General features: G+C 43.7%; 5 protein-coding genes across 49 annotated transcripts; 1 reads left to right on the top strand and 4 right to left on the bottom strand.

The window, feature by feature from the left end:
• Positions 1-54,721: 54,721 nt before the first annotated feature.
• LOC310677493 (disks large homolog 5-like) lies at positions 54,722-72,562 on the bottom strand. Of its 3 annotated transcripts, XM_083440638.1 has the most exons (7): positions 72,372-72,562; positions 70,997-71,193; positions 69,929-70,072; positions 68,123-68,250; positions 65,316-65,426; positions 57,718-57,839; positions 54,722-55,758 (listed from the first exon to the last, which is right to left on the bottom strand). In XM_083440638.1, the coding sequence occupies exons 1-5, from the start codon at positions 72,524-72,526 to the stop codon at positions 65,400-65,402; spliced, it is 651 nt and encodes a 216-aa protein (XP_083296764.1). In that variant the 5' UTR covers positions 72,527-72,562; the 3' UTR covers positions 54,722-55,758; positions 57,718-57,839; positions 65,316-65,399. The 3 variants fall into 3 exon arrangements, with proteins under 3 accessions (XP_083296764.1, XP_083296765.1, XP_083296763.1); XM_083440639.1 differs by lacking the exon at positions 57,718-57,839; XM_083440637.1 differs by lacking the exons at positions 54,722-55,758; positions 57,718-57,839 and adding an exon at positions 61,647-62,093.
• A 1,874-nt stretch (positions 72,563-74,436) lies between these two features.
• Positions 74,437-111,896, bottom strand: LOC310677442 (disks large homolog 5-like). Of its 13 annotated transcripts, none has more exons than XM_083440495.1 (9): positions 111,256-111,896; positions 87,514-87,792; positions 83,011-83,170; positions 81,969-82,106; positions 80,911-81,094; positions 77,827-78,035; positions 76,800-77,112; positions 76,291-76,356; positions 74,437-75,407 (listed from the first exon to the last, which is right to left on the bottom strand). In XM_083440495.1, the coding sequence occupies exons 2-9, from the start codon at positions 87,719-87,721 to the stop codon at positions 75,405-75,407; spliced, it is 1,281 nt and encodes a 426-aa protein (XP_083296621.1). In that variant the 5' UTR covers positions 87,722-87,792; positions 111,256-111,896; the 3' UTR covers positions 74,437-75,404. The 13 variants fall into 13 exon arrangements, with proteins under 13 accessions (XP_083296621.1, XP_083296628.1, XP_083296624.1 ...); XM_083440502.1 differs by lacking the exon at positions 87,514-87,792 and adding an exon at positions 106,911-107,189 and having other exon boundaries at positions 74,437-75,404; positions 81,969-82,145; positions 111,256-111,834; XM_083440498.1 differs by lacking the exon at positions 111,256-111,896 and adding an exon at positions 108,044-108,096 and having other exon boundaries at positions 74,437-75,404; positions 81,969-82,145.
• DLG5 (discs large MAGUK scaffold protein 5) lies at positions 102,868-215,384 on the bottom strand. Of its 27 annotated transcripts, none has more exons than XM_083440232.1 (34): positions 213,536-215,384; positions 169,927-169,995; positions 167,499-167,667; positions 166,887-167,030; positions 165,872-166,055; positions 153,656-153,915; positions 152,518-152,830; positions 151,373-151,603; positions 149,806-149,990; positions 148,300-148,470; positions 147,709-147,841; positions 147,359-147,486; positions 145,025-145,200; positions 144,749-144,852; positions 143,996-144,088; positions 142,758-143,783; positions 140,039-140,177; positions 139,742-139,886; positions 138,951-139,072; positions 137,814-137,906; positions 136,643-136,811; positions 134,335-134,412; positions 133,478-133,640; positions 132,164-132,297; positions 131,249-131,413; positions 130,441-130,624; positions 129,569-129,717; positions 127,915-128,085; positions 126,502-126,698; positions 125,216-125,359; positions 123,782-123,909; positions 122,576-122,685; positions 120,613-120,722; positions 118,253-120,010 (listed from the first exon to the last, which is right to left on the bottom strand). In XM_083440232.1, exons 1-34 carry the CDS (start codon positions 213,888-213,890, stop codon positions 119,907-119,909), a joined length of 6,246 nt encoding a protein of 2,081 aa, XP_083296358.1. In that variant the 5' UTR covers positions 213,891-215,384; the 3' UTR covers positions 118,253-119,906. The 27 variants fall into 27 exon arrangements, with proteins under 27 accessions (XP_083296345.1, XP_083296358.1, XP_083296360.1 ...); XM_083440234.1 differs by having other exon boundaries at positions 148,345-148,470; XM_083440236.1 differs by having other exon boundaries at positions 137,814-137,903; positions 148,345-148,470.
• A 9,982-nt stretch (positions 215,385-225,366) lies between these two features.
• On the bottom strand, positions 225,367-276,782 carry POLR3A (RNA polymerase III subunit A). 4 transcript variants are annotated; one of them, XM_083440292.1, is made up of 32 exons: positions 276,531-276,760; positions 274,199-274,334; positions 273,264-273,401; positions 272,526-272,697; positions 271,367-271,521; positions 268,905-269,144; positions 267,923-268,085; positions 266,666-266,802; positions 265,771-265,874; positions 264,714-264,855; positions 263,103-263,243; positions 262,571-262,640; positions 261,448-261,575; positions 260,422-260,560; positions 257,683-257,847; positions 256,643-256,815; positions 255,856-255,967; positions 254,615-254,733; positions 252,531-252,668; positions 251,307-251,477; positions 250,053-250,166; positions 249,586-249,621; positions 243,311-243,397; positions 241,284-241,366; positions 237,134-237,304; positions 236,138-236,231; positions 235,933-236,025; positions 232,143-232,307; positions 230,164-230,328; positions 228,884-229,015; positions 227,906-228,038; positions 225,367-227,581 (listed from the first exon to the last, which is right to left on the bottom strand). In XM_083440292.1, exons 1-32 carry the CDS (start codon positions 276,572-276,574, stop codon positions 227,433-227,435), a joined length of 4,209 nt encoding a protein of 1,402 aa, XP_083296418.1. In that variant the 5' UTR covers positions 276,575-276,760; the 3' UTR covers positions 225,367-227,432. The 4 variants fall into 4 exon arrangements, with proteins under 4 accessions (XP_083296418.1, XP_083296419.1, XP_083296420.1 ...); XM_083440293.1 differs by lacking the exon at positions 249,586-249,621 and having other exon boundaries at positions 276,531-276,782; XM_083440294.1 differs by lacking the exons at positions 225,367-227,581; positions 227,906-228,038 and adding an exon at positions 228,092-228,216 and having other exon boundaries at positions 228,862-229,015; positions 276,531-276,710.
• A 6-nt stretch (positions 276,783-276,788) lies between these two features.
• RPS24 (ribosomal protein S24) lies at positions 276,789-285,221 on the top strand. 2 transcript variants are annotated; one of them, XM_083440661.1, is made up of 8 exons: positions 276,793-276,827; positions 277,608-277,800; positions 278,435-278,500; positions 280,050-280,259; positions 281,942-282,052; positions 282,730-282,747; positions 284,617-284,640; positions 285,138-285,221. In XM_083440661.1, exons 2-6 carry the CDS (start codon positions 277,798-277,800, stop codon positions 282,733-282,735), a joined length of 396 nt encoding a protein of 131 aa, XP_083296787.1. In that variant the 5' UTR covers positions 276,793-276,827; positions 277,608-277,797; the 3' UTR covers positions 282,736-282,747; positions 284,617-284,640; positions 285,138-285,221. The 2 variants fall into 2 exon arrangements, with proteins under 2 accessions (XP_083296788.1, XP_083296787.1); XM_083440662.1 differs by lacking the exon at positions 282,730-282,747 and having other exon boundaries at positions 276,789-276,827.
• Positions 285,222-288,358: the final 3,137 nt, after the last annotated feature.

Genomic DNA, 288,358 nt, shown 5'->3' with positions numbered 1-288,358 from the left:
TCCCCTGGCTATGACCATAAAGGCAAACTTGACTTTCAAAACAAATTCTGATTATCCTTATCTGACCACTTAAGGGTTCAGTATTTGATTTGTCTGACCAGTGAAATATTGCAATTATAAAACATTGGGTTCTGAAATGCCAATGAATTCAAGGTTCTGCCAGGCCCAGGCACACCACTTTCTGCAAGTCTCCACCCACAAGCCACCAGGTTCTATTCAGGCTCCGCCCCAACTTCCTGTGTGCCGCACTTGGCTCCACCTCCAATCTGCCAGATTCTCTAGGTGCCACGTTTGGTCACAGCAGGTTCATCAGGCTCTGCCTGCTCAGGTTTCAAGCATCACCACTTGTCCTGCACTCCGGCAACTGTGATTTCCGAAGTTACAGGAACTATACAGAATGAAATTCTTCAGACTTTTTTTTTTTAATGTTTATGTCCTACTACGTGGGTTCATATTGGGATATACAATCTTGTCTGCAAGTCACACCAAGTCACTAAGGCAAAAGTTTAGAGGACTTTCTGGAGAAGTTTAACAGGTCTCGCCGTCACTTGAATGACAGATGTACTCAAGGTCTTGGTGACATTGGCAGTGGTACAGAGGCAATGTTTTTCCTTCTCTCTCTCTCTCTCTCTCTCTCTATATATATATATATATATGTAAAAGGACAAAGTGTTCTGAACCATTTTACTAACCTGTCAGGAATACAGATTATTTCCTTTAATACCTCTCATCTAACCAACCCACTCCTTTTCACTACGGAACTAGTAATTTTCAAATCCTTATTTATAATGGGGGAATAAGGAATGCTATAAGGTGACTTCCAAAGGGCACAGAGACCACAGACAGCACAACCTGGGATCCGTTCTGTCTTTGGCCAACCCTCTGGGGACCACATGCTACACGGTGCATGTGGTAACACCACTCTTCCCCCCCCCCACACTCTTGCATGTGTGCATGCACACACACACACACACACACACACACAGGTGGGCATTCAAACAGGTACATAGACCCCTTCGCCAGCTGATCCATGACATGATGGAGGATCCTAGAATAGATGCGTCTTTGGCCTGATCCAGCAGGGCTTTTCTTATTTCAATGCTGGGAAAAGGGGCTCTGCAGGGGAGAAGAAAACTAGTGGGGCAGCTATAAAAATGCTAGCACACATTTGCAAAGCTAAGCAGGGTCTGGTGTGGTTTTGAATTGGATGGGGAACCGCGTGTTGAGATTCCTGCATTGCAGGAGGTTGGACCAGATGGCTGTAAGGGGGAGTCATTTCCAGTGCTTTGATTCTATGAAAACCCTCTACCAATGCAGAAAAATATGAAGGGTCAAAATCCCTCCCCAAGCTGTAGCGGTATTGTGGTGCAGTATTCACACTTTCCCAAGCCCTCATGAGAGCCCAGGGCAGTAGAGGCAGGTCTGTAGGTACTGAGACTATTATCTGAGCCTTGGCATCAAGGAGAACATCATGGCACCAGGGAATTGGAGGGAGGACAACTCACTCTCAACAGAAGAGTTCCCTGCCTTCTTTTTCATTAACTTCCCCAGGAACTGCTTTTGGACACCCCTTTCCTGCCTGCTCTCTTGCTTTGTGGTCAGGAATGGAAAGTTGGATTTGAAGTTCCAGTGTGGTACAGAAGCAGGAGAACAGGTTGACCAACCTATTGTTTGGTTGGTGGAAGAAAGGTTGAGGGCAAATAAGTATGTTGTGTTTTCATGCTTCTCCCTACCCCTTCCTGGTTGGGGACTCCTCAGGAATCCCTCTCTGTTTCTGTTTCCTCTTTGATATTTATTTATTAGGCAGTGTCTTATCGTAGGCCCTGCCAGTGTTGTGCTTGTTCATGACTGTTGGCCATGCTGCCCGAGGCTGATGGAAGTTGTAGCTCAACAATACAGTGGTACCTCGGGTTAAGAACTTAATTCGTTCCGGAGGTCCGTTCTTAACCTGAAACTGTTCTTAACCTGAAGCACCACTTTAGCTAATGGGGCCTCCTGCTATCGCTGCACCACCACTGCACGATTTCTGTTCTCATCCTGAAGCAAAGTTCTTAACCTGAGGTGCTATTTCTGGGTTAATGGAGTCTGTAACCTGAAGCGTCTTTAACCTGAAGCATATGTAACCCAAGGTACCACTGTATCTGGAGGGGACCAGGTTGGGGAAGACCAGTGGCGTAGCGTGGGGGGTGCAGGGGGGGCCGGCCGCACCGGGCGCAACATCTGGGGGGGGCGCACTTGCACTCGCAGCTCTCTGCCCCTACCTGGCTCACTCTCTCTCTCTCACTGCAGTGCTGGCTGTGCAAATCCAATCCGAGCCGCCGGGTCGCCGCCCACTGTGTGGGGGGGGTGCCAGGCATGCGGTGCGGTGCGGAGAGAGAGCGAGGGACTATCTGGGGGAGAGACAGTGCAGCGGGGGGCGCAAATTACTTGCCTTGCCCCGGGTTAGGGGGCACAAATTACTTGCCTTGCCCCGGGTGCTGACAACCCACGCAACGCCACTGGGAAAGACTGATACCTGGTAGCTGGTACCTGTTATACTTATTGGTCTCTTGCTTCTTTTGGGGTCTCTCTCTGAGCTACAATTCCTAGAGTAGTTTAACTATCAATAATTCTCCACAGGGAACCCTGGGAACTGTAGCACTGTGAGGGAAATAGGGCTCTCCTAACAACGCACAGCAACACACAGCAAATTCCTAGGAATTTCTGGGAAAAGCAAAGACTGCTTAAAGTGGAATGATCTTGCTTTAAATGTATAACACAGAAGGGGCCTGGGAATGCCTGTCCATCTTTACTCTTAAGCCGCAAGCCTGCGGTCAATGAGTGTCCTCTTTTAATCTCTTTGAGCTGCCGAGATAGCATCTGCCTAGATGCCTAGATAGAACTGCAGTTTCTGAAGTGATGATTAACTTTCCCCAAAGGTTCAGGCTTCCTATTTTATGGTACACAATGAAATACAGCTTGTCAGCTCCCAGGCTGAGAAATATGCAGCAAATAATACACAACCCTGCAAGTGAGAGAGGGCTTCAATTCTTCAAACCATTTGAAAGTGTAGGCAGCTAACTATCCCCCCCTGAATTCACAGGAACAGACTTAAAAGAGGTTTAGGGTGATTTTCCTTCCACTACCGCGGATCAGAAGTCATTCAGAGACCATTAAAGCCAGCCTTACCAGAAACAGCCAATCTCTGGATCTCATAAAAATGCAGCCTCTGAAATGTGATTTAGTGTGCTTTGGGAATGAACTTTCCTTCATCCAAATTTCCTAGCAGGGACATGGTACCAGCTGTTTTTCATCTTCTCTATTGAAGAACAGACAAAGCTCTGGTACTTGGGTACCAATCATCTTGGAGCAGGCTTAGTCAATATGTGCACTCCAAATAAGCTTTGTGTGGGGCCCTAGGACACATTCCAAAAACACATAGTGGGGCAACCATGCAGAAACCAAGCAGGTCTGGATCTGTGCAGTGCTTCAGATGGGCACTGAAGACCTTTCCCAGTCTGTGTCTGCCCTGGTTTTTTCATTGTTTTATCACTTGTTGGCCTCCCCTGAGTTCCTTTGGGAAGAAGGATAGGACATAGATTTAGTAAACAAATAAATAATCTTCCTACACCTGAATAATGTACAGAATATACTTTGAGCCCCTTTCTTGCAGGAGGAATGTGCAGATATCTTGTTTTCATTGTGGTGTCTGCTAGAATCATTAGATATGTACCAAAGCCTCAAACCTCTGGCTTTCCCAACCAAAAGATCAATTGTCTACTTCCAGTTTGGGCATCCACAGTTTTGTTAAAAATATATATACTATATAAATGTGCAGTGTGTTTAAATCTCCCCCTTCTTCCTCCTACAGTATTAGAAATAATAAATGGTTTGCCCCAAATTTGAACAGGGTATTTACTACAGAACCAGAAACATAATGTAGGTAATGTTGAAAGCCAGTGCTTATCCCTGTATAGATTTAAATATATTTGGATAGTTTCCCGTGTCTTGTTTGGCGCTATCATAATCTATAGGGTTTTTAAGGCAGCAGGAAATAGTAAGAAAACAAGCTTTCCAGCACATATGCTAGTAAATCTGTCTAAAGAAAAAAGACCCAAGTGTTCATCTCATGTTTGAACTAGTACTACATCACACTTAGAATCAGACTGAAAATGGGAAAGGAAAAGTGTGAGCTAGATTTCTCCCACCACCTGCCCCATCGCCAGCTTCAAAAGGTATTGCTGGAAGCATAGCATGCCAGTTCACTTGTCTATGATTTGACTTCAGTCATCCAACATTTGCTAAACGTCAGTCATCTATCTTCTTCTTCTTTTTTAACTCGGCTTCATTCATCTATCCCTTGTTAGCTATGAAGTCACCTGTCAGGGAGAGCTTTCCAGATAAGGACTCTTGTCCCCTCTTTAAAAATCTGGTTCACCCTAATACTTCTGATGGTTAATAGTGAGCCAGCTGAACTGTAAAGGTAAAGGGACCCCTGACCATTAGGTCCAGTTGTGACCGACTCTGGGGTCGCGGAGCTCATCTCGCTTTACTGGCCGAGGGAGCCGGCGTACAGCTTCCGGGTCATGTGGCCAGCATGACTAAGCCGCTTCTGGCGAAACAGAACAGTGCACGGAAACACTGTTTACCTTCCCGCCGGAGTGGTACCTATTTATCTATTTGCACTTTGATGTGCTTTCGATCTGCTAGGTGGGCAGGAGCAGGGACTGAGCAACGGCAGCTCACCCCGTCGCGGGGATTCAAACTGCCAACCTTCTGATCGGCAAGTCCTAGGCTCTGTGGTTTAACCCACAGTGCCACCCGCGTCCCTACAGCGCCACCCGCGTCCCTAGCTGAACTGTAGAGTGCATTAAGGCCAAAAAGAAGACTAGGAACAGGGATTAAGCTTGAGGATGTGCATGAAAATATGGATGTTGACATTCAAAGAACTTAAAAACCCCATGTGGTCCAGCATCCTATTCTCACAAGGGTCAACTGGGTGCCCATGAGAAGCCTGTAATCAGGACCTGAGTTCCACAAGACTCTCCCCACTTGTGCCAGCAGCTGTTAAATTCAGTGGCATGTTTTCTTAGTTCTAATAATCATAGCTTATTTGGATTGAAAATGAAACCAGTTTTTTATCCCTTGTTGATTTACTGATTTACTTGCTCTGAGACCCAAGGCCGAAGGCCACCTAATAAAGGTTTCACAGTCCATCCATCAATTAAGTTGGCCTATGAGATTGCATTACCCAATGTGCCCACTCCACCGCTTCGATCAGCGGAATGGGCACTTTTACAGGTGCCATATAATACCTGCACCCCATCTGTAAGAACTTGATTGTTTAGTGTGACAGCACTGACACTCTGGAACTCCCTGCCTCTTGATATCAGGCAAGCACCTTCATTGAATTCTTTTCGGCACCTGCTGAAGACATTCTTATTTAGACAAGCCTACTTAGATGTTTAGAAATTTCATATGAGTCTCAGTTTCTTTTAGTCTATTCTATTGTGGTTTTAACTTTCTACATGTTTTAAATAATGATTGTAACTTTTTTTTAGTGATAATGTTATTGTTTTATCTTTGCTGTACCGTAAACCGCTTTGAGGTTTTTTCCCTACAATCCAGCAGTATGTACATTTTATGAAATAAAGAAAGAAAGATGCAGATATATATTTAAATCTATGATTATACAAACTGAAACTATTTTCGGCTGAGTCAGGCTATTATATGGTCCTTCACTGCAGAACCTACTTTACAAGATAATATAGGCTATGGATCAGACCACCATTTATCTTGTTCAGTAGTCCGTTTTCAGCAGTGGTCCAGCCAGAGAATGGTGCAGTAGTTTGTCCCTGTTGTTTGTCCTCAGCACCTGACATTCAAAGGTATACTGCTTCAGTACATGGAGTATCCATTAAGTTCTGTGCATCATGAGTCTAAAGGGTTTACATGTGATCATACCCTATATGGGTGAGGAAAAGACTGCCTGAACAAATTTTAGACAAATCGCATACAGCTGCCAGCATGACAACAGGTGTGAATTAATGCAGGTGGGTCACATTCCTACAAAGGGTGGAATCAGACAAGCCAAAAGGTGACCTAGCCAAGATATCAGCATTTCTAGAATCCAGCCAGCTCATACTCTTATTGGCATTGCCATGCTATAGGCAACGAGGTGCATAAAAGGATTATCTGCTTAGGTGACAAGAATTGACTTTGCCAAAATATGAGGAGACGCCCTGTACTGTGGATTCATTTTGTTATGTCATGTTTATTTTGCTTTCTCTTCCTCCAGGATCTAATTAAGCCCATTATAAAATCAACAGTGAGCAAAAAGGACAACTTCGTCCATGTACCCAAATGAATAAGTGGGCCAGTGTGGGGAAATTCCACAGAGTTGCGCAGCAGCTGCTCTTTGAGCTCAGACAGCAAGGAGGCCTATGGTACCATGCAGCTTACAATGGCATAAACTAGACTAGAGCCAACTTTGTCAGATGCATGAAGAATCCTACAATTGTAGAGTTGGAAAGGGTCCTGAGGATCATCTAGTCCAACCCCCTGCAGTGCAGGAATATGCATCTGTACAATAAGGGGATAAAATCTGCAACCTTGGCATTATCAGCACCACACTCTAACCAAGTGAGCTTTCCAGGCTCCAGCAGAGTTCTGGTTCATGGCTTTGAAGCTGGGCTCACCCCTGTTTTGTAGGGACTGGCATGTTTGTATTGGAGTGGGCTACAGAGAAAGAAAGAGACGCTGATGGCGCTGTGGGTTAAACCACAGAGCCTAGGGCTTGCTGATCAGAAGGTCGGCGGTTCGAATCCCTGTGACGGGATGAGATCCCATTGCTCGGTCCCTGCTCCTGCCAACCAAACAGTTCAAAAGCACATCAAAGTGCAAGTAGATAAATAGGTACCGCTCCGACGGGAAGGTAAACGGTGTTTCCGTGTACCACTCTGGTTCACCAGAAGTGGCTTAGTCATGCTGGCCACGTGACCTGGAAGCTGTACGCTGGCTCTCTTGGCCAATAAAGTGAGATGATTGCCGCAACCCCAGAGTCGGCCATGACTGGACCTAACGGTCAGGGGTCCCTTTACCTTCACCTTTACAGAGAAAGAAAGCAAAATGTGGACAGGGAAGGAGGCAGGGTTTTGCAAGCTGGCAGGAGGAAGCAGCCTTATTTTATTAAATATTATATCTATTTCACCCTTCTTTGTGTAAGTTCCCAAGACTGTTCGTGATGACAGGAAAACAATAAGGAAAACAATCCAGTCTGCTAAAACCGCACCAGCAGCAACTGTTTAAAAAGCCTGGGTAAATATGAAGACAACAAAGGGTTGGCCCTGTGCTCTTGGCAAAACTAACGCTGCTTTGCTACCGTTGCCTGCCTTGCTTCCCATGCTCAGTCTGTTCATCTGCAGATAAACAGTTCTCTCTCTCTCTCTCTCTCTCTCTCTCTGTTTCTCTCTCTCTCTGTTTCTGTTTCTCTCTCTCTCTCTCTCTCTCACACACACACACACACACACCTCTGCAAGTGTCTGGGTACCCTCTTTTCACAAGTGTAGTGGCTGTACTTCAGGAATGGGGAACCTGTAGCCCTCCAGATATGGCTGGACTTCAGCTCTCATCAACCCCAGCCAGCAGCTCAAATAATCAGGGATGAATGGAGCTTCAGTCTAGCAACATCTGGCTGGCCACAGGTTTTCCATACCCTGGTTTACCACTTGGGAAACGGGGAGCTTGTCACCGGCACACAAAACACATATTTAATGGCAGTGTTGCCTTGTGCAATAACTGCTTCATTTAATACCCTATTGTCACTCAGTAGCTGGTCAGTTCCAGGCATACCCATTCCCCTAGCTGCCGCGCAACAGACTGGCATATTGTTTCAGGCAAGCACTGGTCCAAGCCAGCTTTCACTGTCAAGACATCTTTGGCTTTCTCCGAGTGCGAAATTCCTGGTGTGCCTTGTGCAGGACACGTAAGCTGCTAATTGCCTCAAGAGCAAGACTTTTTCCCTTGAAGGAGAATTCAGGCTAAGGGAGGTTTTGCCTCCATATCCCTTTCCATGCCACCCGAGAAACAGCTGTTAACTACCAGATGCCTAAAGTGGATGGCAAAACTATGGGACGAGCAAGGGCTTTGCTATGCGCAACTGTTCCCTCGCTGAAATGCCAGAGAACTCTTGCATTGCTTCCCAGTGACAGAGGGAAAGTGTGTGTTCCTGTGGATGATGTCCAAGTTCTTTAATTGGACCACAATTTAGAAGAGGTCAAGGATACCCAGTTGCACGGCCTGATGCCCTGGAGTCTAAGACATCGGCGGACATAATATTAAAAGGAGGCTCAGAAGGGCATTTGTCAGATGCACTGCCAATCTGTCTTCACGGCTGAACTGACAGACAAGCATCCCATCAAACGAAGCAGTGGCTCAACTTGTCAGTCCTGTTCTTTTTTTCACCTTCATTGCTGCTACTTCCTTCTGCAATAGGAGAACATTAACAAAGCAGCCTGCAGTCAAGTGTGTAGGAAACTTCCAGTCTCAAGCAACTACCTGCAGGAAGCCATGTCAATTTTCACCAACCAGAGCAGAGGGGAGGCAGCAAAGGTTGCGGCAGCAAAGGGGATTGGGGGCACACAGGCCAATCTAATTTAGGCATGAAGGCTCATTTGCAGTGCAGTCACAGTGAAGCGAGCTGTTTTATTGTGTCATATCTGTCTTCTCTGACTCTTATCGGCCCCAGCAAGCATGGAATGATGTGAGTTGTAGTTAAACAAGATCTGGAGGGGCCACAGGTTTCCTGCTCCTGGTTCTCTTGAAATAATAATAATAATAATTTATTATTTATACCCCGCCCATCTGGCTGGGCTTCCCCAGCCACTCTGGGCAGCTTCCAAAAATAATAATATTAAAATACTGTAATACATCAAACATTAAAAGCTTCCCTATACAGGGAAATAGCTCTCTTGAAATGGACAAGTAGTCATTGCAGTTGATACATCATTTTAGTAACATGCTCAGTATAAGAACCTGTCTTATACCAAATCAGGTGACTGGCCTATATATCTATTAACTACATTGACCGGCAACTGCTCTGCAGGGTTTCAGACAGGGGGTGCAGGCTTCAATCAGCTATGACTTGGGCTTCAGGTACTGGCCAAACAATAAGCCTTATTAATCTGGTGCCAGATTGGCCAAAGAGCTTGGCACCATGACTTTCACAATAGGTTTCCATTCTGGCCTCCCTTGCAGTTTTTGAAAGTCTTGGCTTCTTTGAGTCACTTACAATACAGTACTGCTAGTTGGCTGCAAGCAAAACAGATTGCATATTCTGCTCCAATGGCTAAAGAAACACCCCAAGGTTCTCCAGATTTTGCCGGATTACATCTCCCAGCATCCCTGACCATTGGCTGTGCTGGGGCTGATGGCAGTTGTAGTCCATCAATGTCTAGAGTGCCATAGGTTCCCTAGTCTAAATTGTCCTGTATTCTGGAAAGCACAGATTGTGAGCATCTCTCTCCCAGTTTAAATTCTGAAGTTCTACAGTCCAGAAACAGCTACACCAAGCAATATGCTGTGTCTAACCCATCTCCTGCTTTCAAGCAAACTATGCTCAGGATTGCAACAAGAGATTAAGAGTCTCATGCTCTACCAACTGAGCTATCTGGGAACACATACTTGTTTTTCAGGAGCCGCTAACCTGGTGCCCACAGAAGCACATGTGCCCACAGAGGCCTTCCCTGGTGCCTGCAGGCTCCCCCACCCCCTGCTTAAATTAAGCTTGAATAAAGCATTCTGTTGTAAGCAATAGATTACTGTGTCCTTGGTCACAATTTGTGTGCCCACAACAGTTTCTTGATTTTGCAAATGTGCCCACAAGCTCAAAGACATTGGTGACCCCTTTGCTAGAATGTCACTAGTATAGGAAAGTACCAAAATATGTAAAGTACCAAATATTTAAAGGAAATCTGCTTTTCCAGTCAAGCATCTCCATGGACTCGGCTATACAGCTGCAAATATTTGTGGTATTTGAAGAAGTGTGCATGTACACTAAAGCTTATACCCAGAATAAACTTAGTTGGTCTCTAAGTGCTACTATGGGACGTGGGTGGCGCTGTGAGTTAAACCACAGAGCCTACGGCTTGCTGATCAGAAGGTTGGCGGTTCGAATCCCCATGACGGGGTGAGCTCCCATTGCTCAGTACCTGCTCCTGCCAACCTAGCAGTTCGAAAGCACATCAAAGTGGAAGTAGATAAATAGGTACTGCTCCAGCGGGAAGGTAAACGCTGTTTCCGTGCGCTGCTCTGGTTTGCTGGAAGCGGCTTAGTCATGCTGGCCACATGACCTGGAAGCTGTACGCCGGCTCCCTCGGCCAGTAAAGTGAGATGAGCGCCACAACCCCAGAGTCGTCTGCGACTGGACCTAATGGTCAGGGGTCCCTTTACCTTTAAGGTGCTACTGGACAATTTTTTAAGTTTTTAATTTATTTCAGCTGCAAATAAAACGTTTTAAGTGCAACATACAATGTGACACTAGATGGAGATAGTGAGCCTTATGGAAAATTCAATGTATTTTTAAAAAGGCTTTTTAAAAAAGCATTTTCGAAATGGTTTTTATATGTGTGTGGATTCCACCCATATGTTGCTTTTATGTTATTGAAGATAGAGAGAGAGACGGGGATAAAGTCAACAGTTCCACATTACAGGTACTGTACAGTATATTACTTACAGCCAGGCTCTTAGAGAAGCCTCAGAGGAAAATTCCATTCATCAAAAATGGTGTTTTGTTTCCCCCTTTCTTCTATTAGCACATATTGCATCTTTTGTTGAGTCTGTATTTTATTCACTTTACTGACTTAGAACAACTTTTTCTGCAAATCCACCCCAACAGACAATTTATCTAACCTGCACTTTCTCTCCCACCGCCACAGCTTTGAGGTCAGGAAAAACGAATGCAAAAATATGGCGTAATGCCTAGCTTCTCATCAAATTCCAAGGAAACTCTTTTTGCATTGCATACTTCAAGGGAAGCTGCTGTTCTTCTCAGTGACTTTTAATAAAATGTAAGAAGTAGTAAGGGGGAAGGTGTCTTTGTCTGAAACTTTCAGCAGCATCGCTTGTCGTTAACTCGAGGCACACATTACCCTGTAGTTGCTATAGTTTATGGTGCAAGTTGGAGACCGAGGCTGAAAGTGGTACATAAATTTCCCAACACTGTCATATCTTGAAGGGGATAAAGTCAATATCTGGGTCAAAGCCACAGGGCAGATGGCGCAGGACTTTCATTGCAGAGAAATAGGAATATTCCTTTTGGTTGGAAAAAGGGGTGGAAAAGGAAAATAGAGAAAATGCTGATGAAGACTGAACACCCCAAACCAGCAAGGAAAACCCAATGCATGACATGAAGCAAGTGAATGGTGCTCCACATGTCTTGTAGCCAAAATATTTTGAGGTTATGAATGAAATTGCTTCCCGTCTTACGCAGGCTACTTATATATGAGAGCTGTGAAAATCTGCAGAACTGCCGGTGTGCCACCTGCAATCATACAAATATGCCAAACTGAGAATGATCTGGAGAATCTCAGCTTTCATTTTAAAAGTTCCTGGCCATTATGGGTGCAGGGAGAACCATAAAAGCACATTGCTAAGCAAAAGACATAGTCGAGGAAGGGGCCTCTCACTGAAGCAGCAATTAACCACTTGCTATGGCTCCCTTTATTTGCCTTCCTGGAAATAAAAACGAATTATCCCTCTCCTTCCACTTTTCCATAAACAAACAACAGCTTCTAGGAATCTTTGGGTGGAGTCCTTAGATTCATATAATTGTAGAGTTGGAAGGAAGCCCAAGGGTCATCTAGTCTGACCCCCTGCAATGCAGGAATCTTAGCTAAAGAATCCATGACAGATGGACACCCAGCCCCGGTGTTATGTACTGAGTTGAATAGGATCCAAAGAATTGGTCCTAGAGCAATAGGATTCAGAATGCAGCAGTATGATTGGTCCTAGAACAATGCAGCAGTATGATTGGTCCGGAGCTCCAGGTGGAAGTGAATCCACAACCTGATTGGCCTACAGGAGAATCCCGGAATTAGCCAATCACGTGCAGCCCATTGTGTAAATAATGTATATAAAGCAGATATTTTGGGGAAACATTCATTCCTCCTCACTGCTATGAGCCGAATAAAGAGCATGAAATCCACTCTCGACTCCAAGTATATTTCACCCTGCTTAAAAACCTCCAAGGAATGAGGTCCACAACCTCCAAGGGAGAGCATTCCAATCTTGAACGGCTCTTACTGTCAGAAAGCTGTTCCTGATGTTTAGTTGGAATCTTTTTTCTTGTATCTTGAAGCCGTTGGTTCACGTCCTACCCTCCAGAGCAGGAGAAAACAAGCTCGCTCCATCCTCCACATGACAAACGTATGCCAGAGGGAGAGGCCAAGTGGTCAGAGACCATTTTGACCAGAGAAGTGGTGGAGCAGCAAAAGGGCCAGGAACATAGGAAACTGACTTATTAGTTCATCTGACTCCTTAGGGTTTCTTTCGGCCCTTTCTGGAAATGTTGGGGGCTGAATCAGCAACAGGCATGCCAATCAGATGCTCAACCACTGAGCTACGAACCCTTCCCCACGTGGTCCCTTTCTCTTCCTTCTTTTCTGACCCCCTTCCAAAGGTACTTTCCCATGGAGAACACAGCCACAAAGCATGTGCTGCACATGTCAGCCTGGATAGCTCAGTTGGTTAGAGGGTGGTGGTGATAATGCCAAGGCTGCAGGTTTGATCCCAGCTGCATATTCCTGCATTGCAGGGGGTTGGACTACATGATCCTCAGGGTCCCTTCCCACTCTGTATTTGCAAGTGACGCGTCATTAGGGCCTTATTTTTGGCCCAAAGCAAATGTTTGGCTAAAGCTGGAATGCATCACTTTAGCGAACAGGGAGCGTTTCATGCACCATGCTGACAAAATGAATGCTAATAATGGAGTCTCAAACTCGCATAAGATAAATTTAGCTACGACAGAAAAATGGAAACCCCATATTCAGAGGCAGCATACTGGGTGCTGGAGCAGGCCACAAAGAAAGTTGTTGTTTTATGCTCTGCTTTTAGGGTTCCTTGATGGATCATCTAATATAACATGGCTCTTATTATGTCCTTATTGAAATGCTGTGAACATGTAGATTTTAGCCAGGATTTGTTCATCATTAGTAGCTTAATCTGTGAGAAACAAAGCAGAAAAGAATGTAGTATCAGCTTCCCACTCGTGTTAAGCCATCAGTGCAAGACCAATGAAACTCAGTCAAGAACTGAAAATCAATACAAGCATATTACCAACTTACCGGCTGAAAGGGAATAGATTTTCTCAGGTAAAAGCTGCACACATTTGGTAAGATCAGACAGTGTCTGGCCTTAAAGAGCAATAATGCTCCTTACAGCCTTTCCAGGTGATTCATGCTCTACTGATGGACAATCTTGCTGCCCGCCCAAGTCGCATTTAGCAGGAGCACCATCACAGGAATGTCAGAGGACAGAGCAGGGAGGCAGGGAGGAATTAAAGTACCAAGGTAGGAGAGGGAATGCATTGCTTTCCCCTCTGTATGCATCTTAGATCCGTATGGTTTCATACTGATGCAGATATATACTTTAGAATCATGGAACTATAGAGTTGGAATGTACCCTCAAGGGCCATCTAGTCCAACCCCCTGCAATGCAGGAATTTTTTGCTCAATGTGGGGCTCGAACCCACAACCCTGAAATTAAGGAGTCCCATGCTCTACCAACTGAACTGTCTCAGCAGAACCTCCAGAGATCCCCGTTATGCTTGTGCAAAGAGGTAGAGGAAGAAGGAGCTGTTTCAATTTGGTTGTGTATTAGCATCACCTCCAGTCCCACCTGCACATGGGACACAACGCTTGATCAACTCAAAAGGTTCATGTGCCAATCAGCAAAATTTCAAACATTAACCTTTTTTGAAAGGCTTTGCAGTGACCATGTATTATAATATATGCCAGGCTGCCAGGAGGGAATTTGACCAAATACATTTGTTCCTCCTTTTAAAAAGTACTCGCAGCAATCTGATACTCAAACATCATCAACAACAACAACAGCAGCAACAACAACTGTACTATTGTACAATACTGTACTATTTCAGTATTGAGTATATTTAAGAACCTTGCTGCAGGTCTTGGCCCTCTATCCAAGCCTGCTCCTAAAAAAACTTCAACAAGTGAAAAATGCAGATGCACACTTTACAGCAGGAACTTGCAGCACGAGAATGTCCTTATACGAATCTTTAGTGCTGCTGCTTTTTGGAACACTGTGTACCGTTCCGATCAACCCATCTCAAAAAGGATACCATAGAAAAATGCAAGCAAAGGATCAAAGGTGTGGCATGGCTCCCCTACAAGGAAAGGCATTCGGGTTTTTAGTCAGTTTTGGGGAGGGGAGGGACAGGGAAAGATAGAAGTTGTATGCAAGCTGTCTTTCAAGAAAGCATCTCTTTCTTTACTGATCTTATCACTGAGGAAGCCCAGGGCTCTCCAGAGCATGCTAAACAGTTGCCCTTATTCTCCAGGTAAATGCAAATAAGCTATTGTGTGCCAATGCTACAATGTTAATAACATTCAGATAACCAATATATCTGGACCAGTTGTAAACCAATGACACAGGAAGAAGGCAGGTTGCATATCCATATCCCATTACCAAATCCCCTAAGCTACCTAGGCTGGGCTTATGTTAGAAGCAATGCCATCTGTTGCAGAAGCTTCTTGACTTTCCAAAAGTATTACAAAGAGAGGCAGCTCCTAACCTAACACTAAATATCAGTCTCTTATCAAATTGACGCTCCTGCCATTCAAGATCCTAGGAAAGGCTGTGGCAGAAAAACGAAAGGCTTTATCCTGGCAGTAATATGCTGAAGCCCAGGGGTGGGGAACATTTCTCTCGCGGATGATATTTAGCGGGGTAGGCACACCCTAGCTGTGGGCAGGGCCAGTGAAAGCTGTGGGAGTGGTTCGATCTAGCAGTGGGTGGTGCTAGAACCCAACATGGGCATTATTCTTTTTCTCTGTCTTTTCCTGCTGCCTGCCATTCATCTCTTCCTGACATTTTCTTAATTCCTTCTCCCCTTCCATGCAATTTGCATGAAATTCGTATTTTGCACTCAGACTTGCCCAACCTAGCTGTAACCAATCTATGCACTTTTTAAAAGGGGTTTGGCTTAGGAGAATTCAGGTCGTGTGGCTCAAGGGAAAAAAATTCAGGCCACCTTAATGGGAGTGTTTGGCACCCTCAGTCCTGGGCTAGCTATGGCCAGGCTATCCAGAAGAGGCTTCAGTTGGTTCACTAGCCCTAGTTGGTGGTAAGGTAAAAGGTAAAGGGTAAAGAACCCCTGGATGGTTAGGTCTTGTCAAGGGCGACGATGGGGTTGTGGTGCTCATCTTGCTTTGAGGCCGAGGGAGCTGGCGTTTGTCCACAGACAGCTTTCTAGGCCATGTGGCCAGAATGATTAAACATCTTCTGATGCAACAGAACACCATGATGGAAACCAGAGCAGATGGAAACGCCGTGAGCCACCAAAGATTGGGCTGGATCTAATAACACCCCCAGACTATGAACATGGACTTGCAGGGGGAGGACATGCCCATCCAATGCAAGCCACACATCATTTTCCTGGCATACCTAGACCATCTACCAGCAGACTCTCCTTCTCATTAGAATGGACCTCCAGTAGTCAATTATCTATAGTAAATTTACTAATTTAGCACTGCTGATGTTTTGCCTGAATTCTGTAAAAATGCAGTAAAAAGGAGAAAAGGAGTAGGGTATCATTAATGTAACGATGAGCCCACACTCCAACACTCTAGAGGACCTCACACAAATGTTTCATGAAGATGCTAAACAGCATGGGGGATGAGATAGAGCCTTGAGGCTCACCATAGCATGGGCAGGACAATAATAGTCCCCCAGCACCACCTTGTGGAAACAGCCCCCTAGATAGGCATGGAACCACCACTGAAGCACAGTGCCCCCAATTTGACCACACATTTTATCAAGAACGAGTATCAAGGTTGATTGCTTCGGAAACTGCTGAGAGGACCAGGAGAATGATCATGGTTGGGCTCCCCTCTCCTTCTTTCAATGCTGGTCATCATCTGCACAATCAAAGTTGTTTCAAGACCCAGAATCTGGTCTGGAAACCAGATTGAAATGAATCCACATAACTAGTGTCATCAGATAGCATCTGGAGTTCTGCAGCAGCCACTCATTTAAGCATCTTGCCTGTGCATCTTTAAAACAAGTGTTTCCACGCAGAGCAGAAAGTTGTCATCCCCTTCAAATTGAATACCAGCCATCCTAGGGACTTCTAATTCAAGTTTAACATTTAAAATAACTGCATCCTACATAACACAACTAAGGTAGCTCTTTGGATCGGAGCCATTTAGTCGGTTCAGCATCCTTTCCACTATGCTTGATGAAGTGTTCTGTAAAAGTTGCATACGCAGCCTAAGGAGCTCCAGCTTTTCCTTACTTTTGTGTCTCCTGTCCTTTAGGCACTAACATCTTTCATACTGAGAGCCTTCAAAGGAGTCTTTGCCATCCTTAGAATTCTTTGCAGCTGAAGAAGCCTAAGTAATTTGGATTCTCGAGGTGCTGCTCACAAAGCCTTAAAAGGTGAAATCTCAGCCTTGCAATACCTGCCAGAAAAGGACTACATCAAATAAACAAAAAAACAACAAGGAAAGCCTTCAGCTTTCAGGGAAGGCTTTAAGGCTTTAAGTCCCCAAGCATTTCACCATAATATATCCTTGTTTCTGTCATCTCCCACAATAAAGGACAAAGTTAAGAGTAATGCTATCATCAATATTACCTCAAGAAAAGTCTTTTTAGTATCATCTACCCTATTAAAACACAAAAAGGTGGAATTGTAATGGAGAGGGGAAGCATTTGTTTCTGAATATATAGCAACTGAAAATCTGTAGTAATTTTTTAGACCCCTTAAAAAGTGTTTTTCCTATATTGCAACGGAGTAGTACCTCATTTTTCAATAGCAGAGCTGTGCTTTATATGTACAGTGGTACCTCTGGTTGTGAACGGGATCCATTCTGGAGGCCCGTTCGCAACATGAAAAGAGCGCAACCTGCAGTGGTGCGCCTGCACACGTGCGGGTTGCGATTCATTGCTTCTGCACATGTGTGTGATGTCATTTTGTGCTTCTGCGCATGTGCGAGCGGCCAAACCCGGAAGTAACCCTTTCCAGTATTTCTGGGTCACCGCTGGACGTAACGTGAAAGAATGTAACATGAAACGGACATAACATGAGGCATGACTGTAGTAGGTCCCAGGTTTAGATCTCTTAACATTTCTTGTTAAAACAAGGAATCATTAAGAGGTGACAAGAAAGACACTAAACCTTTAAAGTGCAATCAATGCACATTTTCCCCCTATAAGAATTCTGGGCACTGTAGCTTACCCCTCACAGAGTTATGATTCCCAGCAACCCTTAACACACTACGCTGGACAAAACTCTTTGAGGGTGGAAATGTGTTTTGAATGTGCTCAGTGGCAGATTTGTGGTCTGTGGGACCCTGTGCACAGCCATTTGGAGTGGGGGGCTCTATTCGTTCACCTACCATATTTGCTCTGTATGCTATTTGCTCTGTAAACATGGCTATGTCAAAATTAGTGGGGTATGAGGAGATTATAATAACATATCTGCCCTTGCATTCCTCAAACAGCCTGGGAACAAACAATCCCAGCTGTGGGCATGGCAGGAAGAAGAGGTGATGGTAATAATTATGCCTCTGAATTGGATCCCCCATGTCAAAACAAACAAACAAACAAAACGTTGAGAAAAAATAAGAAAAACCATGCTAATCATCAATGTCATGCACCTGCACTTCCGCACCTGCAAATAACTTGGAAACAATCTGGGAAATGGCAATCATAATGAAGATGCCTCTGCACTGGGCACCCCACCTTCAAAAATAAAACCCAACAACTTGGGAACAATCAGGAAAAAGAAGATGGTGAAGGTGAGGATGCTTTTACACCTGGCTCCTCTCCAGCTTTGTAACAATCTCTGTGGTATGGCATGCAGCTGAAACAGGAAAGAGCTGTGATATCTTCCCCACAACCTCATATTCCATTGAGGCTCCTCTCAACTAGCTGCTTGCTCTATGTGCCGGCAGGCAGTAAAACAAACGCAGCAGCAGAGGAAGAGGAAGATTCCAACGTTTCTTCCTATACTCCCCAACACCATTTTCACATGACTGGCAGGCAGCAAAATGAGAAACAGGTGATTCACATGCTTTCCCCATCCCATCCCAACACACACAATAACAGCAGCAGCAGCAACAACAACAACTACCTGCCTGCCTACTGCTCCATGTGGCTGACAGGCAGCAAAACGAAACAACTAGAGCAGCAAACGGGTGGATTCTTTCGGGCAGCAGGCCTTTTCTAAGTTGGCTCCCCACTTGTGGAATTGTCCCCCTAGGGAAGCCCACCTGGTGCCTTTCTTACATATCTTTAGGCACCAGGCAAAAATCTTCTCTTCACAGGCCTTTGGCTGCTTAAACAATTTAAGGCCTTTTAAACTGTGGGGGGTTATCGTTTATGTTTGTTATAAGGTATGTATTTTGTTGGCTGAAGGGCAGTATAGAAATGCAATAAATAACAACAATAATGTTAACAATGAATACTAATAACATGGGGGGGGGGGGACGCCTTAGCTGCAGGGGACCCTCATTATGCACTTCCTGTACACACCCATAAATCCACTACTGAATATACTTTAAAGTTATGTTGTGTATGCAGCCTTTCTCTGCCTGAAACCCTTGAGAGATGCTGTCAGTTAAGAGCAGACCAGGGATGGGGAATCTTTTTGAGCCTCAAGGCTGTTTTCCCTTCTGAGCAACCTTCCCCAGGCCCCATGCAAAGTGGTGGGTGTGGCCAAGGGGAAAGTAGGCGGAGCAAATAATGCACACTTTATATTTATACACTAGGCTAGTTTCTACACACAGGGGCACTCTAGGAAAGCATTACTGGTTATCTAGGACACATTCCAGCCAGGCAAAAACACTCAAGGAGGGCCAATAGAGTGTGTCCTTGAGAGAGATGGTATGGCCTGGGAAGAGTCCTGAGATCCTGCTAGAGAAGGTGGGGAGGCTGCATTCAGCTCCCAGGCCTGAGGCTGAACTCACTTTCGATCCCTTATTTGCATATGTGGACCTGAACTATCTACAGTATCTCCCTGCTGGCCCAGGCTGAGAACTTCAGTACACAACACCCACCCCTTAAGTAGACAACATGGGGTTAGATGGAGAAACAGTCTGACCTGCCAAATGGGCCTCTAATCTAATTTAGGCAATTGAGTATGAGAAATGAAAGGGGAAATAAAGTAATAAATTGGAAGGAAGAGAAGACCAAAAACAATCAGGCGTGGGCTGGCTGAAATAAATGACTCCACAGTTGCTTTCAGAAAGAGGAAGGGGATCAATTGAACAAATATCAGAAGGTAAAAGAATAAATACCAAGAGAAAAAACATGATGATGCAAAACTGAAAAGCACACTTTGACAAAGAACCAAGAACCAGAAGAATACAAAGGGCAAGGAGGAAAACGCAGGCAAGCCAAGAGGAGAGTTGGAGGCAGGATCTAAGCTTTGGTCGGTATTGGCAGGTCTCCAGGGTCTCAGGCAGAGGCCCTTCCTCAAACGGAATAGATTTTCAAGAGCACTTTGTGATATGGCACAGCAAAAACAAGGCACCAACAACAGCAGGAGGGAGGCACAGCACTGCAACTCACACAGGAAATGAACATAAACCACCAACCAATGCCAGACATCTGAAGGAATGTGAGGTGCAGGGACAGCATTGGGTCATGGTCTGCAGGCATGGTGTCTTAAGTCTTTTGAAAGGGGAAGAACCACTTGAGTTTGGCCATCTTACATACAGGCCTGCTTGAGAAATTGCTGTGATGCATGTTAGGACCTATCCAGATTTCTGCTTGCCCCACTGCTTGCTCCTGGAAAAACCCTGAATCAAAGCAAACATCAGTTGGGTTTTCTCCAGGTTGACGTTTGCTCTGATTTAGTGCTAAAGAGCGGGTTTTCCGGGAGAAAGCAGTGGGGCAAAGGCAAAATCACTGAGCCCCCTGCCTAGAAAGTGAGGGACAAGTGGGAAACCACTCAGACCTGTGGTGGTGGAGACTTTAATTTAGGTTGTGGGTGTGGAATCTGGTGTCTTCTAGATCATGTTGGACTTCTGCTACCGTCAGCCTCCCCACCAGCATGGTCAATGTTCAGGGATTACAGAACATCTAGAGGGCTACAAGTTACCCATCTCTTCTTTAGGCAGACCAATCCAACACCCACCTCACCACAACATTCTCCTTGGCTCTTGCTACTGGCAGCAAGGAAGTGGGGAGGTGCATATTGGGGTTCGCTGAAACCCCAATCTCATTGGACACCTCCCCCTGCTGCCTAGCTGATTGGCCCTCAGAATAGCCAAGGAGAATCCTTCTCAACTTTTCCCAGTGTAGTAGCCAGGTTTGAGCCCCCTGTCACTGCCGCCGCTTATGTTTCTAAGGCACAAAGTGGGTACATACACAGGCGGAGCAGTTATAGTAGAAATGTATCTAGTGGCCCTGCCTCTGAATATATCCATCCTTTGTGAAAGTATCTTTCTTGCATGGCCTGATGTTCCATATAAGGTGAGAAGTAAGAATCCAGGAAAGTGACTGGCTCTGCCTGGTGGTCAGTGGCGGAGCTTCCTGCTCTGGCACCGAGGGCGGAGAGCAGGTGGGGAGGTGGCTGGTGCATGTCCCGGGGGCGTGGCACGTCGCATGCAGGGGCGCGGTGCACGTCCTGGGGGTGTGGCGTGCGTCCTGGGGGCGTGATGCGCCGCCTGCGTCCAGCGCAGGGGAGGCAGCCGTAATGGCACCCCACTGGGATCGTGGTGCCAGGGGCGGTGTGCTCCCCCTGCCCTCCTCTTCCTCTGCCAGTGCTGGTGGTACCATGTGCTGTATAAGGAAAATATCAAAATACAGGAGAGAGATTGGTGGTGTTTGTTACAAGATGTTTGTTATAAAAAGGCCCCAGAAACAGTGCTTGGGGGGGGGTCTCAGTTCTTTAGGGAGTGATCCCCCTGAGTCTATTCGCTGTACAGCTGAAATAAAGAATCTTGGACTCTCTCCTCCTGTCTCTTGAGTCTGATTGGTTGGACCCAGGAAGAGCAGGGGTTCTCCTGCTACACCAGCACAAATCAGCTGGACAGAGGGGAGATGATCTGAGGGTCACAGGCTGCACATATGTGCTTTCAAGCCCAACCCATCCATGAGGCAAGGTTAGGTGATTTCACAAAGGCAGCAGACCCCAATGTAGATCTTTATTCCATCCTTGTTGCTGATATAGACCTTCACATACCCCTTCTTCTCTGGCGAGGAAGGGGAGGTGTCATTTTGTGGTTCACCTCAGGTGCCAACATGTCTTGGGTTAGCCCTGTGTGCTCTGAAGTACTTTCAGGGCCTGCCAGCTTTCTATATAATCCTGGGGAAGGGTACCCCTCTCTCATACATTGGGTTTTTCATCCCCCACTAAAAAAGTCAGCGTTTGAGAGCAATGCCCATGCCATGAAATCCCAATTCCTCTTCAAAAGAATTTAAAAGTGATTAGAGAGAGGGAAACCATTTGCCAAGATGTCTACTTCAGCAGAACTAAAAGCTAGCAGCCAATAATGGTTGTTTGTCATTGTTTGATTTGCTTAATGAATGAGCATTTGTTTTAGCTCTGAAAAGAGGGGAAAGGCTTATTTAGGCATATTAACTTCAGGAAGAAATTGTCACTGCTGCTGAGATCCTAACCACATGCAGGGAGTAGATGTGCAATAATTAATATTGGAACGCTCTGCAAATCACCTTCCAGATTCTGCCGAACTCTCCTGCTGGGTCAAATGCTGTGAAGCCCACAGAGGTGAAATTGCACCATGGTTTACTGCTGCCACTCTTCCAGCTGTGCCACCTCCAGTATACCACAGGGGGGTTTTAAAGGAACGAATCAGGAAAACAAATCCCTCTTTTTCTTTCAGTGGGATTTGCATGCTGACATTTCTTCAGGATTTCTGAAAAGCTCACCCACACGAGGGGCTGTGCTTTACATCTCACGGTGTGCAGTGGGAACACAGAAAGTGGGCAGGAGGGTGTAAAAAGATGTTTGTTTCCACCCACCCCCCAAGCCCAGCCTAGTTACCAAAGAGTACATCTGTTGCGTTGCTCTGGTCTCCCTTATATAGCAAGAGTTGTTATTTCTGAAATCTTCTGTAATTCTAGTTAAATAGCTAGGGCATGTGATTGTACTGGTTTATTGCCCTTAGCCAGGACTGTGCTTATGCTGTGATGTAGAGGGAGCATGGAAAAACGATTGTGATATTAGGATGTGGAATTCAGCTTCCTGTAAATTTCAACTTTCTTTCTTTTTTAAAAAAAGGAAGTTTAGAGACATTGTGGTGGCAGATAAGTGCTTAGAAACATCTAGCCCATGCTTGTTGAATAAGGTCAATAATTGGAGGTAGAATACTGATACCAGGCAGGTGCCTTCTCTGTGTTCTTTTCAGCACTTGCTAAAAACATACTTATTTAGACAAACCTACCTAGATGTTTGGGACGCGGGTGGCGCTGTGGGTTAAAGCCTCAGCGCCTAGGGCTTGCCGATCAAGAGGTCGGTGGTTCGAATCCCCGCGGCGGGGTGCGCTCCCGTTGTTCGGTCCCAGCGCCTGCCAACCTAGCAGTTTGAAAGCACTCTCGGGTGCAAGTAGATAAATAGGGACCGCTTACTAGCGGGAAGGTAAACGGCGTTTCCGTGTGCGGCTCTGGCTTGCCAGAGCAGCGATGTCACGCTGGCCACGTGACCCGGAAGTGTCTTCGGACAGCGCTGGCCCTCAGCCTCTTTGAGTGAGATGGGCGCACAACCCTAGAGTCTGTCAAGACTGGCCTGTACGGGCAGGGGTACCTTTACCTTTACCTTTACCTAGATGTTTAGGAAGTTCGTATGAGTTTTAATTTGTTTATTCTATTGTGGTTTTAGCTTTCTGTATGTTTTAAATTATGGCTGTAATTTTTAAGTGATAACTTTATTGTTTTATCCTTTTTGTAAACCACTTTGCGGGGTTTTTTTCCCTGCAATCAAGTGGTATATAAATTTTTATTAACTAATAAATAAATAGGTTTAAACATCCTGCAGAACTCATTTTTACTCCCCTTGTTTGGCCGGTTCACAGCAATGCAGAACTATGCAAAGGAAGGTAAAATGTCTACTTTGCATGAATGATAGAATTGCACAATTTAACTCTCCTTGGCGCAGCTTTTGAGTTTCAAAGCTGTACCTGTGGGCATGTTGCAGAATTCCCAGTCACATATCATCCATCAAAATGCCTGGGTGAATATGGAACATCTTTTCTTGTCTCTTGTCTCTAAAAGATAGTATATGGTAATTTATTATCTCTGGAGCAGGAATTCCCATCATGGGGTACACCACGGTCAAAAAGACCCCAAACCCTTCCAGCCCCAGAAGGCAGGGGTCCCCAGAGCAGAAGAGTCTTCCTGAGAATTGTTAGGTTTTCATTTAAAAACAGCAGCAGCAGCAGCAGCAGCAATGGGATTACTGAGTTCATTCTCCTCATGCAACAGTACTATAGCCAGAAAGGAGTTACTTGGCAGTATGTGACATTTAGTTAAACTTTCTGATCACTCTTAAGATGGAAAACCCCACCAATGTTCCCAGAAAAATTCCAGAACTATAAATCACTCCCCTATATAGGCAGCACTTTAACACAATTAAATCTTGCAGTATATTTCTTGACTTTAACCCAGTAAGCCTGCCAGAGAACAATACTGGCACTCCTTGCTCCTATGCCAAGGTCATTGATCTTTGAGATGAGTGGAATGAGCAGACACAAGTCATACTTCTAATCATATGGAGGCACTGGAAAGAGAAAATAGCCAGGTACAAATGGATCCTTACCTGCCCAAGCCCGCAAAATGGGAAGTGAGGAAGCCAGCAGGTTCAGACCTGCCTTGCAGCACATGGTATTATTGATTTGGGACCAAGGAGCATAGTCCCCATACTAGGCTACTCCAGCCAATAGACTTCCATTACCTTAAGACTATGGCACAATAGAGAATGGACACTGAACACCTTGAAACATGATCATCACTATTTCCAAGGTGGAGATCGCAGGCTAAGTCCCTGCCAGGTGCTATCAGATTACACACATTGGCTATATAGAGCCCCTAGCTGTATTTGCTTGGTCAGTCAGAATAAACCAAGCGTATGGTGTTTATGTGGGGGAGCAGGATTGCAATAGCAAGCTCAAACCCAAACTATGCACATTCAGTTGGTTGCATGAATAGTACATAGATATGTGTGTCGACTCCGTAAACATGACCAGGGACCTGGCAGAGCCCCATTGTGCAGATCAATCTATCCCTCTAAGTTTGTACTTGTGTAAGGTCTGCTCATGTCATGTGTGGCCAACTAAACAAGGAGAAGTGAGAGGTGGAATCTGCCCCCACAAACCTGCTTCCACATTCATTGTTCCCCAAGTACAGGGCTTCTGAGAACACTTCTAGTTGGCTTGCCAGCTCTCGGGATTTAATTTCTAGTGTTCTTCTTAGAGTGTTTGGAAAAATGGGCCTCAGAGTGAGAAGCTAGAACCAAGGAGATGGGTTCTTTCTTTTCTGCTTTCCTTTAGTGTTCTTGATATTTTCTACATCTCACCATGTCTTTCAGGCTCCATCCCTCAGACAGGCTCTTCTAACTGGCCAGCTATGTTACTCGCTGCTTCCACTAAGCACCCCAGGACTCTGTCAAATCTCACCGCCAGACTCCATCACTGATCTGCCAGGATGGAAACATGTCTTGTTGGCTATGTCCACGTAGCAGGGTCTGAGTTTTGGGAGACCTGGAATACTTAGGGTGGCTAAAGGGTGATGAGAAGTTAGAAATGTTATTCTAGATTAATTAACAGGATGCCTTTGTTATGTGTTACCTTCTGAACTGGGCTACCACTGACATTTTTCTTCCATCGTTCTGCATTGGAAAGAGGCACACATTCAGCACAACCCTTGCAGATTCCCATTTTTAGCAGGTTTGCCAGCTTTTTCCTCAAAGCAACCTGTTTCCATGCCCTCAGGCTGAGCCTGCAGGGGGAGATAAAGAAATCCTTCCTTGACTTGTAAACAGGGGAGACTTTATATATGGATAAAGCCATTACTCCCTTCCTTAGCGGTTGCTAATTTTAGGACAGTGCCATGCAAAGTCATTATAGGTTAGTTGTATGCTAATTTTCTCTCTCTTCCTTATCTCTTTCAGTGTTCTGAGATCTTAGGGGTTTATCCAGCAGGGATGATATGTTTTTATGGTCAGGCATACCAAAACCTGTAAGAGTGCCAGGAAATCCTAATGCTTCTGCCTGCCTCCCCAGGGATAAGCTTGCCCTGAGGATTAATTCCCCTGCCTGGAGTTTCAAGATTAAGAATCTGTGTTATTCTAATTCACATCCTCAGCAACTTTGCCAAGAAATGATGACTTTTGCCCTGCACAAGAGCAAGAATTCAGACCTCCTGAACCATAGATTCCCAGAAGGCAGCAGTAAATCAGAAATTCTGCCTTCCTCGAAGCCTAACATAATGGCTTTTTGCTAGCTATCTTGGCTCACGGTTATTATTTGTAAAGCTTAACATGGGAGGCTAGTGCACATGGTGAGTTATTACAGAATGGCTGCTGGTGGGTGTAGCTGAACAAGACCTTTTAACACTTTCCATGAACAAGGAAACCATTTCCAGAAGTCCCTTGGAACCTGATCTTTGACAGTGAAAGTCTCTGACATCCTGTTTCCCATATCATTGGAATAAATTGCACGAGCAGGATCTATTAAAGTCCAAAATGACACATTGCATGTAGTTTTGAGATTCCATTAAATGGGGGTGCGCACACCTCCTGGGGGAAACGTAGCAGCCACAACAGGCTTTGGATTTAGCAGAGGACTGGTGGGTGGTACCGCATTATCATTTCTTTGCAAGCAAGTTGATTTTTTCCCTGAGGACCGTATTTTTTTCTCTTGCAGGTAGGGAAGCAGGGGTGGGAGACATCTGAAATCTCAATAATGGCCAGTCTGAAGGTTAGGGCTGGCTTTAAGGAGAGAGCATGTGCTCTCAGCCTCCAGGAAACCCGCCCTGCCAGGGTGTGATAGGAATTTTATGGTATATAGATATATGGTAATGTTCATAACTGCACATACATAGATCAACACAGGAAGACCAACCTGGAACCATTTTGATTCCTAAACTGACCAAATGCTTTCTCTGCAAGGTTAAACTCGAAAAGCCTCCCCATTGTCTCTTTCCTCACAAATCCTGTCCCAAGGATATGTCTGTTTGAATAAGGTGTGAGCCTGTGACCTGGCCCAGGAAATAAGTATTTTACTTATTCTACAAAAGAATGGCCAGGCTCCCCAAGAAATCCAATCAAGTAACTTGCCAGACAGGAGATAAACTGTGACAGGAGAAAAACAACATTTAAATTTCTGTGATGTAGGTGGGATGTATCTGAGGGGTGGTCTTAGGTTACACCCCTTCTGTGATGTATGCATAATGTTTCTGGGGATGGTCTTGATCTAGAGGAGGGGAACTTCAAAAGTCTTTATAAGCCCTTGCACAGCAATTTTGGGGGTACTCTTCCTCTCTTGTGGGTGAGGGGAGCACCCTGTTGCAACAGATCAATAAAGATCAAGCTTACTAGCTGCTTTGCTTCTCAATATTCTCTGGTTGGCCTCTGTTATTTTCTCCTACCAATAGGGAACCTATGTAAGGACTCTATATGGGCTCTTGGATACCCCATAAGGGAAAAGGGCATATGTTTATTTACAACAAGGGCAAACTGGAGATTCAGGCCTTAATGGGGGGGGGAGGGGGGCTTCCAACTCTGCAGTCCTATGAGTCTATGATTCTCTTAGCACAGCTATGAACATGGTCCAGGAGAGTAAAGTGGGTGCTGGAATAGGTGACAGTGTTATCTGAGTGTGTGCAGAGGGCAGCTCAGCGAAAGACGAGCATTTTGGGGGCTACACTCTTACTTGAGTCACCCGACTTGCATGGGAGCACAGCCCCAAAAGACGTGCATCCCGATTTTCCTCTGTGGCATGTTGGAGGGTATGTCATTTGCATCATCAAACATAATAACACAAGAGTGCTGCTGGTTTTGGTCCAAGGCCCCTCAAGTCCAGCATTCTGTTCTTACATAGTCAACCAGATGTCCATGGGAAGCCCAGAAACAGGAAACAAGAGCACTCTTCCCAGTTGTGATTACCACCAGCTGATATTCAGAGGCACAAAACTGCCACCCCACAGAGCCAGAGGCTCCTCATGAAGTGGTGCCTAGTACAGAGAGGACATTTCCAGATCCTGTGAGGCCAGCATGCATGGAGTCTTCTGGCTTTGCGAAAACAAATTTACCTTCAACGATCTGTAGCATTATACATCATAAAAGCAATCAATTGCATATTCTCCTTCAGAATGCTAATATTCTTTGGCTGCTTCTGCAAGCAAAGCTAAAGGCTTCAACTTCCCGTACAGTAACCTGATAATACACAATGTTGATTTCTACAATAATATTTGTAATTGCAATTATAAAGCAACAGCAACTTTAATGTCACTATGGCTGCAATATATACCAAATTATTTGGAAATAAGCCCCAGCGAACTCAATGGGATTTGCTTCTGATGTACAGGACTGCACTCTATATACTGTAAATATTTGCTTAAAATATGCAACAAATATGTTAGTTTTCCAGAATTCTATGATAGTATTTGCAAAAATGGGACGCGGGTGGCGCTGTGGGTAAAACCTCAGCTGCTAGGACTTGCCGATCGCATGGTCGGCGGTTCGAAGCCCCGCGGCGGGGTGCGCTCCCGTCGTTCGGTCCCAGCACCTGCCAACATAGCAGTTCGAAAGCACCCCCGGGTGCAAGTAGATAAATACCAGCGGGAAGGTAAACGGCATTCCGTGTGCTGCGCTGGCTCGCCAGATGCAGCTTGTTACGCTGGCCACGTGACCCGGAAGTGTCTGTGGACAGCGCTGGCTCCCGGCCTATAGAGTGAGATGAGCGCACAACCCTAGAGTCTGGCAAGACTGGCCCGTACGGGCAGGGGTACCTTTACCTTTACCTTTATTTGCAAAAATAGAATTGGCATATGATAATATATTTTTAAAAAGGGCTTCGGGTTCATATTTTTCATTAGTTGCCACTGGAAAAAATGTTCAAATGTCATACTATTAATTACCAATTTGTAGTTTAATATAGTCCGTTCCAATGTATCAGGCTGCAGCTCTTACCTTCTTGTAGGAAATGCCATTTAAAAAGGATGACCTTTCTGTTTGAGGATAGGTCCAGAAATACGAAACAAGAGGATATTCAAAGATGCCCTGGAGGGTTAATTTAATTTTAGGAAATTGACTAAGAAATATTATTTTTCTAGGGTACAACAATAGTACTACTTTAACTACTATTAATGAATATAAAACATACACATAACAATTGAATTATTAGTCTCCTTAGCATTATATACAATGCATCCAAAAATATACAAAACCTGTACAGTATATCTATATTATCAAACAGTGAGACAGATGCAGAAGATTCATTGAGTTCAATGAGACTTACTCCCATGTAAGCAGGTAGAGCATTGCAGCCTGAATAGGCTTTGTTAAATTTAAAAAGCTATTCCCCTTAAAACAAGGGGGTATATTTTGGTTATATTTCTTGGCATTTTCTTCATAGGAGAATCATCACATAGAACCAATAAATTTAATGAACAAAGCAAACAGTAGTTTGAAAAATAAATGTTTTCCAAAAATTTTAGTTTAAATTTATCTCCACTCTTTTAAAAACAAAATAAAAAAAATCCTTCCAGTAGCACCTTAGAGACCAACTACCGTTAGTTTGTTATTGGTATGAGCTTTCATGTGCAGGCACACTTCTTCAGATATCTCGTGCATGCACACGAAAGCTCATACCAATAACAAACTTAGTTGCTCTCTAAGGTGCTACTGGAAGGATTTTTTTAATTTTGTTTCGACTACGGCAGACCAACACAGCTACCTACCTGTAACTATGCACTTTTTAAGTAATCTTTTATTAAGCTTTTATTTATATCAACACAACTTACATAGCCTTAAACCCCCCCCCCCCCACAAAAAAGCAAACTTATGTTGAGGGTGGAGAGACAGGGTGTGGGTCAGCACTTCTTCCCAAGTTTTTTTTTAATTTATGGGAGTGTCATAATCAAAATAACTTGGCATTCACCTAGGCATAGAAATCAGCATATGCTTGTCATAGAGATAGCTAAGCAGCACCTGATTTCACTAATGCCAAGTGCTGATAGGTCTTCTGTCCCTTTGCCGATGGCTAGACTGAATTTACAGCATTGTAAAACAATATTTTGGGCAATCAACAGGGTGTGACTAATCCATTTCCCCCAGGCGAGGATAAGATTCCATACAGATGGGAAGCATTGTCCATACTATTTTGTCTGCAAGTTTTAGGTCTGTCTCCGGAAACAATCTGATACAGACAATAAATTCTGTCCAGCATTGACACACAACACAAGAGTACAACATAGTTGGCATGTCCACATGCAGTGATAAGCCAAGAACCTTACAGTGCACAGGCCATGTGCTCGGTTTGCTTCAATTTTAGACCTCCCCTAGCGCAAGGAAGTAAACAAACTAGCTTAGTGTTACTTCTGACCCCAGGATCATGAGTTGGCTTGGGCAGCATTGGTCAACAAAATAGATCCTCTACTATGGAGGACTTTTTGGAAGCACTGACAGCAAAAGGACTACATTTAGAACCAGTTTATGTTTCAATTGCAGGAGGTGTCACTAGGAAGTGTCAAGAGGGCCATATGATTCTCAAAAGTAACAAAAGGGGGCAAAAACTACCGTACTTGCTTGTGTATTCATTGCTCAAACATAAGGATTTGATTAACTGTCCATGTGTTTCATAAAAACATGTATGCAACAATGTTGAGTTTATTTTTATTTTCTTACATTTATATCCACCTTTTCCCCTTCCCTCATGGAACCCAAGGTTCCCAAAATGTCACCCACCCAGGCATTGATCAGACCCAAATCTGGTTAGTTTCAGCAACCTGGTGGCCTCATATGCCCTTTGACTTTATGTCAAATTATTTCATTTTTTTAATATGCATACAGGTTAAAGTTGTGTTAATGGTGTGGGATATTCTATGTCTCTCGGGGAGGGGTAGAGATGGTAGAAAGTTAGCAAAATTATAAATAAGTTTGAAACTAAGGGTTGTCCACCCTGTCAAAGGAGAAAGGTGTTCTCGTATTGCCCAGGCTGGTGTTTCATATGAGAATGCTGGCTGAGGATGTAGTCTGGAGACAAGAGAACCTTGGATAGCAAGAAATTTGGGAAATTAAAGCCTCCTTCTTCGACAGGAAATTGGAATCAATGTAACAGATATATGGGATGTTGTGTGCTCCATCTAAAGGCAATAAAAAGCTTATTGATACGTGCAAAATAGGAATATTTGCAATCAATACATAAATTAAGTGTGGCATCACATTCATTTTGATTATTTAAATCTTATTCTAGATGCTATTGGATAATGTAACCCACTGATCCAAGTCAAGTTTATAGCACAATATGATTCTTGTTGTCTTTGACCATGGAGGCTATATTACATGCTATTTTGATTCCTGGGTTTGTTAGCCCCTGGGGATCTGATACTGGAGCACCAAAACCATGGGGGGAATTTCCTGTGCCATGCAGTCCTGTGCTCCCTGTAGGGGCATCTCAGAAGCCATGGGAAGCATTGGATCTCCCTCTCTGAGGGCAGAAAGGGGATTCTGACTTTGGGAGAGGGAGATCCAGGATAACCCACTTCCTGCTGTATCTGCAACTTTTGCTCTGCCAACACCAAAACTCTGTTGTCAGTAGGACTGCAAGGGGGCCATGCAGATAATTTACTGAGATCAGTGGCGTAGCGTGGGGGGTGCAGGGGGGGCCGGCCGCACCGGGCGCAACATCTGGGGGTTAGGGTTAGGGGGCGCAAATCCAAGGGTTAGGGGGCGCAAATCCACGGGTTAGGGGGCGCAAATTACTTGCCTTGCCCCGGGTGCTGACAACCCACGCTACGCCACTGACTGAGATTGTGTCAGATGCAGGCCAGTGAAAAACATTTGGATCTGAAGGATCCAGTGCCTTCCCATTCCTCTCACACACTCCTAAACCAGTGCAAAAACCAATTCCAATCCTGGAACTGGCATTGTTTATTTCCCATTTAGCAGCAGCTAAATCCTTTAAGAAAATAAAAACTCAGAAAAGGTCAGAGGGGAACTACAGTGCTGATTGGCTCTTGTGTCCGCCTTGAGGGCAAGAACCCAGCAGAGTGTTGGATGAGGCGATCAGCCATTTTAAGTTTTTGCTCCCCTGCCTTGGGAGTGCCGCTTAAAGACTTTCGTTCCCATTTGGATCAATCTGTGATCTATGCCCAATAGATGGCAAATTTGTGAATCAAATCACATGAAGCTGGTAAAGTTTCAAGGTCATTGAGAAATAGAAAAACAATTAACCCACTTTCCCCTCTTCAACTCTTTCCACACATGACAGTTTCTTTGCAACTGTACTTCTCAGTTATTGCAAGATTCACATATCTGACTGTCAATGCATGGTGCTAAGGACTTTTCTCATAATAAAAGCGTCATTTAACAAATCTGGGTGATTCAGTAGAAAGTTTTAAAATAGAAAGGCCTTCCCCATTTAATATATGCCTTTCATTCTTAAAAGATATTGATTCCACTGCCTCAAAAGTAAAATCCATAGGCTTGTAGATGAAAATGCTTCACTGGCCAGGTGCTTGTCCTGTGGTAGGAACATGACTTTTATATTCTCCTGTTTGTATATTAAGTTTTCTTGCTATCCCATCCGAGTCCTGTTTAAAGAAGGGAGTGCAGCTAAAGATGCCCATTGACAGCACCAGGACAGAGGACTAAGCAAGCATGTGATCACCTGGTCAGGCTTCCCCACTAGGGTGTGATGTATGGTATTTCTATTTAAATTATCATCATTGTTTACTAAAGTTATTAAAAGATTTGTTGCAAAACTATCTAATTTCTTTTTCCAATAGCCAAAAGTAGTTTAACTGAAATATTAGATTGGGGGAGGGGGGAGGGATTGAATAAAATGCAATAGGGAATTATTTTCATCAGAATACTTTTAAATATTTTAAGACATGACAGCTCAACAACATACACTTCCCTTACATTATTCAGATTTTAAGGGAGGGAAATGAAGGCTCTGTTAATATATTAATTTTAACATGCCTCCAGAGCTAGGCACATAACTATATGGTCTGTCAAAGTTAATTATCACTTCGATTTTAGATTTGACTAGCATCCATTCCAGCTGCCCAGTTTGACTTGTTTTGTGTCAATTCCTTGCGATGCTGATTAATTTTATGAAACAATGCATTTCCGAAAGTGGAAACATTTAAGGTTGGAAAAATATACCCACAACAAGGTTGCACCAAAGACTCATGCCAATGACTGAAAAGGCCCCACTCCTGGGTTTCTGTATCCTGCCCCGGTCCTTGGAGAACTGAACTATAAATTCTCTAAGCTACTCAAGGTCTAAGAATTTCACATCAAATATTATGGAGTGCTGTATGCAAGGGTCCCCTATTTCTGGGAATAAGATATAAATACTATGCTAATTCTGAAGACTTTATTCTTGGAAGGAATGTGAACAGCATGACGGGACTCCTCAAAAATAAGCATATTCTTGAAACACTGAAGAACAATCTGTTGCCAGAAGCACCGTATTAAATATCACTTTCTGAAATGCAGATTGCTATCTGCGAATAAAAATGTCATTGCCACCTGGGATTAGTATTCCATTGTAGTCACACGAGCCCATGTGAGGCACAACCGTCAGGTAATTCTCATATTAAAAGTCCTTTTATTCTTCCTGTTCCACCTAAACTCTAGTTGTGAAGATGCATTTAGTTCCGCCTGCTATATAACCTTGGCTGGTGCAATTAGTTGATTCAGGTGAGGAATAGTGTACTGGAAAGGTATGGTCCGGGGACACCTGATGCTGCCACCTTGCTCAAGCTTAGCAGGTCCGGGACTGGTCAGTGCCTGGATTAGGAGACCAGCCGGGGATTCTATGCACACTGCCTCGCCTTCCATGTTAAATAAATATTTGGGGAAAAGACAAAGGAGTAAAATCGGTGGCAAGATTTTGAATTTGGAAAATGAAAAGTGTTCCGTTAGTTTAGAAGCGTCCTCCACTTTGACCTGGGAGAGTGGGGATCCCAAGCAACATTCATAGTTTCACAAAATTGTAGAATTGGAAGGGACCACAAGGGTCATTAAGTCCAACCTCCTGTAATGCAGGAATCTTTTGCCCAACATGGGGCTCAAACCCATGACTCTGAGATTGAGTCTGATGCTCCACTGACTGAGCTAGAGTGGGCTCATGTTGGCATCCATCTGTCTCGAGAGACAATGGAGTCTACCTCCAAGGGTGAAGTCAAACCGCTGGAGAATCACAGCACCTGGTGTGGCTTCAAAGACTGGTAACTTGTAACTGCTGCCTCCTGAATTGTTTCTGCAGCAACAGCAAAGTGACCTCTCCAGGGCACAAGCCTGGGCAGTGTGCATGGAGGTCCTGGGTTGCCCAGGTGACAAGACCTCTTGGCCTTGCTGCTGTGCCCCAGAGAAAAGCAGAGCAACCAGCTTGGCTGCAGGTGTTGTTGGAAGGAGACTGTCCCCAGTGCTTTTTTTTCAAAAAAAAAATGTTTAAGGGTGCTCTCATTTTCCTACTCATATTGAAATACTGCCCCTCAATGAGGCCTAACTTAGATTCACAAAATATTTAGGGGTATGCGTACCCCTACGTCCCCCTAGAAAAAAGCACTGACTATCCCAGAGCCTAGGACTTGCCGATCAGAAGGTCAGTGGTTCGAATCCCCGCGACGGGGTGAGCTCCTGTTGCTCGGTCCCTGTTCCTGCCAACCTAGCAGTTCGAAAGCACCTCAAAGTGCAAGTAGATAAATAGGTACCACTCCGGCAGGAAGGTAAACAGCGTTTCTGTGCGCTGCTCTGGTTCGCCAGAAGCAGCTTAGTCATGCTGGCCACATGACCCAGAAGCTGTCTGCTGACAAATGCCGGCTCCCTCGGCCAGTAAAGCGAGATGAGTGCCGCAACCCCAGAGTTGGCCACGACTGGACCTAATGGTCAGGGGTCCCTTTACCTTTACCTATCTCTACCCATGGCCAAGGTATTGGTGAGTTCCGACAGAATGAGTGCATTTTATATACAGTACAGCCAATTTGCAAAATACACAACACTGCTGCTTTCAGCCTTCGCTCAGGTGTTATGTAAGTAAGACGGGTCAGAGTAAAAGAAGGCTATTATGGAGCTTTCGGGTACCTGAGAAGGGGCAGTAATTTCCTCTAATCAACTAAACTGGCAAGGTATAGAGAAGTGTGAAGGAATTCAATATTCTGGGAAAACCAGGTTACTCTTTCTGTAATTCTTAAAAGTGAGCATTGACCAGTTGCCTTGGCAACAAGAGCTATGTGGAGCTGTAATTTAGAACCGAGGCAGGGAGGTTTTTGTTTTTAAATCTTCACATTTAAATAGGAAGAAAGGGAAAAGGCTACTAGGTGGGCATGCCTAGATGATGATGGTGGTGGTGGTTGTGAGGTTGATGCCTTCTGTGGAAAAAAAGGCCCAGGATAAAGAAGAAAGCTTGAATTCTTCAAAGAAACTGATTGCAATGTACAGTGGTACCTCGGGTTAAGAACTTAATTCGTTTTGAAGGTCTGTTCTTAACCTGAAACTGTTCTTAACCTGAAGCACCACTTTAGCTAATGGGGCCTCCTGCTGCCGCCGCACCGCCACTGCACAATTTCTGTTCTCATACTGAAGCAAAGTTCTTAACCCAAGGTAATATTTCTGGGTTAGCAGAGTCTGTAACCTGAAGCGTATGTAACCCGAGGTATAAGCTACTAGTGGCTGCAGAAAATCAACATAACTTTAGACTTCCAATCCATTTCCCTGGGGCTCTGTAATTAATGAGGAACAAAATATTGTATTTTGATGGAAATGATTGCAGTCGAGAAAACTGACATGCATCATCACAGGACTGATTACAGGGCAAAAACATGTCAATTTCACATTGATCTCCTTGTTAGTTTGGGGAACAGGCAAGCTCCAAGGCATTTCTCGTGTGTCGGTCCCAAAGGGCCTCTTTCTTCTTAAAAATTTCCTAGCCCTCATGGCTGGGGAGATACATTTCAAAATGGCATGGCAGCAGTTAGCAAACCATTTTCTTTGTTAGACAAGTTGTGATTTAATATCCTGGGATGAGTGCTGATGTTCCTTTAATGGGAGTGCATAGGAAACAGATGAGATTATCTCCATGTGTTGGAATAAGATAACCTGAGGGGCAGACGATGGACCTTTAAATTTCTGTGGCTCCCTATGCAAGGTCACAATTTAGCAAAAACCTACCTCTCACCTTCCATTCTGCTCAATTCACTACGTCATATTTGGGTGCCCTCTAGGCTCAGAGGCCAGTGGCAGAACTAGTTGCACTGGCCTAAATCTGGCTCTGATCACCTATCAGAGAGTCCCCCCCAACACACACACACACACACACACACACACACACACACACACTTTCCTTTACACACACAAACTCAGATGAGGAGGCAGCAGAAGTGTGTACCTGTTTGAATAAGCAGCCTGCTGTTGGGGAGAAGCAGAATGTGAAAAAAAAAGTTATGAAATGGCTGTAAGCTGAATGTATTTTGGGGTTGCAGGGCCTCTCTGCCACTACTTATATTTTCTACTTATATATTTGCCATGCTCATCAGAAGTCTTCAGTGCTCTTCCTTACTCAAAGCATCCCTAAACCCAGAGAGTTCTGACCCTGAAACTTCTCGTGGCTTAAGCAACCGGGAAGCATGAAAGTATATGACAGCAATAATTGCTAAAGGGCTGGAAACCAGGAAACGTATTTTAAAAGCCAGCATTCAGGGTGATCATCTCTCATTATTTAATGCTAATGCATTCCGAATTAAAAAAATATTGTTGTATGTGAAGGCAAAGCATTTATAGTTTGACACATGTCATGTTAATGGATATATGCAAATCTACTTAATTAATTACAGGTACAGTTGGTAGACATTTCACATTCCTTCTACAATATTTATATTCTGACCTGTCACACTATGCATATAAGTTGTTTCACAATAATATTTCTCATGTGGCTCTTGATCCTGAACCAGTTTCGTGCCTCCGACAGTGTATCAGCATATCTATTACCTCTGCTGCATTTTGCATGGTGTGCTTGTCTCTCTGAAGAACATCCTAAACTATTTTGTAAATTTATGAGATTGCATTCATTCAAGAAAATCAGGGTGGCTTGATCCTTGCTCCATTTTATCCTCAAAATCACCCTGCAATGGAGGCTAGGTTGAGATACAGTGACTTGCCCAAGTCTGCTTAGGATATTTCATAGGCATTTCTGCATCAAGTTGCATTTGTTAAAAAGAATCCTCACAAAAATTCTTCAGAATGTTAGTGCGGCTCTTGCCTAAAAACCACATTCTTGTCTGCAGTTTTGACTAAGGCACATATTTTTGCAAGCAGTTCTCAGGTTTTAATATATTGCTGCAAGAGCCGTTTTGTTCTATTAATTGTGCAGATACTTATTTCAAGAGGTCTCGTAAGCATGCATAATGATCACTAATGAAACACAAAATCACCTCTGGGAGGTATTTGCATTCTATTGTTGTTGCCTAAATAAAAAATTTCCTTTTGCTTGCATAATCTGTCAAATGATAGACAAGACCTGCTCTTATTTCACATGTCTTAACTTATTTGCTAATGTTGATAGTGTGATGCACTCACTGGTGGAGGAAGGCTGGTACGAGGGTGCGCTCTGCACTGGGTGTCAGCCGTGAGGGCGGATGACATTGCCGCCCACCCCACTCGCTGTGTGGGCGATGGGCCACTAGGGATGCTGCTGCCGCGGGCAGCTAGCAGTGCCCCCCCCCCCCCCGCTCATTGTGGAGGCAGTGGGCGGCTAGCCCCGCCCCTGCACCGCTTTGGGTGCTGGGATAGGTAGCTCCACCCCTGGATGTACTGAAGAGGTTCTACCAAAGAGTGGACAAAAACACTGGTTAAAAGGGCAGGTAAGATTGCCAACTGATCAGGGGAGAAAAATTGACCAGGACATTTCTTTTGATTATTATTATTTGCCCCTGAGCCCAATCATCAGCATAAAATTTGGGGCTGGATGTTAGAATTTTTTTTGAGCAGAAATAGACATCACCATTCTCAGTTTGTGAGCATGTTTGAACCCATGTGCCAGGCTGTGGAGCTCACCAAGAACTCAGGCCAACGTAAGTTTCAATAGCGGGAGTGGTCCCTACTCACAAATCAATAGTCAATAGTAACAAAAACGATTGAAACTTCTGTTGGCCTGACTTCTTGGTGTGCTTTTTTCTTGGTATATTTAATAACAAGAACTCCAACTTATTTAAGGCTGTGGAGCTCAGCTGCAGTATACAGAATGGTGTGAGGAACTTCCAGGAGCACCCATTTGCTTCCTCCTTAGCTAATTCCACAGGTTCTATTAACCAAGAGCTTAGGTTTATTCTCTAGCACAAGGCTGAGCAACATGTGGCTCTCCAGATGTTGCTGGACTGCAGTTTCCATCAGCCCCAGTCAGCATGGCCAGTGGTCAGGGATGATGGGAGTTGTAGCTTGATGACATCTGGAGGGCTACATGTTCTCCATCTCTGATTTAGCCTAGGCAAAAACAACATTACAGCCAGGCTGTCTGTCTGTCTCTTTATCAAACCCTATTAAAGTCTGCTCTGTCGGTTGCCTTTTACCATCAAAGAGGAAGCAGAAGGCTTTATAAAAAAACTCTCTGACCTTAGTGCTATGGGAGCAAAGCGCTAAGGTTACATATAAGCCTGTGTCTGCTCCCAGCTTGATATTTGAATCACCTGACATCTTATGACATTAGGTGATTGACAGGTGGTTGGCTCCACCCATGCATCAAAAATGGTTCCCCATCACTGCCCTTCAATTATATAATAGGCAGGTGCTTTAGATTACTTGGTTGCTGGGGAACCAGCAGTTCCATCCATGATAGCTATGAGCTAACTCAGGGCACAGAGGAAGTACAGGCTTGTCCTAGCCAAGCAATTCCCATCTGGGATGATTTGGTGTCTAGGGGTTATCTGAGACCAGCAGGAGCAAATCGATGTGTTGCCCAATGCAGGGACAGGAGTTATTTAATACAATTTATTTCTAACTCTGTGTGACACAGGATATAAATGGAGGGGAAGACCTGTGGTGACAGGTTCAGAACCTGGACTGCTGAGCCTCAAAGAAACACAATGGGCTGTCAAAATGGCCAGCTGCCAAGGATGGGAGGCGGTGCTAGCAGGACATTGAAAAAGACATTTCTATCTCGCTTCTAAAGGCTTGCCATTTACCGCAGTTTAATGAGACAATAAGCCACTACAGCTAAAGTTCTCACTCCATACTTTCTGCTAAGCACCATTCCCTTTTCAAAAGAAAGGGGTGACTAAACTGACACAACAGACATCACCCCACCCTGTCTCTCAAACACCCAGTGAGTTGATTCACTTGTTTTGAATTCAGAGTAAGATGTGGATTACAAAGTGATAGTTCTTGAGTCTGTGGTACCCCCATCATTGTTATTGTCTTGCCGCATTTCTCAATCTCTGTTTACCTGATCACTACCAGCTTCTGAAAGTCAGCTGAGCGATGGCAAGTTGAGCCACAATCTTTGTCAGATTAAACAAATAGCTTAATAACTGCATGGCTGTGGCTTCATCAGACACTAAACAACTCACCCATGCTCCTATATGAAAAGCATCTGTAAACAGCCCATAATCCTTGTGGTACCACCATAATCAACACGCATAACACTTTTCATTCAGCATGTCAGCTTGGGATAGAGACAATACTGTTTTTAAAGCTGTTGAACATGGTTTGATAGAGCCTTCGCTTCCAAAGGAACATTGGAAGCACACAAAGATAATACTGAGCTTTATCGATCAATGGTCTGGCTCAGAATTACAGTATTGATTGATATAGTTCAGTATTGTCTCTATGCTGACTGACTGTGGCTCTTCCAGCCTTACCTGGAGATGCTGGTAACTGAAGTCAATAACATCTGCCAAACCCATTTCCTGCAGGTGAAAGTGGTGTATGAGCATATTCACAACAAGCCATGATACCTATTATCATCTACCTAGCTTTTCAGCTCCTTCCTCCTTTCATGGTGACCACTTCTATTTTCTTGTCACTCCAATGGTGCAGATATCTCTTTCATATGTATAAGTCTCTAATGTTTATGAACCAATGTGCCCAGCGCCAGATTTAGGGTGGCGCGGGTAGTTCCCCCGCACAGGGCACCCAGCCGATGGGGCACAAAATTTAGAAGACCCACAATTGAGAAGATCCATTTGGGGGTGCCAAAATTTGGCCTCACATAGGGCAGCAAAGTCCATTCTTGAATGTGCCAACCTCCTGGAAGTGCAGTCTTGAGGCACAGAAATCAGCTGGGGGGTGGGGGCGGGAATAATCTACTTCTTCCAAGACTGTATTGCTGACATCACTGCTGACATCACAAATGCTGGGCTTTGTGGTCACAAAATGAAAAGCTGGTACAAGTAACTGCCAGAGCTGTCAGATAAAAATATCTAACTAACTTACATGCAGTTTAATTCCAATACATCTTATTTAATCAGGCTTATTTGGTAAACACTGTGGCCTGATTGAACAAAGCACGCGTGCAAATAGCCAGAACAGAGCACACGAAACAGGTGAATCAAGAAAGCTGGAATCACCTGTTTGGTAGAATGGACAAAGAGAGGTACTGAATCTCTGCTTCCCTTCCCTTCCTACACAGCTGATCAGTGGCAATCTAACTTTTTGGCTTTGGATACATATATATTGCTGGATCAATAGTATCCCCAATTCATCTAGAGTTATTTATTTATGTTTTATTTAAGGAGTTCCCTTGTGATCTTCTAGTCTGTCATATAGCTTCCCAAAGCAACATACAATAAAAATGTTTTAAAACAAACACCACCATTCTCATTTAAAATATTTGAACAGTAATACCATTTCATTTCAAGCCAGCCAGAAATATATAAAAACCCTAACTCCCAGCCATTGAAGAAGGGTAATGAAGTCACACATCTAGTCAAAGGAAGATAGAAATAAAAACTATTTCAGAGCTCACTTATAAGAAAATGCTGGGGTATGTGTGTGTGTGGAATCATACTATTTAAGCAGGGAGATCCTTAGCTATGGGGCCACCACTGAAAAAACCTTATTTCCTGTGCTCACGATTTAAGATCTGGCTTTTTGACCAAGCAGGTCCACAAAGATGTTTTCTAAAAAAAAAAAAAGGGATAAACACTCAGAAAGCCTGTTCCACATGATAAAAGCTGGACTGATGTGTGAGTTATAATTTATTATTGCTAGCATACCAACACTCCTGACCTGAACACTGATGGGTTATTTAGTTATTACCAGCGGTAGTAACTAGCGTAACGCTATTGCAGTTAATTTCTTTTGGCCTGAAGACACGCATATTTGGAGAGGGTGGACAGAAGAATCATCTTTTGAATGCAAGCCCAGTCTTGAGCTGCAATTAAATCTATTCAATTTAGAAATGGCGTGTTGGAAAAACAAAGATCTCCAAGACTCTCCAAGACCTATAATGCAAATGAGCTGATATTAAGAAATGACTGTGAAACTGAAGGCTCATTCTTCTGATTTATTTATCACCCTTCACTCCTGTGACTCACTGCCAAATGGATGAACCAATTCTACTGAAAAGCACAGTACTGGAGGGTTTGTTCCCATGTGATGGAGTAATGGGTGGTAATCCAGAGAGACATCACGCCAGCCCAAACTAAATGTGATGGGGGCAGACACACCTGTGGTTCACATGTCTGCCCAGTTCCCATAAGAGGGTGTGACTGTCTTACTTTTACTTCAAAAGAGGAGCACAACTGAGAGGAAACTACCCAGAACAATTATCCCCACCCTCCTGCTTTATATGCGTACAGACAGGGCAGCTGGTCGAGTAAAGCAGGGGTGGGGACCCTGTGGCCCTGAAGGTATTGCTGGGGCTCTAAATCCCGTCAGCATGTCTAATGGTCAGCGATAGTGGGAGTTGTAGCCCAGCAAGACCTGGAGAGCTGCCAAGTCCCCCACTGCAACCCTAAGCACAGGGCGGCCATTCAGGGCACCAATTCACCATGAAGAAAGGAAGGCCCTGTGCTGATTAAAAAGCTCTGCAGAGTCTTTTCCAAAGAGGCTGCCATGCAAATATTAATCTGTCCTAGTGGTACTTAATTTATTGAATCTGAAGTGATTGCAGTGCAAGGTGGGCTGCATTCGTCTCTTATTCCTGATTAACCATTTTTCCTGGAGAGAAAATGCTATTTATTTGATTAGGAGGAGGTAAAATGTATCAGCAATTTTTATGCCATCAATATAAATTTCTTTTTACAAGCCGAGAGAGAGAGATGGTTAAGTAATTGTTTTGAGTGCTAGAAAATTCCCACTAAACACATTAGGTCTATTTCATTAGTCAATTTTCTGCAGTTCAGTCATCTAAAACTTTCATCCTCTTGTTTGGGAAATGTTATTTGGAGTCCTGTTCTACAGAGCATCTGGGGCTGTTATTTTTAACTTTTTAAAATGCTGGCACCAAGTACTGTACTTTAAATTCCTAATATGTCAGTTACTAACATTAAGTAACATTAAGCAGGTGCAAATAAACTCTATTACCAATCATACATGAGCAGCGCAAATGCACTTGGCCACCATCCTATAACTAAGATCCCTAAGATTCACAGATGAAGGATATAAAATTAAAAAATTCCTTCCAGTAGCACCTTAGAAACCAACTAAATTTGTTATTGGTATGCGCTTTCGTGTGCATGCACACTTCTTCAGATACCTTCAGATGAAGGATATGTAAAAGAGGGCTGGAATTGCACAGCAGTTCTACAAAAAGGCTTACTAAAGGTTATCGATTTAAATCTGTTATCCTGCAACCAATAGCTAGAGGCTGTGTTACTGGCATGGCATTGAAATCTGGGATTACCAGATTTACCCCAAATTTGAAGGTATGGGGCTTGTGGAACAATGACAGCTCTGGTTCTTCTGGGTTATCAGAGAGGAATAGAGAGAAATAGATAAATGAGGGGACGATGCTGTGAAGGGTCAAAGTCTAGATCTGGATAACGGGCTGTATCCATTATCTAGTTCCTGTGTGTTACATGTAATGGACATTGCAAATATTTGTTTGCAGTCTTTGTTCCATGTGAAAACAAGCTGGAACGCACAACAACTGATATTCCTCTTCCTATCCCTCAACCCACCCCATGCAACTTATTCATCCCAATGGAAGCTTCTGCGGAAATGCTGATTGCTTCAGAAAGGAGATTGTTTTCATGGAGACCTGGGCCAGGAGAGAGTTGCATATTCCCTCTCCCAGAGCCATAAAGATGCTCAGGCTTCCCTGCGGCTGTTATTTACATAACGGGAAATGTGCCATGTTAACTGCGTGAACGCCATCAACAGCACATCTATTTTGGCCCTCAGCTGTGCATGAGACTCTCCACATCCAAAGCGCCAACTGATGACTAGTGATGGCCCTGCTAGGCTTTGGGGAGAACGTGTACTTTGTGTATCCAACGTCCTAGCAACCGTTCTGGCACCTCCAGTTAAGAGGAACTTAATAAAGCAAGCAACATCTCCCTTGCCTGAGAATGGAGCACGATTGCTGAGGCAGCCCTCCGAATTATCCGTATGCTTGGAACCACACTCAAAAATAGACATTTCCACCTCCTTCCCCACAAGTCTTAATAACTGCAGTGATAATTATGTGCAACATAAGAAGCTGCAAGGTGAACTGATGAATGTAACCACTGCTAAAAATACCATAATGGCAGAATTTTGAAAAGACAACCTTGGCTGACTCTGCTCTGACATTTGTAATAGATCCAGGATATCTCCCTCTCCCCCTGCCCCCTGAAAAGGAGGAAAGACTACATATATAAATTAAGTTGCGTGTTCTCAAGTTTAAAAATAGCAAGATGTTGCCATCAGGGTCTCTTCATGGGGTGAATCTTGTTTATCTAACATTTCTCATATGTCAGCTCCTCCTATTTCATTCCAGTCTAAATGAACTAAATACATGAAGAAGTTAGGACTTTGGGATTTACAAGAGGGTTTAATGACCCCGCATGCAACATTTCAGATCTACAAAGGAGTCTGATATAAAGGCATCTGCGTGTGAACACCCCACTGATAGCTTCTAGCAGGAGGACAGGAGTAAGGATACACTGTCAGAAGGGAATCAGGAACACACCATCTTCTATGATGGGGAAGCTGTGGCCCTCCTAGGCAGGATTACTCCCATAATCCTGATTATTGGCCATGCTGGCTAGGGCTGATGAGAGTTGGAGTCCAACAATGTTTAAAAACCATGGTTTTCCCATCCCTGATTTTAGGCTACTGAACTCACAGCATAAAATCCCCTCTTATGGAAGAGAGCTAGTCAGGCAGGCAGTTAGCAACATTCAGGTTACACACACACACACACACACACACACACACACACACACATGAATGATCTCTATTTGCACAATTTCCAGTTACAGACTCAGCCTGGGTCAAGAAATATGGAATGCACATTATTATACAATGTAGACAGCAGGCTTCTTTCACCTCTTGTCTTTCACATGTTTTGGACTACAACTCCCATCAACACCAGCCAGCATGGCCCCACTTGTGCTTGAAGGGAGGTAACTTTAAATTTAACTCAAGCATCCTTTAGCTGGTTCTTTCTTGCAAAGTTCAGGAAACATCTTAGTCAGGCAAGAAGCTTATTTTGCAAGAGCTGGCAATTCTCAAGTCCAAAGAGAGCGGAAGGAATCCTCCCACAAAGGCCGGTTGACAAATATTGTGCTTTTACTTTGAACAGGTCCAACTGATGCATTTAGGAAGTAAATCTTTCTTTCTTATGAGCATGCTGTTTCTATAACTTTAGCTCAGATACTGGGCTATCATGCTTCGAATATAAGCAATGTGGATATATGTTAAAATGCAGTAAATCCAGATTTCCACTCCTGCAACAAGCTAACCCTCCAGCATCCTGGAACGTTTTGTTGTTGCTCGTGGTGGTTATGGACTACAAACTTCCAAAGAGGACCAGCGAGCAAACTTTAGCTGTGGTTAGGACAGCTCTGCCTGACTTAGGAGAAACTGCATTTCTCATACAACTGTTGGTACTCAGAAACTGACAACCTGGAGTGCAATTAGCAGCAAACAAATCTCAGAAACTTGCTAGTCCTCCTAATAAAGTGTGTTTATGGAGAGCATGTGTTGCGGTGGTGGCTAGCAAGACACCCCGCCGTTGGTGGGCGGGAAAGAGTTTGGCCACCATTAACAGAGGGCTGGCTGTTGCTGGGGAGATTTATATGTTGCCATTTTGGGATTGACAGCCCTAGTCTTTAAATGCCCTGCATGCAGCATTGAGCTTCCTCTTTTTGCTGCATGCATCGGATCACCTGCCCTCCCTCCTTATTTTAGGCTGTTTGCTTGACCTTGCTATGCCTGTCATGGGGTCGTCTGCTTTTGGGGCAGGAGCCCGGTAACAATTTTGTCCATTTGGCTGATTGGCTGGTGCCATTTGGTTTTTGCCTACTGCGTAGCAAATTGTCACAACTTGTAAGGTTGCAGTTAGGCATTGGTTTGGGAATTGGTTGGTGGAGGGATATGGATTTGGCTGTGCTTGCCCCTCCAAAAGTGCTGCTGCTGCAAGGGTTTTCTGTTAAAGGAACCCAGGGGCTCGCCATGCTTTTGTCCGAACCCTGTCAAGGGGCTAGGGCCACGCAAGAGCCCCCGGGAGCATTTGGGGAGAGTTGAGGCATGGTTCCCAGTCCCATCTCTCTCTCCGGGTGCCTTATCCTTTTCTGACTTTTCAGGCATGCGAATGTCAGACTGTCCCCGTGCGGGGTCAAATAGCCGCAACCAATGCCTAAGCAACCACTCACATTTCTTGTAATTTAATAAAGTTGTGGCCAAAATTATGCCAAAAACCGTAAACAAAAATAATGTGTCACTTGTGTTTTATTGGGCAGTGTCTTGGGGACCTCGACACGCAAAGATCCTGCAGAGAAGACTAGATAATTTACAGCACAATCCTAACTATGGCTGCTCAGAAATAAATTGCCCAAGATGGATGGCTCAGTCAGTAGAGCATGAGACTCGTAATCTCAGAGTCATGGGTTCGAGTCCTACATTGGGCAAAAGATTCCTGCATGGGGTTGGACTAGATGACCCTCATTGTCCCTTCTAACTCTACAATTCTATGATTCTATTCTAGGAATTCATTGGAGCTTACTCCCAGATAACCAGGGCTCAAATTGCTGCCTAAACATCCACGTGGGATGAAGCAGTGTTCCTTGAATCTCCAGACTTAAAAAACACACTAAAAAACTGAGTCTGAGGTTAAAAGTTTAAGGTCGAACAAATTTCAAACAAGTTGTTAATGTGCACACAAAACCCAGTACACTGTTTATGTGAATGTCCATTAGTTCAAGTGCCGCAGGTCAACACAAAGCCAGATATGGACTGTTTTGAAGCTGGGGATCCTAAACAAAAGAGTGAGAGAGAGCAAAGACGTGCTAATCCTTATAAGGCAAAAGCCAACAGCAGAAGCCAGAAAAGTCAATGTATGCCATTTTTAAAGTATGCAGAAAGCCCATAAGATCACAACACCAACTGGCAGGGTGTCAACGAAAGGTATGACTGTGAAAGGAAAGAATTTTGTGACCAAGTCTACTCTCATGTGACTGAAGGGGGATTTGTTTTCCATCACAAATGCACCAGGCAGGAGATGTGTCACAGAGACCTATTAACATTACAAGACCTAGCTTGCTGTTGTCTACAGCACTGATTCACAACAGCACATTTTGCCCAAGTATTTAGTCTTCCCAGTTACTAATTTGTTGGAGATTAGTAGCTACTGCAGCAGCAAGTCCTAAACTTTTGGCTTAGTGAGTTAAAACTGTTATTTTTTACTATACCTTTGCCCAGTGCTATACAGTGGTACCTCGGGTTAAGTACTTAATTCGTTCCGGAGGTCCGTACTTAACCTGAAACTGTTCTTAACCAGAAGCACTACTTTAGCTAATGAGGCTTCCTGCTGCTGCCATGCCGCCGAAGCACGATTTCTGTTCTCATCCAGAAGCAAAGTTCTTAACCTGAAGCACTATTTCTGGGTTAGCAGAGTCTGTAACCTGAAGTGTATGTAACCTGAAGCGTACGTAACCAGAGGTAGCACTGTATTTCTAGAAAAAGAGATGCAGGAACTCTCCATGTTCTCTTATAATAGCAATGGCACCCACCTGAGAGGCACCGGAAATGAGTTCCAGCAAGTTTCAGCTGAAAAAACAACCCAGACTTGGTCAATGTAAGTGTGGGTTCCAATCCTATACTCCTCCTAGCCAAGAGAAAGAAGGGGTTCTGTAGCTAAGAAATTGGGGGTGAGTGGAGATAGATGAGTTAAAACCCTCCTGTTTGGGGCCAAACATATATCTAAATCCAACCACAGCCAACCAGATACATTCCTGCCTTCCTAGTGACCGTTCCAGAAGTAACAACCCATTTCTCCATTGGCCATCCTTAATAGATGATATTCAGATGTATACTACTACTGATCACGGGGTTCCATTTAGCTATGATGGCTAAGGGATATTGGTAGACCGATCTTCGTGAGATTGTCAGTTCCTTTTAGAAACTATCTATCTAAACTAGTTAAGAGGAAGCCAATCTGAGATAGCCCAAGCTACTGCTGGCTGAAGTAGACATTATGGGAATATAAAGAACAGGTTATAATTCTGCATTAAAAGGTTCATATATTCCACATCACAGAATTTGAATAAATGTCGCCTTGTTGACCCCCAAGGTGGGGGAAAACGAAAGTCCAAATTAGAGCAATACCTTTATTAGGCACACTGAAATGTCACAAAATTGGCAAAAAGCTTTCTCTCTATTTTATATTTATATATAGATCTTAAAAGCTTGCACACTAGTCTGTGGCATGTTAGTTGGCTAAATAAAAGCTATTATTGTGTTACACTCACAGATTTGAGCTTTAAAGCACATTTCCATCAAAGAATCTTGGGAACTGTAGCTTACCCCTCACAGAGCTCAACAAACTATAATTCTTAGGATTCTTTGGAGAAAATGTGCTCCGAATGTGCTTTAAAGCTATGGAGGGTAAATTTCCTTTTGCTCCTTCCACATTTCAAAACTAATGTTAGATATAGCACAAGCTTAATTATGGGCAGTGCTGTTTTTTTCTGGAAAAAGAGGTGCTGAAACTCACCATGAACAGCTCCCTTGTTCTCTTAGAATGGCAATGGCACCCACCTGAGAGGTGACGGAACTGATTCACAACAAGTTCCAGCTGGAAAAAAAGCCCCGGTTATGGGAAATGTTTTATTTTCTTTCTAAAAAAAGCCCACCTCTTTTCCTCACAAGCACGAAGCACAATGAATCACTGGCCAATTAAAGTTTCCTATCTGCTAATGGGCATTATTGCAGCAACAGCAGCCATTTGGCAAGGAGAAGCCACATAAGCACAGGCTTATGTTTTTGGCCCAAAATAGGAGGTTAACTCAGTAGCAGAGCTTTATGCTTCGGCACCAGGGGTGGAGAGCAGGCGGGGGCGTGGCTGGCGTGCATCCTGGGGGAGTGACGCACCACCTGCGGGGGCGTGGCACTCAGCGTGTGGGGGGGGACACCCATGATGGCACTCCACCGGGATCGTGGTGCCAGGAGTGGTGCGCTCCCCCCGGGCCCTCTTCCTCTACCAATGGGTTAATTCCTCTTTCTATCGCTCCCATTTGGCTAAACTTCTGCAGCATGTTGGCATACTTCCTGATCTACAGCTACTCAAAAGCAGCCCAATCCCTTCAGACCATTGTTGACCCCTTGCCTTGCAGGACTCTGTGTGACTGACCACCCAGGAGCAATGGCATTTCAAAGGGAACCTTTGTAATACAGGGAAACCCACTGTATTACATCAAGAGAGGCAATGCTATCACTTGTGGCACAATGGTTTTTTCTTGCACTAGACGTGTTCATTGCTTTAATGATGCCAGGATGTCTGTACTACTGTCCTTTTCTGCAGTTCATTTCTGGCACAGATACATAGTGGACTGTAGTCCACAAATGCTACATCACAATGGGACGGTGGCACTGTGGTCTAAACCACTGAGCCTCTTGGGCTTGCTGATCAGAAGGCTGGTGGTTTGAAACCCCGCAACGGGCTGAGCTCCCGTTGCTCTGTCCCTGCTCCTGCCAACTTAGCAGTTTGAAAGCACGGCAGTGCAAATAGATAAGGGAAGGTAAATGGTGTTTCCATGCGCTCTGGTTTCCATCTGGGGTTCTGTTGCACCAGAAGCAATTTAGTCATGCTGGCCATATGACCTGGAAAGCTGTCTGTGGACAAATGTCTGGCTCCCTTGGTCTGAAGCGAGATGAGCGCCACAACCCCGTAGTCGCCTTTGACTGGACATAACCGTTCAGGGGTCCTTTACCTTTTACCATTTTTTTTATTACATCCCAATAAATTTGTTAGTCTTTAAGGTGCCACAGGACACTTTGTCATTTCAATACAAAATGCCGGTGTGTCAGCAATCACAACAATAAGCTGGGGAAGAAAAAAGGACTGCCAAATCCTTGTCTTGAATGGAGCTGGGTGCAACTTTAATAGTGTTGGGACTCGCAGGATACTGAGTAAGTCTGCAGGCTTCAACAGGATGATGCAATACTCTGTAAAGTGCTGGGTCAGAGTGACTCAGCAGGAATGGGGTTAATGTGATTGGCTATCACCTGTTTTAAAAGGAAAGCTTGTTTAACTGTGGGTGTGGTGGTTGTGCTGTGGTATGGTGGTGCTGTGGTGGAGAGTATTCGTTTGCCTTAAGGAGCAGGTACTCTGTATGGACTGTTTTTGTATATACCTGTATATAGCTCACATTAAAAAGACTGCACTGGAAAAACCTGGGACTCAGAGCGTTTCTGCTAAAAACGCCGCGAGGATTCGCGACAGGGTTATGGGCCCAGCACGCTTCCGCTGCGCAAGAGTACAGGTGGCAGTTATCTAGCCGTGGGTGCTGGAGGTGAGCTGCAGGGATGGAGCAGTCCAGAACTGGCGTGTTGCTGGAGAAGCTGACGGCCACGAACTACAGCACTTGGTCGGTCCGCATGCAACACTTCCTCAAGCGTGAGGGTCTGTGGAAGGTGGTGGAAACTCCACCGCAGCCCCCTGAGGAGGATGAGGACGACGATGAAAAGCTGGCACTAGCAGAGGCCCAGCTAGAAAAGGATGAGAAAGCTTTGGCTACGATCATCCTTGGAGTGGACGACAGCCAGCTAGTCTACGTAGCTGATAAGGTGACGGCAAGTGAGGCGTGGAATGCGCTCAAGGCTGTCCATGTGCGAGAGACTGCTGGCTCACTGATAACACTGACCAGGAGACTGTACCGGTGTCGGAAGAAACCGGGGGACTCCCTGGTAAACCACCTAAAATTCCTAACAGGCTGTTTCCAGGAGCTAGCCTTAAGAGGGAGGCCTGTGGGGGAAGAGGACAAAGTCTTTATAGTCCTGAGTTCCCTTGATGACAGCTATGATATGCTGGTCAACTCCCTCGAGTCGGTAGAGACTGATAAGCTGACTCTGGAATACGTTACCGGACGGTTGTATGCAGAGGAGGACAGGCGTGCAGAGCGAAAGATGACCTCAGCCCAGCTGTTGGAGCATCCCAGAGGGAACAACAGCCGGGAAGAGCAGAGGTGTCGAGAGTCTAAGGAGAAACAGCCAGGAGGAGCTGCTGCAGACCAGCCGGTGGTCAACAAAGTAAAAAGGTGTTTTTGCTGCAAGTCCAGTGGACATCTGCTGCGGGACTGCCCGAGAAAACAACAAAAACAGCAGAAGCACAGGAGGCAGCAGAGAGAGTCTACCGCTTGGGTGTCTGCAGATGGTCAAGAAAATGAAGAGCTGTGGGTTCTGGACAGTGGAGCTTCTCAAACCTTTTGTAAAAGAAAAGGATTGCTAACTGATGCTAGGGCTTCAAACAAAAAACATGTAAGTCTTGCTACGGGCCAGAAAGCTAATGTGGTTTGTGAGGGGGAGGTTGCGTTCCCACAACTGGGACACACATTCAGGAATGTGTTGTGTGTGCCTAGTTTGCAAAACAATCTCCTGAGCATTCCTGACTTGGCAAAAGCAGGCTTTGAAGTTAACTTTGTGGGAGATCAGTGCCAGATAAAGCAAAATGGGGCAGTGTTGGCAAATGCTAACCTTAGAACTAATATGTATGTACTGCAGTGTGAGTCTAAGGTTGCGAATGTGCAAAATGTCCCAACCCATGATATGTGTATTCATCTCCTGCACAGGCGTCTGGCTCATGCTAGCTATAAGGTGCTAAACAAAACATTGGAGTTGTGTGGGGGGATGAAAAACATTAAAAGTTGTGATAATTACTTAGACTGTAATATCTGCAAGGAGGTTAAAAGCAGGGCTTGCCCAGTAGCAAGAGCAAGCCAGAGAGAAACCAAAAAACCACTGGAGTTGATTCATGCTGATGTAACTGGTCCTTTTCCACCAAGTGTCTCCTATAACAAGTACTGTTTGATCCTAGTGGATGACTATTCTAGATTTGGCTGGGTCTATCCATTAAAGCAAAAGTCTGACGTTGCCCAAACTTTGAAGTTCTGGGTAAGAAGGGTAGAAAGGCAACTTGGCGAAAAGGTGTGTTCTATTCAGTCAGACAGGGGAGGAGAGTTTATGGCAAGCTCCCTAAGAAACTGGCTGCGTTCCCAAGGGATTAAACATAGACTTACCAATGTGGCAACGCCTCAGGAGAATGGAGTTGCAGAGCGTAGGGGAGGTGTCTTGCAGACACAAATGAAAGCATTGTTAGCAGATGCAAATCTTCCAATTAAGTACTGGGCTGAGAGTATTAAGACCGCGAATTATATTGGGAATCGCTTGTGGTCAAGGGTACTAGATGACATACCCTATAAAATTCTCTATAACAAAAGTCCCAGTTTGCAACATTTGAGAATCTTTGGGACAAAGGCGTGGGTTGACATACCTGTAAAGAACCGAAGAAAAGGTGGGAAAAGGGCACAGCAGTTGCTATTTCTTGGGTATGAAAGTGGTACGAAAGCCTACAGGTTTGAAGATGATAAAAATCTTTTGAGTTATAGTCGATCAGCCAGCTTTAATGAGCAAAGAAATTGGCCCAAGATACATGCAAACCTGCTGCCAGAAAAAGTTTTACTGCCGAGCGTACCTGATAAGGCAGTTGAAACAAAGCTAAGAGTTGGCAGCTCTCCCAGAGAAACTGAAAGGGAGGAGGTAAAGGTTGAGCATTTTTCTCCAGCTGCTAGTATGGAGCAGGGGAGAGAAGAAAGTGCAACAGGGACAGGAGGAGGTAGATCTCCAGAATCAATCCACCCCAAAAGCAGTCCTGAAGGTAGCCCAGGGGGTGAGATTAATGAACCAAGGAGGTCTGCAAGAAGTAATAAAGGTCAACCTCCAGACCGTTATGGGTTCCCAGCCACCATAAACCAGGTTTGTGTAACTGAGCCAGAAAACTTTGAAGAAGTGCAAGAGTTACTTACTCTAGAGAAAGAGGCGTGGTTAAAGGCAATGCAGGCAGAGTATAACTCTCTGCTAAACAACAATGTGTTTGTACCTACAGAATTGCCTGAAGGTAAAAAGCCCATAAGCTGTAAGTGGGTTTTTCAAGTGAAAAAGCTGGCTGATGGTAGTTATCAGAGGAAAGCCAGGTTGGTGGCAAGGGGATTTACACAAAGAAAAATGATACATTATGATGAAGTGTTTGCCCCAACAGCAAAGGCTGAAACAGTAAAATCAGTTTTAGCAATGGCAAGTCTGAGAGGGTTAAAAGTTAATCATTTTGATGTTGCCTCAGCATATTTAAATGCTCCTATTGATGCCGAGGTATATTTACAGCAAATACCAGGTTATGAGCTGGAAAAAGACAGCATGGTGTTAAAGCTCCAAAGGGCACTATACGGTTTACACCAAAGTGCACGTCTATGGCATGAATGCATAGACACAACTTTGAAAAAGATGGGATTCAAACAAAGCCTGGCTGATTCCTGTTTATATTCAGCAATGGTGCAAGGAAGTGTTTGTTATTTACTTTTGTATGTTGACGATATCTGTCTAATAACAACTGCACAAAAGCAAGTGTCTTGGTTTATAAACAGCCTAGGTAACAAATACAAACTGAAGTATTTGGGAGAGATTCAGAATTACTTAGGAGTAGAGGTTCAGAGAAATGAAGAGGGAGTCTACTATCTGAGTCAGAAGGAAAAAATTGAAAAGTTACTGAAGACATACGGAATGGAGAGGGCAAATGAGGTTGACACTCCCATAACTACCCAGTACAAAAATGAACCAGAAGGGCAAAAATGTGAGAATGCAACAGCGTTTCATTCTCTGTTGGGTTCTCTGTTATATTTAAGTTGTTGGACAAGACCCGACATAACATTGGCAGTGCACATGTTAAGCCAAAGAAGTGCAGACCCGGCTCAGAGAGATTGGGTAGCACTTAAAAGAATCCTAAGGTATCTGAAAGGCACAAAAGATTACAAACTGGTGCTGGATACAGGATATGATCAGCAAGTGTATGCATACGCTGATGCCAGCTGGGGGGACAGAGAAAATGGAAAGTCTACCACTGGCTATGCCATATATATTGGAAATGCCCTGGTTCAGTGGAAATCCCAGAAACAAACATTTGTTGCCACAAGTACTTGTGAAGCAGAGTACTCAGCCATAAGCGAATGTGTGTCACAAATAGAGTGGTTTGCTTGTCTAACAAAAGAGCTTGGAATACCTTCTAAAATGCCAATCACTGTGCTAAGTGACAACATGGCTGCACAACAGCTTGCTAACCAACAGAACTTTAAGAGCAAGAGTAAACATATAGCGATAAGATACGGAAATGTGAAAAATGCTTTGGAAAGAAATGTGTTAAAGGTACAGCACTGTAGCACAAAATGTAATGTGGCGGATTTGTATACAAAATGTTTGGATGCTCCTAAATTTCGAGACTTAAGAGAATTATTAGGTCTCAAGCCTTTGACTTAAGGAGGAGTGTTGGGACTCGCAGGATACTGAGTAAGTCTGCAGGCTTCAACAGGATGATGCAATACTCTGTAAAGTGCTGGGTCAGAGTGACTCAGCAGGAATGGGGTTAATGTGATTGGCTATCACCTGTTTTAAAAGGAAAGCTTGTTTAACTGTGGGTGTGGTGGTTGTGCTGTGGTATGGTGGTGCTGTGGTGGAGAGTATTCGTTTGCCTTAAGGAGCAGGTACTCTGTATGGACTGTTTTTGTATATACCTGTATATAGCTCACATTAAAAAGACTGCACTGGAAAAACCTGGGACTCAGAGCGTTTCTGCTAAAAACGCCGCGAGGATTCGCGACAAATAGTTGCTTGTTATGGAGGCGATTGAACATGAGATGTTCTGCATGTACAGCATGTGCTCTACCACTGAGCTATGGTTCTTCCCCACTCCGGAAAATGCTCAGACTGCAAAGCCTTCCTAGACTTGAGAAAACAGTCTCAATAGCTAACTAGGCTAGTCAAGTGAAAACAGGCAATTAAATAATCATGAGAAACACCAAGTTACTGCTGGCTGAAGTAGTTAAACGCTTTGTCCAGCATTGTATGTGCTTCCTAGAACACTCCTGCTGTGGCTCTTTTAACTAGCCATGGTGTCCTCCAAATAATTCTGGGAGCTGCAGTTTGTTTTTGTTTTTATTATTATTATTATTAAAGATTTATTGGTTTACAAATGTATGCACAATGTCTCTTTTTTCAGGGTACATTTTCCATAGGTCAGTTTCATTTGTTGAGACATTTGGAAGAAAAGCGGGGAAGAGGTGGAGGGGGCCAGAGCTGCAGTTTGTTAAGGGTGCTGTGAGCTGTTAGGAGACCCCTATTCTCCTCACAGAGCTACAATTTTCAGACCGGTTCAACAATCTCTAATCCTAATCTCCAGTCCTAGGAAACTCTGAGAACTGTAGCTTTGTGATGGCACTGCAGGTCTCAGAATTCTTTCAAGGGCAAGTAACTGACTGTTTAAAATGATTTGATACCGCTTTACATATATACTGCAGATGGGGCCTAAGAATCAAACCTAGGAAAGGAGCAGCGGTGCCTGTTGATCTCCAGGGCACAGTTTGCTCCCTTAAATTTCATATTGGGGCCCACCAGCATGGGACTTTTAAAACTGTAAAATGATGCTGCAGCCACCAGACAGAGTGTGTGGTAAGTCCAACTGCTAGGCAAGTGAGGAGATGAGTTCTCAGCAGCCACAGGACACCCTCTCCTTAAACAACAGACAACCAACTTAATAGCAACATTCAGTAGATGCCTCTCTGACACTTAGTGGCAATCGTCACCCCCTCAAACTTCTTCCTCCAATTGTTACCTTTTTTTAAAAAAAACACCAAAAACCTTCTCAATATTGTTATTTAAAGTCATTACCGGCTTCAATGCAAGGATAATCCCCAACACTATAGCAGAATATCTGAAGGTTCTGAAATGGTAAGTGGCTGCAATTTGGAGCCTGGCTGCCTGCAAGCATGGCCCATTCAGTTTCTTCTCGACGACCCTCCGCTTATTACAAGTTCAGGCTTGGAAGGTGCTGCTGCATTTCTCATACGGCTGCCTGCCTCTAATTAAAGGGGATGTGAGCACAACCAGAACCCAGCTGAAAGCTGCTCCAATGCTTTATCTTTTAATTCAGCTCCCTAATGCCTTCCCCCTTGCACATGAAGAGCAGCTCATTAATTTCCCACCCAAATGTGATGTGTGCTCTTCCTGAATGCATTTAGCCAAGCTTCACAGCCTCTGGACCTAATTGCTATCATTAGAGAAGTTTTCTGCACCACAACATACGGCAACCACTGCCGCTTCCGTTCATTTGCACATTGCTTGGTAAACCTCGGGGTTCCCACCTTCCCACATCTCTTCACATGAGCATCTCAGTTTATCATAACTTCTTGTGTATCTAATAATGGTTTAATCACTCAGTGTATCACGGCTCAGTAGCAGAATGAGATGTGCCCAAGAAACTATTCTGTCCGTGAAGTATCTCTATTTCAATTTCATTAGTATTCTTACCAGGAGCTTCTGTTCCTTTTCAAAGTATCTGCTGCACACACTGTGTTTGCTAGGATTGTCGTCAGCAACTTGGTTCTCCGGCGGCTAGATGCATGTGCTGCACCGTAACACATTATCAGTTTCAACACGATGCTTTGGGTGATGTTTTTGTTTTGTCAGCGAAGGATTTGCCTCATTGCCTCCCACAACTGCCTTGTGTTCTGCATTACAATGTTCAATCTTCAGTATCTTTATGTGACGTCCTGGCCACAACTCTGATTGCCTTGTCCTGGTAAAACCAGCATGGATAATTTTGGCTTCACAAGGCTGGAGAGGTGGAGTGGAAAATGTTCAGAGATGGAGGCCAGCTGTCCCACAATGTCCTGAAAGAAAGCAGTGGAGGAAAGTCAGTTCCCCTGTGGACATCTGGAGGACCACTCTAACCCCAAACTCAAGGCTCAGGGTTGAATTGGCCCAATTCCTGTATGGTCCTCCTCTCGCCCCCAACCCCAGGCTCTCCTTCCACCCGACATCTTCTAAATCTCATTCCCGGCTCTCCCACACACCCCACTGCCAGATATCTTGTGAAGCATCTCACTCACCGCAATTGTCCATGTGGCTTGAATTTTTTGAAAAGGCTGCAATTTGCTGGTGTCTCCGGTAAGTCTCTGAGCTAGCAGCAAGCATGCAGACCAGAAATTTGTTATCCCTGTTGAGTGGCCCAAGTTGCAAAAAGCAGGCTTTTCCTCCAGGGAAGGGGAGCTTCTTTGCACCCAAGACTGCAGAACTGGGGCAAACACCACAGGTGGACAGAGCATCTGAAGGACTTAGTACCTATTCCTCTGTTTTTTATCTTAAAGTCAAACCTTAGGTGCTGGCAAGGCCTGGCTCTGTGGTGAAACGGCAATGGCGGGGGGCAATATTTATTATACAGTGACAGGCAACACCTGTCACAGACCCTGCATCTCTCCTTGCTTGAGTGTTTTTGCCTGGCTAGATGGTGTCCTTGGACTGGGATTGTGCTCCCTGCCTGCCTTGTTGCTTGTGTGTTATGTGTTTGTAAATTTAGTGATTCCCCCCCCCCCCATGGCTGGAATGTAAGCTAGTGTAGAAATGCAAAAGCTCTATCTTCTGCTCTACCCCAGTGATTCCATTCCCAGCCCATTTTTTTGCCATGCCCCACCTTAGCATCTCTAAAATCCCGATGCACCCCCCCCCGCCCGTGACATGTAATTCTTATTATTCAAAAAGTGAACTTCTATTCTCGCGGAGGAAGCCTAAAAGGCCATTAACTTCGTTTACCTCATTCTCGATTTGCTCCCCTTAAAAATCAAGTTGCCCTTCTGTGGGACGTGGGAACCACAGCTCTACCCATTTCTACCTCTGGCCCCAGCTGCCACAGGCATGTGGCCCTCAGAATGTGGCTCACGAGAGGAAATGTGCCCCCCGAACATCTGGGACTATCGGCTGTGTCTGAGGCCTACTCAGAAATGCCTTCTTGTCTCAGTCAAAATCATCTTCATCAGACCCCACTAATTTCTGGAGAATGAGGGTACTTGTGAGGGCTAAAAGGCAGCTGCAGCACAACACTGCCCCCCCCCCCCGTTGTGTCATGACTACCATTTCCATGTTTTGTTGGGGCTTTGTTCCCATTCACAAGTATTGCTTGGTTTATTAGGTGTCTTAAAAGGGCCTGTAGGCCTCAAAAGGTGGCTTCAGCCCTTGATTCTGGCTCCACTTACCCTCATTGGAGCAACTGACATTAAAGGCCTCAGCTGGGCCTATCAGATGGCAAAGTTGTAAATAAGGCCGAATTAGGGAAGCCAAGAGCCTCCATAATATGAAATATAAACAGAATATTCAACATATTTTACAGGCAGTTAACCATTTTGTCCATGTGGTGTGTTTCTGTCTCTCTCAGTCTCCATGGAAAACAGTAACAAAGAGTCTGTGAGGCTTCAGCCACTGTTTCCATTCTGGTATAAACTTTTCTAGGCCGAAGCCTACTCCTCTATCTATGTAATATTTTATTCTACTGAGCTTTAAACAACAGCTTTTTACAACAAACACTCATAAATGACCTATGCTATAAATTAGTCGTTTTGTGTTGCCAAGTCACCCTTCTGAATGAAAGGGGAACAAAAGACTCCTGTAGCTGAAGGGCCAGGAAGATGAAAACAGTATTTTCTGTGTTACTTTTCTTAATGCATAATTTGTTTCCATTTACTCATCTTGCACAGAGATCACCTGGTAGCAGTTTGCCCTATTTATGAAAGTTTAAATGTACATAAAATGCTGCATTTGAATGCTCTGTATTTTAAATACTGTAAAGGGAAGTTTACCTTAGGCAAGAGGTTCCACTACAGCAAAAGCGTCAAGAGAAGGCTGGTGTTTTTCCATTTCGATGAGCTGCCATTTTCCATTTTGATGACCTGATGAGTCATCACCAGAAAGGAAACACAAGCTGCAGAGCAATCACAGCAGGAAGCTGAAGTTTGAGAAACCTGTGTGTGCTACTTGGTGATGGCTAGCAGTCTGCATATCCCACTTCTGAGTTTATGGCCCCTGTGAGAAAAGCCTGGTTTGTGAGCATGGATGGAGGGGAATGACATCTCATCCATTAAATATGATTGATGCGTGTGCACTACAGATCTGAAAGGGCTATCAAACTAAGGAATTTCAAGCACTACCATGTCTCAAAAGGCTTGGGATTTGTAGGAAAGTATTCTAATCTTTCTCAGAACTTTTCACTTCCTAGATTACTCTGTGGAAGTGAAACTTTCAGACCGGCTTAGGTTTTCAATCTGGCTGCTCCCTTAATTTTTAAAAATATATCTTTGTTAATAATTGCAGCTATCTGACATGACCTCGTGGTCCTATTTATTTGGGAGGTGGCAAAGCTGTCTCTAGGCTAATGTCGCTTCAAAATGTATAAAATGAGCTCAGAAGGCCTCTCTACAAATTAAAAATAATAATAATCTGCACGTAGAAAACTAGCATTTCAACAAGAAGGGTTCTAGCCCTGCCTTCTTTCAGACATGCTGCCTTTCTGTGTGTAGGGATCGTTTTGAAGTGGGGCAGGGTGAAGAGGGTGTCACCTTATTATGAGAGATTACATCTGTATTCTGACGTATGCAGCCCATACATTTACCACTTTGGTGAGAATGACCATTTTGTGGTGTCGGCCACACTTGCACTCTCAAGAACACACTCATATAATAAGAAGCATAACACCAGACCATAACATCAGAACATTTGCTTATCATGAAGATGCAATTTACCCCAACCAATTCAGGGTGTGCTTAAACTGCAGAAAGTTTACAAAGAGTCAACAATAAAGAGTAGAGATACAGCAACCTTGCACAGAAAAGCAAGGAGGGGTCTTTCATCTGTCAAATTGACTCCCCCCCCCCCCAGGAGGTTGCATCACATACTGATTTTGAAAGTCAGTAGTTGAACTAATGTTCAGGTTTGACAGCTTGCAGACATGACTGTGTCTTTGGGATTCAGCTTCGAACACTGGTATTTGGTATTGTTAAGAAACACAGGCTGATATGCAGTTTTTGTAACTTATTCTGGCAGTACTTGGGAGGCATAGTTTCAACATGACATGAGCAAAAGGCAGTTCAAAACGCTTCTGAATGGGGGGTGGGGAAGAGGTTGAAATGGCTTGCGTAGGAATTTTCAGGCAATATGTCTTATACTCAAATGCATTCAAAGTTCCATACAGACAGATCATCCTTAAATCTGGGAGATGTTTGATCTGCATGTGTGTGCGTGCACCCCCCCCCCGCACCCCCCAGTTTGCCAAATCACTTGAATTCTGTAACCTGTGTGACCAGAGAATTTTTTTCTTGGGCATTAAAAGGAAAACAATAACAAGGTATTTTTTTCTTGGGCATTAAAAGGAAAACAATAACAAGGTATGCTGTAGCAAGCATACGAATATGCTTGCATAGGATTTTGTGAAGCCTGCCTCCCCGTGGCTGAAAGTAGAGATGTCCCCACAACTGGGTTTTGGTGGTCCTGGCCAGGAAGTAAGAATGGAAGCCTCACAGTATAAAGCAGGATTCTTTGTACCTTCACAGGCAGGACCTTCTACGAAGCGATGAAGACTTGCAGTGCCAATTCCTTTGGTCTGTATTGTAGATGTGCAATAGCCTTTCTTGCATTGAAATGAAGGGGTGGAGCTAACCCCTTTCCCTCCCAGTTCCATCATGCACTAGCAGAATAGTGCACCAGCTAGGGATGCCTGGCCAGTATATGTAATGCATAAATCAACTACCTGAATAGCAAAAGTTACAGATAATCAACTATTTTCATCTTTATGTGCCCCAAGCATCCCCAAGCACTGCCCATATTAACTGAGACTGACAGGAATTCTTTTTTTTTTTAATAAGATTTTTTATTAGACATTTTATAGTTATAAAGAGAAAAACAATAAAAAAGAAGAAAAAAAAAGACAATACATGAATTCAACAAACAATACATCGACCATAAAAGGAAAAAACAAACAAACAATACAATACAGCAATACAACATAAGAGGGGGGAAAAGAAAAAACACATCCAAATTTTTATATCCAAATCTTTCATTAGCTTATTTCCTCGACTTCCTCGCACCTCCCTTTTTTGTATTCTAGTTCAAATTATCTAGTTCAACAAATCCTTTCCCTCTTCAATTTTTGTTCTATAATTTATTTTGACACAATTTAACTTTCAATTTTCAATTTGACACATTTAACACTTATTATTCATATAATTCTTAATAACCTTTCTGCTAAAACCATATAACTTCATTCCAATATACTTCTAACATTCATTAATTTTGCAATATTTCTGTAAATATACTTTAAATTTTTTCCAATCTTCTTCCATCGACTCTTCTCCCTGGTCTCGGATTCTGCCAGTCATTTCCGCCATTTCCATATAGACCATCAGTTTCATCTGCCATTCTTCCCGGGTGGGTAGTTCTTGTGTCTTCCAGTACTTTAAGACTGACAGGACTGACAGGAATTCTAGGGCAAAAATACCTGGAAGGCACCACATTGGCTAAACTTACTGGAATTACTTAATTATCTTCTTCAGTCTGAATTTAAGAAGAGCTGCAAAGAAATCAAGCAATAATACTAACACTAGGACTGTTGACTACAAAGAAATGAAATTACAGAGGACGTTTACTCAATAGTATTTTGAATACCCCTGTAAAGAACAATATAATATAGAGAAGATTAAAACCTGGGTGTGTGAATCCCTTATTCTGATCCTAAAGCTGTGGAGGAGAAATAAATTAATCCATCTAATGTATCAAACAGCCTCTAGCTACGTTAGTTTTAGCTAAACAATTATGCAACTCATTGCAGTATCCACCCTAGTTCTGTCATTTTGTCAAGTCAAAGTGCATTACTTTTAGAATTACAAAAACCACCTCATTCCTTGAGATAACCACATGCCCCATATAATAGCAGAAAATATTTCACTTAGCCATTATGTGGAATTTATGGCCATCTTTCAGTAGGATCACCAAAACAAAATCATAAAGATCATTAACCAGAGAGAGGTTGGGGACAGCTATTCAAATATATCAGTAGCTGAAGGAATGCTAGCTTACTTCATAAGACGTACATTCATAAGACATTCTTTCTCTCCCAAGACATCTGAAATCAGGTCCAATGAAGCCCTTGCATGGTTCAAAATTTGTATCCCCCACCCCACCCCGTGGGCTTTGTCATTTTAAGCCTTCTCTTAACTTGGGGGAATTGTTTTATTTTTCAGCCTTACACACATTAGCTTGAGAAAAGCTTATAAAGCACTCCCATTTCCAAACTGGGCGTTGGAAGGTCATGGGTTAGGACTCCAAATCTGCAGGGGTGAGGTAGTAGAATTTTTACCTTTTGCCTAATGCCTCTTACACTGGAAAGAAAAAGGAGCATCCACCAAGCCCAATTTCCGTCAGGCAGATGTTTACCACTGATACTCAAAATGTAGTATTTTGTTAAATGGGAAGGGCACAAAGAGTAGTATGTCAAGTTGGATCTTTTAAATTCAGTGGTATCAAAACTGAAGCAAGCTTTGCTCTGAATTTTCTTTTGGAGTCATTATGCTTCACGAGTAATTGCAACTCTAGCAACAAAATGCAATTTGGAATCTCACTGTAAAATAACCATTACAAATGTCTGTGAATTTGTTTTAATTCTGTAACCTGGCTGAGAGTAGTAAACTGAACAACGGAGTCAGAGAGGGATTTATGCAACACTTTCATACAAGTCAAGTTATAGAAATTGACCTTTATTTTAACACAATACTCATTTTCTTTAACTTTTTTTGTTTTCATACAGTGACTTTTTTTAGTTCAGAAAATATATTGTAACAAAAATTACAAAACAAAACAGACACATTTTTTGACAGTGGCAAAACTAACAAGTTACAGGACCACACTAGAGGTTGTCATATCCCTTTAATAGAGGCTGCAATTCTAATTAAATAAAAATCTCTATGGCTACTACACACCAAAAGAACAAAGCTTGAGCAACGTAAGCTTCCAATTACATAGACTACCTAAATGTGATAAAATAAAGACTGGGGTAGGGGAACCTGAACAGGTTGCTTGCCGCATCAGTCTTGTGAAAAAGGAATCCACAGGACCTTGTTTTGTTCTTGATCAACTGTTGTCATGATCTGAGTGCAAATGATCGAAAGAGGGCTTCCCTGGACAATCCCTGTGAAAAGAAGGAGCACACACACCAATCAATCAGCATGATTGTTTACAGGGGCCGGGGGGGGGGGTGCTGAATTTGCACTAGCGCCAAGAAATCGAAACATACTGAAGCAACAAAAAGGAAGGAGGATTAATAACCCCCTTCTTGGTGATGATGATTTCCCACCCTTTCTCCCAAGAGCTCAAGGTGGTCATATGTAGGACACCCTCCATTATCCTCATGATAATTTGCAGAGAACCAAAACGTGGCCTGCCTCTTTGTCAACAGGAACTGATGCTGTGAAAGGAGGGAGTGTAATAGCGCCTGCACTGCCTGCTTCCCTATAAGCATTTCCACCAGCGGGTATATGAACTCGGCCTCACTCTTGATGTGGCCCAGGAATCAGGAAAATGAAGGGAGGTGCATACAGACTGTGCTTCTCTATGCGTTCTCACTGTATGGATTTTGAGTGTTGATGGTGGAATTTGTAGGACCCAACTCTTAGCATCTTTAATGGCATTCAGGAGTGCTCAGCTATGGTTCTCATAGGCCATGGTATCAGTTTGTCACTGAAGCACTTATGCAGATACAGCCACAAGAGATCACAAACAAGACATCAGGGAGGTGGGTGGGGAAGAGGGAGACTTCAGCAATGGCGTCTGGCTTCTTAGAAGAGAGACAAACAGCAAGGGAGAGACACACAGAGAGACAGTTAAGATGTAAATTTTTCAGGACACTGAAACTGCGTGTTGTTCCTTTCAGGGGACTAGTTTGAGAGTGACACAGGGAGAGGCCTAAGATAAGGGGGCATCTCTCTTTGTAACCCCCATTGAGCTTTGGAACAGGAGAAAGGAACTGGGCTTTGTGGCTTTCACTTTTCTTTACCGTTTGTGGAAGCAGAGTTCTTTTTGTGGTTAGCAAAAGAAATCAGTGTTGAAGAAGCCAAGCAGAGAACCTTCATTCCTGCTAAGAAAGCCTTTGCTGTTGCAATACAGCTAACAAAAACATGGCAAGAGGAGAAAGCAGCGAGGCCCCACGAGTATGATCCTCTAAGACAACTGTTTTGTTATTGAGCCCTCCAAAAGCTATTTTCAGTGGCATCAGGTGACAAAGTTTACATATTAAATCTAAATATGGTTAGAGGGACTCCTGTTATAGCATAATAAACCTTCATGGCTGAACAGAAGGCTAAGTTTAGTAGCAAGGCAGAAATATACAAAGAGATGATGGCCGTAGCAACAAGCCACTATTTACAAATATAAGAAGATGGCCGTTTATGGGTTTCGTTAATAAAACAGGCATGACTGGTTAATAATAATAATAATAATAATAATAATAATGATAATAATAATAATAATAATAATAAAGAACTGGCAGGCTTATTCAAGGGATCAAGTTAACAGAAAATACAACACACTGGTGCTCAGTTAGAGCCCATTAAATGCTTTTAGGGACATTCAAGTTGGATTTGCAAGGCAAAGCACAAGGGGAAATTGCCAGGAATTTCCTACCACCCCATTCTGGGGGATTCAGAGTTAAACAGTTAAAACTGCATTTATGATCAAAGCCAGTCATAGTTGCTTTGTTGTTCTACCACAGCACTATCAGTGGAGCAAAATACCAACACAGCAAGAGTCTATCATAAGGATACGTTGGCCTATTGCAAAGCCTGCTTCTCAAACAAAGTGTTGCAGGGTTACTCCATACAATAATCTTGCTGGACTCCCAAAAACCTATTTAGCATGTCTCCACTGCACAAATCCCACTAATTCCCAAGGCTGAGAGGGAACATGCCATTGAGACACCTTTGTAGGATCCCACAGTAGATCTGCATGCATAAATTAAGTTCCCTAGTGCTTGGGGCTATGCTTGGGGCTGAGAGAGTAGCCACCACCCCTAAAGCTTGGAGGAGGAGGGGAATTCCCCTCAAACCTCCAGAAGCATGTCAACAGACAGCTGTAAAGTGGGGGCGGGGGGAATCATAGGAATGATGGGCAAACAGAAAATGGAACCACCTCCAGAGAAAAAAGTCATACTTATTTTGTCATCTGCAAAATTGTTTTGAGCTCTGGGAGGTGAAGTATTACTTTTGTGAGACCAACTGGAGTCCAGTGTCTCTGGGTGTTCTTATGTCTCCTGAGAATTCTCATAAAATGGGACACCCAAGACCCTGAACTTGCTTATTTCCTCCTCCCAACCTCCCTCTCGAACCCTTTTCCTTTTGTGACCTGTCCTTTAAGGTTGTAAGCTTGAGGGCAGGGACTACATTCTTTTAAAAAATAGTGATTTGTACTGTGCATATGAACCAATCACACAGTCCCAAGCAGTCAGAGAAACCAGGATATAGGGATATAGACCAACAGACAGAATGGCTTCGTTCTTCAAACCAAGAAAAATGCTACTTAGCCATTCTCCACAGTGTCTTCCGCAGTCTGCTTGCAGTCCTCACTTGCTAATATTGCAAAAGGGCCTTGCATTAAAATGTTGCACAGGTTGTCCCTTGGACATAGTCAAGTGCCTAAGTGACTGAGCAGGGGCTGGCAGGACCAGTTTGCAGCAGCAACCTATGTAGTTGGAAATAGCTATGGCACCATTCTCCCAACTATAGCATCACTGCCACCTACCTGGATCGGACTGGGCAACTGCAAGCTCTGCCTCCCACTCCTCCCAGAAGCTTCTGCCAGCTTTTAGCGCCCAACATTGCTGGGTTTCCTATCCCTTGAGCTGACCATTCAGGAAATCCTAGCACGTAATACAGACTTATTGGTTGTTCCCTTTCTTCCAAGTAGAACATGTTTAGTGCTAAAGGGATGATTTATAATTCTTCTGGTTGTTATGGGGAACCAGGTGCTATGCTGTGACCTACACACATGTGACTGCTAAGGGGGGGGGGAGGAAATGCTGTTGCAAAAAAAATACACACACACATACAGTGGTACCTTGGGTTACATACGCTTCAGGTTACATACGCTTCAGGTTACAGACTCCGCTAACCCAGAAATAGTACCTCGGGTTAAGAACTTTGCTTTAGGATGAGAACAGAAATTGTGCTGCAGCGGTGCGGCAGCAGCGGGAGGCCCCATTAGCTAAAGTGGTGCTTCAGGTTAAGAACAGTTTCAGGTTAAGAACGGACCTCCAGAACGAATTAAGTACTTAACCCGAGATACCACTGTAAACACAACCCAGCTAGAGGAATCAGAAGCTAGCCTTCCACTTTGCTACTGTTTCCTTTGGCATGCAAACCTTTGAAGTACTTGTTATATTCCTGTTCTATCTTCGGAGCAGTCTCAAACTGTTCTTTGGAATGTTTCTGCGTAACTTTGTCCCTCAGGAAGACGGTGGTCTTTTTGCTCTCTAACACAGAAATGTAGAAAAAGCTCGTTAAATGCTTAATTTTTCAGGGGACACAAGGCAAACCATTAGGGAGCTAAACAGATTTGGAGCCCGTTTTAATCAGCATAGATATACAATGGTGTGTGCAGAGCGCCACCTGGTGTCCAGTATAGGAAGGCTGCTTGATACACTGCAGCAGCTAACCTTTGATCTGCTTCAACTGGCAAGGCAATCTGCCTTAATCAACAGGCACCTGCACAGAGGCAGTGCTGTCAACTGTGACCGGAAAGCACCCTTAGGGTGCTGGATGGCTGTCTAAAACCTTTATATATAGGAAACATTGTTTATAAATGTTGCTTAAAATCCTAAATTTCAGTTATCTTTTATGAACCATGGTTGTAAGGAAGCAAGCATTGAAAATTGTTGTGCAAGGTGGATATATGGAGTGTGAGTGCAGCTGCCTCACAAACCCCAGTGGTTGCCACTTGGCTCCCAAAGCTGGCTTGCCTCTGTCACTCCACCTGGGCCTGGATTCCTGTTTTTTTTATCAGAGCCACTTTTCAAAGTTACCTCTTCTGCATAGAGATCTCTTCCCTCTCTTCTCCCTCTCCTCCACTGGCAGTTTCATCTTGCCAAAACCTTGGGGTACTTGTTCAATTTTCACGTCTTCATTCTCTCTCCAATGCCTCCTGACTTTTGCACCTCTCCCTCCTTGCAAGGGTTTAAATATCATGCTGACAGGGAACATCTGACGGGCACTTTGCTGGCTACCCCTGCTTAAAACAGCTTCTATGGCGCTGACCCAGCTTCTCCCTGTTCCCTTCCTAACTGCCTTACTTTTCTTTGCAGATCCCGGGGGCCTGTTCTTAATGCAATTATTGTACAGTACACCTTGGCCTTGAGGCATTTTAAAAGCATTAAAAATAGTAGCCATAAATGATTATCTATGAATATAATCCTACGCAAATCTGTAGCCCTCATATGAAAAAAAACCCCACCCTTTACCAAGCATATATTATTTATATAGCATATCTCTGTTTCTGGCACTGCTCTGAGACACCATTCTGGTTGCATTCCTATTCTCTCTTTGTATTTCTGTACTTTTTGCTGCCCCCATGCGACTTCTCACTCTCTCGCTTGGCTAGCCTTCAATTTCCACCCCTCCACCACCATCACTGTGTCTTCTCTCTCTCTCTCTCAGTTCCTGTAATATTTAAATATACCAACAGAAGGAGCCAGGAAGTGCAAACACCTGACTTAAAACTCATCACCGGCCTAATATTCTCAAACCTGCCTCTCCCCAAGCCAAGCCGTCTTTCCTATCTGCCCAGTTAACAACGGAAGGGGAGCCTGCTGGACCAAAGGCCCAGCGCCTCACAGTGACCAGCCAGATGCCTTTGGGATGTCCAAATGCAGAACCTGAACACCACAGCAAATTTACTTAGGTCCAAGCTAGTTGTGATGGAGGCAAGCGGCATGTTCTCATTTAAACATACGTCTCCATTAGTGGGGCGGGTAGGGCATGCTTTTTTACCATGGAAGTTGTACTCAGGTGAGCAGACCTGAAACTTCCAAATGGCCTAAAAGCACTTTTCTCATCAGCTTCGTTTACTTCTAGTAGCAGAGCTGGCCTGAGATAAAAGTTCTTGTATGGGACATGGAGAGAGGAGGTGGGGTGCTCTTCATGATAGAAGATGGATGGGTGCTCTTCATGATAGAAGAAGCAGAAACCTCCCACTCCTGACCTGAGATTAATATTCTACTACCTTTTAATTGTATCTGTGGGAAGGGGGGTATTGCTTTTGAAATATACTCAGAGTCGCAAAGTGATTTCATGCTCTTTATTCAGCTCATAGTGGTGAGGAGGAATGAAAGTCCCCTCAAAGTATCTGCTTTATATACATTATTTACACAATGGGCTGCACGTGATTGGCTAATTCCGGACTTCTCCTGTAGGCCAATCAGGTTGTGGATTCACTTCTATCTGGAGCTGGATTGGGTGGCTCCTGCCGACCAATCATACTGCTGCATTGTTCTAGGACCAATCAGACTGCTGCATTCTGGACCCTATTGTTCTAGGACCAATCAGACTGCTGCATTTTGGATCCTATTCAACTCAGTACATAACAGTTTTACTGTTTTGATTTATTTATTTACTTGTTTTTATCCTGTATTTTATTCTGTGAACCACACTGAGATCTTACGATGAAGGGCAGCAAGTAAATTGCATGCGGACAACAAATGGCTTTGAGGTTTATTACAATCCCACACTAAGTAAGTGTTGTTAAATAATGATAATATTGGCTGCCATGTTGCATCAAATTTGGCCCGTGAAGTGTAAGCTGAAGAACAGGGATAGTACGTTCTTCATTCTGTCCAGTGTGCCATGGAAAGTTACTGCCATGTGCTCTGGAAGTCAACAACACCCGAGGTTAGACTCGAACACAAGACTTGCTGGCTCACCTACTTAGCCACTTTAATCTAGGGATTACAGAACCAAAACAGCACATCAATCCAGTTTTTAAATATAAGAATGCAAACGTAATTGAGAAAGGGTCATATTTCTAAAGAGTTCAGGTAAGTTTTTGTGTGGTTCCAGACTGTCTCCCACTCAAGAAGCTGGCAGGCCCAAACTAGTTTAGCTACAGCAGAACTGTGGGTGGGTGCCTTTTTTAAGAGAAAAAAATTAAGCTACCAGAGAGAGAGAGAGAGAGTACCTTCTCTGTTATCTCCTTTACTGAGGCAACAGTTGTCACATCGAAATGTCCACTCCTACATTTATAATCTATGAATAAACAGTCTTTCACACCCCGCTCGATGGCTTGTTGAGAAGCTTTCATCACTTCTGTTTTGGAAGAACAAAAACAAAGAATGGTTTATTCATTTTTACTTTCACAGGAAGGCGGCATTCAGATGCTTCAGACCCAAGTTTTCCTTTGCACACGTACAGTATATATATAAAGCACACTAATATTTAAACCAGTTAAAAGCAATCATTTGGCCTTATGTCTACTGAAGGGTTTAACTGGATCATCAAGGAATATGCACCCACAGCTGCACATTCCCCACAATGCAATATTCGCACAAGCTAATACCATTATGTTTTCCCCCCTTCTAGAATGGGGCAGGGTAGAGGGATGTTACATTGCGGCCGGGAGAAAGGAGAGAGAATGGCTGGGGGGGGGGGGCAGCACTGTTGGCATCTCTCCTGTCTCATGCAATGTAGGACCACACACAGAGTCTTGGGTGAAAGCAAGGAGGCTGTTGCAACAGTTGCCCAGTTGGCTCTGTAGCATGACAACTGCTTCATAAACCCATGCTTTAATAAATCCAGGCCGGGACAACTGTTTAATAAGTCTGTGCTGTCAAATGAGGATTTCCAGGCTGCATGCATAGCTGTCAGGAAGCGTTCTCCCCAAAGGAGCAAGCAGATAAAGAGTTTAATAAATTGCACAGGAGGGAAGGGAGGTAAAGGTAAAGGGACCCCTGACCATTAGGTCCAGTCGTGGCCAACTCTGGGGTTGCGGTGCTCATCTTGCTTTACTGGCCAAGGGAGCCGGCGTACAGCTTCCGGGTCATGTGGCCAGCATGACTAAGCCGCTTCTGGCGAACCAGAGCAGCGCACGGAAACGCCGTTTACCGGAGCGGTTCCTATTTATCTACTTGCACTTTGACGTGCTTTCGAACTGCTAGGTTGGCAGCAGCAGGGACCAAGCAACGGGAGCTCACCCCGTCGTGGGGATTCAAACTGCCGACCTTCTGATCGGCAAGTCCTAGGCTCTGTGGTTTAACCCACAGCGCCATCCGCGTCCCAGGGAAGGGAGACCGTGATGCTAAATGCTGCACCATCACTTGGTACTTCTGCTTAACCAGGAGTGTGAAGCAGCACTTGTACCTTGGCTGATGATTGCCATCATGGCTTGTATTTACTTTCCTTTTGAATTGAAAACAAGAAGGTAATGGCATTGTTCAAAACTCATATTTAGCAATTTCCCACAATTGAGTCTTTCTGGCCTGCCTCTTCCCTATACACACTGGAAAGAAACAAAATACGACTCTTGGATCAACTGCTCCGTCCCAAACCAGGGATCATTTGTTTTCCTCCCAACAATACATAGCCCATACTTGTTCTTAGATTACTGATCCAAGTTTGTTGGGAGTGAAAAACAACAACAATCTCTGGTTCGGAGATAACACTAAACTGGGTATTGTGGTTTGTTTCCTCTGTGTGCTGTAGGGGAGAAGATGAATAGTACAGTAAGGAGAAGAAACTTAGAGGAAAGAGAGCAGAGGGAGAATTATAAGCTTAAGAGGGAGAGGAGGAAAGAATACCTGAGAATGCAGAGAAGCACAATGGCCAAATGGGCAAAGGAAAAGAGGTATTTTAGAAGGGAATTCTTGCCGATAGAGGATGTGTGTCACCTAAATTATCCATAACACCCAAGCAACCATTGTTTTTCTACTGCTCCCTCTGGAGACCAACTTTTTGTTACTAGAGGACCTTCAAGTGCTGGCATATTTACCTAGAGGACACCGGCCAAATTTTCCTGGAGATTCCTTGACTAGCATGTCCTTCACAGCATCAAGTAGTGGCCCTAGAATAAGCACAGGCCTGGGAGACGTGCAGTCCACTTTCTGGACTCTTTGATAAGCAAGGTTTACAGAATCTGGAGAGAAACAGAGAGTTGCTTGCATGATCAGGAAAACAAATAAATAAAAGAATGCAACAGCTCAAGGGCCCATGATAGTGAAGGTAATTGAGGTGTGGAACAGTTGCTGTCTGAAAATTGTGAATCTGAATTTAAAAAAAAAAAAAAGCCTGAACAGGTAATACAGAAAAAGATAATTGGGAACAACTGGAGAAACTCCACATTGTATAGCTGATAATCCAAATCCATACTTCTTAGCTACTGTTAATAGCAGATTTATAGGGACATGTGGAAATATACTTTAAGAAGGGTTATGGGACATGCACGGGACGCAGGAGGCGCTGTGGGTTAAAGCCTCAGTACCTAGGACTTGCCGATCGAAAGGTCGGCGGTTCGAATCCCCGCGGCGGGATGCGCTCCCGTCGTTCGGTCCCAGCGCCTGCCAACCTAGCAGTTCGAAAGCACCCTCGGGTGCAAGTAGATAAATAGGGACCGCTTACCAGCGGGAAGGTAAACGGCGTTCCGTGTGCTGCGCTGGCTCGCCAGATGCAGCTTGTCAGGCTGGCCACGTGACCCGGAAGTGTCTTCGGACAGCGCTAGCTCCCGGCCTTTAGAGTGAGATGAGCGCACAACCCTAGAGTCTGGCAAGACTGGCCCGTACGGGCAGGGGTACCTTTACCTTTGGGACATGCTAATCAGTCTTGTATGTAAAAGATTAAATATGTGAGAGAGTGGGACATGGGATACATGGCATTTGGCTGGCCCTGAACAACTTTGAACACGCAGTGGATATGGCAGGCTGACTCTCCCCCGCTCACCCTTGCCTCAACTCCTCTGTTTTGTTTTGTTCTGAAACCCAAAGTCATACACCCTGTTTACCAATGTGCAAATAAACCTAGATACTTTTGTTGTGGGCTAAGCAAATTCAGTTAAGACACTTGCCATCCAAAAAAGGGATGGAGTCTGTGCTGATGGTGTCAAGGGCTAGCAGTTCCTTTCCATCTTTGGACCCGCTACGTTTGTGCTTGTGCTTCCTCCTAAAGAACGACCTCCGAGCTGCTGCCAATGATGTCTTTGCAGAGCTGTTTTCATCTTTAGCTTCGGACATGCTGTGCCTCCTGTAGAACTCCTGCTCCATCCTGCAAAGAGATTGTGGGCTTAATCGGGCAAAATCTGAAATGCTCTCGAATATAATACAGGTAGCAGTAAAACCAATAATGGATCTTGAGACAAGCCTCACTATGGGGTCATTTGTAGTTGACTTGAGGACGTAAGTTCGGTTCTGAGCTAACCCAAGCCATGACTTACCACGATCGAGCAAACACAAGGATTCCTGGGGTGAAGACTGTGGCCTCTGCACCCAACCTAGGCTTGTGGCATGTCTCACTACAGACAAACCATGAGCTGTAATTAAGACTCCCTGCTCATGGTTTGTCTGGAGGAAGCCAAACCATGAGCCCAACCTCAGATGCCCAACCTAAGTCAAATAATGAGCTTCTGTTCAGTGTGTGGTGGTCATCTAAGTGGGTAGGTATAGAAACTTTAAGCACAAAGTGAAGAATTAAAAAATAGTAAGAATAATGGAGTCCCATACAAAAGAGGAGAGCAGGTATGGCCACGCTAGAACCCCATGATTCTACAGTTCCAAGGTAAGATGGAGAGAAATGAAGTGAGAAGGTTGGTGAAATGCTATTGCAGAGAGGGAGAAAGAGAATGATATGATCAAGTAAAAGACCTGAGAGTGAGTGAGAACCAAAGAAAGTATAAGCTGGCGGCCAGAATGAGGGACATCCCCCTCCACCAATTGGCTGCATATACACCATGACATCAGGATCTTAGCTGAGGCAGCAGTGCCCATATCCGTCCCTTGATCTTGATCTCCTTGATCTTTATTAAAAAGCAAGCATTAATTTGGTGGATTAAAGGGGAAAATGTGGCATTCTCTTATGTTCCAACCCATGGACCAAAATTAAATATGGATGCCATCCATCCCTGTCTAAAAGTGCTGCGGCATGACTACGGGAAGCCACTTAGGCTGTCCCGGAATAAAAGCACAAAAACAAAGTCCTTTCCATTTTTAGGAAGTAGGCAACCATTGGCAGCACTAAAAATGACTTGACGGAATAGTTTCTTTAATTGAGAGTTATTAAAACATGCCACCTCTCTCAAGTAACTTTACTGGGAAACTCAATACCCCCTCCAACATTGACAGCAAGGCTTTGAAGAACAAAACGCTTGGCTTTTGTTCATACTTCATCATAACTGCCCGCTTTTAGCAATGAGGCAAACGCCATTTATATCTCAGAGATTTAATTACATGTATTTGCTGGGAATCTGTCCTCTTTGCAGCTTTTGGGCGTTTTCATCCAGCTGCCACGCCATCCAGCAGCCGAAGTTCCCCTGCGGCAGAGTGTCATCGACATACAAAATGTCATCCTTCTTGAAGCTCAAGTCCTGCTCCACTTCTGCCATCCTGTCATAAAGTGCCCTGCAAAAAGAGAGAAATAAAGAGACCCTTTTTATTTTATTTAGTTTTTTAAATTTTATTTTTCTTTATTTTTTTGACAAAATAATAATCATAAATAAATAAGAATAAAAATGTGCACCCCACCACCAAGACCATTCCATTGTAACTATCCAACCTCCCAAAATTTCAACACCTCTTGCAATGGTTTGACCCCTTTCCATTTTAACAGTACAAATTTTGCAAATACCCTCCATATCTCCTCAAATCATTTCTCCTGCATATTTCCTGTCTTACCTTAATGGCACGTGTTAATTTATCATTAATAGCAATATCCCTCATCTCTTTATACCATTCTTCCATTTTATATTCTGCTTGCCCCTTATCGGTTTCCGAACAACTTGGAACCCGAACGCTGCAAACCCAGAAGTAGGTGTTCCTGTTTTCAAACTTTGCCCTGGAACCCAAATGGGGTCCATGAGCTTCTGTTTTTACTGTTGCGTAGCAAATTTCAGTCACTTGCATAGTAATTAAGCCTTTACTCTTCCCGCTTCTACCCTTGCACTGTGCATTTGAGTCCCCCCGATCGTAATTAAGCCTTTTCCCCTCCCTCTTCTGCCCTTGTGCCACTCATCTGAATCTCCCCCCCCCCCCGATTGTAATTAAGCCTATTTTCTTCCTGCTTCTGCCCTTGCGCTGTTCATTTGGGTCCCCCCGATCATAATTAAGCCTTTTTTCCTCCCTCTTCTGCCCTTGTACCACTCATCTGAATCCACCCCATCATCATTAAAGCCTTCCATTTCTGATTGCAGTGTTGTGAGGTGATTTTTGGTGCTTTTGTTTTTGCTATTTTTTGCATTTTTATGGCTTTTAAATTTTTGTGATTGTTGCTTGTTTTTCGTTTTATGATTGATTGATTGATTGTGTGACTGCGGAAATGGAAAAAAGCCCCCCATCCAAACAATGACTATCATCACTGCAGGTAAGGAAATTTTTTTAATTATTTTTTATCATCTACAATACTGTCTTATTTTATAGTACAGAACATTGATTATTGCTTTCATTTTATGGATTAATGGTCTTGTTCAGGCTTCCTCAACCTCGGCCCTCCAAATGTTTCGAGACTACAATTCCCATCATCCCTGACCCCTGGTCCTGCGAGCTAGGGATCATGGGAGTTGTAGGCCAAAAACATCTGGAGGGCTGAGGCTGAGGAAGCCTGGTCTTATTAGATAGTAAAATTCATGTTAAATTGCTGTTTTAGGGGTTGTTTTTTAAAGTCTGGAACGGATTAATCCATTTTGCATTACTTTCTATGGGAAAGTCCGCCTTGGTTATGGAACTGACTTACGGAACGGATTAAGTTTGAGAACCAAGGTACCACTGTATATCAAAGACTCCAAGGTGTGAACCAGGAACCTCCTGATTTGAGGCTGGGACTTTGCTGAGTTGAGCTCCTTGGGGGCATGCATGGGTGTTTACCTGGTGCTTCGAGGAGGAGGCTATTCTCATCCCATTATTGTGTTTTTCTTCTGCAAAAGGGCTATGTTGTGGCGCCCATGATAGTTTCTTAGATTTCCAAATGTGACCCCCCCCCCCCACAAAGCAGGGATGGTGCCCTGCTTTAAACATTGACAAAAATCTACTAGCTAGAATGCCGAACTCTCCATTCATGCAGTAATTTCCAAGAAAGAAATAATATAAATATATATTACCCCTACTGGAGCCAATGATGGTCCTCTGGTACTTTGGCGTCCATGGTATTTTTATTCCTTCTGTCCTATACTGCAAGTTGCTGGAAGAACCTACCTTTTTTAAAAAAAGGAAGTCAAAACTTGCTTTTATTTTAGTCAAATCACAACATTTTTTCCCTTTAAACTGTCAGTGTACCCACAACTTACAGATCCTTAAAAAAAAAAAAGACTTGCTTGGGAATATTAGAATTTTCCTCCTTCAAACAGATGAAATAATCCCCCACTTTTATTCCAACTAGAAATTAAGTATTCCATTCCAACAAATAGTAAGAATACATGAAGTTACAGCTAGCCAGCCAGTTGACAGCCATGGAGTCTTCAACAGTTTATTAGAAATAATGTAGACATTAAAAAAAATCCCCACTGCTCTGAACACAAACTGGTCAAAAAACAACAAACACACCCAAAAGAAGATCGTATAGTGTAGTAACATTTTGCCACTCGCTTTCATACTAACAGTGCAAATACAATTTGGTCTAAATGTACAGATTGACAAGCAACAACCTCTAATCCCTCCCTAGTGAGATGTAAGAGCTTTGAGGATCAAACATACAAATGTATGGGCTTTACTCATTTTAAGTTTCAAAAGGAATTGCTAGTTTTAACTAGGATATCTTGAACACTAACTAGTGATTAAAAACAACAAAATGAAGAGCATTAAAAATTAGCGGAACATACCCTGAAGACACCCTTTTCTCCTTTTCATAAACAACATAAGACAGATCTGTCAGTTCTTTTATGCTTGGATTCATTTGGATCAGTTGAATTACAAAGATCAATTTCATTTAAATGCTTGAAGTTACTGTTTCCTCCAAGACAACTGAACAAAAGTTTGGATTCCTCAAAATTTACATTAACATCTTTACTGTCTTCAACACAAAATTCAATAAAGCCGTAGTCCCTTCAGTCGTACCACTTCGCAGAAGCAGGCTGCATGGCAGATGGCATTGGTGGCGGCGGCACAGGTCCTCTTCCTCCTCTCCAAAGGGCTCGGCCAGAAAACAACAGCGGCAGGGCGGGAAGACCATCAGGTAAAGGTGAGGAGAAGGAGGAAGCAGCTGGGACTCCTCCTCGGGGCTCAAAGGCTCAGGTCTATTAACCACAGAACACTGTACACATGCACTGGAAGAACCTACTTTAAAGTAAAAAAGGAAAAACAGTCAGGCTTAATAAGAAAGAGGGGGAAAACTCCTTTAGGCCCAGAATTTCACAAGAGATGTGCAAGATTTCTGCTGTAAGCAATATAAAGTGCTCCTCCGGAACAAGTTTACTTATTACAGAGAAAAATCCAACTGCATTCCCTGGTAGTTATATGGAGATATATGAATCTCATGGGGGACATCTTTTTTTAAAGAATAAAAAACCAAAAGAAATGTATGGGTAAGGAGTGGGGCACCATTGTCCCCTCCCTGCTATCCTTCTCCCGATTGCTTTCCTCCTCAGCCCGAGCTCACATATTGGAACTGTGCTCAGTTGGGTACGAGAAAACATTTGAAGAAAGGGTTCTGCACTCCTTATTCCATACAGCCTTTTTATTCTTATTTAGCTACAAACACACACCACTCTTAAAAATGGAGCACACACAAATCACCAGTAGCTAATGTGGCCCTTATTTTCATATTGCAGTTGAACTATTTACCACCCTAAAGACAAAGTCAACATTACTGCCTATTGTTTTCTTCCCCTAGTTCAGGACTGCCATCCTGAGAACAGTTTCAACTGAATGCAACAGGGCTGCAGCCCCTAGCAAATACAGTGGTACCTCGGGTTAAGAACTTAATTCGTTCTGGAGGTCCGTTCTTAACCTGAAACTGTTCTTAACCTGAGGTACTGCTTTAGCTGTGGGGCCTCCTGCTGCCGCTGCAGTGTAATTTCTGTTCTCATCCTGAAGCAAAGTTCTTAACCCAAGGTACTATTTCTGGGTTAGCAGAGTCTGTAACCTGAAGCATCTGTAACCTGAGGTACCACTGTAACTGGGCATCTTAACTGTACACTATCATTCCATGAGCCCACCCTACCTGGATAACGGCTTCTGTTTTTTTCTTCCTAGCCACACCTCTCTCTTCCTTCACCGAGTTCAGCTCCTGAAATAAAATAAAAATCCATCATTGGAGGTACATTAAGTGTACAAGAAAGTCTTTCTCTTAATGAAAACACACTGAATTTTTGAAAGCCTGTGCCATGCATAAGAAGGAATAATACAGCATACTGCATGAATTAGATGCAACTAGCAAATATCTTTAAAGCTGCAACACATATTTGCTTGCATAAAAAATTGAAACACTCTGCAGCCCCAAAGTAATAATAGAGAAATCAGAGAAGTTAATTCTGACCAAGGGATGATTGGCACAGAGGGCAATAATACTTAAGACTTTTGTTTTGCCAGCTGTAGTTCTAAATATCTGGAGGGCGAGGAAGGGAGGGATGAGGAAGACTGGTCTAGAAACTCGCAGAGTTACACAGTCAACACCACTAGGTTTGAACAACTCTTTCTGGCCAGAGCAAGTGCCATCATACAATACCACACCTGTCTTAAGGCTTCCATTTCCCCACTAGCCACTCTTTTCTCTGAGGACATGTTTTTCAATTTGGATTCGGCAAGTTCCAACTCTGTATCCAGCCTATCCATTTCATTGAGGACTTCGTCCCTCTCGCTCATGATGAGACAATACTCGGTGAAAACGGAGTCCCTCTCTTCCTTGTACTTCTGTGCATCCTTCACTGCTTTCAGCTGCATTGTCTTAAACCTTGTCACTTCTGCCTGCATCCGCTCCATCTCTCTCTGTAGCTCCTTGTTTTGGGCAGTGGCCTTGCTCAGTTCTTGCTGCCCGGTCTCAAACCTAAAGAGAGGTGGGAGGACAGTCACAGCAAGTCTTTTCACCACTTGTAAGCGAAACGCAGCCCTATGAAAGCTTCCTTCCTCTTTTACACACCAAACTAAACTGTGTAAAGGACCAAATAAGAAGTGGGAGAGTCAGCCATGTTTTCTTTGTCACATTACTGCCCTGCTCACATTTCAATGTGGGAGCGGCAGGGGGGAGAGAAGCAGTGGTTCTCATCTCATTATAAAAGAAATGTTGGTGAAAGGAGATGAGCTCCTTTCACTTCACAAACCATGGTACAGGGGAGGGGAATAGTTCACCCACGTTTGATGTTTTTACTTAGACATGGGACACATAAAATTATATTGAACGCCGTGCAAGCAGAAATCCACTTCTGCAGCACTTTCCTCTCTACCTCCACATCTCTCCCCCAAATGTGCTCCAGAGGAGAGAAAGAGGAGGTGTCACTGTGTGCACAAAAGTTTTTTGCATCATGGGATGCAGCCCTCACACAGGCACACATACACAGCACTTTATATGTGGCTGGAGCAAACACATGAACACAATGTGGCTACTCAGTCAGGTCAACTTTGTTCGATTTTTGGTCACTAGGGAGCAAGCAGAAAAACCATGACTAAAGCCAAGAAAGTTCAGAGAGATAACTTGAGTGTCAAGTTTGTTCTAGTAAAAAACAAAAACATGAAATGGCTTTCTAGCAAAAGCATCTTCTACCTTCTGTTCAGCTTGTCAATCTGCTTCTGGAGTCGCCTGTTTTCGCCTTCCTTCTGCTCTAATCGGCTCAGATCAGTATTGTAGCTCGCCATCTTCTCATTGTACCGCTTCCTCAGTGCGTCGTAATCCTTCTTCACGCCCTCCAGCTTGCCCATTGCTTTATTGTAGGGTTTATTGAGTGTCTGCGACGACCCATTCTGCTTCATTACCTGGAATAACGGAAGATATTCTGAATAATAATTCCTGGCAGATAAACTTCAGTCATATTGTAAACAGGAGGGGGAAAACACAGGGAGGTTTTCTTTTCTGCTCACTAGGGCCCTCAAAAGAGCTGACGAGGTAACATATTTAAAAAATCACAACATGCTTAGAGCCAAAGAACTGTGAGCAGAAGGAAAATAGCTGCAAGTGCTGCGTTCCAAAGAGACTGTACAGAATCCTCAGGGCTTTGAAAAGCTGGTTTCATGGCACAACACATGGTTCTGCTCATGTAAAAAGCTGAATAAGTTCTTGGAGAAACGGAGTAACCTTTTTAGATTTAATTTCAGTTTTCTCCTTAAAAAAAAAACTCCAGTATAGAATGGAAGGGGAGGAATTCCAGGAATGAAAAGGGCCCATAACATCCAGGAAGGAACATAAACAGCAGTTAACAGTACCCAGACTTTGTACTGCATATTCCCTCCCCTTCTGAAAAGAAATCTCTCCATATGTATACAAGTGGCTGCTCTTAAGAGATTTAGCTTTCCATGATCACTGGGATTTATACTCAATTTATTAGCATATGATCATTGATTAAATACCCTTTGGACACCAGAAGGCCCAGGACACCTCTCATGTATGCAATGTACATGTTAAGATGTAAAACTATACAGGGCATCAAAGCAGACAGCAAGATGAAGGGTCTGCCCTGCCTGACACAGTTACTGATTTTTCCTTGAAAATAATATACTCGCCCCTTCCCTTCTATTGATTTCTGACACTTTTAATCCAATGTCTCTTCATGGGGCTTTCTCCCAATATATCACCCCGCCCAAAGGTGTCTCCTGAACATGGATCTTCTCCCACTGTGTCCTTCTAAGTCTGAATGGCAAAATCATCCCCCGGCCCCAAGCTCCTCCTTTCTTTGATCTACTGTCCACTATTATGAGACAAAATGCAACTGCAGTTCTGTTTAAGTCTACCACAAGGTGGCACACCAGTTACAATGTCCATTGCAGCCCTATTATAGATGCGTAATGCTCAAAATTAAGCTTAAAACCATTAAAATATATTCTCAACAAAGGGAGAATGGATTGCTTTCGAAACACTTGTTTTTATGGCCCTGTCAATGTTAATACACGTTTATTGGGGTCAATTGGTAGGCATGCATCTATTTCTAGAGAGTGTTCATAAACTACTCAGAGCAAAAGAACCCTTTGCCGGGTTTTTTTATTATTATTTAATCATTTTTTCAATACAAACAACCACAAAAAACACATACAACAAAAACCGCAATAACACTAATAACACAATTTAACATTTCAGATTTGAGTACTAATATACCTATGACTACACCTTTTTAACAATATTCCCCCACCTCTCATCCCCCTACTTCCCACCACCGTCCGCCTTATCGCTTAAATATTTCTTCCAGATTTCTTCATATTTATCCATTCTTAATTTGCGTCGACATGCAATTCATTCATATGTGGCTAGTCTGTCCATATTGTCAATCCATGTGCTCAATGGAATCTTTTTGTGGCTCTTCCAATTCTTCAAAACAAGTTTTTTTGCTTCTAATATGGCACGGTACATCCAATTTTTTTTGACCCCTTGTAATCTCCCACGTTTCCGGTATATAATTTAGAATTCAATTCAATTCCCCTAAATAACAATTTCTTTTTATTACTCTTGCTATATATATCTTCACCTCGCACCAAAATGATCTTATCATTGGGCAGTTAATCATCATATGTACTAAGCTCGCATTTTTACTTCCACATCTCCAGCAGTTGTCTGCATTTGTTATTTTCTTCTGGTAAAGTTTTGCTGGAGTTCAGTGGACTCTGAATATTATTTTCTGCTGAATAAGTCTTAGTCTTAGATCCATAGAGGCTATTTCTGTTGATTTTATACTTGTCTCCCATATATCATCTGTACCCCTAACTCTTCATTCCATTTTTGTATTCAAAATCATATTTCTTCCTGTTGAGTAGGGTTTTATATAGTGCAAGTGTAGAGTTTTTTGTTTTCGTTGCAGAAATTAAATCTTGTAGCAGCAGGGGTGTTTCTGATGCTACTATAGCGTCAGGGCCAAACTGCCTTTCCAACATATATTTCAATTGGATGTGTTGCCATTGTGTTTCACTAGTTAATCCATACTTTACTTGCAAAGTCTTATATTCCACAAATTTGTAATTTTCATCAATTAATTGATTCAATGTCAAAATACCTTTTTCCACCCAATTTTGCCAAATTATTACTTGGTTTTTTACTTGAATTCTTTATATATTCTGTCAAAAGCCTTTTCTGCATCTAGTGCTGAGTAAAAAGCCTTTGAAACTACATGGGTTGACAAAGACACAGCTCCACGTGTTGACAAATGGATGCTACACAAGGACGGCAGGGTTAAAGAAGAAATGAATAAGCCGAGGTTCTCTTAAAGATACCTGTAGGCTACATTCAAAATACGTTTTCAAGGCTGTGAAAGGAGAGGGATTTCAAGGAATAAAGCTGCCCACACTTGACTTAGAAAACACCCCTATGTAGTAGGGGCAGTCAATGTGGCACCTTCTAGATATTGTTGGATTACAGTTCCCATCATCCTTCACATCTCTGATATGAAACCAGCAATATTCCCTTTTGGTCTTCTACATGCAGTTGACATCACAATGATGGGGTTTTTTTTTGGGGGGGGGTTGGGTTTTTTTGGTCATCTATGGAAATTAAAGAAAAGAAATAAGCACTGCGTATTAAAGAAATGGAATGGAAGAGACACTCTTCTGAAGTGCCCCCCGAAACACTTGAGGAATCAGTGGGAGCGGGAAGAGAATAGAAAATAAATGAGAAGCTGAACTCAGCTGGCAAAAACAGAGCAAAGGCTACCTGCTGCAGCTGACTGCGCAGGTCTGTTATCTCCTTCAGATCCTCATCATGAAGTCTCTTCATTTCCTCACATGACTGCTGGAGGTGATCGCGCTCTCGTACCAACTGGTTGTTCTTCCGCTTCAAAGTGTCCATGTCCTCCTCCACCTGCGACTGGTCACTCAGCAGACGACTGTGCAGTGTACTGTTCAGATATTAGAAACGTACATATAAAAATGCTCCAACGGCAATTAAAAAGCCATTTTAGAAAACGTGGAAAAGCAACGTTGCTTTATCGAGTAAGCATCCCTGTTAAGCCATAAAAGAACCACCACAAATACAGCAAATCCTCCGGACTCAGAGGGGTTTATTAATTCTATCCAGCTGTGTATCTCCAGATATTGTTGGGCTCCCCATCAGCCCAGCCAGCATGCATCAGTTGTGTTCCAAGACTCTCTGGAGGATCATAGTTTAGTCACCACCATTATACACTATCAAACACAGAAATTAGTATGTGTAGTGTCATCTCCTCCAATTTGATAAAGAAGTTAAAAAATTAAGAAATATCCACCATTAGAAACCACCAGATTCTGCACTGTTGCTTGGTGTGGTGAATTTTGTTGATACCTAATTGCCCTTAAGAGAATCCTCCTTGGCAGTATTATTTACTGCACTGGACTCCAACTTGGAGCTGGTGAAAGCAGGGTTCTGAAAGGGGGAAGCAGGGGACAAGTATCATCAAATCGCTGAAGACTGAGGAAGTCACCCAACAGTTGCTAAACTCGATTCATTCCACACCAAGCTAAGCTTATACTCCCCACCATAATTTTCAGAAACTGGCTCTCCGTCTTCAAAGATTTTTAAAAACTAATCCTAAATCTGCAACCAGAAGCTCTGAACATTATCTCTCTACTGATGTTAAAATGATGCCATTTTAAAAGTTGACTAAAGCTGGGGATAAGAAAAAAGCTATGAAGGACCTTTGAACATGAAGATCTAAGGCAGCTTAACAGACATGTAGTAATGGTAAAAGGAAACCAAAATGCATCCGTGTGCATATGCTGTGTGCCTTTACTTACTGATAGAAAACAGCCTCCTTAGCAGATTCTTCACATCTTTTTAGCGCTTTGGTGTGTTGGTTCTGTAGAGACTGCAGATTGGGCATTGCCTTCATGCACTGAATCTTCAGCCTTTCATAGTCATGGTTTGGCTTGTGGCTAGGCGGCCCACCAGGATAGATATCAGATGAGCATGACCTTAGCATAAAATTCACATGTATACACATCAAACATTTTAAGTACAGTGCAACCTCAGTTGCCAAACATAATCCATTCCAGAAGCCCATTCGGCTTCCGAAATGTTCAACAACCAAGGCTCAATGGGGCGGTTGGCAAGCCCCATTGAGAAAAGAGAGAAATGCGCCTTGGAAGCCGTTCAGCTTCAGAGGCTTGTTCGAAAATGGAAGCAGTTGCTCCCGAGATGTTTGACAATAGGGGTTCCACTGTACAGTGGTACCTCAGGTTACATACGCTTCAGGTTACAGACTCCGCTAACCCAGAAATAGTGCATCAGGTTAAGAACGTTGCTTCAGGATGAGAACAGAAATCGTGCTACAGCGGTGCAGTGGCAGCAGGAGGCCCCATTAGCTAAAGTGGTGCTTCAGGTTAAGAACAGTTTCAGGTTAAGTACGGACCTCCGGAACGAATTAAGTACTTAACCTGAGGTACCACTGTATTAAAGTGAAAGAAAACATGCACCCTCCTATAAAGGTTACTTTATATGAAACAAAAAGAATACATTAAGCATCCTCTGTACCCACATGGAGTTGGCCACTGGTGGTGTAAGTACCGTAATCTGCAAAGATAACTTCACTAGCTAACAAAGACTGGGTCATCTAGTTCAACCCCTTGCAATGCAGGAATCTTTTGCCAAACACAGGGCTGTAACCACAACCCTGAGATTAAGCGTCTCATGCTCTCTGACTGAGCCATACAAGGCATCCTTAGCTGCCCCCCACCCAACTCAAACAGCTGTGCCTTGGAAAAGAGCCAAAGACCCATGCCCAAGTGCACACGCATTAGACCTGGGAATATACCCTCATGTGACCGTTCAGTCTTTTACCTGCAGTCATCAAAGGTTGACCCAGGAGACAACAGTGCAAGACGCTTCCTCAAGTCATCCCGCTCCTGGCATGGCTGAAACAAAATGGTCTCCGGTTTCTCATTCATCTGCCTCACATCGGTTACTGCAGCAGGTGGTGATGATGGTTTATCTGTTGTACCTGTTGCCAAACACAAACAAGCACAGAGTTAGGGGGTTAGACAAGAGCATTTTCAAAAAACCAAGCTATCTGTTTGCCAGAAAAAGTGGGAATGTGAACAAGCTACCAAAGGAAATGAATGGTAAATTTGCCAGGATCATGCATGTCTGCAATGAAGACAGACTTGTGGTCAAGTGCACACCTTTGGGGTGCTATCCACAATGCTTCCACAAATAATTGGGTTTGTTGATTTGTTATCCCCTAAAATCAGTTATCTAAACACAACATATTGAGAACTGCTGTCAAGTTTCTAGGCTAGTTTCCACTCTAGCCACCAAAGTAGGCTCATTCATCTAACTGGGATGTGTCCCATCAACACAGTGAAAAAAGTAGGTAGTCTACCTACTGAAGCCTGAGGTCACCAATGCTGATTTGTGGAGTGCTGGTGACATCCTGATCAGTTGACATTGGCACACAAATTCTTCCCAAGGAATAAACTTTGGGAACCATGACCCTTAACATATGTTTCCAGTTTCCTTAGAGGAAACTCCTTAAAATTACAAGCAACAACTATTTTGCGCAAGTTCTAACCATGCATGACTGTGCATGCATGAACTGCAGGAACCCTGGAAGCAGCAAGAAAAGGGCTCCTCCATCACGTGTGATGACCTGAAATGCAACCCCCGAACAAATCAGGGGTTGCCTGTACTACACAGACAGTACTGCACTCCTTTGCACATCTCAAAAATGCTTTCTTCCATATCACCTAATTTTGGGGGGAGGATTGCAATAAACTATATACATATCATTTAAGTTGGGAATGTCAGTTGGTGCAAGATTTTTGGAATTTAATTTTGATAAGAGTATTACTGAAGAAACTACTGTTTGTTGTCCAAATTTAACGTTGCTGAATATTTTGATGACAACAATGTAAATATATTGTCAAAAAAACTGCTTGATAAATGAGCTTGGCAGCGTGGAAAGCAAGCAACTCATTGGGAAACAGCCTGAAATCTTACACTGAACGCTTGGTACTACTCACTCTGAAATATAGCTATAATGGAGCAAGTTATGTGTAACCTGAGATTTCGACAAGGACTAGATCCTCCAGCCACTTTTATATGATTTGGCATTCCCTCATGACATATGCAGGGGAACCATCATTTCCAAGACAACCCTCATCACAAACCTGGAAAATCTGGAACTACAGTTGCAGTTGAAATTATTCAATTCCCTTTGCAAAGCAGGGTTATTATCAACTTTTACATACTTTCAGCTGTTTGCAATGAGCAAATCAAACCAAAGCAATTGAAATAGCTCAACACAATGGATGCTTCAAGTGGTTTCTCTAAATTCAGCTGAAAAAGCAGCTTCTCCAGTCTCACTGTTATTCAACCCCTTGAATGGAATTCCTCGCAACAGCACAAATACAACTGGTCTTGTCTCAAGCGTACCCGATGCAACTCATCAAGGGCTTTCAGTTGCACCAGGTGTGCTTGAGGTGGAACACATGATGTAAGGACCACCATTTTTCGGAAGACCAATTTGCGGATAACGGATTGTATGTAAGGCCCGCTTCCACTGGAAAAAATGCAGCTGACTTCTAACCTGAGCTTCTGTGACTGTAATCTGTGCCACTGTGATTATAGTTCATGTGCATTTGTGGTGTCTACCTCAGCCTTGTATTCCTATTGAGAGGTGCCTGCAGTTGCAACACATGGCTAGCAAGGGAAGTGCAAGGCCATATGAGCTGGCGGGCATCAGAGAACCTTGGAAAGAGTTGCAGGGGTTCTTGCTTCTAAAGAAAGGTATCTTCCCGTGTGACCTTTGCTCCTAAATGCAAAACAAGAGTCCTTCTTCCTGCCATTTCTATCAGAATGTCAGAACGATGTGATTAAAAAACTACTTATGCAAGGGTCAGGGGTGAGGCGCACAACAGTGGGGGAAGATATATGCATAAAAGTAAAAGAATCGCTCTTCGCATCTCATTGGCATCTCAAAAAGGGCATGATTCAAGAGAGTAAAATTTAGAAAAAGGCAGAGTACAGCAGGCCAAGGCTCCTTGTGAACCACTAAGTAGCAGGGCATAGCTCAACTGCTACCAAGTTTGTCCAAAGCCTCTTGCTATTGGTGCTTGGGATATCAGGTCCAGGAAACTCCCATTTTCCACACATTCAAAGCATGCACAACCGTGCACGCAGGTGCCACTTTTGGACCTGGAAGAGAGATGAAGAGGGGAGGAATGGGACTCGGCGTAATGGGGTGGGCTTATGTGCATTCTGACGATGCATGCAATGACCTGGAACTTACCTCCCGTGCAAACTGGGGCCTTAAGAATTAAAGTTCCGTCTTGTTTGAATACAAAAAGGATAAATAAAAATATATAAAAAACCACAAGTACAATTTTACTCTCAAATGTAACGGAAACCTTTGCCTCTGGTCTGGCACAGAATTAGAGAAGGTGAACTACTTGGATTTAGTCACAGTGGTTGGTAAAATAACATTTCCCTTTTTCAGGATAGGTACAGGGCAAAACTGACAGGGCAGCTGAATTTAAGTTTCCTAATTCACAAGGGAAGAACGCAGCATTTTGTTTAGGCTGATACCGAGGGAAATGCTGCACAAAGTACTTCTTACCAAACCGTATGAATCAAATGTCCGCATTCTTGTTATTAGTTCTGTATGATGAAGGGTATATGCACATGTGCATCTCTTAGCAAGCCTTCCTAAATTAGGAAACTAAGAATTCAACTAAGGCTATAATCGTGTGCAGTGCTACCTGGGTCACCTGTCATGTACCTGTGTATGATGATGTCATCATACTTCTTACCATACCATACAAGGGTACACCTCTTCTTTGCTGAAGCTCTGAGAAAAACCATAGTTCTATAGCAGGACTGGGGAATCTCTGGCCCATAGGCACAGCACAAGTCTCAATTTGGCCCACAAAGTCTGCCGATGCACACAATGACCAGGAACTCAACCCTCGTGCAAATAGGGGTCTTAAGAATTGAAGTTCACTCTTGTTCGACATCAGGTGTGGGGCAGGTATAATAAATGTGGCTACAAAGGAACAACCAGGAGCTTAAATCCAGATTGGTGCTGTTGGAAAGCTCTGTTTGCAAGGGAGCAATCAGCTGGTTGGAACCGACAGGAAGACCCATGGGGATTGAGTGCACCAGGGCTGTGTTTTGAAGTAGTTTACATTGAAATTTTATGCTAAAAGAGCACACACCCACACCCCATTTTAGCAAGCTACTTTGAGCTAACGGAGCAACCCTCTCCTTTGAAAGTGGGTGCTCTCTCTCACTCTCTCTGCCAATGAGCTGATTGATGCTGGAAGAATACCTTCAAAGAGGGTGGCTATAATGAGTCATGAGCTGGCCAACTGTTGCAACAAGACACACACCCCTTTGAACTCTGATAGGTGTCAATCACCTGACATCTTTACAACATTGTGTGATTGACAGGGGGTGGCCCTGCCTTCTAGTCAAAGCTGGCCCATGGCAGGCTGGGGACCAAGGGATCCAATTTGTTGAGGTGATCCAAGTCCCCCACCCCTGTTCTATAAAATATACAGTGGTAAAGGTACCCCTGCCCGTACGGGCCAGTTGTGTCCGACTCTAGGGTTGTGCGCCCATCTCACTTAAGAGGCCGGGGGCCAGCGCTGTCCGGAGACACTTCCGGGTCATGTGGCCAGCGTGACAAAGCTGCTCTGGCGAGCCAGCACCAGCGCAGCACACGGAAACGCCGTTTACCTTCCCGCTATAAAGCGGTACCTATTTATCTACTTGCACTTAAGGGTGCTTTTGAACTGCTAGGTGGGCAGGAGCTGGGACTGAAAGACGGGAGCTCACCCCGCCGCGGGGATTCGAACCGCCGACCATGCGATCGGCAAGTCCTAGGCATTGAGGTTTTACCCACAGCGCCACCCGCGTCCTTATACAGTGGTATCTTGGGTTAAGTATTTAATTTGTTCCGGAGGTCCGTTTTTAACCTGAAACTGTTCTTAACCTGAAGCACCACTTTAGCTAATGGGGCCTCCTGCTACCGCCGCGCCGCCGGAGCACGATTTCTGTTCTCATCCTGAAGCAAAGTTCTTAACCTGAGGTACTATTTCTGGGTTAGCGGAGTCTGTAACCTGAAGCGTATGTAACCTGACGCGTATGTAACCTGAGGTACCACTGTAATGAAAACAAGCTTTTGGAAGGAAAAAAATGACTGTGACATCACTGAGGCATAGGAAGCCCCTAATGTCAGTTTTTAAAAGGTTTTAGTTGTTGTTGTTTCTTAAAAAAAAGAGGCATGACAAATGGGCATGTAAAACAAGCAGCACTTAAAATATGAAAAGGAGGGCAGCTCACCTGAAGGTCTGGTTGCTGAACCAGCTTTTCTACTTAACTGAGTGGAGGTCTGTTCTGCAGGTTGTGCAGGTGGATGGAGACCATGCACACACCGTGGATCAAGTTCCTGCTGTGACTCGGCATCAAAGAAATGTACCGATTTACCTCTCCTTGAACACGTTGCTGTAGCTTTGGTGCCACCGCGCCCCAAACTGGGACAAAGACCCATTTTCAGCAGAAAACTTCACCCTGTGTTCTGTACCAGTATGGGTGAATACATTCACAGCTGATCCTTCATTCCTGGAATCCAGCAAATTAACAAAAAAAAGCTTAGACTGCAGCCCTAGACACAAGGACCTGGAATATTCTCTCACTCTAGTTAATTCAGATTGTTCTTTGCAATACAGTGACTGAACAACATAAACCCATTTATTATTTCTAGAGTGACCTTGACCTAGCTCACCTGGTTACTCAAAACAACAGCAGGCTAGACTGGGGTGGGGGTGTCAAGGAACATATATTCCTATTGTCAATCAAAGAACCATCTCCTTTATCCCCAATTACAAAGAGCCACTGGGAATGGTGATTAGGAGTTTTGGGGCAAGGTGCCATCTGTATGCTGATGACACACAGCTCTATTTCTTCATAACATGTGAATCAGGAGAGGCTGGTGCAAAACCTGGGCCAAAGCCTAGAGGCAGTGGTGGGATGGATGACGGAAAATAAACTGAACTTGAATTCTGGCAAGACAGGGGTAATGTAGGTGGCAGTTTCCTGCACCTGAAAAGCTTGTCAATTGCCTGCCCTATATAGAATTACACTCCACTTGAGAAGCAGCTACACAGTTTGGGGGGTGCACCTTGATCTACCTGTCACTGGAGGCCCAGATAGCTTCAGTGGCATTGGTGATTTCAAGGTTGGATTACTGCAATGCCTGTGTAATCTGGCAGTGCCTACCACCTTCTGAAAGCCACATATCATGGGGACACAGCACTATTAAAACTGGGTCACACAAGACATGGTTCTTTTACTCAATGGGCATCCCAGCCCTACTCAGATGAGAGTCTTGAGTCTCAAACTTGGGTCTCAAACTGTTATTGGACTACAACTCCCATCATCCCTAGCTGGCAGGACCAGGGGCGCCCCAAGTTTGAGAAATGCGGATCTAGTCATTTGAAACTGTCACCTCCAGGCAACCAGCCCACCCACAGTATTGTTAATTCTGTAACAGCACCTACAGTTACTTAGCACTGGTCTTAACACTATATTAGAGGTACACAGACCCCACCAACATGCGGTTGCCTCCAAAAAGGATTTGTCTTTTGGATCGGTTCTGGGCTAGTTGGTTTTGCAGCTCTTGGTTTTTGTTTTTTAAAAAAAGATTTTATGTTTATGTGCTTTTTATTTATCTTACCTCTTTCATTCCCTAACCTTTCAATTTCCTTAGATGGCAAGCCTCTTTGGGTCAGAAGAATTACACATTGGGGGTGGGGTGGGGTGGGGAGAACTGCTGCAAGTTGTCTTGAGTCCATAGGACAGAGCAGTAAATTAAATTAATATGTGACAGGTCATTTGCACACCATGCCAGCTGCTCCTAAATGACATAATACCAAAAAAAAGGGGAGAAAGGAATGAGTCAGGAACAGGAAAGCAGGTACCAACCTCTTTCAACTGTTATGGGATGAACAAGTGAAATAGTCGTTGAAGAATGCTCTGGAAAGGGGAGGAGCCAAATGGCTGTTGGTTCCAACAGTCACTGAAGGTTCCGTTAGCAAGGGGCCAGGGGTTGCTGTTGTCTTTTAAAAACATTTGAGTTTTAACAGCTAGCTTTCAATTCTACTCACAGCAAAATCTGTCACTGGCTGCGAGGCTGGGAAACTCTGAAGCAAGAATGCATTCAAGGGAAAACTTTGGCAAACTATTGGGGGGAAAACACATAGGCACACACCTCATCTTTCTTCCCTCTTTTGGGAAACATTTATTATTTTTCCTTTGTGGAATGTGAGCCATTTAATTTAGAAATCAAGGGATGTGATTAACGACTGAGCAGCAAAATCCCACCGTTGGGATGCAGCCAATGAGGAGCTAATTGTAATTGTATGTGAACTGTGCCTCTTTTACTTCCCCGGATTGGGAAGGATGGTGGCAAACAAATTTCCTCACCACACAGGCAGCCAACTACTCCAGGTGTCTAATTTCTATGGGAATCACTTTTTGATAACTGGCAGCTTATTCAGAGTGGCAGGATTAAAATATATTTATGCTTTCTAACATTAGAGGTGAGAAAACAGCAACCTGTAGTTTCATTAAAAAATAATAATGCTACACTTGGATTTGCTGAATTTGTGTTGTCACTAGTCGGATTTATTTTATTTTTTTGCTGTTGATGTTGTGGAACTGGCTGTATTGAAGAAGAAAGCTATGCTGTCCTTGTTCTTTTTTAACCTTGAATGTGGAAACAGACAAGAAGGGGTAGAAAAAACCCAATAATTGCACTGAAAAAAGCAAAGTACTTTTAAACCTTGGGTAAAGTCTCCAAGTAGCTTTGTTTACAATAACTGCCCCTTTAAAACACACGCACATTTACTCCAATGCAATATACGGTAACCTAATTGGGATCACTCAATTGCCTGTGCCTTTCAAGTTAATTGCCTGATGCTTTTTTTATTATGATTGAAGGACAGTCATCAGGGAGCATAATTTTTAAAACTTAACATTGCATCACTATTACATTTCATATTATCCTGCACTTCAAGTGCCTCTCCATTAGATTGCTGCACTGCAGCAATTAGCACTTTTATTGAAATTATCTTCAAGCAAAATGGAAATTAAAAGGAGATGGAGTATTTAAGGCATAATAAGGCTTCATTTATAGAAGCTCACCCATGCAATTTCCCATTCAACTGTGCAATTAAGATCTGGCTCAGCCATAGCATCATCACGTAAAAAGTGCATACAGTGGCATACATAAACTTCCACTGCCGCAGTTGCTGGTAACACTGTCGAACAAGGCACGGTCAGACTACTACTATTAATACTAAGGTTGGGCTTCCTAACCCAAGGTACCACTCTAATAGGCAGTTTAATAATAAAATAATAATATTTACTTTCCCCTTACCTTTAACAGACCCTATGTTATTTAGTGGCCAAAGGCCTGGATAAAGACAAATGTTTTCCCCTGATGCCTAAAGATATGTAATGATGGCGTGTGGTGAGCCTCCCTGGGAAGAGCATTCCACGGTCAGGGAGCCACCACAGAAAAGGCCCGTTCTCATGTTGCCACATCACACCCACGCACACTCCTTAGGGCAGGGGGCAAGGGTGCAGTGAGAATGGCACAGAGCAAATTGACAAACATAAGTACTGGACTGACATGGCCAATGCATTTGCACTGCACCGACCTTGCCACTGCCTTAAAGCCATCCACCGCAGGTAAACAGCACCTATACAGCTGCAAGAGGAGTCATGTATGCATCTCCACCACCACCCATGGTGTCCACTACTAATGCAATGCCTCTATTGCACCCAGGGCTCTTTTGTGAAAATACAAACCAGTACAGAGGACTGACACCTCTTTTTCTGCTGATTGCACAGCCTCAGACTACATGACTCATAGAACTGTAGGTTGGAAGGGACCACTAGAGTCATCTAGCCCAACTCCCTGCAACGCAGGAAACTTTCACCCAATGTGGGGCTTGAACCCACAACCCTGAGATTAAGATCCTCATGCTAGGTATTTTGTGGACCATTATTCAACCAAGGGACACATTTTAATGATATGAATTGTAAATTTAAAACAACAAACCAGAAGGACACATAGGCCTTTCAATGTCAGTAATTTTAGCTAGAGAAAGGCAGTAAGAAATAATAATAAAATAATAATTTTATAATAATAATAATTTATTATTTGTACCCCCAGCCACTCTGGGCAGCTTCCAACAAAGATTAAAAATACGTTAAAATGTCACACATTAAAAACTTCCCTAAACAGGGCTGCCTTCAGATGTTTTCTAAATGTCAGGTAGTTGTTTATCTCTTTGACATCTGATGGGAGGGCGTTCCACAGGGTGGGTGCCACCACAGAGAAGGCCCTCTGCCTGGTTCCCTGTAGCTTTGCTTCTCGCAGTGAGGGAACCGCCAGAAGGCCCTTGGCGCTGGACCTCAGTGTCTGGGTAGAATGATGGGGGTGGAGACACTCTTTCAGGTATACTGGGCCGAGGCCGTTTAGGGCTTTAAAGGTCAACACCAACATTTTGAATTGTGCTCAGAAATGTACTGGGAGCCAATGTAGGTCTTTCAGGACCGGTGTTACATGGTCTCGGCAGCCATTCCCAGTCATCAGTCTAGCTGCCGCATTCTGGATTAGTTGTACCATAGTTTCCGGATCACCTTCAAAGGTAGCCCCACGTAGAGTGCATTGCAGTAGTCCAAGCGGGAGATAACTAGAGCGTGCACCACTCTGATGAGACAGTGCAGGCAGGTAGGATGTCAGCCTGCATACCAGATGGAGCTGGTAGACAGCTGCCCTGGACACAGAATTAACCTACGCCTCAATGGACAGCTGTGAGTCCAGAATGACTCCCTGACTGTGCACCTGGTCCTTCGGGGCACAGTTACCCTATTCAGGACCAGGGAGTCCTCCACACCTGCCCGCCCCCTGCCCCCCAAGAACAGTACTTCTGTCTTGTCAGGATTAAACCTCAATCCATTAGCCACCATCCATCCTCCAACCACCTCCAGGCACTCATACTGGACCTTCACTGCCTTCACTGATTCCGATTTAAAAGAGAGGTAGAGTTGGGTATCATCCACATATTGATGGACACCCAGCCCAAACCCCCTGATGATCTCTTCCAGCGGCATCATGTAGATGTTAAAAAGCATGGGGGAGAGGATGGAACCCTGAGGCACCCCACAAGTGAAAGCCCAGGGGTCTGAACACTCATCCCCCCCCCACTTTCTGGACACGGCCCAGGAGCAAGGAGCGCAACTACTGTATAATAGTGTCCCCAGCTCCCAGCTTGTCTAGACAGTCCAGAAAACCTATGCAATATACAACCTGGCCAGGAAACATCAACAATATATGGCATGTTCAAAAATAATGTTCAACTGTGAAATATGTGCTTTCAGTTTTGAATGAGAAGGCTTCTTTTCAAAGACAGTTTATGAAGTGTCAGATATTAGCTTGCTCAGGGGCTTAGGGAGGCCAGCATGCCAGGAGTGCCATCTCTGCAGTTTCTCTTGGACTTTAAGCACAGTACAGCACTATTCAGCCACCCTGTACTACTGATGGTGAATGAGCAAAAGTGGAGATGTGTGACTCTCCAGATATATCAATGAATCTTTGAGAGACACTGCAGGGTTTACTGCCTTGGCAAGTGGGGCATATAACTAAGAGCCCACTCTGCCTGTAGAAATTGCTAATACTGCTGGACATTCAAGGGATGGAAACTTGTTCCTACAACCGAGTCCACACGGATGACTTGGAAGCCACAGAAGAACTATAGGTACTTTGTTCAGTTCTATAACTTTGGGAACAGGTGAAATATAAAAATGAAATATAGGTAGTCCTGCTAATCATCTTGAAACATTTTTTGCATCTTTGCTGCCTTCTGGACTTCCTTAAATATGTTTCTTGCAACAAACAAAGGAAAGCACTTGAATATATTTATTAATATATATATATATAAACACACAGAGACAAAAAGAGAGGAAACTCCTTCAGACGTATTAACTATTTGGCTTTTCTTTCTGAGGAGCCAGTTCTCTTCAAAAATATACATTTGTCATCATGTAAATAGAGATGAGTGTTACAGCTCCAACAAATCTTTCTTTCCGAAAGCTCACATTTACCATTTTCCCTCCACAAAAAGAGCATCTCTTCAGTGGGAAAAGGCTATTGCTGTTATTTACTTAGCAAGTCAAACTGCATTTTAAAGCTTCAGATTAAGGTAAAGGTAAAGGAACCCCTGACCATTAGGTCCAGTCGTGACCGACTCTGGGGTTGCGGCACTCATCTTGCTTTACTGGCCAAGGGAGCTGGCGTTTGTCAGCAGACAGCTTCTGGGTCATGTGGCCAGCATGACTAAGCTGCTTCTGGCGAACCAGAGCAGCGCACAGAAATGCCGTTTACCTTTCCGCTAGAGTGGTACCTATTTATCTACTTGCACTTTGACGTGCTTTTGAACTGCTAGGTTGGCAGGAGCAGGGACCGAGCAACGGGAGCTCACCCTGTTGCGGGGATTCGAACTGCCAGCCTTCTGATCGGCAAATCCTATGCTCTGTGGTTTAACCAACAGCCATAGCTTATGATAGCATCCTTTGCAGAGAAAAACTTGTTTGAAATGATGGCAATTCATCTGCTAGATCACAGGCTCTTTTAGGAAACTGACTGAACACCCTCCCCTTCAAAAACAACAACTCAGAAATTAGAAAGTAATTGCACAAGATGCAATTCATAAAAGATACTTGAGCTCCCACCTACTTTGATGGGGTTTAGATGTACCTAACTTGCTCAAAGTTGCTTTCATAATTCTCAGCACAGCAGTGTTATTTCTGTCATCACACAGAGATACACTCACATCTCTACTTCATTAACACTTTCAAATTAAAATTAATAATGGATTCCACGATTGCAGAGCCATGTTATGCCATATCTTGGGGGAAGCAGGGAGAGCTGATAACTGAATGTGAAGGGATCTCATTTTACTCTGTTACCTAGCCTTCAAAACACAATGGCATCCTAAGCATATTCTACCTTCTGGGTAGCTATACATAAAACTGGAAGGGGAAATCCTAAGAAGGCAGCTCTAAGCTACAGTACACATCGTTTGGAGTAATCCCACTGAGCAGGAAATGGCTTGAAATATACTCAGAGTCGCAAAGTGATTTCATGCTCTTTATTCAGTTCATTGTGGTGAGGAGGAATGAATGAAAGTCCCCTCAAAGTATCTGCTTTATATACATGATTTACACAATGGGCTGCACGTGATTGGCTAATTCCGGAATTCTACTGTAAGCCAATCAGGTTGTGTATTCACTTTTATCTGGAGCATGATTGGGTGGTTCCTGCCAACCAATCATACTGCTGCATTGTTCTAGGACCAATCAGACTGCTGCATTCTGAATCTTATTGTTCTAGGACCAATCAGACTGCTGCATTTTGGATCCTATTCAACTCAGTACATAACATGGCTGTTGGCTTCACTGTTTGCTTTGACAAGAATCTCAAATCCACAGTGGGTAAATAAATTTATTAGGATCTACCCAAGCCTCACAAAATAACAATCAAGGTCTTGAGTTCTCCAGAACTCTTCGTCAGGCTATGTATTAAACAAAGGGGGAGGGGGAGGGGGGTGAGAAAGAAAAAGTTGGTATGATGTTAAAGTCCTTAGCAAGAGTTAAGTCATCCCTTTACAGGAGGTTGGCTGTGAAGAGGCAACACTTTCTGTTCTGAAGACTCCCTGTCCACTTCAGACAAAAGAAGTCTCAACCTTTGAACCTCAGCTCACCCATGACCGCTACTGAACTGCTGGTCCAACACAGTTTTATCCAAAATCTGAGGTTATTGCCTTTTGAGGATGTTTTTAACTTTTCATGCCGCAGGAACAACAACAAAGGGCCCTCTGCTCTCCTAGTACCAAAGCAGCAGGAGGCAACCTGGGGCAGCAAACACACAACAAAAAACTCTTGCTGAACTGATGATGGTTAGAAGGCAGGAGGATTAAATTACTGCAATCTGTGCTAAAATGGCAATAAACCTTTGACGTTACTGTGACTTCTATCAACGTTAAAACTCACTTTGTGGAAAACAATATCAGTAGAGGAAGAAAGGAAAAATGGAAGGGGGAAATGAAGAGAAATAGTAAACAAAGGGGCATTGGGAAAACCTGGAGAAAGGTAACAGTCAATTAGAAAGGACCAAAAGAAGTGAAGAGAAGATGAATCTCCCCATCCCTTGCAGTTTACTTGGGACTAAGGCTGCAGTTCCCAAGGACTGAGCTGCATGTGACACTCAAAAGCACTTGCTCTCCGAAGCAGATGCCCTCAAGAATGAAGCCTTTGAACTCACTGGGACCCATTTCCCTGTCAACACGGAAAGGCTCCAGATACACGGCTGCAATCTGAACACACAGTTTATTTGTAAGTTTCCCTGAAATGAGTGTCCAACCATGAACGGGATATTCTGCAGCTGTCCAACCCTCGCCTTCCCCCCAATCCACGGCCATTCGCAGCTCCCAGAGGAAGGCACCTGCTAGACACGCGAGTGGGCGCGCTGCGCCAAACCTCTGCTTCCTGACCCGCCCCAGGCAACGTGTGAAGCGGTCCACAAGCGGGAGAACCCGGGAAAGAAGAGAAACTGTTACCTTCTCCTTGCCCCCACAGTGACAGCAGACGGTACACAGGTACTTGAGGGTCCTCCAGAGCAGAAGAAAAAAGGGACCATGGACGAGGCCAGGAAGGCCCGCCACATGCGCTGCCCGCGGGCGCAGGGGACCTCCATGGTCCTGGGAATGATGGCCGCGTTAATTGCCGAGGAGGAGTCCGAGGAGTATCTCCTGGAGCCGCCTCCGCCACTGGCCATGGCTAAGAGCTCCCGCTGCTGCTCCTGCCAGCGCCCTCGGCCAAGCCCAGGCCCAGCCATAGCGCTGCTCTTGGGCGGGGAGGTGCGCAAGCCGAGCCTCAACGCACGTCCAGGCAGGCTGCCCCTTCCCCCTCACGACGCCCGCCACCAAGGGGAGAAGGCGGGCGGGATTCCTCCCTTGGTCGCCTCACGATTTGCGCGCCAAGGCGGAGAGCGACCCCTCGTCAGTCTCTCCGGCAAGTCCAGCCCCTTCCTCTCTCCTCGGCTTCGGCTCCCCTCCCGGCTGGCTCCTGCCTGGTCTCGGGGCTCTCCAGGCTCCCCCTCGCCTCCTCCCAAACGGCCCTGCGCGCTTCTCCGAAGCTGCCTCGAACAGATGGAAGCGAGCGAGCGAGAGAGCCACGCGCTTGACAGGGAGCGGCGGCAGGAGCCGAAGGGCGGGCAGGCGGCCCACGTGACCTGCCGCCTCAACAAGTAACAAGTCCTTCTGGCGTCACAGAGAGAGAGAGAGAGAGAGAGAGAGAGAGAGAGCAGCGCCTTAGGCTTGGAGGCGGCGGCGCGATCCTGGCACTTGCTGAATGGAGTGACGCGCTGGCTGTCCCTCTCTTCTCCCGCTCGCTTATACGGTTGGAGTCCCAATCCAGCGATGTTTTCCCAGCCGCTCTTTTTTTCTCAGCAGGTCTCAGTGACTTGCACGCCTAATGGTCGGGCCGGGGAGGAAGGACTCCAAATAGCAAGAAGGAAAGGCGGCAGAGCAGAGATCGGCCTCCCTTCACCCCAGCCCGGCTCGCCTCTTTTGTTTGCCATTCTTTCTCTCTCTCTCTGTGTATTTTCTTCGTGCTCCATCGGAGGAGTAAGGAGACACGGCGAGCACCCCCGAGAGGGACACGATTAAAGGCTGCTCTTGAAATCCAGCGATCGGCCGGGATGGTTGGCGTTGTTGTTCTTTATTACGGCTCAGATCTGAAAGCAATCTTTGGCTGAGGGCAGGGAAGGAGGCCGTGGGGTCTGGGGAAATGAACGAAAGCATTGCAGTAAAAAGGATAGGAATATGCATGCCCAGGATTTTGTGAAGCCTGCCTCCCCCCCGTGGCTGTAAGTGGGGATGTCCCCGCAAGCGGGTTTTGGTGGTCCTGCCCAGGAAGAACGGAAGGCTCACAGTGTAAGGCAAGACTCTTTGTACCTTCGCAGGCAGCGCCTACTAGGAAGCGATGAATTCCTTTGGACTTGTAGATGTGCAATAGCCTTTCTTGCATTGAATGGAGGGGTGGAGCTAATGGAGCTAACCCCTTTCCCTCCCAATTCCATCATGCACGAGCAGAACTTGGGACGCCCTAGCCAGGATATGTAATGGCATAAATCAGGGTTCAGCAACCTTTTCCAGCCGTGGGCCGGTTCAACGTCCCTCAGACCATGTAGTGGGCCAGACTATATTGGGGGGGGGGGGAGGGATGAATGAATTCCTATGCCCCACAAATAACCCAGAAATGCATTTTAAATAAAAGCATACATTCTACTCATGTAAAAACACCAGGCAGGCCCCACAAATAACCCAGAGATGCATTTTTTTTTAAAAAAGGACACATTCTACTCATGTAAAAACACACTGATTCCCAGACAGTCCGTGGGCTGGACTGAGAAGGCGATTGGGCCACATCCAGCCCACGGGCCTTAGGATGCCTAACCCTGGATAGCAAAAGTTACAGATAATCTGAATAGCAAAAGTTTCAGATAATCAACTATTTTGATCTTTATGTTCCCCAAGCTGTAGAGGAGAAATGAATTAATCCATCTAATGTATCAGAGAGCCTCCAGCTACATCACTTTTAGCCAAACAATTATGCAACTCGCTCCAGTGTCCACCAGGGTTGTCATTTTGTCAATTCAAAATGTAGAATTACAAAAACCACCTCATTCCTTGAAGTAACCGCATGCTCCATATAATAGCAGAAAATATTTCACTTAGCCGTTATGTAGAGTTTATGGCCATTCTTCAGTGAGCTCACCAAACCAAAATCATGCAGATTATTAATGAGGAAGAGGATGGAGACAGCTATCCAAATATATCAGTAGCTGAAGGAATGCTAGCTTACTTCATAAGACGTACATTCATAAGATATTCTTTCTCTCCCAAGACATCTGAGATCAGGTCCAATGAAGCCCTTGCATGGTTCAAAATTTGTATGCCCCACCCCACCCCGTGGCTTTGCCATTTTAAGATTTCTCTTAACTTGGGGGAATTCTTTTATTTTTCAGCCTTACACACATTAGCTTGAGAAAAGCTTATAAAGCACTCCCATTTCCAAACTGGGCGTTGGAAGGTCATGGTTTAGGACTCCAAATCTGCAGGGGTGAGGTAGTAGAATTTTTACCTTTTGCCTAATGCCTCTTACACTGGAAAGAAAAAGGAGCATCCACCAAGCCCAATTTCCTTCAGGCAGATGTTTACCACTGATACTCAAAATGTATTATTTTGTTAAATGGGAAGGGCACAAAGAGTAGTATGTCAAACTAGCATCTTTTAAACTCAATGGTATGAAAACGGAAGCAAGCTTTGCTCTGAATTTTCTTTTGGAGTCATTATGCTTCACGGGTAATTGCAACTCTAGCAACAAAATGCAATTTGGAATCTCACTGTAATATAACCATTACAAATGTCTGTGAATTTGTTTTAATTCTGTAACCTGGCTGAGAGTCAGAGAGGGATTTATGCAACACTTCCATACAAGTCAAGTTACAGAAATTGACCTTTATTTTAATACAATACTCAGTTTCTTTAACTTTTTTTGTTTTCATACAATGACATTTTTTAGTTCAGAATATATATTGTAACAAAAATTTTAAAAACAAAACAGACACACATCATACAATTATACATACTAAAGCTAATTTTGGTCATCTGTCCCTTTAAAAATCCCTTGCCCTTCCCTGTGGAACCAACTGCCATAACAGTCATCAACAGTTATAAGGTTGAAGCCACCTCTGCTTCAGAGCATCTGATGAAGTGTGTATTACACACAAAAGCTCATACCTTGAAAGCTTATATTTAGTTGATCTTTAAGGTGCCACTGGAATTATTAAAAAAGATTTTTTCATCTTTCATCTTATTTATTATGACTACATTTATCGACAGTGGGAAAACTAACAAGTTACAGGACCACACTAGAGGTTGTCAGATCCCTATAACAGAGACTTCAATTCTAATTAAATAAAAATCCCTATGGCTGTTACACACCAAAAGAACAAAGCTTGAGCAATGTAAGCTTCCAATTACATAGACTACCTAAATGTGATAAAATAAAGCAGTCTCTAGGCACAGCTATTAACCCTTATGATTTACTGCTTAATGTAGGCCCAGTAACCCAAAATTATTATTCTGGATACACAATGAGCACAGTTTGATCAGATACACCATGACATTTAAATATTAACCCATGCATAAAAGAAGCCAATAACTTTTTTTGAACAGACAAAGGAGTTTATGAGATACAAACAGTGGCCTCACCCATATATCGGAAGAGTGCTTCTTCCCCCTGGATTCACTCCCCAAATGGGTACCTATAAGAAAACCCATTCACAATCCATGCAACTGATTGTTCTTGAAGGTAGAACAGCTGTTATGGAAGGACAGAACCACACTTCATGAAAAAGTCATGCTCACTCAGCTGAGTAGGAACTCGACACTTTTGTTTGGTTTTCTTCGTATCAGAAGCAGAGGAGAAATAAGCAGGGGGTAACTGGGGAAGGGGAAGCTGAACAGGTTGCTTGTTTTAAAAAACCAGATTTAACATGGACACCGGCACAAGAGCCTGCAATAAATCTAGATGCCAACTTTGCTGTCACATACACCCAGACAAGATCATTATTGGCCCCAATAACATCAAACATACCATCTCACACCTATTTAATTATTCATCTTCCAACATTATATATGCTATCAAATGCCAACAGTGCCCTTCAGCTCTCTATATTGGACAAACAGGACAAACTTTACGCCAAAGGATAAATGGGCATAAATTTGACATCAGGAATCATAAAACAGAGAAACCAATAGGAGAACACTTCAATCTCCCAGGACATTCTTTATAAGATCGTAAAGTAGCTGTCTTATTGCAAAAGAATTTTAGAAATACCCTTGAAAGAGAATTTGCTGAATTGCAACTCATTTCCTAACTAAAAACTATGGAGAGACCTGGTCTGAATAGAGATATTGGATTCATTTCCCATTATACATACTAAAGCTAATTTTGGTCATCTATCCCTTTAAAAATCCCTTGCCCTTCCCTGTGGAACCAACTGCCATAACAGTCATCAACAGTTATAAGGTTGAAGCCACCTCTGCATCAGAGCATCTGATGAAGTGTGTATTACATACAAAAGCTCACACCTTGAAAGCTTATATTTAGTTGATCTTTAAGGTACCACTGGAAATATTAAAGAAGATTTTTTCATTTAACACCTTATTATTTATTATGACTATGACAGATCAACACGGCTATCCACTTGAAAATGTTTGTGAATTTGTTTAAATTCTGTAACCTGGTTGATAGTAGTAAACTGAACAATGGAGTCAGAAAGGTAATCATGCAACACTCCCATGCAAGTCAAGTTATAGAAATTGACCTTTATTTAACAACTTTTTTTCTTTTCATACAAAGTGACTTTTTTAGTTTAAGAAAATCCATGTTGCAACAGTACCAGTCTGTTTCCATCACACTGCTGAAGTCCAACTCTGGCCTCCCTCTTTAAAAAAAAAAAACAACGTTGTCCCTCATCTTATTTTAACTAAGAATTTATCAATAGCCTTTCTACATTTCTTCGTCTCTCTCTCTCTTTCTCTCTTGTATTTTGATCTATAAAATAGTATCTGTAAAACAGAGGTTTAAATTTCCAACCAAATTTTGGCTTTGAACAACTGTGCAAGTAGAATCCCTTTTTTTAATTAATGCAAATAGAAAGCAAATACAAAAAAAAAAGGAAGGGGGAAAAACAGAAGAAAGAAAACCTATGTACATAATGAAATGTTAGGAACAGTCATCACAAATATTATTATTAATAATAAATCTTTATTGCGGTCCAAAGACCTGTAACATAGATTCAGAATAAAATACAGATTCATACAGACAACCCTCTGGGAGAGGAAGACCGAGACGATATTTATTTAGTCTTGAGTATGATGATCTTTGATATGTATGACTACCGAAAATTTTTTTGCCACGGCCACTGTGTTATCATTACACTTGTCATCCAGAAGATACTTAGTATAGTAGGCTTCAGATTTACCAGGCCAATTTGCCAGTAAGGGTTTAATCAATAGATCCCTAGCTTGCTCATATTGTCCGCAATGCAGTAGGATATGCCTCATACAATCGACGTCCTGAGAGCATACACAAAGCCTATTCTGATAAGGGATGCCTCTCAGTCTGCCATTTAGCACTTCTGATGGAAATACATTTAATCTGGCTTTGGTAAAAAGACGCTGATAAATTGGTACAGACAGATTTCTAAGATATGCAAATATCTGAAAATCGTAACCATAATGAATTCCTACTGCTATCGGGCCACAGATAACAAGAGATTGAGATCGGAGAGCACTGTGAGATGTCCCAGAGCCTTTGCCTCAGAGATTCAAGGGCAGATTATACCCTAGATGGTACAAGAGAGAAGGTGGTATAGTGGTACCTCTGGATGCGAACGGGATCCGTTCCGGAGCCCCGTTTGCATCCTGAGTAGAACGCCACCCGCATCTGCGTGTACACAGGTCGCCACTTCTGCGCATGACGTCATTTTGAGCGTCTGCACATGCACGAGCGACGAAACCCGGAAGTAACGCGTTCTGTTACTTCCAGGTCGCTGCAGAGCGTAACCTGAAAACACTCAACCTGAAGCATATTTAACCGAGGTATGACTGTATTCCAATCAAGTGGTTTTCTGACCATAGTTTTCATCTATGAGCTGATAAACTCTCATTGTTTAGGTGTGGAAGTAACCCCTTCCCTAAGCCAAAGACTGAGATCCTAAGCCAGTACAGGCATACCTCAGTTTAAATATGCTTCAGGTTGAGCGTTTTCAGGTTATGCTCCGCAGCGACCCAGAAGTAACGGAATGCGTTACTTCCGGGTTTTGCCGCTTGCGCATGCGCAGATGCTCAAAATGACGGCATGCGCAGAGAATTGCGACCTGCGCATGCGCAGATGTGGGTTGCGTTCGCTTTAGGTTGCGAAAGGGGTTCCGGAATGGATCCCATTCACATCCAGAAGTACCACTGTATCTCCGGGAAGAAGAATCCCCCCTTTTTTTAATTAATGCAAAGAGAAAGCAAATACTAAAAAAAAATGGAAGGGGAATAAACAGAAGAAAGAAAACCTATGTACATAATGAAATGTTAGGAACAGTCATCACAAATATAGTCCTACTTAAATGATACTTGAACAATAAAGTTACAGTACCTACAAAACATGACATGCAATTTTTTTACGAAGGAAAAAGATAAACACATGGTTGGGAAATGTAGTCAGAAGTGCAAAAAGAAACACAGAATGGAATTTGGTACAGGCAGAAGATACATATTGGAACAAAAATTAAAAAACAAAACAGACACACTACATTTATCGACAGTGGCAAAACTAACAAGTTACAGAACCACACTAAAGGTTGTCAGATCCCTATAACAGCAACTGCAATTCTAATTAAATAAAAATCTCTATGGCTATTACACACCAAAAGAACAAAGCTTGAGCAATGTAAGCTTCCAATTACAGACTACCTAAATGTGATAAAATAAAGACTGGGGTAGGGGAATCAGAACAGGTTGCTTGCAGCATCAGTCTTATGAAAAAGGAATCCACAGGACCTTGTTTTGTACTTGATCAACTGTTGTCATGATCTGAGTGCAAATGATCAAAAGAGGGCCTCCCTGGACAATCCCTGTGAAAAGAAGGATCACATACACCAATCAATCAGCATGATTGTTTACTGGGGGCGGGGTGGGGGCCTGAATTTGCACTAGCGCCAAGAAATCAAAACACACTGAAGCAACAAAAAGGAAGGGGGATTAATACCCCCCTTTTTGGTGGTGATGATGTTCCACCCTTTCTCCTAAGAGCTCAAGGTGGTTATATGTAGGACACCCTTCCTTATCCTCACAAAAACCTGCAGAGAACCAGGCATGTCAGTTGGGCTTTGTTTGGTTTCTCACCTGTTGTCAGTTCAAAAAGTGGCTTGCTTCTTTGGCAACAGGAACTGATGCTGCGAAAGGAGGGAGTGTAATAGTGCTCCCACCTTAGACCCTCTTCCTAACTCTCTCTATTAAAAAATAAATAAATCAGTGTCTGGTTTGTTTTTAATTTAGGGGTCGCCTTTCTTTGTGCCTGTGTTGTATTTATTAAGGGGGTATGCATGGGTGTTTTACCTGGTGCTTTGGGGAGGAGGCTTTTCTCATCCCATTACTGTGGGTTGTTTTTCTGCAAAGGGCTATGTTGTGGTGCCCATGACAGTTTCTTACGATTTCCAAATGTGACCCCGGGGGCCCACCAAAGATGGGAGGGTGCCCTCTTCCAAACATTGACAAAAATCTACTACCTAGAACGTAGAACTCTCCATTCATGCAGTAATTCCCAAGAAAGAAATAATATAAATATATATATTACCCCTATTGGAGCCAGTCTTCGGGTACTTTGGTGTCCACAGTATTTTTACTCCTTCTTTTTGATATTTCACGGTGATGGAAGAACCTGCTTTAAAATACAAAAGGAAAAACAGTCAGGCTTCATAAGAAAGGGGGGGGGGACTCCTTTAGGCTCTGAATTTCACAAGAAATCTTCAAGATTTCTGCTGTAAGCAATATAGAGTGGTCCTCTGGAACACGCATTAGGGGAACTGGGGTGTGTGGGTGAGGGTGGGCTGGTGGGTGAGGGAGGGGGATCTTACCTTCACGCAGGGAAGGCTGGGGGCAAAGGGGAGGCCTGTCTGCCGAGCTGAGCTGCTGCTCCCAGAACCACGTGCGGGCAAAATGAGGCGCTGCCACTCTCCTGCACGCTCCGCTGTCGGGGGGCAGCAGACGCTTTTGGGAGGGGGGTCAAGGCCCGAAGGGGGTGCGCGGGACAGGAAGTGGCCTTGACAGGCCTCTCCAGTGGCCCGGAAAGTCAGACTATGTGAAGAAAATGAGAGTAGGCCAAATAGATTTGGCCTTGCCTTGCCTTTGCCCCACCCCCAACCCAGCTGGCCAATCGGGTTTCTTAGATTTCCAAATGTGACCCTGGGGCCCACCAAAGGTGGGAGGGTTCCCTGTTCTAAACACTGACAAAAATCTACTACCTAGAATGCAGAACTCTCCATTCATGCAGTAATTCCCAAGAAAGAAATAATATAAATAAATATATTACCCCTATTGGAGCCAGTCTTCGGGTACTTTGGCGTCCACGGTATTTTTACACCTTCTTTTTGATATTTTATGGTGATGGAAGAAAAACAGTCAGGCTTATTAAGAAAGGGGGGGGGGGACTCCTCTAGGCCCTGAATTTCACAAGAGATCTGCAAGATTTCTGCTGTAAGCAATATATAGTGGTCCTCTGGAACACGCGTTATTATTACAGAGAATAATCAAACTGCATCCCCTGGTAGTTATATCAATCACAAGGACACCTTTTTTTAAAAAAACCAAAAGTGGTATATGGGTAAGGCGTGCGGCACCATTGTCCCCTCCCTGCTATCCTTCTCCTGAATGCTTTCCTCCTCAAGCAAAATATTTACTCCCACAAGCACAATATTAAGAGACATTGCTCTGTTCTATCTTTGGCAGTTCTAAACAAAGATGTAAACTCACTGAGACAAGGAATCATGTGCACTGGGCGTGTAATACAACATAGGCAGTGCATGGGGCCCAACACAGTCCTTACAAGGGCTGCACAAACCCAATGATTCACTCCTGCGTCTCATAGGAGGCTGGTACATGAACTTGGGAGAATTCTAGAAATCTGCATGTCAGCACTGCAGCAGCATTCCTGGTAGCTGAAATGAGGATTATTCCTGGGCCTTTGAAAGGCTGTCTGAGTGGCCAAAGACAGAGAACAGAGTCTGAATCAAAGGCTTGCAGCAACAGCTGGAGAGAAGGCAGAATATTTTCTTCCTAAATTGCACAGACGACAGAAGGAAAGAAATGGCCTGCACTGTCCAATCCAAAATGCCACTTACCAAGTCTCATCATTGAAGGCCGTGGTGGTGGATTCTGAGGTGGACCTTGCTGTTTGTGTTAATAGAATCACTCCTCTTGGGAGGGATGGAAATGGCTTCCGTTTTGGAGGGCTGAGATGAATATATCAATGCTCCTAAGCCCATCTTAAAGAGTCAGAGGCCTCTTGAAAGCGGACTTCTGTTGTTAAGGCAAGAAGAAAAAATAAAGGGGATTGTGGTCAGAGAGAAATCTTCTAAAGTAAGCACTTATGCCAAATATCTAATATTAACCACCGATAACCCTAGAGAAAGCACTGAAAGAATAGAGTGCATTCTTGTACCTGTGGGCAAAGTTCAGAATCACACACACTTTCAACTCAAAGTGAAGAGAAAGATGCTCTTCACTTGCTGGAGTGTCTTCCCTTCATGCAGGGAAGACTGGGGCTGAGGGGGGGGGGCTGAGACTGGGGCTGAGGGGTGTGGCTGAGGGGGGGATCCTAGCTTCATGTAGGGGCACTGGGGTGTGTGGGTGAGGGGGGACTGGCAGTAGAGGGTGCTTGAGGGAGGGGGATCCTACCTTCACGCAGGGAAGGCTGGGGGCAAAGGGGAGGCCTGTCTGCCGAGCGCCCAGGGCGGCGCTGAGCTGCTCCTCCCAGAGCCACGCGCGGGCAAAATGAGGTGATGCCACTGTCCTGCGCGCTACGCTGTCGGGGGGCAGCGGACGCTTTCTGGAGGGGGGTCAAGGCCCGAAGGGGGTGCGCGGGACAGGAAGTGGCCTTGACAGGCCTCTCCAGCGGCTCGGAAAGTCAGCCTATGTAAAGAAAATGAGAGTAGGCCAAATAGATTCAGCCTTGCCTTGCCTTTGCCCCACCCCCAACCCAGCTGGCCAATCGGGTTTCTTAGATTCTCCAAATGTGACTCCGGGGCCCACCAAAGGTGGGAGGGTTCCCTGTTCTAAACATTGACAAAAATCTACTACCTAGAATGCAGAACTCTACATTCATGCAGTAATTCCCAAGAAAGAAAGAAATAATATAAATATATATATTACCCCTTCATGCAGGAAAGACTGGGGTGTGTGGCTGGGGGGGGGGAGCCTAGCTTCATGTAGGGGAACTGGGGTGTGTGGCTGAGGGGGGACTGGCGGGGGAGGGTGGTTGAGGGAGGGGGATGCTACCTTCACGCAGGGAAGGCTGGGGGCAAAGGCGAGGCCTGTCTGCCGAGCGCCCAGGGCGGCGCTGAGCTGCTCCTCCCGGAGCCTCTCCTTTGAAAGTGGGTGCTCTCTCTCACTGTCTCTGCCAGTGAGCTGATTGATGCTGGAAGCACACCTTCAAAAAGGGTTGCTATAATTGCCCATGAGCTGGCCCATGACACCCCCCCCACGTTTGAACTCTGACAGGTGTCAGTCGCCTGACATCTTTAGGACATTGTGTGATTGACAGGGGTGGCCCTGCCTTCTTGTCAAAGCAGGCCAATGGCAGGTTGGGGATGAAGGAATCCAATTTGTTGGGCAGATCCAAGTCCCCCACCCCTATTCTATAGAATATAATGAAAACAAGCTAATCTCAGTTTTTAAAAGGTTTTAGTTGTTTTTTTAAAAAAGAGGCATGACAAATGGGCATGTAAAACAAGTAGCACTTAAAATATAAAAAGGAGGGCAGCTCACCTGAAGGTCTGGTTTCTGAACCAGCCTTCCTACTTAACTGAGTGGAGGTCTGTTCTGCAGATTGTGCAGGTGGATGGAGACCATGCACACACCGTGGATCAGATTCCTGCTGTGACTCCTCATCAAGGAAATGCTCCAATTTCTCTCTCTCTGAACGCTTTGCTGTGGCTTTGGTGACACTGCGCCTCAAACTGGGACAAAGACCCATTTTCAGTAGAAAACTTCACCCTGTGTTCTGTTCCAGTATGGGTGAATACATTCATAGCTGATCCTTCATTCCTGGAATCCAGCAAATGAACAAAACAAAGCTTAGACTGCGGTCCTAGACACAAGGACCTGGGATATTCTCTCACTCTAGTTAATTCAGATTGTTCTCTGCAATACAGTGACTGAACAACAGAAACCCATTTATTATTTCTAGACTGACCTTGACCTAGCTGAAATCCACATATCATGTGAACTCAGCACCATTAAAACTGGTTCACAAGGGACATGGTTCTTTTACTCGATGGACATCCCAGCCCTACTCAGACACGAGTCTTGGGTCTCCTAACACTATCCCAGTGTTTCCTCAAACTTGGGTCTTCAACTGTTGTTGGACTGCAACTCCCATCATCCCTAGCTGGCAGGACCAGTGGCGCCCCAAGTTTGAGAAATGCGGATCTAGTCATTTGAAACTGTCACCTCCAGGCAACCAGCCCACCCACAGTATTATTAATTCTATAACAGCACGTACAGCTATTAGCACTGGTCTTAACACTGTATCAGAGGTACACGGAGCCCACCAACAGGTGGTTGCCTACAAAAAGGGCTTGTCCTTTGGATTGGTTCTGGACTAATTGGTTTTGCAGTTCTTGGTTTTTTTATGTTTATGTGATTTTTATTTATCTGACCTCTTTCATTCCCCAACCATTAAATTTCCTTAGATCGCAAGCCTGTTTGGGACAGAACTACTATAAATTTATGGGGTGGGGTGGGGGAAACTGCTGCAAGTTGTCTTGAGTCCATAGGACAGAATAAATTAAATTAATATATGACAGGTCATTTGCACACCATGCCAGCTTCTCCTAAGTGACATAATACCAAAAAAGGGGAGAAAGAAATGAGTCAGGAACAGGAAAGCAGGTACCAACCTCTTTCATCTGTTATGGGATGAAGAAGTGAAAGAGTCTTTGAAGAATGCTCTGGAAAGGGGAGGAGCCAAATGGCTGTTGGTTCCAACAGTGACCATGCAGAACTGTCATGGAAGGCTCCGTTAGCAAGGGGCCAGTGCTTGCTGCTCTCTTTTAAAAACATTTGAGCTTTAACAACTAGCTTTCCATTTTACTCAAGCGCAATCTGTCACTGGCTGCGAGGTTGGGAAACTGATGCAAGAATGCCTTCAAGGGAAACCTTTGGCAAACTATCGGGGGGGGGGGGGACACAAAAATCCCACCGTTGGGATGCAGCCAATGAGGAGCTGCTTGTAATTGTTTGTGAATTGTGCCTCTTTCCCAGATTGGGAAAGATGGTAGCAAACAAATGTCCTCATCACACAGGCAGCCAACTACTCCAGGTGTCTACAGGGATCACTTTTTGATAACTGGCAGCTTATTCAGTGTGGCAGGATTACAGCAACCTGTATTTTCATTAAAAAATAATAATGCTACACTTTGATTTGCTGAATTTGTGTTAAGTCTCTAGTCGGATTTATTTTATTTTTTTGCTGTTGATGTTGTGGAACTGGCTGTATTGAAGAAGAAAGCTATGCTGTCCTTGTTCTTTTTTAACCTTGAATGTGGAAACAGACAAGAAGGGGTAGAAAAACCCCCAGTAACGGCACTGAAAAAAGCAGGGTACTTTTAAACCTTGGGTAATGTCTCCAAGTAGCTTTGCTTACAATAAGTGCACCTTTAAAGCACACACACATTTACTCCAATGCAATATAACCTAATTGGGATTGCTCAATTGCCTGTGCCTTTCAAGTTAACTGCCTGGTGCTTTTTATGATTGAAGGGCAGCCATCGGGTAGATCATTTTAAAAACTTAACATTGCATCACTATAACATTTCATATTATCATGCACTTCAAGTGCCTTTCCATTAGAATGTTGCACTGCAGCAATTAGAGTTTAGAGTTTGGACTTAATAGCCCACCTTTCACTCCCCTTAAGGAGTCTCAAAGCGGCCAACAATCTCCTTTGCCTTCCTCCCCCACAACAAACACTCTGTGAGCTGAGTGAGGCTGAGAGACTTCAAAGAAGTGTGACTAGCCCATGGTGTCTATACATCGTGGGACTCAGGCTACAATCCTGAACACAATGAAGCTGCTTAAATCCTATCAGAGTGAATGGGATAGGAGCAACTCAACTATGCACAGGATAGCCACCGACTGACCCAGTCCAGAGAAATTTACGTATATAGCAATCCTAGGCAAGTCTACTGAAAGCTAATTCTCAGTGTGTTCCATGCGCTTACTCCCTAATGTGTGGTTTGGGACTGCAGTCCTAGCTATGCTTCCGTCCCACTGAAATCTACAGCACAAGTTAGTTGTGAGCTGCCATTTCAGTGGGTCTCAGGAGTGAGAAGCTTGCTCTGGATCAGGGACAATATTTCCAAGACCAGTCCTAGGTTGGCTGTAGCCCAAGTATGGGGGTAACTGGAGAGACCTCAAAATATTCGGTCCACTAAAATCAGTGAGCACAATCCTGTAGGAAGTATTCCTGCCTAAGCACCAGCAGGGGAAAAAAAACCAGCGGTGTGCTCCTCTGTAGCTCCCTGCTTCTTTCAATGGAGCTTGCATGGGAATAACTTCTCATAGGATTCTGCCCAAAATATGTTTCCGGACAGCCGAAATCCCAAATGTCTTGAGTTAACTGAATGCAATGGGTAAGGATCCCATAGATTTCAAAGAGCGTGAGATACTCAAAATCCTGGCTCCATCGACATTTGTGTGTGGATTCAGACCGGTTCCCCCCCCCCCCCCCCCGTTGCTCAGTTCTTTTACTTGACAGTTTTCAGCAGTCACCTTAAGGGGGGCAATGTGGCCAGGTCTCTTCCACAACAATACTTCTGGCAAGTTCAATGTTTCTGCCTCTACAGTGCTTATGGGATTCTCCCTCCATGGCAGATGACAATTCCACATGGATTCTGCTTACAAAGAAGGCGGGAAAGAGCCATACAGAGTGGCTCAATTTGAATTCTGACCTTACGAGGAGCAAGATTTTGATTAAGTGGGAAGAAACAGGGGTGAATGAGAAGGGGTGGGCAATGTGTGATTGTTTCAAGACTATTTGCCCATTTAAATGTCTTCTTTGTGCAAATCCCTTATTCCCCCTTTCCTCACCAAAACGCATTCACTGTCATTAGATCTAACATGAATGGGCAGTAAAACTCTTGAATTGGATTATACATATTCTTCGTTACCATTTGTACTTTTGAGGCCACCTCATCTCTTTAGTTAGCTGGTTTTTCCATTGCTTTGTTACCACCTACGGCTGAACCAAACAAAATGTGATTTGGACATAGCAAAATCGACAGTACTTGATGCTAGAAAGGCAAACCCATCCGAGTGCAAGAGAGACCTGGCAGCAATAATAGAGCAACTTGGCTAGCAAGTTTATTCTTGCCAAGGTGCATCTCCTTCTCAGCCTGTTTGTGTGAGGTGGGGAGGAGTAGCTGAAGCCATCATTCAACAAGGAAAAGAGGAACTACCACCACTGTTCTGAAGACTCCCTGTCCACTTCAGACAAAAGAAGTCACAACCTTTGAACCTCAGCTCACCCATGACCGCTACTGAACTGCTGGTCCAACACAGTTTTATCCAAAATCTGAGGTTATTGCCTTTTGAGGATTTCTTTAACTTTTCATGCCACAGCAACAACAACCAAGGGCCCTCTGCTCTCCTAGTACCAAAGCAGCTGGAGAAAGGTAGCAGTAAATTAGAAAGGACCAAAAGAAGCAGTTTACTTGGGACTAAGGCTGCAGTTCCCAAGGACTGAGCTGCATGTGACATTCAAAAGCACTTGCTCTCCTAAGCAGATGCCCTCAAAAATGAAGCCTTTGAACTCACTGGGACCCATTTCCCTGTCAACACGCAAAGGCTCCAGATACACGGCTGCAATCTGAACATACAGTTTATATGTAAGTTTCCCTGAAATGAGTTGCCAACCATGAACGGGACATTCTGCAGGTGTCCAACCCTCGCCTTCCCCCCACTCCTCGGCCATTCGCAGCTCCCAGAGGAAGGCACCAGCTAGACACGCGAGTGGGCGCGCTGCGCCAGACCTCAGCTTCCTGACCCGCCCTAGGCAACGTGTGAAGCGGCCCACAAGCGGGAGAACCCGGGCAAGAAGAGAAACTCTTACCTTCTCCTTGCCCCCACAGTGACAGCAGACGGTACACAGGTACTTGAGGGTCCTCCAGAGCAGGAGAAGAAAAGGGGCACCATGGACGAGGCCAGAAAGGCCCACCACATGCGCTGCCCGCGGGCGCAGGGGACCTCCATGGTCCTGGGGATGATGGCCGCGTTGAGTGCCGAGGAGGATCTCCTGGAGCCGCCTCCGCCATTGGCCATGGCTAAGAGCTCCCGCTGCTGCTCCTGCCAGCGCCCTCGGCCAAGCCCAGGCCCAGCCATAGCGCTGCTCTTGGGCGGGGAGGTGCGCAAGCCGAGCCTCAGCGCACGTCCAGGCAGGCGGCCGCCGCTCCAGTCAGAGGCTGCCCCTTCCCCCTCACGACGCCCGCCACCAAGGCGAGAAGGCGGGCGGGACTCCTCCCTTGGTCGCCTCACGATTTGCGCGCCAAGGCGGAGAGCGACCCCTCGCCAGTCTCTCCGGCAAGTCCAGCCCCTTCCTCTCTCCTCGGCTTCGGCTCCCCTCCCGGCTGGCTCCTGCCTGGTCTCGGGGCTCTCCAGGCTCCCCCTCGCCTCCTCCCAAACGGCCCTGCGCGCTTCTCCGAGCCTGCCTCGAGCAAATGGAGGCGAGCGAGGGAGCGAGAGAGCCACGCGCTTGACAGGGAGCGGCGGCAGGAGCCGAAGGGCGGGCAGGCGGCCCACGTGACCTGCCGCCTCAACAAGTCCTTCTGGCGTAACAGAGAGCGAGCGAGCGAGCGAGCTGCGCCTTAGGCTTGGAGGCGGCGGCGCGGTCCTGGCACTTGCTGAATGGCGTGACGCGCTGGCTGTCCCTCTCTTCTCCCGCTCCCAATCCAGCGATGTTTTCCCAGCCGCTCTCTTTTTCTCTGCAGGTCTCAGTGACTTGCACGCCTCATGGTCGGGCCGGGGAGGAAGGACCCCAAATAGCAAGAAGGAAAGGCGGCAGAGCAGAGATCGGCCTCCCTTCACCCCCGCCCGGCTCGCCTCTTTTGCATGTCATTCTCCCTCTCTCGGTTTTCCTTCCTGCTCCATCGGAGGAGCAACGAGGCATAGGGAGCAGCCCCAGAGGGACACGATCCCCGCCGATTAAAGGCTGCTCTTGAAACCCAGCGTTCGGCCTGGATGGTTGGCGTTGTTGTTGTTCTGAAAGCAATCTTTGGCTGAGGGCAGGGAAGGAGGCCGTGGGGTCTGGGGAAATGAACGAGAGCAGCGAGCCGGATCTTGGGCCAGGGTGGAGTTGCACAAACAGGTGCTTCGCGATGCCAGAAGGGAGGCGTGTTTTGTTTTGTGCGGGCTTTTGTAGAATGGTGGCTTTATGCAGGCGCTATCAACATAGGACGAAGAGGAGGGCATGTCTGTCAGTGCACAGCCGGACTCGGAGGGGTTTATTGCTGGAGAGGGAAACAGTAACATGCTTTGCAGGAACAAGCATAGGAATAGACGCTTGCACAGGATTTTGTGAAGCCTGCCTCCCCGTGGCTGAAAGTGGGGATGTCCCCGCAAGTGGGTTTTGGTGGTCCTGGCCAGGAAGTAAGAATGGAAGGCTCACAGTGTAAGGCAGGACTCTTTGTACCTTCTAGGAAGCGATGAAGACTAGCAATGCCAATTCCTTTGGTCTTGTAGATGTGCAATAGCCTTTCTTGCATTGAATGGAGGGGTGGAGCTAACCCCTTTCCCTCCCAGTTGTTACAGATAATCATCCATTTTCATCTTTATGTGCCCCAAACTGTGGAGAAATGAATTGTGTTTGCAGGGCAGCGGCTGAAGAAGGAGCCAAAAGGGGTTTCTTGTGTGTGTGATTCTTGTGGCTGATTAGCTGATTTCCCTGGTCAAAGGTCAGAGGGGGCAGGGTTTCTGTTGAGGCAGGTGATTAGCTGTGGGAGGAGCTTATCAGTGTTTGCAGTGTTTGCAGGGCAGTTTGAACCATCTTTTAGATTTCGCGGAGCTAGTCTCAAGCCCAACGACACATTCTCAAGATGGAGGGGGAGGGAACAGCTGCAGTCGCCTGCGGTTCCTGCGCAATGTTTGCCATCTTGCCAAAGGTTGCAGGCAGCTTTACGTGCAGCAATTGCATGTTGATTGCCCTCCTAAAAGACAAAGTCCAGCAACTGGAGGAACGTGTAGCTACGCTCCAAAGAATTAGAGAGCTGGAGCTCTTCTTGGAAGCAACAGAGCACACCGTCTCCACCAAGGAGGAAACAGGGGACTCCCCTGAGAAGGAGGCTAGTTCACCAACACAGGAGCCCGATATGTGGAGAAACGTGACTCAAAGAAGTAGGAGGCCCAGGGTTCGCTCTGATTGTCTAGAAATACACAATCGCTTTGAGGTCCTCTCCCCTAGCATGGAAGACGAAGAGCAGACTCCATTTGAGGATCTCTCCCTCATTACAGTCGATCACGTATATGAAGAGGAGCAGCAAAGTCAGTCCTCAGGGAATGTGCAGGCGACCTTGGAACGGACCGCTCACGGAAGAACCCTGACCAAACCTAAGAGAAGGCGTGTAGTGGTGATAGGGGATTCCCTACTGAGGGGAACAGAAGCAGTGATCTGTGGGCCTGACAAGATGTCTCGGGAAGTGTGCTGTCTCCCCGGGGCTAAGATCCAAGATGTAACTGAACGGCTGCAAGGAATCATAAAACCCACTGACAAATACCCCTTCCTCTTGGTTCATGTGGGAACCAATGACACTGCAAGCAATAGCCTCCAGAAGATCAAAAGAGACTACGAGGCTCTGGGCAGGAAATTGAAGCAATTAAATGCACAAATCGTCATCTCATCTGTCCTCCCAGTTGAACGACGTGGCCCAGGGAGAGAGAGGAAAATAGTGGAAGTAAACAGCTGGCTTCGCAAATGGTGTAAACAGGAACGGTTTGGATTCTTAGATCACGGACTGCAGTTTCTTGAGGATGGACTTCTGGCAAGCGATGGGCTGCACCTCACAACGGTTGGGAGGAATGTTTTTGCCAAAAAACTAAGAAACCTCATCAGGAGGGCTTTAAACTGACTAATGTGGGGGAGGGAGACAGTGCTCCTGAAGGTAGGAGTCTATTAATTGATGAAGATGATCATCCAAATGTCATAGACCAAATGGAGCAAACAGCAAGCAGACCTAGTGGTGGGAGGAAAAAATCCTTAAATAAGAGACACGGGGGAATGACTAATGGACTTCAATGTCTGTACACTAATGCACAAAGCATGGGAAATAAACAAGATGAGCTTGAGCTCTTGGTACAGCAAACTAAATATGACATAATAGGCATCACTGAAACCTGGTGGGATAAGTCCCACGATTGGAATGTAAAAATGGAGGGATACAATCTATTTCAGAGAAACAGACCAGACAAGAAAGGAGGAGGAGTGGCGTTATATGTCAGGGATGTGTATACCTGTGAAGAGATCCAAGATTTAGAACCTCAAAGCCAAAGTGAGAGCATTTGGGTCAAAATTAAGGGAGAGAAGAATAATAGTGACCTCATTGTGGGAGTTTACTATAGATCCCCAAGCCAAACGGAGGACATAGATGATGCCTTCCTGGAACAGATGGCCAAGCATCCAAAAGGAAGGGAGATAGTAGTAATGGGGGACTTCAATTACCCAGATATTTGTTGGAGGTCAAACTCAGCCAAGAGCATAAGGTCAAACAGATTCCTCACTGGCCTTGCAGACAACTTCATTGTCCAGAAAGTGGGAGAAGCAACAAGAGGAACAGCCATTTTAGATCTGGTCCTAACCAATGTCGATGACCTGGTTAATGGGGTAGAAGTGGAAGGATCATTAGGCGCAAGTGATCATGCTCTTCTGAAGTTTACTATACAACGGAAAGGAGCAGCCAAGCATACTAGACTCAATTTCTTGACTTTAAGAAAGCCGACTTCATAAAACTTAGGGAAGTGCTGGGTGAGATCCCATGGACAGTAATACTAAAAGGAAAGGGAGTTCATGATGGCTGGGAGTTTGTTAAGAGGGAGATAGTAAAAGCACAACTTCAGGCAATACCAATGAGACGGAAACATGGAAGGTGCCTAAGGAAGCCAGGGTGGCTATCTAAAGAACTTTTAACTGAGTTAAGATTAAAAAAGGATGTGTACAAAAAATGGAAAAGGGGGGAAACCACCAAAGAGGAATTCAAACAAATAGCCAGCACGTGTAGAAACAAAGTCAGAAAAGCTAAAGCACAGAATGAACTCAGGCTTGCTAGAGAGGTTAAAAGCAACAAAAAAGGCTTCTATGGGTATGTTCGTAGCAAAAGGAAGAACAAAGAAACAGTGGGGTCACTCAGAGGAGAAGATGGTGAAATGCAAACAGGGGACACAGAAAGGGCTGAACTCCTCAATGCCTTCTTTGCCTCAGTCTTCTCCGATAAAGAAAACAATGCCCGACCTGAAGAATTTGGAGGAAATGATTCAGCAGAGGAAACACAGCCCAGAATAACTAAGGAGATAGTACAAGAATACTTGGCTAGTTTAGATGTATTCAAGTCTCCAGGGCCAGATGAACTGCATCCAAGAGTATTAAAAGAACTGGCAGATGTGATCTCAGAACCACTGGCAGTCATCTTTGAGAATTCCTGGAGAACAGGCGAAGTCCCGGCAGACTGGAGGAGGGCAAATGTTGTCCCTATTTTCAAAAAGGGGAAAATAGAGGACCCAAATAATTACCGCCCAGTCAGTCTGACATCAATACCAGGGAAGATTCTGGAGCAGATCATTAAGCAAACAATCTGTGAGCACCTAGAAAGGAATGCTGTGATCACCAATAGTCAGCATGGATTTCTGAAAAATAAGTCATGTCAGACTAACCTGATCTCATTTTTTGACAGAATTACAAGCCTGGTAGATGAAGGGAACGCAGTGGATGTAGTCTACCTTGATTTCAGCAAGGCATTTGACAAGGTGCCCCATGATATTCTTGTAAAGAAGCTGGTAAAATGCGGTCTTGACTATGCTACCACTCAGTGGATTTGTAACTGGCTGACTGACCGGACCCAAAGGGTGCTCATCAATGGTTCCTCTTCATCCTGGAGAAGAGTGACTAGTGGGGTGCCACAGGGTTCTGTCTTGGGCCCGGTCTTATTCAACATCTTTATCAACGACTTGGATGATGGACTCAAGGGCATCCTGATCAAATTTGCAGATGACACCAAACTGGGAGGGGTGGCTAACACCCCAGAAGACAGGATCACACTTCAAAACGACCTTGACAGATTAGAGAACTGGGCCAAAACAAACAAGATGAATTTTAACAGGGAGAAATGTAAAGTATTGCACTTGGGCAAAAAAAATGAGAGGCACAAATACAAGATGGGTGACACCTGGCTTGAGAGCAGTACATGTGAAAAGGATCTAGGAGTCTTGGTTGACCACAAACTTAACATGAGCCAACAGTGTGACGCGGCAGCTAAAAAAGCCAATGCAATTCTGGGCTGCATCAATAGGAGTATAGCATCTAGATCAAGGGAAGTTATAGTGCCACTGTATTCTGCTCTGGTCAGACCTCACCTGGAGTACTGTGTCCAGTTCTGGGCACCACAGTTCAAGAAAGACACTGACAAACTAGAACGTGTACAGAGGAGGGCAACCAAAATGGTCAAAGGCCTGGAAACAATGCCTTATGAGGATCGGCTAAGGGAGCTGGGCATGTTTAGCCTGGAGAAGAGGAGGTTAAGGGGTGATATGATAGCCATGTTCAAATATATAAAAGGATGTCACATAGAGGAGGGAGAAAGGTTGTTTTCTGCTGCTCCAGAGAAGCGGACACGGAGCAATGGATACAAACTACAAGAAAGAAGATTCCACCTAAACATTAGGAAGAACTTCCTGACAGTAAGAGCTGTTCGACAGTGGAATTTGCTGCCAAGGAGTGTGGTGGAGTCTCCTTCTTTGGAGGTCTTTAAGCAGAGGCTTGACAACCATATGTCAGGAGTGCTCTGATGGTGTTTCCTGCTTGGCAGGGGGTTGGACTCGATGACCCTTGCGGTCTCTTCCAACTCTATGATTCTATGATTCTATGATTCTTCTATAATCCATCTAATGTATCAGAGAGCCTCCAGCTACATCAGTTTTAGCTAAACAATTATGCAACTCGCTCCAGTATCCACCATGGTTCTGTCACTTTGTCAAGTCAAAATGTAGAATTACAAAAACCACCTCACTCCTTGAGATAACCACATGCCCCATATAATAGCAGAAAATATTTCACTTAGCCGTTATGTAGAGTTTATGGCCATTCTTCAGTGAGCTCACCAAACCAAAATCATGCAGATTATTTATGAGGGAGAGGATGGAGACAGCTATTCAAATATATCAGTAGCTGAGGGAATGCTAGGTTGCTTCATAAAGTGTGCATTCATAAGACATTCTTTCTCTCCCATGATATCTGAAATCAGGTCCAATGAAGCCTTTGCATGGTCCAAAATTTGTATCCCCCACCCCACCCTGTGGCTTTGCCATTTTAAGACTTCTCTTAACTTGGGGGAATTGTTTTATTTTTCAGCCTTACACACATTAGCTTGAGAAAAGCTTATAAAGCACTCCCATTTCCAAACTGGGCTTTGGAAGGTCATGGGTTAGGACTCCAAATCAGCAGGGATGAGGTCATAGAATTTTTACCTTTTGCCTAATGCCTCTTATACTGGAAAGAAAAAGCATCCACCAAGCCCAATTTCCGTCAGGCAGATGTTTACCACTGATACTCAAAATGTATTATTTTGTTAAATGGGAAGGGCACAAAGAGTAGTATGTCAAGCTAGCATCTTTTAAATCCAATGGTATCAAAATTTAAGCAAGCTTTGCTCTGAATTTTCTTTGGGAGTCATTATGCTTCATGGGTAATTGCAACAAAATGCAATTTGGAATCTCAATGTAAAATGACCATTACAAATGTCTGTGAATTTGTTTTAATTCTGTAACCTTTTGCTTGGTGTTCATAGTATGGTTGATAGTAGTAAATTGAACAACAGAGTCAGACAGGGAATTATGCAACACTCCCATACAAGTCAAGTTATAGAAATTGACCTTTATTTAACACAACTTTTTTGTTTTCATACAAAGTGACTTTTTTTTTAGTTCAGAAAATCCATGTTGCAACAGTACCGGTCTGTTTCAATCGTACCGTTGAAGTCCAACTCTGGCCTCCCTCTTTAAAAAAAATATATGTTGTCCCTCAACTTATTAACAGTATTTTAACTAAGAATTTATCAATAGCCTTTCTACATTTTCCCCTCCCTCTCTCTCTCTCCCTCCTGTATTTTGAATTATAAAATAGTATCTGCAAAACAGAGGTTTAAATTTCCAACCAAATTTTGTCTTTGAACAACTGTGCAAGAAGAATCCCTTTTTTTTTAATTAATGCAAAAAGAAAGCAAAAACTAAAAAAAAACGGAAGGGGAAAAATCAGAAGAAAGAAAACCTATGTACATAATGAAATGTTAGGAGCAGTCATCACAAATATAGTCCTACTTAAATGATACTTGAACAATAAAGTTACATTACCTACAAAACATGACATGCAATTCTTTACGAAGGAAAAAAAAGATAAACACACGGTTGGGAAATGAAGTCAGAAGTGCAAAAAGAAACATAGAATGGAATTTGGTACAGTGAGAAGATACATATTGTAACAAAAAACAAATAAACAAAACAGACACACACTACATTTATCGACAGTGGGAAAACTAACAAGTTACAGGACCACACTAGAGGTTGTCAGATCCCTATAACAGAGACTGCAATTCTAATTAAATAAAAATCCCTATGGCTATTACACACCAAAAGAACAAAGCTTGAGCAATGTAAGCTTCCAATTACATAGACTACCTAAATGTGATAAAATAAAGCAGTCTCTAGGCACAGCTATTAACCCTTATGATTTACTGCTTAATGTAGGCCAGCAACCCAAAATTATTATTCTGAATACACAATGAGCACAGTTTGATCAGATACACCATGACATTTAAATATTAACCCATGCATAAAAGAAGCCAATAACTTTTTTTGAACAGACAAAGGAGTTTATGAGATACAAACAGTGGCCTCACCCATATATAGGAAGAGTGCTTCTTCCCCCTGGATTCACTCCCCAAATGGGTACCTAGAAGAAAACCCATTCACAATCCACGCAACTGATTGTTCTTAAAGGTAGAACAGCTCTTATGGAAGGACAGAACCACACTTCATGAAAAAGTCATGCTCACTCAGCTGAGTAGGAACTCGACACTGTTTTGTTTGGTTTTCTTCGTATCAGAAGCAGAGGAGAAATAAGCAGGGGGGTAACTGGGGAAGGGGAAGCTGAACAGGTTGCTTGTTTTAAAAAAATTCAAGTAAACATGAACCACCAAATACTTGGGATGGGGGGGGGGGGAGAGGTTTTTGTAAACGTATCCTAAAGGGTTTCTCTCTCTCTCTTTGCAGCATCACAGTCTTACGTAAAAGAAATTCTGCATTCATTCATTTGTATAGGAACAAATGTAGAAGAATTCTGCCAGCGAAAGGCCTACCGCCTTCCACGGGTGCCTCACAGATGTTGTCCGCGACGACTCCAAATTGTACCAACCATCCAGGCAGCTTAGGGTGGACCAAACAACACCCACCGTAAGCAACTGTTTTATGTACGAATCTGTGGCAGAGTTTCAGTCACTTCACTGCATATGTCTATAGAGGGCCGGCTGGAATCCACAGGACCTTGTTTTGTTCTTGATCAACTGTTGTCATGATCTGAGTGCAAACGATCGAAAGAGGGCCTCCCTGGACAATCCCTGTGAAAAGAAGGATCACACACACACCAGTCAATCAGCATGTTTGTTTACCGGGGGGAGCTGAATTTGCACTAGCGCCAAGAAATCGAAAAACACTGAAGCAATTAAAATGAAGGGGGATGAATACCCCCCTTCTTAGTGGTGATGATGGTTTTCCCCCACCCTTTCTCTTAAGAGCTCAAGGTGGTCATATGTAGGACACCTTTATCCTCACAACAACCTGCAGAGAACCAGGCATGTCAGTTGGGCTTTGTTTGGTTTCTCACCTGTTGTCACTTATCAGTTCAAAAAGTGGCCTGCCTCTTTGGCAACAGGAACAACAACCCTGCCTGTTTCCTTATAAGCATCTCCTCCACCACCAGGTGTATGAACTAGACCTCTATGTGGCCCAGGAATCAGGATAATGAAGGGAGGTGCGTATACAGAGTGTGCTTCTCTATGCGTTCTCACTGTGCTATACTGTGACCTACACACGTGACTGCTAAGGGGGGGGGGAGGAAATGCTGTTGCAAAAAAAATACACAAACACACATAAACACAACCAGCTAGAGGAATCAGAAGCCAGCCTTCCACTTTGCTATTGTTTCCTTTGGCATACAAACCTGTGAAGTACTTGTTATATTCCTGTTCTATCTTCTGAGCAGTCTCAAACTGTTCTTTGGAATGTTTCTGCGTAACTTTGTCCCTCAGGAAGACGGGGTCTTTTTGCTCTCTAATACAGAAATGCAGAAAAAGCTCATTAAATGCTTAATTTTTCAGGGGACACAAGGCAAACCATTAGGGAGCTAAACAGATTTGCAGCCCATTTTAATCAGCATAGATGGTGTGTGGAGATCGCCACCTGGTGCCCAGTATAGGAAGGCCGCTTGACACACAAACTGCAGCAACAGGAGCAGCTACCGGGGTCAGCAAGCTTTTTCAGCAGGGAGCTAGTCCACTGTCCCTCATACATTGTGGGGGGCCAGACTATATATTTTTTTTGGGGGGGGGATGAATGAATTCCTATGCCCCACAAATAACCCAGAGATGCATTTGAAATAAAAGCACACATTCTATTCATGTAAAAACATGCTGATTCCCGGACCGTCCGTGGGCTGGATTTAGAAGGCGATTGGGCCGGATCCAACCCCCAGGTATTAGTTTGCCTTCCCATGAGCTAACCTTTGATCTGCTGCAACTGGCAAGGCAATCTGCCCTAATCAACAGGCACCTAACACAAGGGCAGTGCTGTCAACTGTGACCAGAAAGCACCCTTAGGGCGCTGGATGGCTGTCCAAAACCTTTATATATAGGAAACATTGTTTATAAATGTTGCTTAAAATCCTAAATTTCAGTTATCTTTTATGAACCATGATTGTAAGGAAGCAAGCATTGAAAATTGTTGTGCAAGGTGGATATATGGAGTGTGAGTGCAGCTGCCCCACAAAGCCCAGTGGTTGCCACTTGGCTCCCAAAGCTGGCTTGCCTCTGTCACTCCACTTGGGCCTGGATTCCTGTTTTCTTATCAGAGCCACTTTTCAAAGTGACTTCTTCTGTATAGAGATCTCTTCCCTCTCTTCTCCCTCTCCTCCACTGGCAGTTTCATCTTGCCAAAACCTTGGGGTACTTGTTCAATTTTCATGTCTTCATTCTCTCTCCAATACCTCCTGACTTTTGCACCTCTCCCTCCTTGCAAGGGTTTAAATATCATGCTGGCAGGGAACATCTGATGGGCTACCCCTGGTTTAAACAGCTTCTATGGCGCTGACCTGGCTTCTCCCTGTTCCCTTCCTAACTGCCTTACTTTTCTTTGCAAATCCCGAGGGCCTGTTCTTAATGCAATTATTGTACAGTACACCTTGGCCTCAAGGCATTTTAAAAGCATTAAAAAATAGTAGCCACAAGGGACTATATATGAATATAATCCAATGCAAATCTGTAGGCCTCATATGGAAAAAAAACACCCTTTACCCAGCATATATTATTTATACAGTGGTACCTTGGTTTACAAACATTCCTGTTTACAAACTATTCGGTTTACAAACTCTGCAAAATCGGAAGTAGTGTTCCGGTTTGCGAACGTTACCTCGGTTTACGAATAGAGGCCGAACGGTGGAAAGGCACTGCCGGCGGGAGGCCTCATTAGGGAAAGCGTGCCTTGGTTTAAGAGCAGATTCGGTTTAAGAATGAACTGCCAGAATGGATGAAGTTCATAAACCGAGGTACCTCTGTATAGCATAACCAATGTACAAAAATCAGTTCAGCAGAGAAGCACGAGAGAAACTAAAAGCACGACAACATTGTATGATCTGATTAAATAAAATCAAGCCTTTGATAATGCAGTGCAGCCCCATACTCAAAATTCATAGAATTTTGAAGTGCAACCCACAAACATCTACTCGGAAGTTACCCCTGAATGGGGCTTACTCTAAGGTAAGCAGATATAAGACTGAAGCCTAAATGGCATATCTAAGTGAAAGCAGATTTCCTGTTGCACACGAGAAAGCACTGGAAGCACGCCATCCTCCAAGCACCACCCGAATCCCTACAGCCACCCCCCCCGCCCGGCCCACATCTCACACTTACTTGATCTGCTTGGCATTTTTGTAACGGACAAAAATGACGATTGGGTAGATGTGAATGCTGTGGAGCCGCTCGATGGCATGAGGAGCAATGTCCAAGAGGCAGTGACAGTCCTGATAAAGAATAATTGATTAATGATATGTTCAAAGCATTTCACGTGCATTCACTTAGCAACCCTTACAAACAGCTATGCAAGGCAGCTCAGTATCATTAGCCCCCTTTTGCAGAGGAGGGGGCTGTGATGGAGTTGTGATGGAGGCAAGCGGCATGCTCTTATTTAAACATACGTCTCCATTAGTGGGGTGGGCAGGGCATGCTTTTTTACCATGGAAGTTGTGCTCAGGTGAGCAGACCTGAAACTTCCAAATGGCCTAAAAACACTTTTCTCATCAGCTTGGTTTACTGCCAGTAGCAGAGCTGGCCTGAGATAGAAGTTCCTGTAGCAATGGGACATGGAGAGAGGAGGTGGGGAGCTTGGATGGGTGCTCTTCCTGATAGAAGAAGCAGAAACCTCCCACTCCTCACCTGAGATTAATATTCTACTGCCTTTTAATTGTATCTGTGGGAAGGGGGGTATTGGTTTGCTGTTTTGATTTATTTACTTGTTTTTATCCTGTATTTTATTCTGTGAACCACACTGAGATCTTACGATGAAGGGCAGCATGTAAATTGCATGCAAACAACAAATGGATTTGAGGTTTATTACAATCCCACACTATGTAAGTGTTGTTAAATAATGATAATATTGGCTGCCATGTTGCATCAAATTTGGCCCATGAAGTATAAGCTGAAGAACAGGGATAGAAAGTTCTTCATTCTGTCCAGTGTGCCATGGAAAGTTACTGCCATGTGCTCCGGAAGTCAACAACACCCGAGGTTAGACTCAAACACAAGACTTGCTGGCTCACCTACTTAGCCACTTTCATCTAGGGATTACAGAATCAAAACAGCACATCAATCCAGTTTTTAAATATAAGAATGCAAACGTAATTGAGAAAGGGTCATATTTCTATCTCCTTGTGCGTTGCCTCTTCTCCAAAGAGTTCAGGTAAGTTTTTGTGTGGTTCCAGACTGTCTCCCACTCGAGAAGCTGGCAGGCCCAAACTAGTTTAGGTGCAGCAGAACTGTGGGTGGGTGCCTTTTTTAAGAGGAAAAAATATAACCGATGGTAAAGCTACCATAAAAAGAGAAAGAGAAAGAGAGAAGCACCTTCTCTGTTATCTCCTTTATTGAGGCAACAGTTGTCACATCGAAATGTCCACTCCTACGTTTATAATCTATGAATAAACAGTCTTTCACACCCCGCTCGATGGCTTGTTGAGAAGCTTTCATCACCTCTGTTTTGGAAGAACAAAAACAAAGAATGGTTTATTCATTTTTACTTTCACAGGAAGGCGGCATTCGGATGCTTCAGACCCAAGTTTTCCTTTGCAAACATACAGTATATATATGAAGCACGTTAACATTTAAACCAGTTAAAAGCAATCATTTGGCCTTATGTCTACTGAAGGGTTTAACTGGATCATCAAGGAATATGCACCCACAGCTGCACATTCCCCACAATGCAATATTCGCACAAGCTAATACCATGATGTTTTCCTCCCCTTCTAGAATGGGGCAGGGTAGAGGGATGTTACATTGCGGCTGGGAGAAAGGAGAGAGAATGGCGGGGGGGGGGCAGCACTGTTGGCATCTCTCCTGCCTCATGCAATGTAGGACCACACACAGAGTCTTGGGTGAAAGCAAGGAGGCTGTTGCAGCAGTTGCCCAGTTGGCTCTGTAGCATGACAACTGCTTCATAAACCCATGCTTTAATAAATCCAGGCTGGGGCAACTGTTTAATAAGTCCGTGCTGTCAAATGAGGATTTCCAGGCTGCATGCATAGCTGTCAGGAAGCGCTCTCCCCAAAGGAGCAAGCAGATAAAGAGTTTAATAAATTGCACACGTGGGAAGGGAGACCGTGATGCTAAACGCTGCGCCATCACTTGGTACTTCTGCTTAACCAGGAGTATGAAGCAGCACCTGTACCTTGGCTGATGTGGCTTGTATTTACTTTCCTTTTGAATTGAAAACAAGGTAATGGCATTGTTCACAACTTATATTTAGCAATTTCCCACAGTTGAGTCTTTCTGGTCCGTGTCTTCCCTATACACACTAGAAAGAAACAAAATTCGACTCTTGGATCAACTGCTCCGTCCCAAACCAGGGATCATTGTTTTCCTCTCAACAATACATAGCCCATGCTTGTTCTTAGATTACTGATCCAAGTTTGTTGGGAGTGAAAAACAACAATAATCTCTGGTTCGGAGATAACACTAAACCGGGTATTGTGGTTTGTTTCCTCTGTGTGCTGTAGGGGAGAAGATGAATAGTACAGTAAGGAGAAGAAACTTAGAGGAAAGAGAGCAGAGGGATAATTATAAGCTGAAGAGGGAGAGGAGGAAAGAATACCTGAGAATGCAGAGAAGCACAATGGCCAAATGGGCAAAGGAAAAGAGGTATTTTAGAAGGGAATTCTTGCCGATAGAGGATGTCTGTCACCTGAATTACCCATAACACCTAAGCAACTATTGTTTTTCTACTGCTCCCTCTGGAGACCAACTTTTTGTTACTAGAGGATCTTCAAGTGTTGGCATATTTACCTAGAGGACACCGGCAAAATTTTCCAGGAGATTCCTTGACTAGCATGTCCTTCACAGCATCAAGTAGTGGCCCTAGAATAAGCACAGGCCTGGGAGACGTGCAGTCCACTTTCTGGACTCGTTGATAAGCAAGGTTTACAGAATCTGGAGAGAAACAGAGAGTTGCTTACATGATCAGGAAAACAAATAAATAAAAGAATACAACAGCTCAAGGGCCCATGATAGTGAAGGTAACTGAGGTGTGAGACAGTCGCTGTCTGAAAATTGTGAATCTGAATTCTCTAACAATACAAAATCTGAATTGAAAAAACCAAAGCCCAAACAGGTAATACAGAAAAAGATATTGGGAACAGCTGGAGAAACTCCACATTCTATAGCTAATGATCCAAATCCATACTTCTTAGCTACTGTGAATAGCAGATTTATGGGGATATATGGAAATATACTTTAAGAAGGGTTATGGGACATACCAATCAGTCTTCTATGTAAAAGATTAAATGTGTGAGAGAAGAAGAGTTTGGATTTGATATCCCGCTTTATCACTACCCTAAGGAGTCTCAAAGCGGCTAACATTCTCCTTTCCCTTCCTCCCCCACAACAAGCACTCTGTGAGGTGAGTGAGGCTGAGAGACTTCAGAGAAGTGTAACTAGCCCAAGGTCACCCAGCAGCTGCATGTGGAGGAGCGGAGACACGAACCCGGTTCCCCAGATTACAAGTCTAGCATTTGGGTAGCACCAAACAGCTTTGAACATGAAGCAGATATGGCAGGCTGACTCTCCCCCGCTCACCCTTGCCTCAACTCCTCTGTTTTGTTTTGTTCTGAAACCCAGTCATAGGCCCTCCTTTAAAGGTAAAGGTACCCCTGACCATTAGGTCCAGTTGTGGACAACTCTGGGGTTGCATGCTCATCTCACTCTATAGGCCAAGGGAGCCGGTGTTTGTACGCAGACAGCTTCCAGGTCATGTGGCCAGCATCACTAAGCCGCTTCCGGCGAACCAGAGCAGCGCACGGAAATGCCATTTACCTTCCCGCTGGAGTGGTACCTATTTATCTACTTGTACTTGACATGCTTTCAAACTGCTAGGGGGCAGGAGCTGGGACCAAACAACAGGAGCTGACCCTGTTGCAGGGATTCGAACCACCGACCTTCTGATCGGCAAGCCCTGGGCTCTGTGGTTTAGACCACAGCACCACCCACGTCCCATGAAGGCCCTCTTTTACCAATATGCAAATAAACCTAGATAATTTTGTTGTGGGCTAAGCAAATTCAGTTAAGACACTTGCCATCCAAAAAAGGGATGGAGTCTGTGCTGATGGTGTCAAGGGCTAGCAGTTCCTTTCCATCTTTGGACCCGCTACGTTTGTGCTTGTGCTTCCTCCTAAAGAACGACCTCCGAGCTGCTGCCGATGATGTCTTTGCAGAGCTGTTTTCATCTTTAGCTTCGGACATGCTGTGCCTCCTGTAGAACTCCTGCTCCATCCTGCAAAGAAATTGTGGGCTTAATCGGGCAAAATCTGAAATGCTCTTGAACAGAATACAGGTAGCAGTAAAACCAACAATGGATCTTGAGTCGGGCCTCACTATAGGGTCATCTGTAGTTGACTTGAGGATGAAAGTTGGGTTCTGAGCTAAACCAAGCCGTGACTTACCACAATCGAACAAACATGAGGATTCCTGGGGTGAAGATTGTGGCCTCTGCACCCAACCTAGGCTTGTGGCACGTCTCACTACAGACAAACCATGAGCTGTAATTAAGACTCCCTGCTCGTGGTTTGTCTGGAGGAAGCCAAACCATGAGCCCAACCTCAGATGCCCAACATAAGTCAAATAATGAGCTTCTGTTCAGTGTGTGGTGGTCATCTAAGTGTGTAGGTATAGAAACTTTAAGCACAAAGTGAATAATTAAAAAATAGTAAGAATAATGGAGTCCCATACAAAAGATGAGAGCAGGTATGGCCACACTAGAACCCCATGATTCTACAGTTCCAAGGTTTCTACAGTTCCAAGGTTTCTGCACGGTTTCTACAGTTTCCAAGGAGGGAAATGAAGTGAGAAGGTTGGTGAAATGCTATTGCAAAGAGGGATAAAGAGAATTATATGATCAAGTAAAAGACCTGAGAGTGAGTGAAAACCAAAAAGAGTATAAGCTGGCAGCCAGAATGAGGGACATGCCCCTCCACCAATTGGCTGCATATACACCATGACATCAGGATCTTAGCTGAGGCAGCAGTGCCCAATTCTGTCCCTTGATCTTAATCTCCTTGATATTTATTAAAAAGCAAGCATTAATTTGGTGGATTAAAGGGGAAAATGTGGTGTTCTCTTATGTTCCAACCCACGGACCAAAATTAAATATGGATACCATCCATCCCTGTCTAAAAGTTCTGCAGCATGACGACGGAAGCCACTTAGGCTGTCCCGGAATAAAAGCACAAAAACAAAGTCCTTTCCATTTTTAGGAAGTAGGCAACCATCGGCAGCACTAAAAATGACTTGACGGAATAGTTTCTTTCAATTGAGAGTTATTAAAACATGCCACCTCTCTCAAGTAACTTTATTAGGAAACTTAATACCCCCTCCATCATTAACTACAAAGCTTTGAAGAACGAAACACTTGGCTTTCGTTCATACTTCATCGTAACTGCCCGCTTTTAGCAATGAGGCAAACGCCATTTATATCTCAGAGATTTAATTACATGTATTTGCTGGGAATCTGTCCTCTTTCCAGCTTTTGGGCATTTTCATCCAGCTGCCACGCCATCCAGCAGCCAAAGTTCCCCTGCGGCAGAGTGTCATCGACGTACAAAATGTCATCCTTCTTGAAGCTCAAGTCCTGCTCCACTTCTGCCATCCGGTCATAAAGTGCCCTGCAAAAAGAGAGAGATGAAGAGACCCTTTTTATTTATTTTATTTTATTTTTCTTTATTTTTTTGACAAAATAATAATCATAAATAAATAAGAATAAAAATGTACACCCCACCACCGAGACCGTTCCATTGTAACTATCCAACCTCCCAAAATTTCAACACCTCTTGCAATGGTTTGACCCATTTCCATTTTAACAGTACAAATTCTGCAAACACCCTCCATATCTCCTCAAATCATTTCTCCTGCATATTTCCTGTCTTACCTTAATGGCACGTGTTAATTTATCATTAATAGCAATATGCCTCATCTCTTTATACCATTCTTCCATTTTATATTCTGCTTGCCCCTTCTACTTCCTAGCTATAGTAATTTGTGCAGCTGTCAATAAATTTGTGAGCAAGTCCTTCATAGCTTGTAAACCTTCCACCCCATCATAAATTGATAATAATGCTATCTCTGGACTTTCAGCCAGCTTTAACCCAGTGATTTCTGTTATCTCCTTTAAAACCCTTTGCCAAAAAAATTGTACATATTTACACTTTTTATTTTAACAATGCTTTATATAAGAGAGGTGTGAACCAGGAGCCTCCTGATTTGAGGCTGGGACTTTGCTGAGTTGAGCTCCTTGGGACTATGCATACTTGAGCCTCAGTGGTGTCCTCAGGTTCAAGACAGAGAGGGCATGTGAGTCCTTGCAATTGGTAGGCAAACAAGGAGCCTGTGGAATGGCAAGGCCATATCACAAATCCTGGTGGGGGACAGAGGCTGAGAATTTTACTTTATTCAATAGTTTATATTATTAAATATACGTTATTTAATTGTGTGCCTAAATTACTTAAGGCTATTCAAGGAATTCATGACTGAGATAAGCTTTGAACCAGAAAATTGCTGGCTCACTTATTTTTTTCTCTTTTTTAAGGAAGTGCTCTCTCTGATACTTATTCATCTTCACAAATCTCTGGGAGGTAGATTAATACTATTCAATTTTACAGGCTATGGAATCATTCAAGAATCCTTGACAGGGCTGTGGTGAGCCTAAGGCTCACTTCCCTAATCATTGGATATCCATCCTTCAGGTAATTAAGGGGAGATTATTAAATTCATTGAAAAGGAAGTATGGAATCACCATAAATACAGTTTGCCTTATTGTGGCTGAACCTTTGATGCCAATTATGTAGGCGTGCTCTTGAGCTGTATTCATAAAAGTGGGATGCATGCTTGCTTTTGTTGACTATAGCATCAAGTGACAACTTTTATGTATAAATAAACCATTGCAGATTAAGTCACTGGAGACAGGGCTGTCCTGTTCCCTATAGTCAGTTCAAACACAATGTACACAATGTTTTCAATGCAGCCAATTTACAAATTCATCCGCAAGCCATCAAGTGCTGAAAGTTCAAGAGATGCTCATATCTGTGTGAATTAGAGCACAGTTGTAGCAGATGAACAGTCACCTGTTTAACCGATTGAACTTTTACATACCTGACATAGAACCCGTCTCCGGGTAACTCTTTGATCTTGTTGAATTCTTCTATTCTGTACTGAGCTTTTATTCTAACATTTTCACCTGGCTTGAGCATTTCAAGATAAGCTTCTTCGGCTGTTTTGTTCCGCATGTCAACAGATCCATACTGCGTGGGGGGGGGGGGGGGCAGAAGAAACAAAAACACTTGAGATCTCCAATCGGGTGCACATGTCCAACAAACCAAACAATGTAAAGGATGTTATGTGGGACTAGAGAGCCTGACTATGCCAAAAGAGGGGGAATACATTCACATTGCATTAAGAACATAGCGTCTTTGCTAATGGAAAAATGGGGAAATGGCAACCCAGTCCAAAAATACAGCTGGGCAGCACAAGTTTTCAGAAACATCATTCACTGGAGAATGTCTAGGCCATATTTCATCCATTAATCACTGCTCTGAATCTTAAGCATCCTTGCTGACATTCCACCTCATATTTTGTACATTTTCCAACTGAGACCTAATAGATTTCCTGCTTATCTCAACCTTCCTCATCACACTAGAACATTTGAGGGCCAGACTACATATCAGATGTAGTTGTACGATTATTTTTCCTTATGGTGTTTTATTTTTCCTCTTCAAAAGCACTAGCAGTATCCTGGAATCTCAAATGAAGGATCAGCTGGAGTGGTGGTGGCATGTGGGTCCATGAGAAGAGGAAGAAAACAAGGGATGATTTTCCCCTTTCCTCGTTAACCATTTTTGTCCACTACAAACAAAAAACCCAAGCTGCTTCCCCTTTCATGGGGGAAAATATGGATGTGTTTCGCATCCACAGATTCTGCAAGTGTTTGAACCACCAACCACCTTCCTTTTATATCTACTGCTTACCTCAAGTATCATGTCTCCAAGCACCAGCCCATCAGGTCCTTTGGCAGGGCTGTCATCTTCTACATCGGACACAAAAATACCATGTAGGTTTCCACCACAGATCTGGATTCCGAGTTCCACTTGGGACTTCTTAATGGTAACTGTTCTAGGTTCAGGTGTCCTCTTGCTGGTGTCTACAGAATTCCTTTCAATGGCAAGAGAAGAAGAGAAGACACCCAAGGCCTGTTTGACAAGCTGATCCTCATCAGGTCCTGCTCCTCCAAACCCTCAGCTCCAGCCAGCCCTTAACCCCTGTTCCCTTGCTATCTCTCAGCTCTCAGCAAGAGAGGCCCCAAAGATGTCCCAGCTGCCCCAATTTGAGTTCTCTGTGGCATTATTTGGCAGGAAGGAATCGGCTCCTTTCCACCATGCAGGGCTTTTCCCCCCAGCCAGAACTTGCCAGAACTCATTACCAGCACCTCTCAGGTGGGCACCGTTGCCATTATAAAAGAAGAAGGGAGGCATTCATGGTGAGTTCCAGCACCTGTTTTTCTAGATAAATAGCACTACCACCATGGATCCAAATTCAGTGTTCCTCTTGGGAACTCCCACTCCCTCGTGCTGAATTGCTTGGCCCTGGAGAAGGGCAATGTGAGGACCAAGCTCCTTGTAGAAGTGGAGCCCTTACTTTCAAATTTGGCACTCAGCTTTCAACCCTACTCCCCTTGAGTAAGTCTAGAAGACAGAGCAGCTGCCCAACCCCAAAGATGCAGAGAAAGAGAAAGAGAAAGGGAGAATCTTCATGAAGTGAAATGAGGAAGCAGGTTACCTGATTGAATTGCGGGGACTGGTGGTTGGGGTGGTCTGCTTGGATGGAGGTGTCATGGTCCCTTCATCCTGTTCGCTCACAGTATCAATTATGGAATGGCTGTCAGGGGTTGCAGCTCCGCTGCCTTGTGGAGTGGAATGGCTGCTCACGGGTTCTAGCCGGGAGCTCAAGTTAGCAGAAGGAAGAAGAAGAATACCACAAAAATTAAAAGCTGATCAACTGCATTATATCTAAACAGTTTCAGATATTTAGATATTTAAATGGGTGCTTAGATTTTCATCCACAACCTGCTCCAAAAGCTTAAGGATGACTGCCCTTGCTGCCTATAGAATATAGATCTATCCTGGTCCTGGCTAGCATCTGAAGTGACTGGCATCTTGATTATTCTGGGATCAGCTGTTCTCCCCCAGCAGACAAAAGCAGCCGGTGAGCAAGGCACAACTGCAGTAGCCTGGACTAGGAAGGGTTGGTTGGTGTAGATGGCAGCAGCTCTGTAGAATGTACTGGGTGCTGGCGGGATGGAATCTGCTCCTGTGAACTGGATTCCAAAACAGGTGAGAGGTACCTAAAAATACATGTACTTCCTGTGTAACATATAAATTTGCTGTCAAGAATCCCGTCCCACCCTTTCACTGCTTCAGACAAGTGTTGTGATTGGCTCTTGGTTTTGACACCCAATAAGGAGGTTCAGCCTGGGGTTGTTGACATGGAAAACAATATGCACTCTTCCCACCAGTCGTCCTCAGGGAGAATATGTATTTCACAGTGGTTCAATTCAAACATCATAGCAAACCACAACTAAGGAAGCTTAACAATTACAGCTATCTGCCAGCCTCCAGATGGCTGATCTGAGAAAGCAAAAACTATCAGTTCACACAGCGTAGGCCATCCTGGATAAGGGCTAACCAATCTTACCTTGATCGTGAGTGATTGCCAAGTTGGAACATGTGTAGGTTGTATTGTGCTAGAATAGTTATGGTGTCACACTGCTGTCCGATGATGAGCCGCGCTTGCTGTTCTGTAGCATTCCGCAGATTTATTCCATTAAACTGTGGGAGGAGAAGGAGGAAGACACATGAATTCAGCAGCACATTCCTGCTGATGAAATAAGTATAGATTTCCCCATTTAACTTCCTATTGCTTTTTGAAATTTGACACCCCCCCCCCCCCGATTTATTGGATCTGTAGCGCAAGATATTTGTCGAGTTCAAGTCAGGGTGGATAGGAATGCCATTATTGATTCTATATTATTTAATTACCACTTTGAAGAAAAAATCAATGGCATCATAAAATCTTGACAATTTGACCTGACTGCTCTGTAAGTGGATAACTTACTGACCTACTTAAGTACAGAAAGCTTTTCCTAAATAGTATTTTTTTTAAATAAAAAGCCAGCTTTTTACATAAGAAACATTTTAAACACACATACAATGAAGTAAATGCATTTCAAATTTGATTAACATTTATCTGAGGCTGATGGGATACCAAAGTCTAATTAACCTTTAAATTTTAAGTAAATTCAAGGGTGCGTGGAAACAAGCCTTGTGGGCACTCCCTCTGATCCAAATAGGTGCTCTTTGAACATTTGTCCAGGCAGAAAAGTTTGATCCAGTAGCCAGCAATGAACATCATACATTTGGAAGCTGAATAGGTGAGTGAAAGAGGATGAGCACTACTGATGACAATTTGACTGGCTTTGTTTCCTCCTATTGGATTACGCCAATATGAGTAACAACTTTGTGGGACCCCCATGCTCTTCTTTTAGGCATCCAAGACAGCAATGTTGTGAAATTTGATTGTAAACATGCCAAACAACTTAGCAAGGGGGTAAGTCAAAAGAAGCTCCTACCCCATCTTTTAGAATTCTCACATTACAGCTTAATTCAAAAGTGCAATGTGTGAATGTGGCAACGCATATTTCTAAATGTGTGTTAACATGCAGGAATACTCATTGGGGACCCAGAGCAGGTTGCTGCTCCTCCAATGGGCAATACAGACCCAAATCCCTGTTTGGTTCATTTCCTGTGTTTGTAGGTGGCAATTTCAGGGCACTGTAGAAATAGCAACACACTAAGTACATTGTGATATCCATTCTGTTTATGAAAGCAAGTTTATCCACAAATAAAATTGGCAATTTGTAAATGCCGGCATCTAAACCATTTGGAGCAAGCTGCCCCTGATGTAAAAATAGCAGCATTGGTCAGCTTACAAAAGTCAAAAAACCTTTACCTCCAGTAACTGGTCACCATATTCAAGGCCAGCCTGATGGGCGATGCTGCCACCAGTCACTTTAGAGACAAAGATCCCACCATTTTCACCACATACGATGGAGATTCCTAGTGGCTCTGAGCCCTTCTGGACTTTGACATGCCGCGGTTCTTCCATATAAGGCCTTTGGGAGGAAATGAGAAGGAGGAACCATCAAACCATGGACACCCCAAACAAAACGGAACGAATTACACAAAAGACATGCACTACTCATTCCCACCCTAACCCTTAAAAGCAGAAGACCACCTTAAAAACAGAAATGCTGCAAGAAGCAGCATTGCCTTAACACCATCATGCAATGTATGGTGGCCAAATCAATTAAAACGAACATTTTAAATGCATTTAGAGAGAAGAACAAAAAGGGAGGGAAGAAAATTAAAACACGAGAAGTAGAAATTAAATGATGAGTTTGAAACAAAACACACCTTTATCCATATTATATATAGGTAAGCGAACATATATAATATGCATTTTAGAAAATGTTTTAGAAGGAAGCCTTACGCCAATTTACAAAGAAATGTGAGATCCTTAAGAGGCAACAAACATAAATATAACATGGTAAGGCAAGAGCAAGGAAAGCACAATACCAATATTTAATATTTGTATGCAGGGAACACAACATTAGTCAATGAAAATTAAGCAGCTGTAAAAAAATCAAACCATTAAAAATGGTCAAGCCATTAAAAATGGCAGCTTGCATGGTAGGATTGCAATTACCATGCAATTTTTCCTTTGGGGGGAATTATCCAAACATGTAAATAGCACAGGGAAGGTGCGCAAATACTGCTTGAGAAGGACAACCTTTATATCAAGCCAACCTCAAACTCCTTAGTGAACAGAACCTTGGCCTAGGAGCCACAGGGATTCTCAGAAAAGACCTATTACGGAACAAATATCTGAAAGATGCAGAGGGGTGCAGAAAGGAAGAGAAGAAGAAACACTTAGAAAGAGAGATAGTAACAACAGAGACTAAATTGAGACCAGAAATCAAGCCCCATGAAAAGTGCAAGTCAAGCCTTGGTACCAATTTCCTACCAAACGCAGCTCAACCCTGGTTCGTGTCAACTGTTTGACTGACAACTCCTAGTGGCTGCGATGCATGCACCATTCACCTGCATATGGCACCAAGGCCCCCAACCTCTTGACTTTGGGTAGTTTCAGGCATGCAAAACCCTGGGCTAAACTTCCACTATTGGTAGGGACGGAAGCCGCAGCTTTCTCAGCCATCTTGCTGTTTGCACAAGGAAGTATCTGCTCAGTGGGTGGTTGGGTGACAGCTCCCAGCTTCCAGCAAATTGTTTGGCTTTTTACTCCAATTCCCCCCTTACCCCAAGGTGCAAGATTAACCACAGACTCTTGATATCCGCTCTAAGGCACTTGTACTCTTGTGGGTACTCTTGTACGAAGAATAAACACAGTGAATAGAGTACACGATACATTTCTATTAAACACATGCATGAGCTGCCCACGCCAGAGGAGCCAGACCTGGCCTGGTTTCTGGGCAAAACAGTCTTTGCATAGGTGCTTTTTTGGAAAACAAAATGAAAAAAGAGGGGTGTGCTTTATAAACATTATTTCCAAAGTATTGTTTTTGTGAGAGTAGCAGACAGGGCTGTAGTGAATAATAATAATAATAATAATAATAATAATAATAATAATAATAATACTCTTATGACCAGAGATAGAAGCCTCTGCTAGTCAGTTGGCCTGCATGAGAGTCCACTGGCAGCCCCAAGCGCTCTAACATCATGTACGACCCAGCCCTTGGTATATACGGCATCTTCCTCCAGTATTATTGGGGGGTTGGAGAGCTGGGGAAGACCACCAGCCAACCCATTCACAGATTAATGAATATGCTCCAAAAATCCACCAATCTGTAAGCTACTTCTGTCCCTCCATGCACCTTTCAATGCTTTGAACGGGAGCTTCACAGATTTGGTCATGCATAGAAAGGGACACCAGTGCCTTTCCTCAGTGTGATGACAGGTGAGTCTCTGTGATTCCGAATTTTGTCATGAATCTTTTTGTAAGAATCTTTCATATTCCCTGGAAAAGCTTTGCTCAGATGCAGTCAGCTCCTTTGGGAGTTCGTGAAACTGCCATGAGTTTACATAGCACCTGCTTAACCTTAAGTACAGAATTGGAGGGTGGGGGTAATACTCAGCACAACTCTAACATCTTATCATAATTATCCCTCAAGCAGAAAAGATGGGGCAGATCAGAGTTGCCAGACCTTTCTGTTTCATGTGTCACAGAAAGGGGTGTCATCACGGTTCAGATTGTACTACTGCCTTTCACCCTTCTGCTACCCAGAAATTGTTTTATTTGCAATGGATTATGCATGGATCACTGGTCACCCTTCCTTTGACCGCAATAAAGTCAGGAATGCCCTGGTCGCGGTCCTTTCTTTTCTACAGCGCACGAGTGAAGCCTCTTCACATGCTGTTCAACCCTGCAAGAATTAAAGATCGCACACACATATGTCTTCATTTAGACATATGTAATTCTCTCTCTTCTTTCCATTTAGGTGCATGCCTTGGCTCATCATACTGGCCATGTGCTGTTAAGTGAAAAGATCTCCAAAATGGAACAGTCAATCCAAGAGCAATCATGAAGCAAACCCATGTAAGCTGTTAACGCATTCCTTGTTGTGTTTGCTGCCAGAAGGGGGGGCATCTATGTGACCTGGCACCTGCAACATTTCTGGGAGGAACTGCTCTCTGGAACATTGGTCCTCAACAACTGGGCCACCCTAATGTGGGCTGCACCAGGGGTCCAACCCACACCTTTGCAGCTTTTCTCCATTTTTTAAGAAAAAAGAATGCAAAGCAGAAAGTTTGTGGGCACAAGGACAGCCAGGGGACATGGAAGAGAGGAGCAGAAAGGTAGCATAGGTAGTAGGGACTGGGGTGGGGTGGGGTGGGGGACAATCAGTCAAATTTTGCAGATTGGGGTCAAAGGCAAGTCCCAGATTGAGAAAGGGCTGAAGGCTACTGGTCTAGAAGGCTGCAGTTTCTGTTCTTAGCACATTTCCCCCCTTTCTCTAGCTATCCCCCCCCCCTCCCATTTACACATTTAACCACTATTTTAACTAGCCCTGCCTAAGACATTTACAGAATAACTTACTTGTCTTTTCGACGTTGCCCTACAGATACTGGGCTGACCGAGATCCTGGGCAGGGTGGAAAGCGAGTTCTGCGACTGGCTACTGGCGAAGGATGAGGTCTCCAGGTTAAGCGGCGACTGCGGTGGGGTTACCAGGCTGGGGCTGCTACATTCGGAATGAGACAGTGAACCTGTATAGAACAGCACAGGAGCAGCCATGGCAGTTGGATGCGTTGCAAAAGTTATCGGGGAAGTCAAACCGTTACTTTACATTGGCTTCCAAGTGTTTTTAATAGTGGGCTTCCAAGAAGAACAACACATAATGTTAAATTATGTGCACTATTTAAAGACTACCCTACCACTAGGATATGATGGGAAACGGGGAAAATTTATAACTTATCTTAAATACCATTGTAAACAGTTAATAGGATTGGAATACCACTTGTAGTTTAAAGGTGAATTTGGGCACAATGGAGAGGTAAAAGATTTGGATTATCATAAAAGATGCAGGAGGAAGCGATTAACAATAGGACCCACAAAGGGGAGGAGGGAAGTCCAGGAGATTCTCTGAAATCTTGTTTCTATGTTGTATGTTGGATATGTGTAAAATTATAATCGGAAAAACCAAATAAATAAATTAAAAATAAAATAATAAATGCTCTAATGAATTTTGGGGGTTTTTTCATACTAACACTGAGAGGTTGAGGGGGTAGAAAGAACATTTTTAATATGCATGCACTAGAAATATGGGATGGGAGTCATGTCCTTGCTCAAAACTGGGATTGCCCAATGTTCATCGTGGTAACCTCAAACTCCCCCTTGAGCCCCCCTTCCTAACCCTCTCAATTAAAAAATAAATAAATCAAGGTCTTGTTTGTTTTGTTTTTTTAATTTGGGGGTCGCCTCTCTTTGCGCCTGTGTTGTATTTGTGAAAGGAGCGTGCATGGGTGTTTTACCCGGTGCTTCGGGGAGGAGGCTATTCTCATCCCATTACTGTGTTTTTCTTCTACAAAATGGCTATGTTGTGGTACCCATGCCAGTTTCTTAGATTTCCAAATGTGACCCCGGGGGGCCCACCAAAGGTGGGAGGGTTCCCTGCTCTAAACACTGACAAAAATCTACTAGCTGGAACGCAGAACTCTTCATTCATGCAGTAATTCCCAAGAAAGAAATGATATAAATAAATAAATTACCCCTATCAGAGCCAATGACGGACCTCGGATACCTTGGTGTCCATGGTATTTTTATTCGTTCTGTCCTATATTGCAAGTTGCTGGAAGAACCTACTTTAAAGGAAAAGGAAAAAAGAGTCAGGATTAAGACGAAAGAGGAGATAAACTCCTTTAGGCCCTGAATTCCACAAGAGATCTGCAAGATTTCTGCTGTAGCAATATAAAGTGGTCCTCTGGAACAAGCTTTATTATTTCAGAGAAAAACCTTAACTACATCCTCTGGTAGTTAAATGGAGATATATCAGTCACATGGGGGACATCTTTTTTCAAAAAAATACAAAACCAAAAGGAATGTATGGGTAAGGAGTGGGGCACCATTGTCCCCTCCCTCCTATCCTTCTCCCAAATACTTTCCTCCTCAGCTGAGCTCAGATATTGGAACTGTGCTCAGCTGGGAGAAAAACATTTGAAGAAAGGGTTCTGCACACAGGCATAGGCAAACTCAGCCCTCCAGATGTTTTGGGACTACAGCTCCGATCATCCCTAGCTAACAGGACCAGTGGTCAGGAATGATGCGAGTTGTAGTCCCAAACCATCTGGAGGTCTGAATTTGTCTATGCCTGCCTTACAGCCTTTTTGTTCTTAAAAACAGGACCCTTCCCACCCCTGTATTATCGAGAAACTGCTGTCTTTCTCAGTATGAAGAATGCAATTGGGACAAACCAAAGAAAGTCATCGCCAACTCCCTCAAGCACAATTAAAGAGACGTTGCTCTGTTCTAGCTTTTGTAATTCTAGACAAGGATGTAAACTCGCTCAGACAAGGAATCATGTGCAGTGGGCTTGTAATATGACATGGGCAGTGCATGGGGCTGGACACAGACCTTACAAGGGCTGCACAAACCCAATGATTCACTCCTGTGTCTCATAGGAGGCTGGTACATGAACTAACTTGGGAGAATTCTAGAAATCTACATGGCAGCACTGCAGCAGCATTCCTGGAAGTTTTAATGGGCTGTCTCTGAGTGGCCAAAGACAGAGAACAGAGTCTGAATCTTGCAGCAACAGCTAGAGAGAAAGCTGAATATTTTTTCCTCAACTGCACAGACTTAGGAAGGAAAGAAATGGCCTGCATTGCCCAATCCGAAATGCCACTTACCAAGTCTTGCACTAGAAGGCAGTGAATTTGAACCATGCGATGACCTTGTGCGTGAGTTGTCAGAACACTCACTAGAGTGCTTGTGACTCAGGTCCAAACTCAGACGGCCCTGGTGTTGAGCACTACAACACATAGAAAAGCTGGGTGTTACTGGTTCAGAATCACCAATCACCCACTATGTGTGGTTAAGACACAATCCTGACATATGAAAGTGATCAGAACACAACAGCAGAATGGAGACGATTCACCAATTTGCTTGTGGGGAAATAAATGGAAACAAAATGGTGGCCTTCATGTACCATTTGGTTGGATATAATAATAATAGTAATTTATTATTTATACTCTGTCTATCTGGCTGGGTTTCCCCAACTACTGTGGGCGATTCCCAACAGAATATTAAAAACACGATAAAAGATCAAACATTAAAAACTTCCTGATACAGGGTTGCCTTCAGATGTCTTCTAAAAGTCAGATAGTTTATTTCCTTGACATCTAATGGGAGGGCGTTCCATAGAGCGGGCACCACTACCAAGAAGGCCCTATGCCTGGTTCCCTGTAACCTCACTTCTTGCAGGGAGGGAACCGCCAGAAGGCCCTCGGAGCTGGACCTTAAGCTGGGGGTGGAGACGCTCCTTCAGGTATACTGGGCCGAGGCTGTTTAGGGCTTTAAAGGTCAGCACCAACACTTTGAATTGTGCTCAAACACTGCTGAAAGCAGAACAGAAAAACAGCTAGACTTTCGGTCAGATCCAGCAAGCTTCTTTTTTTCCTTTTTCCTTTTTTTTACATACCTGGGATGCATATGCTGATAACAATATTGGCTGGCAACAGAAGGGCAATTGCTGGTGTTAACTCTATGGCTCCAAGCAGTGTAAACAGGATTTCTCATAACAGCTGTTACTGCAGGACATGGTGCAATGTTTCGTGGTACCGTACCTACAGGTTGTGGAACAATACATTAATTCAATGCTGAAGGTTCATTCAACAACAAGAAAAAATGCATCCCGTAACAGCATAAATGATAGCGCCTCTGCTTACCAAGGATTCAAAATTTCAAATCAAAACACAGTTCTCATGTTGTAACTAACCTGATGACAGGCTTCCAGGGTATAAAGAGGTAGGCACAAACCCATCGCTGTGCCTACCAGACTGTTTTGGTGAATACATTGGCCATTCTTGCAGCTCAGGAGAAAGATGCTCTTCACTTGCTGGAGTATATTTTTGTACCTGTGGGGAAAGTTCAATATCACGCACACTTTCAACTCAAAGTCATTATTCTGGTATCCAGCATGGCAGGGATGACCAACATCTAGCCCAGCATATTTTGCTGCACAAAAGATATCTAACAGTTCCCTGAGATTCAAGTAGGTAGCCGTGTTGGTCTGCTGTAGTCAAAATAAATTAAAACAATTCTTTAAAAAGAGAAGTTAAAAAGACTCTTCTTAAAAACCTAAAAACTCCCTTAAAAGAATCAAGTCTTCAAGAAAGTTATATGATCTAATAAAGTCTTTAAAAGAATCCTTCCAAAAGAATTATTTTTTTTTTTAATGTAGCACCTTAGAGACCAACTGAATAGTTTTAGGTATAAGCTTTTGTGTGCATGCACACTTCTTCAGGTACACTGAAACAGAAGTCATCAGACCCTTATATATAATTGGGGGGGATGCGTGATTCGCTAATGGGTATGGTAAGTCTGTTAGTGACCATTAATGACAGTCTGCGGGCAGGTAGGGTCTCAGCCTGCTTACCAGATGGAGCTGGTAGACAGATGCCCTGGACACAGAATTGACCTGCACCTCCATGGACAGCTGTGAGTCCAAAATGACTCCCAGGCTGAGCACCTGGTCCTTCAGGGGCACAGTTACCCCATTCAGGACCTGGGAGTCCTTCAATACCCACCCACCCCGTCCCCCCAAAACAGTACTTCTGTCTTGTCGGGATTCAACCTAAATCTGTTAGTGCCATCCATCCTCCAACCGCCTCCAGACACTCACATAGGACCTTCGCCGCCCTCACTGGTTCTGATTTAAAAGAGAGGTAGAGCTGGGTATCATCTGCAAACTGATGAACACCCAGCGCCAACCCCGATGATCTCTCCCAGCAGCTTCATATAGATGTTAAAAAGCATGGGAGAGAGGACGGAACCCTGAGGCACCCCACAAGTGAGGGCCCAGGGGTCTGAACACTCATCCCCCAATACCACTTTCTGAACACAGCCCAGGAGGAAGGAGCAGAACCACTGTATAAGAGTGCCCCCAGCTCTCAGCCCCTCTAGCCAGTCCAGAAGGATGTTGTGGTCGATGGTATCAAAGGGCGCTGAGAGATCCAGCAGAACTAGGAAACACGCTTTCACCTTTGTCCCTAGCCTGCTGGAGATCATCGACCAGCACGACCAAGGCAGTTTCAGTCCCATGGTGAGGCCTGAATCCTGATTGGAAGGGATCCAAATGGTCCACATCCTCCAGGCATGCCTGGAGTTGTTCCGCAACCACCCGCTCAATCACCTTGCCCAAGAATGGAAGATTTGAGACTGGCCGATAGTTGGCCATATTGGCCAGGTCCAAAGATGTTTTTTAAAGAAGTGGTTTAATAACCACCTCTTTCAGCAGGCCTGGAAAGGCTCCCTCATAGCTTTTAGGAGCCAGGATGGGCAAGGATCAAAGAGACAGCTGGCCAGTTTCACTCATCCAAGCAGCCTGTCCACATCCACAGAGGTAACAGATTGAAACTGATCCCATGCAACTTGACTAGACAGGACTCTAGCACTCTCCCGCCCGAGCCCTGCTCCCACGGTGGAGTCTACCTCTTTCCGGATCTGAGCGACTTTATTTGCAAAAAAACTTTGCAAAATCATTGCAGGAGATCTTGGGGTCCTTACTGGGCACCGATGGCACAGGTGGTTCTGTTAAATTGTGAACCACCTGAAAGAATCTCCTTCTGCTGTTTTCCTTAGATGCAATAGAGGCGGTGAAGAAGGTCCTCTTCACCATCGCTATCACCACTTGGTAGGCTCGACGTTGAGCTCTAACCTGTGTCCGGTCAGATCAGAGTGAGTTTTCTACCACCAGCACTCTAGCTGTCTCAACTATTTTTTCATTGCCCTCAGCTCCAGAGAAAACCATGGGGCTGTCCGGGCTCCATGCAATTGGAGAGGGCACTTTGGAGCGAGACAGTCGATACCCCTGGTTAACTCCACATTCCAGTGGGCCACCAGGGAATCAGCTGAAAGGCCATCAACATGGGATAAAACATCCCCTACCACTCTCTGGAAACCATTTGGATCCATTAAATGGCAGGGGCGGACCATCCGAATTGGTCCCACCTCCCTTCAGAGGGGAAGGGTCGTGGAGAAGTTCAATGCATACAAACATATAAATTTCATATTTACATGCAAGACATAATATCAAAATGGAGGACAGCTTCTCTTTACAGCTTGATGAATCCCACCCTACAAGTGGAACTGTGAGTTAATCTATCATAATTTGATTACAAATTGGAAGTTCAGCCAAGGGCTCAAATGTAAACTGCCTTGGGGTTGGATCTTGACTACAGGTTGCTAATGGGCCACTCCTGCATTATGGGGTTCTGCTTCTTAGTAAAGGCAACTACCACGTGTGGAACTGCCCCACAAACGTTCCACTTCATTTCAACTTCCAATTCCCGGGATCTTAAGCATACACCTGGGAAAACCAGTTAACCCTTTTCTTTTCTTTTGCTCTTTGCCTTGATGCAGAAAAGGTACGCAACACAAATAAATCTCTTTGGAAAGTATGTGCCAGGACCCACACTTCACGTTCTGGTATCTACCTGATGAGGTGGATTAGGAATAGGCACAGGGGTTAGTTTATGTCTCAAGGCAGGAGCAGACTTGGGCCTTGGCCTTTTAATTTTGGGCTCTTCCATTCTTTGAAAACCAATGTCATCTTCATAGGATTTCCTTGAAGGCAAATGTGCAGAGTCGACCCCCTCTTCCCTGTAATAATGTCCAGAAGGTCTACCTCGCCCCTTATGAATACCACAGTCTGGCTTGAGTTCAATGGACACAGGAGGCTGAGCTGTGGCAGGACTGGATGGTGGCGAGCCGGTCATGGCGGTGGAGTCAGAGGTGGAGCTTGCTTGCTGTTTGTGTTTGAACTTAATAGAATCACTTCTCTTGGGAGGGGTGGGAGGGGTGGAAATGGCTTCCGTTTTGGAGGGCTGGGGCGAATGTCCCAACACCTGATTGGGAGACAGGTAGTCCATCTTAGGAGGAGTAAGAGGCCTCTTGAAAGTGTCTGGATCAAAGATGGACTTCCGTTGTTTTGGCTTTTTGTACACAGAGAATTTTTCTGTTTCCGCAGCTGAAATGTTGACCATTATCTTGGGCCAAGTGCCACCGCTGTGCTTCTCACCATGCCCTTTGTCCAACACACTCTCAATCACCATGCAGTCTGCTACTGTGGGCTCAAAAGGCAGTCTCCTGCTGTCCAGACCAACAATGCCATAGCTTGGTTCCCCATACACATCTGGACTAAAGGAGCCTAGGCTGTGTTCAGAGGTACTGTGGCACCCATGGACTGCACTCTGGTGAGTGTCTGTGTGCAAAACTGTGTTGGAGAATGGTTTGAGATCGCAGTACAAGTTGCTCTCCTGATCATTCTGGTCCTTCTTGGTGTCCATTATGTCTGGATTGAAAATGTCTGTTTGGGTTGAGCTGTTGTGTTTTAAGTTTCTTTTATTCTGAGCCTGCACCTCCGATGCATGGACCCTGCAGTTTGAGATTTTCTCTGAATCCTTGAGGTTTTCAAATATGTTTTGACCACTCCAAGATGAGCTTGAGCTCTGAGGAAAAACCTAGGTGGAGAAATAAAAAAGAACATGCTCTCAGCAGAATGCTAAGACGGCAGCATCTTGTTGTGTTCTGCCCTCTTCTTCCTGCTGGCATAATTTGCAGGTTGTTAGGCAGTATTTTTAACAGCTACGCAGTAGATGAAAGTAAGCCCATGTTTTAAAATGGAAGGTGTGTCCTTTACTCCCTTTTACCTCCCACCCCCTTCAACACTCACCTTCATCAATGAAAGCGTAAGTGATTCCCTGCAGTTTCGCAGCAAAGCTTCACATTCAGTCAGTGATTTATTATCTAGTGCAATGCCATTTATCTGCAATGAAAGTATGGCATGTCAACCATGCAAAAGCTAGTAATGGGTCAACACCTCGGCTGGCCGACATTCAATAAAGAGAAATGCCAGGCTGCCTCAAGGCAATACCATCATGTGGTATTCACTATGCTCAACTCCTCCAAACTGCAAATTAGGCATCAGACACAGGTTTCCTACCGGTATCTGCATAACCACTGTGAGAACAGGATGCTGGGCTACATGGGCCTTCTGGCTGTTCTATGTTCTTAGACTTGGATGATTTATGTTCCCACTCCCTCTAAAGTGCATTACTCCATCGTGGTCAAGGAATCTAACTATGTTTTGGTGTGATATCTGAATAGACAAACTATGGCTTGCTGGCAAACAGCAAGCCAAAGCCCGAAACCATAGTTTGAAGTAAGTCTTGCAAACCATGGTTTATGCAAAGTAGGGATGTGAAAACCACTATGTCTTATAGACTGGAGTGCTAAGCAGATGAAATTCTAAAACAGACTAGTAACTCTTAAAGCATGCATTGCCTGGATGTTTGGTAGGACAAATCATGGTTTTATTAGCACAAACTGTAGTTTGTCATAATATCTGAATCTCAGTTCAGATATCTCTATATACGATACCTCAATTCTCAAATGTGAGCTAAGAAACACTAAAAATGTGACTTACGGCAATTATTCTATCTCCCACTGCAAGGGATCCCTCTTTGGCAGCTGGGCTACCAGGCACTACAGTAGCAACAAATACTCCATTTTCTAGACCAATTCCACTATCTGAAATTGAGAAGATAGGTGTATAGGTTACTTTGTTCGTTACTATGGTATATATTTTTGTGTTTTTATATTGTGATATTTGAATGAAGGACGGTATAGAAATTTCACTGGGGAATGTGTGAAACAATACCATGAACTCATCACTGAAATTAAAAAAGTATAAGGGAATTACCTTTGTGGCCAGCAAGATTTATGTGTAGTGGTGTTATCACTTTCCCTCCTAAGGACTTCCTTCTGCGAACAACCATATTTATAACTCCTCCACCGTTAAGTACCGCTTTTATTACTTGCTTCTTATCCTTGTTGGTAAGGTCCACATCGTTTATCTTCAGCAGCCAATCATTCACTCTGATTAATTAGAGCAAAGGCAAGGAAATCAATTTCCATTTATCCTACATGTGCTTATAAGCAATGATTATGCCAAGTGAAATGCAGACACTTCTAAAACCATGATGATACAACAATATCTTAATTCATTTCTTGGTTTCAGGAGAACGGTTTGATGATTGCTCTATTTTTGTCATGACATCAATTAAGGATTCCTTAAGGATTGCAGCATCTTTCACATTCATCAGACGGAGAGAACATGTCTCATAATTTTTTCTGAATCAGCATTTAGGTACAGCTCACATGAAGTAGTAATATTTCTGCCAAAAGCTGTACGGATGGAGAATTTCTGGTTTACAGATCAGTCTCTTAGCTACAGGTGAAACTCGAAAAATTAGAATTTCATGGAAAAGTTCATTTGTTTCAGTAATTCAACTTAAAAGGTGAAACCAATATATGAGATAGACTCATGACATACAAAGCGAAATATGTCAAGCCTTTATTTGTTATAATTGTGATGATTATGGGGTACAGCTAATGTCTTGAGCAGCCCATCCACTGTGTCGGGACTGTGTTTAGAATTAGCACACCAGATGCTTTGGGTAGCTTAGAAACAGTCCAAGCCTAGATGCCTGGAGTCATCCACCTGCCCTTTCCCTAAGGAACGTGTGTCCGTGCAGAGGTAGATATAAAGCCAAGGCTGCATTCAGCAGCCTTGGCAGGAGTGTGAGGCATTAACTGAGAAAAGGTTTTGCTCTGTGCAAGGTATCAGCAGAGAAGCTGAAGGTTACATGCTGCATAGTTCAGTATAGCATGGTGAGCTAGCATGGTAAAGTGCTAGTGGACCTCTCTGTATACTTGCATCTTCACAATGTTGACTTCTAAGAGCAGAAGAACTGTATTATAGTAGATTAGCTCATGATGTACCAGCATCTTTTAAAGCAGGCATCCCCAAACTCAGCCCTCCAGCTGTTTTGGGACTACAATTCCCATCATCCCTGACCACTGGTCCTGTTAGCTAGGGATGATGGGAGCTGTTGTTAGATTTTCTTCATATTGATGTGGTCAATGGTGCTACTCAGAGGTGTGTTTGTAATTATAAGAGTGGCCAGCCAGATGGGCAGGGTATAAATAATAAATTATTATAAATTATTATTATTATTATTATTATTATTATTATTATTATTTAACCTGCATGGCAGCACACCTGCGAGCTCTTGACAAAACAGCACACCTGAGGTATCTTAACAATTTAACTAATTAGCAGGGGGGAGTTTACCTGCTGCACCGAACGCAGCGATGTGATTTTGAAAACTGTATTTAAGTTGACCAAATGCTTTGTATGGTACTGGCTGGTGTAGAGTGGTGAGTTGCAGCTGTTTGACTATTATTTAAAAATAAAGTAAGCAAAGATATTGTGGGCAAGTTTTTATTCCATCGCCCCAGTTGCTGCGCAAACTCGATTGGCGAAGGAAGTCCAACAGTTGTAGTCCCAAAACAGCTGGAGGGCTGTTTGGGGATGCCTGTCTTAACGTTTATGTAGCTGGTGTGCGTATGTTTGCCTTGTAGCATGAGACAACAAACACTTTACACTCTAAGCTGAACTGAGAGGGAAAGGAGTTTTCTTAACTGGGAACGCTAGAAAAGGCTGACTACTGAAAAGCAGGAAAACTCTTGATGCTCTGTTGAAGCTGTGCATACTCTGCTGATCACACTGGTCCAAGTGTGGTGTAGTATTAACAACAGATGGTGGGCCCAAGTCTAACAGGGTATGGGCCGATTGACTTTTACAGGTCATAAAAGGTGTACTCTGCTCTTCAAAAAAGGTAACCTTCAGAATGCTGACAACCACTTCTCCTTTGCTGCCAACACTATTTTTGGGGTGGGGGTGGGGAAAGAAAATCATATGCCCTATCAATGTAGACCTGTGCAGACTGTCAAACCCAGTAGAAAACTACAGATTGAAAGGGATCCTATTCACCCAGCCCCTACCTCCACAGGTTGATTGCAATTTACACGTCAGCATGCATAGTGTCTGAAAGAATTATCTGAAACCACAGTCACCTCCCCTGACCCTCCATGTCAACCCAATTTGTCCTCACAGGACCAATATATTATATTTACAATGCACATTATATATTAGCATTGGCAACTAAACGACAAACTACTGATTCTTTACCTTAATCGACCGTCTGCAATGCTTCCTTTGTCCACTTTGGTAACAAATATTCCGCAGTCTCCGGGAAGATATGGTTCATTCACACCTTCGGCCACGTCAAAACCAAGGGCTTTCAAATCCATATCTTCCTAATGGATATGAAATGCTATATGTTATATGCAGTGATTCTGTACACATACGGAGTGTAAGTAACTGAATTATTTTGACTATATAGTACCTCCATTTTTCTGTGCCTGTTTTTTCTTGGGGGGGGGGGGGGGATAGGGGATGAGAGAGAGGCTTCAACAAATGGGACACTCTCTCTCACACACAAAGGAGAGAGTAACATTTGACCAGGACCTCAGTCTTACCCTGTCTTTCTCAAACTCTACTACTTCTGTTTCCCACTCTAAAGAATCCGTATCGATGGCTGAATCATGAGAGCTGTGGGCCATCAACTGCCGGAACCTTGCTTCCTTTTCCAACTGATTCTCCATCTTCTCTCTATGGGGAGAAACACACCTGAGTACTTCAAGCAAGGAAAGAAGGTATCAACAGCATACAGTAAGAAATGTATTTAAATGCACAGGTAGTGGCACTAAACTATACAAGTTATGGAGGTTGCTCTATCCCCACTGCAGATGCTACAGGAAGGCTCACCTGGGAGGAGACTGGCTACCTGCAGAGATGGTCAGCACAGCCCACCTGTTCCGAAGGCAAGTACAACTGCCCTCCTGATTACACAACCGAGTGTTTTCTCCCATTTTTCTCTCTCCTGCCCTCTGATTACTTAGCCAAAGGCCTGGCTACATTATTTTGTGACATAATTCTGGTACACACCTCCTCAGGTTTGCCAATTAACAGCATTTTTTAAAGCGGGAGGAAAAAATTGCATATACATTCTTTTCAGCCTTCTAGGTTGTCCTACCCCAAGGGCTCAGGTAAGAAAACACTTAGCATACAATATCAAGTCAGAGTTACACGTTGAAGGGGTTTCTGGAACGCACTTCAGCTCTTTCAATTCACGCACAGCGTCGTTCTTTTGCTTCCTCATATCATCCAGATTGCGAAGAGCCTCAGCCAGGTCACTCACTGCTCTGTCTCTTTCCCTCCTCAGGTTATCACATAGAGTCCTTCAAAATGGAGAAAAATTGAAAGGAAATGTTAATCTATTAAGATACTTTTTTTCCCCTTAAATCACCAGCACCCAAGGTGTTGTTTTCCAGATAGCCTTGTGCTAGACAACGAATTAGATGCAGGTGCCGGACTGGAACAAGCAGCCTGTACTCCCAACACTTCAGACTCTTTTCTCCTTCACTCCATTGGCAGTGGGCTAGAAAGAAGATATCAAGTGCAATTAATTAACAGACTCATAGAATTGTAGTTTGAAGGGGCGACGAGAGTCATCTAGTCCAACCCTCTGAAATGCAGGAATCTTTTTGCCCAGTGTGGGGCTCAGACCCATGAACCTGAGATTAAGAGTCTTGTGCTTTACCGTGGACTTGTAAAAGGGTAAAAGAGTATTGGGAAATGATATATAATGAATTTTTAAAAATGTTAAAAAGAAGCTTTCCCCCCAAAAAACAGTCCTTTTAGTTGGGGATAATTCGGAGGGGTATTCCCAGGTGTCAAAAAATATTATTTATGCATGCTACTACTGCCGCCCGTGTTTTGCTAGCCCCAAAATGGAAAACGAGCGAGGTCCCAACCTAAGAAGAATGGCAACTTAAACTAATGGAATATGCACAGCTTGCAGATTTAACATACAGAATAAGAGAACAAGAAGAACATACATTTAATAAAGACTGGAAAATGTTTACTGAATATATGGGTGGAAATTGTGTTCATTTAAAAATGCTGGTAGCATTAAGATAAATTCAACAGTGCAAATAAGCTTTGATGTGATGTAACAATGATTCATGAATGGTTTAGTTCATGTAAAATATGCAGGGATGTATGGTATGCAAAATGAACCATGGAAAGAGAAGAAGGGAAGTCACTGAATTAGGGCTGTCTAAATGAATTATTTTGAAATGTAAATTAGAAAAAATTAATAAAAATGAAACAGAGAGAGAGAGACTCATGCTCTACCAACTGAGCTATTTTTAAAAATGCAAATTTATTACTATTAATCTGGAATATTTGCAGAGAGATAAGATGGAGAGAGGGTATATTCTGATATAAGGCTTGCATACCACTCCCAGTTGTCCACATGCATGGAGAACACATGAATCAAAAGTAGCTAATTTGGCCCTTATTTTCAGATTGCAGCTGTACTATTTTCCCTCTTAAAAACAAAGCCAAGATTACTGCCTATTATTTTCTTCCCCTGGTTCAGGACTGCCATCCTGAGAACAGTTTCAACTGAATGCAACACGGCTGCAGCCCCTAGCAAATAACTGGGCAGCTCAATTGTACACTGCAAATAAACTCCTGGGGAGAACTGTCAAACTGTTGTTTGTTTTTACCGTATGCTCTCTCGTTCTGCCACAATCTTGTCGCGTTCCTGAAAGGCCCAATCTCTTCTGCATTTTGCGACTTCTGCTTCCTGGACAGCTTCTTTTAACTCCTGTGACATTGCCTCGTATTGCTTCCGCAGCATTTCAATTTCTTTGTTTGCTCGTTCTATATCCAGTGTAGCAGAATCTTGTATCTGAGGAAGTCAAATCATGCAATTCGTTTAAACACCATTGGGCTTAAAAAAACAAAAACCTTTTTACAGGGGTTTAAAAAAATACACAAGACTTCTAGATTTGGGGTAAGAGCAGATTTCCCAGAATGTGTTCTATTATCATGCCATGGGCTCGCTCTACCTACCTCCTACTTTAACTAACATAATTTCTAGCATTAATTTCGAAATAGGCACATGTGCAATATGTCAGCTTTCAATACTTCATGCACATTTTTTCCTTACAGGTTACTGAACACCACCAGTGTGTGCATGTGTATTTTTAATTGACTTAGTCACTCGGGTTTCTGACATCCATTACTACCAACTGCTGTTACTGAACTGTTTGTAAGATGCCTGCTACATTACGCTTTTGTTTTACTTGTGCATCATTTCTTTTTTATTTTGAATGTTTTGATTTTTAACTGCGCCTTCATTTTTTGTACACCACCTTAATTTTCTTGGAATCAAAATGATTCGAGTAAATGATTAAAAAAAAGCATGTCCACTGATTATATCAGTGTGAAATAGAAAATGGTGAGATTTGTGGGACATGTCAATATTCTTTTTTGTACACTAATTTAATTACAATGTGCTTGCACTGGAACGTTTTTGCAACCTAGCAGATAGAGACAAACCGAAAACTACGGCAAATTATGCATTCCTAGCAGGCTGAATAGCAAAATAAATACATAACAGACAAATGAGAGATTATTAATGTACTCTGGAAGCAAGGATGGGCAATTCAGAATGCCCAAATCAAGTGAGAAATTTGGAAAGAGAGAATCTCTTAAATATCTCAACTTGATGCCAGATGTAAACTTTTGAGTAGCCAAGGAGTGGGAGCTGATTAACAAATTTTTGTTTTTAGTCATGTGCATAATAATGTAATACAGGCACATGACAAACACGGATTTCACAAAGGTACACACATAACAGAGCTAGGGGACGGATTCATCACCTAATGATATTACGAGTTAAACTCTACAATGTTTTGAACAGCAACTACAATGATTTGAACAGCAACTCACACTGAACCCAGCCCAATGTCTACTGAGTCACAGAACATCCTTTTCCCACTTCTATCCTTGCCATTTGCAAGACTGTCACTCAAATAAAAAGCATATACTGATAGGGGCTGCAGGTGGAGAAAAAGGGGGAGGGAGAGAAAACCCACCAGTCCTGCAATTTTTAAAATGATTATTGCATCTTTCAACCAAGGCTTTCCCCCTTATTTTCTGTTCCCTTTAGCCTCTGTAGAAACCAAATGAGAAACTCTATTGATGGGCTTCTTTGTGGTAGCTGATTGCACAAAGAGTCCTCAATGAGTGCAAGAGGAAGAACAAACGTGCAAACTTTGCCTCTACCTGGCGAGCTTGATAGTACTCTCTCAGTAGATGATCTCTCTGGATGATGGCTTCTGTTCTTTCCTTCCTAGCCACATCTCTCTCTTCCTTCACTGTCTCAATATCCTTGCAGGCTTGATCCAGCTCCTTCTGGGCTTCAGCCTTATCTTTCACTTCATGGCAGTACTTTTCCAAGAGCTCATTCCTTTCACAGATTGCTCGATCTCGTTCCACTAGAGCAGAGTTCAGCTCCTGAAATAAAATAAAAATCCATCGTTGGATTAAGTGTACAAGAAAGTCTTTCTCTTAATGAAAACACACTGAATTTTTGAAAGCCTGTGCCATGCATAAGAAGAAGGAATAATACAGCACAAAGCATGCATTAGATGCAACTAGCAAATATCTTTAGAGCTGCAACACATATTTGCTTGCATCAAAAGTTGAAACATTCTGCAGCCCCAAAGTAATAATAGAGAAATCAGAGAAGTTAATTTTGACCAAGGGATGACTGGTACGAAGGGCAATAATGCTTAAGACTTTTGTTTTACCAGCTGTAGTTCTAAATACAGTGGTGCCCCGCAAGACGAATGCCTCGCAAGACGGAAAACCCGCTAGACGAAAGGTTTTTCCGTTTTGGAGGTGCTTCGCAAAACGAATTTGCTATGGGCTTGCTTCGCAAGACGAAAATGTCTTGCGAGTTCCTGCGGGGTTTTTTCCCCTCCCCCCCCTTTTCCCAAGCCCCTAAGCCGCTTAAAAGCTGATCGCTAAGACGCTTAACAGCTGATCGCTATGCCGCTTATCAGCTGATCCACTAAGCCCGCTAAACCGCTAATAGCCTTTTAACAGCTAATCCGCTAATCCCTTAAGCCTTTAATAGCCGCTAATAGCCGCTAATCCCTTAAGCCTTTAATATCCGCCAAAAGCCGCTAAACCGCTAATAGCGCTAATCCGCTAAACCGCTAATGGGCTTGCTTCGCAAGACGAAAAAAACCGCAAGACGAAGAGACTCGCGGAACGGATTCTTTTCGTCTTGCGAGGCACCACTGTATCTGGAGGACACCAGGATAAGGAAGGCTGGTCTAGAAACTTGCAGAGAGTTCCACATGCAACCCCACTAGGTTTGAACAACTCTTTCTGGCCAGAGCAAGTGCCATACAATACCACACCTGTCTTAAGGCTTCCATTTCCTCACTAGCCACTCTTTTCTCCGAGGATGTGTTTTTCAATTTGGATTCGGCAAGTTCCAGCTCCGTTTGCAGCTTATCCACTTCTTTGATGACTTGATCCCTCTCGCTCATGATGAGACGGTACTCGTTGAAAACGGAGTCCCTCTCTTCCTTGTACTTCTCTGCATCCTTCACGGCTTTCAGCTGCATTGTTTTAAACCTTGTCACTTCTGCCTGCAACCGCTCCATCTCTCTCTGTAGCTCCTTGTTTTGGGCAGTGGCCTTGCTCAGTTCCTGCTGCACAGTCTCAAACCTAAAGAGAGGTGGGAGGAGAGTCACAGCAAGTCCTTTCACCACTTGTAAGTGAAAGGGGGTCCTATGAAAGCTTCCTTCCTCTTACACACCACACTAAACTGTGTAAAGCACTAAATGAGAAGTGAGAGTCAGCCATGTTTCTTTTGTCACAAGACTGCCCTGATCACATGTTCGATGTGGAGGCGGCAGGAGGGAGAGAAGCAGTGGTTCTCATCTCATTATAAAATATATGTTGGTGAAAGGAGATGAGCTCTCCCCTGGATTACTTCTCTGAACTCCATCACTTCAGACACTTTTCTCTCAGCTCACTTCACTTCACAAACCATGGTGCAGGGGAGAGAAATAGTTTACCTATGTATGATGTTTTTACTTCAACATGGGACACATATGATTATACTGAATGCTGTGCAAGCAGAATTCCACTTCTGCAGCAGGACTTCAGTTTTCTCTCTACCTCCACATTTAACCCTCAAATGTGCTCCCCAACCCTCAGGAGAGGATTTTGAGGGTGCACCAGGTTGGGGTAGAGAGGACAGGAGAGAAAGTGGAAGTGTCATTGTGTGCACAGAAGTCTTTTGCATCCTGGGACACAGTCCTGACAAACACACACACACAGTAATATGTGACTGGAGCAAACACATGAACAAAATATGGCTACTCAGTCAGGTCTACTTTGATCCCGAGTGACCAAAACATGAACAAAGAAACAGGAAAACCAAGACACGACAAGAGTGAGACAAGTTCAGATAAGTAACTTGAGTGCTGAGTTTGTTCTAATAAAAAATAAAAAATGAAATGGCTTTGTGGCAAAAGCATCTTCTACCTTCTCAGAGAGGTAGAGTACTGCTGCTGGAAGTGTATTGCTGTGTCCCGCTGTTTCATCAGCATGTCAATCTGCTTCTGGAGTCGCCTGTTCTCCTCTTCCGTCTGCTCTAATCGGCTCAGATCAGTATTGTGACTCGCTATCTTCTCATTGTACCGCTTCCTTAGTGTGTCATAATCCTTCTTCACGCCCTCCAGCTTGTCCATCGCTGTATCGTAGAGTTTATTTAGTATCTCTGACGACCCATTCTGCTTCATCACCTGGAGTAACGGAAGATATTCTGAATAAGAATTCCTGGAAGATAAACTTCAGTCATACTGTAAACTGGAGGGGGGGAAACCAGGGGAGATTTTTATTTTCTGCTCTCTAGGGCTCTCAAAAGAGCTGAACACCTAACACCTTAAAGAAATTACAACACGGTTAGGGCCAAAGAACTGTGAGCAGAAGGAAAACAGCTGCAAGTGCTGCGTTCCAAAGAGATTGTACAGAATCCTTAGGGCCCTGAAAAGCTGGTTTCATGGCACAACACATGATTCTGCTCATATAAGAGGTTGAATTAAGTTCTTGGAGAAACGGAATAACATTTTTAGATTTACTGTATTTTTCTGTGTATAAGACGACCCCTATTTTTTAAGCCCAAAATTAAGAAATAAATAATTGCAACATTCCGTGTATAAAACGACCCCCAATCTTAAAAATATTTGGGGGAAATATAGTCTTATACACAGAAAAATACAGTAATTTTGGTTTTCTCCTATGAAACACTCCAGCACAGAATAGGAGAGGAATTCCAGGAATGAAAAAGGCCCATAACATCCAGGAAGGAACACAAAGAGCAGTAACAGTACCCAGACTTTGTGCAGCATATTCCCTCTCCTTCAAATGAACCTTGCTGCATGGAGGAAATTATTTCACTTGAAAAGAAATCTCTCCGTATGTATACAAAGTGGCTGCTCTTAAGATATTTAGCCTTCCATGATCACTGGGATTTATACTTAATTTGTTATTATATGATAACTTATTATATATACCTTTTGGACACCAGAAGGCCCAGAACACCTCTCATGTATGTAAAGCACCAACGTGAGTACAATCAAGGAGATGACAGTTGCTAGTTCAAGTAGTGATGACACCAGGGTCCACGGACTAATAACCGATGCCCCAGAGGTAGTGGAGGAAATACACCAGGAAACGTTCAGGGCCCCAAGTGATAGCCAACCCATAGACATGCAGCTAGATTGACTTCATGCCATGGTTGGGAACCTGGTGTAATATTCCTCTCTGAAGCTGCTATCATGGAATGTGGCAGTTTGGTTTTCAAAGTTGTGTCTCCCTGACTTTACAAAGTTAATAAGGGCACACGATATAGTTTGTTTACAAGAAACCTGGTCATTATGATCACATTGAACTGGCAGGTTTTAATGCCTTTTCAGTTCCGGCAACCAAAAGCCATAAGAAAGGTAGGCCTTCGGGTGGATTGTTAACCCTGGTGGCTCCCCATATAAAAAGTGAACATATCCTGTCGACAAATGCTAGTTGTAAATTACTAGTAACAAAGATAGAGCTAGAGAGCCAGGAAATGTTATTGATCAATGTGTATATCCCTCCCATTCCCACAGCCAAGAACCTGCAATGGAATTTATTGCTCAGGTGCTTGAGAATCTGGACTTCATCTGCCCATACCTACCTATTATCTTGACTTTAATGCCCGCCTAGGCCAAGGGTGGGAAGTGTACACAAAAGCATGCGAGATCTCGAATACTTCTGTTCTCCCAGACTTCTGTTTTTGGGAATGTAGATCCCGGGACCCAGTAATTAATCTGGCTGGTCTGCGACTCATTAAGCTGACCACCACCAGGGCCCTGACGTGGCTCAATGGGCTAACTGACTGGGAAGGCTCTGGGAATTTTACCTACATCTCCCTACAGGGAAATAGTGTGGTGGACTATATTCTGATTCCCACTAAAATGACATCCTATGTGGCTGAGTTCCACATAGGTGATCCTATGCTCAGCGACCATCTCCCTCTACACTGCAAACTTGTCTTTCCGCCGAGAAAGACAGAACAGTTAATTAATCCATCCCCCCAGGAACCGAGACCCCAGCACACAAGGATATGAGTCAACGAGCATACTCTATCTCTTTTCCAAAGCTTGGTGAATTCTGACCATGTGATCCATTTGCTCTTGGTAGAGAAAGGTGAACTTTCCCCTGTTGTTGGAGTCACTCAGTTCGAGGAATTTATCGACATTTTAATAACTGATCTGTCCTATTTACACTCGCTTTGGCCACCCAAGGAGAGGGGGATTGATCATTATAAACTGAGGAGTAAAGCAGGGCTGCGTACTCGCTCCCTCTCTTTTTAATCTTTTTCTTAATGACCTCGCTTCTTCACCTAAACAGGTGGATGCTCATAGCCCAAAACTCAACGTATCAAGCGTACCCATCCTTCTATACGCAGATGACATTATTTTGCTTTCACGGACAAGAATTGGCCTAAAACGATTGTTAAATTCCTGTACAGTGGTGCCTCGCAAGACGAAAAGAATTCGTTCCGGGAGTCTTTTCGTCTTGCAGTTTTTTCGTCTTGTGAAGCAAGCCCATTGACGGAGTAGCGCTATTAGCGCTATTGACATTTTAAGGGCTAAAAACGGCTTTTTAGGGGGGGGGGGTTAGCGGTTTTGCTGCTAAAATGCGATTCAGAATAAGGGGTTTTGGAGCAAAAAAAAAAAATTCAATTTATTTCGTCAATTTTCGTCTTGCGAAGCAAGCCCATAGGGAAATTTGTCTTGCGAAGCGCCTCTGCAGACGGAAAACCCTTTCGTCTTGCGGGTTTTCCGTCTTGCGAGGCATTCGTCTTGCGGGGCACCACTGTACTGACTATCTGTCCAGAAAGAAATTGTGCATGAATTTTGATAAAAGCAAAATAATGGTTTTGGGGAATTCACGCAAGAGCTATAGCTGGGTATTTGGTGGAAAACCGATTCCAGCAGGTATTTGAATTTAACTATCTGGGAATTACATTCCATCACAGGCTTCTATGGCCCTTGCACCATGCAATGGCGCTGAATGCCAGTAAGATGTCTATGCAGGCCATAATGTGATTTTTCATAACAAGAGGTAATTCGCATATGCCCTCTGCCCTCAAGGTCTTGAACGCCAAAATAATAGCTCAATTGCTCTGTGGAATTCCAGTCTGGCTGCCAGGGTTACCCAGCTGGTAAACGAATGCAGGAAGCTTTCCTTTTTAAGATTTTTGCTGTTCCACGTTGTGTACCCTATGCAGCCTTGAGGGAGGTCAACACAAGGTAGAGACCGTTGCCTGGGCGAGATTTCTTCTATGTTGGTTATACATCTACCTCACATTAGACAAAGATCCCCTCCTCAGCGAAGTCTTGTCAGACCCCTTTCTTTCCCCAGGGCTACAAGTTTAACATAAAGGTATAGCAACTTGGACTGTCAATGGAACTTTTGCAATCAATGCCTCCACCATCTGCCAAGGCTATAATAAAAACTAGGTTGTGGGACATTGAACGCCAGGAACTAACAGCAGCAGCAGCAGCAGAGAAAACACGTTCCCCTCTTTACTTTCAACTTTCTTGGGGACATGACACTAATTATAATACTCTTGAATTTCTGCTTATCCCTCAAGAAAGAAGGGCATTTTCACTGGCCAGGTTTAATTCAAACCCATCAAACCTCCTTTGGGGTAGGTTCTCGGGAATGGTGGAAGGAGAAATAATTTGCCCATGTGAAGACCACCTGCTGGAAGCTCTTACTCACATGGTTCTTAAATGTAAACTATATGCTGATCTCCACCAGCAGTTCCTAGATCAACTCTGCATGCCCAAATGGAAACCAGAGTTGGAGGTCATACATTTTCTATTACTGGGGAATGATTAGGAGCTCACCAAATTAGTGGCTAAATATATTTATTTGGTTTTTTGTCACAGAAACACATTGCAGACGTCTGATCTCCCTGGAGACCTAGAGATGTAACGTTAGACTTTTTCGCCTCTTTCCATTTGACAAATGTTCTGTGACATTGGGGAGGTGGTAATTCTGTATTGATTTACTATGGATGTTTGTATGTGATGCCAATAAAAGGTTTGATGATGATGAGATGTAATGCAAACGTTAGGATGTAAAACTACACATGGCATTAAAGCTGCCAGCAAGACGAAGGGTCTGCTCTGCCTGACACAGTTACTGACGTATTCCTTCAAAATAATACGGATGTCTTGCACATACTCTCCCCTTCCCTTCTATTGATTTCTGACACTTTTAATCCAATGTCTCTTCACGGGGCTTTCTGCCAATATATCACCCCGCCCAAAGGTGTCTCCTGAACATGGATCTTCTCCCACTGTGTCCTTCTAAGTCTGAATGGCAAAATCATCCCCCAGCCCCAAGCTCCTCCTTTATTTGATCTACTGTTGATTATTATGAGACAAAATGCAACTGCAGTTCCGTTTAAGTCTACCACAAGGTGGCACACCAGTTACAATGTCCATTGCAGCCCTATTATAGATGCAGAACGCTCAAAATTAAGCTAAAACCATTAAAATATATTCTCAACAAAGGGAGCATGGATTGTTTCCAGAACATTTGTTTTTATGAACCTGTCAATGTTAATACACATTTATCGGGGTCAATTGGTAGGCATGCATCTATTTCCAGAGACGGTTCATAAAATACTCAAAGAGAAAAGGAACCCTTTGTTGGTTTGAAAAGGACAGCGTTCAAAACTTTTGGTGAAGAACACAATAGGGAATAAGAAGCCTCAGGTTAGAGTGGTGGGGGTGGGTTGGGGGGAGTCCTGTTCCCCAGAAGCAAACATGATTGCTACCACTTTCCTCTGCATAATATCCAGGCCTGGCCCACCCATAAGGCGGGTGAAGCAGTTGCCTCTGACGGCAGAAGCCCCCAAGGTGGCACCCCCATGGGCCTACCTCCACCGGAAGAAGAACCGGCATCAGCACTGGTGTCTGTTTCCAGTGAGATCTTGCCAAAATCTTGTGAGATCTCACGTATAGTGCAAGGACTTCTGAGATTTCAGCAAAATCTCGCTGGAAATTGTCTTGGGTGCTGGTGATGGAGGCTGCAGGGTGGGTGGCAGCAAGGTGGGGTGGCACCTCACATTTTGCCTCAAACGGGACACACTGGCCCTGACAGCATCAGCGCAAGTCCAAACCAGACCCCAGGTCCTGAGTTTTTGAATGACTAATCAAGAACCAACAATCTGCTCCTCCTTGCCTGCCAGCACCTCTGCATGAGTGGAGGACATTATATATGTAGGTCTCACACAAAAATTTTGGCATTCACTGGCATAAGATGTGGCAATGGCCACTAGCTTAGATGCAGTTGAAGGCAAATGAATTAAGTTAACTTCATGGAGCACAGGTCTATCAATGGCAATTAGCCATTATGGCTACACAGAACCTCCATGTTTCAATGTCACTACTTATCCAGCACAATCAAGGAGGGATGGCTTTAGATGATTCCCTTCTGTTGGGTGACACACTTCATAATGGGATGGTATGCACATATATGCAAACACTTTCCTCCTGCAGCGCAGTAAATACGGTGTTTCCAGCGGGAGGTTCAAGGTCTGAAAAGCTGACCATGAGCTACCCAAACTCTAAAAAGAGGACAAAATCAAGAGTGCCACATTCAGGCCTTACTAAAGATGGGCCTAAGGTAGTCCTAATGAGAAGGGTTCACTTCCTCCACAGTAAACTGAGCTCGGTCACTTCCAGATGACCTCTTTCGTGAGCATTCACCCTCATTTGCCTGTACAAAGTTTGCAAGAAGATGAGGACGGCATTGTGTCTAGCCACCCCACACTTCCCAGTGCATTTTCCAATCACTTCTCTTACATCAAAAAGTCTCGGGGGGGGGGGGGGGGCTTTGTTGTGCAAGAACAACTTTGGCTGCATGTGGCAGTGACTGAATCCCACCACAAAATAGGAACAGTCTGGAACTGTCCCTTATCAAGAACTGACTGTCTGGAAGAAGACAGATGCACCATGTGCCCAGTCTTAAATCTAACTCCCGCCCAAGTAGGTCTACTTTTATAGGGGAGCGCCAACCCACCTCATTCATCCAAAGCTTAATGATAAAATAAGTCTTTCTATAAATCAAAGATGAGTCAATAGGGCCCTAATTGCTCCCCTATGCATGGCAGGGAACAAGAGCACTCCTTATCTACCTCCCATACCCACCTGGCACGCCTGCCCTGCTTCCAATTCCCCAAGCTGTCTACAATGGGGCGTAATATTTAACGACAGTCCACACATGTCAAAATTGCAATGTGTACAGTATTTCGTGAAGTCAGTTTCCCCAGGCGAAAATCAACAACCAATCACAAAATCAGTCTACGCGCACAAAGGCTGTATTGAAAGGTTATACCCACAAATGGATTGGGGGAAGGGGGGCAAACAGATTCTGCCACATGCATCTGAGAGGAATTGGGGAATTATCAACAGAGAAGAAAGGGGTGCAGAGGGAGTAAGAAAACGGACAAAATCATCTCCCCTTTTGCTCTTGAAAAGTTGGCAACTCATGGCTTCCAGCTCAGCCGCCATTGCAAGCAGCTGTGTTCGCACTAGCGGACACCAGCCGTGCAGGCAATCAAGGATAATCTGGGAGTAATTATCCTTGCAGGCCCTCCCCCCTCCCCCCGAGGATCATCCAATAACTGCCTCTTGCTCTGATGGAATGTGGGGGCAAGGACACGGGGGACAGCGCTGCACGTATTGGAAACTCCCCAATGCTGCCGCCATGAGCGGAGGTATCTGTTTTTTATGAGAAGTATTTGAATTTGGATTTAAGAAGCGGGCGTGTTCCTGGAAAGAGAGACAGATAACCTGTGAAATGAATCAGCCACTGAGTGCCATGTTATGAACTGAAGAGGACTTTCATCATCACAACTGGAGTGCTAGTAGGTGAAGGAAAGCCTTTGTTCTTTCTTTATATTACTTTACTGTTGTGCTATGAATTGGCAAGCCTTCACTGAAAAAGAATTAACTATTAATTAACCATCAAGGGACTGAAATTACTAATGGATTACAGCTATGTATGGAATGCAGGGGGACATAACAAGAACTTATGGATTTATTTACAGAATGCTGAAAGAATGGATTGTGCAGAATTTTATGAGGATTCACACATTGTCAATTACAGAGAGCTCAACAGTTTATATTACAGTTTGGATGAGATGCCAGCTCATTACAGTGGTACCTCGGGTTAAGTACTTAATTCGTTCTGGAGGTCCGTTCTTAACCTGAAACTATTCTTAACCTGCCGCCGCGCCACCGGAGCACGATTTCTGTTCTCATTCTGAAGCAAAGTTCTTAACCTGAAGCACTATTTCTGGGTTAGCGGAGTCTGTAACCTGAAGCGTATGTAACCTGAAGCATATGTAACCCGAGGTACCACTGTAAAAGCAATAAAGATAATACAGTGGTACCTCTGGATACGAAAGGGATCCGTTCCAGATCCCCATTTGCATCCTGAAGTAAACGTAACCTGCGTCTGCGCATGCGTGGGTTGTGATTTGCCTCTTCCGCGCATGACGTCATTTTGACCATTCCGTTACTTCCAGGTCGCCACGGAGCGCAACCCGAAAGCACTCAACCTGAAGCATATTTAACCTGAGGTATGGCTGTAACTGGAAGTGATCCAGTCGTGGCCAGACCTGGACTACTTTCGATTTCAAAGCAAGATGGAGAGCTGTTGCATACCTGAAATAGAGCTCTCGAGGGAGAGGCAATGTGAAGGAAGATGTTTTGATTTCAACATGGACAAAGGAAGAAAGCAAATATTCTGCACAGCTACAGGAAATAAATTCCTTCTGCAAGCTAAAGAATATGGATTTATAAAAATATGATGGAAAGCCATTCATCAGCGGCTGTGAGAACAAAGGGTTGGATAGGAATGGTGGAACTTGGACTAAGTAAGAGAGCTGGCGCAGGATTAAGGGAATAACATCAACTCCCAAGAGCAGGAACACGGGAAGTCAGGCAAAATGTTTAATTCAGATTAATTGGCTAGTATTGAGATTTGGCATGATTTGGAAATGTATTAATGTGGTTACCATTGGATTGTTATTAATGAAAAATTAATAAAAAATATTTATTTTAAAAAAAGAAAAGTTGGCAACTCACATATTTCAGGGCAGACCCAAAACAAAGGGGTCTTACTCCAGTTTGAGCCCAGAACCAACTAAATAACTGCATATTTTCATACCAACATATATGTGTGGAAAGCCAGTGTAGGTTTCTGCTTCCTACAGAGGTGCAATTTAGGGACTCCACTTCTCTACATTTCAGACTGCATATTATTCTTCAGGATCACCGATATCCCTCACCAACTTCATGGGACTACGTACTAGCTGTTGTTGTAACTCAGGATTGGAATCATGCACAAGGAATGTATGAAAAGGCACAAATATAAGTGGTTGCTGTTTGATCTGTGATAACATAGCTACAGCAAGTATATATAGAAAAAACAAAACACACCAAATGTTTATAAAATCCATTTAGTACAAACACACACACACACACACACACACACACACTTTGCAGCCCTTCTTAAGTTACTTTGTGCCTGTGTACAGTGTCAATATTTGTGCACAAGTAACATGCAATTCAGTCTTATATAGGCAAAGCAAATTCACTTAAAAACTGAAGCTTCTGGAAAGGGGGATAGAGGCAAAGACTGCAGCGATGGAACAATTGCTTCCACTGGGAGTTGGGGCAGAAAAGTTTGTGCCCCTTTGAAATAATTCTGCTGAAACTCCTTAATAAACAAATAGAAAACGAAGGCTAAGCCATCTGTGAAAACGTTTGCGTTTTCAACTGCTTGCTCTTTAACGGAAATAAATAAAAGTCGAGGCATGAACATAATGGCGGTAGAAGAGGAGAGAAAATTTAACAAGGAGGGAATTTTCCCACTCAAATCCTTGATAGGAAGAAGAGTAAATAATCCGAGCTGGGCCAAAGGGTGCCACCATGGCAACAGCAAGCAGGAAGAGACTTACAAGTTAGTCAGCTGCTGCACGGGAGAATCAGTGGCCATCTCTGTCAGTGGAAGTAATCTGATCCCAACTTTCTGTCCTTTTAAGCCATCAGGCTCCTTGTGCCTTTTGAACAAGCTGAAAAGACACCAAGCTCAACGCACCTACAAAGATTGGCACATGTTGCTGTTTGCCTCCCACCCCCACGTCATTCAGAATGAGACTAATCCTGATGGGCAGTAACAAACGCATGGATGCACTCGTAGCTCCTGTTCCAGACCAACGCAATTCACTTCAACATACTGAGAAGAGAAGCCGCAGATTCTTTCTTTTGCTATCGACTGTGATGAAAGCAAACAGGGTGCAAACCCCTCCCCAAAGGAAAATAAATGATGGGGGGCCCAGGTTGAGATTGGTACAGTCAACCTTCGGCTCCGAAACGCCTCCGTTATCATGCATTTTGGCTCCTGAATGCCGGAAACCCAGAAGTAACTGCTCCAGTTTTTGAACGATTTTCGGAAGCTGAAGGGCTTCTGGAGAGGGTTTTTTTCTTCCCTCCATTGACTTTGTCGACTGCCCTTTGCTCCTTGGTTGTCAAACGTTTCGGAAGTCAAACGGTCTTCCGGAATGGATTATGTTCGAAAACCAAAGTTTGACTATCATCTCTTTTGCCAAAGCAGTAGAACCGATGCACCAGATTTTGGCCCTTTAGTTCACAGTGTTTCTTATTAGTATTTTTATTTAAAAGCTCTCAACAAAGATTTTTCACAACGCTTTCCATAAGAAGCATTCACTAACAAAAGCCTGGCCTGGAGTAAAAACCAGCACCCTGCATAGAGAGTAGGATCAGCAGCAGCCTATGCACATGCACAAAGATAGAAGCATTATTATTATTATTATTATTATTTTCACTCCTACCACTTAGTGAACCCAGTTTCCCCTGGTTTACAGAAGGCCCTGTGGTGGTTGAAACAGAAAAGGTAGGTGACTGGAGTGGAAGTGGTTCTCCACCGAAGTCCAAGCTGAGCAATTATGGCATAAATTCCGAAAAAGAAGAAGAAAGGAGATAGGATCCAGGATGGCGGAGACAGTGAAGTATCTCACCTGCTTTGCAACAGTTGTCCAAGTGCGTTTCCTGTTCCAGGTGGTGAACGACCTAGCAAATCTTGGATCTCCATGCTCAACCTTCCTATCCAAAATACTGAGGAGTTTTAACTAAGCTGTTTTTCCAGTGCACACCCACCATTATTGCCTTAACATATCTGTTGCGAATTAACCCAATGCACCAACACCTCCCTGCAATTATACTTGGGGTCTCTTTCGAAAATGAACATTGGATCCAGTGCCATTTCCACTTGAAGGGCTTTCCCGCAGGGCCCTAATGTTCCTTGCCCGGGTGGAAGAGGCTACGTGCACTTCACCTGAGTTGTTTCCCATCTCTGGCCAGGCTGTTCAGTTCCCCCCACTTTGCGTGCTTCAGCAATGGAAGCAAATTAGAGAGACCCCTCACCATCCTTGTCCCCCTTTCTCTACAAGGGTCAGGTTGCAAAGCCAGAGCTCAGTCCAGTGCAAAAGATGATTTCCTTTGGATTCAGAACAGGGGTGCCAACTTGAAATATTGGGGTGGGTGTCACGGAAGCTACACCCTGCATAATCGATCCCAAGTTCCAGCACATACACAGCATTTGAACGGCAATGCCCATAAACGTGGGGGGCAGGCTCCCTCAAATATTTTATGGGTTGTGGCGAAGGGACCTTGGCCCCTAGGAGTTGACTCCTATAATAATAATAATAATTCATTATTTATACCCCGCCCATCTGGCTGGGTTTCCCCAGCCACTCTGGGCAGCTTCCAACAGAACACTAAAATACAATAGCCTATTAAACGTTAAAAGCTTCCCTAAACAGGAGGATACAGGAGGATAATTTGGGGTTCTAGACCTAAGTATTAACCCCATCACGTGCTTTCAGGAGGTTCAGCTTGGGCAGTTTCACACACTACTAACATATTCACATTCACATTTCAGATGCCTAGCAAAAACAGTGAATGAATGGGACAGAAGAGCTTGTGGGACTTGCACAGGTCAATGAGCTCTTTATGCCTCCATCTCCTACCTCTGGGAACCAATGAGACCAATCCTTCCCCTTTATATTGCCTAAAAAGCAGTGGCGTACCCAGGGGTTGGCCCCAGTAAAAGGCAGACGCATGGGAGCACAAAAATTGCACCTGTCTATTCTGGCTCATAGGGACGCGGGTGGTGCTGTGGGTAAAACCTCAGTGCCTAGAACTTGCTGATCGTATGGTCGGCGGTTCGAATCCCCGCAGCGGGGTGAGCTCCCGTCGTTCAGTCCCAGCTCCTGCCCACCTAGCAGTTCGAAAGCACTCTTAAGTGCAAGTAGACAAATAGGTACCGCTTTATAGCGGGAAGGTAAACGGCGTTTCCGTGTGCTGCGCTGGTGCTGGCTCGCCAGCTGAAGCCTCGTCATGCTGGCCACGTGACCCGGAGGTGTCTTCGGACGGCGCCGGCTCACGGCCTCTAGAGCGAGATGAGCACGCAATCCTAGAGTCGGACACGACTGGCCCGTATGGGCAGGGGTACCTTTACCTTTATTCTGGCTCAGATCCTCTAGCAAGGATGCAAGGGACCGATACATCTCCTTGCCAAGAGCACAAGGGAGCCTAGGTATGTGCAGTTCTTAGGAAGCCTGGGAATTGGTTCATCCCCCCCCCTCCCAAAAAAAAATATAGTCCGGCCCCTAACAGTGTCTGAGGGACAGTGGACCGGGCCCCTGTTTAAAAAGTTTGAGGACCCCTGCTCTAGATATTGTTGGGTTACTGCTCCTCCCATCATCCTTCCCATTCCTGAAATTAAGAGCAGCTGAAGTGCAAATTGAGCAGCCCACTTTACTAGAAATTAATGAGATAGAAAATGGTAGCATTTCTAATTTACACAACTAGGTCTGTGTTATAATCGAAAGTAAACTGCTCCTTGTAGTAATGGGGGGGGGGGTATGGAAATTAAGGAAATCTATGGAAATTAAGGAAAAGAATAAGCACTGCGTGTTAAAGAAATGGAATGGAAGAGACACTCTCCTGCAGTGCCCAAACAAACACTTGAGAAATAAGTGGGGGTGGAAAGAGAATAGAAAATAAATGAGAAGCTGAACTCAGCTGGCAAAAACAGGGCAGAGGCTACCTGCTGCTGCTGACTGCGCAGGTCTGTTATCTCCTTCAGATCCTCATCATGAAGTCTCTTCATTTCCTCACATGACTGCTGGAGGTGATTGTGCTCTCGTACCAACTGGCTATTCTTCCGCTTCAAAGTGTCCATGTCCTCCTTCAGCTGTGACTGGTCACTCAGCAGACGGCTGTGCAGTGTACTGTTCAGATATTAGAAATGTACACAGGAAGCGCTTGTAAAAATGCTCCAATGACAATTAAAAATCAATTTCAGAAAACACGGATCAGCAACATTGCTTTATCAAGTAAACATCCCCATAAAAGAACCACCACAAATACAGCAAATCCTCTGGACTCAGAGGGGTTTATTAATTCTATACAGCTGTGTCTCTCCAGATGTTGTTGGGCTCCCCATCAGCCCAGCCAGCATGCCAAACATCAGTTGTATTCCAAGACTCTCTGGAGGATCATAGTTTAGTCACCACCATTATAGACTATCAAACACAGAAATTACTATGTGTAGTGTCATCTCCTCCAATTTGATAAAGAAGTTAAAAATTTAAGAAAGATCCACCATTAGAAACCACCAGATTTTGCACTGTTGCTTGGTGTGGTGAATTTTGTTGATACCTAATTGCCCCTAAGAGAATCCTCCTTGGCAGTGTCATTTACTGCACTGGACTCCAACTTGGATTCTGAAAGGGGGAAGCAGGGAATAAGTATGATCAATGTATGATGAGAAGGTCATCCACACCAAGCTAAGCTTATACTCCCCACCATAAATTTCAGGCTCTCCATCTTCAAAGATACCTTTTAAAACTAATCCTAAATCTGCAGCCAAAAGCTTTGAACATTATCTCTTTATTGATGTTAAAATGATGGCATTTTAAAAGTTGACTGAAGCTGGAGATAAGAAAACTACGATGAAGGACCTTTGAACATTAAAATCTAAGGCAGCTTAACTGACACATAGTAATGGTAGGAGGAAACCAAAATACATCTCTGTGCATATGCTGTGTGCCTTTACTTACTGATAGAAATCAGCCTCCTTAGCAGATTCTTCACATCTTTTTAGAGTTTTGGTGTGTTGGTTCTGTAGAGACTGCAGATCGGACATTGCCTTCATGCACTGAATCTTCAGCCTTTCATAATCATGGTTTGGCTTGGGGCTAGGCCTACCACAAAGATAGATTTCAGCTGAGCATGACCTCAACACAACATTCACATGAATACACATCAAACATTTTAAGTATTAAGGTGAATGAAGACATGCACCTCTCCCCCAAAGGTTAGTTTATATGAAACAAAAATGATACATTAAGCATACTCTGTACCCACATGGAACAGAGTTGGCCACTGGTGGTTTAAATAATTTGCAAAGATAACATCACTAGTTAACAAAGACTGGAAGTCATCTAGGGCCATCTAGTTCAACCCCCTGCAATGCAGGAATCTTTTGCCAAACACAGGGCTGTAACCCACAACCCTGAGATTAAGCGTCTCATGCTCTCTGACTGAGCCATCCTAGGCATCCTTAGCTGCCCCCCCCAACTCAAACAGCTGTGCCGTGGAAAAGAGCCATGCCCAAGTGCACACGCATTAGACCTGGGAATATACCCTCATGTGACCGTTCAGTCTTTTACCTGCAGTCGTCAAAGGTTGACCCAGGAGACGACAGTGCAAGACGCTTCCTCAACTCATCCCTCTCACGGGTAACTTGGCGGAGCTGAAACAAAATGGTCTCCAGTTTCTCATTCATCTGCCTCACATCAATGACTGCAGGGGGTGGTGATGATGGTTTACCCGTTGTACCTGTTGCCAAACACAAACAAGGACAGAATTAGGGGGTTAGACAAGAGCATTTTCAAAAAAAACCCAAGCAATCTGTTTGCCAGAAAAGGTGGATAAGTGAACAAGCTATTCCAAAGGAAAAGACTGATAAATTTGCCAGGGCCATGCATGGCTGCAATAAAGACAGACTTGTGGTCAAGTGCACACATTTGGCGTGCTATCCACAATGCTTCCACCAACAATTGTTTTGTTGATTTGTTATCCCCTAAAATCAGTTATCGAAACACAATGTATTCAGAACTGAAGTCAAGTTTCTACACCATGTAGCTTTGGAGACGAGCTTAAATACCACTGAGTGCCACCTGAATGACTCCCAAAGATTATCAAAATAACAGAGCGGTATCTTGTCTTCAGCTACCTATTCTTCTTACTTCGATTTTGTACTTAATCCTAGGCTATCTGGAGATTATTAAAAAAGCAAATGCTGACAACTGGAGCATTGTGGAGCAAGCTGAAGCACTAATGGTGACAAAAGCAATAAAACAAACAAACCAGAGCCAAAGGGATTCAAATTCTGCCTTTTCCATGGGAGGAAATTCTGAAATAAGTCCCAGAGCCCTTCTCTTCATTAAAATGTCCCCCAGAAACAGATTCTCTCTGCTCAATTTAAGAGGGAGCCTGAGTTTTTCATTACCACAAAAGGTTTCCTAGCATTGTCAAGTGTGACTTGGCATATGCTTCAAGTAGCCCTCTAGCTTCAGGGGATGTGGAAGATTTGCAACACTCATCCCTTTCCTTACAGAGGACATTTCTAGCTGAATGCTAAAAGGCTTTTTATTTCATCTGACAGCTCACTTCAGTGTGAAGGAAGTGACCTGGGCTTAAGCTCTGTCTTCTTTTTTCCACCTGACTGACTGCTTCATGCCACAGCATTTCCATCCTTCACTCCAGCCAATCCAATTCCTTCCAACACGCTTGGGCCTGGAGACCGAAGCTCCCTTTTCTAAATTATTCCCCCACCTTTCGGTAACGCGCCTCTTTTCAGACAAACTGGATTTGTCATAACATATTTATTACAACTGCCGCCAAGTGCAGCTTGTTTTGTCAGCTTAAGTAAGTGCTTCACAACTCAATTTTTGCTTCCACACTCAGCCCTGAGAACCAATCAGTATGTGGGTCACTTTTTCAGGCTTGCTTCCAGGTAGCCAGTTTCCACTCTAGTCACCAAAGTAGGCTCACTCATCTAACAGGGATGTGTCTCATCAACACAGTATTGTGTCCAATGTACTATACACACAAAGTCCTGCAGTTGTAAAGCCATGTGTTGTATCTGCAGGCAGAAGTGCCTGCAGTTACAACACATGGCTAGCAAGGGAAGTGCAAGGCCATATGGGCTGGCGGGCATCAGAGAACCTTGGAAAGAGTTGCAGGGGTTCTTGCTTCTAAAGAAAGGTATCTCCTTGTGTGACCTTGGCTCCTAAATGCAAAACAAGTGTCCTTGTTCCTGCCATTTCTATCAGAATGTCAGAACGATGCGATTAAAAAACTACTTATGCAAGGGCCAGGGGTGAGGCGCACAACAGTGGGGGAAGATCTATGCATAGAAGTAAAAAGAATCACTCTTCACATCTCACTGGCATCTCAAAAAGCACATGATGCAAGAGAGTAAAACTTAGAAAAAGGCACGGTAAACCAGGCCAATGCTCTTTGTGAACCACTAAGCAGCAGGGCATAGTTCAACTGCTACCAAGTTCGTTCAAAGCCTCATATTTTTGGTGCTTGGGTGGGTTTACAATATAGCGTAGGTGGTGCTATGGTCTAAACCACTGAGCCTCTTGGGCTTGCCAATCAGAAAGTTGGCAGTTCAAATCCACGTGATGGGGTGTGCTCCTGTTGCTCTGTGCCAGCTTCTGCCAACCTAGCAGTTTGAAAGCACACCAGTGCAAGTAGATAAATAGGTACTGCTGCGGTGGGATGGTAAATGGGGTTTCCGTGCGCTCTGGTTTCCGTCATGGTGTTCTCTTGTTCCAGAAGCAGTTTAGACATGCCTTAACACAATCCTAGAACTATAAAACAGATCTTCCCCTTACCCCCCCCCCAAACAAATACAATGTGCGGAATCACTACTCCTAGTTGTGCAAGAACAAGTACTGCACTTCCAACAGAGTTCTCGGCTATTTCACCTGTGTGTATTATGAACAAGAAGATAGATTTGTTCACAATCAACATGCAACTCGAAGCAAACAGGCACAACACCACAGGCACAAGCACGGTTCTTACCAGTACTGCTGAGAGAACTGCTGCTTTCAGAGTCTGATGGCATTATGGACAGTACGCTGTAAGTCGATCCTGTGGGGGGTGGGGAAGATAAAAAATTACAGATTTAAAAAAAAGTGTTGCTTAATTTACATGGGATATGCAGTTAACAAGAACAAGCAACCTTAAAATTTTTCCTAACATCTCCCAATCCCCCTTTCTCTAAAACAGCTACTCACCTCGCTACCTATGGCAAATAGCAGATGCAATGGGGTGAGCATAAAGGGCTTTTTGTCGCCTTCATTCCATGACTACCAGTTTAGGTAGGCCAGTCAAACTGAAGACTAAGTCGGCTGCCACCACTCCCCTTTATACTCCTAATCTTGGACAGGAGAGAGCTCTGAAGCAGAGATAGCATCCAGCCTTAGACACAAATACACCCACGCACCTACCTAGCATAAACTAAGGAACTAGGAACATTGGGAAGCTGGAATAATCCTGCAAGTTTCCATACAAATGCATCCAGGACCCCAACAGTCAAATTCTGCCACATTTATTCAAAATAGAAAAGAAAGAGGAAGAATAAAATAAACAAGTGTCTATTACATCCTATCCTATTATAGCTACTTATAGTCTTTTGGCTTTATGTACAGCATAAAGGGTCAGTTGAGGGATTTTGTGTGACAACAGCACACTTTTTAAAGAATTCTGATCCAGGTGGGCCTTAACTAACAGCTGGCAGTGTCAAGACAATCACAAGCCAGTCAGGTGATTGTCCTGGGAGCTGAATCTGGGGCGCATTGAATTTTTCAGCTTTCAAATTTCAAAAATGAGGGGCACTAAGAAGTTGCAACATGACTGGGGAATTACAAGTATGTTTTGGTACAATTCATATAATTTAGTTTTGTTCGCTAAGTAAAATGTGTGTAAAATTGCACAGAAATCATGAAAAATGATTGTCAAGCAGTTGCAGTTATAGTATATATCATTATTAATTTTTATTTAGCATTACCTGACATTTTCAGAAGGTAAAATTGCAATTCTTTGGTTTTCAGAAAGCATCAAACATAGACTTACCCAGCTAAATGTTTTCCAATCACAAAAATCCCACACACCCAAAACTATATTTTAAGACCCCTCACTGAATAAATTCACAAAAATTAAGCTCCACACCCTAAAATGACATGACCTACAAACAACCAAGGGGCAGTGAGTGAGAGATGGGCTACTTGGCTAGAGATAGGCTGGAGATAGGCAATCAAGGTGCAGAACAACAGTCTTTTTTCAGCTCTTGGAAGTAAATTCTTACAGAAATTGGAGGACTGGGGAGATCGAACAGGCTCAAAGGAGGAGGTTAGGGAGAGCACAAATGTGCTTCAACCCTCTCCTCCCAGCAACCAGGCACGGGAATTTAGCTGGAGCAGGACTCTGGTTCACCCATGCTCCCTCACCAAACACAAAATGTCTGCAACTGGTCCCCAAATATATTCATCCATCTGTACATATTCCCACGCATATGAGTGACACCATTTTTACCAAAAGGAAATGAAACCCAGAAGTGCCATTCTCCTTTTCAATCTATACACGGGCGTACCTGTTCATAAAGCGAAAAAAGGGAAGACATGTACAGCTTTCCTCAAGCATCCCTAAAAGCTTGAGAGTATCCTAAAAAGGTGTAAACTTTTCCCACCCCTTTCTCTAAGATACAGCATTGCACTGCAGTGGCAATCCCAACAACCCCCACAAACTCAAATTTTCAATACCCCATTGTGGCTGTGTCTATTCACCCACTCCCACTCCTCCAGGCTGCTGGATAGTTAAAAGCTTGATGGTTTTTTTGGTGTGTGTGTTTTTTAAACACCCTTTCCCTCAGGACTGCAGGTCTCTTCAGAGGGAAAGATCCTCCATATAGCCAAGGTCCCTGGCCTGATGCCTGACTTGAACCACAGACTGAAAAAGGAATGCCAACCATTAAAACTGTGTATCCTTTCTCATCAGTGCAGCCAGATGACAGCCACCAGGCATATCGGGGCCTGGCAGACCTCCACAGAAGCAGCTGGTGCCACAAAAACAAGAAATACCCATATGGGAGATCAACTGGCGACAGGGAAAACGGAGGAAAGAGATTAGCACACGAATCCGAAAGTAATTAAACGAAAGGGCTTCTCTCCTTCCTTCTGTCTCGTTAACCTCAAATGGTCGTAACGCAAAAGAAAAAAAGTCAACAGCACTGGTCACTGTAATTATTTGGAACAAAGCAAGCAACAAGTACTTTGTCCAATGCAAGACTACTTAAATGGGAAAGGATGACCAATCCTTCAGCAGAAAGGCCAAATGAGGCAAGGCTGTAACCCATCACATGCCAACAAATGGCACAGTGGGCAGGAATAATGTGTTACATAAAAAGGCTCAGGATGTCATGGTAATGAGTGACGGTTTATTGAGCCGCCTCCTGCCTATCCTACACTAAGGAGGCAAAGGGAAATGCTTTCAGCGAGAGAAAACAAGTCCTCCCTCTTCCCTGGCCAGTTCCGCCAACAAACTGCTCAGGTTGACTACGCTCTAGCTCCCTCCCTTCCTTGCCAATGCCAGTGGGATTGAATCTGGCTCCAGGACAAGTAGCCAACTTTGGGCTCTTCAGTAATCAACAGCTGAATTGAGACTGACAACAAAAACAAGAAGAGCTGATTGTGCTAAAGGCACTCTCTGGCCCATCAAATACCCCTGATATAAAACAGTCTTTACTTGGCATGTAAATGCCACAATGGCAGGAAGCAGTCAGATCTTCCACAGCAGGAAATTGCGCAGCTTGGATGCCATGACAGAGAAGCAGTGTTCGAAATGTGTCGGGTGCATTTTGCACCTGGCTTTCGACCCCTTGCGGCCAAGTGAAGATGCCTGGGCACAAGGATGGTGCCTGACATCTCCACCACCTGGGAAGCATTGGAACTGGACTGCTTTCACACACTAATGCCCCGTCCTGTGGAATTCTATCACTTATATTTTATCTGCACAATCAGAATGAATTCTGGAACCAAATTGCTTTTTCTGTGCAGCCTGAGCAGGAGCAGTCACCATTAAGAAAAACAGGTCGGAATAGGCCACAATATATTTGGACTGTCCCTGGATCAAGTACCGTATTTTTCGCTCTATAAGACGCACCAGACCACAAGACGCACCTAGTTTTTGGAGGAGGAAAACGAGAAAAAAAATAGTCTGAATCTCAGAAGCCAGAACAAGAATAGGGATTGCTGTGCAGCGAAAGCAGCGATCCCTCTTGCTGTTCTGGCTTCTGGGATAGCTGTGCAGCCTGCATTCACTCCATAAGATGCATACACATTTCCCCTTACTTTTTAGGAGAGAAAAAGTGAGTCTTATAGAGCAAAAAAATATGGTATCTTTTCTGCTTTAACCTCTCAAAGCTCTTAACCTAGCTCAAAGTTGTCATCTGAACTAGCCCGATGTTTAACTGAGAATCAATCACAGTCAGTCCATCAATTGAAAAATAAGACTTTAGAGCCGTCTTGCCCCCAACTGGCAACTAGACATTCTGTTTTGGCGACCGCAACCTTGGTTTAAGGAGCCATTTTGCGTCTCCTCATTGGCAAAGTTGATGAAACTTCTCTCTGTTGCAGGAAGCCATACATCAAAACAGCTGCATAAGGCCAAAATCTAAGAGTCATACTCTATTATTACAATTTCTGCAAGGATCAGCTCTCTTTCATTTGCATCTCACTATGTCTAGACGGCATTAACACCCCCATCATATTACCAATAAATCCAAAACAACTGCTAGAAGCTTCCCATTCCTCCTTTTGATAAAGCACTTCTTACAAGTCTTGCACTGCAATTTTTCAGTGAATTAATGGGAACCTGCAAAACATTGATAACCAAACAAAATTGCTATTGTATAGCCTCTGCACAAAAAATAATATAGATTGTTTAAAAGAATAAAAGCCTAGTCAAGCTCGGTGTTCGAAACTCCCATTGTTCTAGGCACATTTTGTGACAGGGAATTTCTTTCATTAGCGTGAGCAGTTTCTGAGCTCTGGGCACAGTACTGCAGCTGAGATTTCAGATCAAAATTGCAGAGTGGAAGGAAAGGACCTTTTTCTGCCTCCCCACTTCCAGCTACTCTCTGAAGACGGGAGAAGAGACCCTCTTCAGAATATTAGAGAGGTGGGCAGGGGAAGGACTAGATCATGTGAAAAACAAACATAACATTTTAGTACCAGTTCATTCATTTTCAGCTTTGTATTCTTGTTATTTAAAAAAAATGTGCCTAGACATTTTGTTGTTGTGCCCATAACCTAGGTTTAAGGTGCCTTTTAGCTCCTAGCTTTTATATCTTAGTTTCTAACACTGGTCAAGCTAGATTTTAAAACTCAAGCATTTCTATAATGCTTAAGGCAGGTGCTTAATCTTATACATTAGATAAGGCTTCCAACTGAAGTACTTTGGTACAATGCAAGATGTAGTTGGACCTGCTTACCTAACATTTTTGAGATTAATTTAGAAAAGGTACAGCTATTTTCCTATACATATTTTTCGCTGCACCTTCTCAGAAACAGCATCAGTAAGCATCTCTTCCTAGTTGCCTGCTGGGAATTTCCATTATCAATTAAGCACAGATTTGCCCTTCCACCTTCTCTCCACTCCTCCTGACAAAGGCCTGAGTTCAGCATTATGGCAAATGTTTGCTTATCCACATCCTCAGTGCACCAAACTGAGCACCAGACAGGACTCCAATTAGCTTTGGGGATGCAAAGGAAGTTTGATTAAGATGGGAAATGATCCAGTTTATAAGGCTTCCGTTGCCTTTCACATCACCAGAAAAACTGCCCAAGGAGCTGAAAATTCACATGGATATGCCATGCTGCATCTTCTTTTGTTAAAAGCTTGTGTTGCCAGATTTGTCAGAAGCAGTAAAACTCACAGCAGTTGCAAGTGCTAAGGGGTGTTTTTTTTGGGGGGGCGGTAAGTGCTGTGGTTATCAAAGCCAAATTTGTGCATTACTGATGTTCATTTACAACTGCAAAATGCGGTTTGACATATGCATCAATTTCACATTGGTGTTTTGCTGCTAATATATATCTAACAGTATGCTGCTATGTGGTCTCCCCTTTTCCAAAAAAATAGGAAGTTTCAGGGCAGTCTTTTACAGGCTTAATTTCCTTTTCCAGAGAAATAAAAGTACTGGAGACTAGGCATGTTTTTGCATATCCATGAATAAAAATGAAAGATGACCAGAAGGAGCAGGCAAGTACTGTACCCTGTCAAACTATGCTCGTCCTTTACAAGCATATTGTAAGGGTCAAATCTGGTCCATAGCTATTGCTGAAAAATTAAGGTATAGTAAGTCAAACAAAAGGCTTGTAATCAACCACATGGCAAAAAAATAATAATATTTAAAATATAAATGATGCACACAATGTTAAAATGTATCCAGTGAAATATGCCAGTATTTGGAATTCTTAGTAACTCTTCAAGTGAACAATCTCATATGACCCCGAGGACAATGTCCTGATATTTACAAACAAAACAATTTATAATAAGGACGTGTTACTATGCTCCAATATCAAGAATTGTTCTACTTCCCAGGAACTGTGAATGCAACAACTCACATTTGTACTTTTTAAAAAAGAGTGCTTAATTTTAAACTTAACATTTCACTGGATACATTTTAACACTGTGTGCATAATTTATATTTTAAATGTTATTATTTTTTGCCATGTGATTGATTACAAGCCTTGTATCCCCCTTTCTTATATGTTATTGAAATATATGTTACCAAATTTTATGCTTCTCTGCTCAGTATGGGATTCATCGGGATTCTACGAGAGTTAGTCCAAGTCACACAAATATAAGGAGTCAATCTCAGAAGATCAAATATTGGGCTTTTGTAATTCCCCCTTTAAAAGTTTTATTGGCCAGGTGTACAGAAAAATTCAATGCAAAAAGAAAACACCTACTGTGGTTCATAGAATCCTTATAGAAAATTTTAAGCATCACCAGAATGCCATAGTTTACTGAGAAGCTAGCAAGCAAACCTCTGGAATCCTTAAATCCAACTCTGGCATTTCACTGCAGGTGAAAGAAGTTATGCAACTGCATGAATAAAGCACGTGCTTTTCAATTCAAACAATAAAACTTAGACTCTTGGTTTTATTAAAATGAACCTAGTGGAAGTGGAAATAGTTTAATCAGACTACTGTTGTCAATATTAAATTAACTACTCTGATCATATTGCAAACCATGGAATCAGCCACGGAGAAGCAGAAACAAGACTCACAGTATACTGGTGAGCAACAGATAGGGGTAAGGGAGGTGATCAGAAGTTTGAGGAAGTACATTCTCTCAACAGTTGCCAAAAAGAAAATCCACTCCAAGTATATCTACTTTAACAGATCTCAGTAAATACTACCTTCATCATTATAAGCCATACAAAAACAAACTTTTCATTGTTGTTCATTTCGCACCCAACATGATGGATGCTAGAAACCAATACCTATGACCTGCAACACAACGCAGTTGTGCAATAACCTCCCTCATGTAGGATGATAATGCTCACAGTGCAACGATTGTCAATCTGACAACTGACCTTGGTTCTCGGAAAGGGAGCATTTCCCAAGGCAACGGCAGTATAAAAGGGTGTCTGACTCATCAATAGTTGGCAGACAGCTAGTGTACATTGTGAAATCTGGTACCACAGTAAGGATCTCAACACTGCCATATGAGAAAAAAAATGGGCACACGGTCATTATGCACTGTTTTACACAGATTTTTACAGTAAGGGTTTTTACATTGTATTTTCAATAGCTGTATTTGTTCTGCAGAGGACACTTGCATTATGTGGTGTATATATAAATTCTGTTAATTAACAAATAAATGAAAGATGTTGGGAATTTTTCTACCTCTGCCATGAAAGAACTATAATGTAGCATTGGGATGGAGAACATGTGACCTTCCAGATACTTTTGGACTAAATTTCTCCGATCACTGTCCATGCTGGTTGGGGATTATGGGAGTTGGAAGTCCAACATACAACAGGTTCTCAGTTCCTGGTGTAGTATGTGTTTGCTGCCCAAGGCCGTGGTAAGAATCTCTAGATTAACAGTGGTAAATGTTCTTGCTTTGCCAGAATTTGGGTTCCTACTCTTGATAATATGCACTGCAGAACATTAATCATGCACGCCAATACTTTAACCGGTTTAACTGTTTGTTTAGTATTTCTGAATGTCAGTTGCATCCTGACAGTTTGATATTAAAGCTAAGGCAATACAACCATATGATGAAAACTTGGCACATACCAAGAAGCTCAGACTATGGTAAAACAATCTTTAAAATAGAAAAGGGAAAATATAACCATCCGGATTCTATTTTTCATTTGCAATTTGTACGTGGAGCAAGAACCCATCTCTAAACTGTGTACGTGTTGAATGTTTGCTTGAAAGCTTCCCATATTAACAGGAAAACTACTTTGCTCCATTAGAGGGAAGAAAGATTACCTCTATCTTAAATGGATTACAACTCAGTAACTCAGGCAGGCAAACTTTTCAGGTGATAATCAGTGAAGGGAGAGGGCACTATCAAACCTGCTCTTCTCATTCCTGATCTGAGCACTGAATGTTTCTTTTACATACAGCCTAGATCTGCATGTAGACTCTGTGAAGACAACCCAATCAAAACATGGAGGAAAGCATGAGCAACAAGTGCAATCCCATTGCTCCCTCCTACACCTGGCATCTGTTCATTATCCCTAGAATTAAGGTAATCTGCATAGGACATCAGCCACCACACTGAATGAACTATGGTTTGCAACAGACATGGTTTAGAACTCAAACCATGGCATGTTTAACAAACAATGGTTCAGAACCATTTGATCTTATTCTCCACCCTTTCAGCTTCACTCTGTCTCCATTGCAGGGACTTACAGAAATAAACCATAACTATATTTCGTCAATTCGGACACTGAACCAAATCACAATTCAACTTAACCATGGCTGAGCCTTATGTTTGGGCTGGAAAACATGAAAACTATATACAGAAAGTAAAAAAAAAAAAGTTACCTACTACTATATAGATATATAAAATGACTGGAGGGTTAATCGTCCTTGCCTGCACAATGTAAAATTTGCTTCTAACCCTTGTAACACAAAGAATTTTGCGCTCAATTTATCTGAACAGTAAATGTTGCTTGCCAGCCGTGCGCTTGCAGAAGACATTTTCTTCAAAGCTTAAATAAGAGAGGCCATGTATTATACAAGCTTTCAGAAACTATTATATTCGTTTGGTAGATAATGCTTGATACGCCAAAGGCAAAAAGAAAGAGGGAGGGAAAAAGTAAAATGCCATTTTTACTATAAGCTTTAGGGTTCCTATGATCTTTTTATTAAATTACACTGGTATATTAATATAATTTATAAGACCTATTACATAAAACAAGCTGGTTCCAACCATTCTACTGAGGAAGAGACACTGCCCTCCAAGTCCTTGGTGGCTTCCCCTCAGAGCTCCGAACTCAAGAGTGAACTCATGCATGCAATATCCAGTGATGATTTCCATGTGTGAGACAGATTAGACCTATATAACAGAGCTTTCAGATCCCTGCATGTCATCTCAAGCACAAGCTCTCTCATAGAAGGCACCTCATGCTTCTGCCGTGAGCCATCAAGTGTGTTTTAATCAAAAGTTGAGATCTCTGCACTGGAGATTCAACGAAAGCATTTTTGCTCTCTAGATTAGGGTTGCCATATGTCCGGAATTTCCCAGACATACCCATGATTCGGGAGTCAGAAGCAGCGTCCGGGCGGAAATCGCTGAAGTGTCTGGGAAAATCCGGATGCATGGCAACCCATTTCGGAAGTGTAGATTTTGATGCATTGTCTTAAAAATAGCTTGTAAACTTCATTTTTTTAAAAAAGATTTTTTTTTGGGGGGGGGGGGAGCTCAACAACTAAAACAAAAACAAAGTTATGGCAACCCTACACTAGATAGGAGGCTTCAGTCTTGGAATAGCCAACATGGTGCCCTCCAGGCTATGGATGCAGTGAGTTGTAGTCCAAAATAGTTGATGGGACACCACACTGGCTGTTCCTGGTTAAATTCCAGCATATTTAAGCTGCAAAACCACTGATTCTCTGTCTTGAACCCACCATCTTAAAACATGGATTATACGGGGAATTGTGTACTACATTAAAAACTTCCCTAAACAGGGATGCTTTCAGATGTCTTCTAAAAGTCAGATAGTTGTTTATTTCCTTGACATCTGAAGCGTGTTCCACAGGGAGGACACCACTACCGAGAAGGCCCTCTGCCTGGTTCCCTGTAACTTTGCTTCTCACTGTGAGGGAACTGGCAGAAGACCCTCAGAGGAGGACCTCGGTGTCCAAGGTGAGCGATGGGGGTGGAGACAATCCTTCAGGTATACTGGGCTGAGGCCGTTTAGGGCTTTTAAGGTCTACACCAACACCTTGAATTGTGCTTGGAAATGCACCGGGAGCCAATGAAGATCCTTTAGGACCGCTGTTATGTGGTCTTGGCGGCCGCTCCCAATCACCAGTCTAGCTACCGCATTCTGGATTAGTTATAGTTTCCAAGTCACCTTCAAAGGTAGCCCCACATACAGCGTGTTGCTGCAGTCCAAGCGGGAGATAACCAGAACATGTACCACTCTGGCAAGACAGTGTGTAGGCAGGTAGGGTCTCAGTCGGCGTACCAGATGGAGAAAATGCCACTAACATGGTTGCACAAGCATCTGTGCAACCATTGGTGCATTTTGCACATTGCCAAAGATGGAGGTACATTTTTTAGTTAATTGCATTTTTCTCTTTTCATGATCTAGGTCAGCCTTTGTCAACCTGGTACTGTCCAGATGTTGATGGAGTACAGCAAGACAGCCCTGCTGTAGCCAAACAACATCTGAAGGACCAGGCTAGAAAGTCTGTTCTGGGCCATTTTTACCTTACATAATCACAAGGTCTTTTCAGCATCCAGGAGGACACTTCTAAATCCATTGTGCTGAGATGCGGTGTAGTGGCTCATTGGCCAACTGGGTGTGTTCCTCACCTGCCTAGGGCCCACCTCTTGACAATGATCATACTACCAAGACATCTGCCTGGCAGGTACGGTGAGGTGAACAGCTGCCGTTGGATCCAAGCTAAATGTCAATAAAATTTATTTTACTTGCAAGGGTTATTCCACACGTCTTGTGGCAGGACTGACACTGAGTGCCCGCTCAGCTGAAAGCTGCAATCCAGGGTAGCAAATATAGTGAGCCCTCCAGCTTGTTACATTTCTACACTTAACAAATGGTGCGCGATGTGGCCGTTAAGAGGCTCACTATTAGAGAACCTAATTCCACAGAAGAATTTCTGATTTCCAACACAACACCCACCCACAGAACAAGTATCAAAGGGCAAGAAATGCACCATTAAACGAGGAGATCTGCTTGCCTCTTCTTAATGCCTGCATTTAATCAAAATGGGAACTCATCCTTTCATTCCCGTAAACTCATTTGATACTGTATAACTCACAGCGGAAGAACAAAGGAGGAGATTAGAATACACAGTTTGAAAATGACGAAACGGGTATTCAGAAGGCCCAGACCTCCGCTAGGTAAAAGCAAACATTACTTCTCCAAGATTAGGCAGCGAGTGAGTTACTGCATCCAGCTCTTTCATTAAATGCTGGGAACTGGGTATTTCCCACTGCAAAACATGCCAGAGGGCAAGTCTGTAACTGCTGGCAGCAGGAGGTTTATCACATGTGTGGCTCAAGCTATTCTCTAGTAAATCAAACTTGAACAGTGGGGAGGGAAAATCAACATTATAACTCTTCAAATGTATTTATGTAAAATCAAAGGGAAACACTCTAAGCCTGACTTTTCTACCCACAAACTTTAAACATTATTATTAGCATATTAACAAAAATGCCAGACCCAATGATCATTTGGTCTGTGTAATGCTGTGTGTGTGTTTCAAGACCAGAAATGTATTGGACTCCACTGCACGAGCCTGGCCACGTGGATTGAAGGCAAGCCTTGCTCCGACTGGCTGCACCTGCTGAATATAACACCAAGCTACCATAATGTACACATATTGCATGCACCAATACATTGTCTGAATGCTCCCACTTTGCTCTTCCTTTGGCTAAGCAGGGAAAGCAGACCAAGGGGTGACTAGCTTACCATAACATCCAAACAAGCACATATGTGGTTGGCTTTCCCAACGCAAACCACAATCTGAAGGCAACACTTTTCCCTGGCCTCCTGCTATAGTTATGTTTTGGGGTTGTTGTTGTTGTTGTTGTTGTTGTTGTTTGGGGGGGAAACAAACCATGAATGCTGGTTCAGGTGTGACGCTAAGCCAGCAGCACCATGGTCTGCTGCCCAGTCAACTGAGGCAAGAGTGAAGTGGGATCTCTTGAACTGCATGTGCCATTTATGATTTTTTAAAACTATGCAGCTTTGCCTAGTGTTACGCATGAATGCAGAAATTATAACACTGCCCCTAGCATTGTGTTTGATTATTGAATTAATATACTGCCTTTCCTCCCAAAGGATCCCAGGGCGTGTTTGCTAACTCCCAGAAGGTTCATAGTCCATTCATACAAAGTGCTGACCAGGCCTATGGGAACTCAATGTTGTCCTGCAAGAGAGAGGACTTGCTCAACTACCCCTCCTTGAACTTTTATGTAGCTGAGCACCACAGGGAAGATCAGGAGTGATGCTGTCATCCATCCATCTTCTCATGGGGAAAACACCTAATCAGCTTCCAAGGAACACAAAAGTTCTTGGACCAATTTGAAAGCCACCATATTGCCCAATGGCACCTCTCTGACTAATGCAGCCCATCAATTAACCTGTTTAGATATCCAGCCTTCAGAAAAAACAGGGAGGGAGACAAAACACATCCCTTTGTCCACAACAAGTGTATGGAAGTACAAGAAGTGTCAAAATGCATGCTTTCAGTAAATGCAGTAGAAAAGGGGGACTCCCCAGGCAAATTGTGTGTTGGTGGGGTGGGGAGCAGGAAGCAAAGGAGTAGGAGAAAACATTTGAAACCCAATGCATTTCAGACCTCACAGCTGCTTCATCAGGGAGTTTCAACTACTGAAGTTCCACCTTTTGTTATATAGGGCTGCCTTTCCTTCCATTGTACAGGCTGCCAGCTCTTAAGCCTGAGAGATGCTCCCACTCCAGTACTTCCTATATGATTTTTTAAAAAAGAAATGGCTTCAGTTTGTTATGACAGGAAAGAAGCTGCTTGAGGCCAGCCTGAGGGGGAAAGAATCTGAAGGAGTTACACCGGTCACCTCAATGGAAATGATGTTGTGTGTCAATTCAAAATCAAATCATGGTAACCAAGCCACAAAGACCATCTATGGGCCAATAAATCATGGCATATGCCCCCTACGCTCAGCAGACAGTACCACACTTCTAAAAGATAAAGAAGCTATTGCACTGCGCTGGAAAGAACATTACCAACATCTCCTTAACCGCAAACCCCCCTCCCCCCATAGATGCTGAGGTCCTCTCACAAATTCCGCAAAAACAAGTTAGAGATGAGCTTGCAGTATCTCCAAATCTGGGAGAGTTGTGTACAGCTATTACCCAAATGTAAAACAACAAAGCCATCGGACCTGATGGGATACCTGCTGAAGTCTTCAAAGTGGGTGGAACTGAATTTACACAACAACTTCACAAGCTCACTGAAAAATTCTGGGAGAGAGAAGAGATCCCAGCAGATTTTAGGGATGCCAAAATTATCAATCTCTTTAAAAAAGGTGATAGAACTGATTGCGAAAACTACTGAGGCATCTCTCTATTAGCTGCAGCCGGCAAAATTCTTGCAAGGATCTTAGCAAACCATCTCTTAACAATATCCGAGGTGACCCTTCCTGAATCCCAAAATGGTTTTCCGCCTTCTAGGGGGACAGTGGACATGATTTTCACCACTCAACAGCTTCAAGAAAAATGCAGAGAGCAAAACCAACCCCTGTATATGGCGCTTATTGACCTGACTAAGGCTTTCGATGCTGTAAATTGTAATGCCCTGTGGACTGTCCTTCTGAAAATTGGCTGCCCAGATAAATTTGTAAACATCATTCAGCTCCTCCATGATATGACAGCAACAATCGCAGATAAAAATGGCCCTCAAAGTGAACTATTCACAGTGGGATCAAGTGTTAAACAGGGTTGTGTTATTGCCCCAACTCTATTCATTATTGTCATTGCCATGATCCTACACTTTGTCAAAGGGAAACTACTCACCAGAGTAGAAATCATGTATCGAACAGATGGAAAGCTCTTCAATCTGAGCAGGCTGAATGTAAAGAGTAAGGTTACCGTAACTTCCGTCATAGAGCTTCAGTATGCTGATGACAACATGGTGTGTGCATGCTCAGAGGATGACCTCCAAACCATCCTAAATATTTCGCAGAAGCTTACGAAAAGCTTGGCCTATCACTGAACATTCAAAAAAACAAAGTGCTGCACCAACAAGTACAAAATAACCCCTCTGCAGCACCACAAATCAAATTCAATGGTGTAACGTTGGAAAATGTTGATCACTTCTTCTGCCTGGGCAGTTATCTTTCCGCAAGGGCCGACACTGATGCCGAAATCTAGCATTGCCTGAGCTCTGTGAGTGCGGTTTTCTCCTGATTGAAGTGCAGAGTGTTTGAGGACCAGGACATTTGCAGGGAAATAAAAATGCTTGTTTACAAAGCTATTGTACTACCAACCTTACTGTATGCTTGTGAAACATGGACCACTTATAAACGCCATCTCCAACTCCTCAAAAGATTCCATCAACGGTGTCTCCAAAATTTTTTACATATCACTTGGGAAGACAGGCGAACTAATACCAGTGTACTGGAAGAAGCAAAGATCACCAGTGTTGAAGCAATGATTCTTCAACATCAACTTCGTTGGACTGGTCCTGTTGTGCAGATGCCTGATTATCTTCTCCCAAAGCAACTACTCTATTCCAGACTTAAATATGGAAAGTATAGTGCTGATGGTCAACAAAAGAGGTTAGAATCATAGAATCCTAGAGTTGGAAGAGACCACAAGGGCCATCGAGTCCAACCCCCTGCCAAGTAGCAAACACCATCAGAGCACTCCTGACATATGGTTGTCAAGCCTCTGCTTAAAGACCTCCAAAGAAGGAGACTCCACCACACTCCTTGGCAGCAAATTCCACTGTCGAACAGCTCTTACTGTCAGGAAGTTCTTCCTAATGTTTAGGTGGAATCTTCTTTCTTGTAGTTTGGATCCATTGCTCCGTGTCCGCTTCTCTGGAGCAGCAGAAAACAACCTTTCTCCCTCCTCTATGTGACATCCTTTTATATATTTGAACATGGCTATCATATCACCCCTTAACCTCCTCTTCTCCAGGCTAAACATGCCCAGCTCCCTTAGCCGTTCCTCATAAGGCATCGTTTCCAGGCCTTTGACCATTTTGGTTGCCCTCCTCTGGACACGTTCCAGTTTGTCAGTGTCCTTCTTGAACTGCGGTGCCCAGAACTGGACACAGTACTACAGGTGAGGTCTGACCAGAGCAGAATACAGTGGCACTATTACTTCCCTTGATCTAGATGCTATACTCCTATTGATGCAGCCCAGAATTGCATTGGCTTTTTTAGCTGCCGCGTCACACTGTTGGCTCATGTCAAGTTTGTGGTCAACCAAGACTCCTAGATCCTTTTCACATGTACTGCTCTCAAGCCAGGTGTCACCCATCTTGTATTTGTGACTCTCATTTTTTTTGCCCAAGTGCAATACTTTACATTTCTCCCTGTTAAAATTCATCTTGTTTGTTTTGGCCCAGTTCTCTAATCTGTCAAGGTCGTTTTGAAGTGTGATCCTGTCCTCTGGGGTGTTAGCCACCCCTCCCAGTTTGGTGTCATCTGCAAATTTGATCAGGATGCCCTTGAGTCCATCATCCAAGTCATTGATAAAGATGTTGAATAAGACCGGGCCCAAGACAGAACCCTGTGGCACCCCACTAGTCACTCTTCTCCAGGATGAAGAGGAACCATTGATGAGCACCCTTTGGGTTCGGTCAGTCAGCCAGTTACAAATCCACTGAGCGGTAGCATAGTCAAGACCGCATTTTACCAGCTTCTTTACAAGAATATCATGGAGCACCTTGTCAAATGCCTTGCTGAAATCAAGGTAGGCTACATCCACAGCGTTCCCTTCCTCTACCAGGCTTGTAATTCTGTCAAAAACCGAGATCAGTTTAACCCACAGCACCACATGTGACTATTAGTTATTAGGTAAATCTGCCACAGCATGTTACTGCGATTGTCTAAAGACCCTAATTTACCAGAACATGTCTTGTTGTTGTTGATCATTTCATTTCTATACTGCTTTATATTTTTAGAGGGGGGGGGGATCTCAAACACGGTTTAGAATACATTCTAACATCAAATAAAACAATCTAGAGGGGGGAAACCATCAACCAAGTCAAATGCAACACATGTTTCTAGCGAGACTTGATAACACGAAACGCAGAAAGGAAACCACTAAGTTTCACTAAGTTTCACTTAAAAAGTGCTGACTATGAACGTCACAGCTTTGTCAACCAGCTTTGGATACTCGTTTGATTAATCTTCCCACTTAAACACAATACCTATCTCTACACACACACACAGTGGCATTCAACTACATTTTACTCAGAATAAGCCTATTTAAATTAATGGACCTAAATTGATGTTGCTAATTCATTTCAATGGGTTTGAGTACAACATAGGGTATTTTTCCCCCTGTGGCTTGAAATGCAGCAAGGTCGTCCTCCACCCCCCACCCCCCCGGGCTGCATTTCAAGCCACATTTGTGCAGAGTTTTTCATATCAGAGAATGGGTGGGGACGTCTTCACTCAATGCGCACAAACTTTTTGGTTTCCCTGTCTCTGTGACCCTCCTGGAACTCCTGTTCATTAAGCTATCTTTTATATTCACTTGTTTGCTCATCTGCACTGCACAACAGCTGTTAGGGTATGTTCACATTGCCGCTTACTCTGCATCCAGTTTTCTAATTGGCTTGAAGCTTGTGAGAGACAGAACACACACAAAACATCAGTATTAGTGAAGAAACTGCAGGACTGGTATAGTTTATGGCTAACAACGTGTGAATGTGGCTTCTAAAATTAGCAGGGGGAGTGCCTTGGCTGTGGAATAAATGGTAACATGAATATATTCTTAGCTGAGTATCACTCACAACTATTGCCCTATTGAATGGTAAAAGATTAATAGAACAGTACCTCCTCAGGAGGGACACGGGTGGTACTGTGGGTTAAACCACAGAGCCTAGGACTTGCCGAGCAGAAGGTCGGCGGTTCGAATCCCTGTGACAGGGTAAGCTCCTGTTGCTTGGTCCCTGCTCCTGCCAACCTAGCAGTTCGAAAGCATATCAAAGTGCAAGTAGATAAATAGGTAGGGAAGGTAAACGGCATTTCCGTGCGCTGCTCTGGTTCACCAGAAGCGGCTTAGTCATGCTGGCCACATGACCTGGAAGCTGTACGCCGGCTCCCTCAGCCAATAAAGTGAGATGAGCGCCGCAACCCAGAGTCGGCCACGACTGGACCTAATGGTCAGGGGTCCCTTTACCTTTACCTCCTCAGGACATATGTTCATGAAAACAAAGGAATCCCCAAAACATAGGCAACACTCCAAAAGGATAGCACAGAATTAGAGAAGGTGAACTCCATTGATTTAGTCACAGCGGCTGGTATAAAATAATATTTCCCACTAACTTTATATAATTCCCCTTTTCAGGATAAGTATAGGGCAAAACTGACTGGGCAGCTGAATTTAAGTTTCCTAATTCACAAAGGAAGAACGCAGCATTTTGTTTATGCTGATACTGAGGAAAATGTTGCACAAAGTACTCCAGACCAAACCATATGGATCAAATGTCCACATTCTTGTTATTTATCAGTTCTATATGCTGAAGGGTCTGTGCACATGTGCATCTCTTAGTAAGCCTTCCTATATTAGGAAACTAAGAATTCAACTAAGGCTGTAATCGTATGCAGTGCAGTGGGTCACCTGTAATGTACCTGTGCATGATGATGTCATCATAAACCACACTATATTCAATACAAGGGTACACCTCTTATTTGCTGAAGCTCTGAGAAGAATGCTGGTTCTCTAGTAGGGGTGGGGCCTCTGGCCCATATGCCTGATTAGGCACAGCACAAGTCTCAATTTACCCCACAAGGCGTATCCTCACTAGTCATGCCCACCTGCCTCATACCTGATATCTCATGTGACATCAGATGTGGGGCAAGTATAAATGTGTCTACAATGGAATAATCAGGAGCTTAAATCCTGATTGGTTGGAAAACTCACTCTCTCGCTCTGCCAGTCAGCTGATTGATGCTGGAAGCACACCTTCAAAGAGGGTCTTTATAATTGCCCATGAGTTGGTCAACCACTGCAGCAAGACACCCCCCCCCCGAACTATGACAGGTGTCAATCGACTGACATCTTTACGGCATTGTGTGATTGACAGGTGGTGGTCCTGCCTTCATGTCAAAGCTGGCCAATGGCAGGCTAGGGACCGAGGGATCCAATTTGTTGGGCAGATCCAAGTCCCCTACCCCTGTTCTATAGAATATAACGAAAACAAGCTATGGGTGAATAAAAATTGACTGTGACATCACTGAGGCATATGCAGCACCTAATCTCAGTTTTTAAATGGTTTTAGATTTCTTTTTTTAAAAGAGGCATGACAGATGGGCATGTAAAACAAGTAGTACTTAAAATATAAAAAGGAGGGCAGCTCACCTGAAGGTCTGGTTGCTGAACCAGCTTTTCTACGTAACTGAGTGAGGTCTGTTCTGTAGGTTGTGCAGGTGGATGGAGAACATGCACACACCATGGATCAAGTCCCTACTGTGACTCCTCGTCAAAGAAATGAACAGATTTACCTCCACCTGAACACGTTGCTGTAGTTTTGGTGACATTGCGTCCCAAACTGTGACAAAGACCCATTTTCAGTAGAAAACTTCACCCTGTGTTCTGTACCAGTATGGGTGAATACATTCACAGCTGATCCTTCATTCCTGGAATCCAGCAAATTAACAAAACAAAGCTTAGGCTGCAGTCCTAGACACAAGGACCTGGGATATTCTCTCACTCTAGTTAATTCAGATTGTTCTCTGCAATACAGTGACTGAACAACATAAACCCATTTATTATTTCTAGAGTGACCTTGACCTAGCTCACCTGGTTACTCAAAACAGCAGCAGGCTAGACTGGGGTGGGGGTGTCAAGGAACGTGTATTTCTATTGTCATTCAAAGCACCATCTCCTTTATCCCCAATTACAAAGAGCCACTGGGAATGGTGATTAAGAGTTTGGGGTCAAGGTGCATCTGTATGCTGATGACACACAGCTCTATCTCTTCATAACATCTGAATCAGGAGAGGCTGTGCAAAACCTGGGGCAGAGCCTTAGAAGCAGTGGTGGAATGGATGATGGAAAATAAGCTGAACTGGAATTTTGGCAAGACAGGGGTAATGTGGGTGACAGTTTCCTGCACCTGAAAAGCTGGTCAACTGCCTGCCCTGTATAGGATTACACTCCACTTGAAGGAGCAGGCACACAGGTTTTTTTTTTTTTGGGGGGGGGGTCACCTTGATCTACCTGTCATTGGAGGCCCAGATAGCTTCAGTGGCATTGGTGATTTCAAGGCTGGATTACTGCAATGCCTGTGTAATCTGGCAGTGCCTATCACCTTTTGAAAGCCATATATCATGTGAACACAGCACCATTAAAACATGGTTTTTTTACTTGTTGGGCATCCCAGCCCTACGCAGATATGAGTCTTTGGTCTATTAACACCTAGCCCAGTGTTTCCTCAAACTTGGGTCTTCAACTGTTGTTGGACTACAACTCCCATCACCCCTAGCTGGCAGGAGCAGTGGCGCCCCAAGGTTGAGAAATGTGGATCTAGTCATTTGAAACTGTCACCTCCAGGCAACCAGCCCACCCACAGTATTATTAATTCTATAACAGCACCTACAGCTATTAGCACTGGTCTTAACACTGTATCAGAGGTACACGGACCCCACCAACAGGTGGTTGCCTACAAAAAGGGCTTGTCCTTTGGATTGGTTCTGGACTAATTGGTTTTGCAGTTCTTGGTTTTTTTATGTTTATGTGATTTTTATTTATCTGACCTCTTTCATTCCCCAACCATTTGATTTCCTTAGATCGCAAGCCTGTTTGGGACATAACTATTACAAATTTATGGGTGGGGGGAGAACTGCTGCAAGTTATCTTGAGTCCACAGGACTGGGTCAGGAACAGGAGAGCAGGTACCAACCTCTTTCATCTGTTATGGGATGAACAAGTGAAATAGTCATTGAAGAACACTCTGAAAAGGGGAGGAGCCAAATGGTTCTTGGTTCCAACAGTGACCATGTAGAACAGTCATTGAAGGTTCTGTTAGCAAGGGGCCAGGGCTTCCTGTTGTCTTTTAAAAGCATTTGAGCTTTAACAACTAGCTTTCAACTCTACTCACAGCACAATCTGTCACTGGCTACGAGGTTGGGAAACTCTGATGCAAGATTGCATTCAAGGGAAACCTTTGGCAAACTATTGGGAAAACACATAGGCACACACCTCATCTTTCTTCTCCCTTTTGGCAAACCTTTATTAATTTTCCTTTGTAGAATGTGAGCCATTTAATTTAGAAATCAAGGGAGGTGATTAACGACTGAGCAGCAAAATCCCACCATTGGGATGCAGCCAATGAGGAGCTGATCATAATTGTATGTGAATTGTGCCTCTTCTGCTTCCCCAGATTGGGATAGATGGTGGCAAAAAAATTCCTCATCACACAGGCAGTCAACTACTCTAGGTGTCTAATTTCTATAGGCATCACATTTTGATAACTGGCAGCTTATTCAAAGTGGAAGGATTAAAATATCCTTATGCTTTCTAGCATTAGAGGTAAGGAAACAGCAACCTATAGTTCTATTTAAAAATATTAATGCACCACTTTGATTTGCTGAATTTGTGTTAAGTCACCAGTCAGATTATTTTTATTTATTTATTTTGGGGGTGGTTGATGTTGTGGAACTGGCTGTATTGAAGAAGAAAGCTATGCTGTCCTTGTTCTTTTTTAACGTTGAATGTGGAAACAGAAAATATGGGGTAGAAAAAAACCCCAATAACTGCACTGAAAAAAGCAGGGTACTTTAAACCTTGGGTAAAGTCTTCAGTTAGTTTTGTTTTCAATAAATGCACTTTTAAAGCACACACACATTTGCTCCAATGCAATATAACCTAATTGGGATTGCTCAATTGCCTGTGCCTTTCAAGTTAACTGCCTGGTGCTTATTTATTATGACTGAAGGGCAGTCATCAGGGAGCATAATTTTTAAAACTTAACATTGCATCACTATTACATTTCATATTATCATGCGCTTCAAGTGCCTCTCCATTAGATTACTGCACTGCAGCAATTAGCACTTTTATTGAAATTATCTTCAAGCAAAATGGAAATTAAAAGGAGATGGGGTATTTAAGGCATAATAAGGCTTCATATACAGAAGCTCACCCATGCAATTTCCCATTCAGCTGTGCAATTAAGATCTGGCTCAGACACGGCCTCATCATGTAAGAAGTGCATACAGTGGCATACATAAACTTCCATTGCAGCAGTTGCTGGTAACTCTACGGAATAAACCAAGGTCAGACTACTACTATTAATACTAAGGTTGGGCTTCCCACTGTCTGCAAATCAAAGTGGCTGATATTGCAAACCCAATCTTTTTTCTGTGCCTGAAGAAGGCCCTAAGACCACAGCACAAAGGAGGGTGGAATGATATCTAACCTGTCGGGAACAAGGTGCCATTTCTAGGGGGAACAGGCAGGCAGACAGAAGAGGATGCTCAACCCTTTCTATGTCCATTGATTTTCACTTGCAAACACCCCCAATGGCATTTTGCCCCTGTCCCCCACCTGAGCTAAAATGGCCAGGGGGCATTTGCAGAAGAGAATTCAAATATATCCACACACACCCTGCTTGCTATCTTGTTTCCCTTGCAATGTGTAGTTCAGCCCAGTCTTAGGCTGTTCACTGGGTCTGATCCCTGAATTAGGCTGTGAGATTATCAATGAAAGTATTGAGCTTGTTATGGAAAGGGAGCTATGGGAGGAAAAGGGTGAGGTGCAAGAGAAGTAGGTGCATGCAGGTGGCAACTATCCACTGAAAACCTTGGGCAAAATCCAATGTCAGTCAAGCAGGTCTCCCCTTCCTCTCCCGCAGCCTCCTCAGATCTGCTCCAGAGAGTCTCCTAAACCTCTGGAGCAGATTCTGCAGGAGCATAGGGGTCTGCAAGTGGAAGAGACGATAAAGGAAAAGCCATGTTGCACAAGCAGAAGTCCTCCCTGCTTGGATGTGGACACCACTGGACGCCACCCTCTTTTGAGACTGTACAAAGGAAGCATGGTGTATGGGGAGATGAGGCTTGCCACTCAGCTGTAAAAAGGAAAACCAAAAGAAGTAAGGTCTACATACAGAATGCTCATCTGTCTATTTCATATTTACCCATCCTACTTGTATGTATCTCATCCTCTCTAAAAGGAAACTCAAAGGATACATGGGGTTATCCAATATTTCCTCAGAGCAACCCCTTGAGGCTTGTTAGGCTGAGAGTTAGTGAGTTTCATTGCTTGTTGATGCAAATCCTTCCCAGGGGAGTCTCTTCATATATACCCACCCAAAAGTGTTTTAGAATCTTCCCCTAAACTCAGAGGACAAGGGAATTAATCCACTGAATTAAATAGATGAACCACTAAAATATACAGGAGTTGGAAATACGAGTGCTACAGATGGCCATAGCTGTCCTTTAAAACATTCATACTGTTTTGAGGTCAGCTTTTTTGTCTTATAAAAATTTAAAGCAGAACACCGTTGATGCTTTTAAAACTGCATCCCAAGCTTTTAAAGATGAAAGATTTTGCTCGATTAGTCCTAATTATGGCAGCATCAATGAAGCTAGAATGTCAATGAGTGTAGTAACTTGGTCCAAAAGTGACTGTAAATGCAACACAACAGGATCTCATGCAAAAGCAGAAGGATCTGACCAGTATTTCTTCAAGTAGTGCAAGTCAAAGCCACCTAACGGTCTGCTTGATTTCTAATCGCAAACCTATCATAAACAGCACAACAGATTGAAACCCAAGTCACTGGGATACCAGCTGACAGGTCCTCTAAAAAGGGGGCGGGGAGAGAAAAGAAACATAGCAACCTGCTGACAATGCACTTTGGACAGCCAAGCACACAACAAAGGCCTTTTGTTCCACATTAGCAAAGACACAGTGGTTGAACCAGTTGGCCTACAGCTTTAATGCAGGCCTGTATTGCGACAAAAAAGACTTGCTGTGACCTTAACAGAAAATTAGTAAATTGGTGTAGAATTACAGACTTCTAATAGGCCAGCCAAGCGGTAGTAGAACAGAAAATGTACTCTTTGCTAAGGGCGGTGGGTGGGAAGATTTTCTAGAGCATTGGGGAATCTTTCCAGAGCAACGTTCAAAATCTCTACCTGCTAGAAATCCTTTCCCACAACAACTAACCCTGCCTTCCAGCACAGAACCGTTGCATTTTTGAAATGAATTTTGTATCTAGAGGTTGCAAATTTATTGGGATAGATACTATAAATGAAAATAGCTGGACATACTTACAAGCTACTGAAAGAGTTAATTATACCTATTCAACAGAAAAGTTGAGGCAGTCCTCCATTTAACCATTCCATGCAGGCAAGTGAATGGAATTCCCTCCAGGTGAGTGAGTAGACTAGCAAAGAGCAACAGAACACTATTACAGTGGACCCTCCGGATACGAACTTAATTCATCCCAGGGGTCCGTACATATCCCGAAAAGTCCGTATCCAGAGGTGCCACTTCTGCGCATGTGTGCAGTGAAACCCAGAAGTATAGAATTCCGGGTTTGCAGCGTTCGTAACTTGAAATTACATTACCCGAAGGTAACGTAACCCGAGGCACCACAGTACACCTTGCCAGCTCAATTTGCTTCTAGTCCGCAATATGATTCACCACTCCAGTTTTTACTCATAAGATGGGTCCCTCTTACAAGTAAAAAGTAGGTTAAGTAAATTTTTTTTGCAGGCTTGTAACTTTTGCAGGCCTAGTAACAAGGCTGTATTCAGTGTAAAAATACAGTGGAATAAACTGCTTAGTCCTGTATGCTCTTTTTTGTGGTTAATACTTCCGCCCAATTAAAGAAATCTTAGTAGTTCATAGAAGTTTAACAATGCTATCTTATGCATTTGTACACAAAAGTTAACTAGGACTTCCAGGCAAGCATGTATAGGATTGCAGCAGTCATATACAGGATTGCACTAACCACTTGCATAATTGCACATATTAATTAAGTAATAGTTCTGAAGGAGGGAGAAGCACTTTTTAAATTATCTTTCTGCATGCTTTAGTTTGCAGCCTATGATCCACAGCAGGGCAGGTATGGATAGAGCCCAGACAATAGCTGGTGAGCAAATTAGTAGGAGAATACGAGAGGAGGAAAGACATGATGGAGAAATTAGAGGGCAAGCAACAGCACTGGGGCAGAAGCGGCTGAGCAGAGAAGGAGACAATGATGCGTATGCAGGAAGGAGGAGCTGGACCAACTTCTACAAAGTCATTCGCCATTCTCAGGAGAGGATATTTTTCATTCTGGCAGTTAAGAACGCTGCAGGGGCCAGGAGGCAACCTTGTTAGTCGTGTCCAATTGACACACGATCACCAACATACGGGGACAGGGCACGCTCATATGTAGAATTCTATCAGTGATCTTTTATCCACACGATCATAACAAATTTCAGGAACCAAAAAGTTTTCTTGAAAAATGTGACTTCTGAACTGTCTGGCCCCAAAATGGCAGGCATTCAATTTTGGCAACTGTAACCCCGGTTTAAGGAAACCCTGGTTTGGCACCTATCTGAATTTCTAACACTGACAGCAGCAGAAGGTAGAAGTGCATTGGGAAAGCCTGCATTACATCCACTACATGAGATTGCTAGACCTCTTGCTGCATTAAAAAACCCACACAAGTTGCTCTTCTTTTTTTCTTCTCATGGAACAAATGATTGTGTTCACTACTGTTTAGGCTGGCGCTGTTTTGTTCTGGGAGCAAATTAACTCCTGCATTGTTGGAGTTGGGTGCATAGAATAAAGAGCTTGCCTGGGATAAGACAGTCAGCATGGATTGTTAATTATGAAGGGCTGCTGGTTGGGCAGTAGAGCTTGGGGAGAGGGAGTCTGTATTCTCTATACTAGCTAGGGAGGCAAGCACAATGCTTCAATTTAAAGAGGGAGATGGTTAAGGGACTTACACTTTGTGGGAAGAGTGAAACAATACTGTCTTGACCCATAAGCTCTTTTCCTTAATTTTGGGGTTGGTGGGAAAGAGCAGATTTTAGTTGCTCAGTGGAGAAGGAAAGACACTCTGCATGTGCTCAGGGTGACTTTTGCTATATCCCCACTGGTTAGCAGAAATGTGGTTGGCTATCAAGCCCAGATACAATTTGTTGATCCCAGGCAACAATGGTTGCCAAGGTCTCAGGGGAGCCCCAGCAACAAAAGGTTAACCTTAGGAACACCAGCTGCTAGGGAAAATAAAGGATGAGGAACAAACACAGTGAGACAGACAGAGGGAGCAGATTAATGAAAATCAAGAATTGCAATAAAGGCAAAGCAACACCTAGGCAAAGCTAAGGAGGAATGAATGAAAAACATATAAATGAGTGGCTTTAGAATGGGGATGTGATTTGGGAAGCAAACACTAGAGAGAAAGATGTGCCAGACACTCTGCACTTAGCAGCAGACAGGGGATCAAAACAATGGCCATCTTTAGAAACAGTTTTCACAGCGCCTTCCCACAAAGCCCCTAACAGGGAATTATCAAGTGGGGACATAATCAAACAGAGACTGGCATCCATAGCTTAGTGCTTACTACCTGATGTGTTTGCAGTGCCAAACACCATTATGCTCTCACTCCTTTTTGCCTATGTAGGTTGGATTCCCACCTCCTGGCAGACACCTACGTACACAGAATATACAGTGGGGAAACTTAATTTTCTACACTTGTTGCTACTGTTTCTGCAAAAACAACCATATTTTTCCATGTATGACTATGCTTTTTGCTAAAAAAAAAAATGCAAAAATTGGGTGTCATCTCATACACTGATAGTGAACGCAGAAGGAAGACGTGTGATTAATGGCAGCAGCAAGCAGGAGACTGTCAGCAGTGATTGGGTGGGTGACTGGCTGTGGCTGCAGCAATTGGGAAGGCGACTGGTGACTGTGGTGAGGCGGGCAGGCAATTGGCAGCTGCGACAAGTGGGCTGCTGGTGGCGGGGCGTGGGCAGACAATTGGTGGCTGCGGTGAGGTCTGCAATCAGCAATGGCTGTGGCAAGCAATCAGCAGTGGCGGGCAGGTGGGTGAGCGATTGGCGGAAGTGACCTCCTCCACTCCCCCCCAAAAGCAAAACAACTTAATTTCTTAATTTTCGGTTAAAAAAAATAGGGGGCATCTTATACATGGAAAAATACGGTAATTTGGGAGTGGCAGGGGACTGGTGGAAGTTGCACAAGCTACTTTTGAGGCCATGGCAGCCCAGGGGGCGAGCGCCAAAGAAAGATGGCAAATGGATCCAATGATTATATTGTAGGCGTACTTGAAGAAACTTGGAATAAGCCCCAGGTGGAACAGATAGTTCTTCAGATAATTTCTGCCAAAAGGTTAACTGCCCATGGAAAACCAGCATAATGTCTGCAGTTATAAGACTGGTTACTGAAAAGGTGGAATAACACAGGCCTTTTAAAACTTACTTGCGCCATAGGATTGAGACAGGAAAGGGGTCTTAGATCGAATAAAGTCTTTCATGAAGAACAGATTTGTTTAATGCTGGAAATTGCTACAACAGAAATAATGTATAATAAAACATGAGCTTAAAAATATCAAGCCACACTTTGCTCTATCATCTTAACAGGGGAAGGGGAGGAAGCTGCCGCAGAACATCATCTTGCTACAACTTCCTTAAAATGTGCAACAGTAAACTAATGAAATTACACCCGCCACTAGCTCAAAATGCTTTTCACGCAGAGCCTACAGGGCAGCCGCACAATCCCATGACCCACAAATAACCTTGGCATTAGCGTTTCTTCGCACATGCCCTATTTCCTTAGGCATCTCTGAAACTTCAAAACAAGAGATGCCTTTTAAAACCTTCAGCTGCATTCAAATTTCCTTCTCCATAATGATGCAAGTGCCAGGACGCACATTTGACACCATCACCATGTTTTTCAGCTACAACTTCAACCAACAAGTCAGCTGACCCTACAAAGCAGAAGGAGAGAGATAGTTTTCCCAGAAGTATTGGCTTGTTTCAAGAACTGAATGGAAAAGGCCTGAGAATCACGTCACTACTGGGCGAGTGGGAACAAAAGAAATCTGGATTCTTGTTAAAAGCTTCCTACCCGTCTTTTGGGGCGCGGGTGGCGCTGTGGTCTAAACTACTGAGCCTAGGGCTTGCCAATCAGAAGGTATCACCGCGACAGCGTGAGCTCCTGTTGCTCGGTCCCTGCTCCTGCCAATCTAGCAATTTGAAAGGAAAGCAATACTCTACAGAAAGCACATCAAAGTGCAAGTAGATATATAGGTACCGCTCCGGCGGGAAGGTCAACGGCGTTTCTATGCGCTGCTCTGGTTTCGCCAGAGTCATGCTCGCCACATGACCCAGAAAAACTGTCTGTGGACAAATGTTGGCTCCCTCGGCCAGTAAAGCGAGATGAGCAATGCAACCCCAGAGTCAATCGCAAGTGGACTTAACTGTCAGGGGTCCCTTACCTTTTTACCCCTCTTTTCCCACTAAAAAGTGGCACACCATTCTGTCCCTAGAGCTCCATGAGCTGTGGTACAGTGGTTAGAGTACTGGACTTAGAGGTCTGGATTCAAATTCTTCTTTCTCCATACAGTTTGCACGGTGATCATGTACTCATTGTTACCTCTCAGCCTAATACGCCTTACAGTTGTTGTAATGGGGGGGGGGGGAGAGCATCTTGTGAGCTTGCTTTGAGGATCATCAATATATTAAATATAATAAATGAAACTAAGGCTGCACCCACTTACCTGGAAGTAAGCCCCATTAAATGCAATGTAATGGTTAGGAATGCATTGTAAATCAATTTCACTCAGTCTTCTCCATGTCCTTTAATCCCAGGTAACTTTAATCACAAAGTTATCAAAGCAACGCCAGGCTGCTGTGCACAATTTAACCCAGGTGACACACGTGGTGAATCTAAATAGAGGGGTGCAAGGGGAATTCCTGCACAAGTGGAGATGGAAAGATTAATGGGCATGTGGAGAGCTTTGAAGTCTGAAGATAATACTCACAGTTCTCATTACAGTATAACAATTATGTGACTTAGTCACCAAGAGCAAGAAATCACAGAAGACGACCTGTGTCATTTCGAGTCCCATTTTGAATTCTACACTTGGTCATACTAACAGCAACCTCAGTACATGGACCAAACTTGACATAGACAATGATCTCATAACTCAGCCTGTCGCTCAGTTTTCCAAAGCACGCACTCAAGGAGGAATATTATTCAGTTGCATATACAACAGTTTACAACTGTTCAATATATCTTCTCCCACTTTTATTTCTTTCTCTCCCAACCCCTCTCCATCACTTATGTTTGGGCATGTAAACGTGATGCGCTAGAGATAGAGTGTGTCTCTCTCTGTCCCTGTTGGACTCTTACTTATTTGGAGAGAGGATACTTTCCTACATCCCTGGCAGGTAGGGGAATGAGAGCCTTCCTCCACACACTGTTCATGTCTTCAAAGGGGTGGGGAATGGGAGCACAAAACACACACACAGCATTTCCTTGAGATTGAGATGCAAGCTAAACCTTGACAGAGCTGAAAATGGGGACTATCATGTCACTGAGAGGTGGGGAGGAAGGTGCTTCAGATTAGGGAAGGACACAGAATCATAGAGTTGTAGAGTTGGAAGGGGCCACAAGGGATCATCTTATTCAACCCCTTGCAATGCAGAACTCTTTTGCCCAATGTGAGGCTTGAACCCACGACCCTGAGATTAAGAGTCTCATGCTCTACCAACTACCAAATTGCACTGGAGTTAACAGGGGAGAAAACCCCAGTATTATTGCCTCTCCCCCACTCAACAACAGATAGAAACTCTTCGCTATCATGCCTGGAGGGCAGCAGGAGCCACATTCTCACTAATGTTGCCTTTGGGGGGTGGGATCTGGGCTTGGGGTATGCTCACTACGGAAGCCAGGGGAGAAAGATGCACAGAAAGATACTTGCTAGCATCTTCATCCCTGAGTAACACGGCCTGGTAATTCTACTAATTTCTGTTGGGGGCTTCACTTCCTAGAAGCATTTGTGGTGGAAGGTTGGGGTGGCTAATGAGCATAACTGCACTCCACACTCCAAACTGAATTACTACAAAGCACTTTGTGATGCAGCCCTTGAAGGATACTCAGAAACTTCAAATGATCCAAAGCACAGCAGCCAAGATAGTGGCCAGTGTTCCACTTAGAACTCAAATAATGCTTGTTCCATTATAAGAATTTTGTAACAATTATTTTTTTCAAAATGTAGTAAATTAAGTCAAGAGCATTTTCTCCCTCCTTCCACCGCCACCATGCTGGTTACATAATTTTTTGCACAGAAGTTGCTTTCTGTTCCAGCTATACAAATTTAAACTACAGCACAGATATATAATCAGTGGCTTAATGCCAGCTGTAATTACGCCCTGTTTGGGTTGATTTGCATGAATGGGGAGACTGTTGTACTCTAGTTGTAGCTGATAACCACTGTAGTTTATTATCCGTGTAATGACTACTTCAGCGGTTGTTCACATAAAGGAGCAGTTCTCAAAGTTTTTTCTCTGGGCCACACTTTCAGAATAAAAAAATGTGCATGCCACAATTTTTTAATTGATACCCTGGAAAACACAACTAGGATTGTCCTCAGTATCGCTTCATGTTCTTGCTCTCATTTTGAAAAGGTATCTATCCATAATCTGCAAATAAAAAAATTATGTGATGCTATCCCATTCCATACTATTCTGTACTACAATTAAATGTTTAAATGTTTCTTTGATTGTCCTTGAATCTTCCTGCCACACTTGGTAGTCTCTCCTGCCACTCCCTTTGAGAACTACTGATGTAAAGATACCTTACAGCATTTAACAATGGTGTGAGTGTTCTAATTACTGAGATCAGGGAGGTAAAATGTTTTAGAACTTACACATAATACACGTTGGCTTTCTGATGCCACAGATTTCTGTCAAAATTGTTCAAATGTGTGCAGCCTATTAGCTATCATTCAGGAATATTAAAGCTCCACCTTTGGGACTGTGCTCATAGGAGGCAAAAAACATTGTGTCTGGATAATGCTAGGAGGCTTAATTCAGACACTACACCAAACTATGGTAAGGAAAGCTCAACTGCAGTTTAGTGTGATATCTGAAACAGACAAACCATAGTTAACAGTCATTGCTCTGCCCTTGGAGGCCACTATCAATTGGACAGGTAAGCAGAGAGAAAATCAAAGCATGGAAGCACGTGCAGGTTTGCCCACACATTTCTAAGCTATGTTTGAGTTCAAACAATGATATGGTGCAGTATTTGACTTGAAGCAAAGTGTATACAGCCTACATACTAGGGGGAGCCAAATTGCATGTGTCTATTCCACCATCAGACATCTACACATAAGGCTTAGCATTTATAGGGCCTAAGCATAGCATGTGACACACACCGGGCAAAACTATATGAGCACTAGTCCTCAAGAATTAGTGAAACAATTCCTATGTTTAAGCTTGTATAGAAGGACCCTATAAGCAATCTATGCTCATGCAGATATCTGGCAGTCCCAGAGGCAGAGCAGAAATGGCATGCCCCATAAACAGAGACTCAAGCAAAAACTGATACGTTTGGCAGCAGAGTTTGTATTCCTTTTCATCTTTAAACTGTTTAACATGGCTGCTTTTGAGATATATATTTGTTTACATTAGGGGATGCGACAATCACATAAAATTAAAAACAATAAAACACTCAGGCAAACATTTCTGAATATATTCACAAAGTTGTGTCAAGGTGTATATACCAAAATTACAACAAGTATTACCAATATGAAATGGTGCATAGTGATGTGTATTTGCTTAGATTGTGAACATAAGTATTTTGTATCAATAACAATTAGCTTTTATGTGAAATTGGGGGGGAGGGGGGAAATTAAAATATATACTTCATGCATGCCAGACTGTGGTACTGTTCTATAATTCTATGAAATACCTCATTATTTGTGTAATCCATCATCATCATCATCATCATCATCATCATCACACCAGACTGCATAAAAATTGTCATGTTTCTTTTGGCCTCGCTGCATTTAATTTTTATGTCAGTTTTTCCAATAATGCTGTTTGTGAACTGCATTATATCATTGGTCCATAGTTAATAACTGTAATGATTTCCATGTTCTGACAATAGTTTTTCTTGCAGCAGTTAATATATGTGTTATCAGTTTTTGTTTCTTACTGGCAACGTATCGTGACTATATAAGTTAAGCAGAGCCAGTCCTGGGGTCATGGGGACTGTCTGCCTTGTAATCAAATATATTTATGTAAATACATTAAAAAAGAACTGACCCTATTTTAAGTTGAAACAGAACGTACATTACATGGTATCTTTTTCAATGCAATGTTCCTGCTCTAAGTGTGATGGATCAACGACACATTAAAATTCCATTTATATAGCGTAAATGGATGGTGGTTCTATGGTTTCACACCCAACGTACCGGTATTTTCAAGCCACTTTTTGTTAGGCATTTTAAGCACCCACACAGAGAAAGGCAACAGAAGAAGAATATAGGAAAAAAGAGTCCTTTAATGATTAGCAATACACTTTGCTCCAAACCAAGGAAATTTATAGCAAACAAGACTCCCTTCTACAAATCCACCTGCAGGCATTTAACCCCTCCCCCCCCCCCAAAAAAGATTTCTACTTAAACAGCCCCAATTAAATAAGGCAGTGCAATGCTAAGAGAGCTAAAACCAAGGGAGTATTTGTTTATTTTCTTTCAAAAAGAGATGCATTCCCTGCTTTCATCAAGTGTTCAAGATGGCTTCTAACAAAGAAGCAGCAGCATATCTGAAGTGTTCCTGCATGCATTATGCAGCGTACAGTTTGGCTCCCTGGAAATCACAGCTAATTTTGTCTCACGTTTCTGTTCTGTCGCTCATATCCCAACAGTTTCTACCCTTCGTGTTGTGAATGAATTGACCAATTTACACAAACAAAACACAGAGCATACAACACTCTAGAATCTGAAATGTGTAATAGAGTCACCCATAGACATCCACAGGGGAGTAAGCGGAGCATTTGCCACCCCAATTAATAGTAATATCCAAATCCCCAACTACACACACACACACACACACACACACACACGGTTTCTAGCTTCAAATAACAAAGTCTGCATTCACACGACAGCTTTTTTCCATTTTGCAACTTTCCTCCTATTTCTACAGTATATATGAGCTTTCACATGATGTAAAAGCTACTTCCAGAAGTATTGTGGAACAGAGCACAAGTTTAACAGTCATTTCCATCAAGTCCCCCCCCCCCCCGAAGCAAATAAACATGCACTATATTCCACTATAGTTCCAGAAACAGCTTTTACATCATTTGGAAGCTCACATATAATGCAGAACTTAGGGTTAGGGAAAAGTGATGAAAACAGAACAAATTGCTATGTGAATGCAGCCAAAATACACAGACCAGTTAGCATCATAAAATCATAGAATTGTAGAGTTGGAAGGGACCCCAAAGGTCCTCTAGTCCAACCCTCTGCAATGGAGGAATTAATAATAATAATAATAATAATAATAATAATAATAATAATAATAATAATAATAAATTTTATTTATACCCCTCCCTCCCCAGCCAAGACCGGGCTCAGGGCGGCTAACAACCAATAATAAAAACAAGTTGATTGAAATACAACTTAAAAACAAGATTAAAATACAACATTAAAACATTAACTAGATCATCTTAACTACGGTAGATCATGCATGGCAGATGGCCATCCAACCTCTGCTTAAAAATCTCCAAGGAAGGAGAGTCTATCATGGTCTACACAGTCTCGTCTGCTTTAACAACTGGCTAATGCTAACTATGTGTAGCTTTGAACAAATGAACTTGAACTGTATACAGTGTATACAGCGGTACATTGGTTCTCAAACGTAATGTGTTCCGGAAGTCTGTTCCAAAACCAAAGTGTTCCAAAACCAAGGCGCGCTTTCCCATAGAATGTAATGCAAAACGGATTAATCTGTTCCAGACTTTTAAAAACAACCCCTAAAACAGCAATTTAACATGAATCTTACTATCTAACAAGACCATTACTCCATAAAATGAAAGCAATCATCAATGTACTGTACTATAAAATAAACAAGACAGTATTGTAGATAATAAAATTTTTTTAAAAAATAATTTCTTACCTGCACTGATGATAGTCATTGTTTTGATGGGGGGCTTTCAGCCATTTACACACACACACACACACACACACACACACACAATCAATCAATCAATAGCTGAACTGGGTTCCACACAGTCACAAAAACAAATTAACCGAAAAGCCTCAAAAACAAAAACGCAAAATAAATAGCAAAAACAAAAGCAACAAATACAGTGGTACCTTGGCTCACAAACTTAATCTGTTCCAGAGGTCCGTTTGACTTCCAAAATTTTCAAAAACCGAAGTGCAGCTTCGGAAACAATAGCCGACAACTGCAACGGACGTTTGGCTTCCGAAAAACGTTCGAAAACCAGAATACTTACTTCTGGGTTTTCAGTGTTTGGGAACCAAAGCGTCTGAGAACCAAGGCATTTGAGAACCAAGGTACCACTGTATTGTGATATTTTGTTTAATAAACCAAATTTAATGTTGACCACAGTCCTGGGTTTAGAGGACAAAGGAAGCAACGGACAACAATAAATGGAGGCTTCCAAACTCCTTTCCTCAATTGTGTAGGAGGTAGAGAGATGAGGGAGAGAGAAAGAGTCAAGGAGGAAGTTCATTCATGTCACTATAAACCATGGTTTAATTTCTACATGCAGACATTAAATGGAACACAGGACAACTAAAAACTGCATCATGTTACTGAGTCACATAAAAACCAAATCATGTTATTTGATATAATTCTCTCGCGTGTTTCTTCAGTCTGAATTGAAGAAAGAAAGAAACGTGAAATTATTGTGTCTCGATTTTGGTGGGTTTTTTTTTCTAAACACACATCTGCTTCTTCAACATGCTGCAGATGATGGAGAAATCAGGTGAGATTATTTGAGAGCCGCCCAAGTTTATAGTATATAGGAATTGTATTACTAGATTGTCTTATACAGTATAGTTATTTGAAAGCATTTTAAAGGGGTAATAGGCAAGCTTAAACAACATTTTAAAACCTTGCCTTTAAAAGCATTACACTGGTCATCGTAAGAGAAAATATTTCATGCCATGTTTTTGATTTTTCTTGATATTGCCAATTCTTTTCATTGGAAAAATAGAGGGAAAGTCCATGGTGTGTGACAATGAACCCGTTTTCGGGGTCCTCATATATTTATTCCCTTCAGCACTCAGGGGATGTGGAATGTGCTGCTTCATGGCTTATTTTGCCTCTCTGCAAAGGCCCCAAATTCTGCATAATCACCAATGCAGCAATAATAATAATAATATATTGAGCAAATTCAGACAAAACCCACATCATCTACATCATTTATTCCAAGTCAAGTGAGATTTATTTATATATAGGTAAAGGTAAAGGTACCCCTGCCCGTACGGGCCAGTCGTATCCGACTCTAGGGTTGTGCGCCCATCTCACTTAAGAGGCCAGGGGCCAGCGCTGTCCGGAGACACTTCCGGGTCATGTGGCCAGCGTGACGAAGCTGCTCTGGCGAGCCAGCACCAGCGCAGCACACGGAAACGCCGTTTACCTTCCCGCTTTTTTAAAAAGCGGTACCTATTTATCAACTTGCACTTAGGGGTGCTTTCGAACTGCTAGGTGGGCAGGAGCTGGGACTGAAAGACGGGAGCTCACCCCGCCGCGGGGATTCGAACCGCCGACCATGCGATCGGCAAGTCCTAGGCACTGAGGTTTTACCCACAGCGCCACCCGCATCCCAATCGCCACCCGCATCCCAATCGCCACCCGCGTCCCAATCGCCACCTGCGTTATTTATATATGCTTTCTGTGCAATTACTGCACTCAAACTGGTACAATGGAATATTGTATGAGAAATCAAGTTTGTTACAAAAGTGAATACTCAAAACTATCAAATCACGGAACAATCTCAATAATCAAATTCTCAACAATTCATTATACTAAACCCACCATCAACATTACAACGACAGAATTAAATAGTGATTCATTTTATCACCAGTAGTAAACAGCAGCAACAAAATACAGATTAAATTAAAAGGAGCAGAATCTGCAGCAAAATGTTATCGCGCAAGACGCTCCTGTTCAGAGTTCCAGCAAGCCAGTCACACCTTGTTTCAAAGTATTCCATTCCATTTCCACACACCCCTGCAACAAGACAGGCTCAGTCCTCAATAAACTGCCCCCCACCTCCCCTCATCCCTACAATAGTTGTTTGGAACTTCTGCAAAACTCTCCTCCCACAAAGCCTGGGGATACCTCCTCTTTGTGCATGGATGTTTCCATTGTGGCAACACAAAAACTCACACTTGGTGAAATAGTTTGCTATTACCATATTAACTTGAATGTAATGCACACCTTCTTTGGCCAAATTATGTCACAAAAATTAGACTGCACATTAGTTTTGATGATGCATTTACATTCACCAGCAAATATTTTTCGGGTTTCAAGGTTTTGAAAATTGAGGTGCACATTAGGTTCAATGGCGCATGAGATTCACGTAAATACGGTAGTACAGGAACAATTAAGGTATTAGAAACAAATAGCTAAAACTTCAGCTTTATGGAGAATATGTTTCTTTAGAATCAGTGGCACTGTCACAAGAACAAGCATGGTGCCAACATCTTCATGGCTCTCTTAGAACACTACTTTCCCAGCTCCTGTTCCAAAAAAATTTCCCCCATGTACTGGTGACATCTTTATCATCTGGACTCATAGACAGGAGTCACTGATTGCAGGGAGACCGCTGAGTTTACATCAAGAGATGTCAATACTATTACTTTCAGACTAATCTGAGGCAGTGGATTTCCAACGCATTATGTGTGCTAATCGGCAGACCAATGCCATAATGTCTGTGTTATCAACCACTGTTTTGTGAATTGTCACTGTCTATAGTATGCACACACCTGTAACTTATGATAACACTTCATACCTCCAATGTAGTCCACAAAAGCATGTTAAGGTTCCCCGACACTTTGCACCTTTAGCTAAAACCTGAACACCTTCAGTGTAGTCCAAGTGCAAAATTTGCTTTCCCCCTGACATAGGAACACAAGTCATTAACAGGTCCAGAGCCAGTCAATAGTGCGTGGTCTTATAAATGCATTCTCCAATAATTTGATCTGCAAATATCCTCAATGGAACCCCTTACTGCATTTCATTTGGGAGTATACTGAAATCCCCCCCAAAAAATAACACACTAATGAAGAGAACCTTGCAAATCCCAGAAAAGGATGTTCTGACCCTGCCTAGGAGATTCATCCTTAGATGCGCCAGCCAAGCAAAGAAGCACCCTTTTTCAGAAGGGGATTCCTTTGCTCCTCACAACATGTTACCAGGAGCCACTACTGCTACAACCAGAAATCTTCCTGGTATGACGTCATCATTGATGGCTTTTAAAATAACTTTGAAAACATTTTTTATTCCTGGACGCATTTAGCTAATTTGCTGTGGGGGAAGTTAACCGCAGACTTTTAATTCTGTATTTGTAGTTTATATTATTATTGTGTTGTGGTGTTATAAAATGTTCTCTTAAAATTGACTTGCGAGGGGAATGAGCCCTGAGAGGTGTTGGGGTAGGAACACATTACATTTTTTCCCTGGTACTTTTAAAGTTTTTTATCAGAAGTTTTGCTAAGCTGTTAAAAAAAAGTTTGATTTTGGGGCTGTTTTAATCTTGTTGTGGTTTCATCACTTTTTAACTATTATCTTTTATATGTTTTTAGCTTTCTGTATTTTATCTGCGTTAACTTGCGCAAGCCACCTTGAATCCTGGCCTGGGAAAAGGATATAAATGAATGAATGAATGAATACATCTTTGAACCATTTCATTTCACCAACTATTGTTAAGATTAACCACACTTTAGGGTTAATATGTAACACTAAAATGGAACTGGAAGCTTCTGATCTCTCTGTAGCCACGTTCTAAGACAGGGGAGCAGAGTACATAAGCTTGAGACTTGTTGCTGCTCATAGAATCATAGAACTGTAGAGGTGGAAGAGACCCCCAAGGGTCATCTAGTCTGACCCCCTGCACTGCAGGAATCTCAACAAAAGCATCCATGACAGATGGCTATTCAACCTCTACTTAAAAACCTCATCTTCATGGCACTATATGCAAACCAAGACATTCTCTTTTCCCACCATGGTTGTCAATGAGGAACTAAATTATGCTGTATGAACTTGTGACAGAGCAGTGTGATAATACACCTTGCCCACTCCCTCAGTTTTCTTCTATACATTCAGCTGATGAATGCAGGAAAGTGACTGATCTATTTGCACCAGCAAGCCAATAGCAAGTAACACATGCAATCATCTCCTGGTTTGGTTACTTAAACTGGAAAAAACCAAACTAGCGCATTTCATATAATGATGATGATGTTTGGGAGTCTACAGGCAAGATTGTTAAAATGTATATAAAAGGTAAAGGTACCCCTGCCCGTATGGGCCAGTCTTGACAGACTCTAGGGTTGTGCGCCCATCTCACTCAAGAGGCCGGGGGCCAGCGCTGTCCGCAGACACTTCCGGGTCACGTGGCCAGCGTGACGAAGCTGCTCTGGCGAGCCAGAGCCGCACACGGAAACGTCGTTTACCTTCCCGCTAGTAAGCGGTCCCTATTTATCTACTTGCACCCGGGAGTGCTTTCGAACTGCTAGGTTGGCAGGCGCTGGGACCGAACAACGGGAGCGCACCCTGCCGCGGGGATTCGAACCGCCGACCTTTCGATCGGCAAGCCCTAGGCGCTGAGGCTTTTACCCACAGCGCCACCCGCGTCCCTAAAATGTATATGCAGAACTCCTATTTCCAAATCTGCATCAAGAAACTGTTAACGCTCAGAACACAGATTCAGGTTTTGTCCTTCAAGATGTTAATTTTTTATTTGGTCATGCTTTAATAACTGCAATGCATCAGAGCTATGACTCAGAAAAAAACCCACATCATCAAGACAGAGTGTGTGTGTTTTGAGCAAAAGTTTTGCTTTGTCATCCAATACACATTTCCGTTTGGTATTCCCAGCCAACCTACAAGGCTGTCAGACACAATGCCCTCAATTTACTAACTTCACTATTATTTTTAACTCTGCCAAAGCAATTAAGTAAAGCTGCAATCCTATGTCTGCTACTAGAGAGGTTCATTGAGCAAAATAGGACTTGCAGCCTAATGTACATTATTCAGAAGTACAGTGGTACCTCGAGTTACAAACGCCTCAGGTTACAAATTCCTGGAAGAGTTACCTTGAGTTGAGAACTTCACCCCAGGATGAGAACAGAAATCATGTGCTGGCAGCTCAGCGGCAGCAAGAGGCCCCATTAGCGAAAGCACGCCTCTAGTTAAGAATAGTTTCAGGTTAAGAACGGACCTCTGGAACGAATTAAGTTCGTAACTAGAGGTATGTTTTACCAATGAAGACATAAAAAAAAATTGTGACAACTGAGATGAGTCATCCATAACTCAAGACTTATCAGGAGCGCCTAGTTGCCTGGCAACTCTTATTTAAGTCATAACAGTTGCTGAGCAACAAAACTGCATTTGCTTATCCTCGCCTTTACACCTCACCTTCTCCTTGGAGCAGGGACCTGACTTTTTTAGGTAGCTAAAACTGGCTTCCAGCTCCTTCGTTGCAATTCTGTATTTGACTCAAAGGTGCAAAGTAACTGGGATTTGAATGGCAGCACAGCCAAAAATATTTGGCATCCCCAAATGTTAGCTTGGCTTACTAGGTAGCCACTATTTGTGGTTGCCTGCGACAGGTGCAGAGGGAGCTCAGGTGTGAGATTGGGTCTTTGCTCAATTACAATGGAATTTGGAAAAGGTAAGTACCGTATTTTTCGCCCTATAAGATGCACTTTTCCCCCTCCAAAAATGAAGGGGAAATGTGTGTGCGTCTTATGGGGCGAATGCAGGCTCACTGACTTCAGCGATAGCTGAACTCAGAAAGAAGAAGATTATGCTGCCATTCCCCTTGATAGCCAGGGGACATTCACCCTTGCTGGATTTCTGCAGGACTGACCCTGGGCAACCTCAAGATCACAGAATTGTAGAGTTGGGAGGGCCCAACCCGCTGCAATGTAGGAATATGCAGTTGTCCCGTATGGGGAGTGAACCTGCAAACTTGGTGCTATCAGCACCATGCTCTAATCAGCTGAGCTACCCAGGCAGCTATGGCCATGTGTCACTAGCTGACTGCCCCCTACCACATGCCCTAGCGGAGCTACACAAATAATAAATGCAACATATATAATAAAAGTATTACTTGTGATAGAAAAACAGTCCATGTCCTGCCAAACTTCTCAAGTCTCCTCCTACTGTACGGCCAGCTCTGGAGGACTGCAAGTGGCTTCCAGGCTAGCTAAGGGTCCAACCCCCCCCCCTCTCAAAAAGCACCCCTATTCTCACTTCGAACAAAACCCCAAATGAAATCAGACACACAAAGAAGACTGCCCATGACATTTCTCTTTAAAATCAAATCCTAGATTTTGTGCCAACTACACACACATGCACGTTTTCTTCTATGTACGCCATAATACTATCCAAATAACCATGATGATTTTATGCAGCTATCTTGACAATGATACAGCAAATAGCAACCCTTCTCTGACCGCACGGCATTAAACGTTACAAACACAGAATACTCACAAAGGAGAGCAGAAGCCTTAACATTTTGGTTCCTGTCCACATATTCAAAGCACAGTAAACTGTTTATCACTTTAAACTCCAGCAAGAGCATTCAAAGAGATGATTGGCTGTCGCCAAACAAGCCTGTAATTTAATTGTGTTTGCCCTAAATTCCTTCATTAACTATACTCTAAATAAGGAGACGGCTGGCTGAGGGAAAGGGCCTTAGGCTAAGCCAAATGGAAACAAACATGACACAGTCAGAATATATGCATTTTCTTTATCCTATAGATATGCAGAAATGCTTTCCTTGGCTTTTATATCTTTTTTATAAAAGTTATTTTTTAAATTTTTAATTGTATTTTGACAAAGTAATAATCATAAATAAATAAGAATAAAAATGTGCACCCCAGCACTGAGACCATTCCATTGTAACTATCCAACCTCCCAAAATTTCAACACCTCTTGCGGTGGTTTGACCCCTTTCCGTTTTAACAGTACAAATTCTACAAACACCCTCCATATCTCCTCAAATCATTTATATCTAACATACAGAAAAAGACAAGTCACCTCTTCAGGAGTTGCAGTGACCCAGTCACAGAGTACTGGTCACAAAGCGAAGGTTTGTCCTCAGGGTGAGGGACTCAGGTAGGCCTGAACTCCAAATTAAAGACAAGACGACACTTGCAAGGAACCCCAAGAAACCATGGGGATCTGTAAAGGTGCCTAAATGTTCCCCCTCAGAACAGATTTCCCTCAGCACCGCCATAGGAAAACAACTCCCACAGTTATTTAGAAGAAAGTTGCATCAGTTAAAAGCATATGAAATGTTTACCCGAAAAACCCCCGCCTCAGAATGAAGGAGCCTCCCCAAATCTAACACCCGGCTCTGTCAGCACTAACAAAGATGACAGTTCAGTACGAAAACTGTCAGTGAGGTAGCCATATTAGTCTGTGGCAGCAAAGTCCACAATATTTAGGGAAGTTTTTAATGCCTGATGTTTTATTGTATTTTTAATGTTTTGTTGGAAGCCACCCAGAGTGGTTTCCAACAAAACAAGATGGGTGGGGTATAAATTTATTATTATTATTATTATTATTATTATTATTATTCCCAAGCCTCATTTTGACCCAGGCAGATGAAAACGGCAAAGATATACAGGCTCTATAATCCCAAATGCACAATTTAAAATCCTTTGGAGAAAGAAACCCAGCAGCGTCCTCAAGGATTGCTGGAACTGGAAATTAACTTGAGAGAGATGTTACCACTTAGCTGCCCCATAGTGTCTCAACTGCCGTCTACATCCTACTCAAGACATCGCTAAAAGCACCTCAGGAATATTTATTTTGAGGCCACCACATTCACAAGGAGGTGTCATTTGTGTGAAATAGTGTCTCCACTAGAGGGTGAATATGCCTCTGAGGTATTTGCACGACAGATACCACAGAAGGGAACGGGCTCCAGTTTACCTCAGACACTCGCCAACTTGTTTGAGAGAGGGTTAATGGCCATGTTTGCCATTTTTTGCTAGGTCTGATGCAGGGATGCCAGATCTAACATGGTAAGTTACGTAAGACATTTCTATAATAAAGAATGTTAGCCAAACAAGTCTAGGTCAAATATTACAGATAATAAAGCAAAGTTCCTCAAAATGTCAGAAGTGGTCCGGAAACTTTGCTCCAAACACCCTCAACAGGGCTTCAAGATTCCTCCCTATATTCACTGCCCCCAAGATGAATCAAGAGAGTCTTAGGCAAGTCTCAACCTACCCTGCCTCACATGGTTGTTGTATTGTTCCACAACTCTTCCCATATTGGCTGTTTCTCATGGAAACTCAAATGTTAGCACACGATCTGGGACTTTCTTTGGAGCTCAGTTCACTACCCCTTGCAAATGGAGTTTAGCCTAAGGAACTGGATGCAAGTTGCTTTGAGGGTCAAATCAGATATAATAGTGGCAGACACAAGTCTGCTCTGTTATACAGGCTGATTTTTCGAGCAGGTGACAGTCTGTGCCTTCAAGCACTTCCCAGTGTTAGAAACTCAGATATATAAGCTAGGCACCAAATGGTTCATTAAACCAGGGTTGCAGTTGTCAAAGCAGAATGTCCATTTGCCATTGGGGGGCCAGACGGCTCAAAAGTCGTCTTTTTCCACCACCATGTGGTAGACCTACAAAAGGGTAACAAAGTATTGGGAAATAATTCATAATGAATTGAAATGTTTAAAAGTACTTTCCCCCCCCCAAAAAACCAGAGTCCTTTTTGCTGGGGATAATTCAGATGGAAATTTCCAGGTGTCAAAAAAAGACTATTTATGTATGCCACTACGTCTGTGTTTTGTTAGCCTTAAAATGGAATATGTGCAGCTTGTGGACCTAACATATAGAATAAGAGAAAAAGAAGAGCATACATTCAAAGAAGATTGGAAAATGCTTATTGAATATATGAGGGAAATTGTGTACATTTGAAAACATTGGCAGCATTAATAAAATTCAACAGTGTAAACAAGTTGTGAGGGATGTATTAATGGAAAACTGAATGGTTTAGTTTATGTAAAATATGAATGGATTTATGATATGCAAATTGAACCATGGAAAGAGAAGGGAAGTCACAGATAAAATATCACTGATAGAATTCTACAGTATGTGGTGCTAGTGTGTGAAAACAAGCAAGATCCAAGGATCCCCAGGCATGCACCTCCAGATGGTGGAGACCTCAGACAGCCATCCCAGCATGCAAGTATCTTCACTTGGTTGCAAGTGGCTGATAGCCAATGCACCTGGTGAATTTCAAACACTGTTCTCGCCCCTCAATCAATCTCCGATACTGGAAATGGGTATGGCGGGGGGCGGGGAGTCTGAAGTGAGAGAATCCTACACCCCCAATCTGCATCAGACCACTGCCTCTACAGTAGCCCACTAAATAAACTATGCCTTTGTCTGAGACAATCTGCAGATTAGCGTCTTGGCAAAGGTGTCTTGTGGAAGGTTCCTGCATAGAGAAAATGTGGACAACTTTCAAACTCATAATTAAAACCAAACTTCTCTTAGCTCCTCTCACTTCCCAAGCAAGAATAGTCAAAGCAGGAAGGCTCTGTTGCCTTTCTACCCATGGATGAAGTCAAGTCCTGTCGTATTCCACCAGACCACTTCAGTTCAGTCATCCACCAACAGAAATAATTTCAACACTGCAATTGGCCCTGAAGATTTTAGTGGCTCATCCACATTGGATGTAACAGCACTGCTGACGGGGGGTAAAATTTCAGTTTTCCACTTACCAATACATTCACTGCCTTCCAGGCACAATAATGGTTAAAGGCATTAATTAAACAAATATGCAGCTTCTCCAAAAATGTAATATCAGGAAGCAATATCTGCTTCAACATTTGTACTTGCTCAACAAGTAGAGGCACCTTGTTGCAGAAAAGAAGCAAGGCTCGTGAACATAATAGTGAGGAGGAAAAAAGCAGATTAAGAACAACCCCTAAATCAGAGTATAGATAAAACTACCATCAGATTTCAGTCAATCTTCTGCCCGCCATCACTGTAGGGATCCTTTGGATCTGGACACAGAGACATGTGTGGTTTTAGTGGAAGGGGTCCACATATTTTGGCTTTGCTGTTTGCCATCTCCACAAAACCCTTTGGCCAAGTTCTGTGGCTGGTGCAAAGCACTCAGGGAAGGGAACAAAATTTGCCCCTGTGCTGAGTTTCTGTGGAAGGCAGAAGAAGTGCCTTGTTGCTGCTGGCATCTTCTGCAAAGCCCAATAGATGAGAGACCAGTAGCCTTTCCTCCCCTCAAGCTCCCTATTTATTTTTTTCCTGCCTCAACACTGCACTGGGCTTCTTCAGGAAGCACTAGCAGCACCTAACTGTTATAAATCTATTGGCCTACATGGTCATCAATATATATTTAAAAACTTGATACAATCATATTGAAAACTGCATGCCTACGTTTCACACACGCACACCAAATAGCAGTAGAGTCAAAAACCATTTAGGCGACATGTGTCTACCCCTCCTAGCCTTCTCCAGCCTTGTGCTCTCTAGATGTTTTGAACCACAACTCTCATCAGTCACATCCAACAGTGCTAATATGTGACATCCTTTTCCACTGCACAGAAGTTTGACGCCCTCTATTAATAACAACAACAGATTTTAAACGGAGCTTTTTGCATCTGTTGTGTTTTCCTCTATTGCTCTTGGGTGCATTTTTCTCCTCTGGTTTGCATTATTTGCAATTGGCGCTATTGCTTTAACTTCGTATGTGTAACACTGCCTGGAGAGGGGCAATCTGCCAGTAATGCTACTTACTTCTACTGCCGCCACCAATACTTTACAGCCTGAAATGTGCTACCATGCATTTCCTCCTGGCTCCCTGAATCAATGCAAGCAGGCAAAGCACTCCCTTGGTCCCTGTATCCCAGGCTTCCACCACCACCACCACCACCATGCTGCCCCCCACGAGTGATGCAAAGCCCCACTCACCAGCTGCCTCGCCAGGCTGCGCGCCCGCCACGCCGTTATTCAGGTACAGGATGGAAAGCAGGTGAGGCTGCGTCTTCTCCAAGGCCACGCGCAGGTCCTGGAAGTGATCGCGGTCCTTGGCCAGGAGCAGCTTGATGAGCACGTCGGCCTTGCAGGCGCTGGCCGAGGTTCCCTCTTTGCCTCCATCATCGCTTCCTCCTCCCGTTACCATCCCGGCTTCCTGCAGCTCTCGCAAGTCGATGGGGCTCAAGGTCCCCGCTGCATCCAGCAGCTCGATCACCTTGTCCACCTCCGTCATGGCCTGGGCCAGACTCTGGTGACACTGGGCCAGCAGCTCCTTGTGCTTCGGCTCCATGGCAGCCGGGAGGCAGGCGCTGCAGCCCCGCCGAAAGTAACTCGCCAAACTCCTCGCCTCCCGGGAGGAAGAGCCGCGCGCCCGGTGCGCGCCGGAGGCACAGTGGCAAAGAGAAGATGCTTGGCTATGGTGCGTTGCGCCTTTGCCTTTCCTTTCCCTGTCTTCCTTCCTTCCTTCCTCCCTCCCCGCACAACAGGCCCCGCCCACCCCCTGCAATCAAAGGGAGCTGGACAACTTTTCTATTTCTTCCCCTGCTCTCCTCCCTCCCTCCAGACAAAGATCCAACGACCCCTCTTCCTTTTCCCACCGCAAAAGCAAGCGCAAAAGAGCGGCTACATTCCGCCTCCAACCCCCCTTCAAAGTCGCCACTCCTGGGGAGAAGATTTCCAGAGAAAAGGGGGAAAAGAGTGAGGGGGGAAAAAGACTTATTTTTGCACACACTCAGGGCAAAGTTATAGAGAAGGGAAAACAACTGTTGCTCTTTCGCTGCCTCCTCGATCAAGCCCACCCACCCCTCGCTTCCCTCTGAATCCCCAAACTCCAAATCAAACAGGTAGCTCTTAAAAATTACCTTTCCTGAACCGGGTCATCACGCGCTGAAGACGGCGGAGGCTGGCGTGGTTCCTGCGTTCCCTAACAGTTCGGCACCTCCTGCCACCCACCAACTCCCCCCTACGAGAGAAAAGGGGGGGGCCCTCTCCTTTTATTTCCCCTCCCCCTCTTCTGTTGTCTTCCCTGCCAAAGCTTGGAGAGTTCAGCTGCAAGCTCCGAATTGGCTCCGCTTTGGGCAAAGGGCTCCCCGCTTCATCTCGGCCCTAAAAAAAATGAAAGCTCGAACCAACTTCTCTCCCACCCAGAGTTGTTGGGGTGTTTTCTTGCAGGGCAGAGGCCCCGTTTATACAAAAGAGGAGGGGGGTGGCGGTGGAAAAGCGAGGGGGGGGCGAGGCTTCAATTCCTCCCAGGGCCTCCGCTCAGGAGCCCCGGCAGCCGCACGCAGCCATATTTGCTGCACCGGGCTTCTGCCGCTCCTGCAGTTTTTCCTGGGTGCAGGAAATGCATTTCCCTGCGTTGCCTGCGGCCGCCTTCCTCTCGGCTCCGGGAGAGAAGAAAGCGGGCGCCCGCCCCGCCCCCAGCAATGGAGAAGCGGGGGGAAAGGAAGGAAGGGAGAAAAAGTGAGGAGGGAAAAGGGGTGCAAAAGCGGGAGGCAACAAGCACCTAGCAGGAGGAGGAAGAGGAGGAGGAAGGGATGAGGGCGATGGCCACTCGTGTTGCCGCTGCCGTTGTTTGCTCCATGCTTTGGATCCTTTCTGTTGCTGCTGCTGCGCCTTTGCTCGGCTAAGTTTCGCCTTCCCTGCTCCCCGCCGCAGCTTCCTCCGCCATAGCTCGCCCTGGCCGTCAATCAAAAGAGCCTTTGCTTTGGCAAATGTGTAAGGCGAGGCAAACGGGAGGAGGAGCTCCCTCTTTCTCCAAGCCGCTCCCTGGCTCTGTTCAAGAGTTGCAAGGGAAAGGGCGGGGGTGGGGTGGTAGAAGCCCTTCCCACTCTTAATTACCGTCCTCCAACTGCACCTTTTAAATAGGTACAGGCAGAGCTGCCAAGAAAGAAAGAAAAAAGCTCTTGGGATGGAAGTTATCATTTAACAAAGGCTGCTTTGGTGCTCCTTTGCTGTCTCCCCATGGGGACAGTCTTGCACCCAACACCCTTTCTCAACTTACCCATATCAACTACCTTGTAGCGCAGCTTTGTTCTTTGTGCTTCACCTGTCAGCAGCCAAGCAAGCTGCAACATGATGACACACTTGCATGTTTATTCTATAGTAAGATAGCAGGCATCACCTTTTTTCAGCTCTGGCTGGTTTGCCAGCTTCAGCTCCTTTGGGAATAGATGGAGATGACTTTGCCACTGTACACCATGCTTCGGTAACTTCCAGGCTGGGTTATTGCAATGCACTCTACTTGCACCCTTGAAGAGGACTCTTAAGCTTCAATTGGACCAACATGCAGAAGCCAGGTTTCTGGTTGAGGTTCCATTTAGATCTGTTTTAAAACAGCTGCACTGGTTGCCATTTTATTTCAGGGCCCAATTCAAGGTGCTCATGCTAGTATTTAAAGCTGTAAATGACTTAGACCCCAAATATCTGAAAAACTGCTTCCTTCCCTATGGACCCTCTCAGGTGCTAAGATTGATAGAAGCATCCTCTTGTTGGTTCTTCTGTCCTCAGAGGCTCAGGGGATGGGTTTGGTCCAGGAAAGCACAATCTCTGTGGCATTCCTAAATTGTGGAACTCCTTTCCTTCTGAGTTGGTACCTTCATAATATATCTTCTGGCAAATGCTGAAGATGCCCCTTTTTAGCCTGGCTTTTGACACTTGAGCTATATATTTTTAGGACTCACCTTATTTTTGTGATTGTAAATTGCTTTAAAGTGTTTTTAATAGTGTTCTAATGTTGTGACCTGTCCTGGGACCTTAGAGTGAAGGGTGGGCTAATATTCTTCATCATCATCATCATCATCATCTGCTCAATTTGGAGTCAAACCAGGCCTTTATCCACATTTGCCCTTCAGCCTATCATCTGTGCCCCCTCCTGTTAAAATTAAGTGGGTTTCAGGTGTACAACACCTGTATGGAGACTGAGATGGAAGGATGGAAATGGATAGGAAAAACTAGCATTTCTGATTCAAGAGATTTAAAAAGCAAGGGGAGAGTCTCTGGGTTGCAAACTTTCCCATGAACTGCTCCTAGAGGGCGGGGTATAAATAAATTATTATTATTATTATCATCACTTCTGTGTCACTGTGGGAAGCCCAGGGCAACCAGGGTAGATACCTTATAAAGGTAAAGGGACCCCTGACCATTAGGTCCAGTCGTGGCCGACTCTTGGGTTGTGGCGTTCATCTCACTTTACTGGCCAAGGGAGCCGGCGTACAGCTTCCGGGTCATGTGGCCAGCATGACTAATCCTCTTCTGGCGAACCAGAGCAGCGCACGGAAAGGCTGTTTACCTTCCCGCTGGAGCGGTACCTATTTCTCTACTTGCACTTTGACGTGCTTTCGAACTGCTAGGTTGACAGGAGAAGGGACCGAGCACCGGGAGCTCACCCCGTCACGGGTATTCGAACCGCCAACCTTCTAATCAGCAAGTCCCAGGCTCTGTGGTTTAACTCACAGCGCCAACCGCATCCCTACCACAGGGCTCTAAATCTCTTCGTTCCAGGCATGGAAAGGCTGAGCATGGGACCAGAGGTCTCAAGTAGTCATACACATGCCTGACCACCGAATTACATCTGCATTCCCACAAGTGACATTTGAATGACTTCTTCTGCCACATATTACACAGTCTCATCCTGTTCCAACTTGCATGAGCTGACAGATTGACTGAAGTATGACTGGAAGCAGTTCCCTTTTTAAGCTCATCTTGTGGAAAATAACTTTGTCGAAATGAAGGAGTCTCAAGTTTGTGCTTTTAAAAATCACAACAGATGCACAGATAGCAGCAGAGAATGACTCTGTATGGTACATGTGCACACCAAACTCCCTCAAGTCACTCTGCCCACAGTATTTCCTGTCCCCTCTTTGTTCTTCTCATCACCTACACTGGGGTGGACAGAAGGTAGACCAGGATTTATTGGTAGATTTCTAGGCGATTTGCCGTAGATTGGCAAGCGTTTCTGATTCTAACTGCTTAACAATTGCAATCGAAAAACCACTGTTCACACCTAAGTCCCCATCTGCCCTATGTATTTAAAGCAATATCATACCACTTTAAATAGGCATGGCTCCTCCCAAAGAATCATGGGAACTGTAGTTTGTTAAGAGTGGAATAAGGGTCACCTAACAACTCTCAACACTCTTAACAGCTAGTTCTCAGGATTCTTTGGAGGGAAGCGCTATTTATAGTGATATGGTACTGCTTTAAATTCATAGTGCAGATGGGGCCTAAATTAGGCTGGTGAAATGAAGAAAGCTAATTGGGAGTAGACTTTTGCATGGAAAGGACTCTGAGCTCAGTTAAGATCTGGTACTGACAACATGTTCCTGGACTCCGTATGTGCTCAGAGATAGCCTGTTCTTTCATTGTAGTTGCCTTGGTCTGGATGGTAGATCCTAAGCAGGGATAGTCAACATAGTGCCATCCAAATATTGTTGACTACAACTCCCATCATCCATGACAATTGGTCTTGCTAGTTGTGACTGATGGCAGCTCTAGTCCAAACCTTCAGGCATTGCAGGGGATTGGACGAGATGATCATCAGGGCCCCTTCCAACTCTACAGTTCTATGACAACATGTTGGCTATCCCTGATCTTGGATCCAGTTTTGGTTTTTGCAAAAACTCCAAGAAGCCAGAGACCTGCCAACCTCCGCCTTAGATCGCCTGCCAGCTTCTGTCCCACTTCCCATTTTCCACTCCAATCTAATAGCTGTTCTAACCAGGAGGAGGCTGCAAAAAACTGTATCGCCGTGATGGGTTTTCCAGCCTTCATCTGTAACATTGAGAATATAGGACATTATAGGCAATTGGCAGCTCAAGCTGGTCCCCCAGCAGTGTCCCAAGGACCTCTCCTATTATTTGTGATGTGCTGATGAACAAACATAAAAAGAAATCTGGTCTCACTGCAACTTTCCTGCCCAAGTTGTTTCTTTAGAAGAGAACCCTTTGAATTTTGCTTTAAGTGATGTTTTGGTGGCAACTTGTAGAAATACATTTATATAGCACACAAAGCATTATCATCACAATTGTCTTGTAACACAGTAACCATTGGAAATAAGCCAGTATTATTATCCCCACATTTTGGATGGGCAGCTGAGACAGAATATATACAGTATATGCCTTCCTTAAGACCACCTAATAAGTTTATGGCTGTAAGATTTCAACCATTGACCTGGACCACAGATTATTCTCTTAGCTACAATGCTACACCAGCACTTGTTCTTTTTTTACTGTTTGCAAAGGACTGCAGAGATGCTAGAGGTACTACAGTCATACCTCGGGTTAAGTACTTAATTCGTTCTGGAGGTCCGTACTTAACCTGAAACTGTTCTTAACCTGAAGCACCACTTTAGCTAATGGGGCCTCCTGCTGCTGCTGTGCCAGAAAACATAGATTTCTGTTCTCATCTATTTCTGGGTTAGCGGAGTCTGTAACCTGAAGCGTATGTAACCCGAGGTACCACTGTAAATGGAGAGCAGTTGGGATTAATACAATTTTTTAAAACCCTAAGTATGTGGTAGGTGATCACTTAGCATACCTGAATCGTTGCCATTTTGCATTCCCATAGAGAAGTTGGATAAACGATTTTTAAAGGTGGAATCTCTTCTTCTCACCCACTTTTTCATTTCAATATATGTTTACCAATTGGGTAATCATTGCAATTGCAGAGTGGGATGGTAGTTATTACTGGTTTAGGACTTGGGGGACATTATTGTTTTGTTTTGTTTTTCTTCTTGTTTTCATTCTGTATTTTGTGTTTGTTTTTAGCTTGTATTTTTATGCTGTGAACCATCCTGAGATTTTCGGATGAAGGGTGGTATACAATTTTTAAAGAGACAGACAGACAGATTTATGATGATTTACAGAACGAGATGGTGGAGATGAGAAAGCTTTTTGGGTGTTCATGTCAAATCATTCCAGAGTTGTTTTTGTTTTGTTTTGTTTTTAAAAGTTTTACTTGAACACTCAAAAAGCCCAATTAATTTTTGGGTGAACCAGATCGCGTCCACCCATCCCCTGATGTCAGGGAGGACACTAGGCTACAACTTGACGCCTAGCTTTGCATGTGGAAGAAATATTTTTGTACAAGTAGTAAGTATTCAATCCTGTGACACCCCTCCTCCATGGTCTGAAGTGGTACAGTCCAACCCTATACATAGGCTTGCCCCCTCAGTAAGAAAGGGGCCATGGCATGAGATTTAGAACACATTTACAGTTGCCATGGAAATATAGCCTGGTGGCCAAGTTCTCCATCCCTCACCTGCTATGAAGTATTGTGCAGAACCAGTCACCGTCCCATGGTGGGTCACCAATGGTCACCAAGAATATGGACCTTCTTTTTCGGCGATCACTCATAGCCGAGTAAGATTGTCTTCCATAAACACGGTTTTAACAGTGAGTCCGTAAGTGACTGTGGAGGCCAATTCTGGATCCACACGTCCTTCCACAGTGGGGACATTGGTTTCCGGGCAGGAGTTGACCACGGTGTGGTTTTGCCAAGTGTGCCTTCCTCTTAGCATGTTTCTCCTTTACATCTTGAGTTCAAGTGTCTTCAAAGCCCATGACACCTTTGGTAAAGGCTGTTCTCCAACTGGAGCACTCACAGGCCAGTTTTTTCCCAGTTGTCAGTGTTTATATTACATTTTTTTAGATTTGCCTTGAGACAGTCTTTAAACCTCTTTTGTTAACCACCAGCATTATGCTTTCCATTTTTAAGTTCGGGATAGAGTAGTTGCTTTGGAAGACGATCATCAGGCATCCATACATGAGCAGTCCAACAAAGTTGATGTTGAAGAATCATTGCTTCAACACTGGTGATCTTTGCTTTTTCCAGTACACTGGTATTAGTTCGCCTGTCTTCCCAAGTGATGTGTAAAAATTCAGTACACAGAGTGGTTGTGGTGGGGCACTGTTGACAACTACTTTTTAATAGTGACCAGAGAGATCCCATTTCAAGGAAATACTTCATCAAGGGAAAAAGTCAGGAGATGTTTCCTGTTGCTTTCAAGCCATTGTCAAGGAAATAACTCCTCATCACACACCCCCCATCCCGACAAGAGAAAGTGAAACACATTGGACACACTGAGCATTTATGAATAAATTACATAAGCTAAAGCAATAAGTGGAATTCCTTTCTAAAATATTATGTATATATATGTTGAAGTAACATTTTTACTTAAAAACCCCACTCCCCCATATCATTGCTGTTCTCATCCGTCTCGGGAGACAATGGAAGAGTGTGCCTTCAGGGGTAAAGTTGGATAGTTACAGTGCTTCTATTTTTTAATGTGTTATATATTTTTTATATTTTATTTATGATTTTCAGTTTTATACATTTCAATAAATTTAAAATCATTTTAACATTTTGAAACTTGACTTCCTCCCCCCCCCTTCTGCAGTTCCTTAATTTTTAATATTTTCTGCATATCCAAATTAACTTAATTTGCTCGTTTATTCATCTACTTTAAATATATACTCTTATAAAGCTGCAGGTTATTACAATAATCCTGCCAATGTTCTTATCTGTTTACAGTTTGTAAATATTCAGTAAACCGTTTCCATTCTTTTATAAAAAGTTTGTTATATTGATTTCTTATTTCGCCATTTCTGCATATTCCATTAAGTTTTTGTATCCATTCTTCCTTTGCTGGGACTTCTTCTTCTTTCCATTTTTGGGCAAGTAACATTCTTGGGCAAGTAACATACATGAATAAATTTCTATAGTTTGGGTAGTTCTGTCCCTATAATTCCCAAAAGGCTCTTCACTGTATATGTTTGCCTCCAATCCATGAGGGGGAATTGATATCTTCAGAGAACTGTCCTTTTCTGCATCTATTGCTCTATAAAGACATTTTCTTAATTGCTATGCAAAATAAACAAGCACATATTCCACAAATTCAGGGCAACTGATATGCAAAGAGGTTTGGGGTTTGGGTGCGATGCATCTTTCCTCCAAAGGCATTCATATCAGGAAACCCAGCATGATTAAATATGATAATCATCTATAAAGGCGAGAAAATAATTCAAAAATGTGCATCCATAAGATTACAAGAACTTTTGGCAGGCAACACACGCAATGCCTTTGGGTCCATATATTAATTTGAAGCAAGGCCCAGTCTTTAAACATCATCCTAATGCATTCATGATTATCTACAAGCAGTTGTGCCTGAAGTATAAATTATCGCTGCTCATTCAAAAGGAACACCTCTCTAAAGTTCTTTTTAAAACCTATCAATATGGCGCTTATTTATTACGCTGGCCTGTCCCAAAGGCTTGGAGCCAGTTCTACCATGTTCAAAACCACATTATATAAAGCAAAATATAACAAGCAAGAAACAAGACACCTGCAACATTTAGCCGAACAACCCTCCAATACAGTATCAGCTAAATGTGGTTGCTAAGCAGCCACTACTCTATTGCCCAAACAGTAGAGTCGCGCTCTGGCAATAAACCTCAGCGCTGGGATGGCAAATATTTATTTCTATTGACCCCCATCCCTCACCTGATACATACCCACGACCTCATCTGGGCCTTGCCCCCAACATCCAGGCCATGAATGACACAACATACCGTATTTTTCGCTCCATAGGGCGCACCTGACCATAGGGCGCACCTAGTTTTCAGAGGAGGAAATCAAGGGGAAAAAATATGATTCCCCGCCCCCCAGCTCTGGGAGCAGGCAGCCTGTGCGCTTCTGCCAGACCTTCTCCCTGCTTTTGCGGGAGGTGGGGGAATTCCCTCACCTCTCGCAAAAGCCCGCAGAAGCCGTGCGCTCTTTAAAGGGTGCGTGGCTCCTGTGGGCTTTTCTACGAGGTGGGAGAAGGGACTGATGCAGCCAGTCAGTCCCTTCTCCCTCCTGGGGAAAAGCCCGCAAGAGCGCACAGAGCTTGTGTGTGGCTCTTGGGGGCTTCCCCCCCGCCTCCCCCCCTGCATTCGCTCCATAGGACACACACACATTTTCCCTTGCTTTTTAGGAGGGAAAAAGTGTGTCCTATAGAGCGAAAAATACGGTACCTACCCATCTTTTCATAGGGTTGTAGTGTGGCCGTATTTCTCACTTTACAGACAAAAGTCCTCTCCCTGAAAGGCTGTTCAACGAAACATAAACAGGAGTTGCCCCTCAAGTTAGTATCTGGACAGCAGACATGCATAATACCTGTCTCTATCTAAATTACAATCATTCTGAGTTTGCATGCAATTAGATATATAAAGGTAAAGGGACCCCTGACCATTAGGTCCAGTCGCGAACAACTCGGGTTGCGGTGCTCATCTTGCTTTACTGGCCAAGGGAGCCTGCGTAGAGTTTCCGGGTCATGTGGCAAGCATGACTAAGCCACTTCTGGCCAAACCAGAGCAGTGCACGGAAATGCCATTTACCTTCCTGCCGGAGCGGTACCTATTTATCTACTTGCACTTTGACGTGCTGTCAAACTGCTAGGTTGGCAGGAGCAGGGACCGAACAATGGGAGCTCACCCCGCGTGGGGATTCGAACCGCCAACCTTCTGATTGGCAAGCCCTAGGCTCTCTGGTTTAGACCACAGTGCCACCCACGTCCCCTAAGAGATGGAGATACAGGACGATGAAGACAAGAACGAGCCGTCTTAAGAACAGCTTCTTCTCCAGAGCGATCTCGGCCCTGAATGGGAAGCCCGGACTTTGAAAGTCATCTAATCTCCCTTGCTGTATTTTACTATATTGTTTAACTAGTGTTTTTATGGAGCAGTCAAGTAATTTCGTTGCCCCCGAAGGGGGCAATGACAATAAAGATATTATTATTATTATTATTAATTGGATATATAAGCATATGAAATTTGACATTTTTACTTTGTCCCCCTTTTGGTGACAAAGTCCATCTTTTTTTTGCTGATGCATAAACAGCCACCCTATAGTGCTGTCAACATAGCATCCTGGATACTATGATAAGCATGGGGCGAACGTAGCAACACGCTATTGAGGCAAACGTGCGGGTCTCTTTCTATCTCGTCACCCCGAGTGTAAGCGAGTGTAAGCTCGCTTCCCAGCACAGTCGGTCGTTTACAGCCGGAAATCACTCAAGTCAATAGTCATAGCTGTGATGGCAATCAAATTCCAGCTTGCAATACACAAAAGGACTCCCGCCCTCCTTTAGTGGCGAAATTGCCCCGGAGGGAAAGAGTTCAGCATGAACCTGCATGGCTGAATTAAAGTCAGCCAGTGGCACAATGTGGTTAATGTAGCTCCGCTCTGGGGAAGTGTTGTCTCTACCAGTGACATCCAATGTGAGGCCAGAGGGCAGAAAAGTTCTCTGTAAAGAATAAGGATGGGGAGGGGAGGACACTAAATATAACAGGAAACTGTAGGGTATGAGATGGGAATGCAAAGATTTAGATAGAAGTATCGTGTCAAGGCTAGATTATACAAGCAGCAGCATGGGAGGGAAGACCAGAAAAGATCACTAGAGAATGATACTGTGGACCCAAAGATTTTTGCCCCAGTGTTTCCAGAAAATGAGGGAATGTGGTTGTAGACATTGCTGCCATAGGGCTTACACACACCAGAAATACCTTATTTAAGCCCAACAGACCAGTTAGTGAAGACGGCATATTTGCAAAGCCTCTGTGCGTTTACAAAGACAAAGCAGCAAAATCGTTTTGCTGAATTACAGAACGCAGAGTTAAATTGGTGTTTGATTATAAGAGGAAATGTGTAGAAACCACTCCACCCCCCCAAAGGAGTTTGTCAGAGCTTTGGGTTTTCAAGAAATTAACATCCCTTTTGACCAACTTCTATAATCTGTTTTGTGTTTGACTTGCTTTTGTTTTTATTTTTTTAAGAGTTTGCAGAAAACTTATTAACTTTACTTGAAGTTTCATTTGTGTTGTCATTTCTCAAGGGCCCAGTTCCCAAAACAAATCCCCTGTGCAGGAAGGATCTTCTGAAGACTGCATATGCTCTGTGTGCGTGACAGCAGCTTAAAATCTGGACCTATCAAAATTGATGTTCTCCACTCTTCCACCCCTTGTTTTAGCAGGTGGAGGGGTCTGGCTTGACAATCTCTTTTTAAACCCCAAACCAGCTGACAGCATTCCAACCTAATGGAAATGTAGAGACAAGCTAGATGACGGTTCATTTCCAATCAACGTATTAAGTTTACTGACAATAATTACTGGCACATTCTATTATGAATTGGGAGCCATCATCTCTACAAACAATGATCATTCTCTGCACTATATTGTGTGTGCACGCACAAGCAGAGTATGGTCAGCTGATGCATGCAGGGCCGGAAGAAAAGATCCTTTGATTGGCTCATACATGATAGAAGCACATCACATGATGAACGACACAAAATTGTGGGGAACCGCTTGTGAGAAACATTGTAAATAAGGCAAATGGAGGTTTCCGCTGGGGGTGTCGCATCTGTGTCAGTTACTGAGACAAGGAAGTCATCACTTAAAGTCGCCACAATCATATAACGTTCATGTGTGGATCAGCCCTAAAGGTAAAGGTACCCCTGCCCGTACGGGCCAGTCTTGACAGACTCTAGGGTTGTGCGCCCATCTCACTCAAGAGGCCAGGGGCCAGCGCTGTCCGGAGACACTTCCGGGTCACGTGGCCAGCGTGACATCGCTGCTCTGGCGAGCCAGAGCCACACACGGAAATCAGCCCTTATTTTCCGCACACGGAAATCAGCACACGGATCAGCCCTTAGATTACTGGAAAGGATTCATCTTTCTGCATGATCTAACGGGTTACATAAATGCAACAAAATGGTCTCAGGGTATCCTAGGTATGCATGAATGTTCAAATAGTTATGCTTTATTAAGAATATTTACAGCAGTTTTAGGTAGAGAATTCCATCAGTAAATGACCCTGAATGCACACCTTGAAAAATCATTTTTATTCACATCTACAGTACGGTATAAGAAAGCAAAATTTTCCCATGCTACATGAAACTGTTCACATTTTGGAAGGGAACTTCCTTTTGGAAGCTTCTGGATTCTGAGGACCAACTTGTCTTGTATAACATTATCCACAAAACTGGGGATAGTGATCTGACATTCAGACCCGCTACTGGCTCAAAGAAGAATTTGCAAACTGCCATACAAAGCACAAACTGCAATCACACAGTGGTCTTTGTTGCCCCATAGCCTCCCAAATACAGAGTAGCTTGTAGTGAATTGGGGGGGGGGGTCATCTCGTTAGTACTCCAGCTTCATACCTTTTAGTCCATGGTGCTATTAACAGCTCAGCACAGCTTTTATATGAGTTGTTACACTCCATTCCCTCTAGTGGTAGGAGAGATTTGGTAGTTCACGTTTAGATCTGGATCATCTTTTGGACTGGCTTCTACTCTAGTCTGGCTTTATCTGGAAGGCTCTGAAGTACTGTCTCCATCATAGTCTTCACCTTCAAAAAGGCATCCAGAAAATAAGCAAATGAGTGGTCATGAATGCTATTCTGGCTGCATTACCAATTTTGTTTATTTTATTATCACTATTTTTTCATATTATCTTTCTTTGTATTCAGAATTTGTTTCTTTATGCCTAGCAAAAAAAGAATCATGCAATTTGCTGTACATTATCAACCAGAAGATGACCTTAATTCCTATGTTGGGGGTGATACTAACAAGCACATGCAAATATAATTGCGAATCAGTTAAACATTTGCTCTGATAAACAATGTACGGTAGTTTAGGACCAACGTGAAACGCATGAATCAATATGAACTGAAAAGGGATAATTTAAACAATAAGGGCGGGGAGAGGGGCATTGCCTTCATTTCCTCATCTAGTTTTCCCCATCATGTTACTTGCTACAAAAGTATTGAAGGGTTCCAAGTCCCTTCATTTACTTAAAAACTTTACTCACAAACTCTTCAACATTCAGCAATATAAAAAGTGTCAGATATTACAAAAGTGAGTTTTGCAGCTTTCTTACCTACAGAATATAATTGCTCTGGGGAGTAAACCCAAGAAATGTCTACTAGAATGAAAGGGGGGGGGGGTGTCCATCAGCCCCCACTTGCACAATTCCCAGTCATTCCCATTAGCTCATCATTAACATGACACTACTGTGTATTAATTAGGCTGGAGAAATAGTCAGTGTATCAGTGCCTGAACTTTAGCAGGTAAGATCATTCTCTGAATCTCCTAATAAATAAAATCAGTGTTGGCCATGATCCCAATGCTAACCCCCAATAGCTCCTCCCCATTCAATTCACTACCATTCAGAGCCAATTTTGATTCCCACCCCTCTGTCTTCCTCTCTGTTTCTGTAGTTACTCTGTGGTGGAATCTACATGGAATAGAGTTTTGTGAAATGGCCCCAAAATATAAATAATTTCTCGGGCCCCTTCCCCCCCCCTTTTCTAAGAAGTTGCCACACAAAGTGTACTTGGGAAGCAAACTTTAACAGAAAAGGATATGCACTACATATGACAGCAAACACAACCTATTTGACATCAGTCCAACTGGAAATTACTTTGGACACTCTGACAGATGTTTATCACAGCTGGTAGAGGCAGCAGAAATCTTTCCTATTACTATAGCTAATGCTTCTGACAGAAATCCAGGCAAAAACGTTAAGCGTCTTCCCTTTCATAGGGATTTGGTGTCCCACAATCCACGTTACAGGTTTTTGATGTAGCAGGGGAAATTATTGCTTTTAAAAACCCAACGCCGTCAGCTGAAGTTCACTGCGGATTAAGTACACAAAAGATAAACGCCTGCAGCAGTGGTGGATCAGTTGCGCACATCATGATCTCTCACTTATCCAGCCTCCAAACCCTACTTAGAGAGGCATGCAGCTCCAGTTTAAAATATGCCATCTGCTTGCTGTTTGGTGCTCTCCAGCTGCTACGTAGTAAGGGAAATATGGAAATCGGGGTTGTCGAAAATTAAAGGCCTTCTTGGGGGGTCTGCTTCCTTGTCAGCTTTATGCAGCAGCTTGAAAAGTCCAGTTCCAATGTTCATTGGGATACCCATAATGATGCACTCAGAAACGCCTAGAGAAGATCAAGAAAAAATGATTAAAGCCTCATATTTCCCATGCAATGTGCACCATGGACTTAAAGAAGCAGAGGTTGTTTAAGAGGTTAGCTGCAGTAATATTACATATTACAATCGTGAAGACTGATCTAAAGCAATTATTACCTGCAAACCAACTTCACTACGTCAAGGCCATGGTGAAAAATGGAGTAGGAAGAGAGATCATTCCCTATACTATGGGGCAACAGCAAAAAAGGCCATGCTCCACTTCCCCCATTTTCAGCCAGGATACATTTAGAGAGCTGTGCTTAGTGGCAAGATTCATCACCCAAGACACTTACCACACACTGAATCCTTCTGCCCAAAATATGCAGCGTCGAAGAGGTGATCTGCTGTCTTCTCAAACGAAGCAAGCATCAATACACTCTCCTTCATTTTTGCCAGGCCAAACCGAGTAATCCCTAGAACCTCACCCTAGTCCGAGAAAAGGAAGACAGTGGAACCTCATCAGCTAATTCATGCTCAACAAAGGCTTTGACTCTATATGGTGGATGAAGTTGCATTTCTTGTCCTGGGCAAGTGTACACTGATAGCTATTTGGATGCATAATAATTTGTCCAGCACAGTTGTTAATAAAGGAGATTTGGAACAACTGTCTTGCCCGCCTCCTCTCAAATACAACATATACATATATAACATATTTTTTACATATACAACAGCCCAAGACCTGCTATGCTTAGTTTCTTATTGTTCTATTATATTAGGCCACTGATTCTTGAGTGCCAACTTCCAATTCTCAGGCTGGTGGCCAATCAGGTGCGGGGAAGTGTCAATGTCTCTTGCAATTGCTGGCAGCAGAGGCTGATCTCTCCCAGTCAACAAAGCAAGTGGAAAGAGAGTATGGCAGAGCAGCAGCTGACAGACCAGCTTGCTCACTCTGCTCACTCTTGTGGCGATGGGCAGAGAGGAAGGAAACTGGGTACACCAGTGGGGGGAGGAAGCAGAATATGTGTGGACATTCCTGGAAGGGCTCATCCTAATGATTCACATATTCCTGATTACTTGGACCAAAGGAAAAACAGCCACCCTAACCCTTAATTTGGGATTAAGAAGATATACTGCATGACAGTACAGTAAACGGATGCCCATCATGAGGGTCTTTGCTAGGCAGGTGCCTAGGAAGGGAGTAAACCATGTGGATATCGCAGCAAGCAACACTCATATAGGTGTTTCCCAGGTATTTTCTTCATTTACATTTATTTGAGGGAAGGGGGGCCAAGTGCATTGGTGGCAAAACAACGAAAAGGGATAAAACAAACCTTGTATGTCATCAGGTCAGACAGCAGCATCACATGCCTCCGGTCAATGCTCATACCATGGTTTACCATAGTGTACTGAATCTCATTGATGATGGTGGTCCGGGCAGCCTCAATGCCCAAGGTTTTCTCGACCTAGTGGATTCAATTATGTGGTTTAGGGAAGTGGCAAACATTGATTCTGCTGGCACATAAGCACTGTGATTTTCCAAAGCAACTCCTTCCCCCAAACTACAATCATTCCCATATATTTTGGCTTTAAAACTGCCCTGGCTTGCACCTGCCTCCTTACAGGCAGTAGCTTCCAGTGGTAGCATTTTTCTTCATTATCACACTTAGGATGCCTATAGAATGCTGGTTAAATGGCTCAGGACCGCAATACCTCAAGGACTGCCTCTTTCCATATGAACCTACCTGAACCATGAGATATCTTCCGAGGCCCTTCTTCACGCACCTCCTCCTTGAGAGGTCTGGAGGGTGGCAACACGAGAACGGGCCTTCTCTGCAGTGGCTCCCTGTCTGTGGGATGCTCTTCCCAGGGACGTTCGTCTGGCGCCTTCATTATAGTGCCAGGCAAAAATGTTCCTTTTTAACCAGGCCTTTGGTTGATCTGATTGACAGCCTATGCCCTTTTAGAATGTGGGGTTTTTTGGGGGGGGAGCTATTGGGCTGTTGCTTTTATTTTTATCATGTATTTTGTGGTTTTATATCTGTGAACCACCCTGGGACCCCTGGGTATAGGGCAGTATATAAATTCAATAAATAATAATAATAACGCTTTCTGAGTGTTCAGAGTGTTTCACTATATTACCTTGCTGCAATCTGTATTAACCCCATATTGTAGATTGCGGGGGGGGGGGGGGATAAGTTAGTCTTGAGAGAACATGGTCTGCCTTAGACCACCTAGTACAGGGGTCAGCAAACTTTTTCAGCAGGGGGCTAGTCCACTGACCCTCAGACCTTGTGGGGCGGCCAGACTATATATATATTTTTGGGGGGTGGGGAATGAACGAATTCCTATGCCCCATAAATAACCCAGAGATGCATTTTAAATAAATTGGCACATTCTACTCATGTAAAATGCTGATTCCCGGACTGTCTGCAGGCTGGATTTAGAAGTTGATTGGGCCAGATCCGGACCCCAGGCCTTAGTTTGCCTACCCATGACCTAGGAAATTCATGGAAAAGGTGACATTTGAACCAAGAACTTCCACAGGCTCCATCACTCAACCACTATGCCTCACACCGCCAGCTCATATCGCCAATGCCCTCTTGATGTCTACCTCGTAAGTGTTGTTCGAAGTAGTCCTTGTTCCTTTGACTCCATGCGTGGCCATGACAGCTCGCAGGTTGTCACCTTCCACCAGCAGCTTGTACTTCTCCTTCCCACTCTGCTCATCGATATGAATGACAGCGCGAGACACTTCCGGGATACCCTGCACAACCACCTTTATGTAGGAAAGGAAAAAAAAAAAAGTGTCTAGAAGACAGATACCCTGATAAATGCTTCTTGCTATAGACCAGATATCGCAATCAAAACCCCACTCTTTGCCCTCCTTGCTCTTTCCTACAGTGACTGTTTAATATTGCCTAAACTGGAAGGGACACACCTGTAGCCCTCCAGATGCAGGTGACTCCCAGCTCTCATCAGTCCCAAGCCTGCATAGCCTAATGGTCAGAGATAATGGGAACTGAAATCAAGCAACATCGGGATGACTACAGGTTAGCCTCCACCCCTGGCTCTTCATATTTGCTTGGGAGTTCCATGAATGTGTGTTGTGACTGTGAAGGAAAGCAGTCAGAACACTTGAAGGCAAGGAGTCCACATAACTAGGGCTCACACTCTGCAACATAAAAACAGAATTCCTACAATGGATGGACTTCAGGGACTATACTTCTAGCCTTTTCACTTGGCGTGTGCATTTTTGCAACCCAAAGAATATGCATCCGGCACAGATCAGTCTACTTCAATTAGGCACTCAACTGATTTTGTTACATAGTTGTTTGATTTCTTTATTGGAAAGGGAAGGAAATAGTTTGGCTTTGGTAGGGATCTGGCTGTTTTTGAAAGGCCAAGTTGTTTTCAATGCAATTGCAACCAAACAGAATCAGTTTCTTCAAACACCTCCTCCCACTGGTTTCTTCCTCTTCCCCCAGTTCCTGCATGCCACTCTCTGCCCTTCATTATTTCCTTGGCTCCTCTGCATCCTCTTCAAGGCTCCCCTTCTCCTGTACACCCTCTTTCTCTCCTTACCCCATTCCTCCAGCTCCTCTCTCTTCAGCCTGTCAGGCTCTCTTTCCTTCAGCAAACCTCAGCCTTGAGCTCTCTTTCCCTAAGCTTCCATCTATTGTTCAGCTTCTTTGTGACATCATTCTTCTTTGTGACATCATTGCTACTCAGCCAATGGGCACCAAAGGCTTCACCGCTTTGACAAAATAGTGAGTGTGCTCACTGTAATTAAGAGAAGCCACCACCTATCACCCCTTCAAGCAAATTCAAGCAAATTTGTGAAGTTATTCACAAATCCCAAAGAGCTTCAGTAAAACTAACTCGGTACCTTGACGGTTTAGCACCTAATTTATTATACTGAAAGGGAGAAACAAGCTAAGAGGAAGGCAAATCCTCACCGTGATCAAGTCCCACCCAGAAACCTATGTCCCCACTATGAAAGGCTGTGTAGATCCAGAACTGACCTCCACAGTAACTTACGGACTCACTGTTAATACTGTGTTCATGGAAGACAATCTTACTCCGCTATGAGTGATCGCCAAAGAATTACACTGTGATCCCCAGTATTATTTTTTGAATGACTGAAGGCATTTTATTGTACTTTACTGTATATATATATTATATTATAATGCATATATTATATTATATTATAATGCAGGTTATGGCTTAGGGAGCCTTTGGGCTGAAAAATGGTATGTAATAAAATCTGATCTCTCTCTACATACACACACAAACACACACAGAATATAGATCATGATGTAAAATAGGCTCATCCAACAGCAAGAGGGCAATACCCAGATCCGCTTCTGTTAAATATGCACAAATTTATAAAGGTACGAGATGCCCAATATGTTTTCAAAATACAAAAGCTTCTTTAGGGGGGAAATGGAAAAAGTAAGGAATGAAGCGGGGGTATTCTTAGCAGAGGTTTTCAAGAATTCTCACACTAATGCAGTGAATCCTTTGAATGCTGTTATCTGAGCACATTCATTTGTTGTCGAGCATCACACACGGAAGGTGGAAAGTCCTTACCTTTGGTAGCTCTTCCTTCAAAGACTGCAAGACATAGTACATTGAACTCTTGCTGTTCTCTCGGGGAGTAACGCAGACAACGGCCTCACCGTGAACAGCTACATCCCCAGGCTTCACTCTCAGCTTCGAGACACAAATAGAATACCGCACAGTCTCCGCATTAACCTGTGTCACAAATGTCACTTTGTTATTTGCATAATTATTTCGACACTGGGCGCAGTTCCGCAGGCATGCAATTTGTTACACGGTGTCCAAAACACTAGTCAGGCAAAAGCTCTGCAAGCGATTATTTGACGGCCTTCGCAAGATGCTATTCTATTTGGCCAGGCGATGTTCGCTACTGCCCAGGAGCCCCAAAAACATTCAGTTCTGAAATATGTGAATGTCCATTTCAGCCTCGTGCTACTGAAGACTGAGGGAGGCTTTGGGCGGCACAACTGACCCATACACCCTATTCTTACATTTTCAATGTAATGTTGGAAGTAATGACTCCCAGGTATGCCCCCCATGCTCCTCAAGTTGGGTGCATGAATTACAGTCATTCTACATATTGCACAGATGTGCAACTTCAGACTGCAACTGGTTGTGCTGAGTGCCATTTCAATTGACCTCGTACAGATAAAAAGGATGTACTGAACTAAGAGAGGATTGCTCTAAACCTTTCTTCCTTATATGCTAATGTATTGTAAGAGAGGTCTTTTGACTACTTGCTCACATGAAAGTGGTACCTACAGCCGAAGAGGTAGAGGCTGTTTTACCACTGCAGGACTTTCCCAACTCATTCTGTGCCACGTGTAGCTTCAGCCTCAAACAGGGAAATTAACAGGAGATCAGGACTCTCTAATTTCATCTGGCGAACACTGGTGATCGATTTGATTGATTGTATTTCTAGGCCACTTTTCATTCAAATGAATCTCAAAGCGACTTACAACCAATAAATAACCATAACATAATAAAACATAATAGCACATCGTGAATACAGCATACATCATATAAAATAATTAACCAATTATCAATAAAACAGTTGCGATCTATAAAAAACTAAACAAAGCAGCAACTAAAAAAATAAGCTAAACCTCACAATTATGGCAAGTCATATGATTAACAAATCAACGCAGCATTCAGAATCTATAAAACAATATTAAAAACATTAACAAAATAGCAATTAAAATATAAGCTAAGCACTAAGTTCACTCACACAATCTCTGCACCCCCATGACTCATAACCTTTTACTCTGTTCAGTTCATTAAAATACACACATGCGAATCATGCCTATTGTTAAGCCTGCTCAGCCAGATGCTGTGCTGGTTGGGGTCCTCAGGTTGCAGGCCATGGTGGAGATGATGGGGCTCTCAGGCCTACCACCAGTGGTAAGGTGGAGGATGTCTTTGGGTAGCCTGCCTACGCACTGCTGAGGAGGAACTTGCCCACATTGCTTTCAATGACCAAGAGGTCCATTCCCACTTGAGTCCAAGACAAGCCTGTCCCTCTGAAGCAGTGAGTGGCAATTGCATTTGGGACGGTAGATGCAAATAGAGGAGGTAAAGGTAAAGGGGCCCCTGACCATTAGGTCCAGTCGTGGCTGACTCTGGGGTTGCAGCGCTCATCTCACTTTATTGGCCGAGGGAGCCGGCGTACAGCTTCTGGGTCATGTGGCCGGCATGACTAAGCCGCTTCTGGCGAACCAGAGCAGCACACGGAAACACCGTTTACCTTCCCGCTGCAGTGGTACCTATTTATCTACTTGCACTTTGATGTGCTTTCGAACTGCTAGGTTGGCAGGAGCAGGGACTGAGTAACGGGAGCTCACTCCGTCGCGGGGATTTGAACCGTCAACCTTCCGATCAGCAAGTCCACAGCGCACCCGGGTCCCTCCCTGCTCTGCCATGGAACTCACTGGACCATCTCTGGCTAGCCACTGCCTCGTAACCTAACCACCATGATTTGCAGCTGCTCACTGCCTGTTGCCATGTTTGGACCAACAAGAGAAGCGTAGTGGCAAGAGCAACCCAACGCTGTTGAAGAGAGATTACTTGGGGCCATATGGGCTCAGGGATTACAGCGGTGGATGAACTGCGGGGTCCCTCAAGAGAGCAGAAATTGATGCATTAGTTGGGTCTGAGACAATATTAGTTTTACATGCCCTAAAGAGATCAGTGCAAATCACTCCAGGAATTGCCTGCTCGGAATTTCATCAGAAATTTATTTAAAATATTGTCTGCACAGCAGCTGCAAGCCAAGTTCTATGAGCCAGTTTACATGGTCAGAGTAATTACACGGTGCAGATTATTGTTAAGATGCACCACTTTGGACCACAGGTGTAAATGACATTTGGATGCTTCTGCATATAAGAAACAACAAACAGGCATTCTGGGGTTACAAATCCTGGTGCAGCTAGGGATGGAGGAAAATTTCATTTAGTCTGGATTTTCAAACAAGCTGACCTAATTCACACCTCCAGACTAACACGCAAATCAGAGGGCAATTATCCTTTGGATTTTGCATTTTTCCAAATTTTGCAACGCAGTTCTCATCTCAAAAGAAAAGGCATACCAACATACAGATTTCTCTTTTTTTATCCTGAAATATGCATGTTGATATAAACTACATCAAACGTATCCATTCTTAAGGAAATCAGGCCTGAGTGCTCACTGGAAGGGCAGATCGTGAAGTTGAGGCTCCAATACTTTGGCCACCTCATGAGAAGAGAAGACTCCCTGGAAAAGACCCTGATGTTGGGAAAGATGGAGGGCACAAGGAGAAGGGGACGACAGAGGACGAGATGGTTGGACAGTGTTCTCGAAGCTACAAACATGAGCCTGACCAAACTGCGGGAGGCGGTGGAAGACAGGAGTGCCTGGCGTGCTCTGGTCCATGGGGTCACAAAGAGTCAGACACGACTAAACAACAACAAATAAACTACATATATACATATTCTGCGTAGATATTCAAATATGAATTTAGATACTACAGTCGTACCTTGGAAGTCGAACAGAATCCGTTCTGGAAGTCCGTTTGACTTCCAAAACGTTCGGAAACCCAAGTGCAGCTTCTGATTGGCTGCAGGAAGCTCCTACAGCCAATCAGAAGCCGCGAAAGCCACATCGGACATTCAGCTTCCAAAAATAGTTCACAAACCGGAACAGTCACTTGCGGGTTTGCAGTGTTCGGGAGCCAAAACTTTCGACTTGCAAGGCATTCGGGATCCAAAGTATGATTGGGGTCATGGGCTTTTTTTTTTAAAAAAATGCAGATTAACATGGAAAGGGATCAGAAGAGAGTTAGGATTTTGTAGATCTGTGGTAGAGCATGTGTTTTGCTAAAGGCTCTAGGTTCAATCCAAAGCATCTCCAAGTAGGGCTTTGATGTCTCCAGTCTGAAACTCTGAAGAGCTGCTGCCAATGGATGTAGACCTTACTGAGTTACATGGACCAATGGTCAAAGTCTCTATAAGGTAGCTTCCTATGTTCCTATGAATAAATGTGTGTGAAACTGATGCAGGCTGGAAATAGAAAGACAGCTAGCCTGATCCATCTGCTCCCTGCTCCCTTCAAATCTGGTTAGGGGGAAACTAGCAGAGAACATTAATTCTCTTTGAAAATGTGCATAGATGCATGCTGCAGAAGCAATTAACATATTGAAAGTACCACAGAGCAATAACTAGAATAAATTAAAGCACTACAGAAAAAGCCACGCTAATTTTCACTGCGGTATCTGCCCTGCCTGAAGGCACCCCTGTGGCAAATCAGTTTCTCGAACACAGTATCACTGGGAGGGGGACACACTCACTTCCAGCCTCAGCAGCCTAATCCGCTCTAACGAAAGCTTGACAAGAATGAAACAGTCATCAGGAAGGAAAACCTCTTCAATGTACTCTGAAATCTGAAAGTCAAAAAGAGAAATTCAACCATGCTCATTGTTTAATAAGCATCACAGCAGTGCAGAACCATGATGGGAAATATTGTATATTAAGCAACAATAAGGCACCGTCTACCTCTCCCAGTAGCGTCTTCTCTATTCTTCCTTTAACCAAACGGGCAAAGTCTGGATCATCGTCCGTGTCAAGGTGGGCTGTGATAATTGGCGTACTATAGATAAGAAGCAAAAGCATATCGTTGTGAAAAGCCTACTGGTTTATTACCTTTACGTACCATGAACATTAACTGATAATTCTATTTTATATATCGAGAACTAAACATTGTACGAAACAACTTATGATGCCTGTACTTTTAAAATCTAAAAAAAATCCATAAACCGCATCTCTGCAGTTATCTGCTGTGGTGTTAACTCACTCTGCTGAAATTTGTTGCTTTCCCAAACCAATTATTTCAAGGATACTGAATCTTGCTCATAGCTTGGAAGACATAGCACAACACTTTTTTGTGAATGGAGGTTCCTCTTATGAGCCTTGACCTTGTTCACACAGTATCTTGACTTTGTTAATCAAGAGTCTACTAATTATAGTGCAATCAGCTACTAAATTGACCCCCTTTTATCTTGCTGCCTTAGGTCGAGGTAGCAAATGGCAGGTACACTGTAACTTTTTAGGTTCAGTTATTTTTGTGCTTTGATCAACAGGAAGGCCTAAGAAATAACTCTCCACCTTAAAAAAAAAAAGGGTCTCATTTTGTTGGATCAAGAGAGCAACAAATACATTGAACCCCTATAAATAAGAGCATTTAGCAGCCATCCAAGATAAGGGATATCAGCCTGCAGCTTATTCCGCCCCCCCCCCAGTAGGCAACTTGCAACCAGAAGTTGAGTTACTCAACTTGTTTGCTTTTCAGAAGACAAATGTTTGTGTCATAGGCAAGAATTACTGGATAGATCAAATGTTGTAGTTATCCTGTTCCTGTCAGTTTCTGTTTATTATAGTGCCCAGACTCTGACTCCAGCTAGCAAGTTGACAGAGAGAGAGAGAGACCTCCCTCCGTTATAATTAAATCTGCCATTCAAATATCAAGATGAGAATAAAATCTGGCTTCAGTACCTGATGGCTTTGGAGGCATTGATGATCTCTTTGATTCTCGGCACCCCTAGCGTGATGTTCATTGAGGCAACCCCAGCAAAATGGAAAGTTTTCAGAGTCATCTGTGTGCCAGGCTCTCCGATACTCTGAGCGCACAGAGCTCCCACTGCAGAGCCAGGTTCCATCTGTGCCCTAGGTTATAAAACCAAGAAAACTTTTGTATTTATTAATTTTCACACCTACGAGTCGACTCTAGAGAGTTCCTGGCTGAGATGGCCTCTAAGGACCAAGATCCCCATTCTCTGAACCCCCAAAAGGTTCAGTGTGGCACTATGAAATCATAAAACCCACTTCTTTAAACCCTGGTGGAAGACAAGAAGCTGTGTCGCAGCCTAGGAGCACAGACAGCTCAAAATCTTTCCGTCACCTTTTTTTTGCGTTCTGAGAATTCATCAGGCACCGGCTGCACACTTTCAACTATATATTATATAATGGTCAAACACTCGATTTTAAGAAAGTGAAAGCACAGGTGTTCAGGAGAGCTGTGTATTTAATACACATTTTGTTTTTCTCCCTGATCCTTCAGAATCACAAAGCCCCAAGATCAGCTGCTTGAAACTGTTCCCTCATAAGCCTCATGGCATATGCCCCCTGTGCTCAGTAGACGGTACCATACTTCTAAAAGATAAAGAAGCTATTGCACTGCGCTGGAAAGAACATTACCAACATCTCCTTAACCGCCCGCCCCCCCGTTGCTGCTGAGGTCCTCTCACAAATTCCGCAAAAACAAGTTAGAGATGAGCTTGCAGTATCTCCAAATCTGGGAGAGTTGTGTACAGCTATTAACCAAATGGAAAACAACAAAGCCAGCGGACCTGATGGGATACCTGCCGAAGTCTTCAAAGTGGGCAGAACTGAACTTACACAACAACTTCAGAAGCTCATCGAAAAAATCTGGGAGAGAGAAGAGATCCCAGCAGACTTTAGGGATGCCAAAATTCTCAATCTCTTTAAAAAAGGTGATAGAATGGATTGTGGAAACTATCGAGACATCTCTTTATTAGCTGCGGCCAGCAAAATTCTTGCAAGGATCCTAGCAAACTGTCTCTTAAGAATATCCAAGTCTACCCTTCCTGAATCCCAAAATGGTTTTCGGCCTTCTAGGGGGAGAGTGGACATGATTTTCACTGCTCAACAGCTTCAAGAAAAATGCAGAGAGCAAGACCAACCCCCGTATATGGCATTTTTTGACCTGACAAAGGCCTTCGACGATGTAAATCGTAATACCCTGTGGACTGTCCTTCTGAAAATTGGCTGCCCAGATAAATCTGTGAACATCCTTCAGCGCCTCCAGCAACAATCAGGGTCTCTTATATATAATTACCCTATTCTGAAATGCCTTCAAAGGCAGACAAAATGTTTTTTTTACCCTATAATAAAACATATCAACCATTTGACAGCAAATAACAATACAGAGACAGTGAACACTAGAAGCATCAAGGCTATGATCCCCATGACATGAAAAAGGTGTCTTATTATATCAACATGAGTTCATTTGGTAGATGAGATTCAATTGATGCCCTTACCAAGGTCACTGGACCAGCCCCGATCTGAATACTCCAATGAATATTATCAGCACTGTCGTTTTCTTGTGCACAGGCTAAGTGATCTCAGCCAAGGAGGTCAACATCAAACAATTATTTTAAATCCCATTTGTTAACCATCCTCATCTGGCAGGGCAAAGCTAAGGCTCCAAGATGCACAGAGTCACAGCAGCAATATGCTCCGCGAGAGACCTTATGCAACGAAGCAAGTAGAAGATCAGAGGACAGCTGTCACCCTTAGTTAAATCCCAGCGAAACAATCCTACGGCATATTATGGACCTTCTCTACATAAAGCAAATCAACTCACAGAGCAGTAACAGCCTCAAGACTAGTACTGTCTTCTTCCAGTATAAAAAAAGCCTCAGCCTTCTCAAAACCAATGTCACGATTCAGGATAAAGGCAGTTCGGAAACAGAGGTAACTTCCTTTCCACTGTTACCGAGACAGAATATTTAGATTGGGGGGGGGTGTGTGGAATCAACCCACCCCAAAATATCCACTCCGTGAGGGCTGGGAAGGGAAATTGCTTCTCCCAATAGTCCTGTTTTTTGGTGATTTTACACACAAGTAAATTCATTCGCAATTCAGTGTTTTATGTGCCCCTTTGCTGCTTCTGCAATACATTTTCAATATGGTTTTAGTGCTTCTGTTCCTCATAGAAGTTGCTTTTATGTTGCTATGGGCTAAAAGCTAGCACAGACATTTAAAACAAGCATTATTCTTATACAGTATACCTCCTATTACAAAACCTAAATGACCGAGAAACCATAGGCACAACATGCTTAAACTTAATAGTTTGCTTAGTGGGATTTAGTATTAGTTAATGCAGCAGCCGTCCATAGTTGGAGAACTTGAGGCCCAGGATAATTTCAGATCTCCTTCCGTTTCGTAATCTGGAGCCTTCCGAGTTTGCTACTGCCTGGTGAAAGGCAATCAGCACACCCAAAGGCAAGACTATTTATAGCGTTTCACTGCAATGCAGAGATGGGGAAACTGAGGCCCTCCAGATGTTAATGGACTTCAACTTCCATTAACACTGCCAATGATCAGGGATTATGGGAGCTGCGTTGCAGCAGCATCTAGAGCAGGCATCCCCAAACTCGGCCCTCCAGATGTTTGGGACTACAACTCCCATCATCCCTAGCTAACAGGACCAGTGGTCAGGGATGATGGGAATTGTAGTCCCAAACATCTGGAGGACCGAGTTTGGGGATGCCTGATCTAGAGGGCAGCAGGACCCTCATCTCTGCAACTGTCGCGTTTCATAATTACTGTTCAATCCAATTCAAGCATCCAATGTAATAATATTTTTAAAAATATATACTGTAATAATAATAAATTAGAATGTCATCCAGGAAATGTCCTGCTATATAATACCCTTGGTTTCAGTAGTAGCATTACTGGGAAATCTCAGGTGCTTGCATTTATATTATGTTCGACTGCAAGGACTAAAACGGGTGCTTCTTACTACTGGAGAAATCATAAGCACAAAAAATTACGGTGGGTGGGTGGGGTGAAGGTGGATTCCTCTAACGCAGTGGTTCTCATTTTTTTTTTCTCTGGGACGCACTTTCAGAGGAAAAAAATGCCCAATTTTTTTATTGGTAAGAAATACATTGGGAAACAAAACAACTCCCAGCAATGCTTGATTTGTAATACAAAACACAACTACTTTACAACATGATCACAGGACATCCGGAAAACAGAAATCATTGTGGCTACACAAGAACATGAATTATTCCCAAAATATAATACTGATTGTCCTTGAATCTTTCTGCCACACTTGCCATCCTGTCCTGCCCATCACCCTTTAAGAACCACTGACCTAATGAGTCCCGTCAGTGCAAGCCATGCGTGAGGGCTTCTGCAATGGGGCTTCCCCCTTCCGCTCCCCCCCCCCAATGGCTCTGGGGGTTGGGAGAAACCCCAGAACAATGTAATTGTGTGGGGGGGGTGGGGAGGAAAGGGATGATCCTTTAGTCTGGTACCTCGGGTTACATACGCTTCAGGATACATACGCTTCAGGTTACAGACTCTGCTAACGCTGAAATAGTGCTTCAGGTTAAGAACTTTGCTTCAGGATGAGAACAGAAATCGTGCTCCGGCAGTGCGGCAGCAGCAGGAGGCCCCATTAGTTAAAGTGGTGCTTCAGGTTAAGAACAGTTTCAGGTTAAGTACGGATCTCCGGAACGAATTAAGTACTTAACCTGAGGTACCACTGTAGTAAGTATGCAAGGAATTTAACTATGTATCAGGGGAGATGGGCAACTTTGCAATAAATCTGAGGGAAGCTGGTCATTGCTATATTAGCATGAATCATGTGACAATTGCAGAGCCATTACTGCTTATCTTTTTAGCTATATTGACACTGAGACAAACATCTGAGGGAGAAAAACTGAACTTTGGCTAAAACTTGCCTCCCGCTTCAGACCTCCTAAGTTCTGCCCGAGAAGCAGGAGAATACTTTCTACCACTTTCTCACCTACTTATAATCAGATTTGGCTAAATCAGTTCAAATGACATTCACTCCTACCCGGGGGGTGGGGTGGGGTGGAATTATCCATACCTCATATACTTCTCTCTACAGGTCTCGAGAAACTTCTCCAGCTGGGTTGGAGTAATCCGGTCCAATTGGTACAAAACATACGGCTGAAGCAATAAAGAGCCAGAACAGTTAGGAATTTAATTCAATAGACAGGGCATGTATTATGCATTCCCCTAGTGCACAATATGAAAACACAGAGGAAAAAACCAACAGTGATATTCACTTCTGTTCCCCCCCTCTCTGCAGTAAGCGAGATAATAAGTTATGGAATATGTTTAAGCCGCAGCTGTTATTCAGTACATATATCCAGAATCATTGCAGGTTAAACTTTAAGGATTGGGTCTTTGTTTTTTTTAATGAAAGAATTGTATTGAGTTTCCGAATCTCCCTGCTTCAGAAACAAGTGTAGGACAAGGTTGCTGCAGATTATTAGACAAGGTGCGACACTGTGTCCAGCATTACAAAACGACAGTGGGCATGGGCAGTTCTGGCAGAGATACCAGGTATGGGAATTAAGGGTGTGTTACACAAGCTTGCATACAAATAATAATAATAATAATAATAATAATAATAATAATAATAATAATAATAATAATTTGTTATTTATACCCCGCCCTCCCCAGCCAAGGCCGGGCTCAGAGCGGCTTACAAGCAATAATAAAAACAAGATGAATGATTACAACTTAAAAACAAAAGTAAAATACAACATTAAAATAATGGAACATTAAAATATTAAAATGTAGCCTCATCGCAGGAGAAGGAAAAGAAAAGAGAGAGAGAGGGAGGGAGGGAATCAAATTGGCTCCAAGCCAAAGGCTAGGCGGAACAACTCTGTCTTACAGGCCCTGGGGAAAGAAATCAGATCCTGCAGGGCCCTGGTCTCATGAGGCAGAGCGTTCCACCAGGCCGGAGCCAGAGTTGAAAAGGCCCTGGCTCTGGTTGAAGCCAATCTAACTTCCCTAGGGCCCGGGACCACTAGGGTGTTGCTATATATGGACCTTGAGGCTCTCCGTGGGGCATACCAGGAGAGGCGGTCCCGTAGGTACGAGGGTCCTAGGCCATGAAGGGCTTTAAAGGTCAAAAGCAGCACCTTAAATCTGACCCTGTACTCCACCGGGAGCCAGTGCAGCTTGAAAAGCACTGGGTGAATATGCTCCCATGGCAGAGACCCCGTGAGGAGCCTCGCTGCAGCATTCTGTGCCCGCTGGAGTTTCTGGGACAGCTTCAAGGGCAGCCCTGCGTAGAGCGAATTACAGTAGTCAAGCCTGGAGATGACCGTCGCATGGATCACTGTGGCCAGGTCAGGGCGGGAAAGGTAAGGGACCAACTGCTTGATGCGGCGAAGGTGGAAAAATGTCGCCTTGGCTGTTGCTGTAACTTGCGCCTCCATGGAAGGATTACACCCAAACTCTTAACGGAAGGCAATGGCACTAATTGGGCCCCCGCAAGAGAAGGGAGTTGGTCCCTCATCCCCATGTCATCTCGACCTAGCCATAGGACCTCTGTCTTCGAAGGATTTAGTTTCAATCAGCTCCCACGAAACCATCTAGACACAGCTTCCAAACATCTGGTCAGTGTGTTCGGGGCCAAGTCGGTGTGGCCATCCATCAACAGATAGAGCTGAGTGTCATCAGCATATTGGTGACAGCCCAGCCCAAAGCTCCGGATAATCTGGGCAAGGGGGCGCATAAAGATGTTAAAAAGCATCGGGGAGAGAATTGCGCCCTGCGGCACTCCACACACCAAGGAGTGGCGCGACGACATTTCCCTCCCTAGTGCCACCCTCTGTCCCCGACCAGAGATAAAAGAGCACAACCAGTTACGGGCTATGCCCTGTATCCCCACGTCTGCGAGGCGGTGGTCCAGAAGATCATAATCGACCATGTCAAAGGCTGCTGACAAATCTAAAAGGATCAGCAGTCCTGACCCGCCTCGATCTAGTTGTCTACGGAGATCATCTGTTAGGGCAACCAGAGCCGTCAAATAGTGCCCCTATCTTAATCTGTTAAAGGGTATGGAATCAGCACACAACCCACAAGCGACATTACCTCTGTTGTGCCGTTGTCATTAATGCCATACTTGTCCCTGGTTTTCTTGATCTTCTCGGACATAGCTTTGATGAATTTTTTTATTTCCTGCAACAACAGCAAAAAATAAAATAACATGCATGTTTTAAGGCGTCTCCGCCTTATATTCTGCAGCCCGGCTACTATGGAGACTCTTAGCTTATAAACATCTGGCAGTATTTTGCATTAGTAAAAAAGTCGTAAAGCATAAAAGTGACTCAAAAATGCATTTCATGCCACAACTGCACACTTCAAGTTGCTTTTGGAAAGCAATTGAAATAGCTACCTGCCAAGGAGCAATAAAGTGATTACAGATGTTCTCTCTGCTAGAATTTTGGGGACTTTTCTGACTTTATATACATCTCACAAAGCTGAGAGAGGCGGGGAAAGAAGGAGGAGATGATTCTGGAATATTTCTCTTATGCCAAGATTTCTCTAACATACAGAGACCTGGGAACCTGTATTAACAGAATGCAAAAAGCAGATGCACAAAATTCAGTCGGACTGGCGGAGGGGGAGGACACCAGAAAGGAGCAAGAGATAAGAAGGTGTGTTTGGAGGAGCTTCTCTAACCTGACTGAACCCCAAGATTGTCCTGTGAGGCTCTTCTCTGTTTGCCACCTACATAAAGGGTCCAAAGAACAGGCTTTTTCTGTAGTAGCTCCCAGTCTATTGCATGCTCTCCCCAGGGAGACCTGCTCGGTGCCAACTTTGTCGCTATTTCGCTGCCAGGTAACAACATTTCTGTTTTCCTGGGCATTTGGGTTGCACCAATGACCAGATATTTTGCTCTAATTATGTTGTTACCATGTTTAGAGCCAGTAATCAACGTATGTGTCCTGTCGGCACAAGGATTTCAGATTGCACAAAGGGACTTTCCCCACACATCTCCCTCTACCCCACAACCTTGCACCCTCCCCAAATCTGCTCCAGAGAGCCAGGGGAATCCCATAACAAGCTGGGGGAAGAGAGTGTGGACGTTTTCTTGTGCAAGCAGAAATCCTTGAGCGGATGGAATGCTCACATAGTCTTGCTTTGGATACAACTGTGTGTATTTTCCACCGCATCCCCGTATTTTACTCCTTTAAAATGCTTTAGGATTGTCCACTGTGGGAAGTAATGCATGAATTTAATAAACTAACTACGAGAACTCAGGAACACCCTGATTTGGGCCAGGCAATATTCATTTGGCTGCTAGCTTAAGATAGAATTGAAAGGGGAAGGGGGGAAATCATGGATTTTAAGAGAATCAGTGGCTTCTAGCAAGACTGTCTATATGCAGCCTCCCAATTCAGAGGTGGTATGTCAATGAATAAGTGATGATGAGGGGTGACGGGATTGGCCTGTTGCCTTCATTCTCTGCTTGGGGGCTTCCTGGAGGCAGTGGATTAAATCACAGTGGGAAGCAGGACACAGGACCTCCAGTCTGAAGCTCTGATGCTTTTTTAGCCAACTTGGGTTATGAAATGGTGCCTTTTTTTTTTTTTAAAGGGCCAGTTCTCTCTCAGCTTATCATTACATTAATGATCCCTGCTCATATACAGGACTGGTTAGTGTTACAAAATGAACATTAAAACATGTACGCCATCATTTATATACTCCCCCACTCCGCCATTAAGTGTACAAAGCACTTTGCATGCATTTTCAATCTAACCACCACCCTGTTATAAGGTTGACTACCCCAGAAAGTCTTCCGTCAAAAAAATGATTGTCTTTGAAAAGGCACTACCAAAGCCGGTGAAAGTCGCAGTGAAATGTGTTCTTTTGCACCGAGTTATTTTCTGAGCTAACAGACAAGTAACAGTGCAGCAGATCAAGATCCGAAGAGGGTCAAAATACATTTCAGCAGTTAGGCTTCAATCCAGAGGGCTGAGAAAAGGAGTTTACAGTGTCTGCTATGCCAAAGTAAAACTCAAGTTCAAGGGAGCATGTGCATATTGTGCTTTGCGTGTAATGGCAGTGGCAACCCCAGGCACTTGTAGAAACCAAGTTTCGGAGTTCTTGCAAAAGACACGAAGAAGAAAAAAGCAAGCTTTCCCTGGCTCATTATTGTTTCAATATACCTTGTCAACAACCAGAAATGTTTCCCATAGGACAAAACGCTGACCTCTGCTACGATGGAGAATGTCCTCAGATTTCAATGTCAGACCCATAATTACCGTATTTTTCGCTCTATAGGACGCACCCGACCATAGGATGCACCTTGTTTTAGAGAGGGAGAACAAGAAAAAAAAAATCTCCCCCTCTCTGCACAGCGTCCCTTCAGCGAAGCGGCAGGAGAAATGGAGCCCCTTCCATTTCTCCTCCTGCTTAGCTGAAGGGGTGCTGCGCCTTAGCTGAAGGGGCACCTACCCTTCAGCGAAAGGAACCCAAAGCCCCCAGAGCGCAGCAGGAGCTCCGGCTGCACTCCAGAGGCTTCAGGCGGCTATCTTTGAAGCCTGGAGAGTGAGAGGGGTTGGTGCGCACCGACCCCTCTCGCTCTCCAGGATTGAGTGAAGGCAACCTGAAGCCTCCGGAGCACGGTGGGAGTTCCCGCTGCGCTCCGGAGGCTTGGGGTTCTTTTTGCTGAAGCCAGGAGAGTCTTGCTCTCCAGGCTTCAGCGAAAGGAACCTGAAGCCCCTGGAGCGCAGCGGGAGCGCTCCCATTGCGCTTCGGAGGCTTCGCGTTGCTATCACTGAAGCCAAGGAGCCTGCATTCGCTCCATAACACACACACACATTTCCCCTTAATTTTTGGAGGGGAAAATGTGTGTCCTATAGAGCGAAAAATACGGTACATATTCAAAAAGTAGAGGAGCAAGTATAACTGCTGCATCTACTGTAGTTTCAGAAAATGTACTTTAAAGTTAGCCTAGCAACAGTGGAGACTTAGAAATGCCCCCCACTGACTGACACGATAAGGCCATCACCATTTGGTTCCCTCAGCAACTGCTGAGAATAGTTTGCAGCTATTCTATTGGGGTTTCATTCTCTCGTCTGGTGGTTTGTATGTTTTTTGGTACCTCTGCTATCACCTGTTGTGAAGAAACTACATTTTTGATGAGGTGCAAGAATACTGTGATAATAGGGACACACACAAAGTATGAAAAATTGTAAATGCGCAAAGAGGGGGAAAACACCAGCCATTTACTCTTGGCTAGAGCCAGAAAGGTAAACATTATATGCGAGTTCAGCTGACAGTCTGCCAAGTGGCAGTTAGAACTGTCAGTGTTGCTAAGGGGAGGTAACTATGTAAAATGTGAGGTTTCAATTAATCAGTGCACCTCAACCTTTATGCATCAGGCAGGAGCATCCAAAATAAGTCTGTTTATGATTGGTCCCTTTGTGAAAACTCGTTCCCAACAACGGACCGCAGTTATAGGCCAATGAGCATTCAGAATTTCAGTGCAAATACACAGGTTGGAGATTTCTAGCTGGTGTGGAATGTGGAAGCAGATTCAGCACTGGTGGGGGGGATGGGGACCTGTGGCGTTTTGCCGCCTGAGGCAAAACGGGATGGTGGTATCCCACTGCTAAAGCGCCCCTCACCTGGCTTGTGTGGTGGCACCTGTGAAGCAGCGATGGGCTGCAGTGAGATCTCACAGAGCACACGAGATCTCCTGAGATTTCGGCGACGTTTCGCCGGAAGCCGCTTCTCCACTGGTGGCCGAGGGGGGACCACCTCTTGGGATTCTGATACCCAAGGCAGCTGGTTCAGCCTGCCTCATGGGTGGGCCGGCCCTATCACACTCTTTGGGGGGTTCAGTTGTGGAAGCTGATTCAAGAAGTGACTCTGAAGGAGGAAGAGGAAGCCTGGAGAGAGAGCCTGAAAGCAATAGCAGCAACAGTTGGGGAGGAGGAAGAGTGAGAAGCTCATGCGAGAGCTGAAATCACTGAAGGCAGAAGCTAAGGAGGTCCAAAAGTGAGAAGAAACCTCCAGCAGCAGCCTTCGGGAGGGCTCAAGCCAGCAACTGGCAAATTCCTGACCAGAGAGAAGACTTCCATTGAAGTCCTCTGAATAAACTTGTGAGTTAACTGAGGTGGAGATAAGCAGGTAATTGGTTAATGGTTTCATGTAAGGATTAGAACCAGTTCATGGGAATCTTCTTAAAGCAACACTAACACTGTTACAGTTAATGTACTATTTTCTCCAATCGGTAGGGATATCTGATAGTATAATACTTTGCTGTCTACCAATAAGCAAATCCATTATATTATGTTGTAAATAAGCATTAACGAATTCTCTTTAATTCTTAAGCATGAAATTCTTGAGCTGTCTGTCCCATACATATACCTAACAACAGTGTGCGAGGGATTTTTTAAAAAATTGAGTAAGGTATTGGGTGGAAACAATGGTGCAAACAGAACTCTAAATAAAAAGACCAGGCTCCCTTAAAATAAGGTATATGTGGTGAGGATTCATCAGGGAACCTTACATGTACGGACTATTTGAATAATTTTAAAAATAAAACTACATGAATACAGTGGTACCTCAGGTTACATACGCTTCAGGTTACATACGCTTCAGGTTACAGACTCCGCTAACGCAGAAATAGCGCTTCAGGTTAAGAACTTTGCTTCAGGATGAGAACAGAAATCATGCTCCGGTGGCGCAGCAGTGGCAGGAGGCCCCATTAGCTAAAGTGGTGCTTCACGTTAAGAACAGTTTCAGGTTAAGTACGGACCTCCAGAACAAATTAAGTACTTAACCTGAGGTACCACTGTACAACATTATATACAGCAGAGGCATTGAAGGGACAGACTGAATTGCTGCAACACATTCTATGTGTGGCTTCACTTGCGCTTGATCCAGGAGCTAGTGCAGAATGCTGCAGTACGGTTGCTGAAACGAATGAGGACTTGTCAATGTAGAACATCTGCACTGGTTGCTGGTTTTCAAGGTGTTACTATTAGCATATAAAGCCCTTAACCACTTGGGAACAATTTATCTCCGAGATCACCTGAGCACCCACATATGTCCACTTGACCACTTTGATCAGCAGAATTGGCACTACCTACAAGTAAGAACCCCATAATGCCTGTTCCGCAAGTGTAAGAACTCAATGGTTTAGTGCGGCAACACCTATGCTTTGAAACTCCCTGCCTAGTGAGATCAAGCAGGCACTGAGCTCTTTTTGGTGCCTGCTAAAAACATTCTTTGTAAGACAAGCCTACCCAGTTACTTAAGAGTTTTGTTTTAGTCTATTGTTGCTCAACTTTTTGTCTGTTTTGTAAACCTTTACTGTGATAATATCATTGTTTTATCTTCTTTGTAAACTGTTTTGAGGTTTTTCCTACAATCAAAGCAGTGTATGAGCTTTATGAAATGAATAAATAGTAAACCTCCAAAACATGTGTTTGTGATGTTCTGTTCTGCTATTGTTATTTATCGTTTGTAGGCTGCTTTGCGGTTCCCTTGAATTAAAAGCGGCATAGAAATATGAATCAAATTGACTCAAACGGCTGATGGATCAATAGTGATAGGGAATTAGCCTCATCAGTCAGGCTCCCAAATCCTGTCAGGACCTTGAGGTAAGCAAATTGAAGTCTTTTAGACTGGGGCTCTGTTTCTCCAGCTGCACTTCAGTCAACCTCTCCTGCTTTTCCTGATTACAGTGGAACCTCGGGTTACGTACTGTCCTCCTTACGAATGCTTCGGGTAATGAATTCTGCTAACCTGGAAGTAAATACCCCTAGTTGCGAACTTTGCCCCGGGATGCGAGTGGAAGTTGCACGCCGGTGGCGTGGCAGCAGCGGGAGGCCCCATTAGTGAAAGCGTGCCTCATGATAAGAACGCTTTCGGCTTAAGAACGGACCTCTGGAACGAATCAAATTCGTAACCGGAGGTACCACTGTATTCTGAAGTTACTTCTTGTAGTCCACAAAAAACTTTTCTTGACACAGCAGGACTTTTGAGGGTGAGATGGGAGTCCCAGGGACTCTGGAAGGTGGCTTGGGTGGTGCAGAGCAGAACAGCATTCGGGGAGAGGGATTACTAGATCTGAATGAAAGGAGGAAAGTTCATGGAAGGTGTGTTGTCCTGTTGTCCAGTGCCTTACTGATCCTCGTGTTGCGGGGCGATTCCCAAAGGTTGGGGAACTGGAGAGTTGGCAGTGGAACCAAAGGGCTGTCCAAGAACGGTGGCAAGAGGGAGGTGGTGGATGGAAGTTCCAGCACCAATGAACATATGAACTGGGGGTTAGTAATACAAAACAGTTTCAATTCCAGAAGCGTCACCACTATAAAGTTCTACATAGCGCGCACACATGCTACAATTACCTCATTGTACACTGCATAACCTGTTTCAGTAAACGCCTTCAAGAAAGAACAGGGGAAAAAACAAAGTAACAGGCATTTTGCTGTTATTGAAATAAACTATTCATAGGATAGCACACGTTAATGCTCTTTCTGAACCGAATCCCTGCTATCGCAAACCAATAATTATGCCAGTCACGGAAAATCAAAGCAACAGAGTCCTGGCTCATATTTACAAGAAAGTGCTGCCTTTAAAACTGAATATTTAGGCACCTCATCAGTTCCTAACTGGCAAATAAAAACAATTCCTCAGAAGGCAGAGCACAAACACCCGCATTTCAACCCAAAATCTGTCTATTTAACAACTGAGATGGTGCTACCGAAGCAGGAAACAGGTAAGATTACTGAATCGTGCTGCTTTGTGTTCTGGGGAGAGCAGTTTGTAAAGGACTAATGATCGTGTGAAAAAGAAAACGATGCAAAGACATCACCTGTAGGAAGCTGTCCTGGCAGCAAAGGAATTCGTTCTTCTTCATGATGGATTCAGCAGTTAACACCAATTCATTTTTACTAAGTGCAGGCTCACTTCGGCTTGGATACACTGCCTTAAACAGCAAAGTAGTACACAGACACATTACTAGGGCCTTTTCAATTTAATTCCTTCAGACAATTTAATATGCTTTCAAACTGGATGTGCCCAACTCCCCTCCCGCTTTTTAATCAAATCCTATCATTTAGGGCAAAAAGCCCAATTCTTACAAAGATCCCCAGTCTCCACTAGAATCATATAATTGTACAGCTGGAAGGGACCCTGAGGATCAACCCCCCTGAAATGCAGAAATATGCAGCAGTCCTACACAGGGAATCAAAGCTGCAACATTGGTGTCAGTAGCCCCACACTCTAACCAACTGAGTCATCCAAGCTCAAAGACAGATGGAAGAAAACAGATACAAGATTAAGAATTCTGTAGCATATTTAATTGGTAGATGCTGAAACGAGGACTGGGAGGTCCATTCACTAAAATCCAATAGGAAGATTTCCTTCAAGCTTTGTAGTGAAGGAATGACCTTGGCTGTTCCAGTGGAGTAGGGATGACATGTCTAGGTCTTATCTTACGTCCTGACGACCACACTCTGATGCACAGACCCAGTGGCGTAGCGTGGGTTGTCAGCACCCGGGGCAAGGCAAATAATTTGCGCCCCCTAACCTGTGGATTTGCGTCCCCTAACCCCCAGATGTTGCGCCCGGTGCGGCCGGCCTCCCCTGCACCCCCCACGCTACGCCACTGCACAGACCTAGTCCGGAAACAGTGCCAGTGTGTGTTCTTGGAGTTGGTGACCTGTTGCTCCAAGGTAAGAGTGTAGTAAGGAAAACCCTTTTATGGTCAGGAGTACAGGAGGAAATCCCTTTTATGGTTAAGAGTGCCGGAGCAGGAACATCTGTGATGTCAACCTGCGTGTACAAGCTGACGTGGCTGGATTCCTGGGGAAGGGGGAGAGGGTGCCTGGAGGATATATATACTGCATGAAATTTCTTATTTCTTTGGACTTGCTGTGGACTGACCACGCGAGTGCCTTTCTGCTGCTCCGGAGAGCAGAAATAAAGAACTCTTTCTCTGAACCAACCCTCGGTGTCATTTGACTTCCTTCCTCCCGCCCGGGAGCAACGCAGAGCCCACCAATCAGTAAAGTCTAATAAGGCTACAGTAGTACGTTGACATTTATTGATACCGTTTTAAACTTACTCTGATGTTGTCCAGGACACGCTTGAACTCCAGAGGTTCATCTTTTCCCTCCATAGCTGCAGGATCTAAGCCATCTCCGCCATAAATGAACTGTATGATGTCACCGGTAGAACTCCTGACAGTCAGGTCATACTGTGAGCACAGATCTTCAAGGGATTTTACCAGCCGTCTCTGGGAAGCAAGGGGAGACAACTCCTTCAGGACCTATCTAGTAATGCAGTTTACAAAACTTCTAAAATGTGGGTGGGGTGACCAATTCGCACTGCCAAACGCAGGATGAGCAACTGTGCTGCATTCTGAGAGTCATTACAGGTCTGGAAATATCACCCATGGTGTAATAAGTAGGAACCATTGCAGTCCGGTACACTGAAAGTCCCCCTCCATTTGAATCTTTTAAGGGAACATTTCAAACACTTAATACTGCATTAAAGGAAATCAAGGTACAATTCTTGAGGTATTGCTGCCTGGTTTGGCTTGGATAAATCTCATTAAATGTTCTTTATCAAAGTCTCAATTTTTAAAAAGCAGAATATTTGAAAAAAATGCATCCCATCCCATATTTCTAAGCATTGAAGCCTGTAGAAGGGATGAAGGCAGGACCAAGTCATCTTTTAAAGTATGATGGGTTTTTTTTTGGGGGGGGGGGATAATCTGGAGTTTTCAGCTCCTTTGCTACGTAGAATTTGGCTGATGAGACAAAAATCCTCTCATATGAAACAGCCTCACACAGGTTTCCAAATGACTGCTTAGCTGCAAATAGAAAGAATTGACTCCAAGCAACCTGATAGAAAAAATGGGTAAAATGAAAGGAGTCTGGTCTCTTTCTTTCTGGTCATGAACACGTTACATGTGTATTAACACTGGTGAATATAGACAGCTTGCAGTAAATGTTTGCTGTTTTTGCAAGGCTGCCCCTCATGGTAAAAAGACAACTCGGACATAAAGGGAAGACCCACAAAATTTCCTACAATCACAATTTACGTCTACAGATATAGGAATCTTTCTATAGATGTAGTATAGACATTTCAAGAGATAGAGGATTCCTTCTTCATCATCAGAATTGAACCTTTGAGGAAGAATGAGGCCACAAACTGGGAGAGGAATGCTAGTTATTTTCTTGACTTAGGTAAGGAAAACGAACCTTTACATGTAACGGATAGGAATTGCTCATGAGTGTTCTGCTACGCTAACACGGTCTCCCACAACAAAGTATCCCCAAGTTACCTGCATGTATCCCGTTTCAGCTGTTTTTACAGCAGTATCAACCAGGCCTTCTCGACCAGCCATGGTGTGGAAGAAAAACTCAGTGGGCGTCAAGCCAGAATAGAAGCTGTTGGCAACAAAACCTTTCGCTGCTGGAAGCTGCAAGAGGGGAGAAAAAGACCTGAAATGTGCTGCAGTAGAAAATGCACTCAGAGTCAATGAGGTGCAGTAGCCTATAACGTCAAAGTAGGACCGGGGAGACCCAAGATGCACGCTATGAAGCATCCTGGGTGATGTTGGGCCAGTCACTGTCTCTCACTCCAACCTACCTCTCAGGGTTGCTGTGAGAATAAAGCAAGAGCTGGACAACCATACATGCCACCTTTAGCTCCTTGTTAATTATATAGAAATTATAATAAACAAACATGCAAACCATGAGAAAACTGCTTCAGACTTCATATACCGTATTTTTCCATGTATAAGGCAACCCCTATTTTTTGGGAGATGTGGGTGGCGTTGTGGTCTAAACCACTGAGCCTCTTGGGCTTGCTGATCGGAAGGTTGGCGGTTCGAATCCCTGTGACGGAGTGAGCTTACGTTCCTGTAGCCCAGCTTCTGCCAACCTAGCACTTTGAAAGCATACCAGTGAAAGTAGATAAAAAGCTGCTGCTGCAGCAGCGGCAGGAAAAGTAAATGATGTTTCCGTGCCCTCTGGTTTCCATCATGGTGTTCTGTTGCGCCAGAAGCGGTTTAGTCATGCTGGCCACATGACGCGGAAAGCTGTCTGTGGACAAATGCCAGCACCCTCGGCATGAAAGCAAGATGGGCGCCGCAACCCCATAGTCGCCTTTGACTGGACTTAACCGTCCAGGGGTCCTTTAGCCTTTTACCTTATTTTTCTTAATCCAAAATTAAGAAATCAGGCCAGAGCCAGAACCACCCATGCCAGAGCCCAAACCCAAACCCCTGTGAATTCACCATCTGTGTATAAGACAACCTCCAATTTTTAACTAATGTTTTAAAGCAAAAAACAAAACAAAAAAACATCTTATACATGGAAAAATACAGTATTACAGGTACGATAATATAGCTATTATCTTTACAGCGATTATCTGTACCTCTTCAAGAAGTGCTGCACGAACAGATGAAATTATCAGCTCTAGAAAATGTGAGAACTCATCTCCTAGGAGTGCCAGTGAGGTCAAGAAAGGATGGAGGGGTGTCCCTTTTGCACACAGTAAAATATCCTATAGTAAAAGCTCCACTTTTACCAAAATATTTCCTACAGGTTAACAGTTGTTCACAGAATTGCTTTCCATAGAAACGATCCAGCGTGATTGCTGAACTTCTTGGAATTCCTTCGCCACAGGCCGATTCCCAACATTTACATCCTGTATTTACTCCTTACACCAAGGGTGGAGAACTGATGGCCCTCCATCGAGATGTTGCTCGATTCCAGCTCTCATCGGTCCAAGCCAGCATGGCCAAGAGTGAAGGATGAATGGAGTCCAGAATAACTGGCAGTACCTCCACCCCAACTTCCTTGCTTTTAGTTTGCCAATTCCTGGTTGGCTCTAGAGGATTCCAATTCCAGTACAAGAAGCCACAGGCCTCTCTGCTTCCCGGGGAGTGGGAAAGAGAACTAGCTATAATGGGCAACACAGAGGAGGAGAATGCTCTAAATTTGATGCCTGCCAACTTGCGGCTGGAGAGAAGGAAGAGGAGCGAGAGGGAGAAGAGACAAAGATCTGGGCAAGTTGCCCACTGGAACTGTTACATCCTTATGGAGTTAAACTCCAGTGGTCTAAAGCAAACGACCCAGCTTGTTCAATTGAATTAAGAGCAAATTATTTCACATTATCGTGTCTTGGTCCTTGTAGCAACCCTATGGGGTAGGTCATTTGTATTATCCTGAAAGCACAAGGAGGGGGGAAGGAGGAGCAGAGAGGGAGGTTTTCTCAAGGCCAACTAGCCTGTGAGTTCGCAGCAGTCAAGATTTGAACCGCTCAGACATTACATCGCACCAGAAATTCCATCTTCATTTAGTATTCAAACCCACACCTCCCCATTTCATAAGGTCATTTAGGTCCCGCAATGCTATTCACCTTAGAATGCTTCTTAAAATGAGGCAAGGATCGGTTCTCAAAGCCGTCAGGCACGCGTGAGCCACTGATAGCCTGCTGTCCTACGCAAGCAATCATCTGGGAGATGTTAATGAAGGAGCCTAAAAAGACAACGCCAGAAAGAAAGAGGTAGGTCACATCTTGCCTCATGTTCCAAAGCAGCATACTGTGTGATGGAGGTCTGCCCCACCCTACTTTATTTGTATGTGCAAATTCGCTTTTTTAAAAAACAAAGTTTAATTAAAACTTTTCACATTACAACAAAAAAGACAAACTAATCTAAACCAAAACTAATAAAAGAAATAAAAGAGAAAAGAGAATGTGCGTGCACATTTTCAAAATCTGGAGCAGATTATGAGGGTGTGCAGGAGAGAGCGCAAAATTTCTGTGGCACAATTGAGGTGGCAGCACTGGATACAACCCACTGTAGAAGTGCCCCATTATTTATGAATCACGTTGGGCTTGCATTTAATGTAGATCTGTGCAAAAAGCTTTAGTATTCATTACCTTTAAAAAAACAAAACACGAAGTGTCCAAAATGGAATTCTTATCTTATCAGAATGCCAACAGGGAGCACTGGGTTTGATTGAACCCTCACATAGGAAGTGCTGGCACTCGACATGCCAGTTCAACCAGAGCTGGAGAACCAGTTTGCAATGTTGCATGGGCAAAAAAAAAGCAGACAAAATTCCCAATGAATTAAGAACAATCAATCTAGAGTTGGACAGAGAGCAAACAACTGAACGCAAAATTAAGATGCAGCTGCTTGGTCTTTTAGCATCTGTGTTATGTAGGAGGTATAGAAATGACGTGGGAAAGTTTCCAATTTAAAATGTGGTGCTGCCATGTAAAAACCAGAAGCAAAACTTACCTGTGCAGTGTTTTCATGCTGCTAGCATGCCATTTAAGCCAGCCTCCACAATGCATAACATTGGCATGCCAGTACGATCTTTGCCCACGCCACTGATCTTTGGTTGCTAACTGTGCACCAACAGGCAATGCAACTCAGATTCAAATAGATGCTGGTCATATGGGCTGTCTCAGGTTCAAAGACCATCTGCATGCACTTGGAATTACATCTAAACCTGTGCTTCATGTTCTAGATCCAAGTGTTGTCTGAACTGCAACCATAACCTTTTGCTGCCTTCTTTATTTACTGGCAACAGAAAAATTAGAATGAGTGGGCAGCAGCCACTTGTTTTCTAAAGTCCTCACGAGCTTACCTTTTGAACCACAAAGAGCCATGACGAGGGGGCTGTTACTCTTGTCTAGTTCTCGAAGGCAGGCACTGCCAGCATGGTCTCTGATCACAGACAGCTCTTTCAGAATCAGCGCCTGGGAGGAGACTTACAGTTAATAAGCTGACCATTTCAAGAATTCACCTAAAGAGATTGATGCAGCGTAGCAAATCCTAACGACCAAGAAAAAGCAGAGTGTACCAAAGGAAAGCTCTGTCGGCTGATCATTGCAACAACAGAGGCACAACCAAGAATTTGGTCAAACTGACGAACATGCTGGCTTTCTGTGGGGGGTTTGTTCTAGCCTGGCCCCTTTGGTGCTTCAGAAGACCCAGAATCCAGGGAGGCCAGAAACTGCCTCTTTCTTTTTCCTGCACTTATTGCTGTTGGGAGGTGCCTGTTCCCTAGGTAGGGGGAACCCTATATTCAACCATCAGGAGATAGGAGGGTTCACCTATGGTGCAGCGAGAAGAATAGTGGCAATTAGGGAAAAGGAGAAACCTGAAGTCCCCAATCTTTCCCTGGGGACAACCTTGAGAAGATTAAGATTCTGATTCAGCACACTGATTTACTGTGATTTGGTCACTTGAAATGTGGCCCGTCTTCACATTTTGGGACTGTTTGGCCAAATCACAGCAAATCAATTTGCTGCATCAGAATCTTAATAGTTATGCTTCACCCTTGAGAGGGTAAATAAGCAAACAGCACACAACATGACTTCTGATTCATTACTAAGAATGAGTAATTCTCTATCAGATGGTATACAACTCACCTCTAATGTCTCTTCTGCTGTACAGCCAGGTTGCTGCTGCAGTTTGCCAGTCTTCAAGGCGTCAATATATTCATCACATTTCTTGTACCCAGCATTCAGAAGTTCATACTTTGCCTTCAGCAGCCCCTGTCCTGGAGTCACATCGCCAATTCCAATTGAAAATCCTCGATTAGCTAAGTGTTTGGAAACAACAGCCAAATGTACACATCAGCTCACTGAGTGCCACACGGAGAATTTTATCCGAGGTTATTTTTGTACTCAGGGTTTAACTTCTTATCCGTGCAGGATATATTTAGACTTTTCTAAAACTAGCAGAACTAGCTTTAAAAGTGTAGCATTTTTAGTAAATGGTCTTGCTGGTTTGTGGTACATTTTGACATTGTGTGTTCTCTTTGGGCCTTTCCAGAGAATCAATTGATAGGCATGGTTGTGGCTTCTTTATTCATTGCACAGGACCCAGATATTTTTTGTTGTTGCAAGGCCAGTACTTTTCCTGCACTCAAATTTGATTATCTTGTCACTGGGGAGTGTGTCACAATTCTTCCCTAAACAAGTGGCATCTATTGGAACGCGCCTGTGGCATCACTAGGGATGAACAACAACTACCTTCTTTGTACAATGCCTGTGCAGTTTAATGACTCTTAAAAAGTTATCCAACCCTAAGCTCCACCATGCCATGGCCCCAGTGAATTCAGTGAAAGGGAGACACAAATTCCAGACCTTAGTATTGACTCCAGTTTTGACTAGGAAGAGTCAGCTGTGGAGGCTCTTATTAGAACTATTGTGGTATACTAATTACAGTGTCAAAATTAGGAAGATCTGGGTTCAATTCCTCATTCAGGCATAAAACTCAGAGGATAGCTCAGTCAATATTTCTCAGCTAATCTTCCTCTCTGGGTTGTTGTGAGGATAGATAAACAGGGGTGGGGAAGAACTGTGCATCACACTGCCCTGAGCTCTTTGGAAGGAGCGCAGGATAGAAACATAATGCAATAAAAAATGAATAAAATTACTAGAAAGCCACTTTTCAAGGTACTTACAGAGGTAGACAGGAGCAAGTCTGGCTAGCCGTGACATCGCATCAGCTGCCTCCACTTGTCCCCAATCTCTCAGCAAAATGTAGAAGATATTATTCTTGGATCCAGACCCTAAAGTTCCTTTGTCCATGCTGCCAGCCATCAACTCACTATTGTGGATTGCAACGTCTGGGGAAAAAAAAGTCAGAAACTTGTCAACCTAAGCTTCCCGTTTTCAGCTTTTTCAGACTCATGACCACTTTTAGCCCCAACATGGCAACATTTCATCCCTTCTCTTATAATAATAATAAATAATAATAATAATAATTTTTATTTATACCCCGCCCTCCCCAGCCAAGGCCAGGCTCAGAGCGGCTTACAAGCAATAATAAAAACAAGTTGAATGATTACAACTTAAAAACAAAATTAAAATACAACATTAAAATATTGAAACATTAAAATATTAAAATGTAGCCTCATCGCAGGAGGAGAAGGAAAGGAAAAAAGAAAGAGAAGAAGGGAATCAAATTGGCTCCAAGCCAAAGGCCAGGCGGAACAACTCTGTCTTACAGGCCCTGGGGAAAGAAATCAGATCCTGCAGGGCCCTGGTCTCATGAGGCAGAGCGTTCCACCAGGCCGGAGCCAGTGTTGAGAAGACCCTGGCTCTGGTTGAGGCTCATCTAACTTCCTTAGGGCCCGGGACCACTAGGGTGTTGCTATTTATGGACCTTGAGGCTCTCCGTGGGGCATACCAGGAGAGGCGGTCCCGTAGGTACAAGGGTCCTAGGCTGTGAAGGGCTTTTAAGGTCAAAAGCAGCACCTTAAATCTTAAAAAAACTCTTCTCAAAATAATGGTGGCAGGGCTACTTATGCAACCTAGTGTACATTACGGCATTACCCGGTTGTGGTTCCTGGTTTGCAAATGGGAAAAACAGTGCTTTAACACACCCAGAAACCTATACGGTAGATGCAGAAACGCTGAGAACTCAAGTTGTAAGGCGGGGAGGGTGGGTGGTAGAATCCAAGCATATTTCGGTCATTTCGTATTTTGTAACAGTTTAAGGCCAGCAGGGCATATAAACAAACACAAATTCTCAACCACAAAGGTCATGGGACTTCTTACAATTAAAACTAGTTACAAGAATAAATACAGAGACTAAAACAAGGACAGAGACATAACTGAGCACAGTCAAACAAGAGCCTGGCTTTCTGTATGTGAGCTATATTTCTAAAACAAGGGGAGTCCTTTTCTTATTCTGACATGTCAAGGACTGCAAAGCTAAAGTTGGCTTTGCTAATTTAATAGACAAGACAAGCAGGACTGTCTCTTCATTCAACATGCACCTATAAGATGGATGTGCATTTTCGCCTGGGGTCTATAGCATCCTCCAAAGGACTTTCTGGTTCAGCCACAAACAATATTGAGCTGCGGGCGTCCACACCTTCCTTGGGAACATCTGCTTTTGGGCAGCAAGAAGACTTTCAAAGCAAGCCTCAGCAGTATTTTCTACAACAAAAGGCCAATCAAGTAAACCTCTCTTTGTAGAACATGCTGCAAGCATTTGCCCAAATCGAGTTAACCTCGTAAACACTGTTCTCATTCCAAAAATAATCTAGGAACTGTTAAACAGTTTGATTTCAACTAGAACAATGGTTTGAGGTTAAGTTAGTTTCAGAAATAAAAACAACCCTCCCCACAAAGTCAGATTGCTCAAGTTTTGCCCAATGTTCAGCTCCTATGAAAGGAACAATCTGCACTGCACTTGCCAAACAGTTTCATAACAGTATATATTTAAAGAAGATGAATAAATGAGCAAGTTAAGTTAATTTGGGTATGCAGGAGGTATTAAATAAATTTAAGGAATCGCAGAAACAGGGAGAAGGAAGTCAAGTTTTGAAACATCAAAATGATAGTAAAATCAGTGAAATGTATAAATCTGAAAAGTATTTTCGGTCACCTCCCAGCTTGACTACTGTAATTTGCTCTACGCGGGGCTGCCCTTGAAGCTGTCCCAGAAACTCCAGCGGGTGCAGAATGCTGCAGTGAGGCTCCTCACAGGGTCTCTGCCATGGGAGCATATTCACCCAGTGCTTTTCCAGCTGCATTGGCTCCCGGTGGAGTACAGGGTCAGATTTAAGGTGCTGGTTTTGACCTTTAAAGCCCTTCACGGCCTAGGACCCTCGTACCTACGGGACTGCCTCTCCTGGTATGCCCCACAGAGGACCTTAAGGTCCATAAATAGCAACACCCTAGAGGTCCCGCTCCCTAAGGAAGTTAGATGAGCCTCAACCAGAGCCAGGGTCTTCTCAACACTGGCTCCAGCCTGGTGGAACGCTGTGTCTCATGAGACCAGGGCCCTGCGGAATCTGATTTCTTTCCGCAGGGCCTGTAAGACAGAGTTGTTCCACCTGGCCTTTGCCTTGGAATCAACTTGATCCCTTCCCCCTCTTTCTTTTTCCTTTCTCCTCCTGTGAAGAGGCTGCATCCTAATGTTTTAATGTTGTATTTTAATCTTTTTAAATTGTATTTTAATCAACTTGTTTTTGTTATTGGTTGTTTGCCGCCCTGAGCCCGGTCTTGGCTGGGGAGGGCAGGGGATAAATAAATTTATTGTTGTTGTTGTTGTTGTTATTATTATTATTATTATTATTAAAATTTGAAGAAGAAGAAGAAAGCACAAATCTCCAATAAACCCAGCGGCCAGTAAGCATGTCAGAAGTTACAGTTGCCAAGTCTCAGGCTTCCCCACTACCTCCACTTACAGGAATCGTTGCTGCACAAGTCTTCTCCTTTGCCACAATACTGCTTGCCCTTGGTTCGAAGGTTGGCTTTGACAGGACAACTGTCACTAGGCTTCAGAATGATACCGAAGACCTGCTTTCCTGTCCACAGGGTTACAGGCTGGAAGAGGACAAAGGATTATGAAGACAAGCAGAAGAGCTTCCACTAAAGTTATAGAACTAGAACATGCAAAAACATTATACTTTAGGACCCCAAACGACTCTTCCACTTCTTTTCAACTATTCCAGCTCAAGGAGCAACATATAGCTCAGCCGGTAGAGGACGAGACTCTTAATCGCAGGGTCGTGGGTTCGAACCCCACGTTGGGCAAAAGACTCCTGCCCTGCAGCGGGTTGGGATAGATGACCTTTGTGGTCCCTTTCCAGTTCTTCATTTCTAGGATTCTAAGCAATGGGATGGTGCCACGGTTTCAATCTCTACCAATTAAATTGATTAAACCAATCAACTGAAGTTTTAATCACAGATTAAAACCTGCCCTTTGTTCAATCCACGAGGCAGAGGTCAAAAGATACAGCCACGCAAATATGTCTGCTCCCTTCCACCAAATGGAAGAAGACCCGTCTCTTTGTAATCAGAATTTGCAACCAAGCACTGCAGAGATGGTTCATTTAATGGGGAAACTCTTATGGTTATCCTTTTGCCAGTAAGAATTACATCGATAACTGAAGAAGCGTGTGTTCAGCTGAAGTCAACGGAATTTTTTATCTGGAACAGCGATGGGAACATTCATTTTTGAAACCCAACATGGTGTATTAACTGCAGTGTAACACATTTAGTGTCACGGGGGAGACAGATGTGTTCAGCTATAGTCCAGTTTGAGACTCTGCCACCCTCCAGAAAGGCCTTTTGCCCTTCCTCAGAGCTTGCCTTTTGATATACTGCACAACAACATCAGGGAGACCCGCTCCACGTCCAGGCAAAAGAACCTCGCCAATTTATTACTGACTAAACTCAAGTGTGCACTCTTTCTCCAAGACATTCCATACCTTGAGAATTGCTGGCGGTGGGAGGCGAACTTTTATTTTCTCATCCTTGCCAACCAGAATAGAAGCGATAATCTGACAAGCTTTAGCTCGATCGAAGAAAGTGTCCTTGAGGGTGAGGAGGTAAGCCCCTAAAATGGGAAATACAGAACACAACTCAAGCACTTCCGTATAAGAGGATAGGCTAGAAAGGGCATTGAGTAACATACACTATAAATGTATACATGGCAATACATTTAAACGTCATCAGATCACATGGAACTGCAGTGGCGTGAAAGAAAAATGCATCTTAATTATCTGCATTAATATAAATAAATTTCATGCAGGTTGCATTTTGGATGCTAGAAAGGCCGAAAGGTGTTTAAAAAGAGAACAATGAAGGCAAATATTTTACCACATGGCTCTCCTTGTACACATCCTAGAGACAACAAGGCAAAGATTAAGAATATCTCAGCAGCGGCCACACTTAGGCCCAGGTCTTCAGTGAAGAAGTTCCAATACTGATGAAATCCTGCAGTCCATGCAGAACCCTGCTTTGCAGAACGTTGCACCTCTACACCCATGCATCTCTGTGTCATGCCCAGCAGGAAAATTGCTCTTCAGAAGAGGCACCACTATATCAATGACGCCATATTAAAAATTCTTTTTTTTGCAAGGAGGTATTATTCTATCAGGGATGCGGGTGGCGCTGTGGGTAAAAGCCTCAACGCCTAGGGCTTGCCGATCGAAAGGTCGGCGGTTCGAATCCCCGCGGCGGGGTGCGCTCCCGTTGTTCGGTCCCAGCGCCTGCCAACCTAGCAGTTCGAAAGCACTCCCGGGTGCAAGTAGATAAATAGGGACCGCTTACTAGCGGGAAGGTAAACGGCGTTTCCGTGTGCGACTCTGGCTCGCCAGAGCAGCGATGTCACGCTGGCCACGTGACCTGGAAGTGTCTTCGGACAGCGCTGGCCCTCGGCCTCTTTGAGTGAGATGGGCGCACAACCCTAGAGTCTGTCAAGACTGGCCCGTACGGGCAGGGGTACCTTTATTATTCTATCATGCATGAGCAAGGAAGATCTAAGAGGTCTTGAAAACAAATGAGTGTCTCATAACACAGGTAAACGCATATTTGACTTCAAATACAGACCTGTAAGGAAATCCTGAATTGCAGCAATAAGGGGCTCTCCATTTCTTGGTGTTACCAAGTTTGCTTTAGTCTAGATGAAGGAAGATATATTAACTAGGGAAACATGGCACAATATTTCAAAAACTCTTATTATGTACATGATCATACTACTACAAGATCTTTCTACTCCTCCCTGCGACATAACACACGTTAGATTCCAGTGCATTTTCTTAATGCAATAAATCTGTTAAGGGTTTGATAGGGCTTCATTGCCTTTATTGTCCATCCTGACAAGATTGTTCTACAAAAGGAATGGGGCCAAATCTGGCCCTCAGCAGTTTCTCTGCCCTGTTTTCTTTTAGGTAACTTTCCTCTGTACTTATCTCCGACTCTTTCCCCTTCCTCACAAAGTGGAAGCATGAAGGAAAGCAGTTAGCAAAATGCAGACTTTGTGCAGTTCTTAAAAGGTTTCAACTAGTAAAAGAAATCAGGCAGCGGGGAGTGAACCTGCCCCATCTCAACAGGCAGTAGTATGTAATAGGACTTTGCTTACCCCCATCAGAACAAGGGCTTCTGCTTTCGCTTCTTCGGTTTGAGGAAGATGAAGATTCATCTCATCGCCATCAAAGTCAGCATTGTATGGTGTACAGACACATTCATTAAATCTGAAAGTCCGGTGTGGTTTTACTCTAGCCTGGAAAAAACGTATCAGAAGAAAAAATCCAGAAGAAAAAAATACTGTGTAAAACATACAAGGAATTCAGAACGTATCAACAGTATTTGGAAAACGCTTGGAAAATTTGTGCTTTTGCCTTTACATAATTTCAGTTTTACAAAAAAAAAGAGAGGACTTGCTGCATCAAATGACAAGTTTATTTCATTTTTGCCTGGCACTGCTGGAGGGTTAAGATAATGTAATGATGTAGGCATTGTGAGCCATAACTTTACCCAACTCTTAGACAGGAGAAAACATGATGGCAGTAGGATATCTGGGCTTGTACCTACAGCACAGATCTGGGCTCACACCCTTCCGTGTATCAGTTATAGGGAAAGTCTAGCAAACAACCACTATATGCATTATCTTAATAATTTAAAGTATATGGTGGGTGTACACATGCAGCAGAATGAGGTGGTAGAATATACTGTACCACATCAGACTGCAAGTGGGGAATTACATATTTGAATGCCCCCCTATGTAAAGGGCTCCTTGCAAGTAGAAAAGTAAAACAGACTGGCCTAGAGACATCCCCCACTCCTACCAATACTCTAGTTTTATACATGCAGACAGGTTTGGGTGTCTGAACCAGAGAAGCATTAAAAGTGTACTCTCTGCTCCTTTGCAAACCCAAGGTGATTTTACTATTCCACTTTGCTGCATACACAGAGCCAGCTTTGCTCGGGCACATATCAGGAAACCTGAATTTTAGATTTAACTGGCTAACATGGTCCAGAAAGAGAGGTGTGATCACAGAAGGAACTCCTCTGTGAATGACAACTCTTCTCCTGCGAAATGGAGAAGATCCTAGGGTTGTTTTATTTAGTCAAAATCTCAAGGCAGTGTGCAATATTAAGAACATAATACACAACATAATAGTAAAATAATCATAACAGCCCCCGTCCCAAATCTAACAGGCCATAGATTATTTAATGGCCAAAGGCCTGGGTAAGATGAGTGTTTTCACCTGGAGCCTAAAGACATGTAATGATGGCGCTAGGTGAGCCTTTCTGGGGAGAGCATTCCAGGTGGGGAGCCACCACAGAAAAGGCCTGTTCTCATGTTGTTGCCCTCTGAATCTCTCAATAGCAGCCAAGTCATGATCATTGCCTTATCTGACTTGAATAATGTTCTACTTAGCTTGGATCTGGGGCAATGGTAGCCAAACCACACAGATGAAATTACAGAAGCTGGGGAATAGTTACTCAAGTTAGATAAGGTAGCAGGCAACATGTACTATTTGGATCATGTAAAAATCACACAGATCACGCCCGAAGCCTGGCAGGCAGAAATCAGTGATCGTGCTCCTTTTCTCTCGCAGAAGAATAACTCTTGCACAAAAGCCTTAAGAACTAAATAATTTATGTGTTAGGTGACCAATTATGATGATGAATGGTAACAAAAATAAATACGCCCCAGGGAACCACAGCAATAAGTTGCTATGCTTACTATATGAGCCATGATGCTGAGCTTGTGCAAAGAGGGTTGTCGATTGAACAGGACTATATCGCCATCTATGAGGTGTCTCTCCACAATGTCCCCATACTTCAGTTCTTGAGCCATCTTCTCACGGTTTCCGTATTTCAAAAACCTGGGGGGAGGGAGGGGGAGAGAGAAAGAAAGGAAATCTATCGTAAGAAATAATCAGTCTTAGAGGAAATGATTGTCTTCCAGTTATACAGCTGCTCTTCCACAGGACTGCTGAGCTTCTTCGGTGATAAGAAAGGAAATCACAGCTGAAAGCTTTTCCGTACCATTTTACAACAGTGAAGGTAACTTTTTAAAGTTAGAGGGAGGGTGAGAATCTACTTGTGCAAACGGATGCAGAAAACACCAACAATTTACAAAAGTTATGATCATTAAACAACGCTTAAGACACATGTACGAATAAAGATTTTGGAAGAGGGGAAAGCATCCATTTTTAGGTGCTGCCTACTGCAACCCATACATGTGCACTCTCAGAAAGGGCATTCCCTCTTGTGTGAGAAGGAATATCTCTTAAGACAGCACTTGATGGATGCAGTTTTATAAGGACTCACATTATACAACTCTTGACTTTTGAACCTATGTTGCTCAGTTAACTTGGGGTGTGTTCCTTTGCTCCTTTTTAGTTCAGTGTTTTTAATCACTTCACCTACCCACTGAAAGGCTGCAGGCCCTAGTCCTAGTAATTATGATTATCAGCAGTTCATGGGAGAAGAGCAGGGCACTTAGCTTACCCTCAACCTATTTTTGAAGGTCACACGCACACAGCAACTGGATCAAAATTAAGTTTTGCCCACCAGATGTGCCACTGCTTTTCAAGGCAAGTACTTAGTGAATTGTATAAGGAACAAATTTAGAATGTTTACACAAACAAGATTAGCATCTTAGGCAAGAATCATTGAAACTGAAAAGAGGGGAAAGAAAAAATCCAGATAGCCTCTCAGTATGTTCAAAACAAGCCCTAAACTTTCAAATCAAGTGACTGAAGTAAAATGAGTCTATTTCAGATACAAGGCCGCACCTTTTCATCTGTGTGTGCCTCTGCTGAATGAAGTTGGCACCAGGATGAAGCTCTGGACCATTCCGAACAAGTTTCCTCATAAAGTCGATGTTAGCTTTATTCACCTGTAATAGGAATGCTCGAATTAAAGGCGAAAAACTCACACAATTCTTGTGCAGAGCTTTGCCAATAATTTTTGCTGCCCTGGGTAAATCATAGTTATGTGATTTTCTCTGTATTATATACTAGGCAGCACAAACAACAACATATTAAACGATCAAGAGTTAAGTCAAGATAGCATTTTATTGCTGTTAGCTTAAATGCCTGTCACTCCTTTGTAACAGGGTAATACCTCAATACCCTGGGCTATCCCTTTACATCACACAACTGACAAGATGCCTCTGTTCTCTTCTTCTGCTTGGTGGTCTCTTCAAGGCATTTTGAAAACAGAAGGAGAAGCTTCTGGAATTTTAGCACTAGAGGACTTGCTAAGTTCCAAGTTTGGGCTAGCCCTATTCTTGTGCACATACTACAACTCTTTTCAAGATTATTGGATGTCATCTATAAAAATATACATACTAAATGACCTTTCAGCTTGGCAAGAGTGCAAGGAGCAGGGGGGAATGCTATTGTGAAGATACCAGATTAGCTTCTGAATTTAAGGAACAGACAACATACAGCTAAATTTCTGTCAACAGGACATAGGCCTGTCCTTTACAAGGATTGATACCAGGAGCAAGTCTGACATCCATCTTTTTCCCAAGTACAGCCTAAGTCAAAAGGGTGTTTAATTCCACTTGGTTATTCAAACAAAGCTTGAGATCTGATCTTGATAGAACCATGTGCAGACTCTCTGGAAGCTACTACAGCAAGGGGCTGCACCACACAACAGAAGATTTCATTTTCTCCCAATTACCTTCTCAGGAAATGTTAGTATTTTTGCAACATGAACAGGCACAGCCACTTCGTCAATGCGCAGGTTTGGGTCAGGCGAGATCACTGTTCTGCCCGAGAAGTCCACTCGCTTTCCAGACAAGTTTCCTCTAAACCGACCTTAAAGGAAGTGGAGGGAGGCGAGAAAAGAGAGCAAGTTGAAGCCGGTCAAGAAAAAAAACAACAACTCTGATTTTCCACAGAGAAAACAAACTGAAATCATTATTCTTTATTATTGTTATTTGTTGTTATCAATGTACAGAGTGCTTTATGCAGTTTAACAAACAAAACAATGTGTTCCTGCTGCAAGGAGGATAGAGTCTGAAAACGTGACCCAGGAATAAGCAATGGGGTAGCTGGGGACGAAGGAAGCAGGAGAATATACATTCAATTCTGTTGAATATATTTCAGCTCCGTTTCGGTAAGTGATGATGGCAAGAGGGTTAAACCAAAGGCTTCATGGAGAAAGTGAATTTTAAGAAGGTGTTTGAAGGACGAGAGATAGAGAGAGAGAAGTGTTGTTGTGCAAATGTTCTTAGAAGAGAGTTTTACACAGGTATAACGGATAACAAAGGTGGAGTTATCTAAGCTAGCAAGTAGAAGACTTTTGGATGACTTAAGGATTGAGCTGGAACATTTAAGGGGATAGGCAGGAAGGGTGTGAAATTAAGGTGGGGGCAAAACCACGGAGGACATTAGGTATAATGCACAGCAGCCTCTATAGAACAAAATATAGCAAACTCAACTGTGCTCATTTAGATTTACCAATTGCATCAGGAAATAAAAGGGTTAAAACTCACTAGCAAGTGTTAATGTGCACAAATACACTAGTAGCCTGCTGCCAAGCGCCTTGACAGTCAGCTGCAGAGTCTACCTGGCAAGTCCAACAAACAAAAGCTACAAAGCCCATATTGACCATTACGATATGACTGCACCGTTTGAAATACATGACCCCAGAGGGATAGTCTATATCCCACTTTCAGCAGTTGGTAATGGAGCTCAACACACAGATGTGTTTGCTTTCATTACTTCCCCCTAAAAACTGCTTTGGGAAGCAAGACAAAAATCCAAGAAATAAATGTAATCCTGAACAGCGTTTGGAAAAGGTTCCACCACCAGACTCCAGAAAGAGCATCTGTCAGACTAGCCAATACTGGGGCTACATGGACATGACGTAAGGGGGTTTCACATGTTCAGATGTGATAGCAGCAGGAGCCAGAGATTATGCTGAAACACCTACCCTGCTTTCCCTTCAGTCTTTGAACAAAGCCTCGTGTCCACTTCTTGGGTGCCATGTTGAGAGGAATGCCAGAGAGTTCACTATTGATGTACAGAGCGCACTGCAGCTGCAGGAAATCCCAATCCTCCATTATCATCTGAGTTTTGGCTCCTGATATTCTATGCTGCCCAACAACAAAACAGCCAATTCAAGAAAGGAAATTTCAACAAAAGCAACTCCATAGTTCTAGGGAACACTCGGCAAGTTCTGCAAGAATGTAACGATGTTCTTATGAGAAGCACAAATCAAATTTCTTTCATAAAGTTTTATTGCAAAACAAGGAAACAAAAATAACCAGAGTAGTAACCATTTCTGAGCAATTCCGAATATGGACTTCCAGATGTGAACTCAAGATCCGAGAACTAAGAACTTTTACCAGACCAAATGTATTATAGCTGCAGTTAAGATCTTTGATTAGGAACATATTGCACCCTAACCCCTTCAAGGTTGCCCAGAAAGAGAATTCTCTGGGGCTGAGAAATGGCTTTGTCCCTGGTCTCAGCTATGTTTTACTCCTGTGTAAAAAAAAATATCTTTGTGAATTTGCTGATTCTGGAAGAGCCTGATTCAATCCCTGCCGCAGCCACAAGCTGATTAAGGATGGCTGATGCAGACATAACATTACACCATAGATATAAGCAGAAGGGATAGGAGATTTGCATGGTAGGAAAGGAGTTACGAGGTCAGGAACTTTATGGCAACCCCAGGCCCAGACCAACCTCACGTATATATGCTTAGAATAAGAATGCAACGAAACTCAGGCACTCACAGAGTTTGAAGACAGCCTAAAATAAGGTGTCTCCTATGGACACTAGCCATGCATTTTACTACAAATTCAAAAGCTAATAGCATCTGTATTTAGGAGGGCATTCTAAAAAGCACTGTTAAGAAGCACAATCCATACCTACTTTAACCACAAATATAAAATTAAAGGGCAACTCACTTTTTTGATCACATCATTGAGGAAAATTATTTCTGTCAGCTTCATCGTTAAGTCATCCTCGTTGGTGCCGGATTTTAAGTCGCTCACCACGGACGGCCTAATGCAGAGCGGGGGGACCAAGAGTCGTGTCAGGATCAAGTCCGAAGGCTTGCCGGATTCAGGGTTCATCAAAAGCAGAGGGATGTCTTCTGCGGGAATTCTCTTTAGGATATTTAAAACCACTAAAGGATTCAAGTTCTCCTACAAAACATAAAGGGTTACAATCACACTTTTATCATTGCAGGGCGGGAAAGTCAGTTTCTGGCTAAGACTCAAGCAATGCCTTGTCCACTGATTTGTCAAGTAGCTTTAAAACCACAAGGAAGGGCGAAATGTTGTGCCAGCATTTCATGTTTTAAGGATCACAAATGTGTTCTTTACTTTCTTTAGAACACAAAGGCTTAAAAGGCTTAAGCAGACATTTCTCAAATTTTGCCTATTTCCTAAAGTTATTGGGCCATCCCCTATACAAAAAAAGTGGGTAGAACAATGGTATAAAGTATTGTACTTTGTACAGTAGGCTATAAGCTAGCCACACATAAATAAGAGGTTTCTACACACATGCAAATGAACCTTCCAGGCAAGGAATAGCATTGTCATAGTCCAAGGGCACATTCCAGTCAGCTGAAAGAACATGCTATCAACTGCATGGGTAGACAAACTAAGGCCCGGGGGCCGGATCCGGCCCAATTGCCTTCTAAATCCAGCCCACGGACGGTCCAGGAACCAGCGTGTTTTTACATTAGTAGAATGTGTGCTTTTATTTAAAATGCATCTCTGGGTTATTTGTGGGGCATAGGAATGCATTCATTATTTTTTTTTTCAAAATATAGTCCGGCCCCCCAGAAGGTCTGAGGGACAGTGGACCGGCCCCCTGCTGAAAAAGTTTGCTGACCCCTGAACTACTGCATCCACACACTTCAAGTATATGTGGCTTCATACACACACAGAACCCAGAGTCTAGACTGCGTATTTGCTTATGAAGGCCAAGTACACTTGCTGCCCAGACACAATTGTTTTAAGAGTATGAGGCAGGGCACCTAATGGAACTGCAGGCTGTTACCAGGGGACACACAAGGCTAAAAGCTTTCCTTGACAAAATTCAAGACGATTACAGCAGTTGGGAGACTGTGCAAAGTGAACATTCAGCTCTTCGAGCGGCAGCCAAGATTCACAGTGATTCAGCCCACACAATAACTCAGTGATTTTGGTACAACAACACATGTACTTTCACAGACTCCTGTGCTACATTTCCTCCCTCCACGACAAGAAAATAAGAATGTCTGGCTTTTCGTCACCACCCACTCATCATCTCTCACACATGGCAAATAACCATTATTAGAGTTTGATGACAGAAACGATAGGGGACCTCCTTAGACTAGTGATTCCTAGAGCCTGAGAATCCCAACTCTGACCATCTCAAACCAAATTCTCAAGGATCACACGCAGTCAAGCTCTTACAGGCTTGCTGCTAAAAAAAACCCCAGCAACAATGCAACTGTCAGAAGTAAGCCTAAATTCAACGGGACTCACTCCCAGGTAAGTGTAAGATTGCATACTAAATTGGAAATGCTTTTAATCTAGAGTTTTGCAAGAAAGCCACACACTCAGCTGCTACGCTACAATCTCTCCAACTTCTTTTATTGTGAACCATCTGTAGGTTGGGTAGACAAGAGAAGGCACTTCACTGGTTTTATAAATGCTACGAGTAGCGGATGGCAGAGGGAGGCTGCGTCACTTACCTGACCTCCCTCCCTCCGAATCACAGTTGCATACAGGGTGGAGAGGGGCAGGGAAGTGGTGAGGTTAATACGGTGCAAATTGGGTGGCAGAAGCACCCGACTGGCTCTGCTGGCATGTATGCTCCATATGTATGCAGCAGTGTCTAGGTGGGAGGGAGGTTGAATAAAAGCCAAAACCCTGCTGTGCTGTCTGCTACTGAACACTGCAGAGCAGGGTGGATAGAAATCTATGATTTATAAAATAATAACTGGATTTTTTTAAATTTAAATCGGATTTTTAATATACAATGCTTTTCGAGAAAAAAATCATTCTAAATATAGTTTTCTATTTAAGTTACATTATAGTCCAAAGGCTATCCATCAGGAAATAAGGATTTGTTTTAAGATTTTCATGTGTGCTAATTTTAAAAAAAATTGTTTAACCACATCAGTTAACAAAAATGGATACATATGATATAATGTTGAAATTGATTTGATTTAAATCAAATCCACCCTGCTGCAGAGCAAAAACATGACTAAGATAGGCTACCATCCTCTAGGCACTAAGCATCAAGAAATGCTTTTGCAAAAAATAATAATAATAAAAAATCCTTGGTTTGTTTCAACTTAAGAGAAATCCCCCTTCCCAAAGGAAGAGAAAACTGAAACAATACAAGACTGTACAGATTTCTTATTATTTACCTGGGCTTTCCCCAGTAGGGATTCAATCTCTTTATTATGTTCTATAGCGGTGTCAAAGGACTGTATGAAGTTAGACACAATGGGGTCCATTATCTTCTTCGTCGTCTTGTACTTCTCATGGATTATCTTCAGTAAGCCACACTTCTTTACAGTACCTACAAGAAGATCCAGAAAATTTGCACACACATTTTTGCATTTTAATAATTTACATTGGTCAGCACTCCAGAGTCATGCTCAATGTTTTACAAACAGAATTAGAAAAAAAGAGGAAAAAATGAGGAGCACAGGAGACACACCGACCAAAACCTTCAGTAGAATAAGGTTACTGTATTGTGGTTTAGTCACTAAGACTAAGAATGTTTGGTTCAAATTGGTTTTTTTCAGGCATTACATAATCTCGGCTATAAAACAGCAACCAAGAAATTGCAGTGACTCTTAAAGTCAAGCAACAATTTTAAAAGCTGAGAGTGACCAGCACATAGAAAATCTCAACAACAACAAAAATAAGACACTATCTATAATCAAATAGGGACGCGGTTGGCACTGTGGGTTAAACCACAGAGCCTAGGACTTGCTGATCAGAAGGTCAGCGGTTTGAATCCCTGCGACGGGGTGAGCTCCCGTTGCTTTGTCCCAGCTCCTGCCCACCTAGCAGTTCGAAAGCACGTCAAAGTGCAAGTAGATAAGTAGGTACCGCTCCAGCGGGAAGATAAACGGCGTTTCTGCTCTGGTTTGCCAGAAGCGGCTTACTCATGCTGGCCACATGACCCAGAAAGTGTACACCGGCTCCCTCGGCCAAAAAAGCAAGATGAGCGCCGCAACCCCAGAGTCGGATACGACTGGACCTAACGGTCAGGGGTCCCTTTACCTTTACCTTATAATCAAATACCTGTGATAATATGAGGCAGTCTTATACCGCCTATCTGTCTGTGAAGTATTTCTGAACCCTTCTGAATATCAGCTGCTGGAAACCGCAGAGCAGAGAGAGCTCTTGCACTTGGATCCCTGCTTGCAAGCTTCACATAGGCATCCAGCTGGCCACTGTGAAAACAGGATGCTAGACCAGGTGGTCCCCTGTCTGATCCGTAAGGCTCTCAAGTTCTTAAGCGGTTCCAGACTCAAGTTGCTTAAGGACCAAAGGGCAGATTAATGCACTCACCATTAAAAGCCCCACAATACGGGCAGGTGTTCTTTTTTCTGCACTTTTCAGAGATCTTTTTTTTCAAACCCCGTTTCTGGAGGTAGGTCAAGCCAGGTCTCTTCAGATAATCCAAAAACTGTTTCTGTTCTTCGAAGGTCAGCATGATACGGCAACAGGTCTTACAAATCATCTAGAGCAGAAGCAAAAACCACAATTTGCCGTCAACCAATACACCTTTGGACACTCCATAAATTTATATGCACATACAGGGACACTGTGGAAGGCTGAATGAGTTGAGCTTCCTGTCATGTATTCTTCTTCAAAGCTATGCTATGCAGTAAATCTAAGGAAATGGCAAAAGTCCAAATATCTATATGAATGCTTTTGGGAGAAGGGAGTCTATTCTACTGAGCACTTCATTAATAATAACTACTCAGAAACTTTATATATTGAACATCAGGTAAGCACAGTACTGTAATTAATTTCTAGTCCACCGTTCCTCCAGTAAGCTCAAGGCAGCATACAGAGTTCTCTTCCTCTCCATTTTACCCTGACAACAACCTTGAGAGGTAGGAGAGGCTGAGAGAGAATGACTGACCCAAAGTCACCCAGTGATCTTCATGGCTGAGTGGGAATTTGAACCCTGGTCTCCTGTCAGAGGACATCATCACAGGCAATGGCCCACAACTGGAACAGCATGTCAAGTGCCCCTCAATCTCTGTCATCTCCAGTCCTTGACATGAAATGCAACTTTACCTGCAAAATGCCTATCACGGCTTTGAAGTACCCCACATGGAAACAAGGCAACTCCAGGTCAATGTAGCCATAATGACCCAAACACTCCGCCAGATTCTTTCCACAAGTTTCACATGGACGATCCTTCTCACTTGTACCCTTGGGAGTAGAAATGAATAGAACAATTAACAGTGGCACCTTCTCTACATATCTTTAGGTTCCTCTATATCTTTAATATTCCTCTTCTCCCAGGACTTTGACTAATTAAACAATCTTTTAAACACACACACACACACACTTTCTCTGTGTGCATTATTTTTGTTTGCTACTACGTTATGTATTTTTTGGGTTTTTATATTGTAAACTGCACTGTGGTTCTCAGATGAAGGGCAGTATAGAAATTTAATAAATCAAATTAAATAGATAAGATATTGTCAAGCTGCTCTCTGATGAATTAAGACACCCCACTACTAATTATGTGTCACAAGCAGTATATGGCTTTATTACTCCTTTGTAATCTTAGAACTCACAAGGATCTTAGTTCTCGCAAGTCCACACACACATGCATCCATACACAATTATCTAGCCACAAATAAGCGTGCATATCAAGTGCTCTTCTTTTCAGTAAAAGAAAACTAGACTACAGAAATCAAGCTTTGTTTTAGCCTACAATTCTAGACCTCAAGTAAGTTTTTCATCAACATACATTTTGCACACTAGAAAAGACTGATATGATCTGAAAGTAATGGGTGCGTAAAGAAACGCTTTTGGAATGTAAGCACCCAAAGCTGTTTTATATTGTCAAGTCACCCATCTCTTGCCTATCTCCTCTGCCTGACAGCAGTTCCACAGGTTGAGTTTTTCAAAGTCCTGCAACCCAGATCCTTTCTAACTAGAGATACTTTACACTACTTCTGATGCATTGTGGGATATGATTGAACAACAAAAGGTCTTACCATTCGATGGTCCAGTACACCATACTGCAGAGGTGAATGATTGTTGTCTTGACTGTATAGGTTTTTACTAACCACCTGGATGTGAGCCTGCTGTCGCATCTCTTCTGGAGACTTCATCCCAAAGCAGATGTGGCTTCTAGAACAGAAAACAGCACCAGATATATCACAAAATGGAGATACTCTGGTTGACTATTTTGAAGTCTCTGCTTATATAGAATGTGACTTGCCTCTGACAAGTAAGCAATACCAAGAATCCAGCACACCAGACTTCTGTATTTATATCTTGCAGCCTTCTAAGGACAATTCTGACTTTAGCATATAAAGCCATGAGTAGCCTGGCCCCAACAGACCACCCACTGTAATCTCCAATATTGGTCCAGAGTCTCCCTTAAATGTACGATTCACATAAGACACGAAGCCTTATTTGGCTAGCTCAAGACTAAGCCAAAAAGTGAATTAAAAACACATATTTTCCTGAGTATTGCACATACCCCGACACCATAAACAAGCGCTCATGTACACAGACAGCAAGGACTCTTGAGTTTAATAGCTGGATCTTATCCTCTTCCCTTCTATAGTCTATCTGTCAGAATGTGAAGTGAGGCAAGAAGCAAGAGGTGGAGCGCTCACTCTACATTACACTGTGGAAAAGTAGATTTTTAAAGAATATATTGCATCAGAAACGATTATGCCTCAGAAGCTTCTATTTCAGTGACTAGTTGCCATTAGATAATATTCAGAAATGTTGTTGGGTGGCTAGCGATGCTGAAACCTCTAGAAGCACAGCCACAGGTGATAGAAAGCATGAAGTCCCTGATGCCTACTCACTTAAGAACATAAAAACAGCCTGCTGATTTCAACAGAAGAGACCAGCAACCACCTGAGATTTCCTGCTGCTTTCTCTTTTGTTTTAGTATTTTACATTTTATCCAACATAAGACGAGCCTGCTGGATCAGGCCAAGGGCCCATCTTGTCCAGCATCCTGTTCTCACAGTGGCCGATCAAATGCCTGTGGAAAACCAGCAGGCAAGATTCGAGCCCAAGAGCCCTCTCCCTTCCTGTGACTTCCAGCAACTGGTTGGTGCAGTGGTACCTCTAGTTATGAACTTAATTGTATTCAGAAGCATTGCTGACTCCATCTGTGGAGACAGAGCATAGCCACCATGGTTAGCAGCTATCGACAGCCCTCCACAAATTTGTCTAATCCTCTTTTAAAGCCATCTAGGTTGGCGGTCATCCTGTGGGAGCAGGTTCCATCGTTTAAACTATGTGCTGTGTAAAGAAGTACTTTCTTGAGGGCACAGGCTGAAGAAACTCTGTGTATAAGGATGCAAACCTCCCGCAAACGTATACAGTGGCACCTCAGGTTAAGTACTTAATTCGTTCCGGAAGTCCGTACTTAACCTGAAACTGTTCTTAACCTGAAGCACCACTTTAGCTAATGGGGCCTCCTCCTGCTGCCGTGCCACTGGAGCACGATTTCTGTTCTCATCCTGAAGCAAAGTTCTTAACCTGAAGCACTATTTCTGGGTTAGTGGAGTCTGTAACCTGAAGCGTATGTAACCCGAGGTACCACTTTATGGGACTTGCTGCCAAGTCAACATGCATGATATAGAACCACAGAATCCTACAACCGTGGGGAAATGCTGGCTACAAGAGGAAGGCATGTTTAAATACTACAGAAAATTACTTTTTTGTATTATTTTACTTTATTCCCCCACCCTAATAAAGTCCCAGGGCAAGCTACGCTTGCAAAAAAGAAAATGCAAGCAGAACATATAGCCATCTAATGTAAACAAAATTGCTTATATTTAGATTTCCAAAATACTTCATTTTCTTTCTTTTTTTGGCTGAGCTAAAAATAGATTTATCCCAGGATAAAGAAAGAAGACAAAAACTTTAAGAAAGAATGGGGAAATTTTATAATTTACTTAGGAGACCACTGTAAGCAGATGAAAACAATAGCAGGATTTGAATAACACTTGTAATGTAACAACCACTGTGGACAATTATGGATAGATACAAAATATGGATTATGAAATAATATGCAGCTGAAAATGCTGGCAAGAAGACCCATGGAAGGGATGGTGGGAAGTCTGGAGATTCGGAGAAATCTCTAAATGTGGATATTTACTTGGCATTGTTATACCTCTGCGCTTGTAAAATCAAATAAAAATCATTTTCAAAAAATAAAAAATCCCTTCTGCTTTCCAAAAGGGGCTCTCTGTCCCGTGCTGCTGGACCATTCCCCTCCACACCACTCGACGGACCACTTTCCTCGCCCCCAAACTTGGCTAGCTTGTTCTTCGCCGCCCCCCGAGTCCCGCTTACATCTTCTTGGCCACGTCCGTCTCGCGGAACTGCTCCTTCACCATGGCGGCGGTTCCCCTCTCTCGCCCGGGGACGGCGCAAGGAAAGAGAACGGAGCCGTGCGGAGCCAACGGCGCCTCCTCCTCCTCCTTCCCCTGAGCGAGCTGCACACCGGAGCCGGCAGACGGGCATCGGGCGCGTGCGTCGTGCGTGTCGCCGCCGACCGCGAAGGGTCGCCGCTTTCGGAGCCGCATCCACCCGGCGTCGCAGCGCCACCTAATGTCCGGAGGTGTAACGAAAGGGAAGGAGAGCGCGCAGGTGAGCGCGCGGGGGGGCCCACCTGCCAGCCGCCCCAGACCGGAGAAAGTTGCATTATTATTATTATTATTATTATTATTATTATTATTATTATTATTATTATTATTATTATTATTATTATTATTATTATTATTGAATTTCTACGGCTCACAACACGCGCAGGGCGGTTTGCAACCACAACTATGTTGCGCATTTTGGTACTTTCGTATTGCAAAATATTTTTTTGCTTCCCCACCCTTTCATTAATTAGCCCTTTGCTGATTAAACCATCTATTGTGGCCTTTTAAAGTGTGTGCATTGTTGGGTAGGGGGAAGGTGTTTTCGTTTGTTCTTATGGTATGTATTTTTGTGTTTTTCCTTTTTAATAATATTTCTTATTAGTTTTCCAAATTATTACAAATCCGTCCAAAGGACTTTAATGCAATTTCTTAAAATCAGGCTTCTCACTCCCGTTGCGAACATACGTCCATCTCTTCTTCCTATTGCCACATCTTGCTTAATATCCATGTCATCCTTTAATAGTTGTCCATTCTTACAGCAAGCTGCAATTTTTGTGTTTTTCTACTGTAAACCGCCCTGTGTTTCCTCGGACGAATGGCGGCATAGAAATTCAATATATAAAAGTCATCTATCAGTGAAGCTGTAAGATTAGCTGGCAGGCGAGCGGTGCCTTATGACAGCCAAACTTAAAGCGTTTAAAGCCGACGTTGTTTGTCCTCACGATACAAAGAAAAGCCGACACGCAGGTCAGCGATTTGGAAACGAGTTTTCTTTTCTTAGTAAACAGGCCACTCAGGCATCCGTACCGACACTCGGAAGTCTCTATGGTCTCCCGTCGACTTCCGTCGACGCGTTTTCTGTGCCCTCCCCTTTGGACGCGAAGGCCCGCCTTCTTTTCCTCCGCGCGAGCGCCGCTATATGATTGGCTGCTGAAAGTTCCTTCCTTCCTTTTGCCGGAGACGCCGCCAAGATGGTGAGTTCTCGTCGGGCTCCCCCGAGTTCCCTGGGAGAGGCGGCTTCAATCCGAATTAGCCCCGCGCCATCCTTTGCCCGCTGGCCTTCGGAGCGGCTGCTCTCCCTTCAGCGGGGCTTTCTGGTTGTGCTGGGCCGGTTATTGGGCGGGGGGAGGGAGTTTTAGGGGTCCGGCTCGCGGTCTGAACGGCGCACCCCCCCCCCACTCCACCGCTCTGCTTTCGGGCTTAGTGTGCGGCCTGGTCTACCAATAAACGGGGATGGCGGAGCGTGTGTGTGTTATATCAAAATGCCCTCTCCTGCATCAGCTTTCTCCCAAGGTGTTGCTGCTGTTTCTGTATCCCCAATTTCCACCATCCCTTGCCTTGCTGGCCGAGGCTGGTGAGATTTGGGAATCTCAACCCCTTGGAGGGCGCCGGATTTATGGAAGGGCTGCTAGTTCAATGAATCGCTATTTTATCTTATTGTTTTATTTCATAGCTGCCTAAATTTCAGAGGCAGGGTGGGGGTAGGTAGCAGTTTATACCCCTCCCTTGAAAAATAGTTGAAATTTGGCACTTTAAGGTAGCTTCAAATCGTTGCATTGGCAGACATTAATACACACGGTGTCTTGGAATTTTGTTTTTTTGTTGCAGAACGACACGGTCACCATCCGAACAAGGAAATTCATGACCAACAGGCTGCTTCAGCGTAAGCAGATGGTGAGGCAGATGTGTTAATACTTTTATTTGGTTCATTCATAATCAGAGCCTAATTTTCACGTACATAAAGTTCTATGTCTGTGTTAAAGCTGAGGTTGGTAAATTTAGTGACTGCAATGATTTTCCTGGATTAATTAGTAATATAGCATTATATTTTGGGACGCTACAGTGTGTTGATCTGTTTTTGTTACTGTGTTAATATCCTGAGTTGCAGTTATAAGCAAAGTTTCTTGAATAGTTATCGAGAAGTTTTCTTTAGATTACTTAGTTTACTTTAGATTACTTAGTTTAGATTACTAAAATATCTGATAAATTGCCATGCTCCCACCACTGTTAATGTTATTTTTTGGCATAGCAAGGAGTGCATTGAAAAGCTGGAATGGCCCAGCCAGTTTGTCAGTGTTTTTATGTGAGGGTAAACAAGAGCTACCCAGATTTATCAATCTTTTATTCATTTATATGTTGAATGTATTGTTAACTTTCTAGTTCATAAGTTAATATATATTTGAACACCAGTGATCCCGCCTTCCAACTGAAGTTAGCTGTAATAGACTCTGAACTTAAGAATGCTTCGTACAGGAAGACTAGAAGCTAAAGAAATTACTAGCTATATTCCAGAATGTGGCAGTGGAACCTGAATTTTCCCCTAACAAATGTTTCCGTACTGCTTTTCATTCCCATGTTCAAAAGTTTATATTGCATCCTAATATATATGTCCCACACAGGGCATTGCTACCGCTGTGCTAGGAGCAACTTGTACTCTGTCGTGCATGTTTTGCCTTGTGGTTTACACTTCTTGTGATACTGAAGCTTAAATGACAGAAAAGTCCTTAAAGTGCATTGCATATAAAGAAAACCAGTACAGTGGTACCTCGGGTTACATACGCTTCAGGTTACAGACTCCACTAACCCAGAAATAGTACCTTGGGTTAAGAACTTTGCTTCAGGATGAGAACAGAAATCGTGTGGCAGCAGCAGCAGGAGGCCCCATTAGCTAAAGTGGTGCTTCAGGTTAAGAACAGTTTCAGGTTAAGAACAGACCTCCAGAACGAATTAAGTTCTTAACCCGAGGTACCACTGTATAACACAATCAGCTGGTGGAATTCATTCGTTTTGCTATTTTAGATGTTTCCTCTGTGCCAGCACATTGGTTTGCCAGAGAGAACATTTTGCCGCACATGCTACTTGGGGCGTCTCCCAACTCCTTGGAACCAATTTGGAGGGGAGGGAAGCGCTATTAAAGATGCCCTTTTAAAGTGCTTCCCATGACATTAGGTGAAACCTACCCAGTAGATTTTTGCAGGACTGCCATCTGCACTATGTGCAAAAAGTATGTAAATATAAATAGGTTTTTTTATTGCCACCTGAATAACATCAGTGCTGGGGGACAGTTGGATTTCCTTAGAGGATGTTTAAGGCCTACATGTGTGTAACAAAGTAAAGTAGCTCACGAATAGTAACTTTTGTGAAGTTCTTTGCATTCATAGGTCTCTCCCCCCCCCCCAATACATTAAAAGTGTTTAATGTTTTGCCAATTCTCTATTTATAGGTGATAGATGTTCTTCATCCTGGAAAGGCCACTGTTCCCAAAACTGAAATCCGCGAAAAGTTGGCCAAAATGTACAAGACAACCCCAGATGTCATTTTCGTCTTTGGCTTCAGGACTCATTTTGGAGGTGGGAAGACAACAGGCTTTGGCATGATCTACGATTCCCTCGACTATGCAAAGAAAAATGAACCAAAGCACAGACTAGCCAGGGTAGGCTTCTTCGGTTGTTTACCTTGTTTGGATAGATTGGGGTGGTCGTGCCAAATGGTTTTTCTCTTTCTGGGACCTTTTGAAGCGTTTGTTCTGTTAAAATTGCACTCTTCCTGTTGAATTTTTGATTTTAAAATGGTATCTTAAACTATTCTTGTACTTAGTGGTATTAAGAAGGTTGATATTAATTACATCAGTATTTTATTTATATCTGTGTATCTTGTCCGTCCCCTCATTGCAGTGAACCTTTTGCATGCAAAGCAGATGCTGTGCTCAGTTGGGATAGCTAAGTTGGTTGAGCATCAGACTCTTAATCTCAGGGCTGTGGGTTTGAGCCCTACATTGGGCAAAAGATTCATGCATTGCAGGGGATTGGACTAGAAGACACTTGTAATCCCTTCCAACTGTGTACAATTCCACGATTCTCCCATGGTTAACTTGTAACAACTTCCTGTTCCTAAAAATGATTGCCATTACAGTCTGCTAGGAGCCAGTGTGGTATAGTGGTTAAGAGCAGTAGACTCGTAATCTGGTGAACCAGGTTTGTGTCTCCGCTCCTCCACATGTAGCTGCTGGGTGACCTTGGGCTAGTTACACTTCTTTGAAGTCTCAGCCCCACTCACCTCACAGAGTGTTTGTTGTGGGGGAGGAAGGGAAAGGAGAATGTTAGCCACTTTGACAATCCTTCGGGTAGTTATAAAGCGGGATATCAAATCCAAACTCCTCCTCCTTCTCCTCCTCCTCTTCTTCTTTTTCTACTGAAATTGCCAACGTCACCACTTTTTAGTGTGCCTACATACATCATGAGAGGCCTGGGTACCAAGTCTTGTGAGGAAAGGTTCAAATGATCTGGGTGTGTTGAGCCTGGATTAGAGTTTAGAACATAACATTGAGAGCCATCTTCAACTTTTGAAGGGTTGTCAAATAAATGAGAGTGAATTTGCCTTATGTCGCTTCAGAGGCCACAACTTGAATTACAGTCGTACCTTGGAAGTTGAACAGAATCCATTCTGGAAGTCTGTTCAATTTCCAAAATGTTTGGAAACCAAAGCGCAGCTTCTGAATGGCTGAAGGAAGCTGCGGAAGCCCCATCGGATGTTTGGCTTCCAAAAATAGTTCACAATCTGGAACAGTCACTTCTGGGTTTGTGGCGTTTGGGAGCCAAAATGTTTGAGAACTAAGCTGTTCAAAAACCAAGGTATGACTGTATTGGATTCAAGAAGAAAAAGCATTTTACAAGCTGTTCAGTATTGGAGTCAACTGCCTTGGAAGCTGGTGGGCTCTGCTTTGTTACATTTTAAAGTAGAGACTGAATGTCCACCTACCAGGGATGTTGTACAGTGGTACCTCGGGTTACGAACTGTCCTGCTTATGAACGGTTTGGGTTACGAACTCCGCAAACCCAGAAGTAGGTGTCCTGGGTTGCGAACTTTTCCCCGGGATATGAACACAATCCGCTTCCGGGGCCATGGGAGGCCTGTTTAGGGAATGCACGCTTCAGGTTAAGAATAGACTTCCGGAATGAATTAAGTTTGTAACCTGAGGTACCACTGTAGTGGATTTCCTGCATTGGCAGCAGGATTGGACTGGATGTCTTTTGAGATCCTTTCCAATGCTATGACTGTCCAAGGTTAAATGCCAGTGTGTACTTTGAGTGATTTACTTTGCTTTCCTTTTACTAGCATGGTTTGTATGAAAAGAAAAAGACTTCAAGGAAACAGCGTAAAGAACGTAAGAACAGGATGAAGAAAGTCAGAGGAACAGCTAAAGCAAATGTTGGAGCTGGCAAGAAGGTAAGTTCAACCCATCGGTGCTCATAAGCGCAGTCATTGTTGAAACTATATTGGATGTTTCATGACAAAAATAACCTTTTCCTTTTCTTTCAAATTTCAACTTTTACTTCTGGATTGCAGAAGGTAACGCTGAGATGCTGCGTAGTTCTTAGCTTCTCAAGTAGTTTAGCTTTTGTGCATCTCTTATTACTTAGTAGATAACAAAGTAAACAGGTAACAGTACCTAGTCTCCAAAGTCTTCATCTGACGATGGAGTGTTTTGGAGTGTCTTTTTCCCACCCTTTCCCTCTTGCGTAGCTAAAGTAGAACTTGCCTGACCCCATCCTGTCCTGCCTTACCCTCCAAATTAGCACATACTAATGGCAACTAAATGAGACTTGAAATGTCCCTCAGTAAAGTGGGTACAGGTAAATAGAAAAACACTTCCTGGCATTTAATGGAGTTGAAACGTGGAACATTCAAGTTGAATACAAGTTTTGCTTAACATATAACAGTGCAGAAATCAGACTTAAACCCAGTAGGCATTTTTAACATAAGCATGGTTAAAATTTGGATTTTAAATAGCCTTGAGTTCAAACTTTTCATTAAATGACTGACTTACTGTAAATTCAATCTTTTGATTAGTAATCCTTTACTTTCACCTTTTTTCCTACTTTCTTGGGATTCTTGTTGATCAGAAATGAAGTGCCTAGCAGGTACCGAGAATAAGCATGGATGTGATTGCGTGTATTATGCATCACTTGCTTGACTTCCTAATGCTCCCTTGCTTTGTTTGTGTGTTTTTGCTTTGGAACAAAGTTTTCCTGCCTCTATAGATTTTAATTTCCAGTAGGAAATACTTTGCTGTAGTATCAGGCAGGTTTGTAAGCTTAAATGTGCTGTAGTTAATATACAACATTTATAAATTGAGTAGCATCCCCCGTATTGAGAACAAGTGTGGCCCTAGATGTCTAAAATGTATGTTGCATGTTCTCACTTAGTGTGCAACAACCTTCTTGAAAGTTTGATGAAGTTTCATGCTTCAGGCTGCCATACACCAAGGCAAATATTCTGCTTATAAAAACACTACATTGTGGGTTGAATTTACATGTGAGAACTGCTTATAGCTGAACAAGTTGATAACTAAAACACTCGAAATCCTGTTCCCTTCTGTTGAATGGTGAGGATTTAGTCCTCTTTTCTTTTTTAATGCAACTGGCAATTCATACACTATAAAAATTCATATTGTTCTAGGCTTTAACTTTTATCTGAGACTTTCAAATAGTTAAATGTACCTCCTGCTTCACCACAAGCACAGACCAGTCCTATTCTCCAGGTGTCCCCCACACTGCTTCAGGTGCAAGACTGCATCTGCTTCTGGAGCTCTTCACACCAGCATCCTTGTTTTTCCTTTTCTGTGATGCTACATCGTGAGCCTGCCTGCTTCAATATTGGCTTACAACCATATGAGAACAAATGACATAGGTTTAGGCATCACAATACCTTCACAAGGCACTTTCCCTATCTCATAGATTGTAAAGTCTTCCTTGGAACTGTTCCATTCATGTATAACTTAAAGTGAAACTTAACGACACTGCTGATGTGCCTGTAAAGGTTGAAATCTGAGTGGGGATCAGGACCACAAACCCCTCAGTTTATCTATACTTTCCTGTATTCTAGTGGCTGCTGAGCTATGGAGTACAGTCATACCTCGGGTTAAATGTGCTTCAGGTCGAGCATTTTCAAGTTACGCTCCGTGGCGACCCGGAAGTAATGGAGCGCAGACGCTCAAAATGACGTCACTCGCATGCGCGGAAGTGGCGACACGCGCAGACGCGTGTTACGTTCTACTCAGGATGCGAACGGGGCTCTGGAACGGATCCCGTTTGCATCCAGAGGTACCACTTTAGAGAGCAATATGGCCTGATGCTGTTACATAGGTCACATAGTGTGGCTCACTGCTGCATATTAGCAATTGCATATTCTAAATATAATTGCAAATGCACACAAAGCATTTGAATCCTTGTATAGTAGACCTTATCATACCACTTAGGCTTGAACATTGATGTGTGTTTATCTAGTAAGTGTCCTGGTTTTTTGTGAGAAGCTTTTTTTTTAGTAGTGGGAGGCAAGGAATTGTTTGCCTTTTGTCTAGTTTGCAATAATCCCCCTTAAGTTGCGAACAACTTACCCTTAACCGTGGCAAACTGCTTCTTAAGCTATTCACTTGACAAGCAGCCAGCTCCTAAGCTACCTGTGGCTATTTTCTCTCACCTTCAAAATCGTCCTGCAACTTGACTTTTTCTCACCTAATCCTTTGTGTTTCATCGCTGTACTGTTTCTGCTGCAAACTTGGGTCTTGACACAACTGAAACAGGAAGCCTGCTAATAAGATTCTGGGCCTGATTCTTTAGTTAGCTCAAGGCTACAACTAAAATTAATTCTGTATACATGTAAGGTATGGAAATAGGTGCCATCCAGTAGTGTAAAAACAATGGTACATAGCCTAAAGGGGTTGTCTTGTCTTGTAAATGAAAATGATGTGATTAAAGATGTACTGACATCTTGTTCTCGCTTTCTTACAGTGAGCCAGCAGTGGATTTTAACAGGTAAAAGTACATCCATCCTTCATTGCTGAGGGACCTGCTTATTGCTAGTCTCTTCAGAAGTTCATTCCTCCTGAAGGCTGTCTGATAACTGATGGTTAACTTCCTTCATTGGGGTTCTTTAAAAACCTCCTTTAGGTGCATGTCACAGTAACTATCATAAATATCTGCAGCAGGGAGAGTAGTTCTTCCTTGAAGGGTATTGTGGGGAGTGATCTGGCTCCTCAGCACAGCCTAACTCCTCCCATCTTCAAGGGTTGGGGAAAGAGGTGGGCAGAGCAGTCAAAGTTAAAATGCACCCCACATTATCTGCAGAGTCTTCTGAACAGTTGGGGCAACTGGCTGGATTGAAATTGCCACACAATTGAAAAATCCCTTTTAGACATGCTTGTCAAAATTTATTTACTTACAGTTGGTGGGGGGAGAATTCCTTAGCCTTATAGAACGAACGTATATTTAGTGCACGATATTGACTGACATTCTTTTCCCTTTCCTTACAGAAATTAAATTATCCTGGCAGAAAATATATGGAGATTGTACTGTTGTGTTGCATTCCGGTCAAATAAATTCTGTGAAAACTCAAATGATGGGCTCCTAGAATTTACTTGATAAATGTAGCATAATTCAGATCTGTAGGTTAAAAAAAATAAAGAAAGAAAAGTATCTCTTAATGTTGCCCTGGCGGTTAATCAGATTGGAAGGTCTTGTAGCTTGAGTGGGGAATTAGGCTTTATGCATAAGACGGTTACACTAGCCTAGAAACATACAGCCAGAGAATTGGCTTGTTGGATCAAAACTCAATGTGAAATTCTGACCTTGTATGCTGTTTTTGTTAGATTTTATAGGTCACAGTGGTACAATTGACAGTACAGTGGTACCTCTGGTTACGTACTTAATTCGTTCTGGAGGTCTGTTCTTAACCTGAAGCACCACTTTAGCTAATGGGGCCTCCTGCTGCCGCTGTGCCGCTGTAGCACGATTTCTGTTCTCATCCTGAAGCAAAGTTCTTAACCCGAAGTACTATTTCTGGGTTAGCGGTGTCTGTAACCTAAAGCGTATATAACCCGAGGTACCACTGTACATGCAAGTCATCAGAATTCTCCTGTCTGCCCTGTTCCCCCAAATATCTCCTGCACAACCCTGCTTGTGTCAATTCTGCATGTAGTTCTGCCCGGGACCTAGTTTTTCAGGGAACTCCCTATTTTGTTTTGTTTCATCTTGCTACTTTTGTCTCTTAATCAGCTTTCCTAGTACACTTTCCCACCAATAATATACATCTCCTATCATCTTTAGTACTGTGAAGTTTCCTCAGCCTCAAAGTTATGTAAGCTGCATAATAAGGAACTACTGGTATACAGTGGTACCTTGGGTTAAGTACTTAATTCGTTCCGGAGGTCCGTACTTAACCTGAAACTGTTCTTAACCTGAAGCACCACTTTAGCTAATGGGGCCTCCTGCTGCCGCACCGCCAGAGCACAATTTAACCCTAACCCTAACCTGAAGCGTATGCAACCTGAGGTACCACTGTAAATGGCAATGCTCTTATTTTTTTTCTCCTCGCCCTGCCTCAAAAGTTTCCCACAATGCTTTGTGATAGTGCAGAGAAGTGGTTTTCAAGCAGTTTGAGGAACCCCAGGGTTCTTTTGAGAGATCCATGGTAGGTACACATGCTTCATCGAAAGATTCCTCCACATTACAGACGTACCTTGGTTTTCGAATTTAATCTATTCCGGGAGTCTGTTCGACTCCCGGAGCAACAATCACTTCTGGTTTTCGATTGTCCAGGAGCCGAAACGTTAAGAGTTCGAAGACATTCGGCTTCCAAGGTTCCACTGTACTTCAGACCTTTCTGCAGTGTGCAATTGCAAGAGAGTGGTGTGTTCTGGGTCTCATTCTTTGGTTATAGCAGTGAGGACTAGAGACTTGTCACTGCCGCCAACTTGAACTGTCACAGAACATGCCTTTAAAAATCCTACGCTGCAGTGGGTTTCTCAGGCTGACGCTCAGGTGCTCCTTAGCAGATGGGCTGATACAAAAGGGGTCCTCTGAAAGGATATTTTTAAAATCACATGGAACATGAAGCAAAACATTCTTGATAGGGAACTCGCCCTATAACTTCCTCAGCATTGGCGCAATCTCTTCAGCAGCTGCAAGAGTCTTCACTTCCTTTTTTTGAAATAGCTTTTCAGTTGATGGGTCTGATGTGGTAATGATGCCTCTGGGACCTAATTACTAGGAAAATGGCAATTAGCCCTTCACACCAGATTTTCCCAGTGTGCTACCTCTTGAAGTGTCTCACTCACTTGTGTCAACATATTTGGGGTAGCTTTTCTGCTGAGAAGGAAACAGCAAAAAAAAGAAGACTGAATAGTTATTTATAGGAGAAACAGCTTCTTTTTGACATGTGGCCGGTGTATTTTTAGGTTTTAAATTTGTTGAAGCCAATGTACTTTCTGTTTGTGAGTTCACATAAATGGAGGTGTCTTGCTCCTGAGTTCAGGAATTACTAGATTTAGTAGTGTCATGTTTCCTGTCAAACAATGCTTTGGGTTCAATATGTTTCCATGAGAGCAGCTTAGAAAGATTTCCAACTTCTTGCAGGGAAATCCAGCAGGTAAAAAAAAGTTTTCCCCTGTTACTGCATCTGTATATGGGTTAATATGGCCTGTCAGGTTAGGTCTCGAGAAGATTGCTGATGTGTGATGCTCTGAGGTCTAAGGCTACTGTGGGTAACCTTTGGTACAGCAAATGACTTCTTACAAGTTACACCTCTTGCATGCGTATTTCCAGAGGAAGGATCAAAGCAATAGTTTTGGAAGATGTTGATGTTAAAAAAAGGAAATTCAGTTTATTACCCCTGCAAGGGTGCCCACGTTCATTGTCTCCTGAGACAGAAGGATGCTAACCTCTTTCTGCCCTGCACACCGTTTGATGTGCTCTTGGTAAACATTTGGTAGTACTGTATGCCAGCAGTAATACTGCACAGAATAATTGCATGAGGACAGGCTGGTTAGTCTTTCTTATGCAGTTCAGAGTCCCAATACTCGCTTCCACTAGCAGTAATATTAAAAACAAACTTTGACTTGCCCTTGGTGAAACATTGCTCAACTTCACGTTCGTAAAATGTAAGCTTTATGAAATTTATAAGCCAAGCTTGGAATAGCTGTATTGGAGAATAAGGCAGGAAAAGTTTAAAAGACAGTAAAATGCTGCGGCTGTTTAGTTGTTTAGTTGTGTTCGACTCTTCGTGACCCCATGGACCAGAGCACGCCAAGCGCTCCTGTCTTCCACTGCCTCCTGCAGTTTGGTCAAACTCATGCTGGTAGCTTTGAGAACACTGTCCAACCATCTCGTCCTCTGTTGTCCCCTTCTTGTGCCCTCCATCTTTCCCAATATCAGGGTCTTTTCCAGGGAGTCTTCTCATGAGGTGGCCAAAGTATTGGAGCCTTAGCTTCAGGATCTGTCCTTCCAGTGAGCACTCAGGGCTGATTCCCTTCAGAATGGATAGGTTTGATCTTCTTGCAGTCCATGGGACTCTCGAGAGTCTCCTCCAACACCATAATTCAAAAGCATTAATTCTTCAGCCATCAGCCTTCTTTATGGTCCAGCTCTCACTTCCATACATCCAGTAAAATGCAGTTCTACTTAAAAGTAGCATTTTGTATTCTGCCAGTTGTCACTAGAGGGAAGTGTAACCACAGCAGCAGCTGAAACCAAAGAT

Source organism: Podarcis tiliguerta, assembly GCF_965153285.1.
Source record: "Podarcis tiliguerta genome assembly, chromosome: 5".
In the NCBI taxonomy this organism is placed as follows: domain Eukaryota; kingdom Metazoa; phylum Chordata; class Lepidosauria; order Squamata; family Lacertidae; genus Podarcis; species Podarcis tiliguerta.
This window is presented reverse-complemented; position numbering and strand designations above follow the sequence as displayed.

Coding starts and splice junctions, on each gene's coding strand:
- LOC310677442 (XM_083440502.1), bottom strand. CDS start 107,118: ATGGGTCTTTGTCCCAGTTTGAGGCGCAGTGTCACCAAAGCCACAGCA. Junction 82,146..83,010: donor TCAACCTTTGATGACTGCAG/GTAAAAGACTGA, acceptor TTTTATGCTAAG/GTCATGCTCATCTGATATCT. Junction 81,095..81,968: donor AAGGAGGCTGTTTTCTATCA/GTAAGTAAAGGC, acceptor ATATCTGAACAG/TACACTGCACAGTCGTCTGC.
- POLR3A (XM_083440293.1), bottom strand. CDS start 276,763: ATGCGGCTCCGAAAGCGGCGACCCTTCGCGGTCGGCGGCGACACGCAC. Junction 260,561..261,447: donor CACCGCCAGCAATTCTCAAG/GTATGGAATGTC, acceptor GTCCTCTTCCAG/CCTGTAACCCTGTGGACAGG. Junction 256,816..257,682: donor ACTTGCTCCTGTCTACCTCT/GTAAGTACCTTG, acceptor CCAAACACTTAG/CTAATCGAGGATTTTCAATT.
- DLG5 (XM_083440211.1), bottom strand. CDS start 213,890: ATGGAGCCGAAGCACAAGGAGCTGCTGGCCCAGTGTCACCAGAGTCTG. Junction 145,201..147,358: donor ATTGCAGACGGTCGATTAAG/GTAAAGAATCAG, acceptor CTAATTAATCAG/AGTGAATGATTGGCTGCTGA. Junction 120,011..120,612: donor ATATAACAAGTACTTCACAG/GTTTGTATGCCA, acceptor TTCTTTTCACAG/GGATTGTCCAGGGAGGCCCT.
- RPS24 (XM_083440661.1), top strand. Junction 278,501..280,049: donor TGCTTCAGCGTAAGCAGATG/GTGAGGCAGATG, acceptor CTCTATTTATAG/GTGATAGATGTTCTTCATCC. Junction 280,260..281,941: donor CAAAGCACAGACTAGCCAGG/GTAGGCTTCTTC, acceptor TCCTTTTACTAG/CATGGTTTGTATGAAAAGAA.
- LOC310677493 (XM_083440638.1), bottom strand. CDS start 72,526: ATGGCAGAAGTGGAGCAGGACTTGAGCTTCAAGAAGGATGACATTTTG. Junction 70,073..70,996: donor CTCCATCCCTTTTTTGGATG/GCAAGTGTCTTA, acceptor GTTTCTCTCCAG/ATTCTGTAAACCTTGCTTAT. Junction 65,427..68,122: donor TAAAGGAGATAACAGAGAAG/GTACTCTCTCTC, acceptor TTTCTGTGTTAG/AGAGCAAAAAGACCACCGTC.